General features: G+C 40.0%; 1 protein-coding gene across 1 annotated transcript; it reads left to right on the top strand.

Annotated features, from left to right (window-relative positions):
• Positions 1-54,861: 54,861 nt before the first annotated feature.
• Stox2 (storkhead box 2) lies at positions 54,862-272,086 on the top strand. The gene is made up of 4 exons (XM_077792632.1): positions 54,862-55,225; positions 257,556-257,708; positions 265,205-267,470; positions 271,430-272,086. The coding sequence occupies exons 1-4, from the start codon at positions 54,862-54,864 to the stop codon at positions 271,623-271,625; spliced, it is 2,979 nt and encodes a 992-aa protein (XP_077648758.1). The 3' UTR covers positions 271,626-272,086.
• The last annotated feature ends 3,989 nt before the right edge of the window (positions 272,087-276,075 follow it).

Below are 276,075 nucleotides of genomic sequence, written 5' to 3'. Positions count from 1 at the left end.
TGTAGTCTTTCTGCCTCAGCTTCTGGAGTCACTGAGATTATAGGCATGTGTCATTGGGCCTTGCTAGATGTACAGATTTTTAAATAAGGTATGATTGCAGCAGAAAGTATATATAGAAGTTTGACTCCTGTATAGAAGGAGGCCTCAGCCTCCTAAGTCCCTGAGTTGTATATTTAATGGTAGGATGAATAAATAGTAGTCATTATAATTTTCAAGAATTACAGTTACATCCTTGAATTCTAGGAATTAAGGGGTTTTAAGGAGAATGACTATTTCATTAAGGAGAAAGGACTTTTCATCTTTAACATCACTTTTAGGAAAAATTATTATTTTAAATCAGTTACTTCTTTCATGGCCCATGTTTTCTCCACTCAGATTATAAAATCTTCCAGTTGATACTCTAATGATAGTGTTAAGAATTCTGAACTGTAATTTCCACATTGGCATTGCCATGGGAGGAGAGGGAGTGCTTTTAAGGTAAAAGCAGCAAATGGAAAAGCTAAGCTCACAGTTTTAAAGGGGAAGCCCATTGGGTTCTAGCAAAGACTGTTTTGGAGCTCCCCCTGGGCCTCAATCCAGAAAAGGCACCCAAAGTGTTCTGATTCCTGGTTTATGAATTACTTAGCAATGAGTTGTATATTTAATGGTAGAATAAATAGTAGTCATTGTAATTTTCAAGAATTATGGTTATAGAGGCACCATTAGTGACTAAAAATTGTCTAATATATGATACCAAATAGAAATGTACATTTTGTCTTGTCCCCCCATTCACACCACATGAATTCAATCTGCAGAGCTAAATCCTCTCCAACTGAAGCATTATAAATGACTGCTAAGTAAAAAACATTGACCCTATGCATTAAGATAGATAAGAAAACAAATTCACACTTTATTTTTCAAATACTCTGAAATAACTTTTTTTAACTTATACATAAGTAGATTCAAGTATTCGTTTGAAACATTTCTGAAGAGAGATACTCATATTACCATTTGGTAAGTTCCATAGCCATCTTGTCCTTGCTATTAGAAAACTGCCATTATCAGACACATCTACTAAAGAGCTCCATGACATTCACTAAATGAGTACAAAATCCCACATTTTAGTAAAAAAGAAAAGAAACTCATAGTTTACTTATATTTAGTTTCCTCCCAAGGAATTTTGTGAGAAACTTTCCCTTCCACTCAATTTACTTATGCCTGAGAATAAAAGCAAGTTATCACAAGGCCTTATTGTTTCTGCTTTCTGAAGCATGTTACACCAGAGGGGGAAGTAGAACTGAAGTCAAAACTGCCAAGAAAGCGTGCATTTCAGGGTATATGTACCATGCAAATTATACCCCAAGCAATTTTTTAAATTCTCTTTTCTCCCCAGTCATAGAAAGAATGCAAAACTCAAAGCATCTTTGAAGTTGCTCTTTCATTTAGAGAACACACCCTTCCTTATCCACAAGGTATCAGCATGCATGGCAAATGGAAACAGAAATTTTTGTTAGGTTGGTCAGGATTTCTAAACTATATATCTTTCCTAAATGATAATTGCTAACATTTATTGATTAGTACAATGTGCCATACAAGTATGCTTTCATTTTGCTTGGAAAAGTCCAACATGATGGAGGTATTCTATTATGCCAATTTTAAAGATACAGAAACTGAGGTACAAAGAGGTGAAGTAACTTGCCTGGTGTTCAGGCTATTGCTACAAAACACATATTCCAATGCTTAATGGCTTTTAAAAAAATGGTTTCAGTTGGCCAGGCATTGGGGAAGGACTCAACTGAGCTGTTCAGGCTTGGAGTCACTCATGGAATTGTAGTCAGACAATAGCTGGAGTTAGAATAGTGGGTATAGTGAGAAGCCAGCAGGAGCTGGAGCAGCTTGGGGCTGTTCAGGCATCTCTTTGAGTCTTAGGGTCTTTTTCCACATGATGGTTGGGCTTCCTCACAAGATGGCAGTCTCAGGGTAGTAGAAATGCTATGTGGCAGTGAGAATAGAATCAGCAAGAAAAAAAGGTGTATTGCCTTTTTGACCTTGCACACTTTTGCATAATGTCATTTCCTCTGTGGGGTCACAAGTCCACCAGAAGGGACATAAACTATGAACTCCGTCATCCTAGAGGTGTGGGACAGGAGATTTTATTGTATCTGTCTAGAAGAGACAACCTGCCATACCCAATAACATAGCAAGGGATTCAAGAGTTGGGCCTCTAATGAAGGCGTGCTGCCTGCACAGCTGGTGTTCCTAGCCACCATTCTACTCGCCACCAGTCTAATGTTGCCAGTGCTCAATAAATAAGTGAGTCTTTGGCTAAATATGTATGATGCCTACATATACATATGCACATATGCCCATGATTTGGTTTTGTTAAATCTATGGCAGTAAATCTATTGCTCTTTGTTATTCATTGATTCCAAGTGTTCATCATGGTCTTACTTTGGGCCAGTTGTGCTAGTTGTTCAAGCCGTAAAGGAATCCCTATTCTGAAGACCAGAGTGCAGTAGAAAACCCAGAAACCAAATTCCAACACAACGTAATAAATGTAGTAGAAGTAGGTACAAGACTGGTGAAATGATGGAATATCTGGGATTTCTTTAAAATACCCCAGAAAACAAAACCAAAAATTAGGGGGTGAGAGTTGGGGAATGGATGAAATAAGATATGGGAAATGTTGATTATTGTTAAATATGGGTGAAGCATACCTGGGGGCTTATTTCACTCTTCACTCTCCTTTTAGATACGTTTGGAAATTTCAGTTGCAAAAATAATAAGAGATAATACAAAGTAGAAAGGAAGCCCTGGGGAGGTGAGTCACTTCATAGAGTATGAGTGAGGAAGGAACAGGGAGGTAGCACTTCTCTGAGGAGTGACAAAGGCAAGTTTTTATGTTCATAATAAAATTATTCTGTCTTTGTTGTATGTGAATGCATTTCCATTATCCATGAACAGGTAATATTATGTGAGCTGAATTGTGGAGAACATATAAAAGTTTGTAAAATAAACAAAGCAAGAAGAACTTTCCAGGTGATGATGAAGGGGAATGCTGGCATCCGCCCCTGCCTGCACCATGACATGCCAACTGCCTCCAACATAGACAGACTTGTCCACGAGTGAGCAAAGCTAGTGTTGTTTTCCTACCCCAGAGACTCACATTCCCTGATAAGAGAATGTGAGTGGGTGGGACAAAGCTCACTGAAAGCCAGGAGTCCTTGCTGCTGTCACCTGGAGAGCAGGACTTTTTCTCCTCGAATTCCAGGATTTGGGGTTGAAGTTCATCTTTTTTGGTAATGCCCATTTGATTGAAGAATTGTACTTGGGTGTCATTCAACAACTATTATCTCAACAAAGGACAGAATCCACATGCCAATCTAACAGGAAAAAAATGAGCCCTTTGTTCAAGATGATATCTTGAATTATTTAAGAACAGGCTGAGAGGAACTCCACAAAAGCTTTCTGTGACTGACAGTGTTTTATCAGAGGTGTTCAAGACAACTAATTGACTAAGACTACATTTACAATAGTTTCTCCTGTTCTGACCGGCATCTTTCACTTCATCTTAGGTTTTTATTGTGAAAATTTCTAAACAGACATGAAAGTCGACCACTGTAACACAAACTGCCATCTTGTACTCAGTTTCAAACATTAATACTTTGCCATCTATCATCCGTCTCAAATCATTTCACCCACAAAAAGACTTTAAAAAACCACAATGCATTATTACATCTAATAAGCTCAACAATAATTCCTTGAAATTGTCTACAATACACTATATACAATTTTCCCTGGTTGACTAGGCAAACTTTTTTTAGATAAACAGAATGCCTTTATTTTTATATGGTGCTGAGATCAAACCCAGTGCCTCATATATGTGAGGCAAGTGCTCTGCCACTGAGCTACAACCCCAGCCCTAGGCAAACTTTTTATAGCTGGTTTGTTTGATTCCAAATCTAAATAAGGTCTACTATTATATTTAGTTATATCTCAAGTCTTAAGTTTTATTTGATATAGAACATCAACCCCCCCCCCCCCCCCCGCCGCCCCTGCAACCTTCTATCAATGACTTTTGTTGTTGTTACTGGGAATTGAACACAAAGGTGCTTTATCACTGAGCAACATCCCCTGTCCTTTTTTTTTTTTCTTTTTAAGACAAGGTCTCATTAAATTGCTGAGGGTCTCGCAAGTTGCTGTGGTTGGCCTCAAAGTTGCAATCCTCCTGCCTCAGCCTCCTGAGTTTCTGAGATTGTAGGAATGTTCCACTGTGCCAGAGACATCATTGACTTGTGGAAGAAACGGGGTCAGTTGTCTTGTAAAATATCCCACATTTGTATTTGGCTAATTATTTCTCCACAGTGTTTGTATAACTCATGCCTCTATCTCCTGTATTTTCAATGGACTGGGAGTTAGAGTTAAAAACATGCTTAAATTCAAGTTCTCCCTTCCCTCCTCCCTCTCCTCCCTCTGCAATCTCTCTGGTAATCTCACTTATAGTGTTGCTAAGATTGATCCACGGGTTTACAGGATGACAACCTAATCTCTTTATTATGAGGTTTAGCTAAACATCCATCAGTGGCAATTACCTGAATCGGTTATTTAAACAGAAGTTGCAAAATGTCATTTTAAAGTGCTATTATCCGTTTATTGACTGGAATTCTGTATGGAAACATTTTTCCACATCCATTAGGTGTATTTAATCATATTAAAATAAGAGAATTTTCATAACTTAATTCTTTATCATTTCAGAGTTAAAAAGTTGGTGCCCTTGTGATTTCTAAAGTTATTCTAGAGATTTAGTTTTTGTGTTATGCGTCCTCCTCTTCTCCTCCCCCACTCTTAAGAAATAATAACATCAATGAAGGACTGGTGGACAGGACTCAGGTTGGTGTGAGGGCTTTCTGGTGCTCTTGGTGGTGGCCATGTCTTCTAAAAAGGACAACCAAGGCCCTCGCCCTTGGAAACACTAAGTTTACAATAAACCTTGAGCTGTAAGGATAAAATCAATAAGGCAATGTCTACAAGCACAAACCTTTATAACCATAAATAAAGTCAATATTAATTCAAGGCTGTTCCCCAGTGATCACCTTGAGGAATCAGTGCAAGAACCTGACATGGAAAAAAGGTGGTATGTAACACATAGATTTTATGTTAATTCTTTGGAAATGGGTAATCACAGAATGATGGCTCTTTTGCCACACCCAGCACTCGCAGTATACAGAAGACTACTTGCCATATTTTATTTTGGGGTTAATTGTTCCTCTCCATCAGTTAGTGGAGTGTTTACTATTGCTCCAGTCCACTCTGCCCTGGGTAAGCAGGACCTTTTCAAGTGTCCCTCCCTTTCACTCATAGAAAATTAAACTAGCGTGGCCTCTTTGGAGAGGTTGTCACATCAAGCTCCCCTACAGGAATAATAAGTCTCACTACCCAGGACTATGTGGGGTGACTGGTTCCAAGTTCCGCAGAGCATAATGAAATTTCCAAAGTGGTCAGACAGGCCGGGTGACTTCAGGACAATGAGCTTTTATGTTTTAAATTAGGAACCCAGCTGCGAGAAAGGAAAAGGTTTTCTTGTACTTGGCTAAAACAACAACAAAAAATCCTGCAGAAACTCGTGCAGATTGAGTGGGTCCCCTGTTGTGCGCCACCCCCTGGGGCTCACTTTCTCTCCAGTCTCCTATCAGCTCTGCAGGGACTGTGGGCCCAGGATGCTGGGCCTCCTGGGTGGCACATCCTGGTGCTAGCAGGGGCAGCTAGGAGGTAGCAGGGGACCTCCCACCCCTCTGGCTTGCTGGGCTTCAGGGGGAGGCCAGGGAGGACAGGGACATTGCTGACCTCACTTTCCTGGAAGGAGACACACAAGTCACATTTCCCAAGCAGAGTGTCTTGTAAGCTTTTGCAGAGCTGCTCTTGTAAGCTTTTGCCAGGTTGTTAGAGTTTGCATCTGAAAGGTGCCTCACAGGTCAGTGTGGTAAAGGATTAGTCTCTAGCCTGCTTGGGCTTGGGGGAAGTGGACCTCCTGGGAGGAAGTTAAGTCATAGGAGAGTGTCTTGAAAGAGATAGTAGGACTCTGACCCTTTCCTGTGTCTCTCCTTGCTTCCTGGCTGCCAGGAAGTGATGGGGAACAGCTCTTCCGCCATGCCACCCTGATGCACTGTGCTGCCCCAGGCCCAAAGGCATCAGGGCCAGGTGACCACAGACTGGAACCATGAGCCCAAATAAACCTTTCTTATTCATAATTTGATTATCTCTCTCTCTCTCTCTCTCTCTCTCTCTTTTTTTTTTTTTTTTTTTTTGGTCACAGTGATGAAGTGGTATTACATTTACCATTTATTTCCATAAGGAAACATAGTCCAGAAAGAGAAAGGATGTCACACACAACCAGAGTGACATTTACTCAGTTTCCCTGTGCTAGGGCAGTGAGTCAGATCAGAAATTGGGTATGAGAAATTTAAGAAATAAGACACAAAAATAAGTGGAACAGCAGGATCCAATGGGGACCAGCTCTGGGTTCTAACTCCCCAAAATGGAGTCCAAGGGCCTTATTTAAGTGGGTGGAAAACCCAATGGGATTTCCTGTAAAGAACTTCCTGAGGAAACCGGAAGAAGATGGCAGAAACAACTCGGCTGGAGTTTGGCAGGTTAGGCCACCACCTCTACCTCTGGGGCATTTGAACCTAGGGCTGTGAGCTAAGGCAGGTGTCAGCATCATCTGGGCTTTCTCAAACCAGGGACTTTCACCCAGGAGTTCCCAGAAAAGCAGTCTCCCTGCCTTGTGATAGCTCACATAAGCTCATAATTAACGGTTTCCAACAAAAAGACTGTTCAGAGCCTCCCTGACACTCAAAAGTATTTGGGGTCTCAACCCACTTTCCTCTCTGAAACACCTCTCCTCTCTGCCCTTCCATATCTCACCCACTTCCTCTTATGCTGGTGCTTAATTGAAGTGGAGTTCAATTAGGCAAAGCAGAGTTTCCCACCCAACATCAACTAAAACCACTAGTCAGTCCTGTAAAACACCCAGAAGCTTCCAAGCACCATTACAACAAAGTTTTGAGGTTTTTGAGAGCAGATGCCAAGGCACAAATGATCCCAAGGGTGCCCCTTATTCTCACTGCCAGCTCCCTGTGAATTTGAGATTTACTATGAGGTGTGAGTGATGTGCCATAAAGATACCAGTGATTTCTGTCAAGACGTGAACATGAACAGTTTTATCAGACAACTCAGCAGATAAACCCATGTTATTGTGTAATTCATACCCCGCAGGCTAACGAACCCTATTTCCCTTACAACAGTCCTTTTGTCTTTCCCCAAGTTGTGTTTCTGTGACTTGCAGGGCAGGAAAAGATTCCAACTGCCATCTTTTCTTCTGAAAATAGAAGAAAATGGGTTCTTGGAGGCTCTTCAAATAAAGTTTGATGCAGGTAACACTTTGCTTTTTGGAAACTTCCTCAAAAATTCATATGGCATTTTCATTGATAATAATAACAAACAACAACAACAAAAAAAAAAAAAAAAAAAAAAAAAAAAAAAAACAGGGAATGAGTCATGTTCCTAAAGCCTAAAGCCAGGACAGTTGTAGAAGCTGGGCAATGGTCCTGACAGACAAGACATACTCTGCTGCCTCTTCTGTCATTCTTTCTTTTGTTTGATCTCTAGAGCTCCAGTTTGTGAGGAAACTATTTCCTGTATTTGGAGTCCTGATCCCTCTATTTAAAAATTTTTTTTTCATTATACATGACAGTAGAATGTATTTTGGCAGAATATACATACATAAAGTGTAACTTATTCTATTAGGTTCCCACTCTTGTGGTCGTACATGACGTGATTTACCCTGGTCATGGATACAAATACAAGGCTAGGAACGGATGACCTGATCCCCTCTGTTGATAGAAGGAACACCCAAAGGTGTGGATAGGACTGTGTGTTGTGTACGCTATTCACACCAAATCTTTGTGCTGGTGGTCACACTGAAGAAATCCTGGATGGACAGAGGCAGGCACCAGTGAGTCTGAGCCCCCCCCCCCTCCTGTGCACCTCATCCTTGCTGACTGGATGTCATTTCTGTGTCTCAGTGAAATCTACCTACAAGATTTTGCTCATATTTTCTCTGCAGCAAACAATAGGAAGAACTCTATTTTCTCATTGAAAACAAGACCCAAAGTACAGTCAGCCACCAGAACATAGCACTTTGGGTGACTCACTCCCCATCATTCACTCCTTCAAAGCCCCTGAGGCTCCATCAGTGGCAGCACCAGGTGCGGGCCCACTGTGGGAGAGGAGCCCTGCGTGGGCATGTGCTCTGTCCATGACTCCTCATAATCCCAGGTATTCAGAGAGGATGTTCCCATCTCTGCTGGAGGGAGGCATGCTGAGCTTCATGATGCCAGCAACTTCATGAAGGGCTCTACTTGCTTACACGGCCACTGGGCCATGCCGTGGTACTCTGGGTTTTCTCAATGGAGTAAGCACCTTCAGACAGCACCTGGCCCCCTGCCTGCCTCTCACCTCATTCTTGACACTTCTCTGTTGCAGCAGAGGCAGGGGACTCCTAGGAACTTCTTGGCGTCTATGCTTGCTCACTGCCAGGCCCTGGGGTGTGGTGGTGGGTGTGGGAGCTTCTGGTAGTGTCTTGGGATCTGGTTTCCCAGGGGCTTTCTGGAGATATCCCACCCAGGAAGGAGATGAGGAGCTGATGTTTATGGGGCAAGTTTTAGTCAAGAGCAGATAGGAGTCAAAGGATAAATTTGTTCTTTCTCCCTCGTGTGAACTCATGGTTTATTCAGCCTCTCTGAAGACATTCTTGAAGACGGAGAAGTCAGTGGTGCTTGTGACCAGCTCCGTAATGCTCTTAAGATGTGATCTTCTTCCTCGCCTAAGATCTGTTTATTCCAGAGTATCCTGAATTCTTTTTTCAATGTAAAAATCGATTTGTAACTTTTTTTTTGGGGGGGGGGTACCGGAGATTGAACTCAGGGACACTCAACCACTGAGCCACATCCCCAGCCCTATTTTGTATTTTATTTAGAGACAGGGTCTCACTGAGTTGCTTAGCACCTCGATTTTGCTGAGGCTGGCTTGGAACTCTCCATCCACCTACTTCAGCCTCCTGAGCATCTGGGATTACAGGCATATGCCACTATACCTGGTGGTTTGTAACATTTTTGACCTAGATCACTTATTTTCTTATTTTTTTCTATATTATTGATGAAAGAAATTTATATTCATAGTAGAAAAATTTGAAAAAATGAAGAAAAATATAGAGTAAAATGAAATAATTTATAACATCATTACCAAATGAAAGGCCTTAAATATTTTAGAGAATTTTCTTCCAGCTTTTATTCTTTTTTAAAAATTTTTTTTGTAGTTGTAGTTGGACACAATAGTTTTATTTATTTATTTTTATGTGGTGCTGAGGATCAAACCCAGGGCCTTGCACATGTGAGGCAAGCGCTCTACTGCTAAGCCATAACCCCAGCCCCCAGTTTTTATTCTTTTCATCAAGAATTTGAGAGAGAATGTGTGTGTGTGTGTGTGTGTGTGTGTGTGTGTGTGTGTGTGTGCACCCGTGTCTGTGTTGCTGGGGGGATTGAATCCAGGGCCTTCTGCATGCTAGGCAAATATTCTACTACCCATCTACATCCCCATCCCAAAGTGTTTATTTTCTAAGTAATCTTTTCACAAAATAGCCAGATTTGTTATTTTTAAACCATCCCTCACATATGACAGTAGATCCATTTGCAGATTTTAACGCAGTCAACTTAAATTGGAATAATGCAAACCCATAAAGTAAAATCTCTAAGTGTATTCTGAGAAGATAATGGAAATTTCCAATATACCTAACATGCTTTAAAAGTGCTTTGGTCATTGTTAGCTTTTCTGAATGCACATGGAACTACTGTTCCTCTTTTTCTCTTCAAATATCCTGCAATCATACACATGGGAAAGAAGAAAGAATTTACCCTCTAACTCCTATTTGGCACTAATAATCATCTCTCACAATGATGTTCTGAGAACAATAAGGCATGGGAGGAAAGCTGATGATGTATTACTATAAATAAGAACTAAAGTAGGAATTGTCGTGAGGTTTAGTTGAGAGATACTAGGCAGCTAAAGTGATTATTGCTAAAATAAAGAATATTCATGTTGGTTGGGGAGGCTGTGATGTAGTTATTAATACCACTGACTTTGTGATTAACCAATCCTGGGTTTTCCTCCCTGTAAATTGTTTTATCTTCGGGTATTACTTAAACTTCAGGAATTGTAGTCTTCATATCTAAATCATGACAATGACAATAGCACCTTGAAGAGTTGTTCAATGACTTATTCAATACATGTCCTCTCAATGTCAACTGTCCATCAACTATTTGCTTAGTAGATGGTAGCCTTTGGATACAGTAGTGAATAATACAAAGTCTCAGCTCTCCTGGAGCTCAGAGCAAGAGCTCCATAAAGCATAGCTTCACATCATCACCACCAACACTACCACCATTGTCTTTGTCACCATCAGGGACATCTCTCCTGTATTAAATATTTATTTAAGAAAATTGATTATCCCAGAGCAGTGCATTTTTAAAAATTACATTTTAAGATAATTATGGATTCATATGCATTTGTACAATTGTGGAATTAATACAGAGGGATCTTTTGTATATTTTACTCACTTTTCCCCAGTGGTAACATCTGAGAAAGCTCCAGTACAAGACTGCAACAGGATATTGACATTGATACAATCCACTAGTCTTACTCAGATTTCCCACTAGACTTACTCAGATTTCTGTGTGTGTGTGTGTGTGTGTGTGTGTGTGTGTGGTTAGGTAATTTTATCACATGTGTAGGATCAGGTGTCCACCACAATCAAGATACAAAATAGATTCATCTTTACCAGAATTTTTCATGTTGCCCTTTTATAATACCTACCTCCCAAACTCCCAGAGTATCTAACGTCTGGAACAGCTCATCGATTTTCCATTTCTATAGTTTTGTCATTTCAAGGATATTTAAAAAAATTTTTTTTAGTTGTAGTTGGACATTATATATTTGCTTTATTTACTTATTTTTATGTGGTGCTGAGGATCGAACCCAGTGCCTCACTCATGCAAGGCAAGCACTTTACCACTGAGCCACGACCCCAGCCCCTCAAGGATATTATATAAATAGGTTAATACAATATGCAACTTTTGGGAATTGGCATTTTCCATGCTGTATAATTCCCCAAATATTCATCCAAGCTGTAGTATCAATAGTCTGTCCCTTTGTATTGCAGGGTCCTGTCACAGGATGATGTGCCACTCAACATTCACCTACTGAAGGTGTGTGTGATGGATGCCCACCATTTGTTAAACCACTCACCCATCTCTATGGTTTCCAGTTTATGAATATTACAAATCGAACACCCTTTACAGATTTTTGTGTGGACATAGTTTTCATTGCTCTGAAATAAATCCCCAATGGTACAATTACTAGATCAACTGGTAATTACATGTTTAACTTTACTTTTTTTTTTTTAACTGCCAAGCTATATTCCAAGGTGACTGAACTATTTTATATTCCCACCAGCAATGTTTAAGTGATTTAGTTTCTCTGCATCCTCACTAGCCCTTGGTATTGCCATGTTTTTTTTTATTTTACCGATTCTGATAGATGTGTACTGGCACTGGCAGGTTTTAGTTTGTATTACCCTGGTAGTTAATGGTGTCAAAAAAAACGGCTTTTCAAGTCTTTTTTTCCCCCCATCTATATGTTCTCTTCATTGAAATAAATGTTCATGATTTTTGCCCATTTTCTAATGAGAATAGTTTAACTGTTGAGTTCTGAAACTTTATCTATTTTGGACACCAGTTCTTGATTGGACAGGTGGACATGGTGACACTTTCAGCAGGTGCATGGACAAAAAATGATGGGATGTCCATCATGAAAGAGATACAATACAAAGGAATTAACTGTTGATACACACAACAACTTCAATCCATCTCTGGGAAGTTGCACCACATGGTAAGGGATATTGGACAATCTGTAAACTGTCTCTTCATCCTCTTAACAGTCTTAGCAAAACAAAATATTTTAATTTTGATGAGGCTCAATTTATTAATTTTCCTTTTATGAATTGTGTTTTAATTGTCAAGGTCAAGAATTCTTGGTCTAGACACAGAGCCTAAAGATTTCTCCTATGTTTTTTCTAAAAGTTTTATGAATTTCTGATTTTACTTTATATCCATGTATAATTTTATGTGAAATTCCAAAGTAACTTGCAGAAATACTTTTTACATATGTTTTAAAATTATTTCAGATGTAGTTGAAAGATTACAAGGTTTTTACTGTTAGAAATTTAAATTTGTCTTTCTTGTCTTTGATGGTAAAAATGTTCATTCTTAATGACATCAACACAATTATTTCCTTATCCTACAAATTATCTAGAATCATTTCAAAATAAAAATGCCAATATCACTGAAACACTTTTAACTGCATTTTCAGATTTCTTTGAGACACTTTGTGTTTTGAGATCTTACAACTCTCAGGATATACAGTAAAAATTATGTTTCACTTTATAATTTTAATTAATTCCTTTATTAATTGACTTAATTTGCCTTATCATTCACTTAATAGTTTTACTTACATAATTTCTTTATCTACACGCCACTAGTTTACTCTGTAACTATATTTCAGTTTGTTGCCATTTTTAGTTTTGCTTTTTTTAAAAAGTTTATTTAATATTGGTGCTGGGGCTCCACATATGGGAGATAAGCACTCTGCCACTGAGTTACATCCCCAACCCTTTGTTTATTTTTAATTTTATTTTCTTTTTAACTATGTAAATCATTGAATGTTTCCAAAGTCTAAATTATACCACATGGAAAATTCTACTGAAATCTTGCTTCCATTTCAGTTGTCTATGGTGTTTAAACTTCACCTTTATAATAACTGTTTTTATTAGCTTTTTATTATTACCTCCTTTGTTTTTGTTTTGCAAATTTAAACAACTAATTGTATTTATTTCTTCTTTCTTATACAAAAGGTCCCAACTCTGTCGTACTGCTCTATGATATATGATGTCATTTTTTTTTTTACAATACAGATTTTTTTATTCTTGGTATGTCTTAATATTTTGGAATGTTAGTAATTTTGTACTAATTGTTATTATTGTGTTAATATCTTTGTATAAGACATTTAGACCCCTCTTTTTCATGTATATATGCTTGTCCCCAACTATAGATAATGATAAAACTGACCAATAATCACTCCTTTTCTTTTTTCTCTCTTACCCAGCATCCAAATTAAAGTGGAGTCTTTTACACAAAGTTAATATCTATGGGTTGCTGAACTTGTTTATTTTCTAAATACTTTGTTCACTCAGAACCATTTTTTATTAGTAGCATTTTATCTATATTGTCAAAGTGTATAATAATAATATCTTCTTTTGTTTTTATTCCCATTACTTTACCTTAGTTCTATATAAAACACTTAAAGCTTATCAAGGATCTTGGGCTGAAGTGTCTTATGATTATTTTGAAGGGTTGTCTGGAGCTCATTTATATAGATTCCTTAGAAAGTCATGTAGGTTAATATTATCTGGGGTTTTGCATGTTTATAACCTTTATTCTGCATGTTTATAACCTTTATTCAACCTTTGCATGACCTTTATTCTTGGTTGTCAGTTTGGCTGGATATACTCTCCTTGACTCATATATTCTGTCCTTGAGTATTATAAATATAATGTCTTGTTATGAAATAATGTGTTGCTTTAACAAGTCTGATGCAAATCTGTTCTTTTCTCAATTTCAGTTGAAAATTTGGGGGACGGGGTCTGTATACCCACATGATTTTTTTTTTCTCTGTACGTCTCAGTGGTTTATATAGAATATATTTCTGTGTGGGCCACTGTGATTGATTTTCCCAGGTATGCCGTGTGCTCTTCACTATGTAAGTTCAAGTTTCTTTTTATTTTAAGAGAGATTTTTTTAAAATTTTATAACTTCCCAGTTGCTCAAATAAAAGCAAATAAGCTTACCTCATGAAATAAACTAGACAAAACCTAACAAAAAGTGCTAAAGATTAATCCCACCAATCTGTCTCTTTCCTATTCTATTAAATATACAAGTGTGTACTATAAATGGGTGAGAAGTAAAACACTTCTAATGTAAGTGAAGAGCTGTTAGGAAATGGGGCTATTGTGACGCCATAAGAGGCCCAGGGCAGAGAGAGGTGCAGAAGGCATCTGTCCACAAGAACTCACTCAAGATAGACCAGACCAGCTCACTGGGCTCAAAGGTTAACCTGAGTCTTCAGGTCATTTTTACTTCATTGCAGTCGATCTTGTTGTTTTATATTTGCTTGTTTCACTATAAGAGCAAGTCAAGCATCTATTCAGCTAGTCTAAGAATACTTAGGATACTTTATGTAACCCACAAATTACCTGAATCGATTTTTATTTTTTTCTTCTGCAAATACAACTGATTTTTCACCAATAAATTTTCCCCCACTTGGGATTGAACTCAGGGGTGCTTTTCCACTCAGCTATTTTAAGACAGTGTCTAAGTTGCTAAGGGTCTTGTGAATTTGTGGAGGCTGGCTTCAAACTTGTGATCCTCCTGCCTTAGTCTCCAGAGTTGCCCAAGATTGTAGGTGCTTCAAGGTGCCCAGCTTTACCTTCTATTATTTTTAAAATAAGAAAGAATAAGTGAGTTTAAGAAAAGGTGGGATCTGGAGCTAAGGAACATCATTACTCTTAGTCATTCTTGCACTGAAACAATTTCTTTCTCCAGTTTCTCTATTTCTGTAAATGTTTCCCCACTTTCCTGGGCACTAGAGTCTGAACCAGGGAGCAGGGCAAAGAGTCATTCCCTCCTCATTGTAATTCAGGAATGCCAGAGTCCTGCCTTCCCTTTTCCTCTGCCCTCCATACAAATTCCTCCTGGTTCACTGATGTTTGAAATTCCATAATTTATTACTTTGGCTTAAAGCCAAGAGAAAGAAAGTAAGCACATTTCTACTTTTCTTGAGCTGAAGGCCAGACACTCTCTTGTTTATATTCCACATCAATCTTATACATAATACCTTTAATAAAGGAGGGAACTGAAGCTCAGAGAAGCTAAGTCACTTTTTCAGGGTCACAAGAGAGGTAGATAGAAGGGATTATAACTAAGCCCAAATTGGATCCACTCCAAAATCTGTGATTTATCTGATACCCCAGGCTAATATTTATGTGAGCCTGGTGCTGTATTCAGTGTGTCCTAATAGATACTCACTCTTAAAATAAATCAGTGTAGCAGCTGATAGAGTCACCCCACCCACGTGTCCATGTGCCTTGCCAATGTCCTGTGTCCTGCAGGAATTCTGAGTGCCTGAGGTCTTTCTTGGGCTCCAAAGCCTGCTATCCCCAGAATGCTAGTATGCAAACTAAAAGCATGGGAGAATTTGCTCTCTCACCCCAACCCCAGCAGCCTTCAACCAATGACTGATGGAAATGGAGCTATGGAAATGGTGTCTAAAAGCTGCAGCTCCCTTGCTCCTTGGGTGGGGTGACCCTACACTAACGGCCAGAATTCCCCACTAGGGTGAAGCTCCAGTTGTGCACGTACTGATGCTCTTGACAATGCACGTTCTCCTTTCCTTGTCTCAGTTCCTAACTGATGGCACTTGAATCTTAGTCTTGGGGTCCTAGGGGTCTGCTTCATTGGAACCCAAGCTAAGGAAACCAGCAACATCCTAAATATAGATTTTCATGAGAGAAGGATCAGCAGACTTTGAGGTCATCAGAAACTGGAGCAAACTGAAGAAGAATTATGAAGCCTATTTATTTATTTATTGTATCAGGGATTGAACTCAGGGGTACTTGACCACTGAGTCATATCTCCAGCCCTATTTTGTATTTTATTTAGAGATAGGGTCTCATTGAGTTGCTTAGCACCTCGCTTTTGCTGCGGTCAGCTTTGAACTCTCTATCTTCCTGCCTCAGCCTCCTGGGCTGCTGGGAATACAGGCGTGAGCCACAGCGCATGGCTTATGCAGGCTTCATTTGTTCCTAAACCTTTACAAAGTCTGTTTGTTCTTCATCCCATCAGCCACAAACTTGGCGATGGAGTCATATGTTTGCCTATGAATAAATATTATGGCAATTCCTGGGAAGAAGGATAATGCAGTACATAAATGCTCTGCCCTCCTGGAGGTTGTATAATACTGCCTGCCAGGAGAGTTGTTTAAAAAAAAAAAAAAGAATTAAATGCCACAGGGACACAGCCACATCAATGTCCATAGCAGTACAATTCACAGTAGCTAAACTGTGGAATCAACCTAGATGCCCTTCAGTAGATGAAGAGATTAAAAAATGTGGCATATATACACAATGGAATTTTACTCAGCAATAAAAGAGAATAAAATTATGGCATTTGCAGGTAAATGGGTAGATTTAGAGAAGATAATGCTAAGTGAAGTTAGCCAATCCCAAAAAACCAAATGCTGAATGTTTTCTTTGATATAAGGAGGCTACTTCATAGTGGGATAGGAAGAGGGAGGACGGGGGGAACAGACGAACTCTAGATAGGGCAGAGGGATTGGAAGGGAAGGGAGTGGACAGGGGGTTATTAATGATGGTGGAATGTGATGATAATTATTATCCAAAGTACAGGTGTGAAGACATGAATTGGTGTGAATATACTGTGTATTCAACCAAAGATATGAAAAATTGTGCTCTATATATGTAATAAGAATTGTAGGCTGGGGTTGTGGCTCAGTGGTAGAGTGCTTGCCTAGCATGCACAAGGCGCTGGGTTCGATCCTTAGTATCACATAAGTGTAAAATAAAGATATTGTGTTCACCTAAAACTAAAAAATTAATATTTTTAAAAAAGAATTGTAATGTATTCCACTGTCATATATAAATAAAAAAAGAATTAAATGGATCTCCTAGAAGTGAATAATATATATCTGAAATTTTTAAAAAATGATGTAGTAGATAGGCTTAACTGCAGAAAAAAGGAAAAATGAAAACAAAAAGATGGAAATTGTTCACGTTGAAGCAAGTAAGAGCAAACGGAAATTTTGTTTTTAATGAAGAGAGACTCGAGGCTGTGGGATAATATTTGGCGTATAATTTGAATCTTAGAAGAAGAGAAATATGGCAGACCATTCATTCCAAGAAAATGATCACCCCAAATTTCTAAATTTGGAAAAAAAGCTCTTCAACTTATAGATCCCAAAGGCTCAGTAAATCTTAACCATGATGAATTCTAAGAAAACTAACACCAGGCCAATCATTGGTACACTGCTAAAAATCAGAGAACAAACAGCCAAATCCAAAAGGCACATTAGATATAAGAGAATAACGATCAGGAATAATGGAGGCAGAGAACAATGGAAAAACATCTTTAAAGTGCTTATGTGGAAAGAAACGGACCCGTTGATCTAGAATTTTACAATCAATAAAAATAGCCGGGTGTAGTGTAATCCTAGCAGCTTGGGAGGTTGAGGCAGGAAGATCAAGAGTTCAAAGTCCAGCCTCAGCAAACGTGAGGTACTAAAAACTCAGTGAGACCCTGTCTCAAAATAAAATACAAAATAGGGATGGGGATGTGGTTCAGGGGTTGAGTGTCCCTGAGTTCAATCCTTGGTACCACCTCCCACTCCCTCTCCGCCCTCCCCAAAAAAAAAAAACTTGGATTATCCAAAACAAACTAGGTGGATTATCTGGATCATAGGATCCATGGAATCACAGGCTTGGATGATGTAGGCTTCCATGTGTGTCTCTGGGCACTAGAGTGTGATTCTGGAGCCAACCTGCTTGGTCCCATTTCTTATTCTAACACTTATTAGCTGGGTGAACTTGAGAAAGTTCCTCAGTTTCTTTCTGCTTCATTTTCTCATCTGTAACAACAGAACTTCAAAATATATGAGAATTTTCCCATCTGATAATCATATCCTCAAATGGTTACTGTCAGGATTCAGTGAGTCAGTCCATGATAAATGCTTGGCATGGCATGGTGTCTTGCAAATGGTAATCACTCAACAAACAAAAATCTACTTACTCCAAAGACAATTGTCTGAATTAGTTGAATGAGTCAGGCAGAATAGGGACGTGTATTCATTTCTTAGGACTGCCCAAACTAGGTACCACTAAGTAGGTGGCTTTAAACAGAGAAAATCATTCTCCCACAGCTCAGAGGCTAGAAAGCTAAACCAAGGCCATGCTCCACCTGGAAGCTTTAGGGGAATATCCTTCCTTGACTCAGCTTCTAGAAGTTGCTGGCAATTCTTGGTGTCCTTGGCTTTTGGCAGCATGACTGTGATCTCAGCCTCTTCTTTACATTGCCTTTGGCCCTCCATGTGTGTCTTTCGAAACTTCTTGTTTCTTGTAGTCACCCTAATCCATTCTGGTCTTATTTCAACTTGAATACGTCTGCAATGATCCTATTTCCAAGTGAGGTTATATTTTCAGGTTTCAGGTGGTCATGAAATTTGGGGTGCTGGGGGGGGAATCTTACACAGTATGAACCTCAATGCCACCTCCCTTGACAATTTTCTCTGGATAAGGAAGTTTCTAGGAGATACCTGTTATTCTTTTTAAACCAGTTGGACAAAAATCCCCTCTAATTTTCTTCTGCAATTCTCAGCATTTGGGGGTAGGGGTGCTGGGGATTGAACCTGGGCTTTTTACCACTAAGCCATATCCCCAGCCCTTTTTATTTTTTATTTTGAGACAGGGTTTTGCTAAGTTTCTTAGGGCTACACTAAGTTGCTGAGTCTGGCTTTGAACTTGTAATCCTCCTGCTTTAGCCTCCCAAGTAGCTGGGATTCTAGGTGTGCACCACCACAACCTGGCCATTTTTTAACATTTTAAACATCAAATATATCCATTCCAATAGCACTCTCTGCAGACCTAGGCACCAGTTACACATCACAGAGTTCTGTGTTGATGTTTGAGTACTGCTGTGCTCTCTGGTTTTGAGACTGGCACATTGGAGTTTGTAAGTAAGGCCCTGTTGTGACTACCTGTCTCTTGGCTCATGTAAACCTTTCTGTTTGTGTGGAGCCTCTGTTACTTATAATTCTGTGAGTTAGAAACTAGAACTCCAAGTTTGCTGCCATTGCAGAAGTTAGTTTTAGTCCTTGTAAGAAAGGGCTTCCCATGAAGAGAATCAACTAGATTTAACGTAAATACTGAATGTAGCACACGGAGAAATAATCCAGAATCTTAATGGTTTACTAACTTATAGTTTGTGGACAAGCCTTGAACTCAGTGAGACAATATTATAGCTCATAAGGCAGGTAAATCAGCAATTACGTATAGCAATACCAACTTCCTATTCTTTGTAACCAGCGCTGCAGCTAAGGACCCAGCCTTAGTTCCCATGGTCCTGAGCACCTCTTCTCCTTGTGTTCTCCCCGTGCTATTGGCTCTTCTTTTTAGCACTGAGTCCTTCCTTTTCCTTTAAGGCGATTCTTGTTATCCACAGCTCCATACCTTGTTCAAAGCAAAGTCTTGAATTACCCAAGTTTCATTAATCGATTTCTTTAGAAGGCTTTGCTTCCCCCCCACCCCATATACTCTCCAAAATGTGAGCTGCCTGCTCTGTGTGTTGCCAGGAAAAGCTGCAGCTCTGTCCATCTGTCTGTGTCTCTGTCCCTCTCTCTAACTCAATCATGGCTTTTCTTTCTTTCTTTCTTTCTTTCTTTCTTTTTCTTTTGGTTGTAGATGGACACAATACCATTATTTTATTTATTTATTTTTATGTAGTGCTGAGGATTGAACCCAGAGCCTCACATGCTCTAGGCAAGTGCTCTACCACTGAGCCACAACCTAGCCCAAGCATTGCTTTTCTAGTACCTGTCCTTTCTGCCCCATCATAAGACCGCTTTTCTGCTTTCCTGATTCCCACTTATGTGTTTGCTATACAGTTGAGCTGTAGATGAGTGGGGTGTTCCTGTATTTACTTAGTCTGATAATGTGAAGAAGCTCAAGTGATAATGGAATGTACTGTCCTAATATTACTGAGCCTGGGATTCCCAAATCCATTAACCTCTGGCCCCTTTTCTGCCAGAATTCAACAAAGGAGAAGTCAAAAGTTTAACTCTCAGGAGGAGAATCGACTGTGTAAATGCAAATTCTTCCAGGCACTAAAGTGAAAGCTCAAATATTGACCTCCTGTGTCTTGCGATCATTTCTTCTGAAAAGAGGGTCAGTACGCACTGTTTTTATTGAGCATATTTTTAGACCTTTTGCCTTTAAATCCAGTTTTGCAGATACTCAGCACCACAAAAATTAAAATAAATAATAAATACATAAATGACTTTTTAAAAATTCAGTTTTGGGAGGATAGACCTGGCACTGGGAAGATAGTAGTGGCTGCCCTTGGGACTCCCACGTGATTCCTCCTCCTGGTTGACCACCACTTTCTGCCCCAGACCCCCTTTGGAGCTCTCTTCCTCTGGCAGCAGCTCACTCTCCAGAATGTCCCAATTCTAAAAACATCTGCCTTGCTCTATTTTCTTCCTCAGAGCTGAGCTGGACACTGACTACCCCTACTACAGAATCCTGGCATTTTCATGGTGAAAGAACTATTCAGATAAAGCACATGTGTTCATTTTAATGAAGGGCAGGCTAGGGATGTATGCATAAACCTATATGGGTGTGCGTGTATATGTGTATATATACATATATGCACACACAGTATTTGTATAAGATAGAACAGAAGTGCTTTGGGGGACAAAGAGTCTTCTAGACACTCTATCAAACCTCTGCTCTCTTCTGAGACCTGCCTAGTAAATGATACACAGCTGAAAGCACCTTATCTCTCTGGTTCAATGAACTGAGCCCAAAACATAGCATTATACCAAGTAGGGAGGATCAGTGAGCCATTATCTTCTTCAGGAATGTTTGCTATGAGAGTTGACTATTTATGAGGCTACAAGTCTCTTTAAAATCTTGGAATTTAATATTATTTAAATTTAAATTTTTATTTTGAGGTACTTTAGAATCCTGTGCCCTTGGAAGAGATATGTCAGTCCTTTTAATCCAGACAATAGTTGCATAGTGCCTTATACCCAGGGGCACTGTTCAGCATATAATGATTAATGGATATATTGGTGAAATAACTATAAATGTTGCCTTTTAAGATGCCTCTTAAAAAGATTTCTTTCTCTCTTCTTCTTCTTAAAAAAAAAAAAGAAATGCATTTGATAAGCAATTACCTATTTGGGAAAGTTATATTGTGTTAGGAGACAAGAATCTAATGTGAGGGAACAAGTTAGCCCAGGTCTGGTCTCTCAAACTACAGATGATGTCCATCGCATATATTTGTATGTATTTCTCCAGGAGTGGAACAAATCTCCTGGATCATTCAGTAGCTTCATGCTTTGTTCCTCATTTTTAATGCTTTAAGAAAGTCTTTACACATAAAACAGGCATTTGGAGCCATTATGTTTTGTGGTTAATTAGTGACCAGGATGAAAATCGAACGTGTGAAATGTTAGTGTTTTCACCATTTCATTGGTCAGGAATGAGGAGCAGGCTGAGGCGTTCAGTGGCTGGGGCCAGAGGAGAGGGGGATGGCCTCATCTTTCTGAAGGCCCCAAGGCTCCCGTCCTGGGCTCCTCAGAGGGAGAGTATGGCTTCTGGATATTGTTCCCACAGCACAGAAGAACAACCTTCCCTTTAGCCCAAAGTCAGCTCAACCGCAGCAGATCCCATTTATCATTCTTTCATCTCCTTCTAGAGTTCTGACAGGCAAGAATGCTACCTGAGGCGGCCAGGTTGTAGAGTGTGCAGGCCCATTCTCCGTGAACCTGAAGTGTTTGGAATTTGAAGTGGATTGGGCACTAAAACTAAAATGTCTTCAGAAACTAGAGTTTGGGAACAAGTTAGCCAAGGCCCAACTTCCTCGAAATGCATTTGAGAAGCACTGCATGCAAGCTGACCTTTCTGCCAGGGTTTGTGAAGAACGAGGCTTAGCAATTTCTTTCTCTCTTCTTCTTCTTAAAAAAAAAAAAGAAAAAACAAACTGACAAAAATTCACTCTGCCAGCTGAGCATGTACTGCGGGTGAGAGCGGCCTACCTGCTCTGTGGGAGACAGAAGTGTGAGGGTGAGGCCCTCTGGGGCAGTTCTAGATGCTGGCCACGGCAGTGATGGAGGCTTAAGCTGAAAGCTACATCAAGTCTGAAATGCATATTTTACAAGTGGAGGGTAAGGGATGGTGTCCCTGATTACGTCAGGCATGCACAGAGCATCCTGTCACGCAAGGCAGAGAGGGCGGTGAACTAACTACTTCAATCCCTTGTGAGGCCAGGCCCTCTCACTAGCCTCCTCGGGTGCAAAGTCACATAATTTCTCTGGTCCAAACTAAGGAAGCAAAAATTCTCAAATTCTGAGGAAGCAAAAAAGTAGTTACACAAAGAAAGAAAGAAAGGGGTGGAATGTGTGTTTGTGTGGGGAGGAAGCAAGAAAGAAAGCATGTGGCTAACTGCTAAGGTTTAAAGCTTTCTCTCCCATAATCTAGTAGGAAAAGCTTGGAGCAGTGACGGCCAGGGTTTGTTGTGACAAGGCCATGAGCAGGAGGACCTGTCAGGGTCAAAGGCAAGACCTTGGGCCTTCAATTACCATGTCTTCAAGAGTAGCTAACATCAGGACTGGAGGAGCAGGTTATGTGTTGAGAAAGCTTGGGTTCTTGGGGGAGTCTGGGCTGAGGTGTTGGAAGTCTGAGGATAGAAGCTGGAGAAGAGCCATGTGGGCAGCTGCAAAATCATGCTGAGATCGTGGGGAAACCCCACTGGGTTATTTATCCTTCTTCTCTAAGATTTCATAAAGGGAATATCTGTTACAACCAACATCTAGAGAAACCCCAAAAGGAAATAGAAGAGCGAAAGACATCTTAAAAGGTGACATCTCTTGGGCACCATCCCTTTCTCCGTCCTTTCTCTCTACCTCCTGGCAACTTCTCCACCAACTCCCCCAATCCTGTTGCCTGGGGGTTGCTTCTGATCCCAGATCTCCAAATCCAGAATGACAAATGCAGAGCACAAAGGAGATGTATGAGATTTGAAAGACAACTCCAGGAGCAGGTTGGATCCAAGTCTGGTTGTAAAGAACAACCTTAGGGCTTCAATGTCTCAATAAAGATGTTTTAAAAAATACAAGATGCAAAGTTAAATTTAAATTTTAAATAAAACTGTGGAAATTTAATAACTATATCCTTTGCAATGTTTGGGGCATAGTTATGCTAAAAATATATTCATTGTTCATTTGAAATTTCAGCATAATTGGATGTCCAATATTTTATTTTATGTCATAGAAAGTATCAACCCACCGCAAAAGTAAGAAGAAATATTTGAAGATGATAGATAACTTGAGTAACCTGAGTTCACTAACACAGAATGTGCAATTGTGTGAAAATGTCACACCATACTCCATACCTGTAAAATTACCTGTCAATAAAAACAAAGAAAGAAAAAGATTAATCACTTCTCAGTTCATACACTGATATGGCAAAAGATTTTAAAAAATAAAAATATAAGAAGAAATAGTTTTTATGATGTCATAAATGAGATTTAGGGAGATCCCTAAATGGAATTATATATTTTATAAATCTTGCCATGGAATTAGAAATATTATGGGGAAAGTATAAGAATGTGGAACTTTTAAATATTTTTGGTTTGAGTATATGAGGATATGTTGGGGTTACATGGTGAAGCATTGAACAAAAAGTTCTATCTTTGACTAAACATCGCTAATAATAGGTGATGAATTAAACTCACAATGCAGTAGTCCAACTCTCCCATTAAGATATTGACAGATAATGCATTTAATTTTCTAAATAAAAAATAAAACTATTGATTCAAAAAAATTTAAGTTAAACTAAATTGACAAATTTCACAAAGGTAGAGTGAAAGAGTCCCAATCTCTCCCTTTGAATAATTTCAGTATGAATATGGAACACAGTGAGTATGAGCTTTAAAACATGATTGCTATCAATTAGGCCATGTTTTGAGATTTAGACACCTAGGAAGCCATGGCATAACCCTACTCCTTTTGAAAATCTCCTTTGAAGGGCAAAAATGGTTGCGTTGTTTTTGTTGTAGTTGGTTGGTTGGTTTTTGTTTTTGTTTTTTTACTGTGGTGCTGGTGATCCAACTCCAAGCCTGCATGTGCTAGTCAAGCGCTCTACCACTGAGCTATATCTCTCAGCCTTAAAATCTTTATATAAGTAATAGTTGTGTTAGGCTGTGGTTGTGGCTCTGTGGTAGAGCGCTTGCCTTGCATGCGTGAGGCACTGGGTTCGATCCTCAGCACCACATAAAATCAATAAATAAAGGTATTGTGTTCATTTACAACTAAAAAGAAAAAAAAAAGAAAGAAATAACATGTGTGTGCGCGTGTGTGTGTATGTGTGTTGGGGGAAATTTGTAATATTTTTTAAAAATCTGAAGCTGAATCTAAGAGTCTGAAGAGTATTTGGGGACTAAATCTGATTTAAAAAATACTCAGGCAGCCAACTCTATTCTTAAATTCATGACAGCTTTTTCTGCTAAAATGCCCATCAACTGTAGTATTTCTGGGGATAGAAGCCGGGGATGCTGAAATTCCAGAGCTGGCACCAGGTTCAGGCACGTCCCACTCTTCTCCTTGTTCAGTGTTGGCTTATGAGGTGTGCCAAACTCTGGCCCCAGCCATGTTCATTAAGTCTTAGTGCAAATGAAATTTAAACTTCCCTAACCCACAAAGATAGGAGATTTGGGGTCATAAAACTACAAACTCACAAAACTTATGGACCCTGTCGTCTTTAGAACCGGGGACAATGTTGTCCTTGTTGGACTCAATTCACAGAAGTACTTCAAAAGGAGAGAGAACAACTGGAAAGAGAGTTCATTGTGCTTGAATGGCTAAATGAGTTCACTAGAATCTCTCATCAAAATTAACCATATTTGCAGCCTTGTTGGGTAGGAATATTTGAAAATTGTAAATGGTATGTGCACAAGGAAAATATGGCCTTTGATGTTCATACTTGGAACTAGTGCTAAAAATGAGATGAACTTTACAAGGGCTGGGGCAGGTGACATAGCTCAGTGATAGAGCACTGCCTACCATGCAGGAAGCCCTAGGATCAGTTCCCAGCACCAAACAAACAACAAACAAACAAACAAAAATTGGAATTTCATAAGGATGACATTTCTTCCATATGTGTAAAAAATAATCAATTCCTTTTTATTCATTCTTTTTTTAATTGATTTTATTTCTTTAAATACATGACAGCAGAAAGCATTGCAATTCTGATTACACATATAGAGCACCATTTTTCATATCTTTGTAACCTTTTTATTCATTCTTGAACACTGACTACATTTGAATCCAACATATCTCGTCCCATCCTCTGTTTGTTCTGGATCAGAAGATTTCTCTTTGCTATTTGTTATGTTTGGATATGAAGGATCCCCCAAGTACTCATGTATTGAAGGCTTGGTTCCCATTGGTGTTCAGAGTGGGGTCTAGGGGAGGTGATTGGATCGTGAGGATTCTGACTCATCAGTGGACTAATCCATTGACAGCTGAATGGACTCTGGGAGGTGGTGGAAACCATAGGTGGTGGGGGCCTGGTTGGAGGAAATAGGTCACTGGGGGTGTGTCCTGAAAGTGTTTTTTTTTTTTTTTTTTTGCCCTTCTGACCCCACCCCTCTCAGCTAGCAGCTTTCCTCTACCATACATTTCCCACTTGGAGTGAACCATGGACTGAAACCTCTGATGAGCCAAAACAAAGCTTTCTTCCTTGAAGTTGCTTATGTCAGGTATTTAGGTCATAATGACGAAAAACTGACTAACACTATTGCTTTTAAGTTTTAGTGGCGCCACCTTAGGCTAAATTTCAGTTACCAAATAAAAAAAAATTATTACAGCCTTTCCTGGCCACTGAGCTAACACATTGAATCAAGAATCTCAATTTATATTATGTAACGTATGTTATTATATTTTTATATAAGTAAATTGGTTACAATTCCATACTGTCTTCTTTCTGTTCTAACATTATTGAATTTCTACTTATGTTCTTTGTTGGTACAAATGGATACAACCTTATGGTCCTTCTGGTGGGTATTGCAACCTGACAGGTCATATTTTGTACCTGTTGGGGACAGCCTGAGTCTAGCAGTGGAAAGTAGAGGTAGGACTGAGGCTGAAGCTGAGGAGGATCACTAGGGCCCTTGGAAGGTGACTGTCTCAACAGAGACCATCAAAGATCTTCAGGCATAAGACATAAGCACTCTAGACAGGGGAAAGGAGTTGCTTCTTTTTTCTTTTCTTTTTTTCTTTGTTCTTTTTAGTTATACATAATAGTAGAGTGTATTTTGACACATCGTGCATACATGGAATATAACTTCCCATTTTTTGTGGTTGTACATGATGTAGAGTTACACTGGTCCTGTATTCATATATGAACATAGGAAAGTCACATCTAATTAAAAGCTGCTTCTTCTAGCGAAGAAGTCTTGACAGAATTTAGGTCCCAGCTGCATTGAATATGTCTATATGCCCCTTATTAAAATTTAGAGTCCCATTCCTTTTCAATCATTGCCTTAACTTTAGCAAAAGAGATCTGGGAATTTAATTGGATTGGACTTTGGATTTGGTTTTCAGAAAATTTCCAGTAGTTACACAAAAGCAGGGGGAGAGGGAATGGTTTCAAGGGGGCAGTCAGGAGATTTCTAGTCCTTTGGCCAGATCTTATTTGAAGCCCCAAGTTCATCATTTTCTTTCCCCAGGTAAACTTCAGAACACCTTAGAAGCAACCAAAGCAATCCATATATATGTGTTATATATATATAAGAACCTACATATATAAAGTTCTATGGTAGAAACTAGTTGCTCAAAAACCTTGCTAACTAGGGGTTGGGGCTGTAGCTCAATGGTAGAGCGCTTACCTCACACGTGTGAGGCACTGTGCTCAATTCTCAGCTCCACATAAAAATAAAGATATTGGGTCTATCTACAACTAAAAAATATTTTTAAAAAACTGTCTGTCTATAGGCACTTGATTTTGGTATTTTGAAAAATAATTCAAATAACTTCAGTCACTCCATCTCATGTACTGCAATTATTTGTTTTACTAGGAACAACAGGGTCATTAATACCTTTAAATATAATCAGATCAGCAAACCAATTTCTCATAGCCTCGAACCAGCTCAGAGAACACATCCTCTGGAACCATTTCTGGTCCCAACTTCCACACAAATTGGAGTTGGGTCAGAGAAGCAGGATCATTATACGTGTTAAAGTATAAGGATTTATTTCCAAGAGTAGTCTTTACCCAATTGTGGGAGCTGCTGGAGGGTCCCTGCAAGGCTGCTGCTTCTCTTCTGGTGATAAAGAAATATCTACAGATTACTGAGACCAGAATGGGAAGGAAAGCTAGATAGGAGATTGGGACAGCAAGGACAAATTGGGACCCACAAGAACAAACTGGAACCTCTATGTCTCATTGCCTCCAACTCTGATAAGACAGGTCACCTACAGCGTCATGTGGCCTTCAATATGGAGCTTCAGCACATAGGCCTGACCCAGGACTCAGAGATGTTGAAGGAAGAGCTCTGGTGGGAGCTTCTTCTTGGGAAGCCCAAGCCTGGCTGCTGAATCTTGCAGCAGGATGTGCCAGCAGATTGGTGGTGGCTTGTGTGAGACGATACACTGCCTCCAACCCTCACTGACCTTTGGAGAATAAAGGTATGGCCAAGTCTTTGCAAAATTCTCCTATGGTCATCCCTAATCCAGAAACAAGCAGGGGAAAAGAATGCTGGAAATACAGTTCTAGCTTAGCTAAGCTGCGATACAGTACAAATTCACCATAACAACCCCAAACAACCAATATGTAAAATGCACATTTGAATAGGAATATAAATAAGAATGAATAAATGTGTCTGTCTGTATATTCCTTACAACATTCTGAAATAACCTCTTGTATAATCCCCACTTTACAGATGGGAAAACTAGGGCAAAAATAGGTAAAGTGTTTTGTCTTAGTTCTACAACAGAGTTCTAGAGCCAAGCTCTGGACCAAGGCAGCTTGCAATGAAAAAAATGGCATTGTCTGCTCCTTTTTTGTTTGTTTGTTTGTTTGTTTATTCTGCATAAAGCCTTCCCCAAATATTCAACTCAACCTGACCCCTTCTTTCAGATGATTTCACGGGTATTAGTAGTCAGTTGTATTCATATACTTATGTCCTTTAATTGTGTTATGCTCATTGATAATCTTCTTTAAGTGGATGTGAAACTCTGTGATATTCATGATAACGTGATGTTTTGGGGCTCACCTCAGCTGCTAAGAGTGTCGCAGTGACCTGGCGCCTTGTGAATCCTCCTATTGACTTGATGCCTTTGACCGGAGCAAGTGTACCTGCAAGACTCGTGTCCTGGTGCCTGAAGCAGTGCTAAAGCTGGAGGAGATCATTTTCTAAAATACTTCTGTCAAGTCTTTGAAAAGCAGCCAGAGCCCCTTCAAGGATTCACCTGTGTGCTGGCCTCGATAATCACATAATCCAGACAAGTCAGGGCAAAGGAACAGCCCAGGAAGGAAAAGGGGTCACTTCTGCAGCTGCCCAGTGGATGCTTCTATGTAGAAGGATCATTCCAGAGGATTACGAAGTGAATTCCTGGAGTTTATTCAGGTGATGGAAGGGAGAGGAGACTCAAAACTTCAGGGCTAAGTCCTACATCTCTGTGTGGCCCCAGAATGAAAAGGCTCTTTGTTGACTTTTATTTAGATTTATTTAACATTCAACCCACAGAAAACGGAAGGCCGAGTGTGACCTTGGGGAAAGAGGCGCGCCCACCTCACATCATTTTGGCATTAGCTGTTACAGGCTCCTGTGAAAACATTGGGAGGGGTTTGTAAGTGGTGGGGTGGATGGGTTTCCTTTTTTTTTTTTTTAACCTCATTACAGTTAGATCTGCAGTATTTCCTCAAATATGTGAAGGGAAGGGAGCGGTGACTTCCTAAAGGGAAGCATTTATATTTTTAGACTGAAATAGGCTTCTACAAAACTTTTCTCAGAAAACACATTTAAAAGGAGCATTCTGAACAGGAGAAAATACATTCTCAATCATAGTTAAGGGAGTCTGGCTCACAAAATATATTTTGATATAATGAGAAAGAAGATATTAGTTTATTTTAAAAGAGGAGCAAAAAAGAAAAAGCTTGTGGATTTTAAAATATCTGCCTGGACTGCACCTTCTTCTGACTTCTCTTGCTGAGGTTCACCTCTCAGCAAAGTCCAGGAGAGCTGCTCTTTTTGAAATGACAGGGTCAACTATGGGTATGCCTGTAATCCCAAGGATTCCAGAGGTTGAGGCAGGAGGATCATAAGTTTGAGTCCAGCCTCAGCCATTTAGTAAGACCCTTAGCAAGTTAGTGAGACCCTGTCTCAAAATAAAACAAATAAAAGGACGAGGATGGATTCAGTGGTAAAGAACCTCTGGATTCAATCCCCAGTACCAAAAAACAAAACTAAATTTAAAAAAAAAAAAAACGAAGAAGAAATGCTAGGGTCAAGTTCAGGTGGTAGTAATGGACTTGGGAGGAAGGAGTGAGTAGGTAAAGAGGACAAGAAGGCAGAAGAGGCACAGAACTCACACTGGTTGTGAACTTACAGTGCTTCACAGCTCAAGGCAGCCTTAGAGGTCAGCCAGTCCAGTGTTTCTCAAGTTGACCACAATGTGCACCAGGAGGTGGGACCAAAAATCCAAATGCTTAATACATGGCCCAGGAGAGCTGATCCAGTAACCAGCGAGTCCAATGGCCTATTTCACAAAAGATCCATCAGTGGTCTATAGAGGTAACATGAATAGGCATGAATAGCAACCAGTTTAAAGCAGAACCCATTTGCTATACGTGGGTTAAAGAGGGACTCTCAGCTGTCCAGACTAGGTGTCGACAAAGTAAACTTTGCTTCTATGGTATGCTTGAGGGGGCTCTGGAAAGGCATTCCCTAATTTCTCCTTTCTTATTTGCTCATCATGAAATTTGTTTAAGAGGATACAGAACCTTTATGTCATTGTTAGAGATAAAATATGAATGTGTCTCAGTAGGAGATTGACATAAATATACCCAAAGCTAAGGAGATGTGATAATGGGTCACTATCCGTTTCTGAGCAGATTTTTATATTGGGGAAAGAGGTGGCATGAAATTGTGCAGGACTTGAAAGGGTGCCCTAAATGGAAGGAAAAGTACAGATCACAGATTGAAAATTGGCTAGAGGATGAGATTGTGTTTCTTAACTTTTTATGATAAAGAGTTTCAGACAGGGGCTGGGGCTGTAGCTCAGTGGTAGAGCATTTGCCTAGCATGTGTGAGGCACTGGATTCGATCCTCAGCACCACATAAAAATAAACAAATAAAATAAAGATATAATGTCCATCTAAAACTAAGAAAGTTCAAACATTCACAAAAATTAAAAGAACATTTGTGCCCTACTGTATACATGTATTGAAATATTGTACCCCATAAATATGTACAATTATTGTGTTAATTGAAATAAATATATAATTTAAAGTAGAATAATGTACTGACCACTCAGCTATATACCATTTATATTACAGATTTTTAAACGTGTTCTCCTCTTTACGTGATCTATCCAAGGTACATTTTTGTGAGTGTGTGTGCAGTCTGAATCAAGCATTGCTCTAAAGAATACAGAATGCTTGATGGAAAAAATGACAAGATGCCCTGTGAAGAGGTTTAGAATTTACTCCAAGTCATGTATGAGAAAAGGGACTAGAACCATGGCTTCTGGGATCTCAGACTCTGCTCTTTTCACGGTACAACAAATCTTATTAATTATGATGATTCATATCCTACATTTTGTTTCTGGTACCAGGGATTGAGCGCAGGGCCGCTTAACCAGTGAACCACATCCCCAGCCCCTTTTAATATTTTATTTAGAGACAGGGTCTCACTGAGTTGCTTAGCGCCTTGCTAAATTGCTGAGCTTGGCTTTGAACTTGCGATTCTCCTGCCACAGCCTCCTGAGCCGCTGGGATTACAGGTGTATGTCACCTCGCCCTGGTTATACCCTACATTTTTGAGTGTTCAAGCTTCTTTCAAATAATGCTGATTATCTCAGGGCCATTCCATTTAGTATTACGGGAAGAATGACCCTGTTATTAAGGAAATAACAGGAAAGGAGAGAGGACACAAAGCATGGAGCAACCCGAGGGGTAGTTTTCCAAGGAGCTGAAATTCAAAACAAGTTGTTTTTCTCATGCTGAACTTGACACCTAAGAGTCACTGCACTGCAGGGAAACAAGGGAAGCACTGCTGCCTATAACCACTTTTCTTATCAGTCCCAGGCTGGAATCTCCAGGAACGCTCACCTGCTCACCTGCTCACCTGCTCCTACTTTGAGTTCAGGTACCCCCTTCCACTCCAGGCTTCTGCATTGCTCTACTCTTTTCCCTATCTTCTTCCAACTTCTCCAACAGGGTTAGGCCCCCCCCAACTCTACCCCAGCCTCTGCACCCCCACCTCATCCAGGGTTTATTCCTGTGGTTGCACTTTCTACCCTGGGTTGTAAGATTCTGTTTGTTGGTTTCCCCCACCAGACCACAGTCCTCTCAATGACTGCAATTGTGTCTTGCTTGGCTGGGATGTAGCTCAGCAGTAGAGCATGTGTCTAGCATGGGCAAGGCCCTGGGTTCTATCTTTAGCACTGAACAAAACAAAACATAAACAAAAAACAAAAATCAAAAAAACAAGCAAGAACAAAAAAACAAAATGTCATAGCAGCTTTATACATCTCAATACTAAAGTCAATCCTCACCACTGGAAAACATGCAATAAGCCATATTTGTTGCATAAATGACCAGACACCATGAACTTACGATGATTTAAGTTTTGACCTTGTAGAGTTAAGGTGTAAATGCACATGGAATCAAATGTAGGAGGGTTTGTTTTTATTTTATTTTGGTGTTTGTTTTCCAGGAGTGAAGGCAAATGAGAGAGTTTGGCAAGTGCTGAGGAAGAAAGGAAACAGACTTCAATGCAGTTATGAAGGAGGCTTAAGCAGATTGGAAGGTAGCCCAAGGGAATATTTGCAGAGCTAAAGACCCAGTCCAGGGACAGAGAGTGTGGAATTTTTCAAACAAAGAGTTTATTGAGCTCTATGCCAGTCAGTTTGGAAGGATGGTGCAAGAGGACAGGTGGAGGGGAGCCCCAGGTGCAAGAGCAGAACATGGGCTTAGCCACGGTACGGCCCAGGAAGCAGCCAGAAAGTGAGAACGTGTATCACCCAAGCAGGGCTCTTCTACCATCCAAAGACAGAGGTTTATGTTTCTAGAATTTTTAACCAATGTCCTCTTAGTATTGGCCAAGGGTAACCCATATTAATCAGATACATTCACTTTTCCTTTTTGCCCAAGGAACAAGTTCGGGCTTATCTGTGTGACACATTCTAACCATTCAAATCCCATATGCATTGTGATCACACTCCAAACTTGAAGGAACAAGTGATTGAAAGAGAACTATCTCTGTGATGACCTTTGTTGACCAAAGATCAAGGCGAGGCAGTTTGACACTTGTTTAATTGATGCCTGTATGGGCAGATGACAGAAAGGCCTCTACTTCCCTTTTGCAAAACCTGGCTTAGCCCACCGCCCCCCCTCCCAGTCCACAAAACACCTAGATGCAACTTCAGTTAAGGGTTAAGTGAGACTTTGTTCCTCTCCCTCTGATATATTGGTAATGGTGTAATGGTGGCTAGGAAGAGAAAATGAGCAAGATAAAGAAAAATAGAGTGACTTTTTTCTTTTTCTTTTTCTTTTTTTTTTTTTCATAGTGCTGAGGATTGAACTCAGAGTCTTACACATGAGAGGCAAATTCTCTATAATTGAGATACATTCCCAGCCCTAAACTGACATTTCTTATACATCCCAGTGTGCAAGAAAAAATATTGTAAAACATAGACCTGCTATGAAGGTGTGTAGAAAATGTTAACTTTGCCCCCTTTATTAAATTATATGCTCCCAGAATGGGGATTGTATGTGCTTTACATTGTACACTATTGTTTGTGGACCGCATGTGTGTGTGTGTGTGTGTGTGTGTGTGTGTGTGTGTGTGTGAGACTGGTGACTACTATGGCTGTTTTGATTTGGAAGAACTCGATATTTCTAATGTCAGATTTAATCATTTATGCATTTTGAGGTCTAATTTAAAACTCCTTCATGAATGCTGGGAAGAAAGTATTTTCATTAAGGAAAAACGAAGCCCAGAAAGCAAAATACAAAGAAAAAATGGAAATTGGAGAAAGTAGGAGGATACTAGCGAATGAAGAAACTAGAATTTCTGCCAGCTGGGAAGCCAGAAGGAAGGGTCACCAGTTCAAGTTCATTGGGGCACCAGAGAGCAGCCCAGACTGGCCTCCAACTAAGCATAGGGTAGGTTTGCAAAATTTAATGCATTTCATAAATGGATCTTGAAATCCGTGTAAGTGGGGCTAGACGTATAATGGCCTCAAGTTAAGATTTCAGTGAGATCTGAGGTCTCAAAATTGGCTTATTCTTGTGCTTTATTGATTAAAGTATGAATAGTAGGTTAGACAAAGCAAAAATAACAATACAGTAATTTTACATCTTTGGAGTCCTTAAGCAGGTGTGCTTGCTCTGCCTAAAGTGAAATCATTTACAATACACATCCCTTCACCATTTGTTCTCTTTAGTTACAGGTTTTGAAGGAGCACTGTGCAAAACTGCTGTATCAGGGACTTGTAATTTGGTCTTTGACTGACAAGGTACCTGTGTTAGAAAGATGCCTATATCTTTCAAGAAGAAGGATCCACAGGCTTCATGTTCAAATCTCACAGGAAAAGAGATTCTGGTAAGAATTTTCAATACTGGAGACACAAGGGTGCCACCAAGTACTGAAGTCATAGAAGCCTTGTACTATCTTGGACTAACTCAGAGTACATAATGGCAGTTTTTCAAATGTGTCAAAGTGGAAAATGTGTTTCAAACAGAAATATTCTAGGTGCACATTTTCTCTATTGTAAATGATATAAAAATTGGGCAGTAAGGTGAAATAACAAAACAACTTGATAAAAATTCTATGTAAGATTATCATTATTATAATGATCACATTATAGACAGAGTGGAACTGGTGTATGGTGTATTTTTTAAGCTTTATTTATTTATTCTAATTAGGTATATATGAAAGCAGAATGCATTTTGATTCATTGTACACAATTACAGCACAGCTTTTCATTTGTATGGCTGTATGTGATGTAGTGTCACACCATATGTGCAGTCAAAACATGTATCTAGGGTAAAAACGTCCATCTTATTCCACCACGTTTCCTACCCCCATGCCTCCTCCCCTTCCCCCCCTCCCCTTTGCCCAATCACAGTTCCTTCATCCCCTGGCCCCCGCCATTATGGATCAGCAATCACTTATTAGAGAGAACATTCAGCCTTTGGTTTCTTTGGGATTGGCTAACTTCACTTAGCATGATATTTTCCAACCCCATCCATTTATTTACCTGCAAATACCATATTTTTTTCTCTTTTAATGCTGAGTAATATTCCATTGTGTATATATACCACATTTTCTTTATTCATTCATCTATTGAAGGGCATCTAGGTTGGTTCCACAGTTTAGCTATTGTGAATTGAACTGCTATAAATATTGATGTGACTGTGATACTACAGTATGCTGATTTTAAGTACTTTGGGTATAGACTGAGGAGTGAACTAGCTGGGTCAAATGGTGGTTCCATTCCAAATTTTCTAAGGAATCTCCATACTGCTTTCCAGATTGTTTGCACCAATTTTCAGTCCCACCAGCAATGTATGAGTGTGTCTTTTCCCACACATACTCTCCAACAATTATTGTAATTTGTATACTTGATAACTACAATTATTACTGGCATGAGATGAAATCTTAGTTTTGATTTACATTTCTCTAATTACTAGAGATGTTGAATATTTTTTCATATATTTGTTGATTGATTATATATCTTCTTCTGAGAAGTGTCTGTTCAGCTCCTTAGCCCATTTATTGATTGGGTTGTTTGCTTTTTTTGGTGTTAAGTTTTTTGAGATTAGTGCTCTATCTGATGTTCATGTGGCCAAAATTTGCTCCCAAAATGTAGGCTCTCTGTTTACCTCATTGATTGTTTCCTTTGCTGAGAAGAAGTTCGAATTCATTCCATTTATTGATTCTTGATTTTATTTCCTGTGCTTTAGTAGTCTTGTTAAGGAAGTCGGGGCCTAATCCAATGTGAATATGGTTTTGATTAGTGTCCTCCAAAGGCTTGGTCCCAAGGCAGCAGTATTGGAAGTTGCCATGCATCTTTGAGAGGTGGGCCCTAGTGGGAGGTCCTTAGGCCATTTGAGGATTATGGGCCCCTGGATAATCTCTCTGTTTCCTCATTCCTGATGTAAGCACTCACCCTAGTATACATTCCTGCCAAGATGTGTCACTGTTGCCAGAGGTCCCCAGAAATGGGGCCATCAGAGTTTGGATTTGAACTTCCAGAATCCTAAGCCAAAATAAACCCTTGGCTCCAGCTGGTGAGGTGTGCGTTCATTCAGTCTTAAATCAGGTCCAGATTCCTCTACCTGGCCTCCAAGGCCTTTTGTAATATGGCTCCAAATGGAATTCCTGGCTCCAGTTGCATTTTGGAACCCAGTAGCTAAGACCAGTGAATTTCCAGGTGCTGGTGGGTGGATGCATAGATCCCAAAGATGCTGTGTGATGTGCTACCCTCTAACTCTATGAACTCATCTCTCACTATCCAGCTGCAAGCTATGTTCCTACTTACTGCATTTCCTTCGTGTGAAAACCCTCACCCTTTCCACACTCATCCCTGACTCCCTAGGGACCCAGGGATTGATTAGTTTGTGTCCACTGCTGTAACAAAATTCCCTAGACTAGATGGCTTGTTGCAGGAAGCCATCTGTGAATTACATGAGGGTCTTCTCTTGATATAGTAGCCAAGGAGATTTGGCATTGTGAATTATATGTGGTTCTCCTGTGGGCAATAGATTGCCCAGTGCATGTGACCTTTATCTCTGCTCTGCTAGGAAGATACCTCATAGTAGCAATGGAGATGGGCGTAACCTGTTGAGAACTGAACCGCCTACCTTTAACTTTTTTAATGAAGGCCTTTGGTGTTTTCCGATTTAAATAAAGCAGGCATGGGCTCAATTTTGCCAGAGTCTAGAAGCTCAATCTGTCTGATCAGCTTGCCTGTCCTGCCCCTGGTTCTGAAACTACTTCGATGTCCTGTGGTTTTTTTCATCATTCTATTTTTCTTAGCTTTTATTTCTCAGCCAGCCCATTCCACCACCCACCCGGGATGCAGGCAAGAGCTGAACAAGGGAAGGGGTGGTTACCAATCCCACAAGAGCAGCCATGGTAGAAAAAGGCCCTAAAGAGGGACCATGCATGGCCTTGGGTAAAGGAATGCACTGTTGCCAACTGGGGGCCTGACCAGGAAGAGCCAGGAGAATAAATTCTCCATTATCTTTCTCCTTTGGCCTCCAGTTGCTTAGCAGTATCTCCTATCATTCAGATCCAACTAGAAATAAGAGGGATAGGGAGTCCATTGGTGCAGTGTATGGCAGTGTAGCTCCTTAGTGGACAGAAAGAGGAAGGAGACATGGAGAAGTCTAGCCAGGCGGAGCTCACCCACAACCTCATTTCTATAAAGTGTCCCCATAACATACGCCATTGACAGTTTTCCCTGGCTTTGTTCTTAGGACATAGGTAGCCTCCTATCTCTGTGAAGGATGAACCCTTAGAAAATGAGAGCTGGCAGGGGGAGTAAGAGGCTCCCAAATGTTTAATTGCTACATAGTTTACCACCAAGGGCAGATCCGAACATGGCCTGTGGGGATATTTTACTATTTAGAGCCTGATTCATCAAATCCAGGTGGTAATCACTTAGATCCTTGGGTCACAAGCTGAAGTTTATGAAAGAATATTTAGCTATTCACCACTGCATGACAAATTATAGAGGCATTTTTCCTTCCTGGAAATACAATGCTTAGACTATTCGGACCAAGAACCACAGAATTTCTTTTGTTTATCTATAACCCTTTTCCCAACTTGTAATACTTTTCTCATATTGTCCTACTAGTATAGATATTAGGATACTATAATGTTTTTAGCCATATGATGCATATATGGGCCTAGAAAGGTTGGTTTTTAAAACTTTCAACACATTGTTCTTTAATTTTGCCCATAGATTGATATAGACTTACAGTAGCCAATGCTTTACAAAATGACAGACCTCTATGGTTGAACTCTGTGAGTTAGGGAGAGAGCAGGAAAACCAGAGAGAAATTAAATTTTAGTAGAAAGCATCATTTTCTGCTATGGCTAGCGTAACACTGTTGTCTGCAATTTTCTGAAAAAATATTAAGTTGAAGCCAGAGTCTATGCCACAGACTAAGCCATTTATAAATAACAGAAATATATTTCTCATAGTTCTTTAGCCTGGGAAGTCCAAGATCAGAGTGCAGGTTGGTTCATTTTCTGGTGAGGATCAGGTCTTTGCTTCCAAGGGGGTGCCCTGAAGTCTGCATCCTCTGGATGGGAGGAATGGCAGGAGAGACAGAGGGCAAAGAAAGAGGAATCTTCTCCATCAAGCTCTTTATAAAGGCAACTAGTTCTACTGACAGCAGAAGGGCAACCAGTCCCATTCATCTGTAAGGTCCCACCTCTCAATATGATCACATTGGCCCTTATGTTTCAACCCCTGAATTTTGGAGGGTTTGCATTCAAATCATAGCACTGGTTTAGGACAGGATTCAAGACAGTAATCGGAACAGTGTGAAAGTATATTAATTATGATATGTTATAGCTTAGAGTCTATACTTTCAGCAGCACAGTGATTATTTATTAGCTTAGGAAGCCACTGTCTTGAAATAAAACATAAAAAGGGCTGGTCATGTGCCCTGGGTTCCATCCCCAATACTGTAAAACAACAAGACAAAACAAAACAAACAAACAAAAACACCAAAAAACAAAACAAAAATACAAACAGGACAACAACGAAGCACTCTTAAGCATTTTTCAGTCACCCACTTCTTAGTGCTCAGTTCCTTATGTGAACATAGTCCTCTGTTTGTGGTACCACTAGTGACAGTGGCAGACAGGCTGCCCGCAACACAAATGGAGATCCATATGGCACATGTCTAGATAGTCAACAGGTTTACATCAAGCTAACCAACTGTTAAAATATGTTTGGCAATCCTTTATTTCTTAATTTTGTTATATCTTTTTTGTCAGTTTTATTGAGATAAAATTTACATAGAATAATAACACAACAATCACCTCTTTTAAGTGTACAATTAAAATAAACTCAATTTATTTGCAGATGTGTGTAATGATCACCACAATCTAATTTTAGAACATTTCCATGATCATAAAAGGAAATGTCTTATCAACTAGCAGTCATTTCCCATTTCTCCTTGGCCTCAGGTAAATACTAATCTCTCTGTCTTTCTTGTTGCCCTTTTATTTATTTATTATTGGTTAATGTTTTTATTAGTGTATTATAGTTATACATAGTAGTGGGGTTCATTGTGACATATGCATAAGTGTATGTAACATAATTAGCTCCATTTCAATCCCCTGCACTTTCCCTTTCCCTTACCTCCCAATCCCCCTTCCTCTCCTCTACTCTATTGGTTTTCCCTCTATTTGTATCATTTATTTAAAATCTGGTGCATTATGGTTATATTGAAAGTGCAATTCATCGTGATGTATTCATACATGCACAAATCATAATTTGGTCAATTACATTCCACAGTTCCTCCCCTTCCTCATCCTTCCCCTCACCCCCTTCAAGCCCCTTTTTCTACTCCACTGCCCCCCTTGTATTTTCATGAAATCCCCTTTTAAAAATTCCTTATTCCCCTCTAACTTCTGGATGTGAAAGGAACATTTGAACTTTGATTTTCTGAGCCTGGCTTATTATAATTAGCATGGTATTCTACAGTTCCATCCATTTACCAGCAAATGGCATAATTTCACTCTTCTTTATTACTGAGTTAAAAACCCCATATGTATATGTACCATATTTTAGTCTTTTGTCTGTTGGCAGGTACTTAGGCTGATACCATAACTTGCTATTGTGAATTGCTTTGCTATAAACATTAGTATGCATGTGTGCATGCTGATTTCAGCTCTTTTAGATAAATCCCAAGGAGTGACGTAGGTGAGTCGTATTGTGGTTCCATTCCCAGTTTTTTAAGGAATCTCCATACTGCTTTACAAAGTGGGTGTAAAATAATATGGAGATTTTACTAATTACATTTTACTAACTATAAACCCACCATCCTATTGCCTTTCTGTAACTACATCCTCCCACACTATTCCACACCCACTGTTTCTAATTTCTGACAACTACATATCTATTTTCCATTTTTATAATTTTCTCACTTCAAGAATGCCATGTAAATGGAATCATAAAATATGTAATCTTTGAAGATTGGATTTTTTCACCATAATTCTTTGGAAATTCATCCAAGCTGTTACATGTATCTCATATCTTTTTATCCCTGGGTAGTATTTAGTGATGTGAATGTATTGTGGTTTCCAGTTTTTGACTATGTAAATAAAGGTTCTATGAACATTCATGCATGGATTTTGGTGTACACATAATTTTTACTTCTTCGACATAAATTCTAAAGCATGAAATTACATGGTCATTTGGTGGTGCCGTGTTTAGTTTTATGTGAAATTGTCAATCTGTTTCTCAGAGTGGCTGAATCACTTTACATTTCTACTAGTAATGTGTGAACGATCTAGTTTCTCTGGAGGCATCCTTTCCAGCATTTGGTGGTGTCCCTGTTTTTTTATTTTAGTTATTCTGATAGGAGTATAACCATAACTCAGTGCAAATTAAATTTGCATCTCCCTGATGGTTAATGATGTTGAGCTTCCTTTCATGGTCTGATTTCTGATATCAGTGAAATGTCTGATCCTGTCTTATGCCAGTCTTTTAATAAAACGACTTCTCTTTTAACCACTGAATTTGGAGGGTTCTTTACGTATCCTGGATACAAGTTCTTCATCAGGCATATGATTTGAAAATAATTTTTCTTAGTCTCACCATTCCTGGCTTCATTTGTACTTTCTTGAAAGTGTTTTCTGACATGAAAAGTTTTTGATTTTAAATCTGAGTTATTTTATTTTCTTCTATTGCAAGTGATATATAAAAATCTATGAGATCATGTTATATAACAGTTTTGGAAGTTTTTCTTATCTCTTCAATTATATATATATACCATTGCCTAACTTGAGATCATAAGGATTTACTCACCTTTATTCTAAGATTTTTGAAGTTTTTTGCTCTTGCATTTAGGTCTATGATCAATTTTGTGTTAGTTTTTGTGTGTAGTATAAGGTATTTTGCTTGTGTGAACCCATCGTACCCCATCATTTGTTGAAAACAGTTATTTCTTTTTCACTGTATTTCACTGACCTTTTTTTTTTTTAAAATTAAAATTCAGTTGGCCCAGCTGGGCATAGTAGTACATACCTGTACTCCCAAATACTTGGGAAGCTGAGGTAGGTAGATTATAAATTCATGGTCAGCCTCAGCAATTTAGGGAGACCCTGTGTCAAAATAAGATAAAAAGAGTTAAGGGCATGGCTCAATGGTAGAAGGCCTCTGAGTTCAGTTCCCAAATACTGGAAAAAAGAAAGGGAGGTGGAGAGAGAGAGAGAGAGAGAGAGAGAGAGAGAGAGAGAGAGAGAGAGAGAGAGGGGAAAAATGGGGGAAGAGAGGAGGGAGGGAAAGGGAAGGGAGAATCAGTTGGCTCTAAGTGTAGGTATTTAGTTCTGGGTTTTCAATTCTTTTCTATTGATCAACATGTCTGACACTAGGCTAATACCATATTCTCTTGATTCCTGTAGTTCATCTTGTGTTTTTTTTTAAATGTGATGATTTCCTCTATATTCAGATTCTAATTTAGAATCATTCTATCCTTTACTTTGGAGTTTTGCCTCACAACACTGAGAAGCAGCCCCTTCCTCTTAGCCTGGCCTTTCCCCCTTCTTTTCCCCCTCCCAGCTCCGTCTCATAGCAGTAGAAGACTCCTGTGCACATGTTTAGATACCCCAACCCTCACTGTAGGGTGAAGGTTCTGTTTCTTTGCTGCTTGTCAGTGGGACACCCATTGCTCCTAGAGGCCTCTCTCTTGTTCTTCCTCATGGCCTTCCACACCCTAGAGCCAGTAGTGATGTGCCAAATCCTTCTCACTGTTGAAATCTCTCTGGCTTCCTCTCTGCCTCATCTCTCTTTGGCCCTCAACTGGAAGAAATCTCTTCTTACAAGGACTTATGTGATGGCATGGATCCACTCAGATAATCCAGAATCATCTCTATATTTTAAGATCAACAAATCAGTGAGCTTGATTACATCTCCAAAGTCCCTTTTATTCCACGTAATGCAAAATATTCACAGGTTTGAGTGATTATTGTGTGGACCGTGTTGAAGAACCATCCTATCACAAAGAGGTCAGAATTATTAAATTAGTGTTATGGTTTTGATTGTCTGAAAAAAATTTTAGTTCACCTTCATTGTGAAAGATTATTTTTTTAAAATATCTATTTTTTAGTTGTAGTTGGACATAATACCTTTATTTTATTTACTTGTTTTAATGTGGTACTGAGGATTGAACCCAGGGCCTTGCACATGCTAGGCGAGCGCTCTACCACTGAGTCACAACCTTGGCCCTTTAAAGATTATTTTCATTGGCAATAATTCTAAGTTGACAACTATTTACTTTTGATATTTAAAAATATATTCCATTGTCTTCCAGTTCCATTCTTTCTATTGATAAGTCAGCAAAATGTTTTATTGTTATGTATTTGTAGTTAATGCATATTCTTTCCCCTGGCTACTTTTAGAATTGTTTTTGTCTTTTGTTTTCAGCAGTTTTATCTTGATAAACCCATGTATGATTTTTTTTTGTGTGTTTATTTTACTTGTTGCAAAATCTATGAGATCATGTTATATAACAGTTTTGGAAGTTTTTCTTATCTCTTCAACTATTTCTTCTGCCTCATACTTATGGAATTTAAATTACACATGTATTAGATTGCTTCAATATACCCCACTTAATTCCTTTCATATTTTTTTCATACGCACCACTTTCTTTTGGCTTTAAATTTTGAATAGTTTCTATTCATCTCTTTCAGCTCAACAGTAATGTCTTGTTCTGTATATTGTCTAATTTAAAGCCTATACATTGAATCTTATTTTCAGAGATTGTACTTTCCATTCCATTCTAAAATTTCATTTGATACATACATATTTTTTGATTCTATGGTAAAATTCTCCTTTGCTTTGTTTTTCTCCATATTTTCCTTGAACAATTCAGTTTATTTTAAAGAGTTCTTCTTGCTATATATATATTTTTAGTATATATTTATCTCCCCCACTCAAGGAATTCAACAAACTAAACATAGTAATTTTCCCTCAGATACCTTATAACTTTTAAGTGAATGCCGGACATTGTCTATGAAATATTGGAAAATCTCCAGATGATGTCATCTTCCACCAGAGAAAATTTACCCGTCCCCTTGCTAAGTTCTTAGAGTGGGGTTTGATCACTTTTGTTCAATAGGGAACTGAGAAGCCCCTGGTCTGGCCTACACTTTGACCTAGCTTGGTTTACCTTAGGCTCCTCCCTCCTCTTTATGCTAATGGGCTCTGGGGCTTTCAACTGAGGACCTGGTGAGTGCCCTAGGGTTCCTCTCCCTGTTGGGTCATAAACTCTAATTTTTGTCTCATCATTATGATGAGGCTAACAAAACTTTACTGTTTTTCAGCCGAGTGTTTGATCCTCCCATCCTTTGTAGGTGTCTTAAAAAGAAAACTGTCCTTGTTTGAGGCCTTTTAATTTATGTCACTCCAGTTACATAAAGCCACCACAGAGTCTCTGTCCATCAGAAGCTGCTCTCTACTCAGGCAAAGCCTGAAGATGACCCAATTTCCTTCAGGAAAGGTGGCTGTAAGAGGTTGGCTCATTGCTTCATAGTTTTTCCCTTGGAAATTTTATTACCTTTTTGCTTCAGGAGCAGACATGCTTATATTTTACCTGACTTTTCTAGTTGTTCCTGGAAGAATCTTTGGCCCGACATATTCAACATCGCCTTACTTGGAAGCACAGGGTCAGTGCTGGAGATCGTATTTTTTTTTTTTTTTTTTTTAGATAACTTCTCAGAGCTATTTATTGCAATGGTAGGGTTCATATATTGATTATCTCTGAGACATTTACTATTTAACGTCTAAAACTACTTAAGTAAAAAAAAAATCAATTATTTTAAGATTAATTCCAATTATGTAAAATATATATCTATGTGTGTGGAATACAGAGGTGATATTCATACATGTATATATATATAATTTTTTAATGCTTGTAGTGAAAAAAATAACTTATGTGCTCTATTGCTAGAAATGAAAGACTTAAATGTACTTTTCTCTTGATGGTACATTTTCTATAAAGATACTTTATCTTTTTTCTCTCTCAGTGTATGTGTGTGTGTGTGTGTGTGTGTGTGTGTGTGTGTGTGTGTATAATTCTGGTATGAAATGTCATTTTTTGACATGAGATGCTTGTCTGGTTACTTTTACAAATTATACTTAAATCTTTCAAAAAATGGATAAGTAGAACATATTAAAAATCATGAGTTGAAAAGAAAGTACGTTTGCATGATTATCACAGGTGGTAGAAAACTCTTATGGATGTGCTACTTATTTTTCTAGTATCAAGACAATCCCCATTAATAGCATAAAGGAAATGTGAAATTACAAACAATACTACTTTAATTTTTAAAGTGAACATATATATTTTTTCATCAAGAATAAATGGGATAAATGACTAAAAGATAATGACTTTATTTTGAATTATCAGGAAAAAATCAACTATATTTCAATTATATATTATATCAATTATATTTTTCTAAACTCTTTGCCCAGTTACATCTAAAGTGATTAAAGTATAACACAGCATCAAGATGTAGTTTCCTTTATAATTGCATGCCTCAATCAGGTGTTGTACTTTAAAAAAATTTTTTTTAGATGTTGATGAATCTTCATTTTGTTCATTAATTTATATGTGGTGCTGAGAATCAAACACAGTGTCTCACACATATGACACAAGTGCTCTACCACTGAGCCACAACTCCAGCTCCATGAAGCTGTACTTTTTAATAAATGCAACATGAATTAGATCATTATGCTTTTTCCTATGAAAGACTATGTTTGTGCCTTTTAAATGTTTTGATATCTGCATGTTTCAGATAAGTTATCTGATTAATCATAGAATTTTCCTAAAACTCCCTATTTTTAGCTGGCCCTTTCCTTCCCTTTGGAAATCTGCCATCTGCAGTAATCACAGAGGGGGAAGGGCTGGTTTACTGGAGAATATGTATTTTGGGCAAGATGGCAGGGTCCTGGCAGGTTATAATTTCCCCTGCTGGAGATCTCAAATACTGAGTATTCACTTCCTTCTTTGGGGGAAATACAATTAAAGATAGAACTTGGCGATTACATTTTCTGAAAAATGAGTGGATAATGAACTGTTGTTATTGCAGAGAGCAGGAGAAAATCCATAAAATTGTGTTTTACCATGTAGCTTTGTTATTAACATCAGCTATTGTTATTTTACATGAAGTAGCAACAGGGGCATTTCGTGTATCTATCTGTATAGAAAAACAATGATAATATAGTATGTATTATGGCAGTAGTTGGTCAGTTTTGCCCACCTGGCCCTCATAGGGGATGCTGTTTACATGAAGAACACAACCCTCTGGAAGAAACAGTGAGATGCTCAAATACTGCCAGGATTTCTGTAAGTCCACTCCTTTATTTCTTACCTAAGAAGCCCATAAATATGCAAAGGAATGAGAATAAAATTATTACTGGAGACACTTTGAATCAGACCTAATTTAAAAATAAATCAATCCCAAAGTGACCTTTTAGTGTTAATAACCATTTTCTTATAACACAATTTCCAGTTATAGATACTCTGCCTGGGATCAAGACCCCTAGGTTGGGCTGGGGCTATAGCTCAGTGGAAGAATGCTTGCTTAGCATGTGTGAGGCACTCGGTTTGATCCTTAGCAACACACACACACACACACACACACACACTAAATAAATAAATAAATAAAATTATTAAGTAAAAGAAAGTTTTAAAAAAGACCCCTAGGTTTTAAAGAGCCATAAGTAAGCATCATACTATACATCAACATCATACTATAAGTCCTTATTTTTAGGGCACCAAACAAAGCATAGTATTCTTTCATGTGTTAGCTTAATATTACCCACTGCATGAAGTCTTCTCTCATTCCCAGTGTCACCCATTTATAATTAACCTCTCCTTCCTTTAATACCTCTCCTATTTTTTTCTTCTCTACAGTATTGCTTCTACCATGGCAGCAATAAGGCATAAATTCATTTCACAGTGATTACTTCTGTCTTCTCTTACAAATCATAAGCTTCCCCCAAACAAGAGCCATGTCATATCTTTTTCTCTATGTCTGGTGCCCAGCACATTGCTTAGAATACAGTAGTTGTTTGGTACATGATTGTTGATAAATGGGAGCAAGACTTATTAAATTCTGGTCATTCTGAATTAAAGCTTGAGGCAAGCATGCTCATGATATGGACATGAGCGTTGTAAAACATTTCAATAATTTGGTTTGGGTGATGGAATAAAAATGAGCATGAAATTTGGATTGGGTTTATAATATCAAACAGAAAATATCTTAGTAGAGAAAATATGACCCTAGGCTGTTTTCTGCTCTCAATTACTGCCATGAATACGTACAAGAATTGAACAGGAGCAAACCATTAATAGAAATATAAGAAAAATAATTTGCACACTGTTCTTTGAAATTTTGTTTTAGCCCAGGATGCACTTCTGCCATTGTAATTAAGGTGCCCAGGCCAGTATCTCATAAATGCCAGAGTGAAGAAGGGTGGTGCAGGTCAGCAGAAGTTACTATGGCCTGGACCATATGTTAAAGCCCTTGTCCCTAACCCATGGCACTATTGGGAGGTGGTGGAGCCTTTGAGAGGTGGGTCAAATGGTCAAATTGTGAGTGTGCCCTCAAAGGGAAGTGTGGTATTCCTCTTCTTGGTTTCCTGGCCACCATGAAGTCAGCAGCTTCCTATGATGTGCTGCCTTACCACAGGCCCCAAAGCAGTGGGTCAAACTGAAACTTCCCAAACTATGAACCCAAATAAACCTTTCCTCTTTATAAATTGATCATCTCAAATATTTTGTTACAGAAAGTTGGCGAATGCAGAGGCATTTTTCAGGAGCCTCTTAAGAACCATCTGCAGATAATGTTCAGGTCACATGAGGCTTTTACTTCTAGTGACAATAAATTAAATTTTGTTCTAGAAAATTCATTTGGGGAAAAATAAATGAGGAATCAAAATAGATAGACCAGTATCCAGGAGCACACTGAGCCATATTGAGAAAGTGTCTTAGGCAGTTAGAAAGTCTTTCCTATAAGGAAAATCAACTTAGGATCTTGAGAAAGGTAAGTGTCATTAGTAGGTTGTAGGGAGAAGTGAGGTATGGGATGTGATTTTGCAGTCTTTTTAATATCAAGGTAATTCTCAACCACAAGATAGCACCAATACCGTCAAAGTAAGTCATTCACACATGAGCCCCTGATGAAAAGATTACTAACTCTTTGAGAAAGAGTACTGGGGACTTGATAGCATTGTTGTTATAAGCACAGATTCTAAAACCAGACTTCCTGGATGTGAATCCTGGCTCGATGATTTAACAGCTGAGATGCTGCACAAATTGCGCAACTTCTCCGGGAATCAGTTTCTCATCTATAAAATTAGGATGACAACAGTATCTACTCCATATGGTTGTCGTGCAGATTAAATGAATAAACATACATAAAGTACGTAGCACGGTACATGACGCATAGGAAACGCCATACAAATGTCAGCGGTTTTATTATTCTGAGATCAGTTGTAACTTAGGCATTAATAATTAATTCTGTTCTTTCTGGATAGTAGGTGAGCACATAGTTATATCATTAAGCAAAATCATGAATACTGAAAAAGTGATGTGATAAAATTATAAATTTTTCTTTTTTTGGTGGTGGTGTTGGGAATCCAGCTTGCTAGGCAAGCACTCAACCACTGAACTACATCCCCAGCCCTGATGTGACAAAATTAAAGGTGGATTATCCTTGAAAGAAGCCTTTGGAAGTCTTGTAATTAAAACAAATGGTCACCTCATGGTTATAGGAGTTCTATGGAAATTCTAGACTCCTACTGCAGTAAGGTTTTATTGAGTGGTTTTAGCAGATGCCATTGTTTCTGATGCATACCCATTTAATACCAGAAAATATGGACTTACGATCCAAATGCACACACAACACTGCTTCTATAAAAATAATGTATCAGGACATTCTTTTTTCTTTATAAAAATTGACTTTTCATAGATTCCACAATCAAGATGTCAATGAACTATCATTTCCTGTCTAGAGTCATATGAATTATAGTTCTACCTGAATCATGCATATATTGCAAGAGCAATAGGGTCTATTTCTACCTGAGGGTTTATTTCTATCTGAGGATCTATTTCTATCTGAGGGTCTATTTCTATGTAACCAATCATCCCAAATTTGGTGATATAAAATTGCCACAATTTTATATTCTTATGATTCTATTAAGTCAGACATCCTGGCAGGGCACAGTGGGAATGTGTCACCTTTGCTACCAAAATAGAAGCTTCAATTGAGTATGTCTGGAGATGTTTGGGACAGCTGTATGTTGGGGTCATCAATTGGGGTCCTTAGTTCTTCTATTCTGCTGGGGCTAGAATGTCTCCCTCATTTATGTTTCTGGTGACTGGTCTGGGATCATGAGGACAAGAGAGGAATGGCCACAGTTGCTCTCTGCTGCACACCTTCTCCACATGCTGAGTCTGAGCTCCCTCACATCATAATGGTCTCAGGGCAGTTACGCCTGTTACATGGTGCTGGCTTCAAAGAGCAAAAAATTGGGAGCTATGGGATCAATAAGGTTTACAACCATTTGGTACAGTCTTCCTTCAGGTCTCTTCTATTGGTCAAAGAAATCACAGTGTCTGACCACAGTCAAAGCTGTGGAAAGACTAATTCTTTAGTAGAGGAGTGACAACATCCTATCACAACAGAGTGCACACGAATGAGAGAGATTGTGGTAGCCATCTTTAGAAAACACCATCTGCCACGAACAGAAATGTCAATCTGAAGGCACTTAGGCTGGAATGCACCTCCTTTAATGATGATTGTTTGGGCTTCTGTTATAGCACAGTAGACAAGCAGCAATTGATAAGCTTGGACAAGAACAAGTTTAGCAAAGCATTCTTTCCCCAGCAAAAATGGCAGGCAGTTGGCTGCAAGCGGTGGGGAGAAGGGCTAACAAAGAGTTTCATTCACAGTGCTCTTCCATCCTGCACAAAATCCCACTCATCTTGAAACTTTGATCTTGAGACAACTGAAGCAAGTGTTCTCCTTAGGATATTTGAGATAGCTTTGAGGATTATGTGGTTAGATATTCATGCACTTCTACACCATTTTTTTCTGAAGGTTTTTCAAGTAAATTGGAGCATAAATTTCTTGTGTATAATATAACACAGGTTTATCTTGTAGATTCTTAGCTCCTTCAGAAGTTGCAGTGGATGATGAGAAACCATGGGTCTGGAGTTAGAGATCTAGTTCACATCTTGGCTTCATCAAGTGTTGATGCATGACCTTGAGCATAGATTACTTAACATCTGACTAACTAGTTTTTCTTGTTGAAAATTAGGATAATAATTATTCTAACTTACTGAGTTTTATAAGAATGAGGAATTTGATAAACATTAAATATTTTCCCCTCAGAAAATAACTAGGAAATCTTATCACTATCAGAGTCAATGTAAAGTTCTTGGATACTGAATCTAGGGAGGGAAACAGTTCCTTGTCAAGCAGAATTTGCCCACTCCTTTGTGATGTTACAGAAAAGTAATAGTAACAATATTTCCAGCAATGTCAATAGTGTGATCAATAAAGTCTTGACACGCTGAACTTTTCATCTTTTGGACTAGAGTAAATGACAACATCTTCTGAGAAGTCTTCTCTCAATATCTTATCCAACGAAGGACCTACCTGCTTCTTCATCACTGCACCTGTTCGACATGCTGTAAATACGCTTTTGGTAATTTCTTAGTGCTTCCCCGATGCCCATTTTTTTCCCTTGATGGGTTTTTCTTTTGTCTTCATAACAGCATTTGAAGAGATGCTTAATTTATCTCTGTTCTAGGTCTCTGCTACTTTAGCAACTGGAGATTGGGGGATGAGGGAGGAGAGATTGGAGGGGTGTGAATGTGAGGGGGAGGAAAAAGAAGGATAAACTGAAAAGAGAAGAAGACTATCTTCATAGACAAACTTTGGTGAATCGACATGGAGCAGAAGGGTGGAGAACACCATGGGACAGCTGGGAACCAAGAATGATTGAAAATGAAAATACATTGAGTTACTTATCTCAAAATAGTACTACCATTATATCAACCTCTTGAAAAAAAATCACAATAAAATGACTATTTAAGAAAAGATCTCAAGGCATTGCTAGGCATGCAATGATTATTAAAGGGTGATGATGATGCTAATGAGATTGGTTATGGTGCAGATGATGACAGTAGTAGGAACCAATAAAGTATCTCTTCCTCTTCATTCCATTGAGTTCTAATGATGCAACCTCTAAGATGACCCTTGTTTTGAAGAGAGACAGTTTTTCTGATATTTGTTTGTTTACATGTATGTGTATATTAAGAGCTTTCTATGTGCGAAGGAGAGCATTTATATTATGAATTGCTCTTTTAATTTGTCATGTCATTTCAGTTAGCTGAGTACTGGAATCTTATCATGGCTCATTATAAATGTTGTGGTAGGCAGCTTCTAAGACTCCTAACGATCTGTACCTCTTAGTATTCATACCTTTGCTTAATTCCTTCTCCTTGAGCATGGGCTTAGCTTGAGTCACTCATTTCCAGAAACGGAATGCAGCAGTGGTTATGCGATGGGATGTCAATTGTAAGATTAGGCTCTGGTTTCCATCTTCGTTGATATGAAGAAAGCCATTTGGTATGTGGTGAGTTACTTATGGTCCATATTGCAAGAAACAAGATAGACCTCCAGAGAGTGAGGATGTGAGGCTCTAAGACTAACTCTCCAGAACTGAATCCTGCCAGCAGTCATGTAGATGAGCTTGGAGGTGGATCCACACCCATTTGGACCTTGAGATGGTTTCACTACAAGTTCATAGAGACTTGAACCAAAGGCAGTCAGTATGGCTGAAACTGGATCCCTAACCACAGAAACTGTGATGATGAATTTTTGTTGTTTTTTTTTTAAGTTGCTAGGGTTTGGGATAACATGTTATGTAGCAACTGAAAAAAAAATTTTAAATACCCCTTATTCAAGAGTCAATGTTGAAGGACTTTTTGAGGAAAGTCTTCCTTACCAGTAGTTGGTTAGCTAAGCGAACACATGGAGATTGAGCTCTGCAAACAAGTTGCCTAGATTAGGATTCTAGTTCTACCACTTCATTGATGGGGAATCAGAGACAAATTACTTACATTCTGTGTGTCTTAGTTTCTTCATCCATAAAACAATGAGAATGGTAATAATATGTACTACAAGGGGCCATTGTAAGAATTAAAGACCTTTACATCTTGTTAAGTGCTAAAGTAAATTCCACTCTATTATTATTAACAGGAGGGATTGCGGCTTGAGGAAGACAATGAATGGCTCTTGGTTCTAGATGTGGAAAGAGTATGTAGATAAGATTTGTCCAGACATCTTAGAGCTGAGCTCCTAAGTTATGTATTTTGGAAAAGAGGCTTTCTTTCTGCAGATTCAGGGATAGGTTACGGAATGTTTTGGGTCTTAGTCTTGACCAACACTTGGCTCTAAAGACTTTTCGCCTAGACAGGAGTAGCAGAAAGAGGAAGACCTATATTCTTCATTTTGAAACAGTCTTTCAACAAGTAACTGTTGAAAACACTGTTCCTTTGATTGTAGGAAGTATTCCTTGTTCTGGAAAAATCATTCAAACAAATGTATTTAGTTATACAATACATAGCAGATGTATTAATACGTAGAAATACATCTCCTTTGGGTAGGAGATGTCTGAGAGGAGTTCAAAGTGAAATACAACTGGTTGAGAATATCAGAAGTGTCCCAGGTTGAAGGTAGTTTTACATTTATTTTATTAGGGAAATGTATCACATGTGCAAATGCTTGTTCTTGTGGTACTTTGGACATTTTTGTTCCAAAACTGCTGTTGGAAAATGAAAAGTATGTGTAGTAATATTCTGGGAAAAAACATAATGGCTTCAGAGTCAGATGATCAACAGTGTCCCTCAATTGGAAAGAAGGTTCCATGTGCATCATGGAACACGCTCTGCCTTGCCTCCTTGAAGCAGCATGGTTTAGGCAAGATAATTCTGAGCATCAGGATGAGATAAGGAGCCTTTGAGGAGCTTCTTAAGCAGGGATCAAGGTAAAGGGAGGCATTGCAGGAGGCTCCAAATACAGAAGATGCTATGTTTCTGTTGCTGGCACATTAGTTTGGAAGCAATCACATGGAAAAGGTTGGACCACAAGATGGTTTTTGTGTAAGTACTAGTCATTTAGAAAAGCTCTGAAAAGGATTCAGCCTGGAAGGGATAGTTTGCCCAGGTGATCTTTAAGGTCCCTTCCTTCTTATGATTATATGCTATTTAAAAATGCAAGACACGATAGAACTTGCAATAGAAGCAGCAAAATTCCCACCTCTGATTCAATAGAGGGAAAGCCTAAACATTGCAATGCAGTTGTATTCTGGGCTCTGGGAGGAGCAGAAACTGGGATTGGGAAGGAACTACACTAAGGGGAAAATGTTATCTCCATATGTGAATGACTAGAGAAGGAAGAAATTGGTATTTTATTGAATGCCTGCAACTTTACACATTATCTTGCTTCTCATAACAACTCTCTGTTTTGGAGATGAGAAATTTGAGAGTGACAGAGGCAACTTACCTAAGGTTCCTCATCTGTCTGATAAATAGATTGAATATGTAAGATTCCATAGCCAAACTACTTGTACTAAGCCATGCTAATATTTATCGTACAGATGACTGAGGACATTTATATTTAAAGGGGGAAGTATGTTGGGAAAGGGAATGCTCATGAATAAACGGACTAATCAAAAACAAATGTTGGGGCTGGGGATATAGGATATAGGATATAGGATATATATAGGATATAGGTAGAGTGCTTGCCCTACATGCACAAGGCCATAGGTTCAATCCCCAGCACCACTAATAAACAAACAAACAAACCTAAATGTCACCTCAGTAGCAATGAGCACCCCTAGTGGCCAGATGTTGGCTTCTGAGTACCAATCTTCAATAAAAAAAAAAAAAAAATAGAATTCCTTGTTAAAATGGCTGATGGCCTCACCCCCAACCCTGTAGTGACAAGATCCTAGAACATTTTGCTATGCCAGAAAGTAAGAAAATCCTCAGAGATGATTGGATAGATCCAAAAGGACACAAAATCCAGCTTTGGAGGGTCATACTCAGTTAATTTAGGATTATATAAGCACAAAAATAAATGATAGTTAAGAATTATAACCTATTGAATAAAGTAGGAATGCATAGTCTCTATCAATACAAATAAATAATAGAGAAGAAAGAAAAGCATATCCTTACTATGTAATGCAACTAATAAATATAGAATGAATGATGGGATTATAATACCAGAATTTAGCAACCATTATAATAATCAAGCCAAGTTAGAATCTCTATAGCTGATGGGTAAAAATTTGGAGAGTAACAGTATGGTATTTATATACCTCAAAGCAGATTTATATATCTCAAAAAGATACTTGTTCATTACAAAGAGTAAAAGGAGTTTATACTGGAGAGATGTTACGAACAGCTTAGAAAAGGAATTTGTGTATGTGTAGAGAGGGTAAAATGTTAACAACTGAAGACACTGAGTAAAGATATGTGGGTGATTCTTTGTACAATTCTTACAACTTTTATCTGTCTGAAATTATATCAAAATTAAAAAAGTAAAGAGGTAAATACAAATAAACAAGTCACAAATGTAACATTTTTCCTTCTCCCATTCACCATTACTTCTTTTCTGGAGGACTAGGCACTGAGGAAGGAGGTGAAGAATGTAGCATTTTGACAGCACCAAATTGAGGCTTAGAGCTAAAACACTAAAAGCTGGGCAAGAAAATAACAGGTCTCATCCCACCGTGGGTGCCTGGGAAATTCTGAGGGCAGGATTCAGCTGCAGCTGCCTTTCTCACACCATACCCAGGACTCAGCTTTATGAGGTCTGAGGAGCAGACCTGTGACTGGTGACATGTCCTGGGAATGATGCAAATTTTGTAATCTAAGGTGACTTCATATCCTTTTCCTTTCTTGATTCTTTCCCCAGCCCAGTGACAGGGACTGAGTAGGACTTAAGTTCCATTGTATAGATGGGGAGACTGAATTTTGTGTTCAAGGTCACACTCCACAAGACTAAAAATTTTAAAAATTAGGCCTTCAAACCTAAGGTTAGTGACTATTTCATGAGAGGAAAATCACAGGACCAGTGGCAAACTGCTCGGTTATTCCTTCCAACCTCCACAGGTCGAACAACATTTTTTTCTGGTTCATTGTTTTCCAAAGCGAGGTTTAGGACCACCACCTACAAATTTATTAGGGGGGGGGGAGGTATAATAAAAAACCATTCTGATTCATTCGCTACTGAATCAGAGACTCTAGAAATGGGACCCAGATTCTCGGTTTTAATAAAGTTCAGGTGATTCTGATGCACACTGAAGCTGGACAACCACTGCTCCAGGTAAATGGAGCTTTAACCCCTTACATTTCTTATGTCAATCACCTCTTTGGATAAGACTTCAAGTCTCTCTCGATTAAAAAAAAATAGGAAAACCCAGAACCTTTTATAGAAACAAGCCTAAAAACGTAAAAGTATAATCGCTTCCTTTTCTAGTAAATTTCTATGACCTCTTAATGAACTGTAAGCTGTGTAGCTAATACTAGGAATCATTGGGTTTCTTTTAGGGTAGACCCACAGTACCTGCTGAAGATGCGACAGTAGAGTTCCACAGGAATTTGAGAGGAGGTACTGATGGTTGACTAAGTTTTTAAAAAAGCCACTTTCAAGGGTACATTAACTAGTCAGCGGGAGGTGGGAGGTGGGGGCGGGGGTGGAGCTTGGGGAGGAGCGACACTCGAAGCTCCGGAATCGGTGCCTTCCTAGTGTCGCCGAGTCCCTCCCCCAGCCTCCCGGTACGCTTAAGCCCCCCCCCCCCCCACGACCTAAACGCACCTCTCTGGCCATCCAAGCCACTAAGATCACCTTAGACACCGGACTTCTCGGGATTCCTCTGGCCGAGTCCAGCCAAGGGGATTCCCGGGCTCTGTGCAAACTGCCCGCCCCCTGGGCACCCTCCTCCCGGTCTCCGCCCCCCGCTGGGGCCGCCCGGTGTCGTGGGAGGCGAGGGTGCAGCCGCAGGAAGATGAGCGGAGCCGGGAGGGTGGCCCGGAGCTGCAGGTAACGTGCGAGGGACCTCGGGCGGGGACGGGCTCCGCACCCTTTCCCTTTCCTGCGCAGCGACGTGCTGCGACCGCCTGCGGGCTGGGACTCGGCCCGGGTTGGCGTCCACAGCAGCCTGGTCGCGGGGGGAGGTCAGCTGGACTCGGTTTGGGGGCGGGGGACACTGACGCTCCCCACTTGCTGTGCAGCTACGTCCGAGCGGCTGTTCCCTGGACGGGCGAGGGACGGCGGCCGCGGTGAGCGGGGGGCCGTGGGGCGGATGCCTCCGAAGATGGAGAAGTTTCTGCAGATCGCGCCTCACTCTCTAGCCATCGTCCTGGGCCCGGCCGAGGGGCCGGCTGGAGAGGGGCCCCGGGCAGCGCAGCCCGAGCCCCCGGTCCAGCCCCGGCAGCTCGCCCGACATCACATCGGCTACGAGATCTTCGCCGATTTCAAGGCCGAGAACATGCAACACTTCTGGAACAAGAAGGTCACGGCGGCGGTGGCCGAGACCTTCTTCCTGGGCTGGATCGACGAGCAGGTCCTGCTGATCCAGGGAAAGGAGGAGCATCTGGAAGCGCTGCGAGAGGGCTGGACCCGCCGGGCGCTGCGGCCACCCTCGGGCTTCCACATCCGCTGCCTGGGTGAGTGAGGCCGCCGCGCGCCCCGTCCGCTCGGGGCCATTTCGTCCGCGGGACCCCCAGGCTGCCCTGAGTCGGTCCGCTGCCGGCACCGCGGAGGTGACGAATGCCCTGGCATCTCTGGATGCGGGCGCCTCGGCGGAGGACGGAGGGGACCGTGGGCACTCTGGAAGCTCGGGATGGGGGAACTTCCTGGCACCTAAAATAGGGAGCTGTGCCTTTCCCCCACGCCTCCCGGTCCGGCCCACGGAGCCTCCCAGGCGGCGCGGGCGGCGCACCCCGGCGGGGCGGTGCCTGGGGCGTCCAGGTAGGCGGCGCGGTGGCGCGCGGGAGCTCAGCAGTAGCCCGCTCCGGGCTCGGTGAGTCTTACCTCGTCTGCGCAGCGCGGGCCGCGGAGGTGCGTGCGGAGCTGGAGAAGGTGAAGAGGGCAGATTCAGGTAGCGTCAGGTAGCCGCGAGGCTCTCACTCCAAAGCGACTGCTGGCAGCTCAGGTGTGCCGCCGCCCCCCGGGCGTCCTTTCCCAGGGTGGCGACCTCGGGGGACGCGTCAGGTAGCTCAGGTGTTGGCTGAATTTTTACGCACCTGCATTTCAGACAAAACGGTAGATTTCGTTTTCAATGTCTTGCCTCCAGTACTTTATCCAAGTCATTTTGTGTGATTGAAGGAAGAAAGGGGCAACAAAGGACGGTGAAAAAAGTCCGATCTCTTTTGTTGACTAAAGAGAAAAAGAAAAATGTTAAGAGGGGAAAGGAGTCCGAGAGGTGATTTTCCTCGCCGCATTTCCAATGTTGCCTTGACTTGCTGTTTTTTTTTATTGCACTACTTAACATTTTTTCTTAATCCGGTTTGCATAGCTTTTAGAATTTGCTTTTTAGTTTTGCACCTTGGGCCCGGTGGCTTAAAAAAAAAAAGTATAGTAAATAGTAATGCTTTATGAAACGATTTCAAGGAAGAAAGCATTCTTTACAGTTCAGGGGTTTAAAAATTCCTTCGTGACATTTTGGGAAGAGGTCAAAAGTTCAAACTCTAAAAGCAAAGTCGCCTTTTTCGTTACCCACGGTTGCTATGATGCCTTCCTCTGAAGGATTAGCTTTTACCTGCTAATGTGTCTTATATGCGCATGACAAATTTATAGAATTTTCAATTTTGTTGTGTTTTGTCTATTTTTGTATAGCAGAGATTTTTACAAAGCTGTCCTTGAACAGACAAAAAGCAGCTTGCATCTTGTTGGTTTTGTAACCTGTGCTGCATTTCAAAAGATGCTTTAATTCTCCTCCACCACCACCTCCTCCTTTTTTTCTTTTTCTTTTCTTTTTTAGTTTAGCAGAACCCTCAGTTGCCTTCATGTAATTAAGCTGCTTAGTAAAGAGGCTGAGGTTAATACTTCTGAGACTTGATATGCTCTTATACTTGTGGGACTTTAACACTTTAGGAAGAATATATATATATATATATATATATATATATATATATATATATTCGTATTTCTGCACTGTATAAATTTTCCTACAGCATTTTAATAGTTTGAGACTTGTCTTCGTACTTATTTTTTTTGCTTTTTATATTGAAAATGTTCAAATATTATATACAAAAGTAGTATAATATAAAAACAGTATATTGAAACCTTCAAGGACCCATTATCCAACTTCCAAATGTATCAGTGGCCTTGACAGTCTTATTTCATCCATCCTCACACCACCTTTCTGAAATCTCAAATATGCAATTATGATGACATAATTGCATTTGTAAATATTTTAGCGTGTTCATTTTTTTTCCATTTCAGCAGAATTTATAAGCCTATAGGGATTCATGATCTATCATATTAACCAAAGAGAAATATTCTGGCAGTTTTTAAAGGTTCCAAATTGCTGTAGTGATCTGTTACCTTGATCTGATCTGGGGAGGTTGAGGGAGCTATTTCAAGCTAACTGTCCTCTGATGGGGCTTGCTATGGCTATTGTAGTATTGACTCAATCCTTAACTTAGTTTCATCCTAGAAAGCAAAGGGACTTCCTCTTAAAAGGGAGGCATCAGATGAAAGAGCAGGGGTGATACCTGCTGATATCTAAGTGAGAACTTTCTTTTGAAGTGCCTTGAGGGATCAACATCTCTAATGGAATTCCAGTTTTGCTTCAGTAATGATGGTACAATGCTGAATTGTTTGAAAGATTTTATCTGCTATAAAAATTCTCTAATGGAACGTTAGTGTCGGTTGCTGGCTTCCTCATTTTTTCTTCTTGCCAGATCTTTTATTGGGCTTTGTAATGCCAATGTCTGAGAGCCACTGATGACTGACTTGCAGGCTTTTTTTTTTTTTCTTTTCTGAGCCACAATACGAGTGGTGACAAGTTCAAATGCTCAAAAAGAAGAGGTTGAGGAGGCAAAATCACAGGGGAATGTCCAGTGGGAGTGATTGACGTTAACATAGGAATGTCCTGGAATCTTTGAAATTTATATACAAAAACAGGAACCAGTCACTGTCTTTGACACTTTATTATTAGTAATACATTTCTTGCAGCATCCCTTTCAGTTGACCCTCTAGTCTGTATTACATATATTATCAAATAGTTTTATGCTACTTTGTGATTTTAGGTAGTTATTTTGTGAATGTGAAACACCTGTAGAACCAATGTATCTCATTGATGAGCACTGCAGAGGGCATTGTTATTCCTAGTGGTTGAACTTGAATAAAACTCATCAATCACCAGTAGTCCTTTGAAAAAACTGGTAGCCAAATGCTGGTTCAAGTTTTATTATTCTTATGGTAGATAATGATTATTCATAAAATTGGTTGTTTTCTAGGTGTTCTCTTGAACCCCACTGTGGAGCGTTGTAATAAAACTCTTATCTTAGATTGTCTCATTGAAGAACAGAAAGGAATGACCTTGCTCCTCTCTGAATTCTGCTTTTCCTGGGTTTGTGCTCTCACAAAACATGCAGTGGAGAAGCTACTCAAGGAGAAGCAGAGAAACCGTCTGCCTGGGCATCTTGTCTTGGCTGTTCTGTAGTACAATTGAGGCAGATCCACAAGTTTGTATTTTATTTTGTAACTTGAAAAATCTGTGTTGAAAAAATGCAAGTATTTTGGTGCCTGTAATTCCAAAAGTCTGTGGTTCTAACCAATGGTAAAATTTTGGCAAAGGTTGGAAAACAAGGTAGTAATCACGGTTTAACAAAAAGCAGGGAATTAAGGAACTTGAAGGGAAAGTAGTTTTGATTTTTTTTTTATATTCAGATCTAGTACTTGGAAATAACCTATAGTAATATTCATGTCCATTGTTAGAAATAACCTACTCTGGGCATATGGAACAAAAGGTCAGACATTTGATTTCTAGGACTCCTTTGAAAGGTCTGCATATGTGTATACAAGATATTAGTAGCATTTAAAAATTGTGCTATATATTTTGAGTACAGCATGTTAAATTAAATCCCATACATGTTTATTAACGACTTACTAGTGTTTGTCTCTATCATTTTCTGAGACTGACAAGGCATGCAATTTGGGGGAGGGGATTCTGACATGAAAAACTGAGTGTGTCAAGTGGTTTGAGGACTTTTGCTTTATGAGGGAGCAAGGAGCAGTTAGTTACTTGTGCCTAGTGAGCAGGCAGCGGAGGTTTCCCAGGGAGGAGATGGCGAAGGCCTTGTGCAGGTGGGGGTTGGAGATCATGCAGAGTGGAGAGTTCATGCCATGTTTGGGAACTGGGTGGGGTGCATAGGGGAGAGTGGTGTAGGACACCAGAAAGGTGGCAAGATATGAAGATTTAGAAGCCACTGGGGGCTTTTAAGCAGGAGGAGGGTGACAGTATTTGATCTGTGATATGAGATTTGAGGGGTAAGTGGGGGTAATGGATAGGACTGGGAGGGACTTAAAAACAAGAGCATCAGCTAGAGTCTATTGAAGCAGTCAAGGGAAGAAATGATAAGTGCTGTACCTGGTTCTTATGAGGACCTTAACCATAAACTCCATAAACTCGCAGGCATTAGTGTGGATCCACGTGCTCCTTTCCCTCCTGGGGCTCCTGGATTTTTTCACCTGTCAGTCCCGATGGGTTCCCTTGACTTCACATCTCAGGGAACATGGGTGACTCATCTCTGTCGTCTTCAGTGGCTCTTTATACTTTCCTATTTGACCCTTAGATATTCAAATAATTAGGACCAAATATACATTTAAGACTTGAATATTCTTTTTAGACTGTGTATCAGAACTTTATGTTATAAAATTATTCAGAACATAGGGGCACCAGGATTTTATTCTATTTCAAATTTTTTTATTGGTTTTCTCAGAAAGTTGCTCTCCTTTTTTTAAAAAAAATATGTATTTTTTAGTTGTAGATGGACAATACCTTTATTTGTTTATCTTTATGTAGTACTGAGGCTCAACCCAGTGCCTCACATTTGCTAGACGAGTACTCTACCGCTGAGCCACAGTCCCAGCCCTAAGAGTTGTCCTCTTGAAGTGGTTTCTCTAAGAAATCAAATTTCAAAGCAGAATTGTTTAAAAAAAAACCAACTGTATACTCCAAAAAACGTTTGTATACTCAATGAATTCTAGTTAAAATGCTTGTTTAGGTCAATTTAAAATTGAATAATATTTCTAGACTAATAGTTTGAGCTACTCAACAATTGTTTTGAAGCTTTTTAAGTTATAAAGATTGATTCATTCATTCAATTGGAGCACCTGCCAATTTATAGAATTTGTTTTAGGCACAGAAGTGGAGAACGAAGCAGGCATTTTTATTATATATAAACTTACATTTTATTATATATAAACTTACATTTTAAAATTAGAGAAACGTTATATGATAGAGAGTAATGACATAATAATAAATATAAATATAAAATAATACTGATTTATATATAAATGTAAAATAAATATTGATTATTTACTATTTTAGGTGCTTTATTTTTATTAGCTAATCTTTCAAATACTCTTTAGGTATCATTATATTACCTATTTTGAAAATGGGACATTGAACAACAGAAAGATAAGTGCTGTAGTTAGATATGCTTTGTCCTCTCAGGAACCCATGATGTAATTTGCCATTGTGGTGGTTTTATAAGGTGAGATCTTTTAAGAGGTTAGATTGTTAAGTGGAGAATCATGCCTTTCTCAAAGGACTGAATTAATTTTTGTAGTAATTACCTGGAGAGTGTGCTGTTATAAAATGCAGCTGCTTACAGTATATTGCACCCATTTACCCTTTCAGCTTTTCACCATGTTATGATACTCTTGGAAGACATTGTAGCTAAAGCTCTTGGACTTCCCAACCTCCAAAAGCATTGGACAAATAAAATTATTTTCTTTGTAAGTGTCACAGTCTCAGGTATTCTGTTATAGCAGTAGAAAATAGACTAAGACAATAAGTATTTCTCTAAGGACATTTAATTAGTAAATGATAGAGAAAGACACTGTACCCAGGCAGATACATACAAGAACAGTGTTTTGAATAGTTACTCTGTGCAACCTTATTTGAGGGAACTTGAATGATGGGGCATGCATCAGCCAGCAATGATGGAGGAGCAGATGGAAGCCATCTTGATGTGTTGGAAGAACAGAAAAGAAAGTCATAGGGCCTGGCCAAGGTCAGGTCTGGAGAGGACTTGTGGGCATTTATTCTGTGATGAAAAGATGTGAGCATCCAATAAATACAGAGTGTTGGTTTGGGGGTCTATAGAAAATCCAGAAAAGATTGATGTGGACTTCATTCTTAAAGAAGTTTACCTCTCATATTAAAATCTTAGGATTAAGTCTAAACAGTGAACAATGATGTATTTAAAGTTGTATTAACTTCTAGGTAGTCATATATTTTTTTTATGAATTACCTCAGTCTGGCTCACAGATATTTTAAGCAAAGGTGTGTCAATGTCATTATAGTAAAGCATTTGGAATGAACTTGTGAGATCTAGGCCTTGCCTAACCATAACTGAGAGGTTTTGCAAAGATTTATAAATTTCATTACAAATAGCTTATTTATGATCTGGAGCACATGTTTGCTTCTTTGCAGGCTGCCTTGGAATTTGGAAAAGAAATGGCATTGAAAGGTAAACTTGCCAGTTGTTACTGAATTCTTTAAAAGAGTGCATAGAACAGAAAGGGTGTCTATCTGTGCATATTATGCAAGAGTGAAAGGTGCGTCTGTTCAGGAGATGATCATATATTTTGAAGCAAAAGATAAAAAAGAAAACAAAAGGGCAGGGAGGTTTGTTATATATAAACTTTTTGCTTCTAGTAATTTTAAACATCTTCAGTCTACTTATAATATCTCACATAGGGATGATTTAAACAACTTAAAACCAGAAATTTCAGCCCAGCACGGTGGCACATGTCAGTTTTGCCATACTGGGGAGGCTGAGGCAGGAGGATGCTTGAGCCCAAGAGTGTGGGGCCAGCCTGAGCAACACAATAAGTCTCCGTTTCTAAAAACTAAAACAAAAACAGAATTTTCAGTGTATGCAGTGGTGTTAGCATAGTTACTGGAAGTTTGGAGACTATACTGGTATCATACTTTGTGTTTATATTTGTGAAACAAATTTTAAGCCTTATAATAGAGGTGTAGGCCTGATATAATTGCAGACACTTATTAATATGGGGAACGAATTATCTGGTTTTTAATTTATCTTAATTAAGATTAAATAGGAATATTGATAAGGAGTTAGCTGTAGATCTAATCTATTGATATATAATACCATAATAATAAATATATCTTTAAGAAGGTCTTATGCCGAGAGCTTTTGATAAACTTGATGTATCATTCAGCTTTGCATCACTGTGACCAAAATATCTGGCAAGAAAACTTAGAGGAAGGAGAGTTTATTTTGATTTACTGTTCCAGAGGTTCAGTCCAAGATGGGTCCATTCCACTGCTCTGGGCCCAAGGTGAGGAAGGACATCATGGCGGGAGGGTGTGGTGGAGGGGTGCTGCTCATCTCATGGCAGCCAGGAAGCAGAGAGAGGGAAGGGGGAAGGGGCCACAAGGAAGGGACATTTCCTTCCAAGGAATGTCCCCAGTGATCCACCTCCTCTAGCCACACCCCACCTGCCTACAGTTAATACCCAGTCCATTTCGACTAGGACAGAATCGTTTCACGTCTGAACATTCCTGCATTAACACAGGAACTCTGGGGGGAAATCTCATATCCAAACCATAATATTTAGGTCATACTGTTATTAGAAGATTTGTTTTATATAGCTTTTTGTATCTTGATGTAAGCTGATCTCAACACTGTCAGAAGTGGATACTGTTAAGAGCCAGAACTAGAGTTACCTCTTTGAAGACTTTGATAAAAGACTTAGATAAAGAGGTAAAGAAGACTCATCCAATCCTTTGGGTTGACCATGAGGATATAACCCCCTAGGGGGTGAGAAAGCCCACATAAGCAGGTCTTCAGATATTCTTATGATATTAATAATATGAATGAATACCTCTGTGTTGGAGAATTTACTCTTGTTTTTTTTTTTTTTTGCACCCAGGGGGTACTTAGCCACTAAACCACATCCTCAGCCCTTTTTATTTTGAGATGGGGTATCCAAATTTCTCTAGTTGCTGAAGGCCTTGTTAAATTTCTGAGACTGGCTTTGAACTTGCAATCTTCTTGCCTCAGCCTCCTCAGCCACTAGGAGTGCATCACTGTGTCCGGTGAGAATTTACTCTTAAGACCTAAACAAATACAATAAAATCTATTTTCTCAATTTAGTGTGAAAGCCCTAGAATATAATTTTCTTAAGTGCTTGTCTCTGTAGTCAGGATGTAAAGTGATCCTTTGCAGAGCACACCATACCTTGTAGATTATTTTCAGGGTATGCCAGTGACTAGTAGTAAGTCCAAAATAACCTTCTTCTCTAGTGTCTTTGGAACCCCCTAAAGATTTACCAGTGTCTTTAAGAGGGAGAATCCAGTCTAGTGGGATTCCATCTTCTTTCCACCTGAGATTGCTGCAGTCTCCTGTCTTCATGGTGGACCCAGGGATGCTGAGAGATGCTGGATCAAAGGATAGGCACTGAATCTAACAGTCCTCTCTTTTGGTTCTTCCTCAGGAACTTCTGCTCTCACAGTGTTTTTGGTCCCTCTCTTCACCTCTTGTTCAGTGCTGGTTCAGACAGCTTCCCTGATCCTTCCTGCACTGTCCCCCTACGCAGGGTTTGGATGATTTTTCCTTTGAAGCTTTTGCAACAAAATGTTAGGATTACATATCTGTCTTTCTACTTCCAAGTGAAGTTTTATGCACCCTCACCAAACTTTTTTTCCCTTTTTTTTTTATTAACAAAAGGCCTTTTTAATGTGTCCATTTCCAGGATAGTGAGACCCAGAACATGTTCCTCCAGGGAAAGTCATTTTCGGAGATTCCAGGCTTTCCCTATTGCTACCACCTCAACCACTCATACCAGGAGGTGGCCTTCTAGGTCCAAGATGGCCTGACACCTTCATGCTGAAAAAGAGGGGAGAACTTCGAGAGTTGTGGAGGGGACACAAGCACTGATACCATTTTCAGAACAAAATTTTATTTATGTACAGAAACCCCCAAATCTTGAGCTGTTACCCCTTTAAGAGGTTTTTCTCCTTTTGGGATGGACCTGCAGATTTTCTAAGCCAGACAAAGCTGCCAGTCTGCCTGCACCAGCTGTCAGTGTTTGCTGCCATTCCACTCCTGCCACCAATTCTCCTTTTCTTCCTTCTTGGTAATTTGGCTTTGACACCTTCGTGAAGGTGGCACCTGTTTTCAGCTTGATTTCTTACACTTCCCACTTGCTTGATAGCCTTTGGAGGGAGGATTGAACCGGAAGAGACTGAGCTTGGGGATGAGGGATAGACAGGTGAGGTTCCCTATGATGCTTTTGGAGATACACAGGGTGTGTCATGGGGGAAGGTGGGAGTGTGGGAAAGAGCACATGTCCAGGTGGGGAGCTGAACAATGTACGGAAGGGAAGAGAGAAGAAAGCAGGATCTCCTGTCAGAGTTGGAACTGTGTGGTTTAGACGAGGTTGCTGGATGACTTTAGGTTGGAAAGAATCTTGCCATGAGTTGGATCCCTTCATTGGAAATTTTATCTACTGGGGTTTGGAGGCTGAACCCCCCTGCATTCTCTTAGCTGATCTTGCCAAGGCAGGAGGAGGATTAAGAAATCTAACATGGTCATCTCTTGATATCCTGGTGAGATGGGTTCCAGAACCCTTCTTGGATACCAAAACCCTCAGATGTTCAAGTCCCTGAGGATGGTGTAGCTTTTGTATATAACCTACGTGCACTCTCCAGTATACTTTAAATAATCTCTAGATGACCTATATACCTTTATACCTAATAAGGTTTAAATGCTGTGTAAATGGTAGTTATACTGTATTATTTAGGGGAAAATGATAAGAACAAAGTCTGTGCATGTTTATCAGAGATGCTTTTTTTTTTTCCTGAATATTGTAATTTGTGGTTGGTTGAATCTGCAGATGCTGAAGCTGCAAATATGACAAATATAAGAAATGTTTATTCGGGACCGTTCACCTTGGATTTTTTCCCCCAAATCTGTGTTGTCTGGCCAATAAACTAGACAATTCTGGACCCCTTTAGGAGTGTGAGGATGACTCAGATCTACCATCCTTTTCGAAAGACGTCCCCATTGTTCATCTCATCCGTTGCACCTGCATTGTCCTGGACTCTAATTAAGTTGCCCATATTCATCCGGGTTCTCTGGTCTTTCTCCTTTTGAGATAATGACCTGTTACCCTCTAGGTTCTGATAACTCATCATTTCTCCCCTGTTCCTTCCGTTTTGTTCCTGATAAGCTTGGAAAGCCTTGGAGAGACTACTGACTTTGGAGTTAATACAGAACCATTGAAAACATGAGTAATTCCTTTTTTCTTATTATGGGAGACTTTGTGACTGGCATGATTTATCTAGGTTGATCACTTTCCTTTCATCAAAGCCTGGTTATTAATTTGTTAAAAAAAAAGCTTGTTCAAGGAAAGTGTTTAATGATTAGTAGACCATGAAGCGCTAATGTAGAAAAACAAAAGCAGTGGTTCAGAAACCACCTCTGCATTCAGATAATGTTGGTTATTCTAGTGTCTTTTTTTTTTTTTAAATTTGCCTTTATTGTCAATATTTCATTTTATATTGAAAAAGAACATTCTAGAAGATAGTCTGCATACATATGCTTCTTCTTTTCATTAATACTTGCTATTCTTCAGAGTTGGGAGGGATGGAGGAACAGGAGAAGAGGAAGAATTAGCAATTATTAATGTTTACTGTGGATCAGGGATTATTCTACCACTTTATATACATCCTCACTTAATCCCTAGAGAAGTAGTGCTAATATTGTGTCCATTTCATAGAAGAGGGGCTGAGATTCAGGGAGTAGCCCTGAATGAGCAAGTAAATTCAAATTTCATCCCAGTAATCTGACTCCTGAGTTTCTGCTGTTAACCCTTTTGAGACTGCAAGCCATTTTTGCTGGCAGAGTTTGACTTTGTTCATTAGCATTGGAAATATATATATATATATATATATATATATATATATACATATACACACACACACACACATATTTATATATATAAAGATATGGTACTGTAATTTCTTCTGAAAGTTAAAAATTAAAGACTTATGATTTATAAAACTTGATTAAAACATGCAAATATCTGAGCAAATAAATTAAGCAAAGTACTAAAGATAATGCTGGTCTCGATACTTTAAGTCAGACAAGTGGTACTGCTTGGAGCATCTGTAGAAAGTGACACAAACTTTTGGGGTGACTTGCAAGCCCAGTTCTTGATAGAAAGAGTTTTAAAATGCACCATCAGCAGGTGACTGCAGGATAATGGCAATGCCAGATGGGTATTCAAAGTGTTGCCAAACTGGAGCCTTGGAAGTAACTCATGATAAGAAATATTTTGCAACCAACTGAGAAGTACTTTATTTTAGAAAATAAGACACTGTGAAGGATATTGAGTAAATTGTTTTAACGATAAAAATGGGAAATAGTGCTGGAAGGAAATTTAATCATGCCATTCTTCATTGTTCTTTAGTTTTCTTTTTTGACGATCCGGAATTAAATGGCATTTAGGTCTTCAGAGTGTATGAGTAAGCAAATTATCAACATTATTTTTCTTAATCTAATTTTAAGGCATTGCTTCTCCTAGTTAAGTCTGTTTGTTTTCTACATAAAAGTTTACACTAAAAGTATTAGATGTAAAAATATTATCTTGAATTTTCCTAAATTAGAAAAAATTAATTATGTATGGTAAAGTGTATTTCAGTTCTTTTCAATTCTACTCTTGGTTATGATGCTAGAGAATTTTTTCCCCCAAATTAACAGCATAATATATAGGTTCTGTGAAAAAATATGTCAGGCTGCATGATTTATACAGTATATATGTATAATATAAATGTAAAATGTAAAGTCTTCAAAATTATGAAAATGCTTTTGAGTACAGCTTTGATCTCGTCCATAAGCTTTGATTTATGGTTTCCTCACTGTTTTCATTTAGATAGTATGTCATTAGTATTTTGATTTCCTCTTTGACCTGGTCACTATCCTAGACTACTTTCTCTCTCCCTTTCCCCTCTAGAAATTGTGAGTTCTCAAAAAACAAACAAAATAAACAAAAAACAATGTTGTTATTGGTCTCTCATATTTTATAGTAGCCAGTGTTGACTCTATTTCATAACCATGAGGCAAAGACAAAAATTAGGGGGGTGGCAGTGTAAAACTTGAACTGCTATTAGAGAAGTTTCAAAATATCAATACATTTGTAGTCATTCTTCTGTATACTGAGGAGTTTGGTCGCAGGATTCCTGTGGAGACTAAAATCTGCTTTTGCTCAAGTCCTTTAAATCAAATGGCATAATACTTGCATATAAGCTCCACACATTCTCCCCTAGACTTTAAGGCATCTCTAGATTACTTACAATACCTAATACAATGTAAGCTGTATAAGTAGTTGCTATACTATATTGTTTAGGGAATAAGGACAGGACACATATTCAGTAAGGGACACAGTTTTTTTTTTTTTTGTGAGTATTTCAATCTGTTTTTGGTTAAGTCTGTAGATGAAGAACCCATGGATTTGGAGAGCCTACTGTATGTGTTTTTTCCAAGTTTATTGATATTATATTATTGCCTAAGAGAGATCAAGTTTTTATGTTCCCCAGAAACTTGAAAAAAAAATAGGAGTTCTTTTCACAGGATATGTTTGTGTGTTAAATCTTGTTATTAAATATATATATTAAACTTATTTTATTGCTCAACTTTGTTGTATTCATTTATTTATTTATTTTTATTTTTGAGGGGTTGGATGTTGGTAAATTGATACCTTATCACTCTCAGGTTTGTTGTTGTAAGTATACAAAAGTCATCTCCTGAAAGTTATGTAAGTTTTTAAATTATATTACCAATAATTTTGCCTCTATATGTTTGGATATTTTGATATCCTACCCATCTTGATTATTGACTTTGCCAATTTTGTCCAGTTTTTTTATTTGTCCAATTTTGTATAAGTTATATATTTATACAAATTTGACATTCTAGAAAATGAAACAGAAGAGCAGACTTTTCAACATAACTCTTATATGTTTTCCTTTGGTGTATTTACTTTGCATTAGTTATTTTTTGATGAAATATTTTAACTGTTAGCTTTTTTCCTCTGAAATACCTTAGTACCAAACTGAATTATGAGCAACTTGTATACACCTTTCATTCTCCAAAAGTTACAAGTTCTCCATGTGAGACAGTAAAATATCAGCTTTTTGTAAATCATGTGCATTGAATTGATTGGAGTAATAAAGTGCAAGACTCAAATGGAACACTGCCATCTTTTTTGTTGTTGTTGTTGTTGTTGTTACTGGGAATTGAATGGGAGCATTTTACCACTCAGCTACATCCCCAGCCGTTTTTATTTTTTATTCTGAGACAGGGTCTCTCTGAGTTGCTGAGGCTGGCTTTGAACTTGCAATTGTCCTGCCTCAGCCTCCCAAGTAGCTGGGATTACATATGTGCGTCACTCTGTGCCTGGAGTGATCACTGCCGTTTTTACCAGTGAAAAATTAAGTGTCATCTTTGGTGTTTTCATTTTTAAAATAAATTTATTTAATACATTTTGCATTTTAATTATACAAAATAATGGGTTTCATTGTGGCTGGTGATTTTCTTTTGACCTCATAACTGCAGCCCTGGTGTGTAAACCAGATTATTCTGTAGATAAGTGAACTCTGTATTCTCTACCACTGACTGATCCTAAGGAAGTGAAGAGGGAAGAGATAATTGTAGTTGCTACTTGTAGTTGTACAGAAGGAGGCAGCATGGGTGTGAGCTGGTAAAAACGTTTACTTCCTGGCTTGAAAATACCCTATGGTTGTTGAGTACCTGATGTTAAGGAAAGAATTATTTAAGCCAGGCATAGTGGCACACACTTGTAATCATAGTGACTTGGGAGACTGACAGGAGAATCTCAAGTTCAAGGCTATCCTGGTCAACTTAGTGAGACTCTATCTTAAAAGAAAAAAATAAAAAGGGCTGGGGTTGTGGCTCAGTGATAGAGTACCCCTAGATTTGATCCCTAGTACCACAAAGGAAACCTTTATTCAGGACCATTGTAGTAGATACAGGGACCACTTCAATGGGATTTTGCAGTAGGGAAGAGACTGGGCTCAACCAAAGATACAGCATGGGCAAGTGACAATTTATAGCCAAGGAGCAGAGAGGAGTCAGTGGTTGGAAAATGATTTAAAAATAAGAGATAAGACGAACCAACCTGGGCAAACCAACCTAACAAGATTCTTGCTGTACACAGGACCAGGTGGTCAGACATCCCCAGTAGAAAGATGGAGGACAAGGAAGGTAATCAGACTTTGAGAGTGATTAGGTATCAAGAATGGGGTTTATTGCTAAGATGACTTAGCAGGGATCTTTGTTGAAACTGTATTTTACAAATGCACAGATGAGCCTAGGAGAAGGTTCAGGAACCAGACTAAAGTTTGGTCAGGCAAATGCTCTTTGTCACTGAACAGGACTCAGAGGACAGGGTGGGATTTTGGAGAGTACATGGGCAGTGGCATCCATTTTTCCTAAGGAGACTAACCCAGTGTTAGTTGAAATTCAAGTTGTTTTTTGTTAGTTTGCTAGTTTATACTGGGTCAACTGCTTGTTGTATAAGTATTTTAGATCCAGGATTCAGCAGCGCCCTGAGGCAATTCTAGGGAATTTTGAAGGGCACAAGCAGTACGGGTGTCATGATCTTTCTTTGGGTGACAAGTTTTGTTCTTGTCACACTCTTCTCATTATAAATCTCCCATTTCCTTTGGGTTTGAAACTGTCACAAATCAAGAAGTAAATAAAGATAGGAACAAAAATAGAAGTTTCTCATACAGGAAAGTCTTTCATTTGAAGAGGTCCATGGAGACCAAAATCACATGGAAATTGATGGCGTTACCTCAGCTGTAGGTGATTAATAAGAAAATGCTTCCTGTAAAGAGAAAAAAAGGTTAATCAATAAATTTCTTTGCTCTCCTTTCTCCCCTCTTCAAAATGAACACTTAATGTATTTCATTGAGACTATAGAACAAAGTACACTCAGAAAACTCCAAGATTTCCTGTTTTCTTAAAATATATGTCAGGTATTTATTTTTTATTTTTTGGTTATCAAGTATGTACCCATTTCTTATAAAGGGGCCAAAAGAAAGAAAGCCTGGATTCCTTGAGGTCCCACTCTATGTAACTAAATGTGTAGTGAAAATATATAAAAATCAGATTTAGCCAACCAATTTACATGAATAAATTTTACCTTAAATTTATATGTATTCAAACTGGTGATTAGTTGATCAAGTCACATTGTGCACAATTACTTTGTGCACAAACTAAATGGTTTCAGATTGTTTTTTAAAAACTGCTGAATAAGTATTACATTTAAAGTGATTTTTTCTTTCCTGTCTCCATTAAAATTTCTGAAAATTTATTAGAAGATATGCTGATAAACTATTAATTGAAATGATTTCCAAAGAACAGTTTTATGTGAATTGATGAGTTCATGTAATTTCCATGGTATTTGTAAGATTGGCTCCTTTGTTAGAATGTCAGTCATTCCTAGCCAATCTGAGGATCAGGAGTATGGTCTATTAAAAAAAATGCTTCTGTTTTTGAGAAGAAGGACTTGGATATGTGAAGTTGTTCAGAGAGAGAATGTAATTGTTTTTCTCTAAACCCTGACCCTCTGTACTCAAAAATTCTGATGACGGAAATGTGAACTCTAGTGAATGAAGGTAGTTCTTTGTAAATTGGGAACATATTTAATTTTCCAAGTAGTAGGTCATTGTGCTGATTTTGTCCTCATGCCAAAAAGATTATCCAGACATTTCAATTAAGATACTGCCTTTCTCAAGTCATAAAAGTCACAAATGGTTCCCTTTTATGTGATCAATTATTTTAAAACATAGTTGGCATTTATATTCTGCTTGATTATATGAGCAGGTCACTTTGTGTCCTTTCACATTAGCATGTGATTTCTTTGAAGGTGGAAACTGCAAACTTCAGTTTATATTTTCTAGTCCAATTCTTTATGTGATGTGGATTTATAGAAATAGTATAAGTCTACTTAAATTATAGTTAATATTAACAAGCTGCTGCTGGTAATTTCTAAGCTTCCAGTTTAACATTAAGGGGAAAACGTGTTGGTAAGGTTGAATTTATTCTGACATCTAATGCATTGCCAATGATACTGTAAGTTGAAAAAACATTTTTTTTGAAAGCATTTTGGCACTATATGTTAAAAAGCACATAGCTTTATGTAGTAATTTTACCTCTAAAACTGTGTCTAAGATAGCAATCCAAAATATAGAGAACTGCATGTAGGAGGCTACTCATTATACAATTTAATTAATTAATTAATTTTTTGGTATCAGGGATTGATACCAAAAAAAAAATTAATTGGTACCAGGGGTGCTAAACCACTAAGCCACATGGCCCCTTTTTAAATATTTTGTTTAGAGACAGGGTCTCAATGAGTTTCTAGGGCCTCCCTAAATTTCTGAGACTGGCTTTGAGTTTGAGATCCTCCTGCCTCAGCCCCCCAAGCTGCTGAGATTATAGGAGCATCACCACGCCTGGCTACACAATTTCTAAGAAAGAAAAATTTCAAGTAATCTAAGTGAGATGAATGGAAAATAATTAGATAAATTATAATTCTATTTACTGGGTAGAAAACTACACAGGTTTTAAAATGTCTGTGAAGGTCATGAAGCAACATGGAAAAATGTTTATGGTATCTAATGTTACTTAAAATGCATTTAATATTTCATAGTGGGTCTGGGGCTGTGGCTCAGTGGCAGAGTGCTTACCTAGCATGTGTGAGGCATTGGGTTCGATTCTCAGCATCACATATAAATAAATAAAATAAATGTCCATTAAGAACTAAAAAATATTTTTAAAAAATGTGTCATAGTATACAAATCAGAATTAAATTTTAAACTAGATATTCAGGCATAATGGGAATGGATAGCAATGTTACTGGGTCCTGTGCCAAGTGCATTTTCTCACTTAGTTTTTTTTTTTTTTTAATATTTTTTTTAGTTGTCAGTGGACTTTATTTATTTAAATGAAGAATTGAACCCAGTGCCTCACACGTGCTAGGCAAGCGCTCTACCACTGAGCCACAACCCCAGCCATCATTTAGTTTTTATAAAGTGTGCCCACTTTGTGGATGAAAAAGCTGAGCTTAGAGAGCTTGAGTAACCTTGCTTGGCTAGGTTAAGTGATGGGATTTCTGTGGTATTTGTAACATAGGCTTCTTTGTTAGAATGTCAACTTTTCCTAGTCACTCTGAGGGTCAGGTCTGTTTTTGAGATAAGAAAGTCTGTGCTTGAAACAGGGTATTCACAAATCCTCTCTGCAAGGAATCATCTGCAAACTTTGAATGAATGAATGGATGCATGAGTGAATCTTCTCTGGCCCACCTCCTGAATGAGAACCATCTGATAAGACATCCGGAAGCCCGTGTTCTTGACATATAAACCTGGTTTCGTTGTCAGTCTGTGACCAGTATTTAAGTTCCTCTGCACATGTTGTTTGTTGTATATTAAAAGAAAATACACTAAATATTAATTTGTGAATACTAATAGTGTCTGAATTTGAGTAATACAGCTAAAGGTGACTTTTTTCTCTATTTTTCAGATTTTTTTTGGCAAGAAATGAAGTTACTTTGAGCATAAGAGTTTAACAAAGAGAAAATTGAATAAGAGATTTAATTTAAATAGTACCTCTTTTATTGGGGGAGCATTATATTTACCTTATTTAAACAGTCTGTTGTAAGGGTGCATAAGAGAAGAATAGAGAATTGTAACCCCAAAAAGCTTAATCTTGGCAAAATACTACAAAATACATCAGTCTAATGATGATTACAGTCATATATCAAATCTATTTGATTTATGGACAATGCTTTAGAAATTAAGACTTGGACTATCAGTTTTTAATAAGTTAATTAGTATGTTAATTATATCTCAATTTTAAAAATAAAACAAATTGGATAATTATGAAGAGCAAGGTAGACTGGTCTGTTTAGCTCTTTAACATGAGAGAAGGGAAACTTTGATCACAGAACGTTTTTTGTTAGGGGGAAAAAGAGGTCTTTTTCTTGCAGTTTAGAGGAAAGGGTGTGAAATTAAATAATAACTACAGGACATAATGGGTATTATTGTTAATGTGTGACCATGTGATATTCAGTATCAGGTCTCTATGTCACTGTAGGTTGCCATATTGGATCACCCCGAGGCAGGAATATATGTGAACCTTAAATGAAATAAAAAGGAAACTGAAAAGTTTCTACTTTTTTAAGAAGGCAGGGGAAGATGTCAAAATCGTACATGTTGTATGTGTATATTCTAAAAATAAAATGTTTAAAAGCATTTATATTGAACATATTAGAATCCACAGGATCAAACATTTTGCTGACACAATTGGATGCCTAGAGTAGTTAGCATGAGCCTCCAATGTCCAACATTAACATCTTCCTGACTCCAGGCCTGGCCAAACTATACTCAAAATTATTATTATTATTATTATTATTATTATTATTATTATTATTATTTACAGGAGCCAGCCTCTTGTGTTTAGTTTTAAAAGCTGAGCAATGATACTATTTAACCTTAATCATAAAAATCTTATTAAAAATGGTGAGTTTTTTCCCCCCTGGGAAATTCAGTTTTCCTCCATGTATCAGCCTGAATGGAACTTGAACTCATTACCAGAAATTTAAGAAAACTGTGAAAATTTTATATTAAATAATTCTTTAATTAAAAAGATTCATAAGTTCTCTTTAAAGATATTCTCATGAAAACTGACATTTTACATCTGCCAAAACCACGTTGAAGAGGAAATGGAGAAGAAATTCCAGATGAATTTTGGCTGAATGATAGTTTAATTTTACCCGAAATTTAAAATTTCGGGTAAAATGACAGTTGAAACTATAGAAGTTCTGGTGCAGCCACAGATGGAATCATCACTTTTGCTGTTAGTTGTGATAAATTGAAACTGTGTTCAGTCCCAGGTCTGGGTGCAATATATGCCTGAAGTCATGCTACAAGAAAAGGACTGTTTTTCTTTCCGAAGGCAGGAGACCACTCTTAAAGCTTTGAAATGGTGTGAACATTGTTGCAAAAATAATGAACTGAATCAGTGGGGAAAACCAAAATGAAACAAAACAACAAAAATCACAAAAAAACCTTCCAACTATTTTGGGGGCTGAACTGTGTCATTAAACTTTGGGCTGGGCATGGAGCTTATGCCTGTGATCTCCAGTGGCTCAGGAGGCTGCGGTAGGAGGATCTCAAGTTCAAAGTCAGCTTCAGCAACTTAGCAAGACCCTGTTTCAAAATAAATATATTTTTAAAAGGGATGGGGATGTAGCTCAGTAGTTAAGCACCCCCTGGGTTCAATCCCTACTGCCAAAAAAAAAAGAAAGAGAGAAAATACACAAACTTTGGCTCCTGAAACTGCCGAGTAATCTAGGAGTCCAAAATTCTGACTAAAAGGTGGTTTATTGTGTGTGAAAATGTGCACATGGCCAGATGATATGACTTGGCTTTGTTGGTTACCGGGTCCATCCTTGGATGGGTTGTCAGAGGGAAACAGGGTTGCAAGATTTATGATCTAAAAGACATGCAAGCTCCATTTTGGGAACTCCAGAGAAAAGACCAACTTCTTTGCACTTTTGAAAAAATTTTCAATGGAACATTCTATATTTGGTGGAAAGAGTTGAAATTCTGAATGCACAGAAATGAATATGTCATGGGATAAAGACCAACATTACAGTACCAACATTACAATTCATAAACTAAGATGGGAGGGGAGGGGAGTGGGGAGGGGAAAAGGAAGGACAATAGAATGAAATAGACATTATCATTGCTGTGTGTATATACGTGACCGCATGACCAATGTAATTCTGAAATCTGTACACTCAGAATAATGAGAAATTATATCCCATCTAATTCAAATGTATGATATGTCAAGGTCATTGTACGGTCACGTGTAACTAATTAAAACAAATAAAAAATTAAAAAAAAATTAAAACCCACCAGTTTGATGACATTCTCAAGGCTGCCTGAAAGTGATTTTAAAGAAGTTAACATTTCATGGAGTTTGGGTGAATTTAGGCAACCTGCTCTTGACACTGGTAGAAAGTGGCATTTGTGAGCTTGTGAGGAGAGACCTTGATGTTATTGGAAAGAGAACTCCAAGAGAAATTTGGGCATCGGATGTCGATTCCTGTATTGGGTGTACTTTTACAGGTCACTGTGGTGAGCTCCTGATTTACATTAAACAAACATGCTTTTTCCAACTATTTTTTTTTCTTTCATGTACATGCATTTGTTAGACTTTTTTTCCAGCCTATAAAAAAAAGCAGCAGAACACTTGAATATGAACTATCATTGTACCTTTTGGTGAGCACGTATACTCAGTATTTTAAAAATATGTGTATTTGAAGGTTACTGTAAATATATATTTTTTTACTTTGATATTTTTCTATGACATATGTAAGTTTGAAATTTCAGGTAAAATTAAAGGAGGAGTCCCCGCTCCTTCCAAGTTTTGTTTTAGGTTGAGAAAGCTTGAAACATGTTGTCACGTGAATCACAAGTAGGGAAACTGTGGTTTTCCTGTGTTTGACTTGCTGGCTTTAGGGCTATGTTTTTGTTTGTTTGTTTTCCATGCAAACTGCCCCTGGAAGAGAAGGTGGGAGGATGATGTTCTCAAATAAGAAGATGTTCTAGAAAATGGTTTTATAGTACAGTTGAGTTTAGAAGGCTTAGAGGATGTGAATTGTGGCAGAAGTATCCATGTTAGAGTAAAATCGCAACAGATACTAGTGGTTAAAATGACTATTTTCTTATAATGTATCGGGTAGTAGTGCTTAAAAATAGTGTCCTCCTTCTCTGTTTTTGAAGTGTGCTTTTGTTGTACAATTTTAAAAAATCCAAAAAAATTCCAGATTTTTAAACTTTCTGGACTGAAATCATGTTCTGTGTCCGCGAGGCGGATAACCTTCTTTCTTGCACGTGTGTCTCTCACTTTGATTTTTCCCAGCTTGTCCCTATCATTAGGATGCCACCTAGCAAGGCAGTGGGTGGCCCTGCCTTATCTCCACACTCTCATCCGCCCTCTGAGGAAGGGCTGGGTGGGGTGCCGTGAGCAGTCTGCTTCTCTTCCCTCTCCTGTTGCCACTTCTCTTACTGATGTCTTTGTCCAGGGATAAACCTGGTGGCCCCTCAGGATCTCTGGTTGTGGACTTGGATTTCCATCCCTACTCTGCTCTTTACCAGTTGAGGGCTTGGGCACATTGTTATCCTGTTGGAGGATTAAATGAAATAAAAAGAACTACAATGTAGCCATTTATTCATTATCTGTTTTTTTTTTTTTTTTTTTTTTTAAACAGAGCTGGGGACCAAACCTGGGGCCTCAGTGCTCTACCACTGAGCTACATCCCCAACCCCTAAAGCTTTGAATTTTGAACAAATAAAGCAGGATGCTTTGTCTTTTGTCTCTTTCAGTCTGCCTGCTTATTTACACACACAGTACTCCGAGATTATTTTACACTATGAGCTATGTATTTCGCAAATGACTTGGTTGCAAAGTGCTGACCTAGTACCATAAGCTGCTGGTCGACCTGGCTGGTTCCAGTCATGGGTTTTCAGACACTCAAGGTAACCCTGGAACCAGAAGATAAAACACTGAAGCTAAAAGTGTTTTCTGTGCACGGTTGTGTTGACTTCCTGGCCCTCCTTTCCTGATGCTAATCCTGTGTAGTGTAACAACTTTATTTTGTTCTTGAATTGTGCCCAGAGGCTTGGTGAGGACCCTCCCTTGGCTGGCTGCCCATGTATAACTACATGGCACTTCATGGAATGCGGATAATGGCTTCATTTCCCCCCTCTGTTTTAATAGGCGGAGACCTGTGCGAGCAGGTAGATCTTTCATAAAGTACAAATGAAAGCATTACACTGGTATTATTCATGCTAGAGCACAGCAGACTGTTAATCTGTTCAGAAAATCCTAGTTCTCTTCCTACATCTATCGCCCCTTCCCACCAAAGCCCCCCATCGCTGTTCTGCTAGACTGATCTTTGCCCCAGGAGGGTGTCAGTACGTAGCCGGGGTCCACAGAGCTGGTGTTTAGATTAGATTGCATGGGACCTTAAGGCTGGGCATCCCCTCCCCAGCCCCTCACTCGTATGAACCTGATGAGTAGGAAGTTGATGTGATTTATGTAGGCTTCCCCAGCCAGGATGACTGACCCAAGGCCGCCTAGGGTTTGGGGCTTTGTCCCCTAGCATGGCTGTCCTTCAGATTTGCTTCCTTCCCTGTCCCAGTCAGCTTTGCAGAGACTGTGGTATCCTTGCTACCCAAGCTGGCCAGGGAGGGCCAACCTCCCCCAAAACATGAACCTGGAAAGGATTCCTGTGCCCTCTCAAAGGTACCAAAACCCATGTTGCTTAAGAATGAGCTTTAAACTGGGTGCAGTGAGGCATGTCTGTAATCCCAGCAGCTTGGGAGGCTGAGGCAGGAGGATCATGAGTTCAAGGTCAGCCTCAGCAACCCAGTGAGGCCCTGAGCAACTCAGCAAGACCTGTCTCTAAATAAAATGTATATTAAAAAGGGGGCTGGGGGGGATGTGGCTTAGAGGTTAAGTGTCCCTTGGTTGAATTCCTGATAACCCCCTAAAAATAAATAAATGAGCTTTACAAAGCTACTATCTACTGAATATTTACTATATGTTATGTTCTGATATATCTTGATTGGTAATGGGCTGTATATCCTGTATTGGTTTTGTGCAGCTTAGGTGTGTAGCCATCCCTACCATATAGGTTTGTACAAGTCCACTCTGGTGTTCACACGGTGCCAAAATTGGCTAAGGATACATTCTCAGACTGCATCCCTGCTGTGAAGCCATGCATATCTACATTGTGTATTTAATCTTTGCAGAAACTCAGTGAGGTCCCTCTTATTATCTCTGTTTTGTAAGAGGCTGAAGTTCAGTGGGGTTTTGTGTCTTATCCAAGGCAGCTGGATAAAGAGTGGCCATGCTGAGTCTTTAGCCCACATCCATCCAACTCTACAGCCCAGGCTTTCCCCACAGAAAGCATGCATCCAGCCTGTCTGCTTTGGCTCTGCAGGCAACCCCCAGGTGGTCTTCAAACCTTATTCAATCAGTTTTTTCCCTTGAACACTTTTTTTTAAAAATTATTTTTTGGTACCAGGGATTGAAACCAAGGGTGGTGCTTCACCACTGAACCACATTCCCTGCCCTTTTTAAATATTTTACTTAGAGACAGGGTTTCGATGACTTGCTTAGGGCTTCAATAAGTTCCTGAGGCTGGCTTTGAACTCATGATCCTCCTGCCTCAGTCTCCCCAGCTGCTGGGATTACATGCATGCACCACTGAATTTGACTACAATGATCTAATAATATTCCTCTTTCTTTTTAAAACATCATGGAGAGGCCATGGTTGTGGGGAAGTAGTCATCAAAGGCAGATTGTGCAATCAGAGGCTTTCTTTCCTCCTCTATTGTATCCTTTAGTCTCACAGACCTGGAAAATGAGGGACTGTGGTATTTTGTGGCTCTGCCCTTTTCTCCCTAGTCACAGTGGTTTTCTTGAGTCACCAGATATTTGGCCCACAAGAGGTTACAGCAAAGCATGTGTTCAGAGCCCCCAAACCAGAGACAGCAGGGTCTCAAGATGTTTCGTCCTCCCCAAGTACATCTGGTGGACAGCCGCAGCAGCTTTGAAATCTTACCTGATGAGCAGGCTTTTCAATTCCAGCGACTTCCACAGCTACCCTGAGGTTTTTTCCTTGGCTCTTTCTCTTTGTGCCTCTAGATTGTAAATGCTCCAGGGCAAGGATTGGTTCTTTGGCACATTTTAACTACCATACAGGGTGGTGTACACCATACTTTAAAGATGGTAAAACAACAATACAACCTTGTGCCTCAAATGCAGCCCCGGGTCTCGATCTTTCTCCCAGATATGCAGACGTGTGTAGCCATGTATCTTGTAAAATCAGCTCCTGAACTTTCGGCGAGGAGTGGTTTTTACAAGATGCATTTTGCTGTGTTATTGCAAACTTGGAGAAGTCATCAAGTGTTAAAAATAATTGAACGGTTTTATGTAATGGTTTTGTTGAGGTTTATGTCATAAACTCTCTTCTACTTGAAAATAATTTTGAGATTTAAATATTCTGGTAATCAATTGAGACTGGCCAGAATAGGAGAATTTAAACAGTGATATTCTCATAGTAAATTTTACTTTTTATTTTTCTGGGTCATAAAGCTATTAAAATATTCTTACTACCACCTGATCCTTCCTCCCTGTATTTTAATAAATCATTTCTCAGCTGTATTCTGCTTTCATTAAAACCTATTTGATTATCCCAGGTCATGGACCTTGGGTAAATTTCTTAGGTAAATTTCATTTACATCTGAATTGAAAATGCATAGCAGAGAGTACCACGGAATGGCCAGCTCAAAAAACCTCAGGAGCTTCTCAGACAACCATAAGATATTATGATGTGATTGTAGAAAAAAACGGTTTTTCTCAACAATTTTGTAATTTTTTCTCAACAAATTCGTAATCAAAAGTTATACTCATTGACTTATGGAATAAAATTCAGAGGGAAGCAAAGAGAAAAATGTGTATTTTATGAAAATAGGAATATTTGAACCAAGTATTGTAGTGGACATTCTGTGATACACAGGTTTTAGGCATCACTGAGGATACAATGTCATGCATGTGATGCCAGCTCCTCAGGGGACCATGGCTCCACCAGGAACCATAGAGTAGATTGTGGTAGGTGGCTAAGTGCCAAAAGGAGTTGTTGGGTGGGACACAAGTTGGTCTCTAACTGGACTACAAATCCACAATGCTCTCTGTCTCCACTCTCCTCGCATGGCCTCAGGCTTGGGGATGGGGGAGAAACATGGTGGATAATCTTGGCTCTTAGGGACCAAGGGAACTGCACATCAAAGGCATTTGCTAAAAATGCACATCAAAGACATTTGCTAAGAAGAGGCAGAGATAGGAGTGAGGGTCACTCCACGGTGTCAGGAGGTCAGCAGTGGGCAGGGCAGTTCGAGGTAGCTGGGACATTCTTCTCTTTAATGATGTTGAGCTTCTTATTCATAGAAGGGATGGAGAAGCTGTGAGTGAGGAAGAAAGGAGGCAGCCTGAGGGAGGAGGAGTGGCTTGGAGAAGGCCTCCAGAGCCATGGGAGCAAGCCAGCCCAGGGCCGGTCAACAGCTGAGCCATTTCTGGCTTATGTTGTGTTCCTGTTGGGGACGGCAGAGGTCAGATCATCCCACCCCAGTGAAAGGTGCGTACCTCAGGTATCAAGCCCATTTAGTAGAATGGAGACAGGCTTCACCCCAGGTCTGTTTGTAGCCTTTGACGGGAGTCAGTGGCAGGCAGCTCTCTGCACTATACAGCCTCATAATGAATCTGCCCTTTGGCCTGGATTGAATGGAACTTCCCCCTTCCTCCATGTCCCCTTGAATCCTTGCTTCTGTTGTTATTCTCTGGGGTTAGCTGGAGGGGGATGGGGCAACCTTAACCTTAGTGCAGCATTAAGTAGAGTGGAACAAGGAGGTCACTGGGCCTGGCTTGCTTGAGGAGGAGAGAAGGCGGAGGGGTTTAGACTGACCCTTTGTGTGATCTGGCTTCTTCCTGTTCATCTAATCCAGAAGTTCTGCGCTTTCAGTGCATGCCAGATTCACTTGGGAGCGGATGAATGACAGAATCCTGGGTTCCACTTTGGGGATCTCTGATTTGGGAGGCCAGAAGTAGGGCTGGGAATCTGCATTTGCATTTGTTTCCTGGGTGATTCTGGTACATTTGTACTGAGGCCCACCATTAAGAACACTGACCCCACTAGTTGTCAGGATAGAACAACTTTTGTTCTTTTTGCCTTTCCAGGTGGGCCCTTCTTTCTATTCTTATTGCCACTTGTTGTCTTGACCCTTGGCAGCTTCCCTCAACCTTCTCTCTGCCTGTCCTGGTGGTGGTGAGCCCTGTTGCCTCTGGCATGACCTGCTCATTTACACCAGTGTGTACCTCTCCAGCCCTCGGCAGCCTGTAGCTCAGATGACTGCTGTCCCCATTGCTGGCCCTTCACGTGTATGTGGCTCAGTTCATCTTCCCTGAGGAATCTGCTGGCTTGACCTCCCTAGTGAGTAAGGGCTCCCCTGTCGGCTATTTCCATGGCTTTTATTATCTATTCTAACAAATTCTTTTCAAGTACAAGTCACCAATTTGTGGAGAGAGTCAGGACCTGCAGTCAGATAGCCCTGGGCTGCTGCTCGCTAGCCCTGTGACCCTGGGCAGGTCACTCATCTCCTTCCCCTTCATTCTTCACTAGGAGTCCATCCTTCAGGTCTTGGTGAGGCTTCATCAAGAGAACACACGTGCAGGGACTGCACAGTTCTAGTTCATTGCATGTGTGGAGGCAAACATTATTTCTCAGTTTCCCTTTATGTCCTAATCCCCAGCTGAACCAAAAGACCCTCAAAAGAGAAAGACTGAAGCCTACTGCCCAACAGATAATCGTAACATAGGAGTTAACAGTGGTAATGGTAGGAATAGTCATAAAAAGTTTGTAAGTACTTATGATATGCCAGGCAGTACATATAATGTTACTCCTGCCGCCTTCTCAATGAAGCCTTGAGGTAGGTGCTATTACTAGTCACTTCATGGTGACCTTGTTAGTATTTGAACTCAGAAAGTCTGGCTGCAGCCTCTGTACTTCTACAGCACTTAAATAAGGAAATATAAAGAAAACCAAAAAAAAAAAAAAAAAAAAAAAAAAAAACAAAAAACAAAAAAACCCCAAACTCTTTTTTTTTTTAGTTTTTTTAAATTTTTTCATTGTTGGTTGTTCAAAACATTACATAGTTCTTGACATATCATATTTCACACTTTGATTCAAGTGGGTTATGAACTCCCATTTTTACCCCGTATACAGATTGCAGAATCACATGGGTTACACTTCCATTGATTTACATATTGCCATACTCGTGTCTGTTGCATTCTGCTGCCTTCCCTATCCTCTACTACCCCCCCCTTTTTTTTAATCATGAAAAATGGCAGACATATGTGGAAGTACAGGGAATGACGTAATCAATTCCTGTTTCCTCAGCTTCCATGGCCGTCAGCACATGGCCTTTTTTTTTTTTTTTTTTCAATCTGTTCTACTACCTACTCCTCTGTCCCCATTTTGGATTATATTGAAGCAGATCTCAGAAATCATATCACTTCAATGTAAAAACTTATAAACACATCTCTAAAAGATGACTTTTCCCCATATGACCTCAATGCCATTATCCCACTTAAAAACCCTGGGAGTTCCTTAATATCCAGTGTTCAGTTTGTGTCCATTGGCAGTTCATTTGTTCAAACTGGGATTCAAACAAAAGGTAACCTATTCTTAATAATGGTTTTTAAAGTACAGCACTCGAAACTTTTGTGTGCTTCCTGCATTTTTTTTTTTGAAAAGATAGACTTTATTCATTCCTTTTTTTAAAGAGAGAGAGAGAGAGAATTTTTCAATATTTATTTTTTAGTTTTCAGTGGACACAACATCTTTATTTTTTTTTTTTGGTATGTGATGCTGATGATGGAACCCAGCACCCCGCACATGCCAGATGAGCGCGCTACCGCTTGAGCCACATCCCCAACCCTGCTTCCTGCATTTTATTTAATATTTCTTGTGTCCACGTTTTGCAAGGCACAGTGAGAGGATGATGAAAGGTACTTAGAAGAAGCTGTCAGCTGGCTATGGTGACTGATGGGACTCAGAAAAACAATGTTGGCTCATTTTGCCTTTCATTTGCCTGGGTGAATGACACAGGATAGAGCTCTTGACAGGGATAGGGAAGGTGGAAGGAAGAAATAGCCCCAGGAAGCTATGACCGGTATGGCTTGGGGTATGTATTTAGAATCTTCAATCATACTCTGTCCTGCGTGTCTGTTTTCTGCTTTTCATTTTTATCTCTACCCTTGCACTTGCTTCTTCTTTTAATGACGTCTGGAAAGTCATTATGGTGTCTTCCCTTTCCCTTACAACAAAACTAAACAACAACAACAGTAAATACGGATAGGAACTTGAAGGATGTCCTTAATGATGGCAATGTCTTTGAGTCAAGCAAATGAATGTGATGGGGTAAATCCCTTGATTTGGGGCATAATCCCATTGGTGACAGATCTAAGTTTTAGACATGTGCTTTTTTTTTTTAATTCAGACTGGCTCTACATATTGAAAACATCTTGTCAAATGAGCAAGCATTCAGAGTCACTGGAAGAATTCAATTCTGTGAAATATTTGTGTTTGCTTTGAAATCATTCATCTCTTTGTTTGGGGAACCTTGCTAACTTCAAAGTAAAGTATCCTGATTTACCTTGAGCTTGATGGAATTTTTTCTTCTCTTTGTATTTAACCAAGATCGCACTTTAAATCTAGAAAGAGAATCATGAGTATGTTATAAAAATCCACCATTGAAACCAAACCTGCTGCTGCAGACATATGAGTTTCATCAAGTAGATTTAAGTTGTAACAGGCAGAAGAAAGAAGCAGTTTGGCTTTGGTGCCAACCAGAGGATTAGAATAGCAATTTGCTTATTTCAGCTGTTTTATAGGAACATTTATGAAGTTGACTAATTTTCTCCACAGTTATCTTGCCAACTAGCATTAAGAAACAAGAGATGTAAGAAATCAATGTTTACTCTTTTCCTACCCAAAGAAGTGGTATTCCCTGCCCCTGCTTTTGCCTATAATCTTTTTCTTTGGTTAGAGAAATTATGTCTGATTTATGTCTGAATAGTTTTTCATGGCCTGTTTACTGTCCCCTTTTAAAAAGGCTTTTAGTGCATGGCTATTTTTTTTCCATTTGTATTTTATTTACATTTTCATGTACACCTAAAGGATTTCTATGGACTTCTAAAGTGTAACTTGACAAAAGTGTAAATTCTAGGATTTTTTTTTGTTGTTGTTCTTTTTAGATATACATGACAGTAGAGTGTATTTTGACACATTATATGACATGGAATATAACATCCTAATTAGGATCCCATTTTTCTGGCTGTATATGATGTGGAGTTTCACTGATGGTGTATTCGTTTGTGAATATAGGAAAGTTATGTCCGATTCCATTTGCTATTTTATTGCCTTTCTCTCCTTTGTAGGCTTATCTAGCTTTTAGACCATTAGTATATAACTAGAAAACTCCTGTAAGCAAGATGCTAGTTTGAGTTCCCCACTCTCCCTGCTCTTGGCTACAGGTCTCCCTTGTGTTTTTATATTAAACTATAAGTCACTGGTATAGGTCACATTGTGGTTCAGAGATGGTTTTAAGTGTGTTCTCAAAGGTTTATGGATCGGAAGCTTGATCCCCATCTTGGCAATGTTAAGAGGTGCTGGCTCCTTTAAGAGGTGGGGCTTACACTAAAAAATGAAATCCTGTCATTTGAAGACATTGTTAAGTGACAGTAAGCCAGGCACAGAATGACAAATCTGTGTGCTTTCTCTCACATGGGTGTGCTGAAAAAGTTGATCTCAAAGTAGAACAGAAGAGAATAATGATTATTTGAGTCTGGAAATCTAGCAGGAGGAGGGATAAAAGGAGGTTGGGTAATGGGTATCAAAATACAGGTAGATGGGAGGGATGATTTCCAGTGTTCTGATTTTTTTTTTTTCCTGAGGATTAAACCCAGGGCCTTGTGTGTTGCAAGGCAAGCACTCTACCAACTGAGCTATATCCCCAGCCAAGTTCCAGTGTTCTGCAGCACAGTGGGGTGATTTTACTATGCAATAATCTATTGTATATTTCAGAAGAACTAGGCTCATTGCCCTGATTTGAACATCACACATTGTATGCATGTATTGAAATATCACACTGTCACACTGTAACTCACAAACATATACATATATACATTTATTCTATGTTAACTTAAAAAAAGGCGTGGCCTAGTGGGAGGCTGTTAGGTCATCAGGCAAGCTCTCAGGAGACATTAAGGTAGTTCCCATGGGACTCCAGTCATTCTCTGGCTTGCTATATGATCTCTTCTTCATATTCACGCTCCTGCCATGATGCCATCCACCGTGATATGATACAGGCAGGTGAGCTCTCAAAAGAGCCTGCACTGTGCTGTTTGGATTTTTCATCTCCAAAATTATAAGCTACAAAAACCTATTTTCTTTATAAGTTATTCAGCTTCAGGTATTTTGTTATACTAATAGAAATGGACTAATGTAGTAAACTAAGACATTTAAAATTTCATATGACAAACCAATCCCTGTTCATATTATCTGGAACATTGGGACAAGTACCTGCTGATTTCAGCCCTACCTCAGGAATTCACAGTTAGAAGAGTCAATGGATTCTCTCTCTCTCTCTCTCTCTCTCTATATATATATATATATATATATATATGTAATTTTGTTTTGTGGTATTGGGGATTAAACCCAGGGTCTTGTGCATGCTGGGCAAGTGCTCTATCAATCAATGAACTATATCCTGCACCCCAAATCCTTTGTAATTTTTAAAGTTTGACTTGGGGTTTCTGTTACTTGCAACTGAAAGCACGTAACTTATCCTAATTATAATGAATTTTAGAAGAAAGGAAGAAGCACAGCAGCTATTGAACACCTGCTGTGTGTTAAGCACTGGGCTAAGCCATTTTCTAATTTAATTCTGCAGCTGGGCATTATTGTCCCTGTTCACCTGTCCATGCAGTTACAACACTGGAGTGGGATTGGTACTTTATACCACTCAGTGCACTGTGGTGGAGTTATGCTGAGTGTGGCTATTTCTAGGAACTCAACAGACTTTTACATTGCCCTGGGCGTATGCCTCAGGGAGGAAGTAGTAGTTCTAGTTTCTGAGAATTAATCTCACTTCCACCCCTAATGAGGTGTCTAGGGTCACTCTGTGCATTCTTATTTGCTTTTCTGCTGACCAGTTTTTTTTTTTAATACATGGTAGACAATTGGCCAAATACAGTGTTCTAACCATAATTAAAAGTTTTAGTGTTGAAACTATAATTAAAAATTACTAAAGATATATAGGCATGAATCTCCAAGCAAGTGTTTATTTGGGAATAATGTACCCATAATGGGACTCATACAGAGACCCGATGGCTTCAAGTGTGTTGGGAAAGTCTGGGGTTTTATTAGGAAAAGAGAAAAGTTACATGGATTGTTTTGAAAGAAAGTTCATCGGCACTGGCAGTGTCTTAGGAGCTGGGGAGCTCTGATTGGCAAGTGGCAGCAGTTTCTAAATATAGCTTGTCTTAAAGTGGTAGCCGGCCATTGTGGTTCTGGATTAGGTTTGGGAGACAGCTCCTGGATCAGGTGTTTGTGACCTGAATGTTTTCCCCTCTGGCCTCCTGACTCTGTTTTAGTTGGGTATGACAGGAGTAGCTCCTTTTCTCATAATAATCAGTTTTTGTATTTCCCCTTGATCCAACACAAGCAGACAGACTTTGTTTTCTTTCATTTTTTACATTTGTGCATATAAAATGTTTTTTGTTATTTTTAATTTTTATTTGTTCTTTTTAGTTACACATGACAGTAGAATGTATTTTGGCAGAATATAAATACATAGAGTATATAACTTAATCTACTTAGGATCCCACTCTTAGGGTTATGCATGATGGGTTTTTAAAAACCAATTAGCTATAGTGCATTCTAGATGCATGGAGAGATTACTACTGTGGTTGTTTTCTGGAGACTCCAGGGCCATGCAATGAGCTAGAATTCTCCCCCTTTTCCTTTACAGAAAGCAGGTGTCTAGTGAGGCCCGGGGGCCAGGATTGGGAGCTGTGATGGGAGTGGTGTTCCTTGTGCTTCCACCCTGGGGCTGACTTCCCTGTTGGTTCTGCCCTCTGGGCTGGTGCCCAGGGATAGTCTGGCCCTGTGTCTAGTCACTCTCTTCGTGTGGGTTAGAGAAAGGTACTTGAGGGCTGCATAGGGTATGTCTGTTGGTTGAGATTAACTGGGGTGGAAAACATCTCTTTTATCCTAGACCAATGGTTCCTTGAAAAGAAATTAGTCATGTACTTCACTCTCAACTGAAAAGCAATAATTAAGGGCCCTTCTGCAAGAATAGGGAATTGGTTATGGTTTTTGTGTCCCTTGATCCACCCACCATCAATTCATTTGGGAAAGTCACCATAGCCAGGGACACGGAATAAGAATACTATGCAATGCATTTTAAAAGGTTGTTGTAAGAGGTAGTTCTGCATTTTTAGGAAATATATATTTTTTTCATTAGCTGTGTGGAATTAAATAGTTCTCAATTGTACCTCTGGCTTTTAGATACTTGCTAGGCCGGCCTTAGGAGGAACATGGGATTAGGGTGGGGTTGGGGTCAGATCTTAGGGCAGGGGCACAAGGACTAGGCTGAACTTCAGGCCTGAGCAGCTGGATGGGTGGGGGCCCTGGGGATGGGGCAGTGGAGGGAAGGGGATTTCAGGGGGAGCTGTTTGTGCCCAAGGGTTGCCTGGGAATGGAGAATTGGAAAGTCAGGATACAGAAGTGGAAAAGGTTGTCCTGTAAAAATCACACCCACAGAATTGGTACAAATTTAGGGAAAAAATTTGGCAGGAAAACAGCTTGACTTTTTTGCTTTTCCTCATTCCTACCCCTAATTCTGCCTCGAGTGTGGAATCTCTGCTTACGGGTGTTGCCAGATGGCAGCTCCTGTCAGGAAACACATGGGTTAGACAGTTCCTGGAAAGGCAAGTCATTGTGTGGATCTCGAAAATCAGTTTTCAAACACCCGGATGGAAAGTTTAGAAATATGTAGATGTTTTGTGAATATCAGACGAAAATTATGGGGAGAAGGAGGGTCTGGGAATATTTTGTTTAATGTTGGAATTTGGTGGGGCAGCGAAAAATTAATCTGCTAATAGAAAAAAAACCTCTTATAACTTTAAAAAAATACATTTTGTTTGTCCAATTCTTTGCTGCTTTCTCCTGCTAGGACCCCAAACAAAACACCTTATTCCTCTGTTTAAGTCTTTCTTCTTCTTCTGGTTTTCTTTACTGAGACTCTCCTGTTTGGATCCTCCCTGTCTCCAAGGGTTAGTCACTTTATTATCACTTTATTATCTCCTCCCTGAGGCTGCCTCTGGCATTTCTGCGGCTTAGTAATTTCTGCCTTTTTTTTCTGAGCAGTGCTTCTAAAAAATACCAGTTTTGGCTTGTAACCGTAGCCATGTCACTTTTTAGGGACACCTCCCTATTGAAATTAGCTAAGGAAAATAAAAAATGACCAAATTTCTTAAAACTCCAGAAAACTGGATTCTACAACTCTTTAGTAGCCATGACTAATTTATTTCTTTTTAAAAAATATTTTATTTACTTTTTAAGTTGTAGTTGGAGACAATACCTTTATTTTATTTATTTATTTTTATGTGGTGCTGAGGATCAAACCCAGGGCCTCAAACGTGCTAGGTGATGGATCACCACTGAGCCACAACCCCAGCCCATGACTAGTTTCTTATTGTGATCAGGTTTTTTTCTTTGAGTCTTTCCTTAGTTAAAATGAAGATGAAATAACCACCATACAGGATATGCTTGAATGCGTTTGAGGTATAGTGACGTCTTCTTTGAACTTCACCTCTGCAGACCATGCACTGCTGTTTTAAGTCCTTTCTGCGTTGGCATAATAGCTTTCTAAGCCTCCTTGGCCAGTTAGTTATTTGATCTCAGGTCTCAGTTTCCCCTTCTGTAGAATGGCCACAGCAGTGTGATTTGCTTCACAAGGGAATGTTTGCTTTGAATTCCAGTTTTAGACATTCATCATTCATTCATTCTTCACCAAACCATATTTAGCTCTTACTCTATGTCCCATATCACCCTGGGGGCTGATTGTCTTTCCTTAGGAAGGTTCAGGATGCCGACCAGATGCTCTGGGAACCCCAGGGTGAACTGTGAACCTTCTGATGTCAGGGTTGGGATGTTAGGAAGAGCGCAAGGAGTAAATGATTCCATAGTGTGTGTGGGGGAGGAAACCTGTGTCTCTTGAAGCAGACCACAGCTGATTGGAATGTCAACTCTTCCTCTAAACAAATGTGTGATCCTCAGGCGAATGACCTATTTTTTATTTTATATTTTTAAATCTCAGACTTTTCATCTGAAAATGGGCAAAGAAGACCAAAACATCAAAACAACAACAACAACAACAAATAAATAAACAAAAAAACCCGGACACTTGGCACAGTCATTGGCAATTAAAGCTTTTTGTTTTTCCCTTTGGTACCAGGGATTGAACTCTGGGGAGCTTAATCACTGAGCCACATCCTCAGCCCTTTTTTTAATATTTTATTTAGAGCCAGGGTCTCGCTAAGTTGGTTAGGGCCTTGCTAAGGCTGGCTTTGAACTTGTGATCCTCCTGCCTCAGCTTCCTGAGTTGCTGGGATTACAGGCGTGCGCCTCTGCAATCAATGGGTTTTAATTGTACTTAATTAATTAACATCCATTTGTTTTCACTTTCTTCCTCTAACCATCCTTCACATTTTTACTGTAGTTGAAAGATTTCTGGGATCCATAGATTAGTAGTTCTGGCTCTGGTGCCCCCAGGGCAGACAGCCTTGAGAAGAAAGGATCTTTGAGAAGAAAGATCTGGGTTGAGTTGTTTCTCTTGTTGGCTGGGGGAGTAATGCTGCTACAAACGTTCATGTACCAGTCTTTGTGTGGACCTATGTTTTTGCTTTTCTTGGGGTTTGCCTAGCACTGGAAGGACTGGATTGTATGGCAACTCCGGGTTTAACCTTGAAGAACTGCTGGATTCTTTTCCAACGTGGCGACACACCGTCTTCCAACCTCAGTGGCAGTGCATAAGGATTCTGGTTCCTCCACATCCTCACCACCATTTGCTCCTGTCACCTGTTTAATTTTAGCCATCTTTGTGGTGTGGAGTGGCATCTCAATGTGGTTTTGTTTTGCATTTCCCTGATGACTGGTGATGCTGGCTATCTTGTCATGTGTTTATTTGCCATTTTACATACAGTCTTTGGAGAAATATGTTTTCAACTCCTTATAGAGTCAGTGACTCTTAGATGATGGGATTTATTTTTACCCTTTGAGGCTACATGGCAGATCTGGTTCTTGAAGCTGATGGATGTAGTAGTGGTAGAGGGGCACCCAGCAGAAACAGTGGCCTGAGGACCACTAGAAATCAGTATGTACCAATGTTACTATGATAGTCAGAATAAGCTGTTTTATGCTGAAGTAATAATCCCAACATCTCAGTAAACCCTGTTCCTCCCTCTTTTCAAAGTCTGCAATCCTGGCAACTTCAGTGTTATGGCTGTCCTCTGCTTTCCAAGAAGGCAAACAGCTGGGAGGTTGCTCAGGTGATTTGCATTGCCTCAGCATTGGCAAAACTCGGGTTGTGGTGTGGCTCAGTGGTACAGAACTTGCCTAGCATGTGTGAAGTTCTCGGTTTGATCCCCAGCACTGGGTGGGCAGGCATCGAGGAAAAAAAAGAAAGAGCAAGCAAACTGGGTGTGGTAGTACACACCTATTATCCCAGTTACTCTGGAGGCTGAGGCAAGAGGATCACAAGTTTGAGGACAGTCTGGGCAACTTAGCAAGACCCTGTTTCCAAGAAAAAAAAAGAAAAAAAGAAAAGAAAGAAAGAAAATGTTGCTGATGTGGCTCAGTGATAAAGTGTCACTGGGTTCAGTCGCCAGTACTGTGTGGAGGCAGGTGGAAGACGGTCACCAGGCTCCTTGCAATGGAGAGGAATCCAACAAGTGTAGCTTGCCATGTCCCAGGAAGGGGAGACTGATTTTAATGAGCACAAGTAGCATCTATCCTAGTCATCTACTTGTACTCTGTGCAGGAGTCCCAGACTCATGAAAATGAAAAAGGAGAAAGGACGTTCAATTTGATCTTTTACAGTTGCTTTTTGAAAATATCCTGGTTGGTCCAGTGAAACCACAGCACTTCACTTGGGGACGTTTAAGATTGATCTGGAATGTTTGCTTCTAATTTCTTAGCCTCAGCAGGTTCAGTAAAACTTCGAATGAGCTATCTTTTCTATCTTTTGTATTGTCATTCCTAGAATTCTTTTTTTTTTTTTTTGAGTACCTACTATGTTTCTAAGAGTTTGTTATGTGATGGGCAGAAGGGATTAACCAGAGCTCCTCCCAGTGGACTGGCAATCATGCTGTGAATGAAGGGGTATGCCCTTTAATAGCAGGAGGAGAGCCTCTTTCGAGCAGAAGAGCAACTCAGAGTGAGAGGAAGGATCCTGAGCATTTCCATTTTTAAAATCATGGCAAAATATGTTTAATATTTATCATTTTGACCACTGTGAGTGTACAATTCATAGCATTCCTGATGTCATGTAACCACCCATCAGGGTCTATACCAAAACCTTTTCATCATCCCCCACAAAAACTCTGTACTCATTTAGCAATTACCACTCTTCGGAGCTTCCTTGGCACCTGACATCCTCTGTTTCACTTTCCATCTCTACGGTTTGCCTATTCTCAGTACCTTATATAACAGGAATCATGCAATGTTTGTTTTCCCTTGCCTGGGTTATTTCACTAAGCATAATGTTTTCAGGGTCTACTACAGTTGTAGTGTATATCAAAATTCTATATTTCTTAATAAGATAAATTTGTGGGGTATGTAATAATTTCTTACTTCATTTGCTGGTTTAGATAATTTTGAGATCTATTATAAATTACATTGAGATGAACGTATCCACATAAATCTTCGTGGATGAGTCTGTTATTTACTTAGAAATGAAATCACTGCATCTAAGATATGCATATTTCAATGTGATTATCACAAGTGGTCAGGTCAGATTACTTTGTCAGAGTTTTGTCACTGCCAAATGGCAGTGTAGGAGGAACCGTATTTATTTAAAGCAGTACAGTAATACTCTCTCTCTCTCAAAACTGTGCATAAGTTTTGAAGGTTTTGTCCCTGTCTGTGCTGCCCACTGAGGACAGCCTATGGTCTCGTTCTTTGCAGAAATCTTCACTTTGGAGAGAGAAGTATGTGAGTGTTTTTTGAGAAACACTTGAGACTCACTGATTGTTTTAGCCAGGGTTCTCCAGAGAGGCAGAACCAAGAGGATGTGTACACACACACACTCACACACATACAAACACACACACACACACACACACACACACACACACACTACAGCAGGCCAAGCTAGAGACAGCAGTTGGTACTACAGATTGAGTCTGAAGGTACTCAGCTAACAGAATTCTGTACTCCTTGGAGGTCAGTCTTTTCCCTTTATGGCCTTCAGGTGGTTGGATGAGGCTACACCCTTTGTGGAGGGTAATCTGCTTGATGCAAAGTCTATTGACTGAAGTTCAGTCTCATTTAAAACATGGCCAGTGAAATCCAGATGGGTATTTGACCAAATATGTAGGTGTTGTAGCCTAACCCATTGACACATACATTTAACCATCACACTGATCTAAAAAGTTTGGGTACCAATGACTTTTAAAGTTCTACATTTGGTAAATACAAGATTTTTTTTTTTTTTTAAAGCACAAAACAATTTTTCCTGACAGCCACTTGAGGGCACTGTGAACATGGGAAATGGAAGCTGTGGCTTGTCTGTTTCTTTCAGAATAACCAACAAGAAACCTGAGGGAATTTCTCCATTCATGTCCCTAATTTTGCAGTTGAGAAAGTACCTGTCACTGAGTACAGGGTTGCACTGCAAGGTTACCAAGTAAATTAATGATAGAGGTTGGTACTAGAAGTGTGGACTTCTCATGTTCTTTCCGTTTTATAGCACTCTATATTAATAATTTAGTGGAAATAATTTGAAATCTATCTGAGTCATTTTGGTTAAGTTACATGTGATGAAGTGGCACCTATATATTATGCAAATTGCAAGAGTTAAAATTACATAAAACTTTTAAGCATGAATTATGAAATGATAAACTTTCAGGATACCCAGATTTTGTTGGTATTGTGTACAGAGCTGGTTTTGATGAACACTCTGAGGATCTCTTTGTTTTTCTTTTTTGCAAAATATTGATTTCAAGTCACACAAGGAGGCTTGTGGCACATGAAGAATCAGCATGCAGATCCCCGTGTGTGTGTGTGTGTGTGTGTGTGTGTGTGTGTGTGTATGTGTGGTTGGCAGCAGAGGGTATTAGGGGAAAAGGGAATGCAAAACAAAATAAGAAACGAATAATTGTTCTCTGCTGTGTTGTGAAAAGGAATCTGATCATATTTCACTTTGGGAATCAGGCCTTTCATATTTAGATGATAATGTTCTAATACTTTACCATTACAGATAATCCATGGGTATGAAGGGCTGAATTTTTTTGAGAATGGATGGATGATTTAAAATAATGATTCTTACATCTTTGAAAAATACTATGTTCTTTCAAATATTCTTCTCTTGTAATTTTACAGACAATTCTCAGTATTTAATGGACCAATTCTTTTGGTTATTTTTGTCCCCTTTTTTGGGTGGCTGACTCAGGTTGAGTCTCCCCACCAGGGGGCAAGCGAAGAAAAGCAGAATTGTTCTGACACACCCCTCTGCACTGCAAATTCTCTGCCACCTTCTTACCATATGTACAGCAACCCCAAGGTTTACCTATGCTTCTGTGTGTTGGGGGGGTTGGGGAGGGAGACAGACAGACACTGGGGAAGGGGCCGTGGTTATTTGATCTATTTTACCTACATAAACTTGCCACCTTTTCTCCCCAGCCTCTTAGAAATCTTTTTAAAATGATTGTAACACAGGGCTAGGGTTGTAGTTCAGCTGTAGAGTGCTCGCCTAGCACTTGCGAGGCCCTGGGTTCGATCCTCAGCACCACATAAAAATAAGCAAATAAAATAAAGGCATTGTGTCCAACTACACCTAAAAAATAAATATTTTAAAAAATGATTGTTTCAACGGAAAATTTAAGACTAAGGGGCCTACCAAGTGTGCATATTTCATACTTACCAGGGATCTTTTGATTGTTATCTATTTATCTGACTGCAAAAAAATGCTTAGGTTAGTGTGTTAGGGACATTGCAGACTGTAGATCTGTGGAAAGAATATAATATGGGTTGTGTATCTCTTATCCAAAATGCATGAGCCTGGTAGTGTTTTAGATTTCATGTTTTCTTGGATTTTAGAATATTTTCATGTACATAATTAGATATCATGGGGAGGGAACTTGAGTCCAAACAGGAAATTTATTTGTTTCAGATGTGCTTTATATACATAGCTGGAATGTAATTTTATGCAGTATTTTTAGTGATCCTTTTTATTTATGTATTTATTTTCTGATGGTATTGGGGATTGAACCCAGGGGCACTTTACCACTGAGCCACATTCCCAGCCCTTTTTAATTTTTATTTTGAGACAGGATCTCCCTAAGTTGCTGGGGCTGGACTTGAACTTGTGATCCTCCTGCCTCAACCACCTGAGTTGCTGGGATTATAGGGATGCACCACCATGCTTGGATAGTGTGACTGTTTTTTGACTGATCTGTCACGTGAGGTCACATTTGGAATTTTCCACTTGTAATGTCATGTTGATGATCAAAAAATCTCAGATTTTGGAACATTTCCGTTTGTATCTGTGTATTAGAAATATCCCTGCCGGGCTCAGTGGTGCATGCCTATGGTCCCAGTGATTGGGGAGTCGGAGGCAGGAAGATCGTGAGTTCAAAGCCAGCCTCAGCAAAAGTAAGGTGATAAGCAACTCAATGAGACCCTATCTCTAAATAAAATGTAAAATAGGGCTGGGGATGTGACTCAGTGATCAAGTGCCCTTAAGTTCAATCCTTGGTCTCCCCAACCCCACAAAAAAAGAAATACCCTGCCTATCTTATTAAATAATCAGAAACTTCTGTAGCATGCTGGGTCCTTCCCCACTCTGTAGTGCTCAACCTGCTTATTATTTTAAAGTGAGGTTTATTTTAAGTTGCCTTGCTCACTCTTGTTGACTATCTAGAGAAACTTCTTAGAATAAGAATACGGGCAGAAAAATAAAGAACTAATTTAGGCATTCCAAAATATATACCAGATGACTGCAGAGAACAACTCTGTTCTAAAAGTTTATTATTGGGGGAACAATGAAAACAAATACAGAGTTGACCTTGCATTAGTCAAGATATTGAAGAATAATGGGTAAGATAAATACTTACACTGGAGTAGGGATTTTATTTTCCCACGGAGCTATATGATTTCAAGGAGTCATTTATATGGAAAAAATTTTGCCTGTGGAATTATGAACACTGGTATTGCTTTCAGCTGTGTTCTTGCCAGTGTGCGGCTTAGGTAATTAATTTCCTCATATAATCCCTGTTAGAAAAGTTAGATGGATAATGAAACCACTTGATCCTTTCACGATCATTACGATGCATATTCATTAAAATATAGCACACAGGTAATTCCCAATTTCCCTAGTAGTTTGTACCACCTTTATTGATTTGAGTATTTAAGAAGCCAGTCTTGTTATTGGCTGCCCCAGGCATTCAGCAAAACTCAGTCTTTGTTAAGAAAGTATGAGAACTGCTGTTTCTAGATGGAACCAGCCTATATCAGTTTACTAGTTCCATACGACATGACTAAACTAATTTTTCAGATGCTTTGAATGGAGTTGAGCAGACTATTGCTTTACTAAAAAAGCAAACATGAAAACTCCAAGCCTTACAGTCAACTCCTATCAATTTCCCTTTAATTACCTCCTGAAGTACCTGTTAATGACTCATTAGTTATAAAAATAAATTATAGGTGCTCTGCAAGCTTGTTTGTAGTTTCTTTAAAGTTTTTGATTTGGCTACCACCAGGCAAATGGATGTGTGGCAGTCCTACAAGAATGTGAGTCCAATTGCTTTGTAATTTTATATATTTAATAAAGGGCACAACAGGGCTATGTGCAAATGAGTTAAGCTGGGGTAGAGGAGAGTGCTTTGGTACAAAAATCATGTCTTATGACAAACCATTGCTGGCTGCTTATGTTCTGTGGCGTGACATTTGTGCTTGGGAAGTAGGGCTGATGGGTTTCCAATCCTGTTTTGGGTGATTTTTACATGCATAATTGAGCCTGTTTACATGTGACCTTTGGAAGTTGCTTGAGGTCATAGTTGCCCTGTCATAGATAAAAGAGGTCATAGTGAGTTTCAAACTTTCTTTTTCTTTTTTTAACATTTTTCAAGTAAAATTGCACATGGTATTCCTTTTCTTTTCTTTTTTTGAGAGAGAGAGAGAGAGAGAGAGAGAGAGAGAATTTTAATATTTATTTTTTAGTTCTCGGCAGACACAACATCTTTGTTGGTATGTGGTGCTGAGGATCGAACCCGGGCCGCACGTATGCCAGGCGAGCGCACTACCGCTTGAGCCACATCCCCAGCCCCTGCACATGGTATTCCAATAAATAAGGATATAAACAAAATAACTCTTTGGGGTGGAGGGATAAGAATCTTAAAACTTGTCTCCCAAAGGGACATTACTCAGACCTGTAGGGCTCCTCAGAAGTCTGCGTGAAAAACGCTGAAATAGAAGGTGGAATCATTTGTGTAATACTTGTGTCCACTTAATTTTTATGCTTGTTCAGTCACATTTGCACACAGAACCATGTGAGTAGCTTCACAGGAACTGAATTTTAGATCAGGGATCATCAAGCCTTTTCTATAAAGGACTAGATAAGAAGTGTTTTTGACTCCATGGGCCAGACAGTCTCTGTCACAACTGCTTAGCTCTATCACTGTGGTGTGGAAGCACCCATGGATAGTATAGAATTGAATAAACCTGACTCTGTTCCAATAAAACTATTGTGGTACCAAAATTTGAATTTCATATAATTTTCACATATAAGTGTTTTGTTTTTTTCCAATGATTTAAAAATGGGCAAGCAGTTCTTAGTTCATGGGCTGGATATGTTGATTGCCATTTGCCTCAGGTCATTCTATATAGGGTGCTACTTCTGGAAAAAAAAAAAAGAGAAGGAGGGATATGTTTTGCTAAAGTTCAAATTAAGGTGTTTGTAGTCAGTTTCAGTGTCTCTGACAATCTCTTTCCTGAGACTTTTCTGAGACTGCTCTATATGTCTGCTTTATGTCTCACAGACTGCTAATTCCTGACACAAATGTTCTCTTATGTACATTGTGTTAAGAGACAGTTAAATATAGACTAGGTCTATAAGCCATTGACCTAGGTTAAAAACGGGCTACACTCTAGAGTGTAAAATTACAAAGTTATTATCTCAGATTTAATATTTGATTTCTCCCCAGTGTCTTAGGCTTCCTTCTTAATAGAAATTTTCTAAGGAATAGATGTCCAACCTCAGACCAGAGGAATATGAGCCTTGGTCTTGTAGGTTTCTCTGCCCAGCCCCACCCATCCGTGTCACACCAGAGCACAAAAGAACTGAAAAAGCATTAGAAGAGAAGGAGCTATAATTAACAAGAGCCCCAGAGGCAGACACAACACAAAATACTGAAATCTAGTCCATGGAAGGCACTATTTCAGGCCTGTTGTCCCTCAGTTCTTCTCTTAGCCATTCATGGAGTTCTCTGGCCTTCTTTCAGAGTTGTAGGGAGTTAGGGCTTCCTTCCCTATCCTCATCTCTCTTCCTCTCACAGGCCACCATTGGAGAAGAGGATTCTGGGAGCACACCAGGCCTGAAGAGTGTGTGTGTGTGTGTGTGTGTGTGTGTGCTTGGTGATACCGAGGCAGGACAGCCCCCCAATGAAGCAGGGGCCTGTCTGCCTTGGGAGTTACCAGCGAGAGCTCAGACAGATGGAGCTGGGTTGGGCTAAAGAAAGGAGTCGAGGACAAAGATGATGGCTGGAGGCCTTGGTCCTGAAAGAGAAGTGATGGACAGATGGAAGTCACTTTAGGCTCTTGGGCATGGGAGGGTGTGAGAAAATAGATCATTCAGGAAGTGTCCTCTGATAGCTTTTAGAAGATTATATTACAGAAATAGTAAGAAGGAAAATCTGGAAGTTCATGACCCAAATCTGCATGAGGAAGTCTGTGGGTCTCAAGAGGAGTAAATGGGTGAGAGGATATTGAGAGACACTAGGGAGAATTTGGTGACAGGTGAACACGAAGAGGCCTAGAATGATGCCATGTTGTTCTGTTTTTCAGGTAGAGGAGCTTGACTATTTGGAAGAAACTTTGTCCTTGAAGTCTTGAGCTGAGAGCTCCATCACTATTGGTCTTCTAGACCTTGAGCTATTTTTCATTCATCCATTCACTCATTTGAGCAAGCAAGAAATATTTCTAGAGCATTTATTATTATAGAAACAGGGTCTCTAGGGAATGCAGCAGAACCTGACCTACTCTCTGAGAACATGCAGTTAGAAGGGGCTCTGACACATAGGCAGGCAATGGCAACACTGGGGTAAGTGCCCATGAGAGTGGGCACATGGGGGTGGACATATGATAAGCTCAGCTGGGTGGTGATGAAGGCTCAGCACAAGGCTCTGCATGAGTAAGCCAGGCAGCGGGGAGGGGGAGGATAAACAGCTGCCCGAGAAGGCCTGGTTGGGCTGTGGAATCCAAGATTCAGAGGCAGGACTGTGGGGCTGGTGCAGGGAGAGATGGAGCTTCCAGTTTGAGAGGGGAGGGCATACGATGAGGGTGAGCAAGTGATCAGGGGCCACCTCAGTGAGGGCCTCTATGGCAGGAATGTCCCATCTCTTGATCATGTCCCAAAGAATGAAACACACTATACATGAGGATCAGTGTGCCCATGCAGGCGTACTTTAGGACCTAGAACGCTCGCTCATGAGGATATGCATAACCAAAGACAAAAGTGATGCTCTTCATGTGTGTGACGTATTCCATCATTTTATATTCTATTCTCTTCTTCCTTCCCCCTGCCAATACTGCTAATTGCCAGCCAACTAAATCGATCTCATGACTCCTACTGGATCATGATACACAGTTTGTTAAACACAGTATTTTTGTTTATTTATTTATTTATTATTGTAATTTGTTATATATGACAGCAGAATGCATTACAATTCATATTACACATATAGAATATAATTTGTCATATCTCTGGTTGTACACAAAGTATAGTCATACAATTCTTGTCTTTATACATATACTTAGGGTAATGATGTCCATCTAATTCCACCATCATTTTTACCCCCATGCCCCCTACCTTCCTCTCCCTCCCCTTTGCCCTATCCAGAGTTCATCTAAACTTCCTGACCGAATTATGAATCAGCATCTTTATATCAGAGAAAACATTCAGCATTTGGTTTTTTGAGGTTGGTTTACTTCACTTAGCATTATCTTCTCTAACTCCATCCATTTACCTGCAAATTCCATGATTTTCTTCTCTTTTATTGCTGAGTAATATTCCATTGTGTATATATACCACATTTTCTTTATCTATTCACCTACTGAAGGCATCCAGGTTGGTTCCACAGTTTAGCTATTGTGAATTGTGCTGCTATAAACATTGATGTGGCTGTGTCCCTGTAGTATGCTGTTTTGAAATCCTCTGGATATAGACTGAGGAGTGGGATAGCTGGATCAAAAGGTGGTTCCATTTTCAATAAATGGGATGGATTTAAACTACAAAGTTTCTTCTTGGCAGAAGAAATAATCAGTGAGGTGATTAGAGAGCCTACAGTTTGGGAACAAACTTTTACTACACACACATATCACATAGAGCACTAATCTCTAGGATATATAAAGGAATCAAAAATCTAAACACCAAAAAAACCCAAATAACCCAATCAATAAATGGGCTAAGGAACTGAACAGACACTTCACAGAAGAAGAAGAAATACAGTTGATCAATAAATATATGAAAAACATCTCTAGCAATTAAAGAAATGCAAATCAAAACTACTCTTAAGATTTCATCTCACAGTCAGAATGGTAGCTATTATGAATACAAACAATAAGTGTTGGTGAGGATGTGGGGAGAGAGGCACACTCATACTTTGCTGGTGGGATTGCAAATTGGTGCAGCCAATATGGAAAACACTGTTTTTTATGCTTTGCATTATAACGAATTTGAATACTCTCACGGCCTTGGAGGAACCATTAAGACTTCTATCTGGGACCCTCAGTTCCATTTGTGTATGTTTTAGAATGGTCACTCTGGTTGGATGAGAAAGAGATCAGTAAGGAAGCAGTTTCAGTGTTTGGCTAAGAGGAGGTGATGGTGGCTGTGGAGATGGAGGCGGGTAGACACAGTGAAGTTAGGAAGGAGCTAGAAGGGCCAGGTGTGGGTGAGTGTGTGCGGAAGGCCGGGGAGATGCATGCTCATGTTCTATGGCAGTTTCCTCTCTGAGTCTAGTAGGTGGCAATAATGCAGGACCCTATTCCTGGATTTTCATAAGGTTCCCAAGATGACTGGAGAGGTGGCCTGGTCACCCTCCCCTCTCTCAGAGAGTGGCTGGTTTTAATTGTACAGAGGTTTCTATAACTGCACAATGTGAAAAACATAAAAATGGCAGCACTTTGCAGAATAATTGTGAGGGTTAAGGACTCAAAAATTTAAGGCACCGAAATGAGATGATATCTCATATTAATTGAGATGATATCTGCAATGCCTCAAGGAAGTGCTCATTGAGTGGCATCTAGAAAGCTCATGGTGCCAGGCACAGTGACACACACCTGTAATCCCAGCGACTTGAGAGGCTGAGGCAGGAGATGACAAGTTCAAGGCCAGCCTCAACAATGTAGTTGCTTAGCCTCAACCTAAGCAACTTAGTGAGGCCCTGTCTCAAAATAAAAATAAATAAATAAATAAATAAATAAAAAAGCTTGGGATGTGGCTCAGTGATAAAATGCCTCTGGGTTCAATCCTCAGTACCCACACACATACACACCAAAAAAACTAGAAAACTCATAGTGTGGCATAGGTAACTCCAAAATACCAGACTCTTCCCTCTTCAAGTTTTCTTGCTAATAAAACATATTTAAATCATTAAAAATCATTCTTATTACTCTTTTCTGCTGCTCAGGCTGCCATAACAAATACCACACTCTGGATGGCTTAAACAACAGAAATTTATTTCTCACAGTCCCAGAGGCTGGCAAATTCAAGATCAAGGTACCAGCCAAAACAGTTCCACATGAAGCCCCTTCCTGGCTTGCAGAGGGTCACCTCACTGTGACCCAGAAAGAGCTCTGGTCTCTTCCTCCTGTCATAGTAATGCCATTGCAAGAGCCCTGTTCTCATGACCTCAGTCTACCTAGGCACCTCCCAAAGGCCCACCTCCAAGTACCATCACTTTGGGGGTTAAAATTTCAATGCGAATGGCATGAGCATTCAGCTGTAATGCTTTCCAATTTCTCTATTTCCATTTTCAAAAAAAGAGCAATATTGGAGCTAATACACTCTGAGGGTTGTCACATTCCTGCCTTTGCTCTTGCCAGCGTCCTGCATCATTTGATAACAAAAAGTCAAAACCCCACTTATCTGTTTCCCAGCTGAGCATCAGGTTTTACAGACAGGAAAGGGGTAGAAAAGAAGCCATGCAAGTGGCTGGACAGGAGGCACCCCTGGAATCCCTGCAGCTCAGGAGGAGGGGACAGGGGAACTGCAAGTTATGAAGCTGGCCTTAACAACTTAGTGAGACCCTTGTCTCATAATAAGAAATTTAAAAAGGACTATGGCTCAGTGGTAAAGCACTCCTGGGTTCAATCCCCAGTACCAAAAGAAAAAAAAAAAGTGCAAATGCAGCCTGAAATGCACTTCTTCTATCAGTAAATACCTGTGAAGAATTTTATATCTTCTGCTTTGTCATCTCTTCTTCCCGCCCACCCCCCCCCCAAGCCCAATGCTGTATTCCCCCAGCAGTAATGGCCATTGGCATTTGTATAGCTTGTGGGTTTCACAATCGCTGTGTTTGTTTTTTGCAGCAACCCTGTCAAGTCAGTAGGCAGTGCTGTCGCAGTTCGACCTCCACTTTAGAGATCAAGGCCAGAAGTGTGGGGAGCTGGGGAGCCTGGCCCCAGATCACATCACAAGTTAGCAGCAGAGCTGAGATTGAACCCAGGCCTGCGGCTGTGTAACTGTCACATCATGCAACTTCCTACAGCCTCCTGGGTGGTGAAAAGCGCTTGTCTAAACCTTATCTTAGAGGCCAGATAACAGAGTTTCCTGTTTCAGCTTCCCGCATCCTGCCAGCTCTGTCATATTTGACCATCTTGCTGTTTTGTGTCTCAATTGAAATGTTTTGGAAATGGGGGTGGGAGTAAATTCTTTTTCCTTTTTCTAGGGAAAAGTTGCCTTTCTGGCACGATCCTAAATTCTCTAGGATGTTAGAAACAACCTTCTAATAGTTAGGAAATTGCAACTGATTTTTTCAGTGTTGTTGTAAGTGGCCCAATATTTCTAAAATGTGATTTGGCCTTTTTGAAATGCTGTTTGAGACAGAAACGTGCAGAAGAATAAAAAGCAAAACGACTGATAGAAAAACAACAAAAATGATAAAACAAGAAATGAATAAGTCAGGGCTGGGGCTGGGGCTCAGCAGTAGATGCTCACCTAGCACATGCGAGGCCCTGGGTTCAAACCTCAGCACTACATAAATAAACAAACAAACAAACAAACAAACAAATAAATAAATAAACAAACAAACAAATAAATAAATAAACAAACAAACAAATAAATAAATAAAATATTGTGTCCAACTACAACTAAAAAATATTTTTTTTTTAAAAAAGAAATGAATAAGTCATTCTCTAAAGATAGTACCTATCCAGGGTATGTATTTAGGGCTCTCATAAGAATCATTGTCTTAAAAATATCTTCACAGGCAGCAGTTGCACAGAGCATTTGAAGAGTTGGAATTACCTTTCTAGAAGTGCTTTCTTTCTGGCCCAGTGTTACCCCATCAAGGCTGGGGATGAGGTGTCTGAGCTTTGGGTGGCAGCCGGCTCCTGTTTGTTTCCCAGAGGGAAATGCTGGGCCCTTTGATTTTCAGGAGCTGGGAAGTGGGGTCAAGTACAGCTTCCTGTTTTCCTAGAGGTTCCAAGTCTATACCAAGGATAGACATGGGTCCCCAAGTGTTGCTGAAAATTCCTGAGGGGAAGAACTCTGGGCAGCTCTGGTCCTGGTTCCCAGTCCTAAATTTCAACCTCAGCCCTGTCACTCACTGCTGCTTCTCCTCTGAGATCTTCGTTTTCCTTATTGTAAATCAAGGATGATAGAATTCATCAAGGTTTGAGGATTAACAAGAAGAGTTTATGTATTTCCTAGTAATGGCATAGCATAGGTGTTTAATAAGGGGCAGTTCACTGTCTCCCTCCTTACATTTTGCCTTCTGTGTGGTTCTAGCATTAAGTGACCCTTGAGGCCAAAGGAGGCCAAAGGCTCCAGAACTGGCCAGTGGGCCAAGAGTGTGAGATGCAGGGTCCCCAGGCAGCTGAGGCCAGCTCTATCCATTCCTGTTTTCTGAAAGAGTCTGGATTTTGTGTTGGAGCCAGGAGAAGCCACTGAGTGAGCAAGAGACCTGTTACGGATGTAACCACCTGTATCTGAGCCTCCCCATTGTCCACGGTGAAAACACAAATTGGAGCATCTACCAGTGATGAATCTTAGACAGTAGCATTAATTTACAGGCTTAGGACATGATTATTGTTCTTGACTACAGTTACTTATTTAATTATTTATCTTCTTCATGTGAGTAGAAGCTCTATGAAGAGAAGGACCATGTTAATTTCATAGAGACAAACTCAGGGCCTTGAATATTTACTAATGACTGTTGAAGGAATGAGAAACACAGTGTCTCTCTGAGAGCTGGAATTAAAATGTGGACTTCATTAATGCTTGCTGAGTAAGTACATTTTTTTCTTACTATTTAATTGTAAAGGGATGGCTCAATAATTCTTTTACATATGTACATTCATGTGTGCATGTGTGTACAGGCATCCCTCAGAGTCCACGGGAGATTAGTTACAGGACCCCTTGTGGATAACAAAATCTGTACATGCTCAGGTCTTGTACATCAAATGGCATCTGTCTTCCTGTACACCTCACATCATCTCCCGATTACTTATAACACCTAATACCATGTAAGTACTATGTAAATAGTTGTTGTATTGTTTAGAGAATAATGATAATAAAAAAATTCTGTGTGTTTTCAATTATAATTTTGGAGATTTGGAATATTTTTGATCTGAACTTGGTTGAATCCAAGGGAGAGTTAGTTAGTTAACATTCTGAATCCACAGACATAGAATCTGAGGATGAGGGGGGATGGGGGAGCTGACTGTACATACAAATACACCCCCCACCCTTGCACATGTAACAACTACATTAAGACACAAGGATATAGAAATTTCTGGTACCCCAAGTGTTCATTTTTAGAGGGAAAGTCTATATGATATATTCTAACTATATTCTAATTTTATATTAAAATTTACTTATTTAACTGTGGGTTTCTTTTTTGAGGGGACCAGAGATTGAACTTGGGGGCACTTGACCACTGAGCTGCACCCCCAGCCCTGTTTTATATTTTATTTTGAGACAGAGTCTCACTGAGTTGCTTAGCACCTTATTTTTACTGAGGCTGGCTTTGAACCTGCAATACTCTTGCCTCAGCCTCCCTATCAACCGTGTTTTATAGGACACATGATCACAGAACTATGCTATATACCAATGAAGATATCCTTCCCCCCAAAAGGAGATACATTTTGTCTTTATTATAGATTTAGTTTTCAAGGTAGGACTAAACATAAAACAATCCAGTAACCAGTTGCTTACCAAAATTAACACTGGAGATCGATAGTTTCTAGATATTACTTATATATGTTTAGCAGCAAACTCCTTTCTTCAAACTAATATTCTCAGGGCCTAATATATAAACCAATCACCAAGGGAATGTTCTGGAGCAAGCTGGAGCAAGGCTACATCCCTCCCCAAGCAGGGCATCCTGGAGCCCACTGGAGCAGTTCTGTGGGTGTTTAGAGGGGGAAGAGGTTACAGTGGGATAGAGCAGCTAAGGAAGACCCCCAGCTACTGGAGGGCTGGGAGTGCTGTGGGTGGTTAGAGGGTGAGGGAAGTGGCTTTCCAGCCTGGGGCAGCAGCCTGATGGAAGGGTTGTAACTCATAGGGAGCTGAGTTCTGTTTCAGGGACAGGGAGATGATTGCCCTATCTGGGGAGTCCTGAATCTGTGACATTCTGGGAGCCAGTGAATTCCCACAGGGGTTGGTGAGGACAGATGATCTGCCCTGGTGGAGGTGGTGTGCAGGTGTGTAGGGTCTCTGAGAACAAAATTGTTCCTCACCCAACATTATATTAGTTGTTCTTGTGCATCGTGTTTCAGTTTTACCCCAAAGAGACTTGAGCTCTTTAGTTAGCCAGGTCAACACTGGAGAATAAGTAAAGAGAAGGTGAGTTAGTTACTTCTGTAGTCCACTGGGGTCAAGGGTGCAGAATCCATGATACCATCTGATGTAGTTTCCTTGAGCCATTGGAGGAGTTCAGGACTCTGAATGGACGTCTTCTCAGTGTTTGAAATGGGAGTTGCAAAGAATGAGTGCAGAGACTGGAAAGAGAGCCACTGGAGATGGGTTTATATTTATAGAACCTAATGGCACCCATGTGGTGCAATGACAAGAGGACTCCTAATTATAAATAGGGAGGCTGGTAAAAGGCTCAGCTCCACTGAGTTTTCTTCTAACAAGATAAAGAGCACTGTTGTTCACCTCTTGGAGGCATCCATTCCCATAGGGGAGTAGGTGGTCATTAAGTGTCATTAAGTGCTAAGTGACAATTCACTTAATGGATCCTGTACTTAAAAGAGTCGTACATTGAAAAGTCTCAAGGTGTCAGTAAGGTGAGCTGTCCCACGCTGATTAAAATGATGTTCCATCTGACTCTCGAAAAGAGCTTTGGATAGTAGAGATTCACATTCAGGAAGGTATGAAAAATAATTGTTTATACTAACAACAAAATTGATAACATTTCTATTCCCAATTATTTGACTACTAAACTGAGTCTTTTTCTGATTTAGTTCTACAAAATCAAGAAATAGGTGACAAACATTTATTGAATGTGTTTTAGTCAGCTTTTTGTCACTGTGACCAAAAGACCTGATAAGAAAAACTCAGAGGAGGAAAAGGTTATTTTGGCTCATGATTTCAGAGGTTCAGTCCACGGTAGATTCCACAGCTCTGGGCCCAAGGGAAGGCAGAACATCATGGCAGGAGCGTGTGTTAAAGAAAAGCAGCTCAGGACATGACAACCAGGAAGCAGAGAGAACTCTGGTCACCAGGAACAAAATATAAACCCCTAAGGCACACGTCTAGTGACCTATTTTTTTTTCTTAATTTTTTTTAGTTGTTGATAGACCTTTTTAAATTTATACCTGTTATAATTACCACCCGGTTAATCCATTCAAGTGGATTAACTCATTGGTCAGGTTAAAAAACTCCTATAATCTGATCATTTTACCTCTGAATCTTATATTGTCTCACACATGAGTTTTGGGGGGGACACCTCACATCCAAACCATAACAGAGTACTAACTGTATACTAGGCACTGTACTGTGAACTGGAGACACAGCCGTGATCAAAATTGCAAAAGTTCTTGCCCTCACGGAACTTATTGTGTAGTAATTCCAGTGTTTTTGCCAGTCTCACTAACAAGATAACAGCTTTGGAAAGTGTGGGCAACCAGTTTGGCTGAAGTGCAGGTGAATTATCAAGTATATCAAAACCTGGTAAAGATTTTTTGTTTGTTTGTTTTTTGGGTACTAGGAATTGAATTCAGGGGCCTTAAACCACTAAGCCACATCCCCAGCCTTATTTTGTATTTTATTTAGAGTCAGGGTCTCACTGAATTGCTGATTAGCACCTTGTTTTTGCTGAGGCAGGCTTTGAACTTGCAATCCTCCTGCCTCTGCCTCTTGAGCTGCTGGGATTACAGGTGTGCACTGACCTGCCCAGCAAAATCTGGTAAAGATTTTAAGAAAAAAAAAAAAAGATATAAAAAAGTGAATTGTAACTCAACCTGTCAATAACCATTGATGTCTGCTATTTAGTAACATTATAAAACACTCTTTTTCACTCTCTTATATTCAAGGAGAATTCTTTCAGAAATTATTAGCAGATATTTTTAAATATTTCATTTCATGTAGAAAATAATGGAATTTGGCAATCAATAGCCAAAGACAAGTATATAAATTTTCAAAGTATATAAATACCTATGATGTAAAAATGTATAAATTATAGACTAGGGTTTTCCTTGATGGTTTTCAGATTTTGAAACATGTATCTATGAACACTTTGTCCATTTCTTTTATGGTTAGCTCTCAGAGTAAACCATTAAACATTAAGTGACACATAAAAATATGAATGTGAGGTTCAGTGGCTAAAATGTTCTCACTTTTCTGATTTCTTGAGTATAGTGAGAGAGTAGAAGCATTTTAAGCAATGAAAGAAAAGTTGTTTAGGGGGTGTCTTCTCAGGATTGTCTCCCCGAAAAATCAAATTATGTAAACATGATAAAATAATCAGTACATGTTTATTTTGTATTTATAAAAACCAAATGCTTCTTAGGGTTATTTAAGAAAAAAACCCACTTATACAGTTTTCCTTAAATATAAAAGCACTAGTAGTAAAAAGAAAAAGACAAGATTAATGACCTCATGTTTTATGTGAAGTTTTACTTCAAACCCAAAAATTGTCGGTTGTTTCCAAACTTGGTTCTAAAGCATTTTTTCTGTTCTAAATTAAAAAATACAGAACATGATTTGTCAGTTACTTTCACACTTGTTAAATTTAAATGTTTAGAGAAAAACAGTGAAAATAAACTGTAAAAACTATTTATAATGTTAGCAGGAGAAAAGAAAATTTACTAAATGTCCCCAACAAATATTCTCATATTATTTGTATTTAAAATTGGTTACAGAATGCACTAATTCAAGTGCTCCAGAAATTTTTTAGTAAAACTTTTTTTTTCTAGATTTTCTTTTCTTCTGTGCATTTAGTTACTATAAAGATAATAACATGAGAGAACATTTCAAAAGAAAAAGCAAACAAACAAGACTAATCCCAAGTTCCATGATCCATTTATTCTATATTCTTTTCTTTATATGTTTCTTTATAGTTCTGTACTTTTAAAGAGCTTAGTTTTTAATGTATAAGTACATAATGTATAGATCATTTTTTGTAGCACAGGTATAAAGTTCTCAGGAAAAATTGTATGTACTTCTTCAGTTTCATCCATACTCAGTGTTCTTATGTGCAATGCCAATATCTAGTCTAAAAATAACCAAATCTTTTGTGTAAAAAAAAAAAATCAGTCTGTATGGTAAATTTATATTTGTTAGTATTCTGGGACATATTCACTGAAAAAGTGAAATGTCATCTCAAGTTTTTATTAAGATGGCATTCATTCTTTAATCTCTATATCTTAACACTTTCGAGTTCCCATGGTCTAGTTGAATGGCAATGAGAAATGTCTTTAGGAAAGCTGTGGTTGATTCCCTAGAAAACTAAACCTGTGAACTCATTTCCTACTTTATGTTTCCTAGCATTTGTGGGTGAGTGAAAATTCAGGGTGAAAAATTGATTTATTTTGCTTTAAAATTGTCAGTTTTGTTTACTTAGTCTTGTGGTATTAAAGATCTTTTTTAAAAAACAAGCACTTAAAATCAGCATACTGTAGTCACACAGTCACATCAATGTTCATAGTGGCTCAATTCACCATAGCTAAGCTGTGGAAGCAACCTAGATGCCCTTCAATAGATGAATGGATAAAGAAACTGTGGTATATATACACAATGGAATGAAATATTACTCAGCATTTAAAAGAGAATAAAATTATGGCATTTGCAGGTAAATGGATAGAGTTGGAGAATATCATGCTAAGTGAAGTAAGCCAATCCCCCCAAAACAAAGGTGGAATGTTCTCTCTGATGAGTGGATGCTGATCCATAACAGGGAGGGGGAAGGCATGGGAAAAATGGAAGAACTTTGATTGGGCAAAGGGGAGGGAGGGTGAGGAGGGTTCATGGGGACAGGAAAGATAGTGGAATGAGATGGACATCATTACCCTAGGTGTGTGTATGACAGCACGTATAGTGTAACACTATGTTGTGTACAGAGAAATGAAAAGTTGTGCAGCAGTTGTTTACAATGAATCAAAATGCATTCTGCTGTCATATATACCTAATTAAAATAAATTAATTAATAAAAAAATGGGTACAGTTCTGCTATACTAGGTTCAGGGATTTCCTTAAACATCTGAAACAAAAAAGACAAAACAGAAAACCGAAGGAAAGAGGGAAGGAAGGAGGCAAACTGGGGAGAAGTGGAGGAATTGAAGAAAAAAAAATAAAAGGAGGGATAAAAAGAGAAAAAAGGAAAAAATCAGCGCACTACTGGATTACATGTCAGGGCATCCCTCCAACACTAAGACATACAGCTCCCAACTCTGCCTTAGCCTTCACTTCCTGCTTGTGCAGAGCCTAATGTCAGCCAGAAGTGAGAGCTTGAGGCCATCTCAGGTCTCTTCTGAGCATGTTCCCTGCCAGTAGCATGGGAGTGAATTTCTAGATTCCCAGGAATATGGGAACTTGGCCATGTCCTTATTTGGAGAGGTATCCCTAGTGGTTCCTCCCAGGCTTCTTGGTGTCTATTGTTTGCTCTAACCAGCACACCTTGTCCCAGGTATCATCAACCAATTCATGTGCTTTTAAAGATTTCAGATAAGTGATACTTGAGTAGTCACCTCTCTATCCAGGGTGAGTTCTCACTTAGGTTCAATAAAGGTGAGCCCTTTGCATCAGTTCTTCAAGCAGTCACTGGACAGGTTAAAACAAATAACAACAATTACTTGAAAATAATAATTTTCCAGCATCAGGAACCCTCTCAGGAAAGAAGGTTGCTATCTTCAAGATTACAGTTGACCTGGGTGGGGGGCATGGGACTGGGGTAGGTTAAAAGGTCATGTATCTCTACTAGTGAAGTGCAGTTGCCTTTTTCTTACCTGTTCATCTGGTTCCTGTAAACTTATACTACTTCAGATAAAGTTGATTATGACAGATTTTGCTCATTTATTAACTATTTCTGTGGAGGAATAGGTCTTTGTAATTTTCTCCGGTGTACTCTGTGTACATGTGACTTAAAAACACAATGTCTACAGAAGACTACATGTATGTATATGTATGCAAGTATATTTATATATACATACACATATGCAGAGTGCTAGGTTACTCCTTTTGGCATAAAATAAATTGGTGAGGAGAGAGATTGAGAAGAAGGAAGTAGGAAATGGGGATACCAGCTTCAGACACCAAAACATAAAGATCTTTCTAGAAAGTTATGATCTTTCTAGAATAGTTATCTATTCTGTTTGGGGAACAATTTTTGGTTGCCTGTCACAGAAAACTGGAATCATTCTGGCTCACACAAATGGGAATTTATTTGACTCACACAGCAGGAAATCTGGGGATGGGTAGGCAAGGGCTAGAGAAGTAGCCCAGTGATTCTGCCAAGTGCTCGGGTCCTAGCAATCTTTCCTTTTCACTATCATTAGAATATTGGCTCCCGTAGCCTCAATTGTTGCTTCTTGATCTCAAAATGGCAGTTGCAGCTTCAGATATCCCCTCTATACTTGAGCCAGAGAATTTTAAAAGACTTTTTCTTGGTCATTATTTTTAAGTTGGAATAGAAAACTCAGAAAAATTTTACTATTTCACTAGCCATAAATAGACCACATGCCCACTCTCCTATCAATCAATTGGCCAAAAAAAAAGAGAGAGATTACTATTACCAATTCATGATCCCCTCTGCGGGGAGGGCACTGGGAAAAGGTCTCCAAAAGATCAAAGGGCTAGGATTCTGTAAGCCAGGAAGAAGGAATGAGGGTAACTAGTAGGCAGGCAGTAGACAGTGGTGACAATAGGCAGAAACTAGGAGGAATGGCAGATAAGGGTGAGGAATAGCTGCTTAGAAGGGTAACTGCTGTCTGTCCTACCCATATCAAAATTGGAGCAAGCTGCCATTTTTATTTGGGAAGTAGGGGATTAGAAATGGGGATCAGAAATACAGAATGTCCAAACAGTCATGTAATTGGGGTAAAACCAGAAGCGTCGACTCAGAGCCAACGTAAGCTAAATCCTGTGGTGTGTCTGATGCTGGAACTAGAGCACAGAGCACATGTCAGGGCCCAGATGGAGCAAATAGAATTCTGCCGAGTGCTTGGTTTCTGGCTCCATTTTTTTTTTTTCTTGGTGGCAGTTTAGGTTACATTTAAAGGTGGCAAGCAGTTCCTGGCAGGCATGGCAACATGTAGACCCTCAGAAACTAGTCAGCTCTGGGTTTGAACAGTGTTGCAGGGACTAGCAGATTCCCAGCATTGAATTGGAGATGGGAGAAGGGGCTTTCAGGGCCAAGTTGGAAAACTGGCAAGAGTCCCAGACCCAGGAGGAGCCAGATTTATTGGGCAGTTACCAAAACAGGAGCTTGGGAACAGGGCTTAGAGGGGAAGCCTGTTATTTGAAGGTCGGAGGCAGGCAGGCATTAGGGAAATAGGAGCCCTTTGATTAAAATTAGGATTTTAGGGGGGGATTAATAGCCAGTGTTACCTTATGCAAGACCCCGGGGTGGAGCTGGCTCAGGTTAAAGGCCTCCTGCCTCAGGATGTGATTGGTCCTGAGAACTGAAGATAGGTCTGAGCCTACCACAGATGGATCAGGTGGTCCTTGTTGGGGAGGGAAAAGAAAGAATCTAGCTTCACAGGGGACAGATATATTTTGGAGATAGTATTAACGGGACTTGACAGAAGAAGACAGTGTTGGATTTTGAACCTAGGTGGCTGGCCTTACTTAAAGTATGGAATATGCAAGCCCCCAGACTTTTGAACCCAGGAGGCCTTGAGTCTGAGCTGTGTAGAAGGCATGCCGGCGGAGATGTTATCCATGGACTGCATTGAGGTTGGGACTTGATAGAGAGTACAGGTAGAATAAAGACTGGAGCCATCCACAGGAGGAAAATGATAGCACAAGATTGTATGGAGAGCGGGCACTGAGGACACAGCACATTGTTTCTATTTATGTGCCATAAAGGAGGAGTCGTTCTTTCAAATCATTGTACTTGTTTTCATTTCATTTTATTTGCCCATGAATTCTTTTTCCAAACCCCTCAAGTGTCTGGTTGATTTTCCAGAATCCATCATCCTCCAACCCCAAGACAAGAACCTGTTCTCATTATTCTGTATCATTTCCATTGTCCATTTGTAGTAATTGTTACATATGGATAATCCACCACTACTTTTTTTTTTTTTTAAGTGCTGGGGATGATACCCAAAGCCTCCACATGCTAGACAAGTGTTCTACCACTGAGCTACACCCTGGCAACCCCATCCTCTTCCCTTAAGTGGGGTTTCTTTAACAAAAAGTTAGAACATGTTGTAGCCTTCACCTTCATCCTTTAATTATGCCACAAACAGGAGAATGGAAGACACCATCTTACCATGTTCACATCAGAATTATCCTAGGAGCCGGGCATGGAGGTGTCCTCCTGTAATCCCAGCAGCTCTGGAAGCTGAGGCTGGAGGACTGTGAGTTCAAAGCCAGCCTCAGCAAAAGCGAGGTGCTAAGCAATTCAATGAGACCCTGTCTTTAAATAAAATACAAAATAAGCCTGGGGATGTGGCTTAGTGGTTAAAGATCCCTGAATTTAATCCCCAGTACCAAAATAAATAAATAAATAAATAAATACAAATTTGAGAGGGGACATCTGTCCTGTACTTTGGAAGAAATATTCCTTTAAACCATTCTTTTTTTTTTCTGTATTAACTTAGAGGTGGAATGTTTTAAGATTTATATTAATAAGGATGTAACAAAATAAATAGATTCTCAAGTTGGTGTAAGTCATAGATAGGAGAAAGCTGTAAGTTCTTGAGAGATAAAATGGCTAAATCATTATTTGAGCCTATGATTTTGTGGTATAGGTATCAGCTAATTTTTCAAACCCATGAAAGATGTAAAGAATTTTCTAGAAATTAGGTCAAAGTCATAGATAAGGGAACTAAGTAATTTATTAATGAGACCAGGAGATTCCTGTGAGGGAAAAAGCAGTATCAGGAATAATTATGCACTGGTATTGTTCTGGGGGGAGGGGAAATAAGACTTCTGGTCACCCTAGTTCTGGACCTCAATAGTGGTTCACAGTTTACATGACTCAAGGTGAAATCAAATGTGAAAGTAAGGTATTTCCTCCTGGTCTGGCATGTTAGTAGAAGGATTGTTTTGTTATATAAAATACAGGTGGTTCAAGGTCCTAAAAATGCCAAAATGAGATTGTGTTCGTGGTTAGGCATTTCTGGTTGCTTTTCAGGTCAAGGTGATGGTGTTTGGAGACCACGCTGAGTGGATTCAGGGCTCAGCCAGGTAGGTCCTTAATGACTTCAGTGTGGGTTTTTAATCTCCTGCCCAAGTGTTATCAGACTTGCCCAGACAAGCCGTTCACCACAACAGGAGAGTGTGGGAAAATTAACACTGCCCCAGCAACCCGGGTAGGAATAAAGTGTCTGAAGGTGGAAATGAATTGCGGTAGGATTTATTTTAATGCAGTCTGGGAAAGTACAACTTTAAATCTCTGGGCTGCTTAAGGGGAGCCCACACCTTCCCTTGGAGGGAAAAAGAAAAAGAGGATTGAAAAAATATACAGAGCACGGCTATCTTTAATGTTTGAGTTAGCTATCAGGAAACCCGAAAGACTGAATGTAATAAAACGTTGACAGCAGTTTCCCTCAACATGCGGTAACTCTGGAATACAACGACATCTTTGGCACCAAAGGAAATCAAGAGAATAAAAGCAGCAGTCGCCAGGATTTGGAGTAAGCCACAGATGATTGCCATCTGTATGTTTTACAGACCTCTTGCAAAACCCAGAAACCCAGGACCCAGACTGCAGAGTAAGTATATGGAACTCTGGGGGGTTCTGTTCAGAAGAAACCCAGAAATGGGTCTGAATTTTTAAATACAATACTTCATAAAATCTGACGATTTTTTTTTCTGGTGACGGTGTCACTAATAGTTCATTTGTCAAAAATCTAAGCCATCAGGAGGAGTTAGTTGGGTGTCTCATGTGGGCTATATCATTGTTATAAACTTTTACTGTATAAGGCCTTCCAACTTTCACGATTCCTCGGTAAATACAGAATTATTTGTAAATTACTCTTCAATTTCCGATTGTTCTTATACAATGTGTTTTTTTTTCTTTTCCAGAAACTTGTAGAAAAGTCATCAGGAACATATTTAAATGCTTTGAATAATGAATTGAGGCTCACTGTCATAGATGACATGACTTGGGCTTTTTTATTTATTACGCAAGAGAAAAGATTCTTATAGGATGAACCCACATTAAATATCATTATGTGAATTTTTTGCCTCAAGTTTAATTATTTGACATTATAACTTGGATCAATAGTTAGATTCTCTATGGTTGAGACTAATAGAGACTAAATACAAAACAGATATTTCAGATCACATGCACACGTGAATATGTGTGTGCATGTGTGAGCGCACGCATATTTTAATCAGGGCTTATATTTGTTCAGAGATATTAGATCTGAATTTATAAACTCTAGCTTTTGAAAAACTAGATTCATGGTGGCCAGGAATGGGGAGGGACAGTGCAGTGAGTTTATTTTTACAAAAAGGAATGCATATTTAGAAGTAAGTAGTAAATAAGAGAAGCCCATTTATCTACAATGTCTACATAAAAATAGAGTTAAATCCTATGTAGAAGGAACCGTTAGGTAAATTATTTGACACTTCAGTGAGAAATAGTAACTTTCTTTTTTTTTTTTTTAAGAGAGAGTGAAAGAGGGGAGAGAGAGAGAGAATTTTTAATATTTATTTTTTAGTTCTCGGCTGACACAACATCTTTGTTGGTATGTGGTGCTGAGGATCGAACCCGGGCCGCACGCATGCCAGGCGAGCGAGCTACCGCGTGAGCCACATCCCCAGCCCGAGAAATAGTAACTTTCTTATAAATGAGTTTGATATAGAGCTCTGAAAATAAATTTTCATGGAATCATTTTAACTTGAAAATAGCAATTAATGGCAGATTGCAGAAGTCAGCCAATTAATTGTTATTTAGTGCTTTTCTCTCCAACACATATGGAAGATAGTTTACAAACAGGGATTTTTTTTTAATGTGCTTATGAATGTAGTGCAATACTTGGCAATTCTTGGCTAGTTTGGCAACATTAAAATCTGAGATCTTTAGTTCTTAGACTAGTCTCTTGGAGATGAAATGTTCCATGGATAGACTTGTTCTTTTCCTTGCAGGCCTAAAATCTTAGTGTTTAAACAAGAAACTCTTCACTAGAGTATTTTTCTTTGGTAACCTATAATTCTCAAAATGATCCAAACAGAGGATATGGCCAATTTAAAACAAGAAAGGGTAGAAATAACAAATTACTCTCTACCTGTGTGGAACACTAGGTCAGTGAGTGAGCTGAATCACACAGTGTGAAAACAGTGCATTCCAGCTACTCACTTGTGATTCAATCCTGTGTTCAAGTCTCTGTCTCTGCAGGTGCTCTAGTGTCCTGCGGCCCATTGTCTTTAACTCACAATGTCGGTCCTTTTTGTTCATAGTCTAGCCTTGAGGGAGTCCCATAGGCACATGCACAAGGGGTCTCCAGGCCTCCTGGATATCCTCCTATTGGATAAATTACTGCTTCATACATTAAGAGGACCCTAGTGTCCTAAAAATGTTCATATAATTTCCACATGTTCACTTTTTCTTACTGGAAAGTATCACTTATAACAAGGGTAGCTTAGAAATCCAGGCTCATTATTGAAGAAAAATGAGTAGCTGTATGTTTAGCATCCACTTCGAAAATATCTCAGTGTGGGAAAATCTTTTGCAAAGTTTGTGATGAATATGCTTGTAATATACTTTAAAAATGTACATGTAAGCATTTTAAAGCTTAAGAAGAAAAAGTGCCAAATAGGCACGGTTGACTTCTCCCATTGCAAAATACATGGGAGCAAGCAAAGAAGGTTTTATTCAGCGGAAGGTATGGTTGGAATTACGTGTTGAAGAATGATAATGATTTGCCTGGAAATGGGCAAATGGGGGACAAATGCTGGCCCTTCACCTCCATCCTGCCTTCTTTTTGAAGTGATTGTGGCATTGTGGCAGCTCAGTGCTGCCACTCTTGATAGGAATCTTCAGCCTATCATAGGAATTCTGGAAACGCTCTGTCTCAGCAACTGCAGTTGGGTCAGGGATAGGGTATGCTTAACTGAGGCCTTGGAAGGTCTCCTGAGTCTGCTCTGTCCAGAAGTTCATTCTTGTCCTCTCTGGGGGCCTTCTTGACAGATTTCAGGAGATTCTTGCTGCAGGGATGTACCTCTCAGAAATGCCCTAAGGGTATACCTTGGGAACCCTGACAGGTCCATCATGGGGTGTAGGTCTCTGTCCGAACTGAAGGGCAGACCAAGAATCTGCCTGCAAACACCTTGTGTAAAAGCAGCCACTGCTCTCAGCCACCTGTCCCTAGCTGACTCTTAGCTCATGATGGGGAGGTCCATGTGAACATTGTTTTGCATTTGGTTGGCACGGTTCCTAGGGGTGATAACTCCTTTGCCCAAGAATATGGGGTGTTTGCTGTTAGGGAAAAAGGAAAGGACAATGTGAAGATGTTTTCTTTAAAAAAGTCTTTTAAAAAAAATTGTGCTTCCAGAATTCTTATTTTTAAGAGTTTAAAATGTTTAAAAGTTATTGCACATTTTTAATGTCTGTAGCTTTATTCTCTTTGGCACTTGTCCTCTGGGATTGAAACAGTCATCTGCCAGATCTCATTGAGAGTTGACTGTGGCAAGTCCTAAAGATTTGGTCTGTGCCATCTGAATGATGGGGGAGGACCACAAAGCACAGTGAATGACAGGGGTGTGTAATTAGAGCCAAACTACTTGGTTAGGCTGGGAGTGCCGCAGGGTTTGGAGGTCAGGAGATCAAACAGGCCTTCCTCTGCTTCTCAGGGAAATCCTTCTGTATGTGAGTGCTTCCCCACCAGCCCACAGCTGCTGCAGCTTCAACTCTCCTGTTCCTAACACATGTAGGTCCTTCTTGAACTTGAAGTTCTACCCTGTGATGGTTTGGATTTTAAATGTTCCCCAAAGATCCATATGCTAAAGTCTTGGTCACCAGCCTGTGGTACTAATGGGAGGTGGTGGTGTCTTCAGGAGGTGGGGCCTAATGGGAGAAAGTTAGATCTTTAGGGATGCACCCTTGAGCATATTGGGACCCTGGCCTCTTTTCTTTTTTTCTTTGCTTCCTGGCCGCTGTGAGGTAAGCAGCATTTTTCCACCACATAATCCCTCTCATGATGTCCTGTCTCACCTCAGGCCCAAAAGCAATGGAGCAAAATGACCATGGACTGAAAGCATTGAGTCTATGAGCCCCCTTCAAATCTTTCTTGTTTATAAGTCGTTTATTTCAGGTATTTTGTCACAGTGATGGAAAACTGACTAATACATGGCCTGACTCAACTTCTCCTGAGCTATGATGTTTTACATCTTCATTACACGACCTAAAGCACAGTTCCAGTTTCATTCCTTTTCTTTTCTTTTCTCTTACCTCCAACAATCAAGCTGGTATCCTTTCCACTCTTCTGAAATTGTTCTCCCCTGAGTCATGGGCAACCTTATAATTAATGGACTTCTTTTTCCCAGCCCTGCCTCCCCTAGCTCTCGGCCACAGTGGTTGCTGTTGGTGTCCTTTTCTGTATTTTAACACCCCTTCTGCGCTTTCTGGGAACTTTCTGGAAAGTCATCCTCGTTTGCATCTGTGCTGTTGACGGTACTGGGTGTATTTCCCAAGTTCAATTCCACTTCTCTCTGTATTCTCTCCCTCAAATAATGAAACTCATTCACTCCCATTACTCCAGCTATCATCCTGAGCACTCAGTAATTCACTTCTCACCCGTCATGGAGTGCCTGCTATGCAAAGGGACTGTTCAGGGCCTGGGGTGGAAGGATGATCAGGACAGGAGGTCCCTGCCTTCTGGAGTCCGCAGTCTAGCAAGGGAAAGAGACAGGGTCCTTTAAGCTCAGTCTGAAAGGCATCTTCTAGGGGAAGTGTGGGCTCCCCTGGGAACCCATGGAGGGGCACCTGATCTGGCTCCTGAATCAGCAGCCCCTTTGATCCCTAACCTGCAGTCTCTCCAATGACCTGTCACCACTTCCAACAAACCATGCCCAAAGAGTAAATTGATGATGCTTTCCTTCATGCCAGCTGCCCTCCCTGCCGCCCCATTCGTGGCAGTGTAACCGGCCTTTCTATGGGACTCTCGCTGCATTTCCAATTTCCCTTAAATTCCTCAGCCCGGCAGCCACCCACCTCTGCCAGCTCCTCCTCTGTAATTGCTCTCAGCTCTGTTTCCTGCTTTCTATTCCCATCGCCACCGCCTGTGGCCAAATCCTCACCACCTCATTCCTGCACTATTTAATATTTATAAATGGGCTATTTACTTATTCAGAGGAGATTAAAAAATACCTAGGCAGTTTATGTTCATGGCCGAAAAAAAATTGGAAAATCCAGATAAATAAAGAGAAAGGAAGGAAGAAAAGAAGAAAGGAAGGAAGGAAAGAGAGAGAGTAAGGAGGGAAAGGGGAAAATAATATTTCACTAATTACATAGCATCCCTATGTAATTAGTGATAGTTGTTCTTCTAGACTTTTCCCTGTGGTATCTATATATGTAAATATTCTCATACATACAGATGCAAAAAAAAAAAAAAACTTACACAGTGTGATTATGTAATCTATGTTGTTTTGTAGCCTTTTTTGGATGTAATCTATATGATTGCCTTTTTGCATCTATAAATATAATTATTTGTAATGACTTTTTATAGCTGCATAGTAATTGGAAATAATTTGCCCCTTGATCTATCTCCATGCCATTTCAACCTATTGTATACAGAGCTGCTAAGTAGTCTCAAAACTTGATTATTCTTGCTACTCTTCTAAAAAAAAAAATGTAGGTGACTTTCTATGGCTCCCTGTCCCTTTCTATAGGACTAGTGTTCTGATTTCCTCAGTCTTAAGTATTCCTTCCTTCATCTGCACTGAGATATATCCTTTGGACCACAGTTTGGTAGTTGTTATACTTTCACATTTTGTATTGTACATCTTTCAGGAAGGTAGGTCCTTGGGGATGTGGAGAGACAGTCTTGGAATTCTCCAACACCTGCTCACTACCTCATTCCTTCCTTGGCTCATTCTCTTTCTCTCTTTGGTGTCATTGGGTGTCACAAGATTGCCAGGTCATGAGACTACCAGACTTCTGAGCTCTGGCTCCTACTGACAATGCAATATGGCGGGGTCCTGATGCTGGAGAAGCAAACAAGGGACAGGCTCTGATCCTGGATGGCTCAGGAGCTTAGATTGCAGTGAGATGAGCACTTAGGGAGTTTAGTTGGTGACGAGAAAGGAGGTGAGAGTGGGCAGTGCAGACCCTGATGAGCAGGGTGCACAGAGGCATAGGAGGAAGTGGTCCTGGATGAAGCCAGACCTAGAATCTAAAGAACTTGGCATGGTGGGCAGCCTGCCAAAAGCAGAAGCCAGATTGTCACTGTTGGTGTGATCATGGCGAGGAAGGGGGATGAGAGACCCCCACAGGAATTCCTCATTCCACCCATCAGACGTTTTTGATTAGGCCAATTAAATGATGAGGCACATCAGGCCAGAATGGCTTATGCTTCCCAGTAGCTCGTAATGAAAACCATGACAAATTGCTGTACTTTTGTGATTGTGATCATAGAACTCAATTAGTGAAATTCACATATCACTGGGACAATCCAGATTATTTTATTGAATTGGCTGGATTATTTCCCCCTAGTATACCAAAGACTGTGAAGCTTCTTTTTTGTATCTAGGACTTCATTTTCCTTGTCAAAGTCTTCTTTGTATTAGGACTAGTTCATGTCAGTTTTATTCACTGATTTAAGGCAGAGAGAGAGGCAGAGAGAGAGGGGAAGCACTCTTGAGGGCACATTTACATATTTGTCAATACTTTAAAACTAGTAAAAACGTAACTGTACTTCCCTAGGGAGAGCGTTTTGCAGTTTTTAAAGATAATATGTAATTCTGCAGTTCAATATTTGTGTCCCTTTAAAAATTACATTCCTTTTTTGCTGAAGTCTGTACCTACTTAGGATGTAAATTGGTAGATGTTTTTAAATCAAAGAGATAACTTGTTCCAGTTTTTAATAAAGAGACAAGGAATTATTCAGGTTTCACAAATAGAGTGTTTTAAACTTCGAAGGACTTTCTGTTTGGTCCACCCTCGTCAGTATACAGAAAAGGAACCAGAGGCCCTCAGAGGTGAAGCAATTTGCCTAAAATGACACAGTTAATTAGGGATTCAGCCAAAACCCCAATCCAGGACTTCTGGCTTTCAGTCCTGTGACCTTTCCACTGTTCCATGCTGCCTGCTGCTTTCAAAGAAAGAAAAGGGGTGGGGATAGAAGGAGAGGGGAGGGAACAAGGAGGGGGAAAGGAGAAAAGCAGAAAAGAAAGGGAGGAAAAATAAAAAATAAAAAACCATCCAGAAAGGAAAAATTGGAGAATGAAATTGGCATGGCTTTAATTCTTTTATCTCTTTATGAGAGTGTAAAAATATCCCGAAGTGCTTTTAAAAAAAAACATTTAAAAATATATCAGGATTTGTGAAAAAAAAAAGAAGAAGAAGAAGAAGACCAGGAATATTTGTGATATGCTAATTAGAAAGTATCTCATTATGCGAGAAACAGGAAATTTGGCAGAGGGAGATGCTATTCAGAGTAACTTAAGGAAACTTCAAAGGTAGGACAAAAGAGTGTTCTTTTTATTTATTTGATAATGGGTGGCTGCCATCAAATTTCTGATAGGGTCTGACACCTTCATAATAAACCCTATAGAAACCGGGGGAATCTGTCAGACACATGGAAGGAAAAGCAAACAATTTCATTTCCACCCGCATCTCCTCAGGAGTGAGATGGGGCCTTTCCCGGGGTACTTGCCTGCCAAACATCTTCCTGTAGAAACTTGTCAATGCCACCCTTAGTCATTTGCAAAGGATCATATTTTGGCAGCCATGCTAATCACTCCAAGGTGACCCTCTGTTTGGAGAAACAAATCCTTTTCAGTTGTTATGGTACACTAATCCAACGATGCAAGTAGTTATTTGAGAAAAAAAAAATCAAAGCATATTTTCTCCTTACTACAGCTTTCTCCCCAGCTCTCTCCTAACTAGAAACTTCCAAAGTTTCTAAATGAAATGGAGAAAAACACCAGAAAAGGGTCAGATTTCAAGTTAAGGAGCAGACAGTACCTCCTAGATTATAGAGGTGAGAGTGGACCGACCCTTGGCCATGGCAGACCCTCAGTCCTGCCTCCTTGAGACACAGTGCCCTTTTTGTCCCTTGTACTTATTTGTACCAGAGCAGTGCTGGTGTGTTCCATGCAAAGGGGCAATCACCCGCGCCCCCACCACTGTGGTGTTGGTAGATCTGGAAGAAAATGCAGGACCAAGGACATTCAGCCACTCCTAGCCCATGACAGCCTATTGGTGGAGAATGGTATGGGGAAACACCAGAACCCCCAAGCAGCAGTTCTGACTTTGGAAGTGACTTCTAGGAGAGTTCAGTAAACACACGAGCCAAACCAACTGGTTCGGGATCTCAGTTTTGCTTACCAGCTGTGTGACCACAAACAAAGTACTTCTCTCTGAGGACCTCAGTTTCTTCCTCTGTAAAATGGGTCGTGGTGAGTCCTTGCAGGAGTGTTTTGAGGATACAGCATGGTGACATACATAAAATGCTGGGCAGAATATAGGACTCATGGTGGGGGCTCAAAAATAGTCATAATTATTATTTCTGTATTTATGATTATGTAAGCATGAATTCACCAGCAACCATTTTCCTTTAAATCAGGACTCCAAAGAGAGCCCAGATTAATCTACTGTAAGTGATTGCAAAGTGCACACACCCATGTAACCACTAGCCAGGTAAAAGCTAAACATTACCAGTATCACGGAAGCCTCCTCTCCCCTTCCCATGTGCAGCAGCAGTTCCATTGCCTTCTTGCCAAACGTAGCCATTGTTCCTCAACATCTAACACTCACAGGTGGGGTTTCCTAGACTCCAGGCCCTAGACCACAGTGGACAAGGTAGGCAGGTTCTTGTCCCCGTGGAGCTTACATTCTGCAAGGAGCTGGACAAAAACCACCTATGTGAATCAGTTAAAATCAGATAAGGCTGGGTGTTGTGGCTGCTGGCTGGAGATCAGCCACTGGAAGAGGGTGCTTCTGGGAGGCTGGTGAACAAAACCCCTTCTGAGGAAGAGGCAAGACTGGGTGTAAAGTAACCCATGAGGAGGAGGAATGGGACGCGCTGGGAGGATGAGCTGGGATTGTGTTTGAAGCATGGGACGAAGGCCAGGGTGGCTCGAGAATGGGGTTCTGTGTTGAGGGCTCGGATAGGCTTTGAGAACAAATGGAGTTTTGAGATCAACTGCTGTCAGCACTGTGAGAAAAAGTGGTGAGGAGATTGAGAAGAGGTGAGATTGCCTCCTCTCCACTTCCTTCCAACAGGGTCCTACTCAGGATATTGGATAACGTGTTTTCCTTTTGCACACAGGATTTAGTTGATCCTCTTGACCACCCTGTGGGGTCTCCAAGAAAGGGCTGGTTATTTCCTGTTAGAGGTGAGGCAGTTGAAACTACCTTGAGCTTGCTGCAGAACTCTTTTTTTTTTAGCACCCCTGGGGCTCCCCCATCCTCAATCCTCAAAGCAGACATTTAGTTAGCTTTTCTGGCTCATAGCAGAGATTTGGAGCAGCTCCGATCCTCCTACCTAAGAAACCAATTAACTTCTTCAGGGCACAGGTAGTCTTGTGTCTTCTTAAAGGTTATTTGTAGAATATCAGTGCTGTGGTTTGGATGTGGTTTGGATGTGGTTTTTCCCCTAAGGACTCATGTGCTGGAAGTTTGGTCCTCAGTGTGGTGATGTCGGGAGGTAGTTGGAACCTTTAAGAGGTGAGGCTTAGTGCAAGGTATTTAGGTCACTGAGGGTGCTACCCTCAGAAGGATGGTTGCTGGTTTGGTGGATTACCTTAGTTGTTCTTGTGAGAGTGAGTTATTAATAAATGAGCATGACTAGCCCCTCTCCACTCCCTGACTTACTATCTTACTGTGTGATCTCTCCATTTAACACATGCTCCTGACATGATGCCCTCCACCATGATGTGATATAGTTGGGGCTCTTGCTATGCTGTTTGGGCTTTAGCCTCCCAAAGCCGAGAGCTTAATAAACCTCTTTCCTGCACAAATTGCTCAGGTATTTTATGATAGCAATGAAAAAAATGGACTAATATAATTAATCACATATACTACTTAATGAAAAAAGGAATCCCAGGTCAAATACACATGAACATGGTACATGGTGCCCCTTACCAACCCCAGAGAGTCTCAGTGTAAAATGTTAGAAAGGTTCTGAGAAACTCTGCAGGGAAGATATATCTTAACCTTGTTATTTTCCACTCCATGTTATAGAACCCCCTTGTATAAGCAACATCCATTGACATCTCAAGGAATTCAAGTTCTGGAAATGCCATTTGGAAAGCACCAGCCCAGAGCACTGCTATGTAGTGTTTATTAAATGGTCTCTTGAAAGAGTTCAAGTATTTTCCGAGCCTGAAACTCTTCTCTGTGTGAAAGGATTAGAAACAACATTTGTAAAGTACTTCCATATGTTTAGAATGAAGAACCGGGATGAATGGAGATTCAGAGTGTTGAAAATCATAAACCCACTTCTGTTTTGAGCACTAATGTTAATTACTTTGCCCTCTGAACCCACGGTATTTCCATTAGTAGTGTGTGGTGATTTGCTCATGTCTCTGGATCCTACGATCTCAAAGTAAGAGCCAGTCTTATCCGGTTTAAAAGATAAATGTTCTAAATCATGCATGGCTTTGAATTTGGATTATTATCTACAAAGATATATTTATGTAGGAAAGAGCCCCTGTGGTCATGTGTGGGCATCTATACCTGTTTCTATACAGATGGCTCCTCTTTTAATTTTTTTTCTTGCTCTTACCGGAGGGATTTGGACAATAATATCTGAACCTGCAGGAAATGTTTTTGATAGGTGCTCACAGATCCCCACTGAACTCTGGTGAAGTTTGTGCAGAAGTGCCTGATCCACTGCTAACTTCAACTCTGTTGTTTCTCACAGAATTTTCCCATCTCTAAACACCTTTTTTTTTTTTTTTTTCTCTATTTCCCGGCTCCAGCTGTGTGTTGTCTTCATTTGGTTAACTTTGTGGGTCTACACTTTTAAAAATGTGAGTGTTGCTTTATTTTAATAATTCATATTGCCTGGAGTTCTGCATTATTCAATTAGGTTTTCAAAACACAACATTTAGAAATATGAGAAGACACAGAGGTAAACAGGGTCTTTGCTGTAGGACTTCTCAGTGCCTTTAGGATTCTAATAGGTATCCAGAAGAGTTAGTAAACACCTGTCTCATCCTGTAGCAACTTGTAGAAATGTTGTTCTGCAAATCTCACTTTAGCTAATGCTGTTCCAGGATCAGATCCAAGTCTGTTGACCTGGGTTTTCCTTAACTACTCCTCTAGCATTATGTCCCAATTACCTCTTGGAGATCTGTCCTAACAAAACTGATTATTTTATAATCCTCCTAAAAACTCTGCATTTCCCCACCATGAGTCTCCTCTTATGATATTTTTCTCATTCTTTCCCAACAAGCTTGGTATGCATTTCTTTCCTCTGCATTTGGATGAAAAGATCACAGTTCTTCAAATCCCAGTGCACCTGGAAGACTTTCCTGACCACCCCAATCCCCCTCTTAGAGTGGCTTACCTGTTCCACACCTTTAGCTAGTACTAGGAACACTTTGCCTTTTGGTTTATCACATATATGCTGTCTCTGCTCCTTGAAGCTAAAACATGTACGTGCATGTATGTGTGTGTGTGTGTGTGTGTGTGTGTGTGTATGTGTATGTGTATGCACATATGTGTGTATGCATATGGGTGATCCCTAATTGAGCTTTGCAGACAGTGGAAACTCCATTGAATGAAAAGGATCATTGATATTTCATTTTGAAGATGGATGATTTATCTCTCTCTTCCTGGATACGAGGTTCGAAAGTGACTGTGGTGGGTGAGATTGTGAGTTTACCTACCTTGTAGTCCACCAGGGGGACAGAGGGTACAGAAAAGGAATGAACGATTGCTGTAAAACAATTGCCACAAACAAACATATGAAGCACTTACAGGGTGCCAGGCTCTGTGAATAAAAAGCACTTTTATTTTCCCTAAATGAACTTACAGTCTGTTTGGGGAGATAAATATTACAATGCAGTTTAATAAAAGGCCATGCTAGCAGTGTCAAAGACAGTTCTAGAAATAGAGAAATGAAGCTGGCTAATTTAAGGCGCAGAGGGCTGTGGGAAGGTAGATAGAAGGAATTTAAAGGATGTAAAGAAAGACCCACCAAAGAGAAGACAGTGATTTAGGCTAAAAGAACAAGATGGAATTAGGAGCTTGAAAGGGGGAGAGGAGATAAAGGAGATTGCAAGCCGAGGAGAGAAATGGCTTGCGCCAAGACCAGAGGTCAAGAAAACCCTGACGTGTCGGCTGCATGGGGAAGCTGTGGAGACAAAAGAAGAACTTTCCTTGGGGGTCATGTTCAAGGCGAGCCTCAAGAGGCCATTAAAGCAGAAGTTTAAGCTGCTGAGTGATGGGTAAATTTATGCACTAGGAAAAACGGAAGAGGAGTTGACTACAGATGAGTAAAAGCAAGGTTCACCCGAGGTTGTCCGGGATCCATTGCTCCTGGGTGTTCCCAGCAGACCTGGGCAGGAGGAGGAGAGGAGACGTGGCCCCTCACTGGTGGTGACAGCCCTGGTGACCCTTGTCTTTCCAAGTGCATTTCGCTTCCTTATGAAATAGACAACGCAGGTGCCTTAAGCTCTTGTTGTGACCACAGCTGGGCATGCTCTCAGGACAAATGCTCAGCTCATCTTAGGAACATAAACTACCCCTGAGCCTGGTCTTCACTTGCCTGGAAACGTGAGTGCTGATTTTCCAAGTGGCTTTTTTTTTTTCCTCCAGATTTCTCTAACTGGAGCCTCGAGGTATCCTATTATGGAGTGAGGAAAGAATGTTTTCCACAGAGAACTTGTCCCAACACCATGAAGATCCTGCTTCTCCCAGTGTTAGGGGGTGTCGGGTGGAGGGGCAGTCTTCAGAGCTTCAGGGCATTGGATTTAAGAGCCATCTGCTTGAATCAGGCATTTTGCCTGATTTATGAAGAAGACAGGGAAAGGGTGGGCATAGTCTACACTGTGCTCCTAATGAGATCAGCAGCGTTGTGCAAGTGCCAGAGGCCCAGGCTCTGAGGTGTTTGTTACTTGATGTCATTGTTGTTTTTTCTTTAATTGCTCTCCAGCTTAAAGTTTCAAAGCCCTTTATGAGGGTTCCTTTGAAAACTTCAGCAATTTGTATTTTTAGAACTTCCAGACTTTGATTTTTTTTAATATTTATTTTTTAGTTGTAGTTGGACACAATACCTTTATTTTATTTATTTATTTTTTATGTGGTGCTGAGGATCGAACCCAGAACCTCGCACGTGCTAGGCAAGTACTCTACTGCTGAGGCACAACTCCAACCCAGACTTTCATTTTTTAACAAAAAAATTACTGGATATATTTCACACTGCTTCTTTTTAAATATGTTTTTAGTTGTAGATGGACATAATACCTTTATTTTATTTTTATGTGGTGCTGAGGATCAAACCCAGAACCTTCCACATGCAAGGCAAGTACTCTACTACTGAGCTACAATCCCAGTCCCACTGTATCTTTATGTATATAATGCCTCCCAGCTAATAAAAATAGTTTGTAGTATCTCCTGTATTCTAGGAATTGTACTATATGCCAGACATATGAAAATTCATTTCATTCTCCTAGTAATCCATGGAAGTAGATTCTGATTTTATTATCACCACGGAATCAGTTTGGAAGCTGAAATAGTGAGTGGTACAAGTTGGATATCCATTATCTGAAATGCTTGGGGCCAGAAGCGTTTCAGATTTCAGATTTTGGAACATTCGCAAATACAAATGAGACATCTTGGGCATGGGCTCACGTCGAAACATGAAAATCCATCCGTTCATGTTTCATATACACCATATCACATAGCCTGGAGATGATCTTCTGCAGTACTTTTGGTGCACCTGTGTATTGTCACCTGAGGTCAGATGTGGGATTTGCCACTTGTGTCATCATGGCTGTCAAGTTTCATATGTTGGAACATTTTGCCTCTGCAACAAGATGGTGTCTATGAGCACACCTGGTGTAACCAGGCCTGTAGGGACATTGATGATGGTCTTCCAGGTCTTGTTAGTTGTCACTAGATAGAAGCAGTCATGTAGTAGCATCAAACCTGTAGGTACCCTGCTGTTGGGCTTTCCAGGCCCCATTCAATGTCCCAAGATGGAAGCTGCCCCAACTAAAGATGGCAGAGGTGGCAGCACAGGTAACCCAAGATGGCGGCAGCCGTGTCCCAAGATGGAGGCGACTGCTTTCAGAGATGGGGATGGAAGGGCGGGTCTGTGATGGCATTGGGTGGCCTGTGCTGTGATGCAGTGCTGTGGGGTGTGGCAGTGCAGCAGGCAGATGCCTCCAGGCCCTGTCTGTTGTCCCGTGGTGGAGGATACCACATGGGAAGGTCTATGGCAGTAGCTGCAGTGTCCCAAATGGAGGCAATCTGGGTGGAGACATATGCTGGTAGATGGGAATCTGCAGTGTGGTTGGGTGGTCTCTCTGCAGGGGTGCGGTTGGGTGGTCTCTGAGCTGGTAAAAAGTTGGAGCATTTTGGATTTTGGATTTTTAGATTAGGGATGCTCAATAGTACCAGGAAAGGTACACCTGAGATTGGAATCCAGATGCCCTAGGTTTGCAGTGCACACACACACTCCATTATATTACTTTTTCTCAGGTAATTTTTGCATTTGCTGCATGTAGAAAAATGTTATCCATGCCATTTTTCTAAAAGAAAAAAAGTCTATACTTTAATGTGCTAGATAGGAATCATGCATTTCCTACTAAGTTTACCCCTTTCCTTTCTAGAAGTTCTTGTGGAAAATAAAAATGATATTAAAAATCTGCAAGGCAGGCTTGCTTTTTAGGAGGTGGTTGTACATGTGGAGTGGCTTGAAGGTCACAAAGGCGTTTCAATGTTAGCATTGGTTTAGATGAGTCGGGTGGTCTTATATAAGTTACTCACTTCATGAGTCTCCATGTAAAAAATGATTTCAGCATTAAAGTTCCTTGATGCTAACACAAAACAGTGGAAAAGAAAGAGTTTTAAATATTTCTGGCAGAGTGCAGAATCTGGGCTGGTTCCTTTTAGGATGACCAAGTCTTAGAACTTTGCTGGAAGGTGTGGAACTAGGAAAAGCAGGGACAGAGGGGACTCCCAAAGAAATATAACCTTCAGATAAGATTCAGCTTGTATTCTTGTTATTTTTTCCTACCTTTCTTACTGGCATGTCATTTTCATAGAATTATGTTTTCCCCCCAGATTATAAATTACTACCGTTTGGAATTTTATCACTGTTTCCTGTTAGCACAAGCATAATCATCACTAACAGAAGGAATAAAGGTTAAGAGGGATTTGCATTTTCTTCAGTTCTTAGTTTTGTTGTGAATCAAATTTAACTTAAACCCAACACCTTGACATCGCCTCAAGTTTTACCAGTGATCATTATGCTTCATGGCATACTATTGGAGTAGTTCTGACTTTTAAATCAGGTTGTCTTTCCCATTCTAAATTGAATATTTGATCTGTATGATTTCCCTTTGGTCTCTCATTGTTGATTGTGACGTGCTACTGTACAGAAAGGATATGAGAATCTAATACATCATTTTCATGGAAAAGGACATGTTGTGTGGCATTTTTAATCTTCTCTGAGACCCTCTTCTTATTGCTCTTGCTGAGTTTTACATTAACTTTTCTTCTATTATTCTTTTAAAAGTCTAGGAATAGAGTAAAATTTAAGCATGTGGGAAACATTTCATCACTTGGGCCTTCTGGTTTTCAGTAGTAGAAATTTTTGAAGTATATATTGTTGGATTGCCAGTTAGGTTGTGTAAAAAGAAAATCTGAGATCAACTAAATTTTACATGGTTTACTTGAGTAAGAGACAGGTTCCAGAGCTGGGCACCATTCTAGACCAAAGATGTTTCAGAATGCTATACCTCACCATGGGTATGGATTATATTTATAGCCAGAGAAAAAGAAGGTGACATACAGAAGTAGCCTGATTGGCTACAGCTGGCATTTGTCTTATAGGGGTGGGGTCTGATCCATCAGCAGCCTGTGATTGGGAGAGAAGCTTACTTGCTGTGATTGGCTGAGACTCAGTTGCTTGGTTACTAAGACATGCACTTAGATTAGGGCACAATTTGTTTACACATCAAGCCAGGTGATAGTTCACTATGTAGAGAGGTCACTTTGGGCCAAATTTTATTACCCACGTACAGAGACAGTTTTCAGTTTAACAGTTTAACATTTGTAATTAAACTTGTTTTCACTGCTGATTTAATAGACTTAAACTCTGTGCTCACTTTAGAAGGTGTAAGATATTAGATCATGAAAGAGATGGAGTAGGGAATATAGGTCTTAATATATGTGACGAAGAGGGTATTTCATTTTGTAGATCAACACAACTAAAAGTTGAAGAAATTTGCCCTCATGTTTGGTACTGTGATACAAATTAGAGAAAAGAAAAAAGGCTCTCTTTTGTTTATAATTCTTTCCCCTTCTCTTTCTGTTGCTGGGAACTGAACCCTTGCCCTTTTTATATTTTCATTTTGAGACAGGGTCTTGCAAAGTTTCAAAGGCTGGCTTCAAAACTGGAAATCCTCCTGCCTCAGCCTCCAGAGTCAATGGAATTACAGGCATGCAATACTGCACCTGGTTATAGTTCCCTTTTTCCCTCTTGAGTAGGCTCTGTCTTACATGTCAAGACTGCTAGAACTGCTGATAACAACTTCATAAGTTCCAGAGTAGATCAAGGTGGCTATGTGTTCGCCATGCATACATTTTTCAAGTGCCTCTAGTGTGGAGAACGTAGTTTTTCTCTAAATCTTCACTTTTGTTTGCTGACAGCACTTTAGTATATTTCATTGAAATTCTGATTGACTTCCAGACTCCCAGATTACCTCTAAAACTCATTGAGACTGTGTACTGAAGGGTTAAACAGAAATTTCAAAAAATACAGCCTAGGAAGAGAGGGGTAAAAGGTTAAAACTTGTAAGAACAGAGCCCAAGGACAGAAGGACAGGATGGTGCAGTGGTCCACTGCCATTTCTGGGGCAGGGCTAGTGAAGGAAAGGAGTCCAGATGAGCTTTCAGTGAGTGCTAAGTCTTGTTTTTTTCTTGAGCAGTTCATCATCTGTAAAAGCATAGAAGAAGTCATCATTTAGAGCAGTATCCACGCTCCAGTCAAGATACTGCTTTCTGGTAGGACAAGGGACCAAAGACCAGCATTGACCTCTCCTTTTTCATCATGAGAAGGTGTCCTCTTTAGAAACTCAGAATCTCTTTCCCACACCAGCTCTTCTCCCTTATCGATGATTCTTGGTTTGTAGCCATCACTTTTAGTTTCTCCATATTCATTGGGCCCCTTTTCTGGTCCTGATTCTAGGCTGGGCTCAGCTTTTCTTCAGAGACATCTTGCAGTGCCACAGAGGAAAGCAGACAGGGATGCAGCCCATCTCAAAGTGCCAAGTGTTACAGTAGACACACACACACACACACACACACACACACACACCCACCACTGGGAGCTAGGGCTGTAGGAGGAGGAGCTGATTACCTGGGAGGGTCAGAACTCCTTCAGCTTTTTATTCATGTAGTGTGAAATTTGCAGGCTAGGGAAGCAAATTTGTATGTTGTGTCAACCTATACCTTGCAGTGTATGCTAATCTAGGATCTGGACACTTGCTCAGCACGTCTGTAATTGCCCAGAATGTAGAAGCTTCTCAGTGTCATCTGAGGGAAATGTTAGGAGAACATTTAGACATGGGGTCAAAAAATCACAGAAACCAATTTGCTAACAAAGGCTAGTGACTCCTCCTCCTCCTCCTCCTCCTCCTCCTCCTCCTCCTCCTCTTCCTCCTCCTCCTCCTCCTCCTCCTCCTCCTCCTCCTCCTCCTCCTCCTCCTCCTCCATAGCAATCCTCCTCCATAGCAATAGGGGATCATTTCTTTGCATCATTTCTGTTTCTGAGCTGGGTGATGGAAGATGTGGATCTTACTCAGGATGTGAAACCTGCTGGTGAGGTGGCACAATCTGCTTAGGTAAGGTTTGCTCAGGTGTACTTGAAAAGCTTGGGGAAATGAGGAAGTGCTAAATAAAGTGGAGGGCGTTGTGGTATAGAGATACTGATTGCTGAAAAGGAATCAGAGGCCCAGTTTTCCTCTTGAATGCAGCAGAGTCCATGCTTCCTTGTTCTTTCAACTTTTATTCCATCCAAGGCATCATCCTATTGGATGGTGCTGCCCACGCTTAGGGAGGGTCTTCACTTCAATTGGGTGTCCCACATGCCAATCATTCCTAGACATACCCTCATTGACATACCCAGAAGCCTCTTAATCATCGCCATCTCTTAATACAATCAAGTTGACAATTCAAATTAACCATCACCTTATGGAATCCAAGACCTTACAGAATCTAGGAATCGTGGTAACAGCTGCTCACAGCACAACCTCAAGTGAGTGGAAATAAGGAGCCTGGCTTAACTGAAATTTTTTATGTATGAAGAGTAAGCCCTTTTGTTAAGACTAAGCTCTTTTATTAAAAAGCAAAAAGAGTAACCTCTGCTGCCCATTTTTTCCCCCTGTTCCTGTCCACCCATGAAAATATGTCTTTAATATAATGTTGGGTGGAGATGCCCTTGAGCTTTCCTGGTTTATCTATTGTTTTGAGGATTTCCTAGATTTATTTGGCTTTGGTGTTTGTCCTTACCATAAGATGTGAGGATGTAGCTCTGGGAGATTTATTTTCTGTAAGCTTAAACAACCAAATAAACATTGATTATGTATTTATTTGCTTTGTGAGTGTTCTGGTTAGTGAAATTAAAGCACCCCACTACTGTAGGATATAAGCTGTTTTTAGTGTACATGATGAACAAGCTGTGTATCTTACAACACTGTTTTGCCATGAAGAGGAAAGAAAATAGACAAGAAACCACAAACCACTCCTTAATAATGCTGTCAGAGTTGTCAGAGGGGGCTATAAACTGACTATCACGGAAAGCTATTCAGATTCCACTCAGAATCTGTATCAGTGGTGCATATATAGTGATGGGTACAAAAAAACCCATTTTTATGATATTCCTGAGCTCTTTCTTCCTGTAGCAGTAAGAACTCCATGAAAGGTTATAAGTTATAATGTATCACTTTTTCAACTTGCTGACTTATATTTCCACCATTGGAAGTAACTTGTATTAATATATCTATATAACACATGATCACACAGCTTTGAAAATAAGAAATTTATGTTCTCATTCCTTAGATTACATCAATAAAGGTGAAATTAGGCCTGTCAGAATACTTAGAACAGTCATTTATCACACTATTAGCTGGTCAACTCAGAATTTACCTTTATTAATTTTGACTTCACTAATTCTAAATTTTGTGACTACTTGGGTAAAAGCTAGACTAGGTTTACTTTTGTGAAATTTATGAACTAGCTTGTTACATTATACAGTTGTGTAAGTGGAAATAATCAGTGACTATTTCAGGTATCATTTCTTTGGAAGTTCCTATACACTTGAAAATAATGATAAACTGTTTAAAAGTCAATTAACAAAATCCTGGAAATGGTTTGTATTAATTCCAACCTTCGTTGTAGCAGGACCAAGGAATGGGCTTCTGACAGCCAGTCATGAGGATCTTTACTGAGATTTTTTTATGAGCTGATCTGGAACATACCAGAAATGATGATCCCTTGGAAAAAAATTGATGCAGACAGTGAAGAAACTGATCCCATTTCCTAAATTTTTAACTAACCACCAAAGCCTATTTAATTTCTGATACAGCTGTGATATTCTCACACTAGCATCTCCAAACTATAATGCTGTTATACAGTCTACTAGTACTAAGTAATCTAGCTGTAGGATGATTACGATGGCTTTGTCTTGGACACTTGCATGATACTTTAACAGTATATGTGAGTCTCTTATTAACCCATAATTATATGAGTTCATCTATGAGTAAATGACTGTTTTCATCCTTAAAAGCATTGTCAAACTCTAATACCATTTCTTTCTATTCATCAACTACTGGTTACATGGCTATTATTATTATTATTATTATTATTATTATTTTTTTTTTGGTACCAGGGATTGAACCCATGTGCATTTAACTACTGAGCCACATCCCCACTCCTTTTTATTTTGAGACAAGGTCTCCCTAAATTGCTTAGGTCCTTGCTTAGGTGCTGCGGCTGGCTTGTGATTCTCCTGCCTCACCTCCTGAGCCACTGGGATTACAGGCATGTGCCACCATACCCAGTTATTATTTTTAATTATTTTTTACTATTAGTTGTATATTAAGAGTCTTGTACTTGAAGTAATTTCACCCACATTTCAGATTACATTGGCTTTTCGTACTTTGGACTATGATAGGAATTAAAAATTTATAATATTATTTCTTGGGACAATGCATTCTATAATTGGTTGGGGTTTATAAATTTTAAGTAGAAGAGGACCTCTGTATATATTTGATTTGTAAGACTGTGTTCATCAGCATTCTATCACTCTAACAGAATACCTGAGAAAATTAACCTAGAAGGAGGGGAGATTTCTGTTGGCTCACAGTTTCAGCTTGTTGCTTTGGGCCTGTGATGACACAGAACAGCAGGAAGTGTGTGGTGGAGGAGCTGCTCCAGGGGAGCAGAGAGGGGAAGAGAGAAGGAGAGGGAGACACACAGACAGACAGACAAACAGACATGCCTAGAGGGGCCAGGGCCCAGTATTCCCTTCAATGGCAACCCTTCCACCCCAACTGACCTGACTTCCTACAGCTGGATCCCACTTCCTAAAGCTTCCACCACCTCTCAATCATGCCACAGGCTGGTGATCAAGCATTTAGTACATGGGCCTTTGGGAGACACTCACTGAAACCATAACAAAGACTGAGAATAAAATATATTTTAGTAATACAACCTCTTCATATTTAGAACTTTCTTTGAATGATTCTTATAGCCTTTCATCTTTGTCTTTCAAAGTTATAGTTATGAATGTACATAACAGTGTGCTAAGTATTTCGTTGTTACTATATTGAATGTGGAAATGCTAATTAATAGAATCCTGTTTATTGATTACACGATATTCTTAAAAATATGAAAAGTGTACTTTTTTTTTTTAAAAAAGAGGAATTTCTTTTCTTGGTTTTGTAAGCCCTTATCCATGGAATTTACTGAATGTAAAAATGTTCTTGCATGAAATCTTGAATCTGTGATTCCATCCTGAAGGTTACACTTAAGAAACCTAGAAATCATGCAGATAACTGACTACAGTGGCTTACCTGAGGTCTGCCTAAAATAATTATGAGCTTTTAATTTATTTGATTTTCTAATTTGTTTTAACTGATATGGGAACACAGTGAGGATTACTCTGGTGGGTGGACACCATTCCTTCTGGATATTGGAGGGTGCCATTCAAGAATGGTCTTGAATAGTCTTCATGCTTCAAGGTCAGATCTGCTGCTCAGGGTATTCCCAGAATTTATCCACTTTTTTTGCCTCCTCAAAATCTTAGTGTCTTTATCATTGTCTCTTTATCTATTGTGAAATATCTTCAGGGAATAAGAATTCTTTGTCTTCTTCTTGGCCACCCTTTGGAAGCCTTGCCATTTTTTTTTAGTACCTTTGATAGGCATCTCCTGTTCTGTTTTTAAATCTTGCTAAACTTGAAAAAAGGTTTTGAACCTTGAAAGGCATGTATCCTGATCTGCTTTCAGTACTAAGGCCAGTGAGTAAAATTATACTAATTACTTTTATCTCTTAGTCACTTTAGTTTTGGTATGAGAACATTTTGGTGTTTGTGAGCAGGCTTTTGTGCCAGAAAAATAACATAAAACCATTGCTCAGAAAAATAGTGCCATTAGGAGCCATCAGCAGCACATAATAATGGCAATTAATGACAATCAGAGGCCAACTTACTGCTGGCTTATATCTCACATTTTTTTTTAAAGGAGCAAAACATATGAAGTTTATTTTATTATTATTTTTTTCTACTTCGTGTAAGTATTTTTACATCTGCTTGTGATTATTCTGCCTTGTAACTACCACCTCAGGCCCAGTTTCTTTTTTAGGGGGAAAAATGAATTCCTTATGTAATAAGTTATAGTTTGGAAAATTTCTCTGACAGACCATGAGCTCTTCTTATGAAACATTCAATACAAGAAAAAAAGTGCAGCTATAATTCACTACAGAAATATGGGTTTATAATAGAAAGACTGTGGGCCTTATGTTAGTTACTTTTGTGAGGATGAAAAATGTAATAATTTAATATGAGGTGTAACAGTATGAAAACCAACCAACCAACCAACCAAAACCCCATCACTGGATACACCGTAACTGGTTTCACGTCAGAATGGCACCAAGCAGAGGCATTTGGAAAGACCTGTTTCTCATGACTTACGCATTCACATAGACTCTAAAGGAAGTTACAGATAGATTCCTGAAAAGGTGTACTCACTTTGTATGCACTTAAATCACAAGTGTGTTTTACAATTTCTAAATATTAGGTAGAAAGGCAAAGACTGTGTCAGAGACTTGAGATAGCCTCTTTAACACTGATAACCAGAAGACTTCTTGCAGAATGTGGTTTTTAAAATTAGAAGCTGCGTATGTTGCAACCTAAGAAGCAGACCCTAGAGCTGTTGCTAGGGTAAGTGTACCGCTTTGTGCCAATAGCTGAGTCAATAAACAAGATAAACCCACATCAATTGATGACTCTGGTGCTCATAACTTATTGACCATCTGCTTATAATTATTTTTTTAATCCTGTGTTTTCTCACCCTACAATATCTGTGTATCTGACACTTAGGAATTCAGATCTGCTATAATGAGATTAGTGAGTGCTCTTTGTGATTCTGCTGTTTGCTTTTCAGTGAAAGTTAAAAAAAAAAAAATTAAGTCCATGGAATCAATGATAAGACAGAACACTTTCACATAGTCACGTTCGGAGATTTGTGTATAAGCTGCGAGTGTCACTTCCCACATTCTCCAGTGTTACTTATTTTTCAGAAGCAGGTCTCTTTATTTTAATATGAAGTCTTCTCCCTGTGTGTTTCATTCTGTTGAGATCTTCAGATGTCTATAGATTTTTTTGTGTGTGTATTTTCCACAAATGAAAATGTCCGTGAATGGTTGATATTTGGGGGGTTCCTTTCTGGGTTTTGAAAGGGCATTGAGGATGGCCTTGACAACATTTAGGCAACTGTGCTAGTGGCACATACAGCATGTATCCTCTCTCCTGGGACACTGGGCTTTGGGATTGTTTTTATAGATGCTGTGGGAGTAATGGTTCCACTCTTTACCACGTCACAGGAGTGTTGAAAGAATAAGTAAGATGATGTATGTGAACATGCTTGGAGTTCTTTGGGAGAAAGCTATTTAAATCAGGTAGGTAATTAGTTTCATCATCATTTTTATTTTTGCTTCTTCTAAAAATTGCTCAGGGAAGCTCCACAGTGAGACAGTGTTTTGGTTGTACAAACAGAACCTCCAGGGCCAAAGGACAGGTAAGTGGTGCTGTTTTCCTAGGAGTGTAACTTCAGGGCTCTGTAGTGAGTTTAAAATGACATCTCAAATTGAACTTCTCTCCAGACTTTCTGTCCCCTCCAGCTGAAGCTCAGCCACTTGCTCTCTGAGGAACTCTTTTAAGAGCCCACTCCTTCTCCCATATGATTAGGTATCTGGGATAGTTTTGCTATGGCTCTCATGAAGCAAATGAGTGGACAGTCATTCTGTCTGTTTAAGAGAAGGGGTATTTGGACTCAGCTGTGGTTGTACCAGTCTCCTAGAAGATGGAAAGGAACACATTTAAGAGACCTGGAGGGGGGAAAAGAAAAATACATCATGGATGTGGTTTGGATAGCATCTCCTCAACCCAGGCTGAAATTTTGTTTGCCATGGTGAAGGTGTTAAGAAGTGTGATTATTAAGAGACCCATGAAGAGTCTACCCTCATGAATGGATTCATGTCATTATCAAGATAGTGGGCTTCTATAAAAGGAGTTTGGCCTTTTCTGTCTGTCCGTCAGTCAGTATCTCTTTCTTTTCTTGCCTCTGCCTCTGCCCTGGGATGATATAGATGAAGGCCCTGGCCAGATAACAGCACCATGGTTTTGGAATTCCTAGACTCCAGGACCTTAAGTAAAATAAATCTGTTCTTCATAAATTATCCTGTCTCAGATGTTGTAATTACCCCTTTTTACAACATACATTTCAAGATCCCCAGAGAATGTCTGAAACCACAGATAGTACCAAAGCCTGTATTTACTATGTTTTTTTTCCTTATATATATGCATTTCTGTAACAAAGTTGAATTTATAAATAAGGACTGGTAAGATGTTAATTGTAACAATAAAATAGGATGGTTATAACAATATACTATAACAAAAGGACTCTTGGAACATCTTATCGTACTGTAATTGTCCTTCTTGTGATGATGTGTGATAATGTGTTGCCTACATGATTAAATGAAGTGAGGTGAATGATGTAAACCTCATGATGTTGCATTAAGCTACTATGAGCCTTCTTTCTTGCACACAAGTTCTGCAATACTGCAATGGTTGATCTGATAACTGGGATGTCTATTAAGTGACTAATGAGTGGGTAGCATATACAGTGTGGATACACTGGACAAAGGAATGATTCATATCCCAGGCAAGAGAGAATGATAAAGGGAGAGATTTCATCATACTTCTCATAACAATGCACAATGTAAAACTTACATATTATTATTTCTGGAATTTTTCATTTAATATTTTCAGAACACAGTTGATTGAAACTGTAGAAAGTGAAAGCATGGATGAGCAGAGGATCCTGTCTTCTGTTATAGCAGCAGAAAATGGACTAAGACAATGTGCCCAGCCCACATTTGGAGCTGCATTTGGGATGTTTTCTTATCAGTGACATTGTGGAAAAGGCTCAATGCCTTGGTAAAATGATCCTTCTTGAAGTGAGTTTTCTTTGGATATGCTGGAGTATTCTCAGCCTCCCTGAAGTCAAAACTGAATAAAAAAAAAAGTCTTTTGGTATTTACTGCTTCTCAGAGAAGGCAGACAGTCATGTGGTCAGAGCTTAGATTTATAGAATAATTTTTAAGCTGCTTCACTCTTTGGTTGACTCCTACAAAGCTCAGAGTATCTTAGGAGTACTAAAGATAATTAATGAACTTTGTTGACTATTTAAAAAGTATTTTTAGCTGTTGTATAGAATTCTTTCTGATAGTATTGTTCTTGATTTGTAGAACTGTTCACATATATATGCAGAAATATGTCTCTCTCTCTCTGTATAACATAATTTTACAGTTAAAATTAAATTTGCATGTCTTGGGATATCATTGGTTTCTGTACTTTCTCAAGAGTAGAGTCAGATAATTTTGAATAGCTCCTATTCTTCACTTTCCTCAGACTTAGTGGCTCTCTGTTGCCCCTCTCACTGGCCAACATTCTACCCTCAGTGGTCACCAGCAAAGCCTATGACTAGGGGCTAGAGGTGACTGGCGTTTGTGGAGAAACTGAGCACCAATTCTTCTAATTTTTACTCTCTTAAACAACAAGGTGACTCCTTCCCTTTTTTCTCTCTCTTCCCTCCACTTCTTCTAGGCTTCAGTCTTATGTAGTTGTGAATGCCATGTCCAAGGTTTTAGAGGATGGGGCAGGTGGAAAGAGGCCATAATGGTTCTGTTTTCTCCTCCTTCTTGAGAACACTGTCCCAGAGGCAGAATGACTTTTTGTAGACAACTGTGCACTGGTCCCAGGCCAAGGCTCCCTTTGGAGGAAACAGCCTGTGTCAGCATACGATGGGGCTCTGGTACCTGGGGGGCTCTCAGTCCTCTGAGCAGGTGTCAGAGGCTTGTCCATCTCCTGCAGCCCTTTGACTCACCCCGTCATGCCTCAGTGGTTGGTGCCCTGTTTGCAAAGCCCTCTGAGAAATTTTGTATTGGGTTGTGTTTCATCAAAAGAGGGATAAACAGCAGTGTGAACTTAAAACCTGGCTCTTGAGAAGCATGGAGTTTTGCTGATTTTAGTCTTACATGAACACCTTAGATACTGTTGACGCAGAGGCCTGACTTTAGCTTAGGAGCATTTTGGCAGGGTTCACCTTGAACCCCACAAGTTCCCCAAGAGTTATAGATATCTTGATGACCCATTTTCTGTTTCTTGGGGACACCTGAACCTGTCTCTGACACACATGGTTCTTTGACAGAGGCTATTACCCATCGCTTGAACTTGAAGGGGAGACTCCCAGGTGGGCTGGTGCATTACCCGCATCTTGGCAAGGCCCCAAGCTCTTGGCAGCCTCCCAAGCGTCCTGTGGAGGCTGTGCGTGACAGCCTTCCCCAGTGTACAGCAGGCCTGGGAAGGCTGGGCTTAGTTTCCTTTGGGGAAAATGCCAGTTTTGGCTCCACAACTGGGTTGGCTGTGACCAGTAAAAGGGATAACTAGTAGACTTCTTGGTATTCTTTGTTTATAGTATTAATGATCAGAAATAAAGCAATACCAGAAAGAGATTTTTAAAAATCAAAGTAGTCAGTCATGTTACACTTGGATGGGGGGAGAAGCTGCCAACTCCAAGTTTTGAAAGATGCTGAAAAGGCCCACTTGTTTGTGATTGTCAATGTGCAGTCAGGGACCCAGAACCTTCTGTTCTGTCTACCTACCTGCCCTGTTGTCTGAGCCAGGTCACATTGTCACTGGGTCCCCTTGCTTTCTTGTCTGCAGAATGAGTGGCGTGGACCAGGTCTTGCTGGGTAGATAATGTAAACCAGTGAAATGGGCTTCTAGGACCTTCTCTTCTACTGTTTCTTGGGACATGTGTCCTTCTGAGTTCCACTGTGACATGGGAATTGAGAAATATATTTCTAGTTTGAGAAAACTTGACAGTCATGTACGCACCATGGTACATAGTCATTGGCTGTGAGCTTTTTTGCTGGGGAGGAACACAGAGCATATATTGGGGAGGGTCTTGGAGAATATGTCCCCATCTATAAGGCCACTATTTAGCTTCAGCCTTCACTGCCGTTCAGGAAAAAAAAAAAAAAGTTCCATGTTATGATATCTGTACAACTTGCCCAATTTTGTAAACACAGTTTTGAGGACCCAAACAACAAATGAACAAAAACAAACCAACAAAAAAACCCACTTACATGTGGTAAGCCGACCAGTTTTCTGTCTTTGGATCAAAACCATCTCTGTGTTCTCTTTGAGTTCAAAGTTTTGTGAGTTTCTGATTCTTGTAACCTCTTGATCTGGAACCTCCTACTCAAGGTGTGGTCCGTGGACCATCACATCAGCATCTTCTGTGAGCTTTAGAGAATGAAATATCTCTCAGTCTCCTGACTGGACCTGAACGATGTGCATTTTAACAAGATCCCACACATTTCAGGAAAGATCCTGCTAAAAGTTTTTAGAATAAGGGACAACTTAAATACCTGCTTCTGTGTTAGTGTGAATCCATTCTTCAGATTAAAAAAAAAAATCACTGAACAAAAGGACGAACGAGTCAGAATACATGAAGACTAATTTTGATGAAGGCAGAAAATCAAGCCTGTGACTTTTGTTGCAATACACTTTTCCGTTCTCTGCATTGCAGGGCAGGAGGCCTGGAGGCTTTGAGCCTCTGCCTGAGGATAAAGGGTCATTAAATTATTAAGAATTTTAAGCACCTACCAGATGTCACACTTTCACATAATTTTTCTGAAGCCCTGATGGCGGTATTTTGAATTATCACTCGAATTTTTTTAGAATAAAAAACCAATTTGCAGAAAGCTTAAGTAACACTCCAAGGCCACTTGCTCAGAGGGGAAAGAACTGTGATTTGCATCCAGGAGAGCTGAATCCTGGAAGAGTTGTCCAGTACAAACTTCCTTTGCCAAACTTTGCCAGGGTTTGGCCTTGCTGGGGACATTGTATTTTTTTTTATTTTTTATTTTTTTAGATTCAGTGAACCTTCCTGGTAAAGGTGCCATTTGTAAAATTTCCAAGAATGAGAATGACTAAAACGCAGGCCTCAGACAGCTGTTTCAAGTCTGTGGTTTTATTTTTTGATTGTTTGGGGGAATAGCTATTTCTTAGGTCTTCAGTAGTGGGGGTTTGCCCACTAAGAAGTGAGAGCAGCCACAAAATCAGAAATATTTGTCACTTCATAAGGACCAATTATTCTGTTTTAACAGTTGTTTCTGCATTTAATCCAGGAAGTTGGTTCCTGATTTTGATTTTGAATTAGAATTGCAGACAATAGTAAATGGGGAACATACAGGCCTTTGCAGTGTTGAAAGGAAAGGGAATGAGTGTGAATTTAAAAAGCATGCTTCATTGTGCACCTTTTAGCAAAAATTTTCCTCAGTAACGACCTGTTCAGTTTAGTATTTAACATTTCAAAGGATTTTGAAGGACTCTGCCTTCTCAAAAGTTGCCAAAGATTTTAGCTATTGTCATCATTAGGCTTTCAAAGCAGAAACTTTGGGGCTACTTGAATGCCAATGATTTGAATCCTAACCTTTGTATTGAGATTAGGAGCACAAAGGCCAGCACTAGGGGGGTAAGCTGTTTCTCTGTTTTGTTTTTCTTTTCCCAAAGAATTACAGTGAAAGCTTTCTTCTCGGAAATTGTTCTGTACTCATTGGTAGATTTGTGTGTGTGTGTGTGTGTGTGTAGGATGATGAAATCTGCACAATGGTGTCTGTCATTTAAAAAAAAAAGAACTAAGAAAAAATAAATAAATGTTAAAAAAATTCTCTCTCTCTCTCTCTCTCTCTCTCTCTCTCTCTCTCTCTCTCTCTCTCTGTCCCCCTCTCTCTCTCTCACTCTTTCTTAAAAAAAGAAGATATCTGCAGCAGCAAAAGGACTTGGCTCTACACATCAACTTCGTGTGCTCACAGTCTGTTTCCAAAACAGATAAAGGGCCATGAAACTCTCCCAAGTTATAGGTGCCATTATTTGAATGTTGAAAGGGAGGACCTGTGTGTGGGGTGGAGGGGTTGGTGTATATTAGCCACACTATAATGACCTCAGGAAGCTTCCTGCCATCCATCCTGTGCCAAGGGACCTCCTGGGGTCGCACTCTGTCATTCTTCCCCACCCCCATGAACCCTGTGCACAACTACTCACATACCTTCCTACTCTCAGACAATGCATTGAATGTGGATTTTTTTTTGCCCCCAACAGAACTTAAACTCCCCGGAAGCTCCCAATGGCACTATGGTAGCATCACCGTGGAGGAAACCACAGAATTCCTCAGTGGGTGGCTTCTCAAGTACTTGCACATCCGGCATGAGTTCAGAATGTATGGGGACAGGGGCAGACGGTTACTACAGCCGTCCCTTGATGTCCACAGGGGAGTGGTTCCACAAACCCACGGGTACCAAAATGTGCGGATGTTCAAATCACTTATGTAAAATAACAGTGCCAGGTGGGGGTGGCACACACCTGTTATCCCAGCAACTTGGGAGGCTGGAGGCAGGAAGCCAATGGTTTTGAGACCAGCCTCAGCAACCTAGCAAGACACTTTCTTAATATTAGAAAATTTAAAAAAGGCTGGGTAGGTAGTTTAGTGGTAGAGCATCCTTGGGTTCAATCTCCAGTACTGGGGTGGCAGGGCCTGGGGAGACTTGTAAAATGACAAAAGTATTTGCAGATAACCTACACACATTCTCCGTTTATTTTATTTTTTGGTACTTAACCACTTTGCCACATCCTCAGCAACCCCCTTTTTTAAATATATTTTATTTAGAGACAGGACCTCACTAAGTTGTTGAGGCTGGCTTTGAACTTATGATCTTCCTGCTTCAGCCTCCTGAGCCACTGGGATTACAGGGGAACACTACCACACCTAGCTCCTGTACACTTTAAATCATTTCTACATTCCTTATATTTCCTAATACAATGTAAATGCTATGTAAATAGTGGTTGTATTGTATTTTTAGGGAATAATGACTAAAAGAGTCTCTACATGTTTAAAGATGCAGTTATTATTATTATTTGTTTTCCAGCATATCTTCAATCTGCAATTGAATATTTTTGATCTGAGATTGGGAACCCACCTGATACAGAGTATTGACTGTAATTTTCTCCTCTAATGTCAACTAAGGTTAGTGAGCCTTGTGCAGCCACAAGTTAAGGTGAGACACACCTTGACTACAGCCTCCGTCACTGCGAGGTTGACTCCCTTGTGTCGTGCGCCTCCTTTTGACATTTCTCAATGGGCCATTGCATATGTCATCTTCCAGGGGAAATCTGGAGTGCAGTTTCAGAAGTCCCAAGTGGTGTAGTTGATTTGCTGCTGACTAGTTAAGGGAAAGACTGGTGCAAACCATATGTCCGGCTTCAGAGGATGCTTGTGGGATGGGAATAGAATGGGGGAAAAAGTGAAGAAGAATGACGGATCTTGAGATGAATGGAGAGGCGTGGAAATGAGGGCTATGGAAAAGTGACAGAAGGACACAGTGCAAATAGCACTGAATGGAAAGTCAGAGGCCTAGGTCCCAGACCACTTTGTGCTGCTCACTAGCTATATAGCCTTGGATATGTCATTCTGTGCCTCAGTTTCTTTAGCTGTGCAGTATGAGTGTTAGCGACTTGAGAGGGTGGAGACAGGAGGATCACAATTTTGAGGCCAGCCTCAGCAACCTTAGTGAGACACTTTCTTAATATTAGAAAATAAAAAAAGGTTCAGTATGTAGCTTAATGGTAGGAGAGTAGGGGACAAGGATTTTAAAATATTCTTTTTTTTTTTTTTTAGTTATTAGACTATTTGGTTCTAATCTAAAGTATCTAGGCATGAAACTAACAATGAGCCAACCAACCAATCCAACCAGCCAAAGATCTTCTAGTGGAAAATAAAAACACGGTGCTAATTTTTCAGAGCAATGGAATGATATTGTTAGAATTTTACAAAGAGAATGTCACAGCCAGATCAAGGACAAAGATAATTTTTTCATCTACATGAAATACATTCATAAAAACTGTATTTGGACATCAGGAAAATGGAAGAGATGCATTAAAATATTTAGGTTAGAATTAACTTGGGGGCTGTCTGATAAAATGAGAGATAGGGAGTGAAAGATCATCCAGAAAAGATTGTGGGAGAGTGGAATTTGACAATTCTCGGTTATTATCCTCTCCTTTTAAAATGTGAACAACCAACATAACATAACGTTTTAGCGTCTTGTTTAGACAGATAAAGAACATTATGGGATAGTAGTTACAACTATTTGGTTCAGGATAGGATTTAGTGATTGTTTTCACTTGTGTATACGAGCTTTTAGAGATTTTTTTTTTTCAAGGAATACCTGTTATTGTTGGAGATTCAAAATTCAGACCACTGCTAGGTGCTGTGGTGCGTGCCTGTGATACCAGCAGCTTGGGAAGGTGAGGCAGGAGGATTGCAAGGTTGAGGCCAATCTCAGCAACTTAGTGAGATCCTGTCTCTTAAAAAAACAAAAGTGGGGGAGAAGCTGGGGATGTGGCTCAGTGGTGAGGTGCCTTTGGGTTCAATTCTCAGTGTAAAAAAAAAATCATTGGGTGTAACTGTCAACTGCTACCTCATTGGTTGGGTTCTTCATGCTTCAGGTACCAAGTGAAGGAGAGATGCTAGAAACAACTGCCAACTGTAATGAAGAAGATTGTAGGGTGACACACAGGTCTCTGAGATCCTTTCTGCCTCCAGTGAGACTGAAGTAATAGTCTTTCCTGAGTTCCAACTACTGTTGAAGTTGCCCATAAACTCAGAGATTGTACATGAAAGGATGAAAAACGTTAGCATCAAAAGGGCAAGAAAGGCTGGGCACGGTGATGCTCGACTGTAATCCCAGCAGCTGGGGAGGCTGAGGCAGGAGGATCATGAGTTCAAAGCCAACCTCAGCAAAAGCGAGGCACTAAGCAACTCAGTGAGCTCCTGTCTCTAAATAAAATACAAAACAGGTCTGGGGAGGTGGCTCAGGGGGTCAAGTGCTCCTGAGTTCAATCCCGGGTACCCCCCTCCCACTGCAAAAAAAAAAAAAAAAAAAAAAAAAAGGCAAGAAAATTTTAGACCAGTCATGGAAACCAAGAAAAGGTGGGGTCAGTGAATTGAAAGGATGTCTCTATGGCACATTTAAATGAAATAGACTCTTGAAAACTAAGTTCAGCATCTGTGAATATCTGGTGAACATGGGAAAACCTGTTAATAACATTGAAATCTCTGTTTAAGGTGATGTTTAGGCAGAAGTGCACAGAAGCAGTCAATTTTCCTGTGCTTAGTTATGTTTTTCTCATCTCCACTCAAGCCTATTTCCTACTATGGTTTACATTTTTCATCTGATTAAATTCTCTTTGTGGTATATGAGCCATCATCCATACAGCCTCACAACACCGACAGCTAATGGAAAGAATTGTTATAGATACAGACAACTTTGGGCATTCTCCATTCTAGGGGTGAAACTTAATTTGAACCAACAACTTTAAAAATAACTTATTTCGACTGGTTTGAACTTGAGCTGACCTAGAACTGAATTAATTACATGTAATGAGGGTCCCATCTAAAGTGCCATTCTATAATACACTTTATGACCAAGGGGGCTATGTAAAAATGTACGGATAAGTGACAGCTATGAGGATTTCAGGTCTAATGGGCATACACACAACTCGCTGTTCCGAAAAAAATCACAGTGAAAACGTTTGTCTTAAACAGATTTCAGCCTGTTTGATTACTGTCATTATTATTAACAAGGACTTCCAAAATGGAATTGGGGAAACTGAATCCCTGACATGAAATGTCATTCCCTTGATTCCAGTTAGAGGCTTCTCTGTTTTTCTGTATGTAGAGTTTTCGGTTCATTGATTCTTGACTCAGAATACACATTGATCCTGATGGGTTCCTGAGTGCTGTGTTCCCACTTTTTAAAAGCAATTGTGAAAGAGAAAACAGGGCATTTCCCAGACGTAAAACCGTTTCTCATTTCCAACTGAGTCAGTTAACCTTAGGATATTGTAAGAGTTCAATAAAAACTAAGTTGGTTAAATTCTATCACTTCATCTGTCCTTATTCTGGAGTATACCTCTGATTGCATGTGCAGGAACAAAGGCAAGACTGCTCGGGTCAGACACGTATCTTTCTTTCAATGTTTAAGTGCAGTGCTTAGTTTTTGTAGTCGAACAAATGCACTGTAGAATTTTAACAGCTGTTAGAATTTACTATGCCTGGGTGCACTTTAAACGGCTTGTCTGACATATTTTGCTTCTTATTTTTAAGTGGGCTTCATATTTCATGGAATCGTATCACTGGAGGAGACCTTGGAAAACTCCTGATCCAATGCCCATAGAGGTTAAGAGACATGCTCAAGTTCTCGAAGCTAACATGTGGCAAAACCAGGGCTGGAGTGCCAATGTCCTAACTCTTGCTCCAGTGTTTTGGATTCCTTATTTATGAATAAGATTTAGTAATATTCTTCATCTCTGTCCAGACTCCTAATTGAAAATTTTCTAGGAAATGCGTGTTATTATTGGAGAGTTAAAATTCAGATCATTTTATTTAGCTGTTGCTTTTTTCTTTCCATTATACTCACTTTCTAATATACATAAAAGTAGAGAGAATAGACAGACAAACCAAATCAGCTTCAGTGAGTTTTCAGTTTATAGTTCATCCTCTTTCATCTGTATCTCTAGCTACTCCCCTCTCCTCTCAATTATTTTGAAGTGAACCCAGACTTAGTTTTGATTTATAAATATTTCAGTGTGTGTCTCTAAAAGATAGACACTTAAAAATAACCACAATACTATTAATCTGATAACCCAAATAAATTATAAGTAATTCTATTATATTATTAAATGTCCTAAAGTCATTCTTTTTGATCTATTATGAGTATTATATGGCCTTTTTATTTTCAAAAATGTTTTCCCTTTCAAAGGAGAAACAGACTCTGTCAAGAATGGTGAGTGTTTTAGGTCAATGGAAAGAGAGAGATGCTGTTAAGGACTCTCAATATCACTATTAAAATGAAGCATGGCTTTATACTTGCTAAGGAACTTAATAGATAGTCACTTAATTTTGGAGTGTTCTAATTCTTTCTACCTAAACTAGTAAATTTTAATATGATGTTTTCCTAAGACAGTGCAGTTATTTCTTATGTATCTCCTTGTTTAAGTATCATCATCTTAAAGAAACTTGTCACTCCAGTAAGGGACAAAGTCAAGGTTACTTTTGCTGGCTGGTCCTGAACTGATGATTCTTCGCCTGAGCAGGTGCACATGCCCTGTATTCCTGGAGTTCAGCTACCTGGTTTATACTTAGAAACATCTTCCACTCACTACGGGCTCTATCCCAGGGAAGCATTCTAGGGGACGTGGGTTGATTCCTTTGTGAGGCATGGTTGATAATGCATTTCCCATTTCTCCTACTTCTTTTCAATTTCTTTAGTGACAGAAGCCGAGAACCGGTTTTGAATGCACATCACATCCCATTAGTACTCTCAGATCGGCGTGGGATTTTGTCTTGCGGAGTAATGGGGCCCAAACAAGGGCTTCATCGCCTTTCTCATGAAGCAGGATTTCTCACTCCAACGGGATTTTTTGGGGGGCCACAGTCATGAAAGAAAACATCCCCATGAATGAGCTGGTGGGGAAGGATCGGGCGCGGATGGCAGGGTACCCAGAGGAGGGCAGGGTATTTTGTGTGCTCAGGGTGCTGCCTTTCTCATCAGGACCCTGAATGTGGGCAGTGGGGGGACATGTGATCCGACAGTCATTCATCATCTGCTGGCCTAGTCAGACTGACTCCCAGGGCAGAGTCCACACCAGTGGCCTGCAGTAACTGGGGGTCAGGCACGCACCTTTGTGATGCGCTTGCAGTGTTTTCTCCCACGGCCCCCCCATCACATACCCCACCCCCACCCACCTTTGTCAGTTTGGAAAAAGTCCTCCTGCCTCACCTTTCAGAGTGTTGTTGTGTTTCACCTTTTCTCTCTGCCGTTGGCTTTGGCTGGTCCAAGAGGGAAAGTATTTCAGGAGGGGGGTGGAAATGCCTTAAGTGGTTGATAAATCCTACCTGTAGTTGGAACAGCTGATTTGCAATTAGGAATGAAGACCCAGATGTCCAGAGGCCTGCATTTTTGTGGTCACCACTGCAGTCCGGGGCCTCCTTGCCATGCTGAGTTATGGTGATTCTAGCTCTGTGCAGGGAGACCAATGAGGATCCTGCATCTGAGGGCTCTGTGCTGGCCAGCTGCCTCACATCTGCTCTGTTAGTGGTGTTGAGGAAGGAAGAGGAAACGCCTCAGCTTCTGGAAGCTAAACAATGTGGACATTCAGCCTGATGGATGAGTCAAATTTCTGCGTCTCCCTTGGCCGATGGACCATGTATCCTAGGATCTGTTCTTTAACTATGTTGCTGTTTGGCCTGTGGAGTTGTAGGAACTCCTCGTTTAAAATGTTTGTGTTTTAAAATTCATGGATTACAATTGGCTAGTACCAGATGCCTGAAACCAATAGAGAAATTTAACCCCCTTTCAACCATGTTTACACGGAAAAAAATGCTTTCAGAATTCTAGTGTCAACATGTCTCTTCTCAGCCCCTGTCATCTGAAACTGCTGGCTAGAGAGAAGGAACCGTTTCCTAGCTCCAGCCTATCTGTCACCAGAGATTAGGGCCCAAGTGACAGGGCGGGCACAGAGGATTCTGGAAGGGAATAGGAACAGGGTGGAGAGGCAGGGATCCTATAGGGTGTGAAGGCTATTTGGCTTGTGGTGGAGTTTCAGATGATTGTCAGGTGGTGTAGACAGATGCAAGGTAAGTAGAGTTGTTGTCTTAGACCTAAGACATACTTTGTAAATTGAATGTTTCTATCTGGGGGACTTTTCAATAACACAGATTTTGAGAATGTGATTGCATGCCTGTGAGTCCACTGGAGGCCCTGGGAGATCAAGAGAAGGGGAAAGAAAGCTAACATTTGTACTCACACGTGTAGCCCTTGGTTTTGCTAGGGCACTTCCCAGGTACAGAATGAAGAGAGAACCAGGCTAGAGTTAAGTAAGTATTATCAGGGTAAGATACATAGGAAAGGAGAATCAACAGCTGGGTCTTTTCCATCTAACCATCTTTCTGTCAAATAACCAGTCACCCAGCCCTGCCCCAATCACTGACATCTCACAGTGAACACTGAAAAAATGATCTTTAATGTCTGCCCTCACCATCATCACCTCACATCTCCCCCAGCCACTACCTTCTACCAAAGGATCATGCTAAGTTCTTGAAGGGTATGTCCACATTGAGATTCTTTTCCATGGCCGATCAACTCAGGGCCTGCCCTGCACAAGAGTGTCCTAACCAAGAGGACACCATTTATATCAGGGACATCATGGATTGATACAATATAGTCATTTCCACTGGTTGTTGGAGAGGTAAAGAAATGTGTCATTAGAAAGGCAACTTTCTTTTCTCCTAATTGTTACAGAAGTCTTGTATGAGCTAATGGAGGCCTTGAAACTACCCACCTTCCCCACTTGGTAATCAGGCATGTTCTACTAATGACTGATTGATGAACTAGTTGTTAGCGGGCACCCTGCTGAGCACTTTACATCCCCGTTCACGTTTATTCTTTACACATTAGGAGACAGTTATTTTTTCCCATTTGACCTTAGAGAGAATAATGGCTTAGCAGGGGTTTTGGACTTTGCCCAAGTTTTGCATCTAATGAGTGTTGGATCCAGGATGTACATCATGCTCCAAAGCTCATACCTCTGTTAACACTGTAGAATGGTAGCCAAATACCTGAGGCCTGTCTGAATCCTCCCATCCCATGGGAGAAAAATATGGTATTGGAGTTGTCCTTTTTTTTTTGTAATTCTTCTGAGAACTTCATTTTACAAAGGATGAACATTCAAGGCTCTAAGCAAGAATCTCCTTAGCTTCTGCCCTCCCATGAGTACTAGTCCACATTGAGTATCTCCAACTGAAATGCTTAGGACCAAAGTATTTTGGATTTCAGAATTTTGGGGGTGGGGTGGGAGGTTCACAGCTACTCGACTATTTACACATGTCATGAGATATCTTGGGGATGGGACCAGAGTCTAACACAAAATTAATTTATACTTTACATACATATTATATGCATAGCTCGAAGGTAACTTTATATAATATTTTAAATAATTCTGTGAATGAAACAGATTTTCACAGTGTAGAATTTTCTACTTCTGTCCTCATGTTGGCACTAAAAAGATTTTGGATTTTGGAGGATGTTGGATTTGGAATTTTTGGATTAGGATGCTTACCCTGTAATAGTTCCCATTTATAGTATTTCCTCTTTCTTAGGCATTGTTTTAAGCCATTCACATGTAGTGTCTTATTGAGCTTTAGGGCTCAGCCTTGAGCCCTGTTGCTATCCCATTTTACAGGTGGGGCTATTGAGACCCAGGGATGCTCACACGGCTGCATTTTACTTGGGCAGGCGGGGCCCACTGTCTTCCTTACATGCCACCTGGATCCCTGGTGTTATGAACCATGCTTCCAATTCCCCCCTGGGCTTGAAGGAGCCTTCAAGAGGCCTGACTGCCAGCTTCCCTGGGCCTGCATGCGTTCTCTTGCCTGTTCCTCGCTAATCCCATGGCTACTTCTTATTCTGACTTGCTTATTTCTGGGCCCTGGGGCTTGGCAAGCAAAAGCAGGAGGTTCACATGGCTTCACTGGAATGAGGCAGACTCTTGCTCCTGTTAATGAGCATTAAACATCTGAGTTCTGTCCTTCCCCTCCCTCTCCCCCCGCTGCACTTTAGAAAGTGCCCAAACCACTCAAACCATACAGTCACGCTGGTGGCCATAAGCAGAGCTGATTTTCAGTTGGTCCTTGAGCTCACTGAGCTTTGTGTAAAGGAAAGGGGCGAATGGTCCCTTTTTCTGGACCCTAGAAAACAAGCTGGCTCCTTCCTGTGTAAGGGAGGAACAGGTTTACCAAAGAGAAAGATTTGCTTTTATAAACTGTCAAAGAGGTACTTGATGTGTTGTTGGGCTCTGTCTTGCCTGGTCAATTTCTTTCTTTCTTAATGAATCTGGCTTTGCTTTAGGAGTTCGAAAGATTTGAAGAATTGTCTTCAACCACACTGTTATGGTTGGAATGTGACTTTTATCCTCCACAATTGTTGAAGTCTTAAACCTAAATAGCTCTGAATAGCATCTTATCTGGACACAGGGTCCTTGCAGGTGTAATTAGTTAAGATCAAATCATGCTGGAGTAGGGTGGGCCTTAATCCAATATGATTGTCATCTTTATAAAAGGGGAAATTTGGACACAAATATGCACATAGGGAGAATACCATGTGAAGACAAATAAGATAAAGCAGAAGCCAAGGAAGATGAAAGATTACCAGCAACTTCTGGAAGCCAGGAGAGAGGCAGGGAACAGGCCTCAGAAAGAACCAACCCTACTGACCCCTTGGATTTTGATCTCCATCTTACATTGTTGAAACCATTTGGTGGTTTTGGTCACAGCAGCCCTAGGAAACTAATACAAATACCTTAAATGAATAAACAATAAATACGAACACAGGGTTAACTAAATTTGATGGACTGGAGCCCTTTGCAAAGGTGGTCTTTCCTTTTTTCTAACATTGCAGCAACTTAGAGGACCTTCACTCTGACAGGATCCTGGCTGGGGACCTTCATCAGGAGCACCTGTCTCGCCCACCTGTCTCTTCTCCCTCCATGTCTCCTTTCCATTGGGCTGTTGGGCCTTTTCATAAACCCTAAATCCCAGGGACACTCTTCTTTCAGCTTCTAATTGCTCTATTTTCCCACCTCTTCCTTTAAATCTTTCCACTTTGATTAAAAAAAAAAAGTGTGTGTGTATGTATGTATGTATATGTTTGTATGTATGTATATTTGTATGTATACATACACACACATATACACACAACACACACACATATATATACACACACATACACACACACACATATAGATACATACATATCTATCTTCTTTTCATAGTCTGGAAGTGAAGTTACTACCCCCTCTCTCACAGAAGAAAATCCACCCTAATTTTAGATTTTGTCCCCTCCCTTAGTCCCAACAGGGCCTTGGCTCTCTGCCTGGCATTTGGATGTCATTGTCTTAGGCCTCGCTGCCTTTGCCTGGCCTACTTCTGCCACGTGTTGCTCAAGTCAGAGCTGAGCAAGACAGGGAAGCGGGGGACTGGAGTAGGCTGAGGCTGGAGGTGACAGTAAGCACGGGTGAGAACCCTAAAGGGGAGGCAGACCAATGTGAGAGACACGCGCCAACACAACAAGAGTGGGACATCTGACCAAGAACCAGAGACAGGGGAGAAGAGAGATGTATGTAGGGGCAGGAAGCCAGATCAGACACCCTCTGGAAATTAGTCTCTGAGATTTTGGAATAAAACCGTGTCACCCCCCACCCCTCAATCTCTGGGTTTGACCTGTCTCTCTCTTGTGGCTTTTGGGTTGTGCCTTATCTCATTTCTAGGATGTTTTCCCCCGCAGAGAGAGGTAGGGAGCAGCCAGCTGTCTGGCTGGGAGGCTGTCTGGCTGGGAGGTGTGATCACATGGACACGCCCTCGTGAGCTGAGACTAGGTGTGGACTGCAGATTGCGTCTGGCTTGTGTTCGGAAACACATGCCCGTGAGCAAGGTTAGGGCTTGCCCCTTTCCTCTGCTGCCAGTGTCTGTGGCTTGGTGGACTGGAGGGAGCCCTTGGCCTCTTGGAAATCATGCTCCCTCATTCCCTGTGCAAACTGAGAGAGCAAGAGGGAAGAAATGTCTGGAAAATGCAGGTCATGCTGGACTTTATGTTCCCATGATCTTGTTACTGGCAGCATTTGCCATAGAGATTTTTGTCTTTGTTTTTTGGTAAATGGAGTCATGAGGCCAGTTTGGTATATGTCTTGCCAAAAATTAACCTCTTGCCGAAAATGTTTGAGTCTTCATCTTTCTACTCAGGGATGAGAGAAGAGAAGCTAGTTACCCTACACACTAATACTTTACATTAAAAAGTCTCTGAAACTACTGGTAATTTTTCTTGTGTCACACTTAGAATTTGTTTCTCTTATAAAACAAAACAGATTATCTTGACTGGCTTCTTTTCACTTAAAGTAGGGTGACCTTAAGTTCTAGTTTGCCCAGGAGCATACTGGTTTAAATGTTTTGTTCTAGTGTAATCAATAGCATCCTTTGTACTAAAAAAAAAAAAAAAAAAAAAATCCTAGTTGAATAAGTAACGTGGTAACTCTAATTAAAGTTCCAGCAAACTGTTGCTAGGTTTTCTGACCTCCTATGTTTGAAATAAAAATACCACGGCACCTTTAACATATCATGTGAATAATCATAGGAAGATTTAAGGTTAGTATTCATAAGCTTATTTACTTAAACTGCTAAATATTGAAACAGATTTTAAAAGTCCTTCAAATAGTCTTAGCAGAAGTTTTTAAATAATAACATCTCTATATTTTTCATTTTACATTGCCATTGAAAATGTTGTTAGTAATTATTGAAGGGTATCACACAAAAGTCCTATCATTGCTGGAGTTAAAGAAGATTTTTTTTGTTCCTGTTCTGGGACTAAAATCCAGGGCCTCACATATGCTAGGCTAGTGCTCTACCACTGAACTACATTCCCAGCTCTAAAGAAGTTATTCTTAAATAAAGTCTGGAATTTAAATATTTGGAGCCTTAGTTTTTACAATTACTGTAATTTGATGAAACAGGAAATATTTGAGTTTTGCTTCTTTTTTGATATATGATTTTAATTGTTCAGTATAACATTTCCTTAAATTGCAGGAAGCCGCGTGTTGGAAAAAGGATCCAGCCTTTAAAATCCATCTGTGTTACAGTGTGGTTTTTCATTGGCTTGGGAAGCAGCTCTGTGGTGACCTGCAAACAGAACTGAGAAAAAGAAAACTTTCAAGATTGATTAGTCTGAAGGAGGCGTGTGGATTTAACTCTAAATCTCATGCACCATCTGTATAAATGCGCTGGGGAAGGTATTTTAGTCATCTGGATAAATTTGTCTTCTAGTTTACATGCACATATATTCATAATAACTTATTAACAAGATAACCTAAAAATTGGGGATATTCTAGCAATAGAAAGACTGACATGAACTTTATTCAGACCACATAAACCACAGTGAACAAGAGAAGCTTTAAGTTTAGTTACTGCTCACATTAGGCATGATAGAAATATGGTGGATAGGGCAGAAAAAAAAAATCCTGGTCTAGAAATCCTAAGACTGCAATTCTAGTTCTTTGACCTCGGTATGACTTTGGACAAGTTGCTTCTGTCTCAGAACCTTGGGTTTTTCATTTTAAATTCTGAAAATAATCCCTGACTTCTCTGCTTTGCTTATAAGGCTCAATAAATTGTAAAGTCCTGTGTTAGGTTTTTGTCACTATAATAAATACCTGAGATAATCAACTTATAAATATAAAAGATTTATTTTGGCTCATAGTTTTGGAGCCAAAGGATCCATTGGTTCTGTTGCTTTGGGGCCTGAGCCGAGGTGTCACATCACAGTGAAAGTACATGGTAGAACAAAACCTGGTCACCTCATGGCCAGGAAGGTCACCAGAGGGCATAGGGGCATGCCCTCAATGACCTAAAGACCTCCCCACCTCTTCAAGTTTCCACCACCTCCCAATCCTGCCCCCCTGTTGTCTAAGGCTCCAACACATGGGCCTTTGGGGACATATAAGGTCCTAACCACAGAAAGTCCTAAGCAAACATAAGGCAATATTTATTTTTCCCTGAGACACAAGAATTCTTACTGATTCGTGGCTATGCAGGATATTAGAGAAGATGAAGTAGACATAACATTTGTTCCTTTACTATCCTAAATCTACTTTATAAATCCATGGCATCTGATGCCCCTCTGCTAGGAACATAGCACCGAAGGGGGCCTAACACTAGCATATCATGGCACACATTTATCACGGCCCTGCTGGAGTTTTGAGATGAAACTCGATTCAATGCTTCCGCTGCCAGGTGGGGTCTGCACAAGCTGTAGGCCTCTGTAGCCAAGAAATGTTGCAGCTCTTAATGGCAGGCCATGCCCCAGACCCCGGCAGCTCACCATCAATTTCTTCTTCTTGTCTCATGAATTTGAAGAATGAAATCCACAGACCAGGATGAGTGAGTGTAAGAGTAGGATCTATTGAAGAATAGACACAGGACCAGAACTCTTGAAGTGCAAGAGACCCCATAGCAGGTTTTCTTCCGTGCAGTGTGCTAGTCTGGGGGTTTATGAGCACCTGGGTCACTGCTGTTGGTTTAACCTTAATGCCAATTAGGGTTTGTAAACATGCTATTAGTCCAAATGTATGCTAATTAGAATTTGGAAATGTACTAACACGATTGGCCAACTCCCCAGTCCTGACTTCTAGTCAGGTGTCGCACTTCTGTTTTTTCTCAGCAGATCAGGAATGGGAGGTGAAGGTTGTCTAGTGGTCTATGCTTGCAGGTTCTGGGCTGCTGCACTGCAAGTAGCAGGCTTCTGCAGCAGGTGTGTTTTACCATGTGTAGGTCTGGCCACAGAAGGATGACAGGCCGTAGCACCTTGGCTTGCAGCACCTCAGGACCGCTAGGCCTGCATGGTGGGATCCATGCATGTCCCAGGCTGTGCTTGCTGCCCCCCAGCCACTCCAACCCACCTAGGCGGCCATTCCACCTCTCCACTGCTCTGCTGCCTCTTCTCTGTAAGGCCTAGTAGGCCAGCAGCCGGGCTTTGCAGCCAGGGAGCCATGTCACTATTTTTTGAAATGCACCAGGCATAAAATGATTAAATATGTGACATCTTTCCTAACCATCCCATTTTGAATCACAAATGGCATTATTTTCAGTCTTAGGAAGTGGGATTGCTTTCTTCCATCACACATATTACCATTGCATATACTCTATACAATTTGCTAAGTAATGGCTTTAATGATCTCCTCCCATTAGAGTGGATTCCTTCATGAGGGAAGATTTTGTTCTTGTGGTTGTTATAGAGTTTTGCTTTTACATTTTTGTTTTCCAGTACTTATAACCATAGCAGGTGCCCTGTGAACATTAGATCAATAAACTAAACAGCCTTTGTTCTTGAGGAGATCATGAGCCAGGAGGAGGGCAGGCAGATATTTTTCTATGGCATTATCTTGTACACAGAGATAATAGGAAGAGCATCTATTGTTGTATAAGCAAATCAAGGACTTTTAATTGCAGGGAAATAGGAGTGCAAAGAAAGGAAGATGGAAAATCTTTAGAGAACTGACCTTATTTTATGTCTTGGAGGATGAATGAGGGTTTTTGAGGAGACCCAGGAGGCACTAAGCATCCCATGTAAACAGGGCAGCTTCCAAGAAGGCTTGAGATGGGAAATGATAACTGCTGAGGGATGGACATTGCTCGGTGCTTTTATACATTGCAGCAAGTGCCCAAGATGATTCTTTGGGGCATCGGGGGAAGATGTGAGAACTTTATTTGTAGTGATTTTTTTTAAAAAAATAAAACTATAAAATAAATGGAAGCCTTAAAAATTGATACCAGAATGGATGCTGGGTGGGTCAGTTTTGTGGCGGCATGTTCCACAGAGGAGTCTGGCAGTATCACTAGGTGGAGGCGATTTCTGTGTGGTCCAAATGCTGTGTTTTACTTTAGCATATTGCTTCCTAATGCACTTTATCTGCTCATTAAATGGGATTTTGCAGCTCCCATAATTTTCATGATTTTGTAATGAGTAGGAGAGTAACCATGAAAAAATACTTTCTACCACACAAAAGTCCACTAATGTGGCAAAGTACGTTAAGGCCCTGTTCAAATGAGATACACATCATTTACAAGGATGACAGCTACATTTTTGTGTACTTGCTGCAGTCTGGCTGGGCACAAATCACAAGCCGCCACAAAGCACTTGTGTCTTCAAACAGGAAACTTTATTGCCCAAACTCCACCAGCACTCCACGCACACTCCCCGGGAACTCTCCCGAAGGCCACCCACGCAGCTCCTCCAGCAACACCCCACACACCAACCAGAACTCTCCCCGGGAACTCTCTGGGAATACCACCTGGTTATGCGCACACTCACTCTCAGAACCCTGCGAGAACTTGATGGGAACTCCAAAGTAGCGGGCGCCCGCCTGAGGCAGCAAGAGCCATCCTATTACTGGACAGTAAAAGTCTAATATACAATTGAATCAATCCAACATCATCTTAATGGCTCGCCTCTCAACTATTACTTCTGGCCAAATGCCAGGGGCCATTCCAACTGGCTGTGGCTCTCAGCATGTACTGTTTTGAGTACAAACAAATTGGTACTGTCATGATCATCTGAGGAACCCAGCTTTGTGATGTTAGGTAGAGTTTGGGGGTCAATAGAAGGAGTGGTGTGAAGAAGTTCATGAAGATGTCATGGTGAAGGTCCCGCTCTACCTCCTGAAGTTTGACAGTAGAAGCAAAAGTTAACCACTTGTTATTCACACACTGTAAGCCTGAGATGCACATGGAAAATTTAAAAATGTACTTAATGGATTGTTAAAATTGTCAGCCATGTAAATCAGGCCACTTAATTTCTACTCCCCCGCCCCCAACTTGTCAAGTTTGGTGACTCCCATCAAGTATTGTTTCATTCAGAGGCTTATTGAATTTCATGAGAAGAAACCTGGTATTTGTCTACTTGGGGTTTAGATAGACACGGGGTTTGTTGTCTGGGTGAGAGGCCCTCCTTGCTCCTGACTTTATTAATGATCATATTTTGGTGCGATCTTTGTCTGTTTGAAGGCTGATGAGTATAACTTTAGGTTTGAAATATAGTGGCAGCCCATGCTAATTTGTAAAGACAGTGCTTTTGATGGAGACAGTTTGAAAGGCTGGTTGCAAAATTCAACTTATGGGCCACACACTGAGAACGTAGTGGACTGGCTTCTTTCAGTTAGGTGAACAGCCAGATTATGGATTCTTCTTATTTTACTTATTTTAGCTATTTTGATGAGAGGCATGAAAGCTTGATAAAAGAGCCTTTTGGATGTTTTCTCAAAGAGGAGGCATAGATTTTATTAAATACCAGCATATGCAGAATAAATACAGATTCTGCTGCTCACATCTGGTAGCAAGGTTTATTGAGCAGAAGTAAGTGGCTTCATTGTGCCTAGCCTTGTCAGAGAAGATGCTTCCGTGTTTCCCAGTATCCCCAACGGTGTTGACACGTGACTTCTCCCTGAGACTTCTCCATGCTAGTCAATATAAAAACTGAAACATATAGCCTGATCTTGGCCTTAAACTGTTAATGAACCCAGTGACTGATTCTGAAGTTCCATTCTTTTAATTGAAATGCTTGTTTTGAAGGAAGCATTTTAACAAATAAATTAGGTATATGATCACATGTAGTTTATCATATATTTTGTTGCAATTTTTAATATTTTCATTTTGTAGCATGGTCTGATTTCATTGAAATTTGTGTTACTTTTTGTGTTGTCTTTGGTAAGCAGAGCTAGTTTTCTGTTTAGGGGCTCCCTCTCCTAGCCCAGTGCCTTGGCTCAGGCCTTTAGGACATAGGAAGGCGACAGAAACACACAGTATGGTGACAGATTGAGTGCAGTGATGGGCCTGGGCTGCATGGAGCAAGAGCATTAAGGGACAGGAGCAGTAGGGATGGTTACTAGGTTCTTGTCTGGGAAGACTGGATGGTGGGAACGTACTAACCACCACGTCTGGAAACGTGTGCCAAGACCCAGAAGCTGGAAGAGTGACGGGAAGGTGATGAATTCAGTGTAATGAGCAGCTTGAGCTTGATGGTTCATGGAGTATTCAGGGAAGACACACAATTGACAGAAGGAAATAAGGACTTGGGGATCCAGGGGAAAGGTCTGGGATGGTGAGGAATATTTGGAAATCATCCACTAGCAGAGGTTAAAACAAAGCAGTGGATGTTGTCAAACTCAGTGGATGGCAAATGGGAAGAAAGGGTGATTGGAGGTGAATCTGAGAAGACCTGTACTACATGTGCAGAGGTGTAATCAAAAATAGGAGGGCTAAGTGGAGTTTTAAGAGGAGAGAGTGGAGGTGCTCATCAAGCAAGAAACCAAAAGAGGACCCAAGTTCTGAATGGATTTGGCAATGGTCAGATTCTCAGTTCTGTTATAAGAGGAAAAATGTTAGGATATGTAATTAGAAATTACTTAACACTGAGAAGTACTGTGAAGACAAGGGCCATAGTAGGTAGCATGAATGAGAAGTATTAGAGAGTTCAGGAAAAGGGAGATTAAAATTAAAAAGACTTCCCAGTTTCTATGGGTGGGGTCACCTGTCCATCAAGACTGGCGACCTCTATGACCTGTGTCCTCCCCCACCCTGCCCCTGCTCAGCAGGCTCTAACTTGGCCATGCTTCCTGTCCACTCTTCTCCATTCTGTGGCTGGAATTCAAATCCAGACTCGCCTCATTTGTTGTACCCCTTTGTTTTCTGTATTATTTTCCACCCTGTGGCTTGGTAACTTTTTTTTAAACAGCTCTATGGAGGCACAAATTTCATGACAGTTATCATAAAACTCATCCTTTTTGAAGTGTACAGTTTGATGTGTTTTAATAGATTTATGCAATTGGGCATCCGTCATCAAAATTCAGTTTTACAGCATCTGCTCCAACCCCAGAGTTCCTTTATGCCTGTATGCAGCCAGTTCTCACTGGATTAAAAATTTAACGGCATGTCCAATTATGTCCCTCCTTTGCCTAGTAGTCAGTGTGCCCTCTTTCCTTTTGCATTATGCTCTGGTGAAGGCCTCAATGTGAGAAACAATAATATTATAAAATAAGTGCCTCCTGAGACTTTAGAAGCCAGTAAGAGATGATGGGCTGGTTTTGCTATGCAAAACAAAGCAAGCAATTCCTTTCTTCCATGCCTGTGGCGAGCTCCAGGTCAGAGCAGAGGTGGGCACAGCCTACTTAGCATACGGTGCCCCAAAGTGATGAGACCTCAGGTGGCTGGAGAAAGCCTCACGTGGTGGTGTGCAGGTGTCCCCGATTGGCTTCCATCCTTTCACTGTTCCTCATCCTTTTTTCCCTCTTGCTATTCTTATTCCAGAAAAGCCGAATTTGAATTTTACAAGGTGTCCTAGATACTGTCCCACGCACCACAGCCCTGTGCTCTGCTGTTTTCCATGCCAAGCCCCGGTGTAGGGGAATCTGGGTCATCACTGAAGCATGTGGTGAGGGGACCTCCTTGCCCTATGCAAAGGGGAGCAGGGGACTGTCCTGCACCCAACATAGCTGTACATCTTCAGCCCTGAAAAGGGTAAGGCCTGGATCAGAAGTTAAGCTTTGGGTACATGGGTGATTCCAGGCTGTGCAGAGAACTGCTTCCTTTTCTTGAGGTCACAGGTCACAGCAGGTCATAGGTCACAGGACAAGACACCCTGACAGTTATCTTTATGCATCTGGAAATGTTATAAGGTTCAGATTGGACCAGCAAAAGTACAAATGGTCCCATTTACAAATTGGCAGTTAGGGTATGATCAAATGTGAAGTGACGTTTGAGCCAGGTCTTTAAAATAAATTTAATAATGAAGATTTGGCTTTAGTTCAGTTTTAACAATTTTTGGTTTATTAAATAAGAGGAGGATGCATTTGAAAATGCAACATTTGCTAATGTATTTAATATCAAATTTAAAGAGCAATAATGTTGGTGTCTATAAAGTTTTTTTTTTTTTAAAAAAAAAAGACTTAAAACATTTTTCTATGGGTCTTTTAAAAACTCATTTTCCAGTAACATTTGGGCGGAACCTGACCATGTCAGTGTGCCTTTGAGCTTCTCTTTTGTATTTATGATCTGATATTAGGCTTTGTTTTTAAATATAATAAAAGAAGGAACGTGTGCCCCCCCCCCCATGTGTGCAAGTAAGGCTCAAAGAACGATTCAAAAACTCATCCTCTGTACCATGCTCATACAAAGCCACTTCTTGACTGTGACCTTGTTGTTTGAACTCTATTCTTATTAAGTGCATTTGCATCATTGTGTGACAATCAGCCCCATCCATCTCCAGAACTTTTTCTTCTTCCCAAACCAATGCTCTGTAACCATTATCTCTGTCTCTGGCACCTGGTGGGCCTCTTTCTCCTTTGCTTCTCTGAATTTGGTCCACAGGAGGAGAGAGCATCTTTTGGGAAAGACCATAAAGTGCTAGAGCTTTCTGATGAAGTTCTAACTAGGAGTTGCCAAAAACATCTTTCAAATGTGCCCCAGGGACAAAGCCTTGGTCACTAACTTACTGCCATAGGAGGGCATATGTAGGTGAACATGACTATACGGGTGTAGATGTTCATCTTGTAAGAAATCCCCCCCCCCCTCAGTTTTCCATCTTACAAGCCTCTGAAAGCCTCAGTCCTTCAGGGACTGGCTCTTTTTCTGATGTCCTCTGTTTCATAACCTGGGCCACACAACCACCTTACACCAAGGTGTGTATGTGTATTTTTTAAAAAACTTATTACTCAGTGTATTTATAAAATTAAACTGCTAGTATTTTTTTGTAATTCATGTTCCAGAAAGAAGCAGAAAGATAAATTACTATCAGATTTAGGACTCTGATTTTTATTCAAGAAATATTTGAATCACAAAGTTCCATGCTTATGTAAATGCATACACACTTATTCCCCTTCGCATGCTGAAGTCATGTTACTACATCAAAGCCATGCTTTGCCAGAGAAGAGGCCAGGGGCAGTTTGGTTTCAGTTTCAATGGAATGTACATGAAAATTCCAATTTGATGAATTTAATGCACTAATGGACGTTGCTAATATTGTATCCATGACCTTCCTTGTATCTATGATGCTATGTGTTTGGAAGATTCTGGACTGAGATTGATCTTCTCTGGGCTACATGTTCAGGATCAGTTCTGTTACTTCTTACATTTAAATGCTTATATTTATTTATTTATTTTTTACTCAAATCAACCTTAAAAAAAATTACTTCAGTAGTTCAGTTTCTCTCTGATTTATTTTATCCTACAGTTTGTAGTCAGTGTGGACTTTTAATTGTTGGAGGTGGGGAATTCTATATACAGCAAAGGTTGTTTACAGATACTTAGACCATTAATTAATGTTCAGTATACAAATGGTTCAAATTCAAATATCAAGCTTTGCTTTACTTGCTACCTTTCTGTTACTATAAGAAAATACCTGAGATATTAACTTAAAAAGAACAAAAGGGTTTTTTTTTGGGGGGGGGGCTCACAGTTTTAGAGGTTTCTAAAATCTGCTTATTTTTAAAATAAGAAAAATAGAAACCATAACTCTTAGAGTTTTGACTTTGATCAACTCAAATTGAAGATTAAATTCCCTTTACTCAACCATTAGTTTTATTTAGAAACACAATGAAATAATTCCCTTGAATACTTAATTACATCTGTACATTTGATGTATTTTTTTTAGAGTGGGGGGAGAGAGAGAGAGAGAGAGAGAATTTTTTTAATATTTATTTTTTAGTTTTCGGTGGACACAACATTTTTATTTTATTTTTTTATGTGGTGCTGAGGTTTGAACCCCGCGATTGCCAGAGGAGCGCGCTACCACTTGAGCCATATCCCCAGCCCCTGATGTATTTAATTTTTTAAAAGTTGTTATTTTTATCAAGGTAAATACACACAATAAACTTATAATTTTAACTATTTTAAGGATATAGTTTAGCAAAATGAAATAAATCCAGAACATCAGCATCTGTCACCACCATCTATCTTCATAACTGTTTCATTTTGTAAGATTAATACTTTCTACTCCTTGACTCCCCACTAGCCCCTCCCCCAGTCCTAACAAACATCATTCTCCTCCGAGTCTCATAATTTTGACTATTCTGAGTCTTCATCTATGTGGAATCATACACTATTAGTTTTTTTAAATATATACTTGGAGACATTTAACCACTGAGCCATATCTCTAGCCCTTTTTATTTTTATTTTTAAAATTTATTTTGGGACAGGGTTTCACTAAGTTGCTTAGGGCCTTGCTAAGTTGCTGAGGCTGGTCTTGATCTTGTAATCCTCCTGTCTCAGCCTACTAAGTCACTGGGATTGCGGGCCTGCATATTTGTCTTTTTAAAAAATTTTTTTATTTTTTATTTTTTAGTTGTAGTTGGACACAAGGCCTTTATTTATTTTATTTTTATATGGTGCTGAGGATCTAACCCAGAGTCTCCCATGTGCTAGGTGAGTGCTCTATCGCTGAGCCACAATCTCAGCCCACCTAATTGTCTTTTTGTGACTTTTTTTAATATTTATTTTTTAGGTGTAGATGGACACAACACAATGCCTTTATTTTTATGTGGTGCTGAGGATCGAACCTGGGTCCGGCCGGTGCTAGGGGAGCATTCTACCGCTGAGCCACAATCCCATCCCTTTTTGTGACTTTTTTTCACTTAGCATAATGTCCTCAGGGTTCATCCGTGTTGTAGCGTGTGTCAGAATCTCCTTCCTTTTGAAGGGCAAATGATATTCCATTGAGTATGTGTACTGCATTTTATTTATCCATCCATTGATAAATACTTGGATTGCTTCCACATTTTAGCTGTTGTGAAGAATGCAGTTATGAACATTGGTGTATAAATATCTCTTTGACACCTTGCTTTCAGTTTTTTTCACTGTTGTTTTCTGTGTTGTTGTTGATAGTCGCCATCCTAATGGGTGTGAGGTGGTACTTTATTATAGCTTTAATCTGCATTTCTCTAATTATAAGTGATGTGAGCATTTTTCATGTGCTTTTTGGCCATTTGTGTATCTTCTTTGCAGAAATATCTTCTCAAGTTCTTTGCCATTTTAGAATTGGGTTATTGCATATTTGTTGCTGTGTTAAATTTTAGGCCTCCTCTATATATTCCAGATATCCATCCTTTATTATATTTATGATTGGCAAATATTTTCTTCCATTCTGTGTCTTGCCTTTTTTTCTCTGTTTCTAATGTCTTTTGATGCATACAATTTCAAAATTTTCATTAAGTCCAGTTCATCTGGTTTTTCAAGTCATACTCTTACACATTTAATTTTTAAAAGGCAGTTGATGTATCTGGGAAGGCTTCAACCCAAATCTTCCCCTGTGCTTCATAGGCATTCCTTAGTCACCCCCAGGTATTGCTAGCCCCTGGAGCAATAACTATGAATAAAATAAGAACAAAGAGCAACAATCACTAGAGCAAACTCTTAGTCTCATGGAGTTTACATTTTATTATCCCTTAAATTCCTTCAACTGTTACAAACTTCATAAAGTTTTAAGTGAAGAGAATTTCAAAGTTAAAATTCTTACCCCTTTCAATCGAACATTACAACTCTAAAGTCAATAACACAAATGAATTAGAATCGCAAAGCAAATCTCTCATTAGTGTTGCTAATATGTTTGTTATACAAATACCATAATCACAGATTGTCCTTAAGCCTGATTCAAGAATATTATTCTATAAAATCAATTTGTATTATCATTTCTTTATTTAATGCTAAACTTTTCTATTACTGAATACTGGGGTTGCAAAACTGAACGTGCTTGATGGACAGTTAATGTCCCACATACATGATTGGCTCAGGTAGACGGAGAGAGATGAAACTGGGACTAAGGATGTGGGGGTTACAAATGACCAAAGTGAATCTTTTCCACATCACAGATGGACACAATGAGTTTTAATAGTGGCTACACATGTCCAGATAGGGCTCATTTCACAATATACTACTTGTCAGATGAAAACCTTCTATTCATAACCATTCAAAATATCTGATTCGATGAATAAATTACCTAACTGCCCTTCCTCTCCTACTTTACCCTCTGATGTGATTTAACAAACACAGCATATGACTGTCAAGTTCTCCTGTGTCAGGTTGTTTGGCCCTGGCCACTGGATGATACAGCTGTCTTACTAGGTCTGCCTTCAAAAGTGGCTCAATGAAGCTGTAGCCCTCCTCCCCAAATATCCATCAACCCACCCCCAGTGTTTTAGATGAAGAAGTTAATATTTTTTCAATTTCAAGTCAAATGTGATTCAAATTTACTTTCTGGAAAATTCCTAGCTGATTCCTCCCTTCAAACAAACCCCCTTCTCTAAGCCCTTTCTATATAGAAATTCTAAAACTATTGCTGTTTCTTTGCTTTAAACCCTTCAGTGGTTCACATTACACCAGGAATAGAGTACAAACCTCTAACATGGCCTGCAAGTCCTTGCATGATCTGGCTCTCCCCTCCCTCATGACTTCATCACACACCTCTCTTTCACTCCAATTCCAGCCACACTGGCCTTCTTTCATTTCTTCCAACAGAAGCTGACTCTTTCCTACCTCAGGGCCTTTGCATGGGCTGTTCCCATGTTTTCAAACATCATTTCCCAAACTCTTTGCTTAGGTAGCTCCTTATGCTGTAGGTATCATCAGCTCAACCATAATTTCCCAAAGAGGTCATTTTTTTTTTTCTTCACAGAACTTATTGTATCTCTCAGCACCCATCACGGTGCTAGCTAGCATATACAAGAGTCAAGAATTATTTGCTCAATGAATGAATATCACAGTTGCCAAAGGTATCACCATTAGCCTTAAATCAAACTATTATAGTCATTCATGTAACCATTTTTGATTCATGGGAGGTACTTACTGTTGAATAGAGATCTCTAAAGGTCAGTATCTTCTGCATTCATTAATACAATTATTTTTATTTTCCTTTTGGTTCTTTACACATTTAGCCTATAGCTTCTAAAGCTGTAGTCTTTAGGCTCTTAGCAGTTCTTTTACATTAAAGGAGACTTTTAGCAAAATTCTAACTTAAAAAAATGTCACTAAGCATTAGCTGATTGGTTTACAGTTGGTAATAAATACTGATTAGTGTAAATATAAGATCCATAAGAGACTTAGTGGTCATTTATTTACCCCTGGTATCCCAAGGGAGAGATCATACTGGCCGCAGATTACAGAGGGCAGCCTTGGCATACTGAACGATGGACGCTCTAGTTCTAGATTCTGCAATGCCTCTGACTGGTTTTCCAAGAATCTTGTTTCTCTCCCAAAGCATTCAATCCTTGGAATAGCACCAGATTGTGCTAGAACTTCCTGAACATTAACCATTTAAAATCCCCTGGCGTTTGGCTATCAGCCTAAAGAGCATATCCCTAGATTTAATATCCCTGTCCCCTGTCTTTGCATCTTGGCACCTGTGACTGTGACACCACAGCCTGAAAAAGATTTTGAACGTTGCGTTGTCACAGGTGAAAAAGAATGCTCAAACGTGAAATAAAATAACAATGTTAAAAGGGGAAATATTTATTTTTGTTGTCTACAGCTCGAAAGCATTTTTTTTTTTTTTGAAAGCCAAATAGGGGCGGTCTGGAAAAAAATGGCAGTAGGCGGATCGTGGTTGGGGTTCGCAGCAATGTGGCCAGGCGCCTTTAACTCAGCGTGACCTCGGCGTCCCGGGCCCAGCGCCCCGGCCCGGGCGGCGCATGGCCCCCTCCTCCCCTGGCGCGTCGCGCGCATTGTTGTCCTATAGCGATTGGTGGTTGGACCAGAAACAGCTGTGCAGAGCCGCGGGTGTGCAGGGGCTGTGGACCTGAGTGCAGCCCCGGCGGCTGGCCGTGACTTACGCCGGGGATCCTGGGGGAGAGAGCAGCAGCCGAGGCCACTGGCACTGCGTTTCCAGGCGGCGTCCGCCCGGGCCTGCGCGTCTGCCGCGGCCGGAGGAGCTGGCGCTGGCGCCCCCTCCCTCTGGCTCTGGCTCACTTCGGGGTTGGCGCAGGTGGGCCAGGCAGGGCACCGCAGCTCTCCGGTTCCCACGAAGCCTCGCTTTCTCCGCCAGGGGGAGGGACCATCCTAAAAATATGTAAATATCCCAGCGCTGTCTTAGGCTGGGGCGCCAGCCAAGGTCCCAGCGCCGCCTCGGGGTGTTTTACATGAAAATGAGAAGCCTGTCAGGATCGGCGGCGCTTCACTCGGGGCAGCTCGGTGATTAGCAGGAGACCGGGCGGCTGTCCTGCTTCCTGCCCTTCCACACCCGTTCTGCGTGCCCGCTTCGGAGCCGCGGTGCCCACGCGCGGGGTCGATCGGCGGGCTCGGTATCCTTGGCAGCCATGGCTCCCGTCGCCGCCTGGGCCAGTAAGTAGGAGCATGCCTGTGGAGGGGGGCACAGGCGTGTCGCCGCCGCACACACCCACCCACCCACTCACCCACACCCACACGCGCGCACGCCACCCGGAGCCTCGGAAGGAGGAAGATTGACGAGGCGCCGCAGTCGCCGGGACAACTGGGCTCTTCCTGGATTCCGCAGGAGCCCGCCTGCCTGGCCGCAGCTGCTGTCTGCAGAGCCGGCCGCGATCCCCGTGCTCACGCGCCCCCCCTTCGAACCACGGGAATGAGGACTGCCTCCCAGGGACTGCAGGGGAGGCCGAGCCAGCCGACGCCGGGGACTGCGGGCCGCACGGCTGAGAGGCCCGGGGGGACACGACTTGGACACTGTCATCCCCACGCCTCGCGCTGAGCCGCCGGGCGCGGTGGGGCTGCGGCCGCCCCTCGGCTTCCCGGGAGCCGGATCCCGGGTCAGCCTCGGAGGCCTGGGCTTCCTCATTTGTTTGGGTCTTTTGTGCCGTGGCTCCCAGTTGGCTAAGCACTCCTGCGCTGAATCGGGCCATTGTCTGCGCTCCCATTGCTTTCACGCTGCAAGTCTCGGCGCCCCCACCCCGCCCGCCCCCTCCCCGCCTCCTCCTGGCCAGGGAGCCTCCTAACGTGCCTTTCCCCCCAGGAATCTGGAAGCTATAAGCCGGGCGGATTGCAAATGAAGTGTAATGCATTGTGGGACGTGTGTAAAATCGGAGCCTTCGCCGTGGGGGTGTGGGGGGGCGTGGGGAGGGCCGGACCCGCCGCTGGCGGTGTAGACGCCGACGAGGAGGGGCTGGGAAAATGTGCGCAGAGTCCGCCCGGGTCGTGCCCGCCTTAGACGGATGAAGCAGCGCGCTGCGCCCCGGCGCTGAGGCCCCGAGGATCGGGGCAGCAGGTCGCCCTCCCCACCATGAAGAAGACCCGGAGCACAACATTGCGGCGAGCCTGGCCTAGCTCGGATTTCTCGGACCGGGCCTCGGACCGCATGAGGTCCCGCAGCGAGAAGGACTACCGCCTGCACAAGCGCTTCCCCGCGGCCTTCGCGCCCCAGGCTTCGCGGGGCTACATGACATCAGGTTGGTAACCGCGTTTCTGCCCCCGGGCCGGGTTCGCGGGGCGTGCTCGGGTGCGCGGCCGCCGGGGTCCTTGGAGCAGAGGACCGGCGGTGATGGATGCGATAAGTTATGGGGAAAGCAGGGAAAAATTAGCTCACATCCACCATTTTGTACCTCCGCAAGATCCACAGCAGGCCCTCTCAATATGGGGTTTGGGAGCTATTAGTTAGGTAAAATCCGGGAGGGGGGACGAGCCGGGCGTTTTGGCTGCAGGGAGATAAATGACTGCAAGCTCCGGCGCTGCAGCCTCCTTGAGCTTTGTGAAAGAGCCTGCGTCCAGTGTTGCCCGCAGGACCAGGCTGGCTTGCTCCTGCATTGTGGTCAGTTACCTTAGTGGGTATTTAAACGGCCCCCTTTTCTTAAAAGGGAACAGGTTCGATGCGCCGTTCTGGATGGTTCGAGTCGGGGGAGATCCCTGCATACATACATCCCAGGCTTCTCCGAATTGCACGCAGGGAACTATGTTGGAGCTCATTGAATGCATTCCGTGGGGTAATGGTGTGTATGCGGATTGAATACTCACATGATTCTGCGTGGATTTAACATATGTTGCTTTGAATTAGGTTGCATGGAAAGAATGGAGGCAGTATCGTGTATTTGCATGTCAGACAGAAAGGACAAACAAAACGGTAAATGGAAGTGAAGGCTTCAAAATAGGTTTCATCTTAAAATGCCATGCGTTAAAAGCCTTTCTGAATGAGCTGGTTCTTTGGAAATAAGGCGGAATGGCTTTGGTTCGTGATTTGGGAACCCAAGGAAAATACACTTGAAATGCTGAAGGAGGAAAATCCTGGAAATCTTTCTTTGCTCTCTCCTTACTTGTTGTTAACCACTTATATATAAGGATGTGTAAGATACCATTTTTTTTACGTATTTTTTTTCACGCTGAAAAGAATCAATTTGCTTCTAATCACAGTGCAATGGAAAAAAATCAGAATTTTATTTTAAACCACATACTATACCATTCTAAGCTCTGTCTTAAGTGGGAAGATTGTTTTAAGCTTGTGGTTGATACTTATAGTCAAGCTTTCCTATCTTTCTCTTAAAACAGCAAGTCCTTTTAAACTGGGATCAGCATCTCATGCTTTAAAAATGTCTTGTGACCACATTTCCATGCATATAAAACCTAAATAAAATAACTATCTTTTTTATTGCAAAATCAGGCTACATAAGGATGTTGTAGTATTTTGGCAGTAAGGCTCCCTTGATTTTCTCTTTCATGAAAAGCCAAATTTGTCAAGGAAGTGACAACTACAGTTTATACTTCTGTAATTTGAAAGTCACTGCTGTGGTTGCTGTATTCTTCAGACTTGTGACAGAAAAAATTGAAATATACCTAGATCCAAATCTAACCTCAAAACACAAATGTACATAAGCCCAAGTCTGCACTGAGTGTTCAGATAATCCTGGCTTTCATATTCTTAGGGTTTGAATGTCTTCATTCCACATTTAGCAGGCCCCTCTTTTCTGCCTCCCTAAGGAAAGATTTAATTGTGAAGGTATAGGAGGGCAGGTGGCCATAATTTCTTCAACAAACCTACAAGACTCCAATAATCTCAAGCTCATTCCCATGGAGACTATTTTTTGTCTATTTCGGCCTTGCTTCATTATTATCATCACATTTATAGTCTTTGCAGAAGAACTTCTCTACTATTGCCAATGCTACAAGACGTTTTTGAGGAATGAGGCTTTTAATTTTATAGGATTTCATTTCTTGGCCTGCAGAAGGTAAGATGGTCTTTTGGTGATAAGGAAAGGTAACTTGTTTCAGGTTGGTGGTGTTTTGCCCAGACTGTGTTCCATTACAGACCACAAGAAGAGCTGTGTCATTCATTCAGCATTTTGTGGAGTGCCTCCTCAAGGCAGAGTGTCTTCCTGATTCTCATGGGTTACAGAGTTGGTTGGGTAAGATGCAATTTCTGCCCAGGGAGGGAGAGCTGTTATTTATTCTTTTATTTTAAGTGTTAACTAATGCATAGAATAAAAAGCAGGTATTGGTGCTCATGGGAAGGAACAGTAAATATTAAGACAAACACCTACAGTGAGCATTGAGAGTCGGTAAAGTCAACTTTTTTGGGGGGCGGATAAGTTGAGGGAGGGAGCATCTTATCTCTTTCTTTTCCAAATATGGCTCCTTCATCATGAGAGTACTGACACAAACAGATGCTATATTGAAACTCTTTGAGATCATTCTTAAGAAGTTCTCTTCCCTTTAGGGAATGTAAAGGAAATCCACTTGTATGCAGGCAGTTGCTCTGGGTACAAACAGAGCTTTTGCCACATAGGATAGAATAGAAAAGGAATCAGCTTAGATATACATGGAGCTCTTCGCATTTCTTTTTTTCTATTTGTCCAGTCATTTGCTTTAATTACTACTCATATTATCATGCTTCATTTTTAGTAAAAAGAGTTTTTGGTGTGAGTAAATTACTTGAGTTCAAAGGACAAGATAGCCTCCTCAGAGATGTACTAAGTCACTTAAAATAGCTTTAGCTAAAAAAAACTATTTTTCGAACTCCCCCAGCAAATATTCTTGAAAAACAAGGGATTTCTTTTTTTTTTTTAACTTTGGGAAATGAGGGAACCTAGAAATACTTAGAAATAAATGTTACTGGTGGTCCTTTTGGTCTAGCATACTTATTGAGCACATAGTGGGTGCTTCAAGCAGAATTGTAGGCTTCTGTGATGGCTTTCTAATGAGGCAGCACCATTTCTAACTGGTAATAAGTAATTACCAGTGTGGAACGTGATTTATGGCAGTGGACTTGACATTTAGCCTTGGCCTTTGGTATCTCTTCAAGATAACTATATTTCAGAGGTTAGTTTAGGCACACATAAAACTAGCCTAGGTTTTGCAAAAAGACAGTTTTGGAAGATTCTGAAACTTTCAATCTTGAACACCATGCCTTCTATGACTGTTTTAATCTCTCCATCCATGCTGCCCAGTCTAAAGTAATCCTAAGAATTCACAAGCCTCCTAGCAACCAGGAAGTTCACAGGCCAGGAGATGGGTTCATTGTTCCCTTGCATATTAATTTCCCATTGGTAGTTTCTGAGCAGAAGGGGGAAAATCATGCCTTTTGTTCAAATCAAGACGAATGATAAAATGCCCTGGGCATTATCTGAAGAAGAAAGGGTGTTGAATAAAAATGGATGTGGGATCATGCTTTTGCATTTTCTAAAACTGGAACTTGTGATATTGACTAGAGATAGAAAACTCCCCACAAAAAGGGCAATCTGTATAACACTAAACACTTCGTATACGCAGACATGCTCATGAACCACTATGGAATAATGTTGAAGGCCCCAAACCTGTTGTGGATGAAGCCAGCAGAACCTCCTGTGTGACAACTGTGTGAACTATGACCTCTTCATCCAAATGATGCTAACTTAGAATTTCCTTCACTTTCTCTTTTAGTAGCCCTGGGGATGAGTGCTTCTTCATACTCCATATATAGTACCACCAAAGTTTAGGGGGCATTCTTATTAATCGAGATTGCAAAGTAATTTTTTTTTTTTTTACTTGACGGGTTCTACATATTCATAAAAGGTTATTTGCTAGTGAATGAGAAAGCAGAGTCGTGGCATATTTTGATTTGATACTTGTCATTTTAAACAGCATCTTTAAGGAATGAGGTGAACTTTTTTTTTTTAGTACTATGGCTTTTAAGGATTTGAAAAGAAATAAGACAAAAGCACCAAATTGATATCTTAAGAAAATTTAGATGAGTTTTGTTGGCTGATTTAACCGAATATAATCAGTGGGGAGGAGTGGCCAGCGCACCACTTGATTAGTTTACTAGTGTCCATTTTACAGAAACTAATTCTGGGGCACATTTGACTGTGTGTTCCAGTTCCTTATGCTCTGTTATTTTAAGAGACGTGAGAGTTTTTTGGGAGCGGAGGATGTACGCTGGAGGTTCTAATCTGGGCCTGCCAGGAACCAGCTGTGTCCCCTGCGAGTAATATGACCTCCCTCCATCTGTAATGAGGCCTCTGGTTCCATGCTTCCATTACAGAACTGGGCTCCGCAGTGGCTCTGTAATGAGCAAGTGCAAGACTTCTAAACACTAGCACATAAATTGTTAGAAAAACCCTTTGCCCTTTTCTACTTATTGGAGTCATGTGCTTTTATATGTGGGAACAGTGCTCACGTTGCAATGAAATCCTGTTTCCTGTCATCTTCAAACCTTACCTTAAACGATCGCATCTCAGGGCTCCCCCTGGGGACCAGTACGATGGGGAGAGGATGACAGATGAAGACCTGGCAGGTTATCACCATACTCAAGTTTTAATAAACAGCATCCTGTCGCCTCTTTCCCCATTCTTTGCAGAGGTCCCTTTTCAGCGGAGCTGTTTCAACTCTGTTTTAATTTGAAACTACCTATGTTGACTCCTTTCGTTAGGCATGTGGAAGTAAGGAATATTGCACTTGGTGGTGAATGACTTTATTCTTTATTTCCCAAGAGAACATGAATGTGCTCACCAAAGGTCACCTCTTTTGGTATTTCAATATCTTGTACACTCTTGTGAAGGTTTTTATTTGAAAAAAAAAAAAGGAATATGAGTATATTATGTAGAAATCTTAGAATATTTACACCTCCAGAGCAATCCAGGCCTTTAGTTCCTTGCACCCCAGAGATGATGGACAGTTCAGACAATAGTATGTTTTGGGGTCAAGATTGCTTATGTTGAATTCATGTGTAACCAGAAAGAAAAATCTGTTTAAAATCCTTGCTAGTGGCATAGTGCACTAACTTTTCAGTTTAGGACAAGCTTTGGTAGATTAGTCATAGAGATGGTGTGGTATAAGGAATCAAGCAAAGCCTCTTGTAGTTTGAGAATATGAATACAGTCAACTCTAAATTAACTTTAGCAATAGTAACAGAAATGAAATGACATGGGTAATTTTTAAAGTAGGTAATAAACTTTTCCTCAAGTAATAAATCCCTAGACTATTTTTATTTGACATTGGAATGTGCATCCAGTTGGCCAGAAAATCCTGTTGATTTCTACCACTTAAGTTTTTCCAAAATAGGTCTCTTCCTCTTCATCCTTGCTGTTTAAATCTTCTTCTATTCTGTTACAACATCTTCCCAGCTGACCTCTTCCCCAGTCTAATCCATCCTCCATGCATCCCAGAGGGATTTGTGTTTTGATTTTATTATTTTTGATCTCTCCTAAAGTAAAATTGAGGTGTGTCATGAGTGTCTAGGGCCGGGAGACCTGCTAGGAGGTATTGGGGAGGCCACTGTGGTGATCACAAAGTCAGAAGTTGAGGGACCCTCAGAGAAAGAATAATGTTCTCCAACACTACTGGGCATTAGCATGCCACTCTGAAGATTTTTTTTAAAAAAAATCTTACCCATATGCTTTGTTTTTACAATATCTCTGATGGACGTGAAGTCACAGAGTATGAAGTCTTCCTGGTAAGATTTACACCACCATTCCTCCATCTTCCTCTGTTCTTTCTCCCATCACCCTGTATGCGCCCCAGAATTGGGGAGCTCTTTATCCTCAGCTATACTTGCTGCCATTATGTATCTTTGTTACTTTATGTGCCCCTTCTTAGAATGTACTCCCCCCCCCCCCCGCACCCTGTCTAGGTCTGGTGGAATCCTATTGAACCTTCCAGAACCAGCACGGCCCCTGCGGTCTCTTTCAGTCTTTTTCCAGATCCTTTCTGGAGTGAATCTCTCATGACATTTGTTTGATACTGGGTGTTACAGCAACACCGTCATGTGTTGTACCAGCAGTACCTGTGCACCTCCTGTACAGGACAGTGAGCTCCCAACGGTGTATCTGTTTTATTCATATCTCTGTTTTTTGCCAGCAACCACAGAGCTTGGCACTGATCAGGACCCCCAGTAAATGTTTATTGAATGAATGATTAAAACATGAGTTCTCTTGAAAAGTTGGATGAAGAGATGTCTTGAATTCTTACTATGAGTTCTTTTTTTTTTTTTTTAAATAAATATACACCCTACTCTCAGATCTGACCCTTGAAGAATCTCCTACTGTGACTGATAGGACCAGCTGTCCATCAGTGGGACATTGGAAAGCAGTAAATGATAGGATATAATCAAGAGTCAGGTGGGGTGGTTGATAGGGTTGGTGTTGGCCGCATGGAGTCCTGAAGGAGTGGGTAGGATTTGGAGAGATGGAGAACCAGAAAGTTTAGGGGAAAATTGAAGTGTGAATGAAGGCATGAAAAGGAGAATGGATGTGTGACGTTTGTCATCCTGTAACTTTGGGGTATAACTAGAAATGATGTGTAGGTTTCAAATCTCAGGTGGGATCTTGAAATTTGGGTGGGTTCAAGAGTTTACAGGGCAAGTAATAGATTTGTGACTTTGGGAGGGAAACCAGGAAAGAACATTTTCAGAAACGGTGTCTGGCAGCGGCTTGCAGGATACAGGGATGTTATGAGCCTGGAGGTGTTTTGGGGGCCTTGTGGTAGATCACAAAGGAAGATGACGTGGGATCGTCGTAGAGCCATGCTTCTCAACACTGCAGGTGCACGGCACCTTGAAGATTTTTTTTTTTTTTTAAACCATGTCCCCATACCACCTTGTCTTAGTCTGTTTTGAGCTGCTATAACAAAATACCTGAGTAACTTGTAAAGAGGTTTATTTGGCTTGTGATTCTGTTGACTGGAAGGTGCGAAGGCATGGTGCCAGCCTCCTGGCAAGGTTCCCCTCACCCATGGCTTCATTACAACATGTCCAAAGGGAACTGGCTGCGCACAGAAGAGACAGATCATGTGGGGTTGCCTCATTTTATAACCCACTCTCAAGAGAGCTAATCCAGTCACATGAGACCTAACACACTCCTACTGGATAGGAATTAATCCCTTCCCAAGGGCAGTGACCTCATGATCTAATCATCTCTTAAAGCTCCATCACCTTGTGGAACTGTTACAGTGGAGGCCAAGCTTCTAGCACCTGACCTTTGAGGAGCAAACTACATCCAAATCATAACACATCTGTACTGTTGTTTACTTAATATTTTACTTTCAACTTGACCCACTCTTTATTTAAATGAATTAAAAAGAAAATTCCCTTTCTGTGAAATTATGGGTTTCACTTGCTAATTATATATATTTTTTCCTAATCTCTAGTAAAATGAATATATCACTCGTTCAGTTAAAAAATATTTAACTAGGTACCACCTTAAATGAGCTCATGTACCTGATTGGAACTGCATAGTAGAACACCTGTGTAGGCCAAGGAAGTAGAGATGGGAGGGAAGAGGAGAGAGGGAGGACCTGGGAGAACAAAGGAGCTGGCTGTTCTTTGTACTTGATTGGATTTAAGAGGTGAAAGAAAATAAAAGGGGAACCAGACCTTTTTTTTTTTTGAAAGAAATCAATAAATGACCAGGAAGCCGGGAAAGGTGGAGCAGATGAACAGTTCTGTTCTGGACTAACAGATGAGCTAAGCAGAGGGATCTTGCAGGCCCACAGTGAATAGTAAAACTTATGGGGACAGGTTGGAGGTCATGCAAGCAGCAGTGTCAGTTGAGAACACGAGGAGCGTTTAGCTTTTTGTACTTTATGTTCAGCTTCTCAGAGGCGAACAGATGACTTAGGTTATTTTTATTTTCAGCAGATGGAGGGTCAATTGGATTCCATTGACTCTGAGTTCTTCTTGGGTTTTTTAAAAAAACCTGGAAAATCGAGGTTCGGATTGCTTGGAGATGGCTCTCCTGTTTGTAGGAGCAAAGGGTGGTTTAATTTTTGGATTTGTTTTATTAGTGTTTGCTTTGATTCAGAAGCTACTTTTTTTGTTGGTAAAGGACTATGATTCTGGTATCTGTAGTGAGATTTGGAAAGAGGTAGACTGTTGCAAGTAGCTCACAAGAGATGAGGACAGCTATGTAAATACCGTGTATTTCAAACATCTGTCATATTCAGGGGAAAAATTATGGCTTAGGTAACTCATACTCACAGTTAAAATCTCCATTTATCTTTCTACTTTAATCCATGATGGCTCCTCTAGGCCAAGTTTTCTCTTTTTTGAAGATAAAAGAGATATTTGGCAGATGCCTGTGGGCACTTGGGGTAGCAGGACGAATGCCTGGCCTTATCCTTCTGATGGCCATAGTTTCAGAGGGAGGAACCATCTAGCTTTGCAGTTCCTAGCCCCACCTCACCCCTACTGCAAATTCCTGTCTAAGACAGCTAATAGACTCTTCATTGCTTTTAGCACATCCGCCTTTTGCTTTGAAATAATTTCATTATTAGATAAAATGAAGGCCCCAGTAGCAATTGAGGTGCATTATTGGTTATCTTTTTTTTTTTTTTGGTACCTATTATCTGAACCTCTCTCTTATGTCTGTGTAGTTCCCAGTTCTTATGTATTGAATATGTCCTCCCCAAAGATACAGTCACGTTCTAGTCCCTGGTGCCTGTGAATATGGCCTTATTTGGAAATAAAATATTTGCAGATGTGACCATGTTAAGATGTGGTTGTACTGGAGCAGCGTGGGCTCTACATCCAATATAAATATGGATTTCTCTTTATGACTAGGAGGTAGAGACACCCACCATGTGACAATAGGGCACACCTCTGAGAGAATGTATCCATCTGCCATCATTTTTCTGTTTGACCTTCCTAGACTGGAAACTCTTTGAGGGACATGGCTAATACCTCCCTGGGCTTGTATTCCCAGTGTCTAGAAAGTGCCAGGGGTACAGTTTGTACACTGGAGGAGTATAACCATATAGCTATGGTCTTGGAACCTTCTGGATCTCGGCGTTCCATTTCTTTTTTAACTTTCGGCCGAGATGGCACCCTGGGGTTGAGGATAAGAGACCTGAGGGGCAGTTGTCACTGTGTCAGTCATCATGCTGAACTCTCACGGGCTAACGGAGCACCCAGGTAAATTAGGGCAGCTTCTCTGTCCACTGGGTTATACAAATATAGGCTTCTCTCAGGATTTTAAGAAACATTCCAGCCTATATCTTTGGAATAATCATAGAACAGTGTAAGTTTTTTTGAATCCACCAAACATCTAAGATAAAACATTCTATTAGATTAGATACTAGTTCTTTTAACTATTGATGGAGCTTCCTGTGAGCCAACTGAAACTCACTCGAATTTTCGTTTTGATTGGGTTTCAAATAATTGAAAGAAGTATTTGGACATGTTTTTTCCACATTACTGACTGGCTGTTTGTCATGTAGACAACAGACATATGCTGATAAACTTCTAAAAAGTCTGTTTAGTCAGAGAGTTAACAAGACAGAGAACAGTGAAGATGGTCATAATGTCAGATGGATTTTTCTACATTCATAATAGTGGCTTCTGTCTTAAGTCCACAAAATGCCTTTACGTATAGCTGTAGAACATCATGATTTGGGGATTTTTAATTTTATTTATTTAAAAAAAATTTATGATGGTGTCTTAGCAGCCACTTGCTGGCCGTGTAATCTTGAATCTTGGCAGCGTCTGTGATCAGTCTATTCTGCTTCCTTATATATAAGAAGAGGCTTGTGTGGATTATATGAGCAAATGCATGCAGAATGACTAGCACAGTGCATGACACAGTGAAAACTCAATCCATCTTTGCTATTTTGTTATTATTCTTTTGGAACTTAACTATGCAAGAGTGGTCAAGCCTAAATGTTTTGCACCTGAGGATGCAGAAGGATGGAGCCAACTTAACCAGGGTCAGATAGAGTTCAAGGCACCTTTGAGTCAGATTCTTAGCTTCATGCTTAATACTCATTCAACCACAAATCACATATTCCATTTCTTATTGATTTTGGTGTGTGATCTTCTAGGAAAACCCACAGAATTATTCGTTTATCTAGGTGGGCTCACTTGTCCTTGAATTTCCAACTTTGGAAAAATGGTAAAGAATCGTAGTGTACTCAATATTCCTGTGAAATATAAATCGAAGAGAATTTGGCTTCATTTAGAGTCAGGGAAATTGTACCCTATCTCATCAGACCCAGTTTAATCTGAGGTACTTATTTTGACTTTTCAGTCGAAAGTAAAGGAAAAAACAATGCCTCTTGGGAGCAGGGGGTGTATATGTGTGTGTACACGTGTGTGCGTGTGCAGTAAAAATGAATCATACAGAGACACAACCTGAGAAAGGGAAGCTGAGGTGCTTCGTTCAAGGCCAGTTTGGAAAGGAAAGCCCCTTGAACTCTTCTCAAAGCCAAGTGCATTTTTCTTTCTTTGGTGAGTTTTTAAAAGTAATATTGGTCCCAGAGGAACCTCAGAGTTGTATAGGAAATAAAGAGAGGTGCTACGGTTTGGGTCCACCTTTCACAGGTGTTGATATTGCAGCTGCTTTCCTGGGAGCAGATGGTTTGGCAGCCAGACTTGGGGCTCTGGGATGACAGCCTGAGCCGGGGGAGGAGAGAGGGGGAGCCCTCCTCTGCAGCCTTCAAAGCTGCCACCTCATGGGAACTCAGCTGAGCCAGGATCTGGGGGCTCAGAGCCACCTCTGTGTGCTGTGTCCACCCCAGTTTCCATTTACCGAGTCATTTCAACATGTTGCCCCCCCCCCCCCCCCCGTTTCCCCTGAATTCAGATCCAGGAGAAAATACCTAAAGACAAACCTGAAAGGTATGAAGTGATCTGCTTTCTATGGTTACGGCCAACAAAGGAGACTTCAGAAGCCATCTCCACTCGTGGCTCCGCAAGCCTGAGCTTTTGCTAAGCATGGTTTCTGGAGCGCACAGATCCTGTTTACCCACCTGTGGTCCCTGCTTCATGGGCAGGATGTAAACACGAGGAGGATGACTAGAGTGCGTTTGGGCTGCCAACGATGCACTAGGTCGTGTTGTGTACCCTCCTACCACAAGTGCCAGACTCGAGATTGCCATGGTCAAATGCAGCTATCCGTGTGGAACTCTTTCCTCTCCAGTGAGGCACTACAGTGTCCTTACGCTGGGAAGGATTCTGGGGGCTTGCTGGGGGTGTGATGAGTGGGGATGCAGTGTCTTGGAGGCAGCATCCCTGGAAGGTAGGTGTAGGACATAAGCACTGATCTTTTCTCTCAGTTTGACAACACACTTCCTAACAAGACAACAGAACTCTGGGGTGCTTCCTATGAGAGGGAGCCTCCTTACCCTCAACTCACATCGTCCCCAGGGAAGGGAACCATTGTGTATTGAGCATGTACTGTATAAGCATTACCTCATTTAGGCCTCAGAACCATCCTCGGAGGCAGGCACTAATATTTCAAGCAGCACAAATGGCAAATATGAGATTCTGTACATGTATATGCACAAACTCATGCCCATACTTTTCATTGAAATGTTTGAATACTGTTAAGCATTAGTAAAATTAATTTCTTATTTTTGAATAAAATACTTAATATTTTATTTATTTATAATATTTCCCCAATGGTTTATCTTACACTTACCCTAAAGTGCGGGTATCCCATTTTAGAGGCCATGTTATATAGAAAGGAGAGATTTTAATCTTCCCTGCATATACTAATGAGTCTAACTTTAAATAGCCCCGTGTTCTTTGAAAATAATCTTTATTCAGCTCGCTGAAGTTCTAAGAACTACCTTGTCTTACTGAAAGAACAAAAGAGCCTCCTCCAGTACATCCAAGGGTGAGGCAGGGGACCTGCTGGAGTATTTTTCCTAATGCCATTTCTTACCCTTCCTCCTCTTATCACTGTGGGGTGGGTTTTTCATGCCCTTCTGAGCTCCTCTGCTGTCTTAGTTGTCTTGATGTTATCACTAGCTGTCAGTCATGCAGTGAACATCCCGGATTCTTGGAGATGAGATAGTTGCATTGCGCAAGTCCTAGGTCTTAACTCATTTTGCATGAGGTTCCTGACAACAAAATGAGCAACTTCAGATGCAGAGGAGTCTCAAACATTCCCATGATTTTTTTTCATTTGCAAACCATTTTTTTTTTTTACTACTTTCTCATTTTCTCTTGTACTGAGTATATGGATCTTGACTTTTTTCGTTGTGAAAAATTGCTGAAGAAACACTGGGTTTAGTGCAGCCTCGCTTTTACCATCTGTTGTAAGAATTTAGACTGAACATTATTCTGAAGATAACCATAGACCAGGAATCCAAATAATTGAACAGGCTGACAGGACATGGCACATTAATTTAAAATGACTGTAGCAGGGGGCAGAGAAGGAGGAGTTGTATGGGTCTGCCTGGTGTAAGATAAGATTAAGCCCAGGATAATCAAGAAATTAATGCACTAGGAATTTTGGTGAATATGATAAAAATATAGGTGTTTAAAATTGGGTGAATCAACCATGTCTTAATGAGAATCAGGTAACGGGTTTCGAGTATAATACATTAAATGTGTATTATAAAAACCTTCAATTTGGAAGGGAAAAAGTGTCCCTGTGACTTCCCATAGATGAGTCAGTCGATTGAGAAAATCCTTTCCAGTTTCCTCCCCAGTTTTTCAGTGGACAAAGAGGATGAATTCAGTAACCCCTGGCAACATAGTGAATGTGGATAATAAGAAAGCATAATCTTTAGTTAGCTTTGCTAGTAGGTGGACTTGCAAAATCTAGCACCTACTTTATCCTTGGAGTGTGTAACACTTAAAGTAATACAAATACAGCAAACTCCTGCTCTTTAGACTATTTCAGAATAGTCACCATGCTTTAGGATATATATCTTCCCCCCCAAAAGCCAAATTACTTTCAAATAATATGTAATCATTAGAAATGATTTCTTACTAACCCTTCCCTGGATATATGACTAACATCTTCCAAAGATACTTAAGAAATACAGCATAAACTTGTTTAGAATCAAAGACATCAAGATAGATGAGCTCTCAAAATGTGAAAGGTCAAATTCATCTGGATCTCATTTCCTAAAATTATAATTTTAAAATTATCTCCCTAGCTATTGTTTTAACCTCTCATTGCCTTCCTTTTTCTAATGATTTGCCAGGGACAGGTTTAATTAGTAAACTACTTCTTTACAGAAAAGAGTTCAACAATATACAGTAAATTCAGTGTGTAGTTCTGTAGTTATCTGAGTTAGAAGACTTTCACAAATGGATTATGCCCTGTTCCTTTGAAAAGATAGCTTGTTCTTTAGGTGCAGATATATTTCATTCTATAAACCCATTCTTCCTCTACTTTTTTTTTTTTTAACAGTAATTCTCCATTTCCCCTCCTCGGTCCTAGCCCCTGGCAGCCACCATTCTGTCCCTGTGAATTTGACTAGTCTAGAAACCTCATCTCCGTGGAATCATACAGTATTTATTTGTGACTGGCTTATTCCACTTAGCATAATGCCATCAATCAGGCTTCATTCATGTTGTAGCAAGAGTCAGACATTTCTTCCTTTTAAGGGAGGAGTAATATTCCATCATATGTGTGGGTTCCCTCCATGTACCTTGTGGCTCTAGTGATTAATATTTCCACGAACATGGGTACACTGATATCCAGGTCCCTGCTGTAATTCTTTAGGGTACATAAGCAGGAAAGGAGCTGCTGACTCCCAATGTAATTCTGTGTTGAATTTGTATGAGGAACCACCAAGCTTTTCCACAGATATTGTACCATGTGACATTCCCACCAACAGTGTGTGGTTGCACTACTCTTTTCTAAAGTCTCAACATCTCTGTCAATGTTTGTTATTTTCTAGATTTTTTTGGATAGTACCAATCCTAATGAGGGGAGTTGGCATCTTAAGAAGTATGGATACTTGTAGCTTCACCGAATTCTTTCTCACACAGAGAAACATGGAGAATGTTGGAAGCTTTCATTACAAGAAGGCTGTAGTTGCCCCAAAATAACAACAGTAGAAGGTAAAAGCAGAGCTAACTTGTCCAAAAGGGCTCCCACTTTTTTGTGTGCTTTTACTTGAATCCTATTTTTTCATTTTTTTTCCAAATGAGGGAAATAATTAAATATAGGCGTAATAAATTTCGGATTATTCACATTTTATCCAGTTTGCAGTGATACAATGAGGTGGTGCTGGGGGTTATAATGATCTAAGCCCTCAGGCTCAAGTTGCTTGAGATGTAGTTAAGAGCACAGAATATACTTCGGGGTGCACTGCAGAAAGCAAAATGTTGGACTCGTGAAAAGTCACAAGTCCTTACCGAGGGGCTGTGAGAGGTGCGACATGAGTTGTCAGGCTACATTTGGCAGGATCAGCACAGAGTTGTTACCATTCTCACATTCTAGATAGACCCGTCAGGAAGTAGCCAAGACTGGAACATTCTGTGTAGACTGAAGTTCCTAGACACCATCTGTGGACCAGCGTTGGGTTGGTTCCTTCCGCACGATCATCCAGGGAGCTTGTTAAGCAGCCACACATTTTGGCTTCGTTCCCCAAGTATTTGTAGGCTTGGGAGGCGGCCCAGAACCTTATGTTTTAAAAAAACTCTCTTGATGATTCTGATGTACAGTGAGGTTGGGTGGCCACTGATTTGCCGTTATCCGGTTCACCATTCATTCATTCACTCATTCTCTTCCTCACGCGATCAACCAGTATGGATGCTGGTGTAAGATCCGGGCACATGTGTTGGTTGGAGAGGCTTAAGATCTGTTCATGCCTTTAGGGATCCTGCAGCTCCCTGGAGACAGGCAACAGTTGCAGGGCGATATGGAGCTGTGTGGGCAGTGCTGGGACACAGTGTAGCAGGAGCTCTCCGCAGAAGCCTAGGAGATGGGAAGGAACTTGAGAGGTGCAGTGAGCTCTGATTCTCCCTACAAGGTTCAATGAGAGTCAGCCCTGCAGGTAGAGGCTGGAAGGACAAGGACTGAATATAGGAGAGGCCAGTACAGATGACTCTGTCCCTTTGGAGGCTAGATAGGGGTGGTAAGAGATGAGGACAAAAGAGAGGAGAGGCAGGGCTCTAAGGAGACCTGGAATTCCGAATTGAGGAGCTATAATTATATTCTGAGCGTAATGAGTCACCCAAGAATTTTAAGTAGGGTGTGTGACGAGCTGGGATTTGCACTGGAGAGAGATTACCCTGGCTCAGGGTGGAAAATGATGGAGAGCCTTAGAGGGAGAAATTGATAGGCAGATTGTGGAGTAGATAGGCCTGTGAGACTAACAGAGGCCAGAATGTTGAGGGATTCCTCGACAAAGGGGTCTGTCTCCCCCTTAAAGCAGGACTTTGGCCCTCTTGTGGGAGAGGTGGAAGAGGTGATAGAGAAGATGGCAAAGAGTCAGCATAGCTGCGAGGAGAGCTGTGTAAATAGTTGACGGGCCACGTAGAGAACCCAGCGGAGGTGGATACCATGAATTCACGTGGCATCTGATTGGTATGATCCAGTGGTTTTCATCAGTAGTGGTCTGCAACCTGAGAGCAAGAGTGGAAAAACATTTGGAAAGACGTTTGGAAACACAAGGTGCCCACACGGGGAAGCCATACCGTTGGTCCCGCTTCGGATGGTTTCTCAAGATGGCATTCTGAATACTTGGAAAGGGAATCTAAATGAGAAAGGCATTCAGTAGGTACAAATGTGAATCTTATTCTCAAACTCACTCTAAGACTTGCTTTAAGAATAGTTCAAATCAGACTGTATTATCATTAGGAATTATTTCTTAAAGACAGTTGGTGCTTTTAGTAGCTGTAGTGAAGAAAAATTGACCATCTAATTACAAGCCTTTGCCAGATGTGACTTGAGATCAGTCAATCATCCATCAATCTATCTATCTATCTATCTATCTATCTATCTATCTATCTATCTTTATCTTACTAGCCCGAGTAAAACATACACCCAAAGACTAAAACTCTCACTAATTTGGAATAATTGGGAGGAAGACCTAAGTAAGTCAAAGATTTAAACTTTATAGAATGTTTAATGAAATGGAGTCTTATTACTTGCATTTCATCAGTTTATTTAATGAATGGATAAATTATTTATAAATAGCAAATCAACTATTTCCATGTAAGAGATTGCTCTTTTAGTATTTGAAGACAGGTTATTGTTTCCATCTTCAGTAATTGATATAGTCCTGTGAAATCTTATTTATATCATTTAATTGTATCAACTTAAGGTAAAAATAATTTTCAACCTGGCCTTGTCCATAATTCCCAAACTCCAAATTGGGAGATTTCAAATTAAAATGAGATTGTGTTACATAGGAGGATGAGGCAATTCTGCATCTTTAAAGACACATGGAATTATTTTTCTTTCTTTTAAAACAGAAGTGTGTGTTCCCTCGAGCTATTTGATAAAGATATGATTTTAAAGTTCAAAAGAAAGTAATACATAAGTAAAGATAAACAGGTAAAATATTCATGATAAATTAAAAAATAAAGGTTGCAAAATTAAAATATTCAAGATGAGAAGCCATAAAATTAAAAATAAATAAAACATTCAAAAATGGTAAATAGCCATGAAATAAGAAACATGTTTTTGTTCAGGAATCTTCTAGATTTCATAATAATAATGTTCTCAGTTTACTGAAAGCCTATCAGGTACCAGATCATATTCTTTCATTTAATAGAACCACCATGTCTTTGAGGTTGGCACTATTTTTATATGAATTGATAAGGAATTCCTGGTTGAATATGGATCATCAATGGCAAAGCTAATATTTGAATTCCAATCTGTAAAATTTTTTTTTCGGATATATCTTTGGTCCTGCATCCTCCAGTTAAAAAAAGCAAGTGGAGGGCTGGGGTTGTGGCTCAGTGGCAGAGATGTGAGGCACTGGGTTCGATCCTCAGTACCTCATAAAAATAAACAAAGATATTGTGTCCATGTATAACTAAAAAAATATTTTTAAAAGAAAATATATACTTATTATTATTTTTGGGGGTACTGGGGATTGAACTCAGGGGTGCTCAACCACTGAGACACATCCCCAGCCCTATTTTGTATTTTATATAGAGACAGGGTCTCACCGAGTTGTTTAGTGCCTCGCTTTTTGCTGAGGCTGGCTTTGAACTTTCGATCCTCCTATCTCAGCCTTCTGAGACACTGGGATTACAGGTGAGCACCACCATGCCCAGCTATTTATATATTTTTACGTGGTGTTGAGGATCAAACCCAGTGCCTCACATGTGCTACCCAAGCATGCTACCAGTGAGCCACAACCCCAGACCGCAAGTGGAATTTTAAAACAAACCTGTAAGAGAAGTAGGAGTTGGGAACTGGATAAGGAGGATCGATCCACTATTAATAGAAAAAAAAAAGTGTCGTTGGGGCAAAAATGGTAATGTGTGGTAAGAATCCAAATAGTGCACCTCAATGACTCAGGTTAGTCATTAGCATTACTCCTTGACTTGGAGTTTTTTCTAGTCAGTTATGTATTCTTTGCACACATGTTAACTTTTCGGTTGCTTTTCTAAGAGTAGAGCCTGTGCTGAACAGTATTTCAGGCTCAGTAGAGAAGGCAGCCTGAGTTGGGGTAGGGGTTCAGCACATAGCCAGCTGTGTACCCTGACCCTGGTGCCTGACCTCTCTGTGTCACCTGTGTAAAATGGGACAATAATAGCACCTACTTCATGAGGTTGTTCTGAGCTTTAAATGTCTTCATAAATTAAGCTCTTGATCATAGTCATTGGCACACAATTTGTGCTCAACAAAAAGTCAACATTTATTATTATTAATAAGTTTCTAGTCTGAGCATACCAAAAAGCAGCTTTGACCGTGTAAAAAGGGATCATTTATTTCTGAGAACTTTTTTCCTCTCTTTTAGAGGTAGATAACACATAACTGCTGGGTGATGACAATCCCCCTTGACTGTAGGAGTGGTTTAAAAGAGTGAAACAGATTGGCTTTGCAGGACAGACCTGGTGCTTTCTCAGTGCACGTGACTGATCTGGAAGTAGCAATTAAGACTTCACCGTCATGAGGCTGCCAGCCGACGTCTTCTGATAGGAGGTAGGAGTGTGCGTGTGTGCTGGTGCGACATGGTAATTACTGCCTTGTTTTGCCCTTTTGGGGACTTACCCAGGGCTCCACATCTGTGTGGAGCTACCCTCAGTCTCTTCTCTCTTCTTCCTTGGGAGATCCCCTGCTCTGTTTGCAGGTAAGCAAACCCCTTAGCAGGGCACAGGCTTCCCACCAAGTTCCCCAGAAATGAACTTGGCTTTGTACCTCTCCTTGCTGTGGAAGGACGGTCTTGCCATGACAGGAGCAGCATGGTGGGGTCAGGGTGTTCAGTGGAGGGGACAAAAGTGCAAGCTCATGACCAGTTGAATTGGGGTCCAGAGGAGCCCCCCAGTGCATTGTGTGCGTGATTGCGTTTGTGTCTTTGCTCTGTGGCAGCCGCCTTCTGGTGGGTTGGTTTTCAGTTCAGGTCATCTGTCTTCATTGCATTTGTTCACTCACCCCTGGTTAGGAAGGGGCACAGCTGTAATGATGGGCCCCCCCTTTTTTTTGTACTTATTTTTTAGTTGTAGTTGGACTCCACACCTTTATTTCATTTATTTTTATGTGGTGCTGAGGATAAAACCCATGGCCTGGCACATACTAGGTGAATGCTCTTCCGCTGAGCCACAACCCCAGTCCCTGGGCCTTTTTTTTTTTGGACCGGGGATTGAACTCAGGGGCACTCCAGCACTGAGCCACGTCCCCAGCCTCATTTTTGTATTTTATTTAGAGACAGAGTCTCACTGAATTGCTTAGTACCTCCCTTTTGCTGAAGCTGGCTTTGAACTCACGATCCTCCTGCCTCAGCCTCCGGAGCCGCTGGGATTACAGGCATGTGCCATCACTCCCGCAAGATGGGCCATTTTTGTGGCTGGTGTGCACTCTGTCTTCCCAGAGTTGTCCACAAAATGCTGGTAGCTTCGCTGTCTGCCTTTATGGGAAGAAGACACACCATTGGGATTAAAACCAAACAGAACCAACACATACTTAGGAGGCTATTTCAGTACCTGGAGGAGGTTGGATTTTGTCCCTTCAAGATTGTTGAGAAATTTATGTTCATTTGGAGAATGATGTGGAGAGAGTGAATAAATGGAGGCGTGGTGCTCAAGTGTGTATGAGGGATTGTACTCATTAACGGGCAATCAGGAGGAGGTGTAGGATCCACTTGAAGTCATGCTGAGCCACAGATTCTAATCCTATGTCTTGTCACTGTGGGCATGGTCCAGTGACTAGGGAGTAGGCCAAGCCTGTCACTTCTTATCCAACCCAGAGTGATTCTGTGGTCTCCCCTTCAAGGTTTTGAGATATGAGAAATTAAAAACTTGGCTTCTCGTTTGGAAATGGCCCTGAAAAGAACACCAACCACCACTGCTGGCACATTTAAGAGAAAATGAAGACATCTGAGAAGGTCATAGTTCTGATCCAGAGAAAGGAAAGCTTGAGAGAAAGTGTAAAATCCAAAATTAGCTGATGGTTTGTATCACAGAAAAAGTAACTCCTCTAACTGTCTCAAGCATACTCTAAAGGATGTGTTTACTTGCTGTCTTAAGGTTCATGTACACACTCTTTGAAGCTGAAAAAAGGTAACTTAAAATTTTTAGTTATTGGGAAATTGCATAGGATAGTGGTCATAATTGAAGATGTGGAACTTGCCCAAAGCTTGGGACTTCTGCATTACCGGTGGATAGTTTCTTTTGTATAGCAGATAGGGTGAGACTTTTCAAAGAGTTCAGAGCTGTACCCTGCACATCAAGTTCGGAGCTATAATTAAGTCAAATATGTTATGCTATTTTTGATCCCATAGTGTTATTTGCCTTCTCTTGCATACTCTGGCACAGATTTAGATAAACGTTTTGGGAATTCAAGGAAAAGAATGATCCTGGTCTGGTGAATTTGGAAGAAGCAGACATTCCCTTTGTACTACACGGAGTATAATATGTTGGGTTATTGCCATACTCGAATGCACTGGGGACACAGTTTATATCAATTACCAATTAATTGTTGGGCATAATTCAAGTATTTTACAAGAGGCAGAGAAAGTGGTTGACTCTGTGGCCATAGATCACACTAGGTTCTTCTTTTGTAAACATTAAAACCAAATAAGCAGTGAGGCTCTGGCTAAGGATTCGTAGCTCTCACTGCCACCCCCACACATAACCAAAATAAAAAGACCGTTTAGTGACCTTGTGTGCTGCAGCATTGATAAGCTCTTGGTTAAGTGTCTGAGGTACAATAGCTATCTTGTGGCATTATGTTTCACTGCTCTGTGAGTATTTTTGCACAGCTAGAAAATATTACAACTAATTACCCTAGCTGCATGACTTTTGTTTTTAAGAAGGAAATGAGTTTTCAATATTCAGTTATGAAGTTTACTCAAATAATACGAAGCTATACTTCTTTCCCTTTTGGAGGGAGGAAGTCATATATTTTGGATGCTACAAGTTGGTTTTTTCGAATACCTGGTTCAAATACTGATCAAGATCTACAGTGTTTTCTTTATTTCTCACATGAAGTCCCCATAATCACATGTGGTTTCTAAGATACTTCAGATTAAAGAGACTGATCATAATAAGCCATACCGATTAAAATAGAAATTTCTATGGCGGGATAATAAAAGTGTCTTCATTAGTATCAAAATAGCTCTTTACAGAAATATTTGTCTAGAAACCATAGGGTTTATTATTGTTGTTGTTTCATTAAAAATGATTTTAAAACCAAACCCTAGCTTCTTAAGTAACTTTTCCTTTTATTTTTTCAAAACGTGTTTATGTATCATCTACTGCAGTGCATCATAATTAGTACATCTGATGATTGAAATCTAGTGCCTACATGCAAGCAGTTATATTAGGTGCCAGGTGTCTAGAGACCATGAAAGACCCAAGGGTCCTGTTCCCATAGTGTGCACAGGCCACTGGGAAAGAAAGGAATGTAGTACTTGCTATGGGTGAAACTGAGTCTGGAGAGAAGGCAAGTCTGGAGGAGCCTAATAGGTAGGGTGACCTCAAAAACTACAAGACTTGGGCTGGTACAAGGGGTCACTGTGGATAGTTCCATCAACTGAGCAAGGATAAGCTGCAGTAGTCCCAAACTGAGACTCAGGGTTGCTGTACTGTTAGGTTAAGGATTTTGCATGTTATTAGAGGCAATAGAAGAAAATGGTAGAAGGCTGTTAATCTAGACAGCGGTGTAAGAGAAGTCTGTTGTGGAAGGCAGAGGTGGGTTGAAGAGGGCAAGAGGAGAGAAATTAAGTGAGGACTTTTTCAGGATCCTGGCATGAGAAGGTGGCCATCTGGAGCAGATGATGCCAGATGATGTTGTGGACAGGTCTGGCACATAATTGATAAAGGTTAGTGATTGATAGGATATGGCAGATGAGAAGGGAGGAGGGGTCAAAGGTGACTCCCAGATTTCTGGTAAGAGAGAGGTGCCATTTACTCAGAGGGAGATGTCTTAGAGGAGCAGTTTGGGGTAGAGAATGTTGATTCCATTTTGGACATGTTGCGTTGGAGGCACTTAGGCAGATATACAGGCAGAAACATTTGATAGTCCTGTTTTTTTTTTTTTTCCTTTATGCGTTAATCTGAAAATCAGTCTGCACATACCAGTATTATTGTTTATGGCTTTTAATCCTCATTAAGATCTTGAGTGCATAGATTTGTTGTGATTCACTAGAGGGATCTTGTCAGTCTTGAGTAATTTGTTACTGTTTGAAACGTGGTAAAGGGTAGCATGGCTGTTCTTCTGGAAGCAGCTTAAATTTTTGCTGTGACACAGAAACCCAGCTTCCTACAGAGACAGCATTCCCAGGCTCCCTGTCAGAATCCTGGAGATGTAGGTGGTTTTGCAGCTTCAGGACTCAAGAAAGGTCCCACATGAGAGCTCATCATTTGAACAACATTTATATCTCCTTGCAGAAGACCACTTCAAAAATACCTTGTATTTATAAAACACTTATTTTAAAGGGCTTGCTTGGATTTTCCCACTCACCTTTAGAACACATATAGGAAGTTTGCAAGAGGCAGATTCATGTTCTAAATGACAGTAGAGAATATAGAAATATGGAGTTGCTTTCTGAATGATCTAGGGATTAGGTTAGTGTTCACATTAGCCTACTGTTTACCTGTGCATCAATAGAAAAACTTCACCTTAAGCTCTTGAGTAATATCCCTGAAGCAGATTATTAGGTTGGCCTCCAATATTTATTTGAGTGTGTGGACAGATACAAATACCCTACTATTCCTGAGGTGTTTTAAATGATACTGATTAAATTTGATCCTGTAGACTTAGCAAAAGACATAATTGGGAGTGGCTTTTCTTAAGCATGTCTAAAGCTCATGGAAGCTGAAGTGTTTGCATAAAAATCTATATAAAAAAACCCAGGGAAAATTTATGGCATAATACATTGTGCCCAACTCAGGTATTACTAATGATTTAAATTATGAATGTGGCAGTTAAAATTATAATATCTTATTACAATTTGTAAGGACACTTGTTATTCACTTCATCCTCCTTCTCCCTGAAGGATTTGAGTGTCTTAGGGAGAAACAGAAATAAAATACGATTTTAAAAAATTAAATAAATGGAAAAATGGACAAAGAATAAAAGTAGGAAAGTAAATAAATTATTTCCTGAATGTCTTGCCTTACAACTTTTCTTTTTTCTTTTTAAAAAATATTTATTTTTTAGTTTTAGGTGGACATAATATCTTTATTTTATGTTTATGTGATGCTGAGGATAGAACCCAGTGCCTCGTGCATGACAGGTGAACACTCTACCACTGAGCCACAACCCCAGCCCCTTCTTTTCTTTTAAATGGGGAAAAGGGAGACTTATTCAAGCACATTGATCTGTTTAAAAACTTTTAGTCCATATTCTTATTAGCTCATCTTTATTCTAGTCTCCTTAACTGACTTATCCAGTTACACAGCAATTAATGCCAGTTAATTAAAACAAATGTCCAAAATCTTTTTTTTTTTTTGGTGAGGGGAGGGGTACCAGGAATTGAACTCAGGGGCACTCAACCACTGAACCACACCCCAGCCCTATTTTGTGTTTTATTTAGACACAGGGTCTCACTGAGCTGCTTAGTGCCTCTCTGTTGCTGAGGCTGGCTTTGAACTCGAGATCCTCCTGTCTCAGTCTCCCAAGCCGCTGGGATTACAGGCGTGGGTCATCTTGCCAGGCTATAAAACAAATATCAAAAATCTTTTACTCAGCAATTCCTTGATGCCAGACCTCTTGTTTTGTTTTATTTTATTTTTTACAATAAATACTTTGGTAAAGCTTCTTTACCTAACCCTGCCTACACACATGACTGTCAAAAAATCAGATGTTCTTGGTGAGGGCTTCACTTAGGAGACAGAGGAGGTTTGGCTGGAGGGTTGCATCTGTTGGGGCATCACGGTGAATGCAAAAGTGGACTGATCCAGGCTGGCTGCTGGAGGCGGGGCCTCAAACAACATGATCACTATGGCCTTTGGTGACCCAATTTTCTGATTTGGAGGCAACATTGCAAACAAAACAAAGTTTAGTTTGTTCCATGTCCAGTTGAAATCCTGGAAAGTTCAGCTCTTATTAAAACCAGGTAAAGCAGTTTGTGTCCATATGCAAAATGGAGCTCTGTTCTAAGTGCAGATAATTGCAAACAGATATTTTCCAACATGGAAGACCAGCAAGACACTGGGAAGCCTACTTAGGAACACGCATCCTGGGGGTCTGTCCTATGTGTGGCCGACTCTACAGCCACAAAATACCAGTAGCAATTAAAGCAAAATTGCCTCATGTATCCTATACCTCATTATAGGTATCTATCATCCTGTTGACCACAGGGGTAAGAACATAAAACCTCATGGAAACTCATACTCAGGGTTGTCTTTTCCTTCAGCTTGGATCATAGCATTTGGAGGCCAACTCCCTGGAAAATTACAAGGATCAATAAGTCAATCTCCTTGTTCCAGAAAAAGTGGAAGGAAAACTGAGGTGAGAGGGACAAAAGGTGGTCCAGCACTTGGAGGCAGGGCACAAGGGCTGACTAGTTGGTAGTTGAATTCTATCCCTGTCTGAACTGTAGCCTTGTAGCTGTAGCTTTAAGATCTTGGGAAAAATCCTTGAATTCTGTGATTCTTTCTTCACCTGTGAACACAAGTACTTATGCCTAATTTATGGGATTGTTATGAGAATTACTCTGACGTACCTGACAATGTGCTTGGGACTAGGATGTACTCTAAAACTCTAAGTTCCTTCTGCTCCCCTCTTCCAAAGAGATTTATAGTAATGGTGTTGGTGTTTGCATTTCAAGAGGGGATATCCAAGAGTTTGTGTTCTTAATTTTTAAGGTCAAAAACCTGTTACCTAGTGCATTATGTACCCTGTTGGAATGAACCCTCTGAATTTTGGATTTGGATTTTATGCTGCTTCAAAACACTTCTTGGAGAGGAAAAACAAAGATTACTTTTTAAAAATTACAAATTAAACATTTTTCCTTTAGGAGCTTCAGATAATATGCATGTAATTGTATTTCAACCTCAAATCCTCACCACCCCTCATCCATCTTCCTCAGAGTAACTCTCTATTCATCAAATTTAAATTTAAGTACTTCTGCTGTCCTCTCCAAGTCTTGGCAAACAGTTTTTTCCCTTTATACTGGTCTATATGAGACCTTGTCTCTCATTTGTTCTGATGAAGCCGAATTAGCATAAAATGATACCTGATTCTATTCATTCTAACTGCTTCAGCACAGATTGTTTGTAGAGCTGTGATTTAAAAAAAAAATTTAATTCTAATTTGTTACATATGATAGCAGCATGCATTACGATTCATATTACACATATAGAGTGCACTTTTTCATGTCTCTGGTTGTATACAAAGTATATTCACACCAATCGTGTCTACATACATGTACTTAGGGTAATGATGTCCGTATCATTCCACCATCTTTTTAATCCTCTTGCCCCCTCCCTTCTCCTCCCACCCCTTTGCCCTATCTAGAGTTTATCTAATCCTCCCAGGCTCCTCCTGCCAACCCCACTATGAATCAGCCTCCTTATATTAGAGAAAACATTCGGCATTTGGTTTTTAGGGATTGGCTAACTTCACTTAGCTTTATATTCTCTAACTCCATCCATTTACCTGCAAATGTCATGATTTTATTCTCTTTTATTGCTGAGTAATAATATTCCATCGTGTATGTATGTCTTATCCATTCATCTACTGAAGGGCATCTAGGTTGGTTCCACAGTTTAGCTATTGTGAATTGTACAGCTATAAACATTGATGTGGCTGTGTCCCTGTAGTATGCTATCTGTACCTTTGGGTATAGACTGAGGAGTGGGATAGCTGTGTCAAATGGTGGTTTCATTCCCAGTTTTCCAAAGATTCTCTATACCGTTTTCCATATTGGCTGCATCATATTGCAGTCCCACCAGCAATGTATGAGTGTACCTTTTCCCTCATATCCTTGCCAAAACTTACTGTTGTTTGTATTCTTAATAGCTGCCATTCTGACTGGAGTGAGATGAAGTCTTAGTTTTGAATTGCATTTCTCTAATTGCTAGAGATGTTGAACATTTTTTCATGTATTTGTTGATTGATTGTATATCACCTTCTGAGAAGTGTCTATTCAGTTACTTGGCCCATTTATTGATTGGGTTATATGTTTTTTTGATGTTTTGCTTTTTGAGGTTGGTGCTCTATCTGATGTGCAGGTGGTAAAAATTTGCTCTCAAACTGTAGGATCTCTATTCACCTCACTGATTGTTTCCTTTTGCTGAGAAACTTTTAAATTTGAATCTCATTTATTAATTCTTGATTTTTAATTCTTGCACTATAGGAGTCTTATTAAGGAAGTAGGGACCTAATCCAATATGATGGAGATTTAGGCCTACTTTTTCATTCTATTAGACACAGGATCTCTGGTTTAATTCCTAGGTCCTTGATCCACTTTTGAGTTGAGTTTTGTGCGTGGTTTAATTTCATTTTATTGCATATGGATTTCCAGTTTTCCCAGCATCATTTGTTGAAGAGGCTATCTTTTCTCCAGTTTATGTTTTTGGAGCCTTTGTCTAATATAAGATAACTGTAGTTATGTGGGTTTGTCTCTGTGTCCTCTATTCTGTACCATTGGTCTACAAGTCTATTTTGGTGCTAATACCATGATATTTTTGTTACTATTGCTCTGTAGTATAGTTTAAGGTCTGGTATAGTGATGCCACCTGCTTCACTCTTCTTGCTAAGGATGGCTTTAGCTATTCTGGGTCTTTTAGAAAGACCTTTTAAAAAGGTCTTTTTAAAAAGCATGAATTTCATGCTTTTTCTATTTCTATGAGGAATGTCATTGGAATTTTGATTGGAACTGCATTAAATCTGTGTGGTGCTTTTGGTAGTATGGTCATTTAGACAATATTAATTCTGCCAAGAACAAGATAGATCTTTCCATCTTCTAAAGTTGTCTTTCTTCCTTTAGCATTCTGTAGTTTTCATTGTAGAGGTCTTTCACCTCTTTCATTAAGTTGATCCCTAAGTTTTTTTTTTTTTTTTTGAGGTTATTGTAAATGGGGTAGTTTTCCTCATTTCCCTTTCAGAGGATTTGTCACTGATGTACAGAAATGCCTTTGATTTATGGGTGTTGACTTTATATCCTGCTACTTTGCTGAATTCATTTACTAGTTCTAGAAGTTTTCTGGTGGAATTTTTTGGGTCTTCTAGATACAGAATCATATTGTTGGCAAATAGTGCTAATTTGAGTTCTTCTTTTCCTCTCTGTATCCCTTTAATTTCTTTCATCTAATTGCTCTGGACAGTGTTTCAAGAACTATGTTAAATAGAAGTGGTAAAAGAGGGCATCCCTGTCTTGTTCCAGTTTTTAGAGGGAATGCTTTCAATTTTTCTCCATTTAGAATGATGTTGGCCTGGGGCTTAGCATAGATAGCCTTTACAGTGTTGAGATATGTTCCTGTTACGCCTAGTTTTTCTGGTGTTTTGAACATGAAGTATTTTGTCAAATGCTTTTTCTGCATCTGTTGAGATGATTATATGATTCTTATCTTTGAATCTATTGATGTGATGAATTACATTTATTGATTTCTTTTTTTTTTTTTTTTTAAGAGAGAGTGAGAGAGGAGAGAGAGAGAGAGAGAGAGAGAATTTTTAATATTTATTTTTTAGTTCTCGGCGGACACAACATCTTTGTTGGTATGTGGTGCTGAGGATCGAACCCGGGCCGCACGCATGCCAGGCGAGCGCGCTACCGCTTGAGCCACATCCCCAGCCCCATACATTTATTGATTTCTGTATGTTGAACCAACCTTGAATCCCTGGTATGAATCCCTCTTGGTCGTGGTGCAGTATCATTTTTGATATGTTTTTGTATTTGATTTGCCAGAATTTTATTGAGAATTTTTGCTTCTATGTTTATTAGAGATATCGGTCTGAAGTTTTCTTTCTTTGATGTGTCTTTGCCTGGTTTTGGAATTAAGGTGATATTGGCTTCATAAAATGAGTTTGGAAGTGCTCCCTCTTTTTTTCTGTTTCACAGAATAATTTGAGGAGTATTGGTATTAGTTCTTTAAAGGTCTTGTAGAACTCAGCTGTGTATTCATCTGGTCCTGGGCTTTTCTTGGTTGGTTGGCTTCTGATGGCATCTTCTATTTCATCACTTTAAATTAACCTGTTTAAATTGTGTATATCATCCTGATTCAATTTGGGCAAATCATATGAGTCTAGAAATTTGTCGATGCCTTCAATGTTTTCTATTTTATTGGAGTACAAGTTTTGAAAATAATTTCTAATTATCTTCTGTATTTCTGTAGTGTCTGTTGTGATTTTTTCTTTTTCATCACATATGTTAGTAATTTGAGTTTTCTTTCTCCTTCTCTTTATTAGCATGGCTTAGGGTTTGTCAATTTTATTTATTTTTTCAAAGAACCAACTTTTTGTTTTGTCAATTTTTTCAATTGTTTCTTTTGTTTCAGTTTCATTGATTTCAGCTCTGATTTTAATTATTTCTGGTCTTCTACTCCAAAAGATGATTTGGTCATCTTTTTCTAGGGCTTTGAGATGTAATGTAAGTCATTTATTTGTTGACTTTTTCTTCTTTTAAGGAATGAACTCCATCCAATGAACTTTTCTCTTAGTACTGCCTTCGTAGTGTCGCAGAGATTTCAATACATTGTATCAGTGTTCTCACTTACCTCTAAGAATTTTTAAATAACCTCCTTGACATCTTTTGCAATCCATTGTTCATTTAGCAGCATATTATTTAGACTCCAGGTGTTGGAGTAAGTTTTAATTTTTATTTTATCATTGATTTCTAATTTCATTCCATTATGATCTAATAGAATGCAGAGTAGTATCTCTACTTGTTTGTATTTGGTTACAGTTGCTTTGTGGTATAATATATGGCTCATTTAGAGAAGGATCCATGTGCTGCTGAAATGAAAGTGTATTTGCTTGTTGAAGGATGAAATATTCTATATATGTCAGTTAAGTCTAAGTTATTGATTGTTATTGAGTTCTACAGTTTCTTTATTCAGCTTTTGTTTGGACAATCTATCCAGTGGTGAAAGAAGTGTGTAAAGGCACCTAGAATTAATTGTATTGTGGTCTGTTTGACTCTTGAATTTGAGAAGGGTTTGTTTGATGAACGTAGATGCTCCATTGTTGGGGCATATACATTTATTATTGTTATATGTCTTGTTGATGAATGGTTCCCTTAAGCAGTATGAAATATCCTTCTTTATCCCTTTTGATTAACTTTGGCTTGAAGTCTACTTTATTTGATAGGAGGATGGAAACCCCTGCTTGCTTCCACAGTCCATTTCAGTGGTACAGTGGTATGACTTTTCCCAACCCTTAACCTTCAGTCTGTGGATATCTTTTCCTATGAGATCAGTCTCCTGGAGGCAGCATATTGTTGAGTTTGTTTTTTTTTTTAAATCCAACCTGCCAGTCTGTGTCTTTTGATTGTTGAGTTTAGGCCATTAACATTCAGGATTATTATTGAGACATGATTTGTATTCCCAGCCATTTCTGTTTATTTTTGGTATTGAACTTGAGTTGGTTTCTCCTTTGATTAGTTTTTCCTTTAGTGTAATACTTCTCTCTGATGACTTTCATTTTTGTTTTCCAATTCCTCTTCATGGAATATTTTGCCAAGGATGTTCTGTAGTGCCGGCTTTTTAGTTGTAAATTCTTTTAATTTTGTTTATCATGGAAGGTTTTTATTTCATTATCAAATCTAAAGCTTAGTTTTGCTGGATATAAGATTCTTGGTTGGCATCCATTTTCTTTCAGAGCTTGTTATATATTGTTCAGGATCTTCTAGTTTTCAGGGTCTAGGTTGAAAAAATCTGAACATAATCTAATTGGTTTCCCCCTATATGTAATCTAATTCCTTTCTCTCGTGGCTTTTAATATTCTCTCCTTATTCTGTATGTTAGGTGTTTTCATTATAATGTGCCTTGGTGTGGATCTGTTGTGATTTTGTATATTGATGTCCTATAAGCCTTTTGAATTTGACTTTTCAATTCATTCTTCATGTTTAGGAAATAGTCTGATATTATCTCATTGAAGAGATTGTTCATTACTTTGGTTTGAAACTCTGTGCCTTCCTCTATCCCAATAACTCTTAGATTTGTTCTTTTTATGCTATCCCATAGTTCTAGAATGTTCTGCTCATGGTTTCTTACCATTTTCACTGTGTGGTCTACATTCTTTTTCAGATTATATATTTTGTCTTATTTGTCTGAGGTCCTTTGTTCCAAGTGGTCTAATCTGTTGGTGATGCTTTCAATTGAAATTTTAATTTGGTTTATTGCTTCTTTCATTTCAAGGAATTCTGGTTTTTTTTTAGAACCTCTATCTCCCTATTGAAGTAATCTTTTGCTTCCTGTGTTTTGTTTATGTAGCTCTTTGTCAAAATGATCTTTTGCTGCCTGTGTTTGCTCTTTTATATCATCCTTTAATTCACAGAATATTTTAATCATGTACATCCTGAACTCCTTCGCTGTAATTTCTTCTGCTGTGGTTGCCATGGATTATAATAGTGTGGTATCTTGATTTGTCTGGGGAACTTTCTTCCCTTGTCTTTTCATATTGCTTGTGTGTCTTCCCTTCTAGCTCTGTGGATCCTAGGCATTACTGTTTTTACCCTATAGGCTTAGAGTGCCCCTGTAGGAATCCAATACAACTCCTCTGAGTTGAAGGACAATGTTATCATATCCCAATATAAACAGTATATACCCTAAAAACAAATGTTTGCCATTAAGTCATTTACAGTTTGGTTCCAATGTACAGAAATGGTGAATTCAATTATTATCTACAATATACTCAGTAGGTTTGTAAAAGGGGTTACAGTTTCTGATGGTGGACAAAGAACCAGAGGTGAGAAGTAGGATGATATGCTGAGGAGGTAGGAGGTGAGTATATAGAGTTGTATCTTAGGAAGTGTGAAAAAGAAATCTAAGGAGGAAGATGAGTAGCAGGAGAAGGGAAAGGAAGTAATTTTGGGTAGACAAGTAAGTGGGAAGACAGTAGAGTACATATGCTATCCCAAAGTTCTTGAATATATATTAAGAAAAATAAAAAGTGTTAAAATAGTAGAAATTAGTGGGGAAAAAAGAATATACAGTTCAACTATAATATATTATTCAGACTTCTCAGTCCTCAAAATCGTAATTCACGTAAAGTTCTTGGTTTCACATATGTTGGGGATGTGAGGGTGGGAGAACAGAGAGGGAGAGGGAAAAAAAAAAATCTCTCGAAGGTAGAAACAGGTACTGTTTTGGTTGGAGATCAGTATCTTTCCTGCTTCCCTTCTCATCCAATAGGCGGGGTCCTCTGTTGTTAGCTGGTATCTCTGCCCTTAGGATGGTGAAGGGAACCAGAGTTTCACTGTGCTGGGTTAGTGGCTGCTGGGGAAAGGGGGGAGTTGGAAACCGAGTACCTGGCCAGCCAGAGTTCCAAACTGGGTGTTGCCCCCACTGATGATGTTGATGAAGGTGACCCAACAGTCCACCACTGAAAGCAGGTGCCTCCATCTTGGGTCACCTTCATCACCATCTTCAGTGGGGGCAACTCCCAGTTTGACTGTTGGCTCGTGTTGGGGGAGCCAAGCGATGGCTTGGGACAGTGAGTTCAGAGAGGAGCTCTGTGGCTTGCAGTGTGTGGCTGTCAGCTGACTTCAGAGCCTGTGTGAAGTTCCTGGGTGCAGGCCGGCTGCTGTGCATAGGGGACTAACTGCTGCTGCAGAGTCCCAACATGGCATCGACGGGGGGAGCCCCACATTGGTAGATGGGGGTCCACAGGACTGGTGGATGGATTTCCTGCGTGTGAGAAACTGCCAGGTGGTGTTGGTGATTTCTGTTCAGGTGGGTAAAATCAGATGGGTGGCCAAAAGTTCTGCGGGTGCTGATGGTCCTGCTAGGGTACCCGGGAGTCCTGGGTGGGCACGTAGTTGGGAGACCTACCCTGCCGTCGAGGCCTGAAGCCCTGGATAGGCTCAGTGGCTGTGATTCCTGTGTGGGAGCAGGAATATCGCTGGGGAGAAGCAGTATTCTCAACTACTTGAGTTCCAGATCATGGAGCGACACAGAATGCTGTGTGTCTTGGATCCTGCCTGCCATCTTGAATCCATCCTGGACTGCATTTTTGCTCCTGTCTCATAGGGCTGTGATTAAGATACATCACAGAATATTTTCCCTGTAAACTTTTTGTGTATTTTCAGTTTTCTTACACAGTGGAACATGAAGTTTTGTTTTGTTTTGTTTTATTAACAGAGTACCTTTTATTTTATTGTAAGGTCTCAGTGTCTCTTTCTTGTATAACACAGTTGCTCAAAATGGAAAATACTGATCAAAGTGCTGGATTGTGATTATACATGAATATTCTATAGGTAGTACTGTGTCTACAGATAATCAATGAAAAGCCAAGATTTTTAAGAAACTCAGAACTATTTTGAGCACACTTAACCACAAATAAGCTTATTTAAAAGAAATGTAGGTCCATGGAATTTGTTACTATTTTGAATTGCCAGCTGGCTTGCTTTTTAGGGGCGTAACATAACCAGTGGTGTGTTGTGTGGCAGTCTGTCTTACTCATAACCTCATGCAGTATTATCTGTAGTCATCACTTACATGTCTTGCCAATGCTGGGTCATCTTATTTCCATTCTAATTAATGATTGAAAAGTGTTTGTTCTGGGCGTGGTGGCACCTGCCTGTAATCCCAGCTGCTCCGGAGGTTGAAACAGGAGGATCATGAGTTCAAAGCCAGCCTAAGCAACAGCGAGACACTAAGCAGCTCAGTGAGACCCTGCGTCTAAATAAAATACAAGATAGGGCTGGGGATGTGGCTCAGTGCTCCAGTGCCCTGAATTCAATCTCCAGTACTCCTCACTCCAAGAAAAAGGGTTTGTAAGAATGAACAATTCTTAAAACCTTTGGAGATGTCATTTGTTGGCTAGAAGATTGAGACTTTTATGCATTACGAGTTTTCTTTACAAAGGCATTATCTTACTGATTTGAACAAAATTTGAAATGGTCACTGGACCTGTCTGGGATGTACAGATAAAGCATCCTTTGGTAGGGATTGTGATGATCCCCATTTTATTTGACAGACGTTCACTGGGACTTTCCTTCCCTGTAAGTCAAGCCCTACCTAAGAGAAAGCTTAGTAACATGTAAGGAATGTTCCAAATACATTGAACCTGTGTAATGCCTGTGATACTTCAGCTGAGATTAAAAACCTGTCATTTGGGGCTGGGGTTGTAGCTCAGTGGTAGAGCACTTGCCTAGCATGTGTGAGGCACTGGGTTTGATTCTGAACACTGCATATAAATAAATAGAGGTCCATCGACTACTTAAAAAATATTTAAAAAAATAAATTTCAAAGTTAAAAAACTGTTTTAAAAAAACCTGTTATGAATCCAGAATACTCCAAGTCCATTTCAGTTCTCCATTTAGACATAGCTGTCTTGAAAGGCTGTAATAACTTCATCATCTGCCCTGAAAAGGGAGTTTCCAGTGGAGAGAAGACTGCTTCCCTCCTTTCTAACACTCAGGAGTTGAAAGAACACTGTGTGTTCTTCTCTATTAGATGAGGCCATTAGGGACATTAGCTTAGGGACATTAGCACTGGTTCAGAGCCCTTGGAGTGAGGTAGGTGGACAGGTCCATGGGCACATACATACATTAAAGAATCAAGAGTAGGCAACAAAAAACTGATGACAGTTTGACATTTCAGCAACTCCCAGGCTTATGATTAGTGGACTCCATGGTACGCAGGTGTGGTGTGAGCTGCAGACCAGGCATGCTCAGTGGGACCTTGTTACAACATTCCACATCTTAAGATTAGTTTCTGTAACCCAAAAGGCTGGTACCCAGAAACCTGGAAACCATTGGTTTCCTCAATAGATGATGTAAAATTAGCTCTAATTTGCAGGATAAATTGTTAGAACTGACTACTGATAGACAATTAAAGGTGAGTTTTGAAAATGTAGAATCTCTACCTTTATTTTGAGTAAAAGTAAAAATAAAACAACAACAAAAAACCCTGAGCTTGGTAAAATTGCTTTAAAATTGTCTCTCATTTCCAATAAGTGAGACTGGATTGTCTATGACTGTTATTAAAACAAGTCATAGCATCATTATAGAGATACATATTTCCTGTACATAGCACTGTCATCATCCATATTGGATTAGTTAAATTAATGGGCAGGGAACAAACCCATTTGTCACATTAAAAACTTTACTGCTAAACATAGTTTGTTCAGGGTATGCATATAGGTATTTACTATGAAGAGTCTGCTTCTCATAAGTTTGTTTCATTACAATTACCAAAGGACAATTATGGGTGTAAGAGCATTTCCCTAAATTAATCTGTGAACACACTTTCAATGAACAAGGTGCACTATTTGTAAGTGTTTAATTTTTCCTGTTTTATTTGCTGTGATTATATTTATTGGTATGTAATTTTATATCTACATACAATAACAAAATTTGGGAGAAATTGGGCTTGCTTTTTTCTCATTCCATTTTTATATAAAATATTATAACAGTGTCCTGGATTGCCATGTGTAGTTTTTAAAAAAATTTCTTTTTGTATATTTTTTATTTGTTCTTTTTAGATAAACAGGATAGTAGACTGTATTTTGACATATCATACATACATGGAGTATACATTACTCTAATTAGGATCCCATTTTTCAAATTTTGTTTTAGTTATACATGGGTATAATATCTTTACTTTGTTTAGCCATTTTTATGAGGTGCTGAGGATCAAATCCAGGGCCTCACATGTGCGAGGCAAGTGCTCTTCCACTGAGCCACAACCCCAGACCCTAGCACCCCATTCCTGCAGTTGTACAGTCCCACAGCAGTGTATATGAACGATGTAGAGTTAAACTGATCATGTATTCATATATGGACATAGGAAAGTTATGTCCAGTTCATTCTACTGTCTTTTCTATTCCCATCTCTTCTCCTTTTCCTTCATTCCCCTTTGTCTAATCCAGTGAATGTCTAGTCTTCCTTCTCCCTGCCCTTATTGTGTGTTAACATCCACATATCAAATAGAACTTTGGGCCTTTGGGTTCCCTGCCCACCTACTGGGATGGAATCCTGGGGTACTCAACCACTGAGCCACATCCCCAGCCCCCACCACCCCCGCTTTTTTTGTCATGCCTGGGATTGAACCCAGTGCTTTGTGCATGTGAGGCAAGCACTCTACCAACTGAGCTATATCCCCAGCCCCCGGGCCCCAGCCCCCAGCCCTTTTTTTGTATTTTATTTAGAGACAGAGTCTCACTCAGTGGTTTAGCACCTTGCTTTTTGCTGAGACTGACTTTGAACTTGAAATCCTCCTGTCTCAGCCTCATGAGCTGCTGGGCCTTTGTGTGTGTGTGTGTCTGTGTGTGTGTCTGTGTGTGTGGTGGGTAAGAGTAAGGGGATTGCCTTATTTAACTTACATAATAGGCTTCAGTTTAATACATTTACTGGCAAATGCCATAATTGCATTCTTTGTGGCTGAGTAATATTCTATTGTGTATATATGCCACATTTTCTTTATCTCTTCATCTGTTGAAGGACAACTAAGTTGGTTGCATAGCTTAGCTATTGCAAATTTAGCTGCTATAAACATTGATGTGGCTGTGTCACTGTAGTAAGCTGATTTTAAGTCCTTTGGGTATATACCAAGGAGTGGGATGACTGGGTCAAATAGTGGTTTTATTCCACATTTTCTGAGGAATCATACTGCTTTCCAGAATAGTTACACCAATTTGCAGTCCCACAGCAGTGTATATGAATGCACCTTTTCCCCCACATCCTCACCAACATTTATCATCATTTGTATTCTTGACCATTGCCATTCTGACTGGAGTCGGAATCTCAGGAGAGTCTTAATTTGCATTTGTCAAATTGCTAGTGGTGTTGAACATTTTTTATATATTTATTGATGGATCATATTTCTTCTTCTGTAAAGTGTCTGCTCAATTCCTTTTCCCATTTATTGATTGGGTTATTTGTTTTTGTGGTGGTAAGTTTTTTGAGTTCTTCACGTATCCTGGAGATGAATGCTCTATCTGAAGTTCAGGTGCCACGTGTAGTTTGAGAAGCACTGGAAAAATGAATCCATCTGAAGTTGATGAAACAAGAAGCCAGTTTGTTTATAAGTACATCTTACCAACACTGTTTATCTAGGAGCATTTAGTAAATGGATGGGCCTTGTTATGGACCTTGTTGATTTTTTCATGAAATATGTAGGGTACTCAACTTTTTTTTCTGTTTTTTTTTTTTTTTTTTTTTTTTTTTTAAGAACGGCAGTTTATTTTTTTCCATGTTATTTTTGCACCCATTTTTTAACAGTCAAAATCTATTTGATTCCCAAAGTTGGCTCTTCCAAATACTAGACTTCTGTGTGATCACTTTGGTTTTCAAACTCATCACTTTGAAGACAAAATTCTGCTTAATTTCAGGATAATTGTTCTAAAATGCATTTTCCATTTTTTCTAGCCTTGAGCCTGCAATCATATCAATTCTGATAAAAATGTTCATTTTTTAATAGGCTGCTAATTATAAATGTTTTTTTAAGTGGATGATTTTTAAAATGAGGACCATATGATAAAATTGATCAAAAGAGGCAGCTCCCTGGTATGTACTGAGTAGAAGACTACTTTTTGATTCTGGATTGATGTAAGGTGTAAGTAGTTAACAAGGTAATTTGGATTTTTAAGTGGTTTATACCAAACTTCATGATTTGGTGACTTGAGGCTGTCAGTTTTTGAGGGCTACTATAACAAAACGCCATAAGCTGGGTGTCTTAAAAATCACAGAAAATTATTCTCTCACTGTTCTGGAGGCCACAAGTTCATGATGAAGGTGCTGTCCCTGGGAGAGGATCTTCTCTTGCCTCTTCCAGCTTCTGGTGTCTCCAGGCTCTGCTTGGCTTCGACTGCACAGTCCTAGGCTCTGCCTTGGTTTCAACAGGCATTTTTCCTCTTCTCTGTGTCTTCTTTTCTGACTCATGTGGGCACTTACCTGGACTTCCCCCGGCCCCCAGCACACACACAGATAATGTAGAATGGTCCTCTCATTCTGTGATCCTTAACTTAATCACATCTACAAAGATCCTTTTTCCCCAAAAAAAGCCACATTCATAGTTTCGGGGAGTTAAGACTGAGATGTATCCTTTTGGGGGCCACTGCTCAGCCCTCAGCAGGTGGGGACATAGGTTTTATTATTACTTAGTGTCTCTTGAGTGTTATCTGGAATTTGCTAGAGGGGTGTAGGTCAAAGGAAGAGTGCGAGCATGGGTTGAGCTGTTTGGGGGCTGCGTTCTCCTAGCACTGCAACCTGGGGAATGTTGTTTAACTTCTCCAAATATCCCTTTCCTCATCTGCAAAATGATGTCATGGTGAGAAGATATAATATGCTTAAAAATTCTGAATAGTGATGGGCATGGTGGCAACGCCTGTAATCCCAGCGACTCAAGGGGCTGAGGCAGGAGGATTGCAAGTTCAAAGCCAGCCTCAAGAACTTAGCAAGGCCCTATGCAACTTAGTGAGGCCCTGTCTCAAAATAAAAAAAATTAAAAAAGGGCTGGTGATGTGGCTCTGTGGTTAAGAGCCCCCTGTGTTCAATCCTGGCTTAAAAAAAAAAAATCAAATCTGGACAGTGTTGATACCTCAGGAGTGACCATCATCACAGTGTTCTCGGGAGGTACACTTTCTTACTATTTCTGAAACCGTGGTTCCCCTTGAAATCAATCATTGTTTGTTGGCTGTCAGTTCACAGTACTTTTCTTGACTTAGTAAAAAATTTCAGGGCACCATTAGGGCAAAAGAAATGTTTAGCAATTCTGTTTAGTTATTAGCGAGACCCATATCACTAAAGAAGCATTTATGGCCTATCAACTTAGCAGCACTTTGAAAAACATATTATTTTATTCTTATATAAGTAGTGCAGTTGCTTATTAAGGGGACTGGTGTACCTGCTGAGCACTGCTAAGCTTCTCTATTCTGTGAATTGGATGGACCCGTCGCCATCCTTCTTCCTGTTCCATACTGATATTTGGACAATACAGCTTTTTATCATAGGAGGCACCAAGAAGCCAGCTTCACAAAGATGTCATGAAGAGGAATGTAGCATGACCTATTTGGAACTCTTAAGATAACCCATGCTGGTTGTTCCCACGATGTCCAACAGAGGTTCAGTATCATTTTCTAATTTGGTAGTACTAAATTTACCTCCTAATCAGCAAAGTTTGAAGGCCTGACTTCCTATCCTCTAAGGTAATTTCCTGGTCCTCATTGAACTACCCATTTGATGTATTTTATTCTAAACCTGGTGCTCTTTCTAAATTTCCAACCCCCCTTATTTTCATGTTTGAAAATGATATTCTACATTTCCTTTATCAGTTGTCCATTAAATGCTTGTTGATAAATACCACGTCAAAAAAACCCAGGCTTCATTCAGCCTGACACAGAACTACAGCATTAAGAAAGACACAAAGCTTGCTATGAAATGTTTTGTGATTAACCAGATTTAACTTGTTTATGAATCAAGTTCAGATCCTGCTTCTTTTGCAGAGGTTGGAGATAAGGATGGTGAGTTATTAAAAAACAGGTCATCTTGAGTTTGTCTTTTCTTGAACCACGTTACTTACTGTATGAGTAGATTGGATCATAGGTTCTATATGCTGATGGAGTCTTGTAATAAGGATTCATTCATAATATTTATTCTCACTCATTCTTCTGGTTCTCCTGCTACTCTTCAGTTCTTTCATCCATTCAAAAGATATTTCTTGAACACCCATGTATTTACTCACCAGGGGTGTACACCTGTTAAGCATAGTGCACACATGGTGATAAGAAGATGAACATTATGTGCTTACAGGACCCATAGTAATGCCAGTACCACTAAATTTACTTATTATGCATCAGAAGTTGTACTTCTAGGAACACAAACTGAAATTGAAATCAATAGATTACGAATTTTTGATTTTACACTTTGGCTAGAGGAAGGGTAGGATTTCTCTATGACAGGTGTCAGTTATTCTTCTGTTGACATTTGTCACATTGTTCATGCCTAGAAACCTTCTCTTACTCTTCAGTTATTAGGTTGCTCATGTGTTGAAGGGTCTGTCCTCAACCCATTAAAAAATATGTATGGTCTCAGGGGTATTTAGTGCCTGAAAAGTGTTTAAAACCCTCAAGGATTAGCAAGTAATTAGCCTTCATGCCTAATGTGTAAACAGCAGAGGGATCTTTGATTTTGACTCCATCAATGTAATTTTAATGTTAACAGCTCTGAGATCAGCAGCCAGCAGTTAAATAAACTTTGACACTGAGAGCAGACCTGTCAACAAAGGCATTATCCAATTTACTATTGATTGATCAACCAGCTAATTTGCTTTTGGTTTAGACATTTGTAAAACAGTTATTTCACATGTGTAATACACACATGTGCAATGCTTGTTAAAAAAATAACAAAAACAAAAATTTTAAAAAAATAAATTGGGTCATTATAGAATGAACACTCAAGACTCACCCTAAAGGACCAAACTTCTGGTTATCAGATCTGGATCCCTTCTGGTTCCGAAGGTTCATTAGGAGGTTCTCTCTCCTGGATTTCAGATCTAGGAGTTACTTTCACTTCCTCCTTCCATTTTAATGTAAACGTCTAGTTCTCAGGTTCCCCTTCATTTATATTCTTCCTTTCCCTCCCTCCCCCACCTCTTTTGTTTGTACTGGGGATTGATCTCAGGGCCACCACCCATAGGAGGCAAGCACTCTACCATTGAGTTACATCCTTGGCCCATGTTCTTCCTTTTCTTCAAAAACAGTCATTCCATATTACGTGGTTTACAGTTATCAATTGACATTTTTTGCCACTTCAGAAAGATTTAAAAATTCCCTCGTTGTTTGTAAAATGTGGGCCAACTACTACTTCAACTTGAGGAAGCAAACAGCAGTCAGAACCTTTATAGAACCGTAAGGCTAGTTAGTGCAGGTTCGTATGAAGGGGTGGGGATTCTGCTTATACAGATTTTCTCTATAATATGGTTTAAGAAAATCCAAGTTTCATTTTAAAAGGAAAAAGGCCTGTACTTTGTATTGCTCTATAAGCATCATTTGTGAGTTCATCTGCTTGCTGGGGTCTTGAATTCCTGTTCTGGCAGTAATGAGTTAAAACGTTTCTGTAATATTTAAGATGCAGTCAGCTTCTAGAATGACAGTACTGTGACATTCCAAATTTATTTTTTATTTATTTATTTTTTTAGAGAGAGAGAGAATTTTTTAATATTTATTTTTTAGTTTTCGGCAGACACAGCATCTTTGTTTGTATGTGGTGCTGAGGATTGAACCCGGGCCACACGCATGCCAGGCGAGCGCCACCGCTTGAGCCACATCCCCAGCCCACATTCCAAATTTATTATGATTCATTAATTCAGATGGACTTCAGGAACTGGAAAGGGACATTGATCTTTCGTTAGTAAATATATTTTATCATTTAGCTAGTATTAATTTTTAGTATTGGATATTATGGGACAGTGACCTTGTATTTGCAAATTTGGCAATACAGAGACATTTCTTTATGAATAGGACCAGCAACTAGTTGTTCAATTGATAAAACTCAGCTAGAGAGAAGAATCATTTTTGTAAAAAAAATCTAAGATACCTTAATTGAAATCATTTTTTTGAGAAAGAGCCAAGGATTGTTTTTTGCATACGATTTTGCATAGTTTTCCTTGAATAAATCAGACCTACTGTGCGTCATCTATGGTTTGTAGTTTCAGTTTTTATAAAGAGCAATGAAAATGAGTTAATTATTAAAGCTGCATTTTAGGGACATGGGAGATAAGAATGTTTATATGTGAGTTTTTGATTGTTTCAAATTTCCCATGTTAAAGGTATTTTTTAAATAAAAATATAAGGCAAGAAAATGATCAAGAATTTAAAACATCTGAGGAGAAATGGAAGTGCAGAATCATTCTTGAGATTTATGTGTTTTTTTTTTAAATACCTACCCAGAAGATATCTCCCCAGAAGACGGTGCTAAGAGTTTTAGATTCCAGATTGTTTAAAAATCAGTCTTGGTGGATGGGGTGGAGCCTATAATCCCAGAGGCTTAGGAGGCTGAGGCAGGAGGATCACAAATCCAAAGCCAGCCTCAGCAGCTTAGGCCCTAAGCAATTTAGTAAGACCCTGTCTCTAAATAAAAATGTAAAAAGAGGCCGGGGATGTGGCTCAGAGGTCGAGTGCCCTGATTTCAGTCCCTAGTACCAAGAAAAAAAAAAGTCAACCCCACCCTTGAGAAGCTCATAGGCTGGAATTACAGAAGACAGACACGCATTTAAAATATATAGGTGAAAAGTAGTTTAGGTATAAATTCTGTTTGCACTTGAGAACCTTAAGATAATAAATAGTAAAGAGTATTTGGAAGGATATATTTATTCAGCAAATTATGGAACTTTTCTATTATAAGTCCATCTTTTATTCATTCAACAAATATTTATCTAATATCTACCATGTCCAGGCCTAGTGCTTGATACCACATCAACAAAGACATAGTTACAGAATGATATGCAATATAATACCATCTATTTAGGTCTTTTATTATGCACTTAAAATACCAAATATTGTTTGTGCATACATTTACATATGTAAAAAAGTCTTAAGCAAGGAAGGACTGATAACCAGTTCATAAGAGGGACTGCCTCAATATGGAGACTATGACTGGAGATTATTACCTTCACTTGAAAGGTTTCATTTTCTTCTATAGAAAAAAACTATGACAAAATTCCAACAATTGGCTCTGTGGTAGGTCCAGGCAAGCGTTTGTTGTATACATCTCCAAGTGCTTTTGTATTTAAACATTTTCTCCCAAAAGGAAAAACATGGGAGAATCCCAGCCATAGAATTTGGATGATAGAGGAGACATGGACAGATGTCATTTAGCATGAAGTCATGCCAAGCGGAGAGTTGTGATAAATGTACCCATTTGTTGATGAGAAAAAAAAAAGCAAAGTGACTTATTGATTATTCATTGATCAACATTGATTTTTTTTCACTGATTTTTAACAATAAGTAATTTTGTCCTTTAGATTTTATAGATCATTTCCAGGTTGCATCTGTAGTTGGAGCAAAAGTGAATTGTGCTCAGGTTAGTTTTACTGATACAAGTTGCTATGAATGTCTGTGGCTGGCATTTTCTCCAGAGAAAAAGTTTTGTGAAAACAAAGAAGGTTCCTTTTTCTTGGGGGATTACAGATGTTGCAAAGGGTTGAGGAAATCCATTTAACATGGTATAGCAAAGTTTTTTTTTTACATCCCTGAAATCAGAGCACACCATTTTAGTGAAGACTAAAGGACACTTGTAACTTAGGTTTCTGACGAAGACTTTTGGAAATGTCACTTGTCCTCATTCAGTGTACTCTTTTTATCTTCAGTTTGTTTTTGCTAGGACGCATCATTTCCTTTCCTTGCTAAGAGCTCTAGTCATCTTATCCTCCTTTAGAACAGATTTCTTTAAGCTCTTTAAAAAACTTCAGTCACGAAATGCTTAATGTTCTAAATCTGAATAAAACCATTTTGAATGTAGCTGCATAGCTCCCTTAGGACTACAGTTTTTTAAATGGAACCATTTAAAATATTTTCTATATAAATTGGGTGCTTCTGGTAAATGGTTTTGGAAAGAATGCATTACTATTTTCTAGGTGTAACCAGTCTTGTTCAAAAACAAGTAAATACAAGATATTGGCAGGATTTAAGGCAGCCAACACTTTCTGATTGTTCAGATGACCTCTCAGGGTTTAATAAAAATAGCCATGTTGCACAGTAGTGAAAATTCTGGGCTTTCTAATCAGACTGACTTGATTTTAGGCTCTGAATCCAGCTTTTATTTTATTGTGTGACCTCAAGTAAATCACACACCTTTTCTTAGCCTCAGTTTCCTCATTTGTAAACCGTTGTCATAATAATAACTGCTTCAGAGACCGTGGTGAGGATTCAATGAGATGACTCTATGTAAAAAGTGCCAAACGCAACACAAACGTTTAATACTAAGCAATACTTACTTGTTGGCCACGGCACTTACTGGTGTGCTGATTGTGTTGTTTGGGAGTAGGCCAATCTTTTGCTTCATATAATATTCATCCTAAAATATACACCCCCACCTTTTTTGGCTCATTGATTACATACAGAACTCCACTGTCTTCATTATTAGATTTCTTTGTGCTTTTATTTTCCTATGAGTAAAGAGCAAATAATAATAGTACTACCTGAATGAGTTATTAGAAGATTAAATCAAATAATAGTTGCTGTGTTGTTGTATTGTTCAGTGCTTAATAAATGTTTGCTCTGTTTCTTTTCTCTCTCTCTCTCTCTCTCTCTCATATTTTGCCTGGTTTTCATTGCATGGAATGCCTTCCCTCTTAGTCCTTTCTGAGGATTCCTTTGTTGACACCTTCTTTGTTGTTTTGGGGATTCTCACAAGCAGAGTAGGATGTTCCCCATTCTGTGTCTCAATACAATTTTGCACATACTAGAATTATTTAAGTTGGTCTGTGGCATTGTAATGGGTCGGCTCTGGACCCTATTCTGTGCTACCCTTAAGTGGGTACAACAAGGTTCCATTGTAAGAAAGTCACATTCAAGGGTCAGTAGAGAATGTGTGACAAGCATACAGAGCCTGATATTTCCTTTCCAAAGGGAGAAGCCAGTAGATGGCCTATTTTGAGATTGCACGTTTATTATTTTTTTACAATTTTTTATTCTAATTTTATATATATTAGGTTTTCAAAGTTGGCAGGTGGAGTGTTTTCCAATTTAGTTTCATGTTACTGTTAGTTCAACACAGTTTGGGGAATGGTCACTAGCCAGGGATATCCAGGTGGTTTAGTGACTGTGTTGTGTAGCCCCTGGACAGGCTATTACCTTATTAATGCTCTATTCTTAAAACTAAAACAAGAGACGTAGCTTACCGGGTTGTTGCTGTGATTAAATGAGAGAGCATGTCATGTACTGTCCCGGCTACTCAGTAATGATCTTGGAAGAATCAACACTCACAGTGATTTAACTTCATTTAATTTAATTTAATCCAGCTTTTCTCAATGTAATTTGACCATGGACTTTTTTTTTTTTTTTTTTTTAACTCAGAGGCTCAAGTATCAAATTCAGAAAGAGACCATTGATAGGTTTTCCAGACTGTGAAGATAGAGAAACTTTTACTTTGCTCCTCTTATTTTCTAGCTTTTAAATGTTTCCCTTTTGGTGTATCCCATTATTTCGTCAATTTGAAAAACTTCCAAATCTTTGCAGTGAAAACATGATTTAATAGAAAACTCCCTTTACTAAATTTCTTTGGTGGAAAAGGACCTAATACATAATGATGAAATCTGTATGCACTTTTGAGAATGATCATAGTTGATTTCAAATAATTCAGAACCAAGAATTTAAAAGCTTCAGTTAAAGGTATTCAGAACAAAAGTAGCATTTGTTTACTCTTTGATTTAGAAGGATGTTGAGAATTTGGGGTCATTGATAAAATGGAGTGTGTTCTGGTTTGAAAGTATATGTAACAATCTATTTCCAAAGACCTCTGGTGGAACAGCTTTTTTTTAAAAAAAATGTAGCCTGTGGGTTGGGCAGCAGTTGTCTTGTTTTGAAATGTGCATGGCAGATTATTTTACATTCACTTTCTTCTCTTGCTTTTGGAGAAGACTCATAAATGCATTCTTTCTGTACTGAAGTTTTCCGAGAAAGAGAGTCTGGAAGCCCAGTGTTGTTTATCTCACAGAAACCCAAACTGCTTTAATGTGTGAAAACTGAAAAAGCTCTAGGAAAGCATTGGACGGCAAAGACAGTCGCTCACCTACTTTTAAGAAATTGGATAAGAGACCGTCTTCCTCTGAATCATGAATGAGGATATCTGTGGAGAGGCAGCCGTTGCCCTGCCCCAGGCTGCTCAGCTTCCCTCTCCTCACCCCAAACCCTAGCTCCCCACCCTACTGTGGTCCAGTGGGTTTCTGCGGTGGCTCCAGGTGACCCTGCTCCTCCCCTGAGTGAAGCCTTTCAACTACTCGCCCTTGTCCTTCTTAGGAAATGAACACCTTAAAAGCATGGGTTGGAGGAGCTGCAGGCTGTGACCCCAGCTAACATCTCCCTCTGTCTCTTGGGGGTTCCCTCCTCCTGGACTCTGTCCCTGCAGGACTCTGAGCTCCTGACTCCCTTTGGGCTTCTCACAGCCTGCTCTCCTGGGACCCTGCGGCTTGCTCATTTCTTGTCTGAAGTCTTCTGCATCCTGGCAGCTCCTGGGGGCTGCTGGGCTCAGGCACTGTTGTGTCCCTCAAGCCCCATGCCATCCCAGCTCCCTCTACCTGTGCCTTCCCTTGTTAAGGACTTCCAGTGACTTCCTTTGGCACTCATCTCCTGTCCTCTCAGCCTCCCACAAATCCACGGGAGCTCCAGCCACACTGGCTCCCTGCTGCTGCCCCCGGGTCCTGCCCAGGTCACTGTATTCTGAGAGAGTTTTTGGGTCCAGTTTTTTTGGTGCCTTTGTATTGTTTCTTTCTCTCTCCCTTTCCCACCAAACGTAGGTCCCTGAAGGAGCTCAACTTTGCTCACCTGAGGATGTCCTCAGGTAACCCTCAGCACCTAGACGGTGGCCAGGGCTACAAAACAGTACAGTAAACCACAAAACCCAACTAATAGGATTGTAACAGCAGTTTCTTGAAATTAACAATGAAGGAAAATAATACTTTTGAATTTCAGTGTCTAAAGAATTCATATTGTGAGTGATTGAAAATTTGCCTAAGTATTTGTTTAATCATTTGGCTCTTGGCTTTAGGGGACTTGAGATAATTTCCAATACCTCCTTTTCTCCTTCCAATTTATGTTTCTTTCTCTTCCTTTTCTTCTCGATTTTAGGTCTGGTTGGTTGTAAACACTGCTCCCCTCTAACTCTGATACCGATAATTTCAATTTCTCCATGAGAACATTCAAAACAGTTATAAAACCATAACCCCACTGCCTTGTAGAACTTGAATTTGCAGATATCGCTTATTATTTTTCTCATGATCTCTAAGAATTAGCGGATAAATTAGGGACAAGGAGAAGGTCCGAGATCATCACTGGGAACCATTTAAGTACCAGGGACAGTACTTTATATGTTCTCGTACTTTATCATAATAGCAACCCAGTAAATGAGGTCTCATTATTTCAATTTTAAGAATAAGGCATTAATGCTGATGCAGTGATACACACCTGTAATCCCAGGGGAGGCTGAGGCAGGAGGATTGCAAGTTTAAAGCCAGCGTCAGTGATTTGGTGAGGTCCTAAGCAATTTAGCGAGACCCTGTCTCAAAATAAAAAAAGGCTGGGGATATTACTCAGTGGCTAAGCACCCCTGGGTTCAGTCCTTAGTACCAAGAAAGAAAAAAAAAAAGAAGAAGGCATTAATAAGTTAATAACTTGTCCATAGGCTGTAGTCACTAAACCAGCAGCTGTAACAACACCTGGATTCCTACTTAGTGATCATTCCCCAAGCTGTGTTGAACTGACTAACAGTAACATGAAACTAAATTGGAAAACATTCCAATTTTGAAGAGCTATGTGTCCGTTTAAGGACAAATAATAACTGTACAATCTCAAAAAAATAGGCCATCTATTGGCTTCTCATTTTTGAAAGGAAATATTAGAATCCCAATACCTATCAAACATTTATTTCCCTCTATTTACCTTTTTAAAAATTTTTTTTAGAACAAATTGCATTTGTGTTAGCATCCCTCTATTTACTCTTGAGTCTGTTTGTTACAGGGGAACCTTGCAGCAGCTTAGGATAGCACAGAATCAAGTCCTAAGCCTAATACTGTCAGTGGTATTCTCCGAAAGGAGTGTCATGTATAGTGTTTTCCAGATTGATTTCACTAAAAAAAAATTTAAAAATAAAGAAATGAATGTTTTCTGGGACTAGTGTATTCTGAGGCTTACTTTGGAAATGTTAATCTTCACACGGAGTTGGTGGTGAGGGGAAGCCAGTAGGTACTGGGCACCTGTCTGCTGGCTCATCTCTTCTTACTCTGTGTTATAATTACCTGCTTATTGCCACCTTCCTCCCACCCCCACTAGAGGACCTGTAGAGCAGAGGCCATCTCAGTTCATGTTGTACCTTAGTGTCAAGTCCAGGGCCCCACCATAGTAGTACGAGTAATAGTTAGCTCAGTTGAGCATATGTATTATTATGATGTCCATTTTGCAAACGAGGAAACTGAGGCACTAAGACATTAAAAAGTTGCTTGAAGGCAAACAGCCAGTACATGATGGAGCCAGAATAGAAGTCCTCAACAAATATTTGCCAAATGAATGTGTAAAATTTGTTAGACTCTTTGTAACTAGGAGTTTACACCTCTTATTTTCCTGATAGATACCTGAAAGCAGGTTCATGTTGACAAAGACCCCTTTGTTGCTGTGAAGGTAAAATTTCTAATGGTTTTAGATGAAAAACTTATTTTCATATGCTAAATCTTTAATGTCACGAAAAAGATTGAAACTAAAAGAATATTTATCCCAGTACTGTAGAATGTGACTTGTCATGATGCAGGGCCCATGGGAAGTAACCATTAAAGATCTGACTAGTGGAATGATTTCTGCCCTACCCAAGCTGTACTCCTTAGTTTTGTTTTTATAATATTTCTTTTACTTTTAGAATACAGTATATATAAGTATATACTGTATAAATTATAATATAAATTAAATTACTTTTATATACAGAGGTGAAGAAGTCAATGATACAATTGATACAATACACACACACAATATCTTCTGTAATGTAATGAAAGTCATGTGCTGTCCCCACCACTCCTGATTCTCACTTTCCGGAGGCAGCCCCTCCAGATTTGTTTAGCTGTTTCTTTGGTACTTCTCTAATTTCTAAATAATGTGGTTCTGTAATGCTTTTCCTGATTCATTACTTTTAGATTTTTAACTAAAAGTAGTTTTTATCTTCCCAGTAGGGTAAATGAACTTGAGTCTCCTGATGCTCTCACTTCCCCTCCTCTTAGCCTCTGAATATAGTTATATAAGAATCTGAAGAATCAGCAATCAATATTCAATTTATGATGGCCATGTAACTTTTATTCTTTGAAGGACCAGGAGTTGTGAGCTTATGCTTACTTTCTTGTGCAACCATTCCTTTTGCCTGGAGTTAATGGTTGCCTTTATTTTTGAATTGCACACATTTTAGATGTCTTCAATTTTATCCCAGAATGCTCCATCAGATATACTAGGTGCCCACCAGAATTTTTCTCCCCAGGTTTATTAGTATCTCAGATTATCCATTCCTATCTTTTCTTGGAGACTTTCTTTTCAGAGTACAGTTTCTTCCTCATTTGATCTGGACTTACTGCTTTCTTGGCTGGCTGTAACAACCATTTTCTGGGAGTTCTCACTTTTCTTGTGTTGGATTCACTCTTTTCCTGGCCCCCATATCCTTTGTTGCTTATTTGGCTGGGCCACATCTCTAATAACTTCTTAGGATTATTAATTTCAAAGGGCTAAGTGGAGGGTCCTTTTGCTCTATACCATGTCTCCATTTCTTTAAAGTTCCTTTTGTAGCTTTTCTCTTGTTTGGATCTCTAGAGGCACTAAAGTGCTATTTGGAAGTTTCCTGTGGAGATGGGACTTGTCCCCTGACAGGCCTACCTACAGGGTGATCTGTAAGTCATTTATCTTGCCCCACAGTTTCTCCAGAGAAGTCTACCAGTCTCTAGACTGGCTGCCAGCATTCCAGAAACTGATTAGATTACTTTTCACATACTCCCATTTTATTCCGTCCTTGATTTCCCCTCTACACTGTGCTTGATATCCCTAAATTAACCTGTCTGGTTTTACCACTCCAGAATGTAAAACTTCTGTTATCTGCCTAGGTGGAGACATAGCTGTGTTAGAGGAGTAGGGCTGAGTGTCCAAATGCTTCTTATGAGGTTTTACAAGTGATGGTTCTGTTTTTAATCTCATCCCACACCTTACCTTTAACAATTCCTGAATTATAGAGACTTTCCAGCATTCCTTCCCTCCTCTAGCTTTTAACTTATTTCTTGCAACGCCAGAGTTGCGAAAGAAATAAAATGAACACCAGTGAACTTTTCACCTAGATTTATTAATTAATAATGTGCCACATGTGTTGGTGCTACCATCTGTCTTATCTATCTATTAAATACTATGTTTATCAGATATCTTCTTTTATTAGATATCTTTTTTATCATTTGATAGTAATTGTAAACATCATGACATTTCACCATTAAATGTTTTAGGGGTACATTTCCCAAGAATAAGAACATTTTCTTACATAGTGAAAGTAGGATTACCAAATTCAGAAAGCAAACATGGATATACTATTATCAATGTATAATATATATATTCAGTGTACAGTTCATATTTAAATATCTCCTGTTATCTCAGTAGCATTGTTTTTATCATTCTTATTTTTCATTCCAAACTCTTAAGAATCACATGTTGAATATCCACAGTTTCTTTTTATGTTGAATGATTTTTATGTTGAATGATCGACCTTTTGTCTTTATGACATTGACCTTTTGGAACATCACAAGATAGTTGTCTTGTACAAAATTCCTATTCCTCACTTTGAAATTGGTTATTTTCCATGATTAGATTTAGATTAAGCATTTTTTTGTGTGTGAGAATATACTACATAGATTGTGTTGTGCGCAGCATGGTGGCTCTTTGTTCATTGGTGACAACTAAGTTCGGTCACTTGGTTCTGATGCTGTTGGCCTGGCTTCTCCGTGGTCTTTTTCCTTTTGTAATTAAAAAGTTCTGTAAGGAGGGGAGGTTAATTGCTTGTTCTCCCAACAACCTTTTACCTTATGGTTTTATCAGACATCAATAATTCTTGCTTGAATCACTTATTACAATGTTGGTTACAGCAGTATGATATTTGTTCTATAGTTTCTTCTAAAGTAATAAATTGATGTTCATTTGCTTAAACAGAAGGACTCTTCTTTTCTGTACACCCTGTAACTATTTGTTTTAATATCAGGATGGGCTTATGGATTCTTTTTATTTTATTGGTTTTGGTTTTATGTAGACATGTTATTTTTTGCTCAACTTGTTCCTGATTTGACAGTAGAAACCCTTTCAATCTGGCCCCTGTGTCTTTTGAACAGATTTTGAAGGTTTTCTTGCTTTCTGGCACCAAAAAAAAAAAAAAAAAAAAAAGTCCAAGGTTTACTTATGCTTTTCTTACCTTGGACTTATCTATGAGGATCAGTTATTTCTCTAAAGAACCCTGGTTTCTTTCAGTGAAGAATATGTTTTGTTCACTCATGGCTATGGGGTGACATTGCTTCTAGAATTTTTCTGTGGCTAGAGCTAGAGATACATTCACACATACAATGTATCCCAGAATATGCATTTGAATCTGGAGCCCATAATGATATCCCAGGGTTCTTCTCCTTCCTCCAGTCTGCCCCGTGTCTTCCTTCTCTCACAAGATATTTACTAACTTTCTCAGCCTCAACCATACACACAAAATTATTTCCAAATTACTACACCCACACCACCGTTGGTGGTTGGCTTTTCCTCTTGTGTGTATATTTAAACTTCCTTCACTCTCAACTCGGCTACCTCTCACCCATCTGCTTTTCCAGCTTCCAAAATTATTTGATGATTTCATCTGCTTCCATCTTCCCTCTCATTTTCTTCTCCTTTTTTTTATCCCTCTCACTGTCATTGTAGTGGGATTGGGAGGCGCCTTTTGCGCTCTACCATGTTTAACTGGGAACCCATCCTGGATGTCCCATCTGTCATTTCCTGGAGGAGACAGGGAGGAAGTAAACAGGGTTTACCTTTGATATCCAAGATAGTGCCGCCAATCATCTCTGCCTCACTTTTCCAGGCCTGAGTGCCTCCCGTGCCCCTCACGGAGAAGCCTATACAGTGTCCTTGAAGTTTAGGCTTCTAACCATCCCAGTGGGTGGGACTTCTTTTCAGTGGTATTTGGCAGGAGACCTGAAAATTCAGAGATGTAGGCAGTGGTGGAGGGAATATGGCCAGCCTGTCTGATTATATATTTGTTTTATGCTTGAGGACTAAATGCTCCAAATCAGACAGCTCTGGATTATTTCACACTGCAAAAAATTCATAGAACATCCTGGGAGGAAACATACCAAGCTACATGTCCCAGGCTGTTTTCAGTATCTCAGTTTTCTCATTTAGTTGACATGAGTGGAGACTTTTCCCATTAGCTTAAATACTTGAACCTTCAAAACTTTGATGTTTGTTATTTCCAATTATTTATAAGGAACATAGTTTCAAATTGCAATTTTCTTTCTGCTCTGTCAGATATGATAAGGGACAACCTGAATTACCCAGAGAATTTTGTACCTTAGAATTCTAAGGATGCTTTTGGTCTCATCTCCAGGAATGAACTAACTAAGGGCAGAGGGGGAATTTTCAAAAAAAAAAAAAAAAAAACCAACTGATATTTGTGAGGCGGCCATCACCTCTGGAACAGTCTGAGAGATTTAATTTATTTCTCTGTGCTTTGGTAAACAAAAGCTGGCATTTTCTTTTCATAGTCTTTCAACTACAAGGCTGCTGTTTCTGTCCTTCCTCAGCCTTGGTACATTTTTTCGTGGTCAAATTTAAAACATATGGCAGGTTCACGGTCATGTTTTTGGCCAGGAACCTCTTTAAGCACTTGCCATATTGGCAGTTCTTACAGGATCCTCTCTCTGCTTTATTTATTTATTTACTCTGCTTGCATTGTGGAATTATGGGTAAAGCTGCTTTAAATCAGAATCATGTTGAATAAAAATATATAAAAGAACGTTTCGACCAAGAATAAGGCGAATATTGCAACATAAATAATCTATGCCAAATTGGCTTATAGATTTCAAAACAGGAAGAACATCTTTAGCGATGTTCATGGTTTGGTTTTGCTTTGCTTCAGATTAGGTTTAGCGACAAATTCCATCTGGCTACAGCTACATGCAGTCTCTCTATTGATTGGTTATATTGGGACTTCATGGGAGTGTCCTTCAAATAGCTTTTCCCAGCATTTTTTAAAGCTCCATTGAAAAAAAAAGAGAGAGAGAGAGAGAAAGAAAAAGAGAAAAAGGACCCTGTATTGTTTCAATTTGCGTCCAACATGCAAAACATAGTTCTAAATTTTTAATTAGCTAAGTGAGTGGTGAAAAGGAAAAGTAATATAACAAGCCTCGGTGAGCAGCTGGGATGTGTTGCCATGACGACAAGTTCAGCAGGCTGCCATCTAGCATGTCAATGGGTAATATTGGGAGAGGGCTTTGAAACAGTGCCTGCTAGCCACAATGTGATTGGTCACGCCTCTGTTGTCTTTGTGTGAACCGGTGGATGCTGGGTAAGACCTAGAGTGAATGCTCAGCTTGTCTCAAGGCTGCAATGAGGTAATGCTTCTGAATCTTTGGGGATTATGAGCTCCTGTCTCCAAAAGACTGCAGCCTAGAATGTTTTCATTCCTATTCGCGTTAATTACCGACTAGGACATGTTAGGAAGTTTTACAGCTGCCTTTATTCGTTCTTTTACATGTGCATGTGTATATTAGAGATAACACGTGTGTACGTGTCATATAGGATCTCAAGCGTATTCTAAAAAAAGAGATAACCCTCCATATTAGTCATTCTGCATAGAGTCAACATGTCATTTGATTTCTGGCATCAGTGACAATATCTCTTGGTGGATAAATGATATGTTAAAGTGCATTTATGTTGGGTAAGCAAACTTGTTCGTTTCTAGAGAATATTTTGGCATTGATTTACTTTTTAAAAGTCTTGTATATGATTAGTGTTTATAACAGGCATAAAGGGGGTTGTGAAGAGGGTCGGATTTGCTTGGTCAGTAAGTTTAGCTCATTTTTGATTCCTTGAAATTGGCCAGTTTATATCCTAATATTGATCTTATAGAGTATTTCATCAATTGAGCATACTGTCTGACTGCTTCAAAATTGTCTGCCGAATAATGCTTTGACAGTTTAAGCTTGAAGCTGTAAAAGGAAGCTGTATTTACAGATGCAAAGATCTAGAAATGTTGATGGGTGGTTTGTGAAACAAATACATCAAGGTGCTGATGTGACAGAGACACATGAGCCAAACCCCTTAAGCCCTAACCCTGGCTCTCCGTGACACAGCGACTTGGATTCTCTCCAGCGTTTTGTCGGGTGGTTAGAGTGCTTTATCACATTCATAAATAGTAACCTAGTGCCCTGGAAAGGTTAGGGCAGCCTCTCCAACCGTGGTGTGTGTAACTAGGGGGCAAGGCTGAGTTGGACGATCTGGTGCATCGTGTCACACAAATGGAAAGCATATGAGCTAGCTTTTGGACTGAGCCTGTCGAGCTGTCATATTGCCACCCTGTTGTATTTACCTCGCAAACAGTTCATAAAAATTTATAAGGCTTTAAATGTATAAACAAAGAATAAAAACACCTCGAATGACAAGGAATGGCAAGGAATGGCTTCTGCTGCTGCTGCTGCCGCCGCCGCTGCTGCTTAGTGCAGCAAACTCAGCCAGCTCTCTTGCTTTATTGGAGGTCAGGCCACGGGCTTGGCGTTGAGACTGGTTGATTATACCATCACCATTCAGGAAATTCGAGGCCACGTAGCTGGGACTGGTAACAGGTCTTGCTGTGCACCACACTTTCCTTATTCAATAATTTAAGCCTGGTTTATTTTTACTCATCTCTATGGTTTCTGTTTGTTTGTATTTGTAAAGAAAGACCTTTCCAAAGATAAGTAAATGTGATGGCGCATCTAGTTGATAAGTAACTGATTCAAAATACTTGTAGCAAGTACGATCTTGGGTTGTGACGTTCACCAACGTGTTGATTCTCTCCTGTGGCACAGATGCCACAGCCACACAGGCTGTACTTAGGCTCTGGAAGTAGGCCGGAGTCCTTTGTCTAAAACAAAAGCAGGATGCATTGACCTCAGGAAGAAGAATCCACCTGTTGATAAGACAGGCACTACTTCTCGCTGTAAACAATTTAATGTTCTGTTACTTTTCTTTGTCTGGGGAGAGGTTTTGTGGTTTCATATCTCAAGCTTGCTTTGCTGATTTAAGCAATTTTTAGGATCATTAATGATTCAGAGTTTACACAAGAGCGGATCCTATGCATCCAGTTATGCAGGCAGGATTGGTTGCTTTGCAGGCTGTCCTGCCCCCTCTACTTGACAAGTCATATATTTATTTGTCTTCATATGAAGACAGCATTATTTTGGGTCCTCTGTGCTAACTTGTCTTCCTTAGTCAAGTAGCGAAATTCTAATCGTTTACATGATGTAGTGTGTGTCAGTGGATCAGATTTGATAGGTCAAGGTCTTCATTGTTAAGTCCTCTCGGGGCACTTAGCACAGGCAAAATTAACATGTTAAAGATGAAGTTAAATGGAAGAAGGTAAAGAAGTCTTCTGTGTCGTATACTGCATTGCAAAAGCTTTTTAGTATTTCAAAAGTGCTTTCAAAGGGGAGCAATGGCAAGTCCCAACTAGTGTGAGTCGTTATATCCTGTGACAGGTTCCACAACGAATGGCTTGCGATTGATGCGAAGCCTGATGCCTCGAGATTAATGGCAGATGCAGTGTTGTAGTGTTTCTCTTTCATCACTAACATTATCCAATGAAGCCCATAGCCTAGCAAAGGGCTCTGCTCAGAAATAATGTGATCGATGATACCGATGCTCTGTAAAGTTTCCAAAAACATGACCCTTCAGGGAAGTCCGGGTGGGGGGCAGTGGATGTGTGTACAGATAATTTGAGAAGAAGCTCCTTTGGGTGGAAGCATGAGGAGTGGAGAATGTTTGTTTACCCCCAGTAAGAAAAACACGGTCTCTTTTCGGCAAACTTTATTATGACGTCAGAAAGTGGCACTTGTAAAATACTTAACTTCATTCATAAATTGCCACGAAAGTAACATCAAGTGACACTAATCTTTCTAAGAAACTCACTGCTAAATGTGGATGTTGTCTGTGCTAAAATGTTACGTTATTTCTAATACTGTAAAAACAAAACCTTATAGTGTTCAAATTCAGAATCCTAATAATTGACATAGGAACGAGTTTGAAATGTACTTCTGTTTCATTCATGAAGAAAGGGTTTCTGTTACATTAATGACCCTGGAAAATTCACAAGGGAGAGTATCTTTGGTGGTGAGTAAACTTTGCATGTCACTACAGCTCTTCCGGTGGGCTGCTAATGAATATTCAGATGTGAAGTCTGGAAGGGAGTAATTTTCAAATCTTTGTGACCTAGAATCTCCTTTCATATGGTGGATTTTACACACGTAATGTGGTTTGAATGTGTCAAATCTTTATTTGGAGCTGATATTATTCAGCTTGGATATGTGGTGAGGTGTATGTAATATATAACACTGGAATAGCAAATGCTGTCTTTACACTTTAGACATGTTGATCTAGCATCCCTGAGCTGAAAGTTTGTTTCTTTTGATGGACAGTACTGTGTGTCTTCCTTTCATCCTCAAAGTACTAGGCCAGTGCAAAGTGTGAAGTAGATTCTGACACACATGTCTTATTTAGTTGTTGAAATAGTGGTGGTTTTATGTGGGGGAAGTTATGAAAAGTTATTTCTGATCTCAGAAACAGGAAAAGGAAGGGTTCTATGAAATCTTGGATGAGTAGTCTGTTGAATTTTCTTATCATCAAACAGTGTTACTCTTTACCCAGTTCCTCTTTCAGTCCACATAAAAATTGGTAGTCTTGAAATTTGAAATTTTGATGGTAAAGGAAATGTTAGAGTCGCATTTAAATCAAAGCAGTTGCACCATGTATATGACCCTTTATATACTCACTGTGCTTTGTATGTCTAGTATGAATGTGGGCTGGTGACAAAATATCAGTTTGGGATGTTGGATAGAATCCCATTTGAATATTGTTCCATTTACTTGTTGGGGTACACAGAGCACACTAGTCTTACTACTTTAGATGAGAAATATACATACATCACAGGGTTATATGAATTTAGGTGACCTACATAAAGTGCCTGCCATACAGTGGGTGCTCAATGGACATTACTCTCTATTTGCATTTAATTGCTCAATTGACCAAATTCTTTTAGCCTTAAATAGGATATCTTTTTTGATGGGATAGGAGAAACATTATTTCTTCTTCAACACTAATAACTTATTCCAAAAGAATATCTTTCTGATATGATTAGAAAATCTTATCACCTGTACTTAGGTAATATCCTTGGTTTTATCAGCTCGAAAATAGCAATACCATTCGTATCAACGTATTTAGAGCATCAGTGGAAAGCCATCAGGGAGGAGTTAGAAGGATCTGGAATGGGAAGCTCATTGTGGTAGTCACACATGGGGTGCATGTGGGAGACCAACAGGTAACTCCCAGGAGTCCAGGTAAAGACCTAAAGGGCAGTGGCCCAGTCAAGAAAGAAGCAAAACAGAGGCATCTAAACAGTGAGTGGCCTGGCTCTGTTGATGACTTAGATGGTGAGGGCAAGAGGGTGGTTGCTGAAGGAAAAACGGGAATTCTTTGGGACCTATGACCACGTCAGAGGTGGTGCTTTATTCCAAAGGTACAAATTAGGAGATTCAAGAGGGAGAAGGATTTATGGGAAAGAGAACAAGTATGGTTTGGGACATGCTGAGTTTTAGGTACTGGGCCATCTAGGGGGAGAGAGGGTTTAAGAGTGGGTTTGGAACCCATGAGCTCTATGCAGCTGAGGATTATGACTGGGAGGGTGGGTGGGTGGGAGTGTGCTGGGAGTGGCTGGAGCAGGGAGGAGGGCTCCTGCTAGAGTCCTATCAGGTACGCCTTTCTAGAGATGAGTCAAGGAAAACAGTTTCAGAAAGAGGAAACTCAGATCCTAGATGTGAGTTTAGAATCCAGGTGTTCTTTTAGTAGTTGACACATGACAGGTTTCCCCAAAGAAATGGATAAGTCATTGGTTTGGAACTGAAAAATCAGAGCTGTGGTCTGCCAACTCCCCCGAGGCCTTTCCATCTCTTCAGGTCTGCCCTTCCAGCATTGCCCCTTCTGGAAGCTGATCTCCTGGGGGTTAGTACTCAGGCCAGAACACACATTGGCTCTAATGTTCAAGAAACCAAAGCACTAGAGATGGCTCTAGGAAGGAGGACACTGAACTGTCAAAAGAGAAACTGGAATTCAGAATAGCTTTTCCTCATCTTCCTCATGTTTAGTTAAGTTTATTAGAGGAAATGGTGTAGGGCACATAGAAATTGTAACTTCTAAGTACTCTTGGAAAGTGTTAATGAAGCAAGTTGTTCTTTTCTTCTCCAAATTTTGCTTCCAACATATATATAATTATCAGTGCCATAGCTATTATGATTATCTGTCATTAAAGCTTTCCTTTTAACTGTGACTGTAGGCAAGTTATCTAACTTTCCTATATTTTGTCCATAACATGGAGATAATAGTATCTATTATGTAAGATTCTTGAGAGAAACAAATGACCTGGCATGTGTAAAGCCCCTATGATAATACTTGTTTTACGTCCGCACTCAATAAAGGAGACTCATTAGTAGGAGGGATGGAAGATGGGACTGGGGATATAGCTCAGTTGGTAGAGCGCTTGCGTCATATGTACAAAGCCCTGGGTTCAATCCCCAGCACCAAGATGGAAGGAAGAAATATACTGAGGGTCTGGAAGCATCAGCAGTGAGAGGAATGTGGTTCAGGATGGCAGGGCCCATAGTGATGGTAGCATAATTGTCAGAATGTATTGGTATTCTTATGGATGAATCAAGGGTGGTGAGGAGGCGTGGCCACCCAAGGGTGGTGTCCACACCAGACAGTTGGATGTTTGGGATCCAAGATGGATCTAGTTTGTTCAGTGTTGTACATTACAATTGTTTGGTTTATTTCATTTTAGTTTCCTGTAATCAAATAGTTGTACATTGGGGTAAAAGCAGTGCCTAAGGAAAAAGTCATTAGAACCCTATATGGGGTTTATAGGATCATCAGTGTGGGATTACAAAAAATACAGTGCTGAAAAAGTATGGAAACATGAAAACTTTACCAAGCATTACCAAGGACATAGTAATGTTGATCTTGGAAAACGGAAGTCTATTTTTTTTTTAATTTATTTTTTTGTTGCGGGTGGTAGACCTTTATTTTACATATTTATTTATATGTGGTGCTGAGCATGGAACCCAGAGTCTCACATATGCCAGGCAAGCACTCTACTACTGAGCCATGACTCCAACCCTGGAAGTCTCTATTTTCTAAAGCAGGAAAAGACAAAGGGAGGTATAAGGAAAAACAGTGAGGGAGCTAGGAGAAAATTAATTGGTGCACACCAAAAAAAATAGCTGAATGTTGGTGGGAGCAAGACTTGTAAGTGTTAGTATTTTTTTTTTTTATTAATCAAAAAAGGTAGGGGGAGAGGTAATACTTTGCTTTCAAACCTGGATATCACCAATGGGGTGGGGGTGGTTTCAGGGTGTGTGATAGGACTACAAGGACTTTTATCTTTCCCTCTTAGCTGTCTGAAATCTAACCCAAGTATCCTCAGACTTGGGGACTTCACATAATGAGAACATTTCAGTAAAATCTGTGTGAACCAAAGTAAGATTTCCAGCTTGTAGTTCTGACAAATAAGTACTTTTTTTTAAGCCTACTATCACCATTATTGCATCTAAAAAAGAAGACATATTTCTCTCTCTCTCTCTCTCTCTCTCTCTCTCTCTCTCTCTCTCTCACACACACACACACACACACACACACACACACACACACACACACACAAACACACACACACAGGAGTAGAAGGGCATAATAAAAGACACGTTTTTAATCCAGCAAAGTTATCTTTATGACAGCATTTTTACATTATCCTAATTTCTTCTTCTTTTCATGGGAACTGGTGAAATAATTGTTCACAAAAGCGCATACTCACCCACTCACCCACCAGAATTTGGAAAGTGCTGGTCCAGCTCTCAGGTGACCAGCCCAGGACAGCTCAGGAGACAGAAATCCTACCACCTCTGCTTCTGAGATCCCAGTGCTGAAAAGACCAACCCTTTTTCCTGACCACTTTGTGGCCCCAAGCCAATTTATCAAAAGGATCTTTGTTGCCAGGGGATTTTTTTCCCCTTCTTTTTAGAGAGTAGATTGGATTGGGGAGGGGGGGGAGGGTGGACGGCATAAAAGGTAAATAGTGTAACCCAGGGAGGTGACACTTTAAATACTTACAGTGATTAAGTACATATGACTTTAAGCTATGTAGGCAAGAATATTTCAGATTCTAGCATAAAGTAATAGGATATAGTATCACATGGGGAATAATGTCTTTCTCCATCAGCCGTTTGTTCTTAAAACAAGCCTTTTATGAGGTGTGGAACTTTAAAGGGGCCAGTTTTGCTACTCCTATGAGAATTGACTCCATTATTACAAAATATGAATGTGGTAGACATGCTGATTTTTGGAAAGGTAACAGAAAATTTACTAATCTGAACAGATCATTAAGAGCACAGTCTCCTTCATTAACATATGTGCTACTTGAAAAGACATTAAAGACCTGGTATGGCTGTGACTTAGCAAGGAAAGGCATAAAAAGGGAAAATGCAGAGGAAAACGTGTACCATGCTTCTTTTATTATAAAAGAAGCTCTCAGACAACTTCTGTTGCTAAGTTTTGTAAATTTAGAGTTGACGTTAGTAGCTTAGTATTCGGAAATGTTTACTTTTTTTATAAGATAAAATTTTTTTATTTTATTTTTGCCCCAATATTTATAATTTCTGAAGTACCTCCTTTATTTTCTTTTTAAAAGTTTGTTCTTTATAGATATACATGACAGTAGAATGTATTTTAAATTTTTAAACATTTTTTAGTTGTAGATGGACACAATAACTTTGTTTTATTTATTTATGTGATGCTAAGGATCAAACCCAGTGCCCCACTCATGGGAGGCAAGTGCTCTACCACTGAGCTGTAGCCCCAGCCCAGTAGAATGTATTTTGATGTATTATAAGTACATGGTTATTCTTGTGGTCATACATAATGTGGAGTTACACTGGTTGTGAATTCATATATGAGCCTAGGAAAGTTATGCCTGATTCCTTCTACTGTCTTTCCTATTCTCATCCCCCCTCCCTTCCCTTCATCTCCTTTTTCCTAATCCAATGAACTTCTTTCTTTTCTTCTCCCCACACCCCCCTTATTGCGTGCATATTAGCGTCCGTGTATCAGAGAGAACATTCGGCTTTGGCAGAAACATGTACTTTTAAAAATCAGTTTCATTTGAATCATTCCTAAACTGTCAACTCTGGTCTTTCAATTCACAGGGTCTGCAGCTCTTATGTGTTAAATTTATGTGTCTGGTATGGGGGGCATTGATCTTGGACCACAGTTCTGATCACACCAAAGGATAAGGGAGTTAATTGACCACTCATTCACCGGTCAGTATAGACTGTCACATTGCTCTTGGTTCAGAATGAGAAAATACTTTGTGCCATCTTATCAGTCTTTAACTCTGTGTGTGTGGTAGTGGTGGTGGGGCTGTCCTGAATTTGAGTTAGAAACCAACTTTTACACACTTTTCAGTTCTTTCTGTGATTTCAGTAAAGTGTGACATTCAGACATCTCCAGTAGCCTTTGCCCTTTGGGTACCCATGATGGGTACCCATCAGTGATGTTCATACCTACTGGTAATTTAGTTTCAATGATTCCTTAGCAAGAGGGTTGGACAGTGGTTGGGTTCAGTGTACTGAACAGACCAAGCAGTTTGTCACTCACTGAGGAAGAGCCTTTCTCTGATTCAGGCCACATCACTGTCCCCCACTGGACCCTTGCCTTAAGAGTGTCATGGAGGCCAAAGAAGGTCACCACCACTGGTGCACAGGGAAGTGTTTGGGTGTCTCTCGCTAACTATAAGGGGTCTCCGCATGAAGCAGTTTTAGCTTCCTGGACACCTGCCTCTGCCTGCCTGCCTCCCTCCCTCCCTCTCTTTCTCCCCGCCCCTCCCCACCGACCCAAAGTGCTGCTTGCCCATAGCCAGAAATGAAAATCCTCATTTGGCTTGAGTAGGAAATTTACCCATTACCCATAAACCTTTTCTGGCAAATCCACTCATGCTGCATCTATGACTTCCAGATTTCACTCTCTAATATGGTAGCATTAAAAAATATAACCTAGCCTGTTCATCCAGCTATCCACTAAAGATTTCTGTTGAGCAGGCATTTTGCTGTTCTATTATGAGAAAACTGCACCTGGAGCTATTGTTTTTGGACCAGGGATTGAACCCAGGGGCACTTAACCACTGAGCTACATCCTTAGCCCTTTTTATTTTTTTTAATTTTGAGACATGGTCTAAGTTGCTTAGGGCCTCACTAAGTTGCTGAGGCTGGCTTTGAACTTGAGATCCTCATGGAGCTCTTTTTAAAGTATCCACTGGGTCCCATGATGCAGTGGGAAGGCCATTAGAATTTTTAAATTTTGTATTTTTAACTCATGAGAGTATAGTTGTTGAGATGTACAATTTGAGGGTTTTTGTTTGGGGTGGAATTTTTTGAGTCCATAGAACATAGAAACCAGTTGTGCTTATATACAGAGCGTATTTGAGTGATACAAAAGTAACAACAATTTGAACTAAAAGTAGGAAGTCTGAAGATTTGGGGGGGGGGGAAAGTCCAGGCCCTACTTGTTTTTTCTCTCAATGGTGATGGCTTCAGCCAGGACTAAGGAGGGAGTCTTTGAAAGCGCCCATCTCTCCTCTCTGTATGGTGGAGATAAAAGAAAAAGGGTCAAAAAGGGAATCGGTGAACTCCTTAATTACATTTGACGCTAATGATCTGGTCTGTGGGGAGTGTGGGTGCCTCATTCTCCGTTGGACACTGATGACCAAGCTCATTAGTACGTGTGCCAGAGGGTGGACTTGGGGAAAGGGAGATGGGTACTCCTGTCAATCAGGTTGGCTTCTCATTAGTAACTCTAAAGAACAGATTGTGCCAAAGAAGCCAGAGTCACAATAAAGGAGGTGACTTTTCCTTAACCATGTCTGTCTAATACCACAGAGGTGGGGAAAAGAGAAATGCTTGGTATGGTGGTAAACAGATGAACTGAAAGGGAATCTTTTTGAGGCTGAAATAAGACTTAAAAAAAAAAACCCTAAAATGAAAGTCAGGCTTGTAAAAAGAAAACAAATAAAGTGAACCTATTTGCTTCTCCTTTTGCTATTATAAAGAGAAAATCATGTGGCTTCTGGCTTTTGGTAGAGCAAGGTGGAGCAAGCACCCTCCAGCCTCTCCCTCACAGTGAACACCGCCATAAACCTGGACAGGGTGCACACAGCAGCTACGTGAGGACTCTGAAATGTGGATGACAGCAGGCACAGTGGAGAAGGGAGTCAGAATTCGAAGCATCACCCAACTAGCACAAATGTCTTGAGTGCCCTGTTGGTCTACCCAGAATACACTCAAGGGTAGGCCAAATCACATTAGTATGGACAGAAAGTTCTTCAAGTGAAGCCCTTGCTTCTTGACCTGAGGAGCAGGAATGGGGACTTCAAAGCTCAGAGTGAGTGAGTATGAGAAGTGTCCCCATTTCATTTTCTTCTTTTTTCCTCTCCTTCCCCAGTTGGTAGTCAGTCCGACAGAGGCACAGTGACAGTAGGGACTGAGCAAGCCCTAGGACTGTGAGGAGAGGGAATCTTTTCTGGTCCAAGGAACTATGGTCCCAATGAGACAAATTTTCCTTGCTTCTTTTCTCCCTGTGTCCTTCCAACTCTGGGCAAGAGACTGAAATGCAGTTGCTGGAAGTACATGGTAGAGCAAGGCAACTGAGGCTCCAGTCTTCTGGCAGAATGAATAGCTACCAGCACCACCACCCAGAATTGAAACCACCATTCCACTCATTGGCATGTATCCAAAAGATCTAAAATCAGCATCCTATAGGCATGTAGCCACACCAGTGTGTATAACAGTGCGATTCACCATAGCCAAGCTAGGGAACCAGCCCAGGTGCCCATCAACAGACGAATGGATAAAGGAAATGTGGCACATATACACAATGGAGTCTTACTCATCCATAAAGAAGAATGATTATGATGTTTGCTGGTAAATAAATGGATGAAACTGGAGAACATCATGCTAAGTGAAATAAGCCAGACCCAGAAAGTCAAGGGTCAAATGTTTTCCCGCCTATGTGGAAACTAGACCAAAATATGAGGGAAAGATAAACCAGGTGAGATGAAGAGGATTGAAGGGGAGGGAAGAGGGACAAGAAAAGTGAGGAACAGTGGAATGAAACCAACTGAACTGCCCGACGTACATAAATGAATATACCACAGTGAATTTTGCCTTTATGTTTATCTATGATGCACTATTTAAAGAAACTGTTAAGTAAATAGAAGACAGATCAGTAGAATAGAGGGAAAGGAACAGGGGCAGGGAGGAGGGAAGGGAAAGGGGACGTACTGGTGACTGAATTGGAGCAAATTATATTCCATGCTCATATAATTATGTCAAAATGAATCTCAAAATTTATAGCTATAATGCAGTAATAATTTTTTGTTAAATAACATTAAAACACTGAGCAGAGAGGAAAGGAAGGAAGGAGGGAAGAAAGAAAAGTATTGGGAAGATCACAGAGAGGATCTTGTACCAGACAGATGCAGTTGCTGGAAGTACATGGCTGAGCAAGCAGTTAAAGCTTGTGACAGAAAGACCATAAAAGGCCCGCACCCCCATCCCCAAACTGAAAAGTGTTGGGGAGATCACAGAGAACCCAGAGCACTATTGCATAGAATACTATATGAATGCCTGGGCTCACTTCTTAGCTGTGCATGTTTGGACGAATGCTAAGCAGCATTTCAAACCTTTTGAGAGCTGAAAGTGAACTAGACCTTCACACAAATCCCAGACTGACCATTGAATGGTATACATGGGGTTCAAATCCAAATAGCATTGTAAAGGCTTTGAGATTCAATTCAGATCACTCCTGATGGAGGTGGCTTGGATATAGCAAGCTGAACCAAAGCATGTTGATCATCTGTTTAAAAAAAAATTCAAGCTGGGCATGGTGGTACATGCCTATAATCCCCGCTGCTCAGGAGGCTAAGGCAGGAGAACTGCAAGTTCAAAGCCAGCCTTAGCAACTTAGCAAGGCTCCAAATAACTCAGCAAGACCCTGTCTCTGAATAAAATACAGAAAAGGGCTGGGGAATGGCTCAGTGGTTAAGTGCTCCTGGGTTCAATCTCTGTTAAAAAAAAAACAATTCCAACATTGTCCTTAGGATTTAAAGATTCAGAATCTCATAACATAGTAATCAACAGTACTCAAAATTATAGTAGCTTCTGAAGGACCAGGATAACTTCAATTTGTTTGAGAAAGGACAATTAACAGTTGCAAATATTGAGATGTCACTGATATTGGACATTTTCAAAGACATTAAATCAACAGTTGTAATCCTGGTCACAGAAATGTGGGAATAGGAGATATAATTCAGAAGCAGTTCATGATTTGGGAATTTAAATACGTAATAACCAACATTGAAAATGTATGGATGGCCTCAATCACCAGGTATAAAGTAGGAGAGTCAGTGGATTTGATTATACAATCGATAGAAATTGTCCAGTTTCAAAAAAAGTGATAATAAGATCGAAAAAGTAAGTAAACAGAGCCCCAGGGATATATGGGACAATACAAAAAATGTTCAGCATTTGTGGAGTAGCCAGTGTTCCAAAAAGAATACGATTTGAAGAAATAATGACCCAAAACTAAATTTGATAAATGACCTAAACTTTCAGATTTAAGAAGCTGAACAAATTTATTCAGGATAAACGCAAAGAAATCCAGACTAGACACATCATAAACTGCTGAAAACAAAACAGAGAAAAATCTTTTTTTAAAAAAACAATATTTTTTAAATTCTTTTAATTTGTTTTAATTAGTTACACATGACAGTACAATGGCCTTGATAATCATACATTTGAATCAGATGGGGTATAATATCTCATTTTTCTGAGTATACAGGTTGCAGAATCACATTGGTCATGCATTCACATATATACACACAGTAAAGAGAAAAATCTCGAAGACAGCTAGAGAAGTATGATACACAATATGTAATAAAATATGTTAAACAATTGCACATTTTTCATTAGAAACCACAAAGGCTAGGATGAAGTGGAACAATATTTTTGAAGTATCCAATGAACATATCCTTCTAATATGAAGATGAAATAATGTCATCCTCAGGTAAAAGAAGACTAAAATTATTCATTACCAGATGTATTTCAAGGGAAATGCTGATCAACAGGGAATTGTGCCAGAGGAAATTTTGGAACATCAAGAATAAAGGAAAAACAATGGCAAATATTTTGGTAAATATAATTTATTATTTTTGACTTCTTTAAAAAATGTGAAAAATGATAGAAAGCAAATATTAATAGAATAGAGTTTTCATGTATATAAATGTAACACAGGTGGCAACTATAACATAAAGGAAGAGAGGGGAAAGGGTCTAATATGATAACAAGGTTTGCCAAATGAAAATGTTAATTCTCAGCAAACTGAAAAAATTAAGTATAAATACTGAAATGTCTAGAACAACTAAAAACACTATGCAAAGAAATATGATTAATAATCAATAGATAAATTAATATAGAATAATAAAAGTATTCAAATAATCCAAATGAAAGGCAAAACAAAAGAACAAAATGAAGAAGGAAAAATAAATCATGTACTAAATGATAGCTATAAAAATTACATTAAATATAAGGTGTTTCAACATAGCAATTAAATAACAGATTTTCAGCATGGATTTTTTAAAAAAAAATGACTGAAGAATATGCTGTCTGCAGTACATTTTAAATAGAATAATAATTGAATAGCTCAAAACAAAAACATACCTACAGAATAAAGGTGAAAGGAAAAATGGGAGAACACGTAATAGCAAGTAATTGTAGAAGCAGTGGACAGACAGCCAGTAAGGATATCGAAAAATTGAGCAATACTATCAAACAACCTGATCTAATTGACATTTTTTTTGTTTTTTTGTTTTTTTTTATTGGTTGTTCACAACATTACAAAGCTCTTGACATATCATATTTCATACATTAGAATCAAGTGGGTTATGAACTCCCATTTTTACCCCGTATACAGATTGCAGAATCACATCGGTTACACATCCACATTTTTACACACTGCCATATTAGTGACTGTTGTATTCTGCTACCTTTCCTATCCTCTACTATCCCCCCTCCCCTCCCCTCCCATCTTCTCTCTCTACCTCATCTACTGTAATTCATTTCCCTCCTTGTTTATTATCCCATTCCCCTCACAACCTCTTATATGTAATTTTGTATAACAATGAGGGTCTCCCTCCATTTCCATGCAATTTCCCTTTTTTCTCCCTTTCCCTCCCACCTCATGTCTCTGTTTAATGTTAATCTTTTCTTCCTGCTCTTCCTCCCTGCTCTGTTCTTAGTTGCTCTCATTATATCAAAGAAGACATTTGGTATTTGTTTTTTAGGGATTGGCTAGCTTCACTAAGCATAATCTGCTCTAGTGCCAACCATTTCCCTGAATCCCCTACTCTCGCCATGCACAAAAGTTAACTCAAAGTGGATCAAGGAGCTTGATATCAAATCAGAGACTCTGCATCTGATAGAAGAAAAAGTTGGCTCCGATCTACATATAGTGGGGTTGGGCTCCAAATTCCTTAATAGGACACCCGTAGCACAAGAGTTAATAACAAGAATCAACAAATGGGACTTTCTTAAACTGAAAAGTTTTTTCTCAGCAAGAGAAACAATAAGAGAGGTAAATAGGGAGCCTACATCCTGGGAACAAATTTTTATTCCTCACAGTTCAGATAGAGCCCTAATATCCAGAGTACACAAAGAACTCAAAAAATTAGACAATAAGAAAACAAATAACCCAATCAACAAATGGGCCAAGGACATGAACAAACACTTCACAGAGGAGGACATACAATCAATCAACAAGTACATGAAAAAATGCTCACCATCTCTAGCAGTCAAGGAAATGCAAATCAAAACCACTCTAAGATACCATCTCACCCCAGTAAGATTGGCAGCCATTATGAAGTCAAACAACAACGAGTGCTGGCGAGGATGTGGGGAAAAGGGTACTCTTGTACATTGCTGGTGGGACTGCAAATTGGTTCGGCCAATTTGGAAAGCAGTATGGAGATTCCTGGGAAAGCTGGGAATGGAACCACCATTTGACCCAGCTATTGCCCTTCTCGGACTATTCCCTGAAGACCTTAAAAGAGCGCACTACAGGGATACTGCCACATCGATGTTCATAGCAGCACAATTCACAATTGCTAGACTGTGGAATCAACCCAGATGCCCTTCAATAGATGAATGGATAAAAAAAATGTGGCATTTATACACCATGGAGTATTATGCAGCACTAAAAAATGACAAAATCTAATTGACATTTTTAAAATGTTGCTCTTCCAAATAGCAGAATACACATTCCTTTCAAATCCTCAGGGAACATTTGCAAAGATAGGTGATAGTGTGAAACTTAAAACACACCTAAAAAACTGTTAAAAGAATTGAAATCATCCAAAAGAAGTCTCTTACCATAATGGGATTTAACAGAAATCAAAAACAGGAAGATAATTGATAATATTCCAAATACTAGTAAATTAAAGTCTACTTCTGAGTAATCCATGGATCAAAGAGGAACTTCAGAGAAAGTAGAAAATCTTTTAAAGTGAACAAAGATGAAAACAGAGTATATCATAATTCATATGAAGCAGCTAAAGTAAGTCTTAGAGGGAAATACATAGATTAAGTGCTCATATTAGAAAAGAAAAAAGATCTATACTGAGCAATCTATGCCAAAGTAGATAAAAGCAAAATAAATCCAAAGCAGGTAGAAGAAAGAAAATAATAAAGATAAGATTACAGATCAATGAATTTGAGAATTCATTGAAAATATTGGAGAAAACCAATGAAATCCAAAGCTGAGTCTTCTAAAATATCAATGAAATTGATAAACCTCTGTCTGGATTGATAGGAAACTAAGAAGACACAAATTTGCAATATAAGTAGTAAAAGAGGCTATAACACTACTGTCCCCACTAGAAGTATAAGCAAATTCCAAAAACAGCTCTGTGCACATAAATTCAACAATTAGATAAAATGAACCAAATCCTGGAAAGAATAACCCGCCAAAGCTTACACAAGGAGAAATACACTGTCTGAATAGTCCCATGTCTTTTTAAAAAATGTATTTTTTAGCTAAAACTTTACAAGGTTCCAAAACCAAAATACTTCAGGTCCAAATAGTTTTACTGGAAAGTCTATGAGTCATTTATGGAAGAAATACTATCAGTTCTTCAAAAAAGAAAAGAAGGCAGTACTTCCCAATTATCCTTATACCCAAACCAAAGATATTACTATAGAAGAAAATGACACATCAGTGTCCTTTGTGAATGTTGGTGTAAGAAATCTTCTACAGTATTTTAGCAAATTGGATCCAGCAATATAAAAAAATAATAAATCATGACTGAATGAGATAAGCCTTTGGACACAAGGCTAAATTAGCATTGGAAAATCAACCATTGTAACCCACCACATTAACAGACAAAAGAAGAAAATCATATACTTTTGATTCAGAAAAAGCAATTGACCAAATTCACATATATTGATGATAAAAATCTCTTAACAACATATGAAAAGAAGGCAGATTTCTGGGCCTGGTAAAGAACATCTGTGAGTATCTGCAGCTAACCATCAAACTTAATGAAGAAAGACCGAGTACTCTCCTTTTAAGACTGGAAATGGGACAAGGGTGTCAACCTTCTGCATTCCTATTCAGCATTGTATTCAAATTTGTATCCATTGGCATAAAGCAAGAAAAAGAAATAAAAGACTTGAAAGGTCTAATGAAATTGTCTCTTTGCAAACAACTTGACTTATAGAAAACTCCAAGAAGTTTACCAAAACAAAAAAACCTGCTAGAACTACATTGCTAATTGGATCGTATTGGTTCTTTTTAGTTATACATGACACCAGAATCCATTTTGATATAATTATACAACTATATCTTATTCTAGTTAGGATCCCATTCTTATGGATGTACCCGCTCGTGGGATTCACTGTGTTGTTTTCATATATGTTCATGGGAAGTCTGAAAGACAGGTCAGTAGTTTATGAGGCTGAATATATCCATATCATAAGACCCAGCAATCTCATTCCTAGGACATGCAACATGGATGAATTTCAACATTATGCTCTCTGAAGAAGCCAGTATCAAAAGCTTACATGGTATATGCCACTTATATGACATTCTAAAAAAGGCAAACCAATAGGGACTAAGAACATATCAGTAGTTTCTCCAGAATAGGGGTGTATAATGCACAGTATGAGGGAATTTTGGGGGATTGATAGGACGACTCTGCATTAATGTGGTTTCTAAAAATATTGTACTTTCACCTTTTTACTTAAAGGAAGCACTTTACAGTTTCTCTCTGGCACATCTGAATTGATGTCATTACTACTTTTGTTCTTTTTGGCCATATTAGGTGAAATAAAGGCTACTTGAACACAAGATGGAGATATCAAAACAGTTGATCTGATAGCAGAGACAGTGACTCAGTGAATAATGGACAGGTAGTGTATACAGTATGAATACACTAGACAAAGAGATGATGGACATCCCAGGCAGAATGGATTGGGACAGCAGGAGATATCATCACGTCATTCAGAACAGCCTTCGATGTAAAACTTATGAATTGTTTATTTCTGGAATTTTCCACTTAATATTTTCAGATTGTGATTGACCACAAGTTAGCCTCAGAATGAAATCACAAATAAGGGGGTGACTACTGCAGTTGACTGGTTTTAGGTGCTGAGCATGTGAAGTGGGGAATACAGCAATACAAACTGTTCTCATTCTGGAACAGAGACAGAATAGACATTAGGAGTCAGGCCAGAATCTATGGAGATCTAGAAACCGCTCTGAAGTTTGTCAGATAATGGTTTACCCTTTCTAACAGGTTTTTGTTGGGGCCTGTAACAAGTATGAATTCAACCCAGATATGCCCAGCTCAACTTTGTAGTGGAAATGTTTGGGCAGTGTTTCTTTACTTTACACTTTATCTGGACTGAGTTTGCAGTTTTTTCCCTCTTATTCATAACTTTTTTTCATTCCTCAGTTAATTGGAAGCATCTCAAGGTCAGAGGTTAGTTCTATGGCTACATCTTCTTAAAAAAAAATATGTCAGCCTTGGCAAACTTCATATTTTTCCCCTGATTTCATCTTACAGAGCAGGAATGCAGTCCACAGAAAGACTAACTTGGCTATAATTAAATAAGCCAGCAATAAAATAATTCAGCTTCTCAGCTCTTTGACCTTATAACTAATTCCAGCTAAAAGAGCTCAAAACTCAGTAATGGTCTATCATTACCATTTACTTGTGATAGTTTTGAAAGCGTACCGGGAAATGCCATTTTTAAGCATAGTTGTTGTTTTCCAAATTGGGGACACATTTACCCCCAGGGATAGGGACCCTACATTGGCAATTTATTATTTGACCTCAAGATAATTTAAGCAGACTCTCTGCAGGGTCAGTTGACCTGTAAATTTGGGAACATAGTGTTGAACAGTGTACTATGTCCAGTGTCCAATGTAAACAAATTTTTTAAATTTTCTTTTTTTTTTTTTCCTATTAAGTTGCGTAGCAATCTTTGACAGTGTAGAATGCATACCTTGCATTAATTTCAGGAAGTTTTCAAAATGCAGTCAGTTTTAACCCCTATATATGGCAGGCTTCTTTGGGCATACCATCACTCTTGCAGTTGAAAGTTCTAGGGAGGAACATCCAGGAGAGATTCAGGCATGTTTGGAAATGAGTAGTTCACAAATCCAAATACTATTGTAGTAATAACAAAATGGAGAAGGGTGACATTTCCGTTTTCCACGTTTTCCCAGAGTTCTTGTACATAATGTTGAAACTATTGAGACTATGTCCTCTCAGTTTTTCTCACTTTCATCTTTTCCCTCCTTTTCTTCTTTGGGCCTTGATTAGAAGAACTGAGAGAAAAATGTCATTTATATCATTGCTGTAATATTGAAAATCAGATATCTGCATATTTAATTTATAATTTGTTATCCAAAGTACATTTGGAAGCTTGGAGCTTAATTTTTCAATTTATTTAATTCTATTTAATGTACGGTAGCGTATTACATCTTCCCATTGCTCCACGACATCAGGTGTGGTCAGATCACAGAGGGATGCGTGCACTGAGAATCAAGAGACCTGAGCACTGTTCTTGCTGTGCTGCAAACTCTTTGTCACCTTGAGCAAGTCACCTCCCCCACTAGGGTGCTAAAATTATCTCCTGTCAAATGATGTACTAGCTGACTTTCAGTGTCTCCTCTGGCTCCAAAATGTCATTATTTTATGTTCCTAATCCTGTGAGAATTGATCTGATCAAAAGACTTAGGAGAATTTCAGTAAGTAGCAGAATATCCATGTTCTTCCCTGAGCGTTCGTATTGATGCTCTCTTGTGCTTGTAGGGATAGCAAATGTATTTGCTCTTTAAATATTTAATTTTCTTGCCTATACTGTGCTGTATCTAATCCAGCTTTAATTGAAATTGTTTCTTCCCCATTAGAAAAATGCACTTAACTCAGTAGATCTTGAGTTATAAAGGCCTTGAAAACTCTGGAACTTTCAGTTTTCAAAACTGCTTTCTTCAAGTTTTTAATTTGTGTTTTTTATCAGATTTTATGCAACCAGGAAAATCAGATCTGTTACTGGTGCCCAGGAATTGCTATTTACATTGTTTCTTTTTTTTTCTTTTGTTTCTTTTCTTCTTCTTTTTTTTTTTTTTTTGGTGTGTGTGTGTGTGTGTGTGTGTGTGTGTGTGTGTGTGAATTTCTCAGTTTGAGCTAATATTCTACCTTGGGCCTACTCCAAATGTCAGGCTACTGCTGTGGGCACCGTCTTTTGGGTAGAGCCTGAGCAATTAGTGTTAAGGCCATGTGCTGCTATTAGAAACGCTTTCCCCATGGTACTCTAACATTCATGCTGGAAATTTTGGATAGTACATTCATGAAACAGAAAATTATCTCTTACCTCCCTTTGCTTCTCTCTTCCCTGACTCAGCACTCTGCATCTTGTTCAGGTTCCCACGGTCTCCCTTTCACCTTGTCTCAGTAATCATCTTCGCTCTATGGATGCATCCTACGCCCTGGTGCCAGCATAATCCAAACATTCAGCATCAAGAACATCACTCTTCTGGAAAAACTTATGATGGTTTTCTCCACCAACTTAATGTTCTTCAAAAGCGTATCCCAGCCCGGTTTCGTAGGCTTTATCTTTGCCAATCTCTTGCATATGCATCCTTCCATCCTAGCCAAGCCAGATAGCCCATCAGCCATTCTCCAAAACATCTTGCACTTTCTCGCTACGTTGTCTCTGCTTATTCTGCTTCACTGCCTAGAAAGACGCGTTTTCTCTTTTTTCTACCTTTACTTACTCATCCTGCATGGCCCACTTTGGGTGCCTCTCCCTTCCCAAAGTGCTTCCCAGTTCCCACCATATTTTTTGGACATCTCTTTTTCAAAAGTAACCATCTTTCTTCTACTTGTGGCACTCTTTCCCTCTTTGCTTTGAGTGACTCAGATATTGATGCTAAACTCTGAGGACAGGAACTAGAACTCGTTTGTTTTTATATTCACCTGAGCAAAAAAAAAAAAAAAAAAAAAAAAAAAGACCACATCATTTCCTAAGTGTTGTATTTAATAAATGTCTGTTGATTTGAACTAGGGTACAGTGAGTGTAATATTGTAACACACTAGGATTTTTTTTTTCTTCTCTACGGATATAGTCTTGCAAAGCAGAGAGTGTCTTGGCATCTCCGACTTCTGGTGGTGAGGGGAGGCAAGAGAAGTCCCTGAGGAAGCCACACCTCACCTGTCAACCTTCCTTCCCATAGCCAGCTGCCCAGAGTTGAGCGGTAATTGTTTCTGGTTCGTGGAGGGGTGAGGCTTCCTAAGCAGAAAACCTCCTAGTGGCTATAACAGATGCCAGGTGAAATGCATTGCATATATAAGGCGCGTCCTTTTCTGATCCTTTAAAGACTTTCTCAATCTGATCTGGGACCACCCTTTATGCTTCCTCTCCCTTTACTTCCACGTATAAGAACTGTCTTATGATCCTCCACCTCTTCCTGTCAATACTTCCACATCTGGGTTTATGTTTCCTCCCTCCAGTCCTTCCTTCCTTCCTTCCTTCCTTCCTTCCTTCCTTCCTTCCTTCCTTCCTTCCTTCCTTCCTTCCTTCCTTCCTTCCTTCTATCCATCCATCCTTCCTTCCTCCTTTCAGTATATATTAATTTAGTGCTAGGCACTTTTTGGGAATACATTTGTAAACACAAAACATGCAGAAATCCCCCTCTGCATGGAGTCTATGATCTAACATGTGGGACGTCCTTTCTTTTTTCTTTATAGTGAAAGTTCACCTTTCCTTGAAGCCATTCCTGATTGTTCTAACCCAGGTTCTTTTCTCCTGAATTTTCAGGGGCACCTGTTTCCTGTTCCCTCCCTGTGACAGACACTGCCTTGTATTCTTTGCACTTGTTATGTGTGAGTATCTCTTCTCCTTGAGTGCATTTTAAGCTCCTTGAAGGTAGAGACCATGGCATTTGTTCATGCAAAAGTACCAATGTACCTGCCTTGCGTTATGTACGCTATCTTGCACATATTTAAATTCCCCAAGTCACTATAGGACATTGCAATTAGGCACCCGGTAGATATTTTTAAATTGATTTAAGGATATTTATTGCTTTCTGCTTTATCAAGTGCAGCAGCTCTAAGACTGTGCTAGCCCATTAGTCATCAAAATGTTTATTAAGATTCTGCATGACGATGTCACTAAGTGCTGCTACTATTTAATCTTCTGCCAAGGAACCAGTCGAGTGCCAAGCACAACCTCTGCCCACACCTCATCAACTGAGCAAATCACCTCTGGGATATTCTATATGATGTTTGTAAATCTTTACCGTAACACCAAAGCTGTTATTAAAAGGAGCAGGAGGTGCTGGGGGCAGGAGGAGGGTTGCTGATTATGGCTGGAGTCAGTTCTTAAGCTTCCCTGTCTATCAGATCTTGGTGTCAAAAACTTCAGAGTGCCTTTCTTACCTGTCTCTTTTGATTCAAGGCCACTGGGTATTCATCATAAAACCTGTCTTGCTATTAGTAGGACAGCAAGAAAAGTTTGTGATTCTTGTTTTGACTGATCCTTCACACTCCTTTGCATGGAGGTTCACACTCCTTTGCTGGCTGAGGTTGGGGGGCAGTCAGTCAGAAGTCTTAGACCCAGGGACCTGGTAATGCAAGGATCCAAGCTGTGACCTTCACCCCACTGGCCCCATGTGCCAAGTAAGCAATTGACTTCAAGTCAAGTTTAAAAATTGAGGGATAGTTCTATAACTATTTTGGTTTCCTGTGGTTATTATAATAATGGAGAGGCAGTAGCTTTCCTGGTTCAAATCCTCCCTCTGACACATAGGAGCTGTGTAACCCTGAGCTGTTTAACTTTCTGAGGAAGGAAATCATATTCATACTTGCCTGATAGGGTTCTCCTAAGGGTTAGAAGTATCTGTATGTAAGTACTGTAGGCCCACACAGAGATGGAAACTTGCATGTTCAGAGATGAGTAAATTTGGGTACATTTTTTAAATAATTTTTTCCATCCTCTTTCTTTCAATATTTGGATGTTTTTAATCTACTTATTTAAACTGTTACAGATTATAGAAGAAACTTGGGTCTCGGTCAATAGGTGGTACAATAACCTAGAGATTCCCCCTGCCGATGGTCTTAAGTTGCCGGGGCTAAAGATATCTCCACTTAGATCTTAATTTCTTATACATTTATCATATAGTTACATCACTGCATTCTTAAGGTGCAAATTTTTTTAGGTATATTTTTGACCTCACAGTGGTTAGACTGTGACTGACAGAAATGGCCTGAATTGTGTGGATTTGGGTGGATTGAGCTTAGTAGAGTCACTTCAAGTCACTTTGGTCGGGGGCCCTGGTGTGGGACACAGGCTAAGACCACAGCATAGGTCAGAGCCTGCGGCACATCAAGTGAACATTGGAGGGCGAAATTAAGACCAAACTATTTATCATAAAGCAGAAAAGTATCATTGATGAGGTTTTTAAAAAGTACTTAAAGGAGGCCTGATTTAACAGCTAGTGTGGTATGGACAGTGAGACATAATAACCAAAAACCTACCACAGTCTTACGACTACACAGAGTCCAGAACAAGGGAGGGGATAGTGCCATGTGGAGAACAGAGCCGGTGTCCACAGCCTTGTAAGAGGGAAATTGACTGCCAGTAAAGAGGGAATCCACAAGGGCAGCTCATTGGAAGGTGGAGGCACTGAAGAGGTGCTAACAATGTTCTGATCCCATGTATTGTTCACCAATAAATGAAAATATAGGCTGCATGCTTACTAGGCTTCCAAAAGTGTAGGTGATGAGAGAAGAGATGGTCTGGAAGGTGAAGACCAGATTGCTTTTTGTAGCTAGTGGATAAGTTAATGAACTGAGAAGGGATGAGTTAACAGACTGAAGAGGGATGAGTTAACAGCTCCCTGAGGGCAGAATGGGAATCATTGTGTGGGGGTGATGGGAGAGGCCGATTTGGGCTCACCAGAGTGTATGTGTGACTTGTGATGGGGTCTGAATCTGTGGAAGGAGATGTTTGAGAACAGGTTGAATCCCAGGAATTAAGACAGGTTCTGATTCTGGTGGGATTTGAGCTTGGGGACCCAGTCAGGACCCTTCCAGCTCTGAGATCTGGGAGAGCCTGGCTAATGGTTCCTTGTGCTCTGGTGCTTCCTGTTTTAGGTTTCATCTCCACTTTGCGCTCATCATGGCTTCTCCTGCCCAAATCTAGTAAGTCTCTGAGTATGGGATAATGGGCGGGTGTATGTTTCCCGAGTTGAGATAGTGAGGGGTGCTTGTTTGGGAATTACTTTTGGTTTGGAAGAGTTTGGGCAATTAGAACTACTAATACAGTAGAATTCATTTTTTCCATTTAATTATTCTTTTCCACTGTGACTCTATTTTTTTCTGATACTCTTGTCATTCTGTCCTGTCACTCTCAAGCCCCGCCCCTCTTTCCTCTTGAGATGTTGACATGTCCTTTCTTGTTCTGTAAATAAAAGACCAAATGCTTTGTCGATGTTTCTGCTGAAGTGGGGTCCTTTTGTGTATGTGTCTTGAGTGTGTGTACGTGTGTGTGAAAACAACATGTACCCATATGTGCATGAGTTATTCATTGTGGGTGGTACAGATGATATCATGAAAAGGACATTTTGATGCAGATATATAATTGATTTTTTTTTGCCTTACTGATCTTAGACATCGAAATTAAAAAATAGAAAGAAAGAAAAGGCACATGAAGCAGTGACAAAAAAATCCTATGACTCCTACCAGTTGTGTTGTAAGCTCAGAGAACCTCACGCTGAGAGCGAGTTCCTGACATAGTGACCTCATTCCCAACGCTGGCTTTATCAGCAGGCAGCAGCAGAGCTGCACTGGCTGCCCAGGCTGCAAGCCTGACGGGGATGTGTCGGGAATGATGAGACCCGGGCTTGCAAAGACTTGCTCGGCAACTGGAATTTGTGACAGATAGCTCGCTGCAGCTAAACTTTGATCCAGTGAGTATACTGTAGAACCGCCTGTTACACACACGATGGAGAGTCGTCCTTCATCACAATGAGAAGCCAGCCTTAAAAAAATAGATAGGAAAATGTGTCAGGTGTATAATTATGAACTGGTGAGTATATTAGATGCCAGATCAATTTTAATGTGTGTGTTCTTTCTTCAAGTATCGGGAGGTATGTGCCCTTTTTAATGTTTTGATGATTAACAAAATATGAATTGGTGCTAATGCATGTGAGGCACCAGGGCCCCTTGGAGAGAAGCATGTGCCCCATGCAGCCCTGTGCCTGGGCTCTGTCCCTGACCTAGAGTCTCTGCATTGCACAGACAAAGGAGCTAGCCCAGACACACACGGAGGCTGTAGCTTTTCTTGGAGCGATGACTCATTTCAGCTCACAAAGGATTCTGGGCAGGGTAGTGAGAAGTCAGGTTGGCTGATCCATCCCTATGACTTCACTTTGCAGAGAACGAGCAGAAGAGGAGTGACACTGCAGATTCCCGAGGCACTGCAGTGGGACATTGGCTCAGTCAGTGCAAGTGGCTGTGATATATGGGATAGGCATGCTGTTCCATGCAAACAGATAAAAGAATGGTAAAGAGGATTCCTCTCCTCTTTTTTTTTTTTTTGTTTTTTGTTTTTCCTCCTTTCTAAAAATCATTACCAGCAAAGTATATTCACAAAGCCTTTGAAAGGTGCTTTCTGCCAGCTTTTGAACTGAACTTGTGCCAGTATCTCAAGCCTTGAATTATAAGAAGAGCTGAGAGTTCTGGAGCTCATGTTTTAAAAGTAGATCTACCAAGGTAAAGTACCTGATTCCTGTTGTGTTCCACGGGCCCTCAGCAGCCAGTCTGAAGTGCTCATTTAGGATACTGTTACTCAGAAGTTTACTCTTTCTTCTTATTACAGACTCTAGGACGTCCGTTTCTGTTACTGGCTCCTTCTTGCGCTTGGATGCAACCCCCTAGCATGCACCAGGCTTTAGCATCAAAGCTACCTGGGAGATGGAGCCAGTCCAGAACGGGTCAGGTAGGTTCCCCCTGCTTTTGTTCAAGAGTTGTTATGTGCAAAGAAATATGGTAAAATGTCTCTCACACCTGTGATGAGGGTGAACGGGATCCTGAAAAGTGGACTTCCCATGGGAGTCCTCCTGCAGCCTCAATCTTACATACAGCTCAAGTCCTCTGTGGAGGCTGCCCGCTGCATGAGAGCTCACCAGTGTGAGTCATTGTCACACCAGAACTGAAAAGTCGACAGCTGTATGACTTGCAGATAGGAAACAAACTTCTTCACGTTTCCATCAGCTGTGTCTCTCTCTCACACTCCTCGGAGGGAGAATTCTAGTAAATACTATTTGAAATTTTTTTTTCTCAATTAATGTGTAGTCCCTGAAATGTTGCATGTTATTTGTCCTGTGATCCTACATGCAATGCACTAAAATCCATGTAAAATCCTGACTTATATCTTCAGAGTCTATTTCCAAGACTAACATTGTATTGGGGCTGCTCTGAATGACTAAGGAAGTGAACATATTTCACTATGGTCTGCTTCAGGATTCCGATTATGACAGTTGTTTTCTTACAACATTCATGGGCTTTTTACACAAAGCTTTTTTTTTTTTTTTTTTGATAGCAAAACAGTAAATGTTGGTCCTCAAAAGTGTCATTCCGTGCTCCATTTCCAAAGTGAAACGTGGCACATCTGAAAACATGGTTTTCCCACTTCATCCACTGTGTAGTTTTAGTGTTGGTGTGTATGAAAGGTATTTCTGAGAGTGTTGAATCCTTTACATAATTTGTAAGGATAATTAGAATATCTTAAAATAGTGCAAACTCCATATTGGATAGGACCCTTGCACCTCTCTTTTCCTTTTACAGTTCCATCCATCTCTGAAGCTCGGCCTTTCATGGAAGAAAAGGAAGCATGTTTCCTTTCTTCCTTGTCAAGGATGCGTCTGTGCATAGTACATTGCACCTTTAAGGCAAACTTGGGGATGTTAAGTCTGTTTGAAAGGATGTTCGGTCAGGAAAAACACAAGTGTAGTATGTTGAGGATGTAATTGCATAATACCCTACACCCATCCATTCTACTCATCCTTAAAAATTCAGTTCGAAGTCTCTCCCAGTGGGAGAGACTACCCCCAACAGATAGTCATTTCTTAATCTTTTAAACCCCCACCATAAAATCAGTTTGCTAGTCATTCATGTATCTTTTTGTTACAGCTCTTTGAAGGATGTTTGGAACATTAATGTGAATATTTTATAATTGCTTATATTTTCATGTCTTTGTATCTTGTTTTTCTACTTAGATTGTAAATTCACTGGAAGTAGGGATCAAGATTTGTGTCTTCTTCTGTAATTAGCATCTCCTTGCAATTTCCTATATGTAGAAACTATTTAGTAAATACCTGATTCAGAGGGACAGCAAATGAGAAGTATTCATTTGTTGTGGAGTTAGAATGGTCTGATTTGTTCATTTTGATGGAACTGGAGGAGATCTTGTTAAGTGAATAAGCCAGACACAGAAAACCAAGCATCACATGTTCTCACTCATTTAAGGAAGCTAAAAATGTGGGTCTTAAAGAAGACCAGAGTGCAACACTGGTCCCTGGAGACTGTGAAGGGTAGGGAGGAAGGATGGAGAGAGGTTAGACAGTGGGTACCAAGTTACAGTTAGATAGGAGGAATTAGTGCCCGTGTTCTCTAGCACTGTGCAGTAACCTTTGTCTTCCATAATTTATGACATATTTCAGAATAACTGGAAGATTTCAGAATCCTTCAAAATACAGAAACAATAAATGTTTGAAGAAACAAAAATGCTAACTTCCTTATTTGATAATTACACATTACAAATATACATATCAAATTATCATCTCAGTATTCCACAGATATATACAAATACTATGTGCCAATTTAAAAAAAATAAAGAAAGAATCTTCACACGATAGAGGAATGGTAAGGTAAACCTTGAGAGTTATGCAAGTCTCTCTGGAAATCGTGGTTATTCTTACTGTGAGATACGTCCACATCTGGGAAGGCTGCTCATACACTGCTGGTAAAGGACGGTTATCATTAAGAGCAAATGGGAATGTGAGGCTCTAAATATGGACATTAATTATGGTTTGCTTGGATTTTGTTGGACAAGCCTTTCCTAAGGAAGGGAGGGCATGTAAACTCTGAAAGTGGGTGAAAGTCACTTTATTTCTTAGCCTACAGGGCATTTTACTAGGAGCAAAGCACCGTGATGGCCATGAGCATCCCAGGTCCCATGGGAAACCATTTAACTTCTGGTGCCATTGATCTTTGCACCAAGAGATCTTACTTAAGCACTGAGACATCTTTCCCTTTTGTAGGTGAAGGATTGGCCCAGCCAAAATTTTGAAGCAGGCCAAGGTTTCTCTGACAGCCTTATTACTATGACATACTGTTCCCCAGCTGCTTCCTCTAAAGCCCCCATGCAAGGTGTGTTTTTCCCTTTGGCCTTAAGACCATTCTCTTCCAGTCCATGATAAATCCCAAAGTTAGAAGTTCCATGTGTCTTCACTTTTCTTGCCTTTCAGCTACTATTCCATTCACTCAGTGCAGGTGCGCACAGCTACCAGACAGGAGGAAAGCAACCTGATTAAACTCATTTAAACGAGCATAAGAAAGATCAAACTGCCCTCTCAGCCTTGGAAAAGATGTTTTTGTTTCTTTTAAAGGCTTCTTTTTAGGATTAAATGAATTTCTTATTGGTATAAATTCAAAACAGTGTGAAAGAGTAAGTTGATTGAAATTAGATAGGCTTGGGGAAGATATTTTTAATACTACTATTTATTAAATATTTCTTAGGGTCTTAGGGTCAGTACAGCACTCAGTATTCGTTACCCCATTTAATCCCATCAATGGTTCTGTAATAAACGTCACTAGGTACACTTTGCAGAAAAAGAAATGGAAGTTCAAAAATTAAATAATTTGCCCAAAATCATGCAATCAGTGAGGAGCAGAACTGGGATCTGAATTTCATGTTTTGATGATGAAGTACGTGGTCTTTACCACTGTCCTGTAATTCCAAACTTAGGAGAGAAACGTTGCTTAATGGTACAATGAGTTGGAAGTTTTCTCCATGTGTCTGTTCTGACCTGCTTTACTTCCATTCATCCCTCTAAATTCTTACACGTTTCTTTCATAACTGCCTCTATGCCTGTTGGAACGAGAGGTAGGGTATTCTGTGGTGGGGGAGTCTGGAGCAGTGATTCAGTCAAGTTTTGTTGTAATTGTGGAACTGTTGGTCTGTACACATTTGAATTGAAATTAGGCCTAGTTCCATTACACTTGTATTTTACAGAAATCATTCAAGAGTAGAGTCATGATACCTAAACTGATGAAGCAAAGAATACAAAGGTTGAGAAACAGTTAAAGAAACTTTGACTTATAAAGAGCGGGGCCGAGAATAACCCTGGAGAAGTCAGGCTACTTTGCTGAATCATAGCTGGGAAACCTCATCAGTGGGAGTTGGAGCCTGTCCTACGTCTCCAGAGTAGAGTAGGTTCTGCTGTATCATGGAGAAGGAAGAGAAGTACACAATGACTCCAAATAGGAATTCAGATTCTTTTCTTTTTTTAGGTGGGGAGGGGGAAATCAGAGATTAAACTCAAGGGCACTCAACCACTGAGCCACATCCCCATCCCTATTTTGTATTTTATTTAGAGACAGGGTCTCGCTAAGTTGCTTAGCACCTTGCCATTGAACTCAAGGTCCTCCCATCTCAGCCTCCAGAGCCACTGGGATTACAGGCATCCTCTACCACCCCCAGCTCAGATTCTTTTCTATATAAGGCACTTACTACACAGGAAAGGAAAATGGCATCTTTCCTAGGAGCTCTGGTTAGCCAGGCTCATTACACAACTGTGTGACATCTGAGAGATCTCACCAACTGTTGTCAGCTAGGACTGGTATTTCATCATGATTTTATCCCAGGTGATAAATGGCTTTGACGTAATTCTGGATGAGGGACTAGAGATCCGGGCAGCAGCTTGTATTGAGACCATCTGGCGGATAGCAGGGCCTTGCCTTGCCTGGTCTTTATGTGTGGGACCTTTTTTTTCAACAAACATTTGAGTGCCTGCTATGTAAATAACACTGCTAGGGTTTAGTCCACAGTGCCTCACAAACACCACCTTTGTAGTAGTTGTCCGGCTATAATGTGAATGAAGCCTTAGCAAAGGTTTAGTGCTAAAGCGTGTAATTGGTCTGATGGCTCGTATTTCCTTCCTAACTTTGCAGCTGCAGTCTATTGTGAAGAGCCAGAGGGTTAGATGTTATGGATCACAATAAGATGTCAGGAGTCGTCTCTGGGGTTAGGGAGGGCTACTCCCTAGCAGGGCAGTTCTCCCCGACTGCCCCTCTCTCCCTGCCACTCTACCCCTCTTGACTGGTCTGCCTCTTACTCAATGACTGTTATTCATCAGAAATCGAATTTCAGTGATAGGAGCAAAGGCTGGCATGACTGAACAATGTGTGTAGACTGAGATGATGACAGTTCCCTCTGTACATCTGTGAGCTGATTGATTTGTCATTTCTCCAGCTGCCCATCTCCACATCAGACAGCTGATAAGCAAAGGCAAGGGACATGGACTCATTTTGCTGTGTGTGTGCCCTAAGTCACAGTAATTACGATTCTTGACTCAGCTCTTACTAGAAGTTTCTTAATGGACATCATGAACCTCATTATCATTACTAGAAGCCTTCTGCATATGTTCACTTTTGAATTAAAAGTTTATTCAAATTAATAACTCAGAAATTGGACTTTCTTTAAGAGGCCCTTCACCTGTTGAAATAAAGATTGGGAAACCTTATAAAAGCTGTTTAGAATTTCTAAATATTCTAAAATACTTTTTTTAAAAAATATTAAGTCTCCTTCCACTGACTATTACAATAAAGACCCAGCCTTGGGCTGGGGATGTGGCTCAAGCGGTAGCGCGCTTGCCTGGCATGTGTGCGGTCCGGGTTCGATCCTTAGCACCACATACCGACAAAGATGTTGTGTCCGCCGAGAACTAAAAAATAAATAATAAAAAAATTAAAAAAAAAAAAAAAAAAAGACCCAGCCTTAAGGTTTTGAAATCAGTGGCATTTAAAACAGACCTACAGTAAACTGGTAAAGGTGCCTTTTGCAATCCCAGTTTTCTTTCAGATTTCAAATGCAAACATTTGAAAGTCAAGTACGGTAATCTGGTTTCAAAGGAAACTCAGAAGCAAGGGAACTAATAGGGGCCATATGCTCCCCCCACACCAAGGGTGCTGTGGTCTTTCGGAGAGAGTGTAGGAAAGGAAAATGTGTCCGTTTCAAACAGCTCTTTAAAAAAACATTGTAGTAGACCTTCTGTTAAAAGAACCAGACAGCATCTATACATAAAATTGGGGTTAACAAATTGAATTAAATTGTAAAACACAAGATTTGCCTGATGCTGTGCATCAGAGAAACTGTTCACTTAACTGTGACCTCAGAGAGCTTATGATTTCCCCAAGCTCAAGGGCATTTAAGGTAAAACTTGGCAAGTCGGTAGGTTCTGTGAATAGTGGGTTGAAAGGAGTAGAGTTGTATTGTCCGTGTGGCCTCCATGCACTTTACAGACTGGGGTGACCATTTTTATGAGGAGTCACAGTATCAACTCCATGCAGTAATTTTATTAGAATCTATAATTTTTACTTGAGTGTTAATTTTGGCAGCATGGAGATCAAAAGAGTCATGTTTGTCCTGAGGAACAAAGCTGAATAAGATTTTGAATTAGAAAGAAGCCTTTATTATAAGGGAAAAAAAATAATAGCTAGTATAGTTAGCCATTTCTTTTAAATTTTCAGCTCAAATGAGATTAAAATGTTTTTTCCCCAAAACACGGAAATAGAACTGGACACAAGTGCCTTATTATGATTTTCTGCCAGAATTCTGCTTCATTGATTCAGGATCATGGGACTTTGGAGTTTGAAGGAATCTTTGAAATAATTTCATCCAAACCCTCATTTTACAGATGAGGAAACAGGCACAGAGTGGGTAATTGTATTTTTTTTTTAAGATTCTGGGTTCTTATCAGCATATCTCTTGCATGCTTTCTTATATTGGGAATTTCTCAATTATAATTTAGTACCATTTCAGAATCATATTTGTAACCAGGTTGTTTTGGTATATGGACTTCATTAGAGTCAGAGGTAACTGTTCAGTGCAGAGTATAGATTAACATTTACCGTGAAAAACAGTACCTAAAAATAAACAGGAAAACAAGATAATTAATACTAAATGCAAACTTGGGGCAAGGGTAAAGCACAGATTATTGTAAGAAGGCTAAGAGGGAAGACGGATGTTGGGGTGCCTTCAAGAATGTCATTTATTATGATGCAGTTCACTTGGGAAAATTATGGCTTTCCTTTTCTTACATAGTTACATGAAGATGAATACTTCAAGATGAAATAGATTTTTTGCTTTTTTTAGTAGGTATCTTTTGGAAAGATGGATCTCATCCCAGAGGGAATGAATGTACATTACCATGGAAGTCACATCTTAAGAGTTGTGTTATTCTCCCTCCAGTGCCAAGGTTGGGAGTACAGAGAACCTGAATTCATGACTGAAAAGGACAAAAATAGCATTCATAGAATACAGTACTTTTTCTAAACCCACATATAGGATGGTAGAGGAATAATTTTGCAATTTGAGTGCCTATTTGATGCATAATAGCCATTCAGGTATTTCTTGAAAGGATAAATTATGTGCTAGATTTAAAAAAAAAAATTCCAACTAAAATAACTGGCCAAATGCTCAAAGGGAAAATAGGTGTAGGGGTTTAAGTAGTAAAAATAGATGCGCCAGATAATATTTCCCCAGGTAGAAATGACTAGCTGTAGATAATGAGGCAGAGCAAGTTGGCATCTGCAGGATTTCCACTTGTTGTCTCAGGCCCTCCTCGGCAGTTGTGTGAACAGGTAGCTGCCACCAGTTTGGTCTCCACAGTTGCTCCAGAGGGATTTTCTAACACAAATAGGTCATGTGATTCCTCTATATCAAAACATGGGTGGTGTCCTATGATCATCAAAAATAAGATCTGAGCCTCCTGGTCTGCCAAGATCTGGCCTCAGCTTTTCTTTGCACCTGCTCTAGCTGAGCCCCCAGCACGCACAGCTCCCCAGGCTCAGCATGCTGCTGCATGCTGTGCATGCCCTCTCTCCTTCCTCTCGTGGAGGGATCCATCTTTCACTCCACTCATGATCCACCCCAATAATTATCTTGCTCCTCATGCAGATCAGCCTCCAAAGCACTTTACCGGAAAGCAGTGTCCAAATTTTCAGTGACCTGTTTTAAACATTAAATGCTCTTAAAACCTAAATTTAGCTGGGCGTGGCACATGACTATAATCCCAGCAGCTCTAGAGACTCGGGCAGGAGAACGGCAAGGTCTAGGCCAATCTCAGCAGTTTTAGCAAGTCCCTAAGCAACCGAGTGGGACCCTGTCTCTAAATAAAAACATATCCAGGCAGAGTGGTGCATGCCTGTAATTCCAGTGGCTCAGGAGGCTGAGGCAGGAGGATCTGGAGTTCAAAGCCAGCTTCAGCAACTTAGTAAGGCCCTAAGCAACTCAGTGTTGCTGGGCATGTGGCTCAGTGCTAACTGACCCTGAGTTCAATCCCTGGTATCAAAAATAAACAAACAAATAAATACATATAAAAACATAAAAGGGAATGGGGGCATAGCTCAGTGGTTAAGCACTCCTGGGTTCAATCCCCAGTACCAAAAAAAAAAAAAAAAAAAAACCCAAAAAATGAAAGTTCAGTTCCTAGTGTCATATTTTCATGTCCTTCTACACGCTTAAGTCCACTTAGAAGTTTATTGAATGCTTACTTAGTACAAAGCACTGTGTTTGGTGTTATCTGAATTATCCTAGATTTAGCAAATGTCCCCCGAGGACTGAACTTACATGGATGTTTGTAAGAAAATAAAGCTAAAATAAAACATATTTGCTCCAATTTTTTTAGTGCAGTAGCACAGAATGAGAGCAGTTTAGAAAGGCTTCATTAGCCTATAAAGTACCTATGAGCTTGTAGTTAGCTTTATGAGTGTGTTCAGAACTCATCCTAACATTAGAAAAATCCATTCTAAGAATTATTGACAGTAAGTTATAATTAATAATTCATGCAAAATGCTGTAAATTGGTAATTTCCTAGATTATGCTGACCAAAGTTGTTGTATCAGTATTTACAGTCTCTTATTTGAGGAAATAAAAGTGATCTAGTTATTGGAAGAATTTTCTATTAGCACATTTTAAGATGACTAGTTGGTTCATTAAATAGGTTTGTATAAGATCCACAGAAAATCTTGGTAAACTTGCATGTGTTACATGTTGAGAGATACCTATGATGTCTTTAATATGGATTTTTAATACATGTTCTAAATCTCACTCGACATTTGTTTTTCTATGGTAACTACTGTGTTTGGGGAACTATTTATGAAATGAATCTGGGAGGGTCTTAAAAATTGCCTGGTTAAGTATATTTGGTCTCTTTTGAAATTATTTAGCAGAAAATATTAATAAAACCACTAGCCATTAAAATGCCCCCAATAAATTCCTTGAATTATACTGTTATAAAGTGGTTTTTCATTCATTCTACAGCCATATTGGGTGTCCAATATCAGTACTGCTTTATTGTCAGAACCAGGAAATGTGGCGATCATATCCTTGTCATGGAGCTTACATGCTAGTGGGAGAGACAGATGGTAAAGTAGTAAACACAGGCATACACACACACACACATTCAGAGAATGGACACAGTGAACTCAAGTCATGTTGGAACTGCTTTAAACAGTGGTCAAGAAAGGGCTGCGTCCCAGAACTGCAGACATGGTTGCATGATGGAGTACTTGCCTAGCATGTGCGAGGTCCTGGGTTCAATCCCCCGTACTACAAAAACATCATGAGGACATGGTGTTTCACCTGAGACCTAAAGAAGAAGGAGCCAATCCTGACAAGGTCTATCCGAGGAACATCCCAGGCTAAGAGCACAAAAATTAAAAAGGCTTTGCCTGAGTTCAGAAAAAGCCTGGTATGTTCAAAGAAGAGAGGAGGTGTGCGCATGGGATGGGAAGGGAGATGGTGTGCAGACAGTTGTTCCAAATGAACAGATGCAGACCCCGCAGACCCTTGCAGGTCTGGTGAGGAGTTCTGATTTCCCTCCACAGGCAGTAGGCAGTCACTGGAAGGTTATGTGCAGGAAAGTGGCCTGTTTTATGTTTTCCCAAGAGGACCCTGGCTGCTCTGTGCAGAAGGCTGTGTCAGGAGCAGGAAGGAAGGCTGGGCATCATTGAGACATTGTCACCAGCCAGTTTGGAGTTGAGGTGCCAGTGGAGATGGAATAGAGGGAACAGGTCCAAGAAGCATTTAGATGTAGAGGAGATAGGATTGCTGATGGAGGTGGGGGATGGAAAGGGAGTAGAAAATAATTTCTCATGATGGAGTATAAAAACAAGATGACATGGAGATATTTAAGCATCCAAATTCCATTTTTGTTCTATACCCTGAGTTCAAAGTTATTGCATATATTCATAATTATAATGAAGCTGAGCTTTTCCAGAGCACATGTGATCCTGACACACTGAAAGCATGCTGCTTCTTATAGTTGGCTGCAGTACATGAAAAGAAATTAACCAAGAAGATGCAGTGAAACTAAGCAAATAGTTTCAGCCAAAAGTACAAGGACATGCATGATGTAACGTGTTAATTTTGCTAATCGTCATTTCCTTTTTAAAGAGAAATTTCCTCTTGCAACCCATACACAATCAGGAAATCTTTCAACCTGCTTATTTCAATCACAGGGTATAGAAAAAAGATGGAATTTGGATGCTTAAATATCTCCATGTCATCTTGTTTTTATACTCCATCAAAAGAAATTATTTTCTAGTCCTCGCCATTGCTGAGGATGGCTTTGGTCTGGAGATCCTCCTATCTCAGCCTCATGAGCCACTGGGATTACAGGTGTGCACCACCACACCAGGCCACACCAATTCTTTTAAAAGGTTGAAATACATGGTTCTGGGCAGTGGCAAACCTGCCCACTCAGATGGGTCTGACCCACATGATAATGTCATTTTTTGAATCTTCAGTGTGAATTGAGCTTTCCCAGTCATTGAGCAAAGCTCACATCCTCAGTAACAGCCCCAAATTCTATGTGATAGTTTCCATCTGCTGTTCTCCCACCAAATACTGTAGGACTTTTGCAGAGGGCTTCTCTTTGTCACACTTACGTCTCAGAATTCTGTGAGTTCTAAGTTACATCAGTTCTGGTTTCTGCTGATTTTTATCTTCGTGGACCTTCTCCTTTTCTGAATTTGGGTATTTCTCTCTTCCTTTGGCCATTGAAACAATGTACTGTTCCTCTTCTCACATCTGTCTTGCAGAGAGTGGAGCCACAACAGAGCTGGTGGAGCCTCCTGTGACTCAGGGAAGGGGAAGGAGCTGGGCTTGGCAGGGATTCAGGCCTCAAACTTGGACACTGTCCTACTGCCCTGTCTGATGCACGTGCTGGAATATCCCCACAAATGGTGATCTCCAACTCTGTCACCTGGTTTTGTGCATCAAACCATTTTCCTTCTAGTCCATCCGAGCGGGTTCTGGTTCTCCCAGAGGACCACTGTACATTCCTACAAGCAAGGGGTTGTGGTTATGCACAGCTTTAAGTGACAGTGAAGATGAAGCACCCACCATCTCACCCTGCTTTCAGTTCTGGCCAGCCACAGTAGCTTGTGACATGAGAAATCATGCTTAAAAAGCAAAAAGGGAGAGCTCATGTAAATACATGTGGGAAATAAGATAAGGAACTCATAGATATGTATGCTGCTCTGCTGATAGTTTTCACCTTCCTTTCTTTCTTTATCTTTTTTTTTTTTTTTTTGTACCAGGGACTGAACACTCAGGGACACTCATCAGGAGCACTCAACCATTAAGCCACATCCCCAGCCCTAGTTTGTATTTTATTTAGAGACAGAGTCTCACTGAGTCGCTTAGCACCTCGTTTCTGCTGAGGCTGGCTTTGAACTCACGATCCTCCTGCCTCAGCCCTCCCAGCTGCCACCTTCCTTCTACAGGACTTCTTTTTAATTGACATCTTAGAGAACCTCAAAGAATAAACCAGGTGGCACTAAGGTGTCAGGAGCAGACTCCCCTGCTCCCCTAACTCCCTCCTTTGGTGGGGTCACTCCTGCCCCCTGAAATCTATCAGAAAATTCTGGGGATCCGTGGAGCTGACTTCTTTTGAGGGTCATATGCATGCAGGAGGCCTCAGTCTCCTAGTGCATTGTAATCTGCTCTGTCTTGCTCTCTCCAGGCATCATCCGTGTGGCCCGCACACATCGTTCTGCTGTTCCGTCTGCCTTTGTCATTCCTTAAGTTCCTCCTAGGGCTCACCATTCCTCATAGGAGGAAGGCCCCCAGTGCTCCGCTCTCTCCTCTTGGTTTTATTCATGTCCCTGTCTGCCTTGTCTGCTCCTCCCCAGAAAACACCTGCTTATAGCTCCTACCAGCACCAAGGCCTCCCCACCTCCCAGCTCCAGGTACCCTCCTACTCCTTAGTACTGGATTCATATTGTACATCCTTAGATAAACTTTACTACTTCCTATTTTGTTTTTATTTTTTGTTTTGTTTTGTTTTGTTTGGGCAATGCTGGGGGTTGAACCCAGCGCCTTATACATGCTAGGCAAGTGTTCTACCATTGAGCTACATCCCTAGCACAACTTCCTACCTTTGAGCCTCATTTCACTCCCAGGTTCTCTCTCTGCTCTGAGCAGTCTTCTCTTGTGCCCCTGTCAATTAGCATTGTGACCCTTGACCTACTGTCTGTCTCCTCCACTTCAATAGAAACCAAGGACAGAGATGTTTGTGGGGAGGGAGCCTACTCACTTTCTATCTGCAGCTCCCAGGCCCCAACAGATGTGTGACCCATAAAGGCACTCAGCATTTGAATGAATGAATCATCAAGTTACCACGGATGCATTTGGGAAGATGGGAATGGCAGTTATTAAATAAATCAGCTCCAACTTAATAAAAACAGAAATCAGTCTTCAAAGTCTCACTGCTGCAAGACTTTCCGTACTCTATTCAAATGAGATCTGAAGTCTTAAAAGGAAAGTTTTATTTGTTGATACTTCAGGAGCTTCCACCATGTGTGGAAGTCCCCCCATCCGAGTGGAATTGGCTGTGGCCACAACCAGTTGCAGCGTTCAGAGCTGATAGTATTCATAATTCATAATCCAAGGGATAGAGGGTAGTCGTGAGCAGGCATGTATGTGTGAAGGTGTGGGTGTGACAAATGACTGGGTGTTTTAATGAACCACTCACTTGAAAATTGTCTTTCTGCAGGTGATGTATCACCAATCAGTATGTCTCCCATCAGTCAATCTCAGTTTATTCCACTCGGGGAAATCCTCTGCTTGGCAATATCGGCAATGAACTCGGCAAGAAAACCTGTCACCCAAGAAGCACTGATGGAACACCTGACAACTTGTTTTCCAGGTAATGAGAAACAAACAGAGCACTTGCCAAATGGACATGTGTGCTGGTGGCTGTTGGACTTCAAAGGGATCATTCTTGTCACGTTTAGCTATAATGGGGCAGGGGAGGGGGGGCACTTCACCCAAACTACCCAGAAGCCTTTCTTCCTTCTATCATTAAAAGTCAAGGCACCTGAGTTACATCAAAAATAAGTTCACCGCTTCAGCTCTGATAGTCTTTAATTGGCACTGAGCAAAAAGAAAATTAAATCAGAATCCATAAAGAACCTGGCAAAAATGACCAGGATTCTAGGCAATCTTTGCCATCCAACCTTTCTTAAATCCGTGAACATGAGTGTTCAAAGGACTAGTTCAGAACAACCCTAAATTTTCATCCAAAGTAATTAAACTATAGAAAGAATAATATTCAGAGTAAACATATTTCACAAGTTCATGTCATGGCTTGGTGAGCTTTAAGAAAGTATTATTTGGTAAGTTAGTTAAGATTTCGTTTTAAAAGAAAAGTACAAATATTTGCTTTTCTCCTAAATATTATAAAGATGAAGGCAATAACCCAGGGGCTGTAGGAACCACATTTGATGCTTCCTAGGCGAGAAGATGTTAGGAATGGTAATAAGCTAAAGAATGGATGCCTCATCTCAACACAGCCCACGTCTCAGCTCCAATGAATTGTTACCACTCCACCTGCAAGGCACAGAATCCTGCCAGAGTAGACAAATTTAATTTTTCAGAAGAACTGGAAATTTCATTTTATGTGAAATCCCTAAATTTCCTTAAATGCTACAATTTGTGTGTATGTTCAAGTATACATACACACACACAAACACAAAAATTGTGTATATCTCAGCAACATGTGGGTCAAGTAAAATACATTTTGGGGCCACCAGAATCTGTTCCTAGGTTGAAATAGAAATTATATTAAAAATGAATGCTTGCTGTGTGTGGTGGTGCACACCTGTGATTCTAGCAACTCAGGAGGCTGATGCAGGAGGATTGCAAGTTCAAAGCCAGCCACCAGCCTCAGCAACTTAGCAAGAGCCTGGCTTAAGAAGGAAAAAAAAAGAATGCTTGATAGATGATAGATTGTTCATTCTGCGTAGAAGAGACCTTAGTAAATATAAGCTATGAGAATGCTGGATAACAAATGATACAGAGCATTAGGGGCCTGTAGCAATAACTGCTTATTTATCTCCTTTATCTGTGGGTTCCCCAGTGGCCAGCTAATTCAGCTGAGGCCTAACAGAGTGGTCATGCTCTACCTGTACCCCATCCTTTTTAGAAAAGAGGCAAGCAGAGGCTCACTTTGCTGGTAGGGATGGCAGAAGCACAAAAACACAGGTCCTTGGTACAAGAGTTCCTCAACCCTTTGATCTCACTCTGCTAGCATTGCATGCCCCGAAGCAAACCTGACCATTCCCAAAGTAAAGGTGTGGGGAAGTGTACCCCACACAGGTGGAAGGTTGGAAGTGCCAACTCTAAGCGAAATGGTAATCTACGTGACCACACTGGGTTTCCTGAGAGAAACTTTAAATTTCTCTCCTACTGATTCTTCCTTCAATTTCGATTATCTGAGTAATAGATCTTGATATTATATGTGATGTTTAAAAACTCTAATATGAACCCACCCTTGCAACCTATAAATTATCTTAAATGTTGCAATATTTTATTTTCTCTGAATTTTCTTCACTATCTGTTTCTTTTCGTAGTAAACTTGCAGGTAGAACTTTTTCTTTCAGTAGTAAGATAAGCAAAATCTCAGGGGACACTGTCTCAGAGGGGACAGATGCTGTTTGCAGATTCTGTGCTTTTGTGAAGGATGGCCCTTCTTTCTGCCTGATTCCTGGGCAGCCACTGGTTATCAAACAACCCAGCAGCTTTTGAAACCCTTGCGTTTTTATATAGCTTCACGAGAGATCATTTAGATTTTTTTCAGAATTGGCTACTCAACTTCCCGTTTCTGAAAAGAAAGAGAAAGAACACAGAGTCAGCATGTCATGGTAAAATGCTCATCACCGGAAGCAGCTGGTAACAGTATCACTAAGCTGAAGTACCTCATAGAGAAATCCATAGATTATCTGTATTTAAAAGAATAAGTGCTTTGCTAACCTTTATGGTGGATGAACAGAAATCCCAAGGCCTTGGTCTCTTCAGAGGAACTGAGAGGAGCTAACTAAACTTTCTCTGTGTCCCTGGTGTCTATTGACCAGCTCCAGAAGTTTGGAAGGACACTGTTCAAACTAGAGTCTAGGACAGGGGTTTACAAACTATGGCCTGCAAGCCTAGTGCAGCCCACGACCTGTATCTGTAAATAAAGCTTAACTGGAACTCAGCCATGGCTGCTGCACAGAGTATTGGCTTTGGCTCTCCATACTGCACTGTCAGAGTTGAGTAGTTGGAACACAGATCATATAGCTCCCAAAACCTAACATATGTACTATCTGGCTCTTTACAGAAAAAGTTTGACAACCCCAGGCTTAGGACATAATGACAATTATTTAAAATTTTGTTCAGCAATAGTTCCAAATTTTAAACTAGTATTTCATTAAAAAATGAGATATTGTATCCTGCCTGTCTTTTTATTCTTTCTTACCTCCTTCCTCCATTCTTTTCTTTCCCTCCTTTGATTTTTTTTTTGCCTTTCTTTTGTTGTCACTCAAGTGACATCAGAACAAAACACTTTCAAAAACTCAACATTGTTAGTTTTTTTTTTCTGCTTGAAAAATGGTTTTTTAATGACAGTACTTACTATCATATTTATATTTTTTGTTTTTAAAGGTAAGAGTATTTTTAATGCCTTATTATTTGAAGATGAAGTTTAATTAAATATGAAAATATTTGAATTTTCATATTTAGCACATGGTCAATAAGTATAAAGAATAGTCTAGAACTGGGGACTTTGTTCCTATTGTGGAATCCATATTATAAAGAGTTTTCAGTGAAAGTTCTTCTAGTAAAGAATGTATGATATACTGAAAAAAAATCTTATCACCTTTTATATAGGTTGAATTTTTTGAAATCCAATTCAACAACTTTTACATACCAGTCTCCATTACAGAATTCAAGTATATTTCTTAAAAGGTTTAAAAAGGATATATACTTGCTTCTCACATTTTGTGGGGAAAGGGGGATTAAACGCAGGGGCAATTAGACACTGATCAACATCCCCAGCCCTTTTTATTTTTTATTTTGAGACAGGGTCTCGCTAAGTTGCTGGGGCTAACTTCAAACTTGTGATCCTCCTATCTCATTTTCCCAGGTAGCTGGAGTACAGGTGTGCACCAACACACCCGACTTCTTATATTTTTAAAGACCTTCTCATCCATTCATGCAGAGTGAATGGCTGTTTCAATTGTTATGTTCGAATTGAATCCTTCTGGGAGGACAGCTGGCCTTGAACAAAATGCAGTTAGAGCTATCAGGCTGGTTATGGGGTTCAAGTTCATTTTTAAATATATGTTTTTGCTTTGGAAGATGTAAAGGTGTGGAAAGGAGATAAGTCAGGTTTCAGCTCTGTTAGCATGCAAAGCTTATCCTTGTTCTTTAAGCCCTCAAAATTTGAAGTCATGATGGAGTAGAATCCGAAAGTGATGGAATACACAGACGTTCCTCACCGCCACCACTCTCCAGGTCAGCCCTACAGATTCCTGGTAGAACTCAAGATTTCATGACAATTGAAAATGTGAGTCGTGATACAAGGGCTTAATAATAAAATAATAATAATAGGTATCAGCGATTTTCAGTTAAATCTTTGGAAATTCAAGGTAGAAGTATAGAAAATGGATGGAGAGGAAAGAATGTTTATGGTTTCTTTTTCTTTCCAAGTAAACATGATTTGATTTATGAACCGAAAATCCAAAACAAAAAGCAGAGGTGCAAATGCTCTATGGAATTCTTTCTTATCTCTTTTGGAACAACCAGAGAACTTGTTCTTAACGGTAAGTAAAGATGACTGCATTGTAATCATGATTCTCTATAGTTTCATGAGTTTTCTAAGATCATTATTTAAAAGGCCTGTACCATAAACCAGCCCATTCTATAACAGTTCAATTCTTGTTTTAAAGTAATAGCTGTTCTTATGAATCACACCTCAGCTTTCCTTTAGTAGCAGTCATAGTAAATTAGTCAATCATGAGTTCTCAGACCATTGAAGATACAGTCAGTTTAAAACATGGGTTTGTTCTTTTAATTTCTGTGCCAATAACTACACTATTCTTGACACTCCAGTATGGCTACTGTGTATTCTCCTCTCAGGAGTAGCATTCTGGGTGAATGAAGTCTTCTTTCAGTTATCTGTTAGAAGGCCCTAATAGTAGAGAGTAGAAATTCTTTTAAAAATGGTTACCTGTAACCATTTTTTTTGTTGTTGTTGTTTTCATTTTATGATGGTGCTCAAAAATGGCATGTGTATGGTTTAGGTTATACACTAATAAAATTAAAATGCATTTATATTTTGTATAGAAAGTACCACAAAATTTTAAATAACAACTTTTATTTTATCAGTCTTGAAATCATTTGTACAAAATAACCAATGTACATTGGTCAGAAGTTATGCATTATCCCAGTAGCTCGGAAGGCAGAGGCGGGAGGATCACAAGTTCAAAGCCAGCCTCAGCAAAATCGAAGCACTAATCAACTCTAATAAAATACAAAATAGGGCTGGGGATGTGGCTCAGTGATTCTAGTACCCCTGGGTTTGATCCCTGGTATCCCTCCCTCACCCCGCAAAAAGTTAAGCATTAGATTAGGGCTGGGAATGCAGCTTAGTAATAGTGTGCTTGCCTAACACAGGCAAGGCCCTATATATGAAAAATAAATAAAAAGAGTAAAACATTAGATTAAAAGGAAACTATGCAACTCAAAAATTAAATAATTATGTCAATCAGTACATTATCCATGAACAGTGTTATCTTTTTTTTACCTTGGTCACTAAGGATGCCTTCTAAGGAGGAAGGAGGATGACATAAATGTGTGTGTATGTGCGTGTTATATCATACTGTAGACTCTGAGAATTCCAGACCATTTCTAATATTTTCATATCCTACTTCATAGTTTTGGAAGGATTAGAGGATCCTAAACCTCTCAGGTCACCCAGCTATTCTAGGTTGCTACACAACATTCTTGGAAGGTAATGTGGGATTTCGTGGATTCTGACCCAAAGTTTAAGACCAATACTAAGTAGTATTGGTTGAGCATTCACTATATGTCAGTCACTGTTCTACAGGCACCAAATTCAGACTAACAGCGCCAGGAGTGTAGGTACCATTATTATCCGCATTTTGATGACAATAAACAGAAACTCTGAGAAGTTAGGTTGCCAGCTGCACTAATGATACCAACTGCACTGATTTTCTAGGGCTGCTTAACAGAAGTTTATCATCCTAGAGTCTGAAGGCCAGATATCCAAAATGAAGAGGTCAGCAGGTTGTTTGGTCATTCTGAAGTCTGTGAGGAAAGAATCTGTTTCAGGGATCTGTCCTTGGCTTGTGGATGGCCAACTTCTACCAGTGTCTCTTATATTATTTTCTCCCTTTATATTATTGTCTCTGTGTCTACATTTCCCTGTTTCAGAAGGACATCAATTATATATTACAGCCCATCCTGATGATCTTATTTGAACTTGAATACAGTTGCAAAGATCCTATCTACAAAAAGAAACAAAGGTCATCTTAGGAGGTGTTACCACAGTTAGAATTTCAACCCATGAATTTGGGGTAGCGGTGTTAGTCAACTTCCTATTATAACAAATACCTGAGATGATTGACTTGGAAGGGGCTCACGTTGGCGCACAGGTTTAGAGGTTTCGGCCCATAATCATTTGACCTCATTACTTGTCGCCCTGTACTGAGGCAGCCCTTGGCAGGACCACTTAATGGAGCAAAACTGCTCCCCTCATGATCAGAAGGAGAGAGAGGAAGCAGAAGTCCCACAGTCCTCTTCAAGGCCACACTTCCAATGACCTAAAGACTTCCCATTAGGCTCCAGAGCTTAAAGGTTCTATGACATTCCCAGAGCACTAATCTTTGGAGACTGAATCTTTAACACGTGGGCCTTTGAGACATTCCAGACACAAACTATGATAGTGGGTGAGGGAAGCGGGGTGAGGTGCGTGAGTCAGCCGTTAACACCAGCTATCAGTGACAGAGCTGGGCTTTCCATCCAGGAGTCTGGCCCCAGGACCCAAGCTTTCAGTCTCCACATCACACCGCCTTAACCATGTTTGGTTGACAATGTGAAATTGCCATTTTGTGGGTCAGACACGGTTGAATATTGGCAGTTATTCATATGATTCGACCTGACCTGTTTCTAAATTATATCATTCAGATCAATTTTATAAGTATATCACCCTTTATGTGATGAGGACTGCAGAATACCCAGGAAATAAAGTAAATGGACTATAGCCTGATGAATTTATACTCTCTGAAGGATTTATACTCTTGATTCTGCCTCTTAAGGTGGAGAAGACATAAACATGCACACAAAACCCCTTGAAAACATTATTAGTCGTTATACAAAGAAGCATCTATCATTTTTATTCCTAGTGTTTCTATTCTAGAAAAGCAGGGGGTTTGGGACTTAGTGATCAACCTGATAGTCTTTTCTTTTACGAGTGTGTTTATTCGCGCCCACTGGTTAGAAACTAGAAGAAATACCTCCACCTGCTGACTTATGACTAAAAGGAGAATGTTCTCACCCGACTTTGACCAGTGCACCAGTCAATATTGAAGGTGTTGATAATTGCAAAACTAGAGGTCATATCAGAAATAGGGATCAATTCTAATTGTCCTTTTATATGACTCATAAAATCAAGTAAACTTATTTTTAAAAAGGAGTATATGAAGTAGTTCTAATGTGTAGCCTCTATATATGTTATATTTGTTTTTCAAATCAAGATAGCTGTTTTAACCTTTCTTCCCTAGTTACTTTTACTGAAGATGACTTTTCTGTAAGTTGATATCACATTATGTAAAACTTTTCATTTTCCTCTCACTTTCATGATTGAGTTCAGCAAAGGTTTGTAATGACAGTTGCAACCTAGCTGGGCAAGGTGGCACATGCCTGTAATTCCAGCGACTTGGGAAGCTGAGGCAGGAGGATTGCAAGTTCAAAACCAGCCTTAGCAGTTTGGAGAGGCCCTAAGCAACTTAGTGAGACCCTGTCATAAAATAAAATAAATAAATAAATAAATAAATAAACAAAGAAAGGGCTGGGGATGTGGCTTAGTGGTTAAGTGCCCCTGGGTCCAATCCCTGGTACATCCCCAGCCCTCTTTGAGCTTTTATATTTTCTCAGTCCATAGGAAGTAATAGCAATAGACATTATCAGAGGAGACTAAGATGCACACTAAACTTAATGGTCAACCTGGTCTTGTTCCCACTTACACGCCCTGAGATGATACTTGGAAGCTTGCCATTACTAATAAGATTCTGAAAATCAGGAATCGGCAACATGTTCCCGCTTCACTCTCACAAGTGTTGTTCGTTTGCTTTTTGGTTTTAGGTGTTCCAACCCCAAGCCAAGAAATCCTGCGGCACACGTTGAACACCCTGGTACGGGAGAGGAAGATCTATCCCACTCCGGATGGCTATTTCATTGTGACCCCACAGACTTACTTCATAACTCCTTCCCTCATAAGAACTAACAGTAAATGGTACCATTTGGACGAGAGGATACCTGACAGGTCTCAGTGTACCTCTCCACAACCTGGAACCATAACGCCCTCTGCCTCAGGCTGTGTCAGGGAAAGGACATTGCCCAGAAACCACTGCGACTCTTGCCACTGCTGCCGAGAAGACATGCACAGCATGCACGCGTCCACTCTGCAGAGGAAATCTGCCAAGGACTGCAAAGACCCTTACTGCCCTCCTTCTCTGTGCCAGGTGCCACCCACTGAAAAGAGCAAAAGTACTGTAAATTTTTCTTATAAGACAGAAACTCTCTCGAAACCTAAAGATAGTGAAAAGCAGTCCAAAAAGTTCGGGCTCAAGTTATTCCGGCTAAGTTTTAAGAAAGACAAGACCAAACAGCTGGCCAATTTTTCTGCCCAGTTTCCTCCAGAGGAGTGGCCCCTGCGGGACGAAGACACGCCCACTACCATCCCTCGGGAAGTGGAGATGGAGATCATTCGGCGGATCAACCCGGACTTGACTGTGGAAAATGTCATGAGGCACACTGCACTGATGAAGAAACTTGAAGAAGAGAAAGCGCATAGGAGTAAAGCAGGATCCTCTGCCCACCACAGCGGAAGAAGTAAAAAGAGCAGGACTCATCGAAAGTCCCATGGGAAGTCTCGGTCACACAGCAAGACGCGGGTGTCCAAAGGAGACCCTTCGGACGGTTCGCATCTGGACATTCCTGGTGAAAGAGAGTATGACTTTTGTGACCCTCTGACCAGGGCGCCCAGGGAGGGCTGCTTCATCATCGAACACAAAGGCGACAACTTCATCATGCACAGTAACACCAACGTGATCGAGTCCCATTTCCCCATGACACCAGAATGGGATGTGTCCGGCGAACTGGCCAAAAGGAGAACTGAGATGCCTTTTCCTGAACCTTCCAGGGGAAGCTCGCACTCCAAAGTGCACCGAAGCCACAGCCATACCCAGGACCGAAGGTCCAGGAATGAGAGACCCAGCAAAGCCAAGGAGAGGTCCAGATCCATGGATAACTCCAAAGGCCCCCTGGGCGCTTCTTCTCTAGGCACACCAGAAGACCTGGCCGAAGGCTGTAGCCAAGACGACCAGACCCCCAGCCAGTCCTACATCGATGACAGTACTTTAAGGCCCGCTCAGGCTGTTGGTCATCAAAGGGCTCTCCTTTCATCCGCAAGCTATAAAGAGGTATGTATTCCAGAAATAGTTGGTGGCAGCAAGGAGCCTTCCAGTGCTTGTAGCCTCTTGGAGCCAGGCAAACCACCTGAGAGTTTGCCACCCTACGGGGAACTCAGCACCTGTCCAACCAAAACAGCCGCTGATGACTACTTCCAGTGCAACACTTCTAGTGAGACGGTGCTCACCGCACCGTCGCCTCTGGGGAAGAATAAGGAGGACCATGCCACTCTGACCCTGGCAGAAGGCGTGAAAAAGCTGTCTCCCTCTGATAGGCAGGCCCCGCATTCCTCCAGGGAGCCTGTCGGCCACAAGGAGGAGTCACCAAAAGGGTCAGGCGGGGGCCCTGCTGCTTCGGGTGGAGTGGCTGAAGGCCTTGCCAACGGACGCCTGGTCCAGCACCACGGTGCAGAACCCAGCAGCCTGGACAAGAGGAAAGAGATATTCAGCAAAGACACACTGTTCAAGCCTCTTCACAGCACCTTGTCTGTAAACAGCTATCACAAGTCAAGCCTGTCCCTCCTCAAATCGCACCCGAAGACCCCTACTGACACATTGCCAAGCCGATGCGAGAAACTGGAACCGTCCCTGGGGACCTCGGCAGCACAAGCCATGCCATCTTCCCAGCGTCAGCAGGAGTCTGGAGGGAACCAGGAAGCCTCTTTTGACTATTACAATGTCTCCGATGACGACGACTCTGAGGAAGGGGCAAACAAAAACGCTGAGGAGGAGAAAAATAGAGATGATGTAGGCACCATGCAGTGGCTTCTGGAGAGGGAGAAGGAAAGAGACTTGCAGAGGAAGTTTGAGAAGAACCTCACCCTCCTCACCCCAAAAGAAACCGACAGCAGCAGCAACCAGAGAGCCACCCATTCAGCCCGGCTCGACAGCATGGACAGCAGCAGCATCACCGTGGACAGTGGATTCAACTCCCCACGGTAGGGAGAGGGGTCTACACACACACACACACCCACGGGGGCCTGGGGCTTTATGCAGATAACTTGAGAAGTTTCTGATCTCACAGTCTCGCTTCTGTGAATGAGGGCTAAGAGTTGTGTGTGTTGTGTTGTTAACAGCCTGTTTCTGACTTCTTTTTCAGGAATTGAAAAAAAAAGTTTCTGCAGCTGTAGAGATCACCAATCTGGACTGGTGGGTTGGCCTCAGACTTGCATCAGTCTGGTCTAACTAAGACCAGCACTTCCCAGTATTTCTTCTATTCCTGTTGCCATCATGCTAAAGAAAGGGTTGTTTTTTTGTTTTTTGTTTTTTTTTTTTTACAAGTCCTTCAGAAATAATAACTTTTTGAAGAGGGAATAGTCAATGGGGACAGGGATGGAGAGTCACCTGATGCTAAGGAGGGGTCCCTCTAGTGAGAATATTAATCACAGACCTCAAAACCTTTCCAGAGGACCTGGAATCTTGCTGCATTGCAATCCCACTTTGTGTGCAGCCTGCCCACTTGCTCATGCACCTTCCTGCCTCTGCCCTCTTGTCTACAAAGAAATGGAAACGTGTTCCTCTCACAGAAAGGTCGGGGGCCTGTGCTCTAGTAAATCAAGACATGCACCAGTGCTTTTATTTCTCGTCCTGCAGAATTAATAGAACCCATTTAGGCACTGCCGTCACAGTCGCTTCCTTTTGTAGGTTTTGTTAATTCAGAAGAGTTGATAATTGAGAGTATAATGCCTGATGGTCATGTCCAAAGCACTGAAGTGGTTCAGGAATTACAAAAGCAAACTGAGGAGTCTAGATAACTTCCTTTTTTTCCTCCTTAACACTTTCTTCTCTTTAAAAGGGCAACTTGGGTCCTAAATCTCCTTCTAAATTCTACTCCAGATTGGTGGCTCTGAGATGCAGAAATACTTCGAAGAGACTGACATTCCTCATCAGCTGTGATTCCCAGGATCTTACAGTACTTAGAATTTTTAGCAAGTACCCAGATATGATTATGGACTTCGTATTTTTATTTTAATTATTAAGAATTAAAATTAATTCTGTTGTGACCATTTGGCCATTTCTCTGGATACTTTGGGGATAGAGCATCCCAAAGTCAGAACTGGGAATCATTAATCTGTTTGTCCCATATTAGGCCTTTGTTATTTCTTCAAAGGGCTATTTCTTGATGATTATAATAATAGTTATTATTATTATGGTCATGTGAACTTTTTGCAAGTTAACATGTGTAAGTCTAATGTCCAAACAGACCACACAGATGGCATGCTGGTTAAAGTGGGTGGGGGACCAAGAGCCCCAGGTCTCCTCTACCTGTCCCTTGAGGATCCTTGAGAGACCTCAGCCATCACACCTAGTCTTTAAATCACTGGCCTATTTAGTGACTTTTCTAAGAAATTGTTTTTGCTAAATCATTTTTTATCCGAAACCAAATTTTCATGTATTCTCCAATTTATTTTCTCTAATCTTTTCTATCTATTTTCCTTTTCTGCTCTTTTTTTTTCTCTTGAAAGATTTTATGTAGTGGGTACCTGATATGCATAATTGAAGGTCTGTAGTCTGTGGCAAAAGCTCAAAGTCATTGCTTATTGAAGGCATGTTTTATGTCCCTGTATCTTTGTGTTCCCCTATTGCTTATGACATAGACTCTACTGCCTGGTGCTTTTCATACTAAAGTTTCAGACTCTTAATGTTGCCCTCTTGACCCCTAGACTTCCACATGCAGAGGTCATTGCTAAGGATACATCAGGAGTAGTTTAGTGGATTCTAATATAAAACCCTACTACTGCATAATATTGAAAGTTTTTGTTTGTTTAGGGGTTAACAGAAGGATTCAGGAAATAACCAAATGAGTATCTCTGCATAATCTAGTATCTCAAAACTTGGAGTGCAGACTGTAGGATTTTTTAAATAACATTCAAAAGTTAAATGCTTTGTTGTAGTAAAGTTTGTTGTAAGGAGACTGCCTTCACACATTAGCCACATGTCTATCTATGCTTCTCTATAGGAACATGTAGATTTTTCCATAAATTTCATGCAGTTAGAGAACCTACAGAACAATTCCTAATTTTACCCCTTTCAGATTTAATATCATTTGGTTAGAAGCCAGATGACAAACTTTATTTCTATATGCCTTGATAAAGTCACTAAGTTACCTTTTTAATGCATGAGGATGTGCAAGAGAATATTTGATTTACAGGGTTTTCAACACGAGTAGTGTTGTAGCTGAGTAACATTATCATGCTGATACCTTCCCATTGCTAAGACATGGGAATCTTTAGTGGGCTGTTCATTCAGATCTTTGAGTAAAATATTTCACTAAGCAACTAAGATGCAAGCAAGCAAGATGAGTTTTCCCTATACTTAAAGGTTTTAGTCCTGACCCATCAGTCCTGTTCAGCCACATTTCCAAAATGTTTTAGTCCAAACTATTGGAAATTAAAAATGTTGAAAAAATAAAAAGATCAGAAACTTGATCTATACTATGAGGTCTTGTAATAAAAATGAAAAATTTTGGCATGAAAAGCCTGCTACTCCATAGCTAAGGCCAAAAAATGGTTGAGCAACACAATATGAAAATAAGAGACCAAAGTCTACCAGGGATGTGTCTGCTTAATGTATGGCAAGAGACATGTGCTAGAGCAGCCTAGGGCCAAGGGAACACATGGCTAGTAAGAGGATGAACAACACAGCTACTTAGTTCACTTCTCCAACTTATTCCTGGAATTTTTATTTTTAAGGTTGCATTCAATTAGCTCCCTGTAAAAAATAATTAAATTTATTGATAACAGTCCATTTCTATTAACTTTTTATCATCATATCCTGAGACCTCAGTATGAATGTCATAGTCTGTACTATTATTAAATATATTCTTTACAGAAACTGGAATACTACCTATATTTATCACTATTAATACGTTGTAGTGGTCAAAGGCATCTTATAGCAGAGACAGCTCCCCACTTAGGTGATGTTAGGGATGAAGAGGAAAGGAAAGACCTCCCCACCATAGTACGTGGACCTGTAGACTAGCTGGAGCAGGCTTACAAGCCAAGGAGGTTCTTACAGCCACTCTGAGGACCTTGAACATGAAGGATTTACTCAGTTCCCCTCAATCAGACTCAGTCATCTTCTTTGCTGTTATTGCCCTACATGTTTGAAATGTTAAATGTTCTACATCGCTTAAAGCAATGAAATAGGTTCAAGGATTTCTAATTTAGAAAAATTGTTAGAAAAAAATGAGAGGAATAAAGCTTTTTAGCCTCTATTCTATAAGAATCCTCTAAAAAAAGAAAATATTTCTACCAAAGGAAGGCAGAAATGAATGTAAACTTGATAAATAAATGGGGAAAAAAACCCCTCAGGTCCTTTGTCAGAAAATATATTTTAACCAAAGTGTTAAAATTTGACACAGAAGTATACAGTGTTGAAAAAGAATTTTATCCCCATCACTGTGAGAAATGAGCTGGTAGCATGCTTGAAGTCCAACAAAGTCAAAATCTCCTAATCAAAGAGGCAAATGTGGTCATTAGGGTAAAATCATTGAGTTTATTCAGGAGTAGTTGTGCCCGCTGAATTTCTGGCCTGAAATGAAATCATCACTCTGGTATGATCCTTCTCAAACTAATGTGATAGCTTCTCTATCACATCAGATTTTGGAGTCGTTTCCTTGAATGTGAAAAGAAGGCGCAGCCATTTCCAAGTGCACTTGGTGGTTGAGAACCCCTTGATTCCTTCTGCAGGCTGCAGATGGTAACGTGTCTGTGCAAGCTCCCGGAGCCCCGGTTGGAAGAGCGGATGCGAGTCATCAGTGGCGATGTATATTGATATGACATGGTGAACCGACACAGGAAATCCATTAACTCCATCATTCGCTCTTCCTCTGGGGCTCAATATGTAACTATTTATGTTCAAAGCCAAACAAAACCAAACCTTTTTACTCTTTTAGTACTCGGGAGAGCCTGGCTTCCAACACGTCAAGCATTGTTGAGAGTAACCGTCGTCAGAATCCCGCTCTGAGTCCAGCCCACGGTGTAGCTGGGTCAGCCTTCAACTTCCGAGCGAGTACAGACCCCCCGACCAGCGAAGCTGAGAAACTACAGAAACCTTCCAACTGCTTGCAAGCTTCTGTGACTAGTGTGTGATAGTCCTTCTGCCTCAGATCTTCTGTCTCATTCAATACAGCAAAGTTTACGACACTGGGACTGATGTTTACATCTTTGGAAAGACAAGCATCTCAAGCACAGTTTTCGTGTTTACTTAAACTGTGCAGCTAAGTAGGCTAGGGCAAAAAAAACAAAACAAAACAAAACAAAAATCTTTATTTCAGAGTATTGCTTTTCACATTTATGGCTCTGTAGCAACTGAATAGCAGTAGGGGTGATATGTATACTTTGGCTTCACTAATTGTATCTGAGCACACATAGGAAAGTCTAGACACTGTAAGTGGAATATGCGTTTTCAATGTCATGCAGTTGCCAATTCCATTTTTAAAATGCCACAGATGTGTGTTGCTCCCAGTCTGTGGTTCAGTGGGGCCACGGAACTGATCTTTGACACTTCCCAAACAAACCAACCAACTAACAAAAAAACCCCATGCCACCGCAAAATGTCAAATGCAAGGGTCCACCTTGAGGGAAATCAATGCCAAACTGTCCAGGAGGGCCCCCCCCCCCGCCCCGGCCCTTTGCGTGTAAACCGTTTATGCACCTGTCATTTTTCACTGTGAATTTCGTGGTACTGTTCTGCAGGAGTCCATGGAAGTATGTCAGAAAGGGTGGCGATGGAAATACCGGGAGTGTCTGTTTTCAGGATTTTGTTTTTGAGTGTGACAGATGCTTGTCTTGATTTTAAACCTTCCATGATCACAAAAAGGAATATAGGCCTTTGATGCTGAAGTGGATAAAGGAAGGGAATTCCCATTCTGGCTGGGGCACAGCACTAAGTGAGGGAAAAGGTGATGTGGACGTTTTTAAAGGTATTCATCGAATATTGAAGGAAGATAATTTCCTCCTTGTGATACTTAATGATGATCCTATCTTACTATAATAGATAACAATAATTAGTTTGTTTAAAAGCAAAATGTTCTTTGTGATACAAATGGAGAGTATGGCCTGGGGATGTTATTCTTTCTAATGGAAGGATATAAATCTATTTTATGTAGTTTTAAATAGAATGCCTAAATTAGGCTGTGGGAGATGATTTTTAGTGGTTATAGGAAAGAGCAAATTTAGGGAGAGTTGAACTTCAGGCCTTTTATTCCTGGGAAGATATCTATAGAGAAAACTTTTAAAGTAATTTTTGATTAGAAATATACATGCCCATGTAATAAGCAACAGAATGAGCTCATTCTGCTAGTGTGGTATAATCATAATTTGTACTCCCCTAAAGTTTATCAGAATAACAATTATGCATAATGAACTATGCCAGAGTAATGTTTACAGATACTTTGTAACCAATTTCAGGAGGTGTTTTTAGGCAGATGTATAGTCATTAGCCCAGCTTATTTCAAAAATGGTTTGTTAACATTTTGCTTTGGTTTACTATGTCATGTTGAACACAAAGAAGGCTCAGCAGCAAAGGATTACAAATAATTAAGCTTCAACCTTATAGGAAAAAGACATTTCAAAGTTCCCAAGCTTTATTTTCTGAGAACAATGGAACATGTTATAGATCATGGAAAACTATTTGCAAAAGGGTTTCGTCTGACCCAAGTAAATGGTCTGATAAAAAGTCATATTTAGACTAGTGGCATGTGCTATTCGGAGCCAAACACCATTTTTTAAAAAATAATCCTATATGTATCATTTTTCACCTCAGATTTAAATAATTGGCATAACATTTCTGAGGCACTTCTGTTCCCATGTTAAATTTAATCACTAGCAATCAGTTTAAAGAACACAGTCATCTACATAGTCAGACTAATTTTTTAAACATGAATACTCATGCTTTATCGCTATTTGAAAGTTGCAACGGGTCAAAGTTTAGCATAATTCTCTTTTAGTGCTTATTGTAGTGAAATTTAAGCGCATTTCCTGGTAAACTGCCACCCCATTGAAATGCTTAAGCCAGTTGACTTTTAATCCCATGCCTTATTTTCTCCAAGGCATGCCTCGAATACTCAGAAACACACTGTCTGTCTCACTGCTTAAATATGTCCAGAAGAAATGATAACGTATCTAGTAGACTACATAATCTGTTTCCTTGGGGAGTTTGTATACCATACAGTTACTAAATTTTTATGTCTAAATTTCTTTTTTCCAAAAAACCTGCTCTCAAATTTTCATCATCCTCAATTCATAAATAATATAACCATTAAAACAGTACATTGGCCTCTGATTGACCCTCTGAAAGTAGCCATTGAAATAATCAGATGCTGTGTGAGCAGGAAAAGAAATCATTACCTTTAAGAGAAGCTTTAAAATATGAACTTAATATTTCACAAGAAATAGGTTTACAGGAAACATTGTTCAAAGAAAATGTGTATACTCTTTGCCTGATGCTCCGGGGTACATGATTTTTAAAAGAAAACTTCCTTAGACCAGTAGCCATTAGCGTAGAAATGATGGACTGTCAAGGTGATATATCATGTCAGCAGATGTTCCATTTAGAAATACTCTCCTGAATCGAATCTGGATTCTTGAATGGAGGAGAAGTGGTGGTGGGAAGCGCATGACATATGTGACGTGCGACAATTGTGCATGTCCAAGATGGTCTCACCGAGATGGTGAGGCTCTCCATGCCCAAGCCCTCGGGCCCTCTCCAAGCTTTGTGTTCTTTTCCTCCAGTGATACCATAGCTTTGTGTCACACAATTGCTTATCTAGTCTTAGAGTTTATCAGCTGAAAGGTTTACAAAACTGAATCTGGTTGAATCTCTGTGAGGCGTTCAACTTTAAAGGGTCAACCCATCTGTCGGCATTTTGCACACTTATGTATTATTATGATACAGCATATTACTTTATGGTAATTTTTATTTTTACATATAACTACCTCCATGAATTTGATGAAATGGCAGCAGCGTGTTAAAGTGTATTGTTCAGAAAAGCAACATTTAAAACTTTCTTAAACATGAGGCCATGCATTGTGTGTGTGTCGGTGATTGCCTCTGGGGACTCATGACTATCCCATTGCCATGGTTTTCTTTCACGGCACCCTTTTGGCTTTCAGATGTAATTCTGTCTTCTCCTCTCTTTCCCACGAAAGCACACTTGACTTGGTCACGAAGGAACGAAGGTTTCAAAATTCTTGTCTTTCTCCCACTCTCCATTCCTGCTTAAAGTTCTCTCTGGCCAAGAGCCAATGGGTAAACATAATTTGGAAAGCTATTTACTCCTATGGAAATCTGATTTGATGGCTAGGTTTTCAGTAACAGAAGTCACACAAGAAATTTGGACTGCCAACTCTGAAGCACTTTGGGCCTCTCTGCCTTTATCATATGCCACCCTAACGAGCCCCGGTTCACTTTTATTAAAGAAGCTGTGCCATATAGTTCCATGACTTCTGTTAAGTAATTCATACTCCATTTGATATGTTTTGCACATCTCAGGGGACCTTAATGAGCATATGAAAAGGGGGTGTATCTAATAGTGAAAACAAATAGAGCTAAAAAGGGCCTAGCTGGGTAAAAATAACACATGAATACTTCTCTGATGTTGGGTAGCTCAAGTTCAGGAAGGATAAATTGAAAGAATCCACAGTAACAGTGATCAGAACACCAGCTGTTCCCAAATCTCTATTTTTCGTAACCCAACCAGCATTTCTATAATGTAAACTTAAATTTTATTGCAGTCACCATCAGGAGAAGAAACCTGTTTTGTGGAAACAGAAAAAAATCATTCCACTTTCAGTTTGGCACAACTTGGTAAGCTTCTACCCAGGATAAACCACTTATCACCACAAAGTGTACTTGAAAATAAAATTTTTAACTTAAATGATAGGCATGTTTCTCTCGATACAATAGAGATCATTTTTGGAAAAGTCTCACCATTTATAACTTGGGTAGTATTAGAAGCTTCATTTAAAAACCAACAACCAATGATGATGTTGCTCGGTTCATTTGGGGATCTCAAAGTGCTTCCAAAGCATTAGGTTCACAGACAGTTAACAAGGCAGGTCATATTTGTAATACCTATACTTGGGATGATTTAGATTACCTAGAAACACAGTGGCAGCTATCAATGACCTATTTTCTATCTGTTTGATAGACCATCATGAGAAATCATTAAATACAATGCTCTTTTTCTGATGAGTGCTAATAAAGTCAAAAAAACAAGTACAATCTTACACCTTTGTCTATTTTCATTCAAAAAGTTTAGGGTGTTTGGAATCTTGCACCTCAGCACACCTTTCTGGTATTGAATGATGAAGTGGGAGATGAACAGATCCACCCAGATTCCCTTGCAGTCAAAGGCAGATCCAGATGTCCACCCTTGTTTACAGTTTCATATTGGGTTTCTATAATTCCTGTGCTAAAATATCTTCAGGAACAAGACTGCTCTAGGCAGTGGAAGGTGCTGAAACAAATTTCAATTAAAAACTTTATCAAGTACTCTTCACAGTGCTCCATGGCACAATAGAAATTCAGTACAATATA

The sequence above is a fragment of the Urocitellus parryii genome, chromosome 14, assembly GCF_045843805.1.
Source record: "Urocitellus parryii isolate mUroPar1 chromosome 14, mUroPar1.hap1, whole genome shotgun sequence".
Classification (NCBI taxonomy): Eukaryota; Metazoa; Chordata; class Mammalia; order Rodentia; family Sciuridae; genus Urocitellus; species Urocitellus parryii.
This window is presented reverse-complemented; position numbering and strand designations above follow the sequence as displayed.

Bases quoted from the DNA above. Each gene is read 5' to 3' on its own strand.
- Stox2 (XM_077792632.1), top strand. From the start codon at position 54,862: ATGCCTCCGAAGATGGAGAAGTTTCTGCAGATCGCGCCTCACTCTCTA. The intron at 257,709-265,204 runs GTAATGAGAAAC...TTTTGGTTTTAG, and splicing joins CCTGACAACTTGTTTTCCAG to GTGTTCCAACCCCAAGCCAA. The intron at 267,471-271,429 runs GTAGGGAGAGGG...TTACTCTTTTAG, and splicing joins AGTGGATTCAACTCCCCACG to TACTCGGGAGAGCCTGGCTT.